Consider the following 288,358-nt stretch of genomic DNA (forward strand, 5'->3'; position numbering starts at 1 on the left):
ATCCTCACACTCACAGCTGAGGACAGTAAAAGATGCAGTAAAATCATGTTTGCATCTCTCCTCTGTTCTTGCAGCAGTAGCATAGAGCCTGATGCTGTCAGACTGAAAACTTCCCAGGAGATTTTATTTAGTCCCTCTAAGCAATACCTGGAAACTTCTCTGGGACACTCCTGCCAGGAAGCATTGCAAGAGGGACCATGGATTCCTTCACAAAAGGTAGAGAGAAAATGATTGAGGAAGATGCTTTACCTTTCCAAAACCACCTACAGTGAGTCTGCTCGCAGGAGACAATCTGAAGGGTTCTTTTGAACAAGAGAGCACTGAAAACCTGCCCTACAGAAGTCAGTGTTTCCATCTGGGCACTCAGAAATGAATGTGCTTAAAATCAAGCTTTGTACGGAAATTTGAACCAGCCTGAATGCTAATATTGGCAACAGTTCTGCATGTTAGTAGAGCAAACCAGCCTTCTTTGGGCAGTGCATCGTTTGGGGATACATTTTAAAATTAGATAACACAAATATTCGTACAAATGGATTTGATTACTTTCTGTCTGCACAAGACCAGGTTTCTGTAAGGGAATGGACAGCTGCCTGAGGAGAAATGGTGGTGGAGTATGTGAGTATCCTTTTGTGCACACATCAGTGCATATTTGGTATATGAGGTGGTGCTTACACAGTTTTCCTTTCCCTGTTCGGGCAGACAGTTTTTAAAATGTGGCCTGTGGTGTTTCTGTTTCTTTGATGTTTTCAAATGAGATCTAGTTATTTTAACATCTCCATTATATCTAATTCTCTGCTAAGGCCATCTCAAGGCTTCAGAGGAAATATGGATCAGGTTTTGTTTTGTCCAACCTATTTCACTCATCTCTAATTTAAAAGGGAGCTGTATCCTCTGGTAAAATGGCATTCACAACTTTGTGTTTATGATGTGAGAGATCCTCTGGCTTCAGAAATGTACAGTCCTTCCTCTCCAGTTAGCAGAGAGTCTGCTAGCTGCTAGAAACAACGTGCCAATGAAGTGTGGGTGAGTTGTTCTTGTCTCTTCTGGATGCTGAGTGAGGGGTAATAGTTAGAGGTACATACACGCATTTGGAGTTATCCTCGTACTTCACCAAAGATCATAAAATGAGACCAGTGATACTAGAACGGGATTATACCTTCAGTAAAGTCTGAACCAGGCACTGCTGAGAGTCCGCCAGTGGGAACAAGCCTTACCCAAATCAGTTTGTGTTCAAGCTGTTGCTATAAATGATCTGCATGTTTTGCAGGACATAAGACAATGGTGTAGAGAACAGTCTTGCTCCCAAGAGGTACCAGGCACCCCCAGCTCTTTGCTAAGATCATTGCATATACAGAGATTGCTCAATCATTCTTTAGGTCAAGTCCTCACTAAATTGTATCCATAGCAACAAATTAAATGTACAAGGCTGTACAAAATGACGTACGTGTGTGATAAGTAGCAATGTGCCCATTAATATTGCGTGACTTGGTGGAAGAGAGGTTTTTCTAGTACAACTTCAGAAGTGCTTAGGACAACAAGATATTCTCTGTGGGAGCCGTCTACTTTCCACGTGGAAAATGCACGATGGGGTTTTGGGTAGAATTGGATATATTTTGCTGCTTTGAATTACTGTCTGGATGAGTCAAGCTATTTTTCGTCATGTCTGATCTCTGCGGTGCTGGCAAATGGTTGTTTCTGGGTGGACGGTACATTAAAGTTCCCGTTAACAGTCAGGTTCTCCTCAACTGCAGATATTCGTCTTTTAAAATGAAAACAAGTATTTTTAAACTAATTCCTCTGTTATCAATACCTGTTTGGCAGTTTCACTCTTTGTGGAGCATATGTCTGGATGGGAGTCAGAGCTTGTTTTGGAAGAGATGGCCTATTGCCATACCCCCTTGCTGTTTCTTTTAAAGCTGGCTGTAGTGCATCTTTCAGCTTTGTGGAGGGATTTTTTTTCCTCTCTCTGTTTCATGCCTAGCAGTGGTGCTTTATACATTCACTAAGACTGTCTAGAAATAAAGATAAGGAATTGGGGAAACTGTAAATATCCTTATCTCTGTTGCTGGTGTAGGTAGAATGGGTACCCTGGAGAAAAATACTGTTTTGTATGAGGTAACAGCTGCCATTGCTGTAGGTACTGAGTGAGGCTGTGCTGCAGTCATTAATCTTGTACTCCTGTAGCCTTTCACTAATGAGAAATAAAAGCAAGAACATCACTGGTCAGGGATTAGAAATGGAGACTGTGCCATGCAGGAGGGAAGATCCAAATCCACTACTGATAGTAGCTGAGCTTGGTCTTGTGAGCTAATGCTGCTTAACTAGTAATATCTCTTGCAGAGAAATAGTGTCTAGGTGTTTTCAGTAGTTGTGTTTTTGACAGGAGGTGACCTTCACATGCATGTTCATATTAACTTGGGGGGGTGTGGGGGATGCACTGTACAAAATAACCATCCCTTGCTGAATCTACCAGCAGCCAGAACCTGATCTCAACTACAGTTGAGATGACTTGAATACCAATAGAGAGCTCCCATCACAAGCTGGTTTATTACCCTGTCCATTATCACAGTGCAGATAGTACACCAAAGAATGACTACAGTGGAAAAAATATTATTAAGATGTTTTCAAACATGATGTTATATACTTGCTTGAAAGTTTAAGATCTACTGGAAAGAAAAACATACCTTCAAGTCCAAAAATATATGAGACACATGAACAATGTGCTCTGTACTACCAATGTTCAGATAGCAGTCATTTGCTTGTATCTGCCAGAGATTAAACTGGCAAGACATCTACAGGGACACCTAAAGAAGGCCTTCATAGCATGTTCAGTTCAAGATTAGCAATTTGGGAAATGCCATGTAAGAAAGACAACAGGCGGTTTGGATCCTTGAGGTCCCTTCCAACCCAAAGCATTCTATGATTCTATGTACAGCTACTTGGTGACCCAGACACGGTAGTTTATTCTCCAGCTTCCTACATTATAGCCAAGAGGAAAGCAGCATGGTTAGCAGTCAGGGCAGTTGCTTACTTATTTAAACCTTTAAACTGATATTTGGAAAAGGAAGGTGAGGCCAAGGTTTGTTAAACTGGATAAATTAAGGCTTCTACAGCTATGCTGTTAGGGGTTTCTAATTCTTTGATTCCAAATGCTTGTGAAAAACAGTCTCCTTCCACACTGTGGCACCAAAGCCATCTAGTTTTCAAATGTGATGAGCACTAAGTAGCCCAGGTGAAACTGAGACCTCTCCTTCAGGCTGTTTATGTAAAATATCAACAGAAAGCTTCCTTGGTACATGTAACATTCCTCATGTTTGTAGCTCTAGTTCTTCTCATAGCCTTTATTCCCACACACATACTCCACATGTTTTTCAGTACAAAGTGAATGCATGGACTTGATGATCTTAAATGTCTTTTCTGACCTAGCTGATTCTATGATTCTACCTGGTTATTGGGAGAGGGGGCAGCGTTTCACGGCAGAGGCATGTTATAATGAGAAGCTCAAGGAATCCACTGTGATTCAACAGCTGGTTCAATCAAACCAGCTGAAACTGCCTTCAGTACCATCCTGGACCAGATTTTTCAGAAGAATTCAGCAGCTTGGTAGCTAAGCCCTTTTGCAAAACATCTTGCCACTTATTGTCACAATAGAAGCTGCTGGATGCTGACCACTTCAGAGAAGCTGGACCAAATGCGAGATGCCAAGCACTTGAAACTCTGGCATTGAGCTCTGTGGAGAATTTGATCCATTATGTGCTGCTCCACTTCAAAGTGGGTAGCAGCTTGTGACAACCGTACAGCATCACAGCAAATGTCACTTTTTGTGCAAACATTTAACCAACAGAAAGCAGCTTTTTAGCGTGATAGTAAATTTCACCCAAATTTCAGTTTGCTTTGATTTTTTTTCTATTTTTTTTTGTAGGATTTTCACTGAATGGAAAAGACATACTGAGCTTGGGCCTTTCTGATGAAAATATTTACAAACTTTGACAGGGTAGCTTGGGGTGCAGGAATGGCAGAGGAAAGTGTTTCCTCACCAAGTCTTGTTTACTGTTTTCTGATAAAACAAAAAGAACATTATTAGGAGATGTTTAAAAGCAGAAAGAGAGACAGATCCTCTTTTTTTCTGAGATTTTCTGTCATTTTCTACACAGATTCATGTTTTAACTTTGGGAGAAAAGAATAGCCATGCCCCTTCTCAAAGGAGAGAGGAAGAGAGTTTAGCACAGGCTAAGAGCTGCAGTTCAACTCTGCAGTCTGGGTTCAGACCCATTGCCAGCTTTCAGTATAATCTTTCTTCGGATACTCTTTTTTTCTAAATCAAAACCAGGAATTATACAGCTGTTGAGATAAGAATAATTAAGAACAATGCATTTCCTTTTAAAGCTCCTCAAAGGATAACCTTTAATAAGATGAATTGAGCGTCTCATTCAGGCCACACACAAATGATGGCTCATATTTAGTAACAACATTTTTGGGGGCAAAGATAAGCTAATTTTGCTCAAGAACAGAGGGTGGTCTTTAAGCCTTGCATTTGTCAAAGAAACAAGCACTTTTTTATCTACTGAGTATAATCTTCCCCAGCTCAAGAGGAATAATGTAGGAGGAGAGAAATTCAGGCAATGTATTTATGTTGGAGCACAGGCCTGAGCATCTGAATAGAGCATAAAGTTAAAAAGACAAAGGGCTATATTGTGGAAACCTCATTTGCTCTTAGACATGTGTGCTGATGCTCTTCCTTCTGTAGGTACTCAGCCTTGCAAGTAAGTGCTGGGTGATCGGTGATCTGGGTGCCACAGAGCTAATCTGGATTCATAAGGAAACTGAAAATCAGTTTCTTACAACTAGCATTTCTGTTGCTTTTCTTGATGCTCTTTTCTTTCTATGTAGAAGAGTCACTGCTGATCTGCATGGAGCATCAGGAACATCTCAGTGGAACTGAGCCTGCAGGATGCCGGGTGATCCCTGTGGTCTTCTGTTCTATCCCCAAACCTCCTGGGATCTGTGCACTGTGGGTGCTTAGCACTGGATCCGGAAAGGCACAGTCAGACAAGGAAATAGGACCTACTCCTAGTACGTGGTTCCTCTTTTTCTGAACACCCGCTAAGTGAATGGCTCAGTTTGCTCTCATGCACACTGACTAGTGGAAATCCATAGAAAAGCAGTGAGGCTGCTCCTCAGCAGCCTTTGTGCAGGGTGATGGAGGGCAGAGCACAATCTAGTGCTGGTTCTCCATGCTCATGAAGCTGGCCCCATTTGGAAGAGTTCATGGGGGAAAGCCTTAATATGGAGAAGAGGCAAGACATAGTGCAAAACATGCCATTGACAGGTTCTCCTTCTCCCCTCGAGACGTTTCACCTGAGAAAAGAGAAGTACCAGCTGGAGTTATAAATGATTCCAGCTCCTAATTGCCAAATGCTTCCCCTCTCCCCTTTGTATCTGTTACAGATGCATCATCCACATATGAACATTTCCTGGAATTTGGTTCCAGAGATTTGAGCCTGTGAAGTTTTGGGGCCAGACTTACTCAAATGGAACTCCCAGGGAGCAGAAATTGCTTCTCTGTTTAAATCAAGAGGCTTATCAGGGAATGCTAAATGATTTTTTACAGCTAAAAGTCAAAAGATCTGACCAGTCTTCTCCTTGCTATTTGCTGCATAGCTTTCAAATTAAAAATAAAAATAAAACACCCAAAACCAACAAAAAAACCCACTCTTTCCAGTCCCCCAGGAAGAGACAGCCAAGTCTGTTCCTGTCACCACCCTTCTAATTACTGGAAAGACCCCACTTGGCTGGAGAGATCAATGCAGGATTGTTTTACACCAGCCCAGATATTTTGCCTACTTAAGCAGAATCTAAAAGAGTAATACGAGTGATCCATTAGCCAATCAAAGAACATTCAATCAAGCAGTGTTCTGCAGTTATCCAGCATTTTTTTATGAGCAGCAATTAAGCATTCATTGATTACAAGCATTAATTAAGTCTAATCACATGCCTGCAAATGAGGTGTTATGAAAACATGAAAATGAACTCTGTGTTTTAAAACAGGTTTTGGTGGTGAAGAAGAAGATAGGAATCTCCTGGGATTCTTAGGAGCCCCTCACGCACGAAATCCATAAAGAGAAGGTACTCATCACCCCACAAGAATCAGGCACCACTGCTCCATTCCAGGCAGGGCTGTCAGACATTAAAGCCTCCGAGTTTGTTTTTTGCTGAATTCCCAACCACTGTTACTACATTATAATGAAAGAGAGCGCAACAGGGGAGAACAGGCAAGTGAGCCGGAGGCCTGGCAGCGCTGAGATCAGTGGCACAGCCGCCCCAGCCAAGGACCACACACTGAATGGGGATGTGTCAGGGGCAGGAGTAACTCAAAGCAGTTGTAGAGTTTGCCAGGCTCTGTAGGGTTACCTGGTGTGATTTCCCTGTCATTTTTAATCCAAAGGTTGGGTTTCTCCCATCTTTTTTTTTCCTTAAGGTAATTCAATTTACACGTATGCTTAAATTTATTTAATAGCTTTTAGCTAAAGGTGAGGTCACTGAGTTGTGCCTTAGGCTGAATAGTAGTTTACAAAAGCTCTGCTGGCAACTCTATACCTGCCTGTGCTTTCTGTACCTACTGGGTTGACACTTGATTTAAACGTAGCACAAATATAAGACAATATCAAAATACATAAAAGAGTTTTTCTCTCCCAAGCCTGGTCCGGATTTTCACAACCTCAACCTTCTTGTTTTTCACACTCCTCCATTCCACTCTAATTTCCATTGTTTTATCTCACCCAGCTCTTTCTGTCCCTTCCCTCAGCAGGACACACACAAAAAAAAACAACAGGCAAAGCCTTCATTTTGCAGTGTTGCAAAATTGGGTGGGTTCATAGGAAAACATCAAAAAATAAACCCCAAAAAGGAAACTCAATCCTTTCTCCCAGCACCCATGGCTTGATTCCAGGGCCGAGAGAAGATTGCAAGATTGCATTCGCAAGGGCTAGCATGAACACCTGGCTGCAGGGCTGCAGGCTGCCAGATTGCTCCCAGGGAAGAGCATCAATCATGAGTGGAGCCTGGATCCTCCACACATCATGCACACACACAGCTTTATGCACTTGGACAGTGTCATTGGTGTCCCTACGCCTGCTCTTCCGCTCATTAGAAGGGCGAAGAGGTAGGGATACCCAATGTGGTTGCATAAGTAAAATTAGTAGGCATGTAAACCCGGCAACAACACAGTACAGATCACATTCCTGTCACAGTCTAGCCTGCTCCACCCTCCCTCCATGGATGGGGGTGGAAAGTCAATGGTCCAACTGACACTTGCTCAAAGGCATTCAAAATGGTTTGTGCCCAGCATAACTTACATGTTTCGCTTCTTTTGCATGATGCAGCAATCCTTTCAGCACACAGATGGGAAAGCTCACAGCCCTAATGTTACTGCTTGCTGCATATTCCAAAAGGCCTACTTAAAAGAATACTGCTTTGGCCTTGACTTTTTCCTTGCCAGCATAAATGAGGAGGAAGGTTGGGGGTGTACCATCACTGTAAACCAGAACATACGGCCCAGTATGCGGTGGAAGGCAATCCCTCAACAGGGGTGATAATGATTATGATGGGGTATATCGCAATTAGGATACCGGAAACGGAGCATTTCAGCAGAGGGAATACTGCATTAGCTCCAGCATTAAAGTGGTTGCAGTATATGACAGTAATTTAAGAGGGAAGGGAAATCTGGGCACCAAATGGTATGGCAAAGGATCCTTTAAAGCTTGTGAGCTGTGATGATGTGCAAATGGCAGAACACAGATGCTGACATCCTTGTAATGCAGCAAGGAGGCTCAAACCAGAATAGGTCCAGATAAACTGCTGACCTCTTACTCCTGGAGGTGTTCCCACCCTAGACTCATGGGTAAGGCGATGGGCAAAGCAGATCACAGAAGACCTTGCCAGTGTTGCTACTATTGCTCAATGGATGAAATGTTTGGGAAATGCATGCTGTTTCTTGGCATGGTAAGTAGGGTGGCAGCATTTGAGTCTCCGCTTTCTTCTGTCAGTGTTTAATGACTCCACAGGTCTCAGTGGAGTTGCCTCCATGTAAAACTGGCACATCAGCAAGCCAAATCAGGCCCCAACATCTGTAAAGCTGGATAGCTTCACAAGGATTTAATTCCCTCTAAAGTATGTACAAATCACATGGGATGACACTGCCTAATTCCCCACATTTCTACATAGCACGGTATTGTCACTGTTCACTGGGAAAGAATTTCATATTTGCATTTTCCCAAATGCAGTAATACTGACATTGCTCATCTTCTCCTAACACTCATTACACTAACTTTGTCTCTGGCAAAGAAGGCCCAGGTTTTCCTTATAGCATTGTACTTTTTATGAGGCTCCTAGCCCTGGTTGTATCACCTCAGTGGAGAGTAATTGCACCTAAGCATATGCACTTAAAAATCTGAAATAAAAGCAAACAGGGTTTCGCCTATGGAACTCATAAAGCTGCAGGCCAAACTGAAGTTACACCTGCAAATGCCTATTGGTAAATGCCACCAAGTAAAACACGCATTTGAGAGCAGATCAACATGATGCAATGGATGCCTGAGTTACAGACTCCACCACCAGCTCCAAAGCTGGGAGTAACTGAGAGCCACTGGGGACCAGGACTTCTTGTATAGGGTGCAGTACTAATAATCTGGCTATTCTTTCAAGAGTCACACTAATCTTACCATACTGATCTACACTGAGCAGAGCTACCCCCTCAGTTGTCTGCACCATGTGCCACTAAGGGCATTAGGTCTTTCTCTGAGGGTACAAGTCTGGTTTTCCCCTTGAAGAGACAAATACATTTTTAGTGTTTAACTTAGAAAGATGTGGGTCCAGGCAGCCTCAGGAGAGGAAGGGTTGTGCAGGGAGTGGGATAAACTTTGCTTATTACTTAGGTGACAGACTAGCTCAAATGCAAGAACAGTGTCACATTTGAAACTAGGGTGTCCTTCTAAGTGCCAGCAGAGGGCATATCCCAGCCCCAAGCCAGTGCCTGAGGTTTTGCCAGGTACCCAGAAATGCCACAAGCCCATGCTAAGTCAGCTAAATCTACTTACATGGATTTCACCCTGCAAAGGCATTACTTAGGTGTTGAAGAAACAAGTGGGTTACATGCACTACAATTTCTGGCAGGTACATCTGTGATTGAAGGACCTGACCCTGCACTATTGGGTCTTCTATCAGTTCTCTGTCCTCTAACCAGGCTTCTCCCACCCAGTAGGGCTGGTCTCAGCATTTAACCTGAAGGATAACTTTAGGTTTCTTCTCAGCACAGAGCCTTCAACCTGTTGGCACGAGTAGTGGCAGAGTCATCTCGTCCTGTTTGAAAACCCAGTGAGGGGGCATAATGCCACTTGGAGGCACAGGATAGGATACGGCTGTCCTGTCAGATAGCCTATGTGCAACGCTATCAACCCAGCCTGTGTAAAGGCTACATCTACAGCAAGAAACTCTGTACAAACATGCTGGTGTAAGAAACCACACCTCCAGGCCCATGTTTGCCACAGCGTGCTGGGGCTATTGTTTCATTTCACTCAGGAGTAAAAGGCTGTTCTGGTCTGAAGCAGGGTCATTCCCAACCATCAAGAGTAGTAGAGGAGGGAAAGTTGGCTGCAGTTTCTGCTCTGGGTCCAGCTCCCAGGGGCTGTGCAGATCCTGTACCATTAAACAAAGCTAAGCTTATGAACTACACTTGTGTTGCTATTGTCTTTGCTGCTGTTTTTGTTGTTAATACCTTGGCTGCTGCTATTATGTCTGGTGTTTTTAGTGTGGGAGCCAAGAAAACAGCATTAACTGAACAACCTCAAGACAGCAGAAGTTGCCAGGTTGAGAAACCCTCTGATGCTGGGAAATAAAGCAAGCGTCTCTCCACATTTCAAGGCTGTGACCTGTGCTGGCTTTCAGCCATGGAAACCCACACAACCCTGTGGCTGAGGGAGGACCATGGTAAGTACAAGTGTTAACAGTGGGTACACGGGTTGGATTATACTGTTTTGTGAATGGCACCTGCTGAAGGTGAGAGCATAGGCATTGGGCAAGCACACTGTTGGAAAATACATAGGCACTGGAACAGGGGGAAAACAGTCAGTGTATTGGGGATTTTTTAATTGCCCTGAATTACTTGCAGTATCAGTGGTTTCCTGTGACATCAAGCTTCTGAACATTGCCTGATTGCCATCAACTGCAGTCCATCCAATTTTCCATTCCCGGCTACGCCCAAGCCACAGCTCATCTGAAAAGCTGCTTCTGCAGAAGACGAGTACCAGCTGGCAGCCAAGTAACTGATAGATGGGGGTGACACAGAGGCACCTGGTACAGGGCACTCAGCACTGGCATGGATGGGTTCATGTGACTTCTTCCATTGAATTTCAAGAGAAATGATGGTAAAACAGCTAATGAGTCAAACAGAGGAAGTGAGAGCAGAGGCTAACTAAGAGTGTGTGAAAGAGAGAGCTCTGTGGACTGCTCTGCCTGTGCCAAGAGCTGGGGAGAGTTTCTGTCAGCTGGTTAGGAAAGTCGAGCAGCTGGAGAGTGAACTACTGTCTTCCCTGTGTGTCTGTGTGTCCGCAAGCACCACTGCCCTCTTTTGGGTGGAATTAGACCTGTGCATGTGCTTCATCCAACAGCATAAGCTCCTGCATTGCCTGAGTGCATGAAAAAGGGACCACTCCTGCAGGGATGCTGACAGTGATCCTCCAGTGGGGAGAGGTGAGCAGTGCGATGCCAATGGAGGGAGGCTGTTCTCAGCAGTTAACAGCACTGTGGCCATGGCATTGCAGATGTGGAACGTTCTGTGCCAGATGTGGCAGGCTCCTCAGACAGGCTCCAGCTCTTTGGGTGAGCTGTGCCACTGAAGCCACAGTTCTATCAGGCAAGGTTTTTCCACATCTCTGGCACTGCTCTGTCCCATCATGTGCTGTGCAAGAGGAACAGAAGAAGAGCTGAGCAGCCTTTGGCTCCAGCATCGCTGCAGGCAGGTAATTATTTCAGGTGTTGCACACCGGTGCCAAGTTCTGCTGAAAACAGTACATCCGAGACCTTCACCATGAAGGTGTCAAAAGTTGTTATACTGGGGCAAGGAGCACCTTGAACTGGGCTTTCCTCCCTAGTTCAAGCACTCTGTTGGAGGGCTCCTCTGCAGCTGCAGGGGCTGTTGATAGCAGAGGCATAGACTCAGGATATGGGTCGACCTACTGGTTCATTTGGTGGCCTGTGTCCAGCAACAGTCAGATACTGGAGGAAACATGTAGTGGTGCTATTTGTCTCAAACAAGAGAACACATCCCTTTGAGAGCCAGATTATGCCCCCAGACGTATCTGATTACACTTAATTCAGCTTCCACATCTACAAAACTTTATTGTGCCCAGTCACAGTCTGACAAAGTCCTTACAGTGACCTAGCCATAAAATTTGACTTGATGAGTGACACTTTTTATAAGACCAACTGTTTCATTATGAAACTTTTGAGGTTGGAAAAAAAAAGTCCCAAACAAATAAGAACATGCCACTATTAATAAGGCCGTCGGTGCATTTTTATGTATCCTTGTAGCAATTGTGGCTGCGTGTAAAAGGCAAGCATGCCTTGTGATCGTGAGAGAGTGGCTAAAAACCATGAGTCACACAGTCGAACCTTGTGACTTGGTAGAGCTAAGGAGGTCTCCTTAAAGCAATTTGTGGAAGAATTGGAGAGAAATGCAATTTTTCAAGGTCAGCCAAAGGCTAATGAGCGCTCTTTTATAGTGCGATTGTATTGCCTGAATTTCTGTATTTCAAAGCCAGTCTAACTACTTTATTGCTGAAGCACTGTAACTGAAGAGGCTGCAATAATATTGACAAGTAATCCTGCCAGAATCTGAGATGGTATTCAGCATAATGTGAAACATTTTCTCCTTGCCTGGATGAGTATGGAACAAAGAGTTAAACAAATGTGTGGTTCCCCCGAGTACCACTTATCTTTCTTCCCAAAGGGCATCCGTACAGATGCTTTGTAAGTTGGGTTGTCAACAGCTGAGGCTTGTGGCCAGATTCACATGTTCTCCACCTTTTTGCTTGTGAGCTGCAGGAGACTCATCTCCAGAGGGACAGTTTTTCATAACTTAATTAGATTGGCGCCATTCGCACAGCTACAGTTTCAGGTTGGCTCAGCTTTACTTCTGCTCCAGCTCTCCAGTTCAGGGGATTACAGTAGCACTGAAATTGGTTCTGAACTAAACGTTTGGCAACTACCTCGGGTCAAAGAGGCAATTTCTATTACTGCTGTTGCTAAATTAGAAAGAAATAAATAATCAATGTGCAGCCTTTAATGAGGGACTAAGAATGAGAGACGAAATGTTTTTGCAGCTCTCCACTCTGTGTGTGCATAGGAATACATTGCTTTTTTTTTCCCCCTATGAATGAACATTTCTAGTCCAGTAAACCACTTTAGTTGAAGGAGAGCCATCTCCAATTGCAATCTCTTAGCGTGGATTTACACCATGGTTATTTCAGTGTAGCTCTAATTGGCTGGGAATCTGGACAGGCTGAGCAAAAATCAGCCAAAGAAGAAGTGTTCCCACTGGAGTTTTCAGTGGTTTAGCTCAACCAGTTTAGAAATGGATCGGAGTAAAATCAGTGAGATTTTATCATGGAGACAAAGCCCTTCACCTTTAGCTGCATACTTCATACTAGTAAAGTGCAACTTAAGAATAAGGAGATTTGCAAGCAGTGAGTGTAGACTGGAGGGAAGGAAAGAGCAGGGCCACCTTTCCAAGCACTACACGTAAAAGGGGAGCCTCCTGCCTGAGATGTGCAGGTGTTCATTACAGAAAACAATCTACAACTTTGAGTATCTGGGCTCACTTCCACTCCATGTAAGCCACAGACATACACAACCCACCCCTCTCCAAGCTCCTCAGTATGGCTCATACTGTATATGGCCCGCTAAGGTTTTCAGGCTTTACCTGGGCAGTCAGTAGCTGGGAAGCTGCCTTCTTGTGACTTCTTCACCAGCCTCAATGATGGGTTGCAAATCTCTCGCAAGCAGCTTTGAAGAAGTCACCTGGTAAATGGCACTTTAACAGGAGGAATAAATTAAAAGGCATCTGGCAAACAATCTGTAAAGGAAGAAATACAGGTGTTTGCAGAGGTGGACAAAAATGACCATTCCTGGTGGAGAGCTAATAAGAGAAAAGAATAACATGTATTTTTGCATCATTTCTGAAAGCAAAAGGAAACACAGGCAAATCCACAGTCCAGATTTTTGACCTTGGTACATGTACATGCAAGTAGATCTTGCTGTGTTCAACTCAAGATTTTTGGTGCAAAAATTCTTTCTGCTTCAGTGATTACAAGACTCTTTACTGTGGGTACTGATAGCTTTATGACTTTTCACTCTATCTATGATACGAGCCATTCGTGAGCTGTAAGGAAACTGTGGGAGTTGGTTAGTTTAGTTGCCTATCTGTAATACTGAACAAGTGCTTTATAAATGTATTGAACCCTGTGCTTTTTTGTCACCTGTGTGGGGCAAGTGCTCTATTCAGGGTCTGAATTTTATAGGTCATTGCTGGATCTGCACATATGCATCATTTGCACCAGTGCCTGACCCCTAACCCTAAGAGAGAACCTATTGCACTGATTTGCCCATAGGGGTAGGTAGGACTTCTGTGCTACCCAATCCCTTACCTGGCACACACATCGTCTCCCTGAAATTCCTCTGTAATGGTGGCATGGGAAGAGTGAAAAAGAGATAGGCACTTTCGGAAGGCAATTCAAAGCAGATGCTTAATTTAGGTGCACTGAATCATCCCCTGCAGGAGTTTTTATCTTTCTCCATGGACCAAGGAGAGGTTAAAGAGACTGGCTGAGTGACTCAGCTGACTGCAGTTGGTGGTGAGAAATCTCTCCTCACCAAAGCCAATGAAAACATCAGGAAACAGAGCCATCCACGACCTCTCTAAGTAATTTATTCACCCTCACTCTTAACACTTTGTGCCAACTCTCTCATTTGGTCTGGTTTGAGTTCTCCTCCTTGAACTCTTGTGATGACTTTCTCTGCTAGCTGGAGAAAGATTTAGTAGGGACTGTTTCCATCCTTCACACAGAAATCAAGGTGCCTTCTTCATCTCCTTTGTGATGACAGGAATAAACTCCTCTCTGAAAGCTTCTCACTCAGATGCAGTTTTGCCATTTATTGTGTGGCTTTTTGGCAGACTTTTAACACCCCTTTGGCAGTCACAGCTTGCAGCCACAGCCAGCAGACCAGGGCCAGAGAGCAAGGCTGCAGTGCCCTGTTTTCCCTCCACCCCCCTTCTCCTCCATCCCACATCCCGCTCCCAGCCAAGGTCAGAGGGATATCGCCCTGGGGTTTTCTGCTTACCAACAGCCCAACCGTGCATTACAGACTGGTATTGCTCTTTGCAGGATGCCTTGGCACAGCTCTCAGGCAGAAGATGACTGCTGAATTTAAGAAGCTATCTGTTTAGTAATGCCCTGGAAGATAACTTGCCTTCTCATCTAAAATAAATTCCTTGCCACTCCTCTTCTACTTGCAGAATTAATAGGTAACTATTTCAGCCTTCTCTGCATCAACATTACTACCAGTTTTGCAATTTCTGTCTGTCATCACTGGCATTATTTTTTGCTTTTAATCCATTTTTTAAACTCCTTGTTCTTCCTAAATGTGGGGAGTCTAAGTATTTTCCCCACTGAAGGACTGTTTCCATCAAGGCCTTCCATCTACATTTCTGCATTTCAAAATGCCATCAATATCCTTTGCTTTTTCCTCCTTTTCATGTTACCTATTTGGTTAGTAATTTCCAGTTGATGCTGAATTTGGATAAGGTTTTAGTTTAAGCTCCAAGCTTGATTATGGAGGGAGGGGGCTTGACTAGCTATTTGTCTTTAATTTTTATTATGCCTATACAATTTGCATATACAAATTTCTTGCGTTCAGATTTTGCATCCTAACTAATTTGTCTTGTAGTTTTCAGAAACTTTGGGAAACTTCTTTGATACAATCACTGGGTTTATTAATTACTACTTGCAGATCTCCTCTCTTGGCCCGTACAGAATGTAATCACACCACAATGAACAGCCCCAGTGAAAGCAGCTACTTCCAGCTCAAGAATCAATCAGCTGTTATCTGCTGGTCATCTTCTGTGTACAGTTGCTGTGTAAGTATTATCTGCTAGATTTAGAAACTCTAGACTGTTCACCACTGTATTAATGGGACCTCATAAATGTTTCTCTCAAATACAAATCACCTCTCAAATACAAATCAACATACTTTTTCCTCTTTTCTGTGTAAAATATAACTGCTTAAGAAATAAATCAGCCTTTTCTTTTCCATGGCTAAGTGATCCTGAGAGTTCCCTGTATTTACTCTAGGGGTTTCTCTGTGAGGGCAGTCACCCAGTTCAACATTCTCTGCTGTCAGTGAGGCCTTGGAAGGCAATGGCTCAGAGAACACATTTGCCTTACTGCTTCTTCTGTTCCTGATGAGACTATAACATCCTGCTGTTGGAGGCTTTTCAGCCAGGTCAATGCCATTTTTTAATCTCATATCCCTTTCCCAGTTGTCCCAACATTAATAATATATGAGCATCTCACAAAAAATTATTAATTCTTTGAGTTAGTTCTCAGATCAGCTTAGTTCATTTTGTTGTGTCAAATTTGAGATTTCTCTCTACTTGCCTTTTGTTGCTAATGTAAAATCATCCAGAAAACGCAACCAGGAATCTCCAAGCCCCTTGGTCTGAGATACAGGGTACCCCACCGAGTGCTTGTGCTGCAACATGTGTTCAGGAACACAATCACCATCAGCTTCATGCCAGCCAGCACAGACCCACTATTTTCTGCCATTTTTAGTGCAATCTCTGTTGTTTGATATTTTTCTTCTTCATCCCCATTCTGGCATTCCTGCATGCTTCTATGTGAAGAGAATACCATTGACATAAGTTTAAATGCTTTGATTATCCAAACAAGTAAACACACTGATTGATCTAACTTTTTCAAGCTTTTCTCATGATGTTTGAACCTAGTTTCAGACTAGGATTCTTCCTAGCATGGCGATGCACATGCTGCTGCTGTACACATAAATAACTAAACCTGCTGTAGAACAAGATTTTGCCTTTTAACAAATATTTCTAGGCAAATAAGACTGTAAGTTAATTGTGTGAGCTTCTGAGTGAAAGAAAAACACAAACAAGTTGTGTTTAAAACTAGCATTACAAAGTATTTTACTGATTTTAGATCTACGTAGGCATTTCTGTCATTATTGATACTTTACATTCACAACAGAAATTGTTGATTTCTTCTTTGACTAGTTAACAGCTCCCTGCAGTTGTTTCCATGCAAATGATGCTTGATGTGAAGTGGAAAATCCAACTTTAAAACTGTCTGTAAAGGGAAACAAGAAACTGTATGTTTGTTGTGGAATCCGATTCAGTGAAAGTTTCACCAGCCATTTATCAGAATTGTGTATTTCTAGTCAGGGCTTCATTTATTTGTAAGTAATGTTTTTTCATGTTTCCATTTTGTGCACTCAGGTCTGTGTGTGATAAAGAACCTGCTTTTCTGAAGGCAATTAGCCATCTAGCTTCTTGCACTTGGGTTGCTTTAAAGTCCCATAGAGCTGAAGCAATCAATAACTATTAGTCGTTCCATTGGGTCTTTTGTTTTTAATCAGGCCCCCATTAGGAGCATGTGAACTTTGTATTTCATTCTTGTTTGAAATGAAGCCAGATATGAAAATCTGGAAGTCCTTTGCAGCGTAGGGCTTCCACTCTTCTGCAGTTCATAGGGCTTCCACTGCAGTTCTCTGGTTACTTCACTGCGAGTGCCCAAGATGAAGCCATGAAAAGAAGACGAAGGTATAAATGCTGGAAAATAAATAGTGCTTTTTACTGTTCTTGTGGTGTTTTAACCATTGAGAAGTTATGCCTATAGGTAGTTGATTTATAGTGATTTACCTTTAGCCTGGCTTTGTCCCCCTTTACCATAGTACCTGGTGATTGCCCAAGCACCTGGGCTCTTGAATGAATCATCTGCACTGGCTTCGGAAGGAAACCTTCTCAGTGCAATAGCAGCAATATCCGGACTGGCCATCGGTTTCTATTCCGTTCAGCCTCAGCTGATATATTTCATATGTTTTTGTAGCTGAAGCTGGGCCAGGACTTCTCTAGCTTTGACAGGAGGGCTAAATGAGAGCAGGGAATTTTATGTTCCTCTTCCCACAGCATTCCAGTAACCATGCAGGAAGTCATTGATCAATGGGATTTAGGCAGCGTGCACAAGAAAGGTACGTGTGTGTGGCCTGGTGGCCTTCGCAGCATGTGCTATGACGACACCACCCTCTGATTCAATAAACGGAGGGATAAGAGACGAGGTGGTAAGCCACACACACCACTATTATATGATGCATCTCTGTAGCCAAGTGAATGCAGTGTGGTCTGCTTTTAAAGCCCGTTCCATAAGGCTGCATGGTTCTTACTAAAGATATGGTTTAGATGTGGTCATAGGAAAGAGATTTTCCTGGAAAGTTGCTTAACGTGCTGTCACCGAGGGCAAGGTCTCTGACCCAGTGGCTCACCCTACCCTGGGAGCAGGAAAAGGATCTTACTTTTCACAGGTCACTTAGGTTTGGTTTATTGTCCTGATTTGTGCCATAACCCAGGAGAAGACCTCAAAAGCCATGTCATCTCCTCAGCAGGCTGCTGTGCATTCAGGCCATGCAGCACAGGGAGGGTGGAAGACCTAGTATGCGTGCATACTTGAGCCAGAGATGTTAGCAGGCATGGCATTGCCGGGTAGCTCTGCCCTAAATGAAGTCAAACTCATTCCTAGGATAAGTTCACTGACCTTACTGGAGTTGCATGGGAAGAGTATTTGTCATATTAAATATGCTGTGGACATAGACAGTGTGCCAAAAAGAGAGAAGTATTTATCCAATAAATGTGCATTATTTGTCTGTAGTTGCTTTAGGGCATTAAAATTGCCCTGGAGAGCTCTTCCAGGCCTCTACCTGCCTACATTGTACCAAGAGCTGTTACACTGCACAGAAAACTTCACCTCAGCATTTCATGTGCATTATGGAAGGTGACAATTTGACTTTTTATCTTTCCTGTGCCCCAGTTTCCACATTTGGCCACAGGACGTGGCTCAGGGTAGGATGCAGCTGTGGTGAGGCAGACAGGGAAGGGGTTGATGTCAGTTCAGCAGCTCTGTCATTGCATGACTCGAAGCATAAACTAATGAAGTAAATCTGTTTTCCTTCTCTCTCTCTTTCTTATCTGTGATTTTCCACATACAGAGGAAATGGAGAGGGGGAGGCAGCAGGAGGCTGTTATCATGCAGCGATGAGACAGGCTGTGGAGAAAAAGATGCTACTCCTTCAGCGCTCCCAAATGTGCTCCCAAATCTCAGAAGAGCTGAATATTTCAGCTGAAAGAGTCAGCCATGAAATAATCTTTTCCCTGGACACCGGAATAGTTGTCATTATTGTACAGCATCAACAGTCCATTGAGCTGAACAGGGCAGCCTGTGCAGAGCTAGTGTTTCAGTCTGTCCACCTGCAGCACAGTAAATAATGGCGAGGATAGTTTACTGTTACAGAGGGATCGGAATTGCTGGCTGAATGGTCACAATCCAAGAAAATGTGTTTTAATTTAGCTAAATGAAAAGTAATACATCTGGGAACAAAGCGTTCACGCAGTACCTACAGGACAGGAGATTCTGCCTTGGAAAAACAGGATTATGGGGTCATTATGGTAACTACCTCCACAATAGCTGCTCGTTCAATGGGGCTAAGAGGGCTCAGCTGACTCCAGGAACCTAGAAGCAAATAATGAGACTTAAGGATGGCAGAAGCATGGGCAGGAGCAGCCCTGGGCTGCAGCATGAGGTTGTGGTCTCACCTGGTGTCCAGATCTTAGCAAGAACATAGAAACATTGGGGAGGACCACTGACACAGTGCCTGGGAAAATAAAAGCCTTTTTGTAGTGAAAGGGTTAAAGTGCCACCCAATCAGCTTTTCGAAGACAAGGTTGGTAAGTCTTTGTAACACTGGATCCTCATTGCAGTGAGAAGACACTGAAGTTACCCTAACTCAGCTGTATCATGAAACCTTACTTCCTATTGGTGGGCTATGCTGATGAGGCAGGAGATGGTAAAATCACCTCAGGAGGTTACCTTAACAGACATGCCTGAATCCACCGCAGGAGAGAAACTCTCCATTATGAGCATGTAAAGTTTGACTGGGGATTATAATCTCTGAATTCTCATTCCTGTCCCTTTCTGGCATGGTGGTGGAAACAAAGAAATCTGCATTTCCCTCAATCTGCTCACTGCTGCAGCTCTGCACTGAGACAGTGACTGTGCCCAGCCTTCAGCTTTAAGATTTTGGGCCACAACAGGCCAGAGACTTTTCTTGTCCAAAACAAAGCAGGCAGTGTGTTCTAGGGTATCACTGTCTTTTCTTCACCTTCTTCTGAAGCACTGGAAATAGATGGGTAAATGTTTTGGAAGGTCTCTGCCCTTTGGACTTGCCCATGATTGCCACCTCCCTGAGGACTTGAATCACCTGCCAGAATTACTTGTGCACATTGCATTAGCCAGTTTGTTGCTTTGGTGTCTTCTGGTCTGTACCTGTGGCATGGAACAGCTTCCCTTTCAGATGACTGCGCTGCCTTTGTCTAGCTGAAGCCTTCATTCTCAACACTGGCTCTGCTTGACCGGCCTCTGCAGCACAGCAGCTCTGTCAGTTGGTCATAACAGGCTCATCTTCAACCGTGGGAGGTAAAAACGTGACTCTGAAGAAAGCATCTGGTCATATCAAACAACAGGTCCAAAAATGTGGTTTTCTCTGCAAGTGAAGGACACGAGACCTTAAAATGCCCAAAGGGATTAAGGCCACCTAGGTAATATCCATAGGACAGAGTCCTGCACTACTGCTATTATCTTTGATCTGTGTTCTCTCATTTACTACTTCTGGAAGGCAAAGCAGCACCTGGCTTTCCCAGCCTTCCTTAATGACTTTCCCATCAAGCGTGAAGAAAGATATTCATGCTGTGGCAGAATTTAAGCCTTTGCAATTTGCTTCATCCCACCACAACCGCAGACCAGCCTCACCTCCAGGATCTGCACTTCAGCTTACGTTTGAACTTCTCCAGCCTTGCACCTTGGGCTTTGGATCCGCGCTTTAGCGAGAGGGAGGCCAGCTGAGATGAAGGGGTCTGACTCCCAGCGCAGACCTTCCCAAACCGTGGGAGTGCTCCTCTTGTGCAGCTCTGACCTGGGCCCATCTCTAAATGTAACCATAACTCAATAAAATGTAAAAAAGGAACCAAGACATAACTACAGCCTTCCATCCAACAGTGGTTGAGTTATTACCGCAGTTACATCACAGCTGAAACAGGTGCAAGGAAATAAGCCTCCCAAAAGTTTCTATTCAGGAGGGAAATGACTGAAGAAAGCAGAGGGAAAGGAGGAAGGCGGAGGTAAGGGTAGGAGCCAGGGGACAGAGCGGAAGTTGTTTCTCTTGGGATGTGGCCAAGTTAGTAGCTGTCCAAACCCAGGAGATGTCTTGGATGCTCCTTCTGTTACTGTCTTTGCTTTTTCCCATTTTCAGGCTGCCTGCTATCAGAGTGCATAACTCCAGCATTGCATTGCCCTCTGAATGCCCTATTGCCTGGGACCTCCACAGCCCGCTGAACCACATTTAGACCTGATGCAAGCAGACACACATCCTTCCGAGCAGATTTTGTGCAATTTTCAAGGAATCCTTCAAGGACTCATCAGCTCAAGTAATTCTCTCTGCCCCAAAACTATGGGGAAGGGAAGCGATTATGGGAAAGCTCATGTTCCTCCAGCAGCTGCAGTCGCGTTGGGTGGGATTCATCTGACTAAACATAGATGTCTCCATCTGAGCTAGTCACGCTAGGCTCCCTTTATGGAGGAGAATATGGGGAAATATAGGCACAGCTATGAGTCATCCCCTCCCCAGGTCAGTATCTAAACCAGGTCAGGCAAATCTTGCCCATTTCTCTTCTTGTAAAAGGAGGTGCAATGAATAGGCCAAGTGTAGGTCCATAAAATTATGTGGTGCCCATCCTCTATCTGATGTCCAAACCAAATGATTTGAGCTAGGACCAAAGGGCTAAGCTGTGGTGAGGGCATTGCCAGCAAATGCTCAGTAACCACAGCCCAGTGGGGTAAATTGGCTCAGATGGAGCTTATTTCACTGTGGGATAGGAGGCAAGGAGTGCAATGCAGGAGAGGAAATAGCCTAAGAAAAATGCCTATAAAAGTCACTGTGGGATGTCACCCTAGTGCCAAGACTATGTTTGTTTTGAATCTGAGCAGGTAGCTCTGCTTTTCTGTTTGCAGGCTAGAGTTACTGCCTTCCTGACACCACTGCAACTCACTACATGACCGGTTTCTTCCCCACTCCTGGCCTCTCTTTGCTTTCCACCTCTCCAGGCTGCAATACAGTGGGCTCATCTTCACATCCCTGTGGAGCATCAGGGTGCTGCTGAGTGCTCACACTCCCAGGCAGGCCTGGAGGAAAGGATGTTTACCACTGATGGTGGAGCTCCGAGCCCAGTGCACTTCCAAGTGACACAGACACTTGGGCATCTTCCAGCAGGACCCTGGATGTCTGCACCCTGTGCTGTGGCTCCTTGATGCCCAGCTCTGCCTATGTTCTCTTCCCAGCTGCCTGGCCTAGCGCTGAACTGGGTGTTGAAACAGAGGAGCATTTCCCATGCTACGTGTAAGTCAGGGATGCGTGGGGAAAGGAAGCGCAGCAATTGCCAGAAGCAGCAGTGAAGTTACTGTATGGTGTTATCATCTGATGAGAAAAGTAATGAAGCAAAAATGCCTTGAGCGTGCTGTGAGCCAGCTCCTCTGTCAAGGGGTTACTGCTGGGGACCCTCAAGACCTTATGTGCACCCATGACTGTAACCCATGAGTAAGAGCATAAAGCATGCACACAAGGTAAATAAATGGTTAGAGGGAGCTGCTCCAAGTCAAATTCCTCCCCTCAAGACTTTTTTCTTTTCCTTTCTCACCATTGAGACACAAACAAAAGCTCAAGTGATGTCATGGGGCAATGCATTTGGCAAGTTTCTCTCTGCTGCGTCCTGGTATGCAACAAGCCTGTTTAGGGGCACTGTCTTTGCATTTGCCAGAGGTGGCACATGCAGAAGATACAGCAGAACCCAACAGTACAAAGCAGGGTGCAGAGGAGGGATGAGGCTTCTCACATCTACTGCAACTGGTTCTGCTCAGTGCTAACCTGGAGCTAAACCACTGGGCCGAGTGCCAAATTCCATGTCCCTGCTGTAGGTCCATGACTGACAGCGTGGGGAGCTGGTGCTGTAGGGGCCTTTCGTTTCCCTCCCAGAAAAGTGAGTTAATTTGCTTAAAAACAGACAAACAACCCCATGTGTGTGTATATGTGTGTGTTTGCACGTGCACATGACATACTTTGGAAAGACCTAAGGAGTGCAAGTCCTCAGAAGCTGATGTGGGAATTTAGGACCTATCCTGAACCCAGGACTTGAGTTCCTCTGGCTCAGCAGCACACTGATGGACAGGTTTGTGCTGGGACTTTTCAGAGATCCCCTTTATCTAGTTGCTAGGCAGAACAGAGGTTCTGGTGCCTTTAACCCTGCCAGAGGATTTGGTATCAAGGCAACTCCTTGCTTTGTGTTTGGATATTTCTGGGAAAGCCAGATGGGAGGTAAGGAGAGGTATGTTTATAAGTGCCTTCACTTGGAGTTAAAGGGCCAAGCATGCTCCTGCTCCTTCACCCTGCTAGAAACAGCTCACTGGGATGAACAAAACAGTTAAAGGTGCATGATGAGAGATCAGCCTGGTAATTGCATTACCCCCGGGGAGGGGTGGCTGCCGGTCACAGGTATCAAGGTACAGCCCTGGGTGAATGCTGGTTCTTGTTTTCTTGTTCCCTTCCTTCGGCCACCATCCCTCTCCGGAAAATAACATCCTTGCTCCTCATTCATTAATGCCCTGGCTGTGAGATTTGTGTGTTGGAGCCAAGTGGCACAATCTGACCTGCCCTGTATGATCAAAACAAGCTGTCCCAAATAGTCACCTTCCTGGCTGGAAGTGCAAGCACCTAGGGGGGGATTCCCACGGACCCACATGCCTGTACCCCATGAATGGGTTGGTACCAAAGCCTATTAATAGAAGGAGAGAAAAAGAAGGGGGAAAAGTACCACAGCTCTTTCCCGACAGTGCCTAGCTCTGCTTGGGCAGAAAGTCTGTCCCGTGCTGCTGGCACACTGCAGTGCATCACCCCAGACACTGTTCATCTTTCTATCAACTATACCAGCATATGGGGCTTTTTGGCTGCAGAGACCTCATTGTCAACCCCTCACAGCTGACCCCTCAGTGTCACCCCAGCAGTATGTTTGCCTCACACCGGGGTGACCAGCCTGTATACAGATTTGCTCCAAGGTGCATCCTCTTTGTCCCTTGCTTTCAGCAGCTTGGCTAAGAAGCCTGAAGCTTTCCTGAAGGTGACGAGGGGCAACAGCTGAAGCTGTGGATCTGCTTCCTCCACTGAGAAATACATCCAGAAACGTTTCACTATTCCAGCCCACTGGAAAAGATCTGGCTTGGGCCCCGTGCAGCCCTGGGCTCGCAGCGCTCCGAGAGCCGAGCAGCCATGTAGGCACTCTCGCTTTAAGAATTGATTTCCTAAGTGAACTGTCAACTCCCGGTGGCTAGAGAAATCTGCAAACAATTTCTAGTCACTGAACAAAGCAAATCTTTGTCCTGTGCTGTAATAGTTCATTATTAAATAAAGGACCCTTTGTTAGGCTGTAAGAAACGGCGTGCACTCCGCCGCTCTTCGCAGTGTGCCTTGGAGTGGCTTTGCAATGCATATAACATTGTGTGTGTCATGTCCTGTGAAAAGGGAGCAGGTTAGCTTAATTTCTGTAGGAAAGGTGCAGGGTGAAGCAAAGATCACAGCACAGTTCAGATGATTGAACTTTATTGTTGATGCGTTTGACTCATGATCCTATGAGGAGACCCCGAGACTGGACTTTCCTTTGTAGCAGGGTAAATCAGGAACAACATGGGTGAAATTACTAGTGAGGAGAGAGAGGGGTAACTTTAGCAGCTGGAATTCCTACAAGTTCTGTTACTTGGGCTATCTTTTTGCAGTTCTAGGCTTAAATGAGTCTAAATGGAACCAAAGGGCATCAGTGTTTGCCCATCCAGGAAAGCAGATGTGTTTTCAGCTCCCTCCTTTCTTTTGGTCTTCACCCAACAAGCTGCCAGTCATCTGCCAGTATCTGCCCTACAGCTGCAGAGCCCCAGTAGCCTGCTCAGCATCTGCTTGTGTTGACTGTTAGTGTCACTCTGTGACAGACCCGGCAGTGGCACAGGCATGGCAGCCATAAGCCCTTTGCTTGTGTGAGAGGGGAAGGGGATCAGACCTTGTTTCACACAGAACTGAATTCACATGGCCCAAAATGCTTCCCCTGCTCCAGGGGATCCTCCTCTCCCTGCCAGCACACAGGCCCTTAGGCTTGAACTACGCTGTGTTTTCCTTTGCATGTAATTCAAACACATTCTGCCAGGCTGTGACCTTTCAACCAAACCAGTCATAGAATGGTTTGGGTTGGAAGAGACCTTAAAGCTCATCCAGTTCCAACCCCTGCCACAGGCAGGGACAACTTCCACTAGACCAAGTTGCTCCAAGCCCCTGTGTCCAACCTGGCCTTGAGCACTGCCAGGGATGGGGCAGCCACAGCTTCTCTGGGCACCCTGTGCCAGCGCCTCAGCACCCTCACAAGGGAGAGCTTCTGTTCAATATCTCATTTCAATCTCTCCTCTGTCAGGTTAAAGCCATTCCCCCTTATTCTGTCCCTACAGGCCCTTGTCCAAAGCCCCTCTCAAGGTTTCTTGTAGCCGTTTTAGGCACAGGAGCTGCTCTAAGGTCTCCCCTTAAGGAGCCTTCTCCAGGCTGAACCAGCCCAGCTCTCTCAGCCTGGCTCCAGAGCAGAGCTGCTCCAGGCCTTGCAGCATCTCTGTTGCCTCTCTGGGCTCGCTCAGCAGTTCCAGACAGACCATCATACAAGCTTTCATGCCCCATAGTTTCTTCTGATGTTTTGCACAGGGTTGGCAGCACATGAGCAGGGCTGTAGTGTTCCTGCTCCTTCCTTCCTGCTACTTTACATAAAGCAGTTGCTATCAATTACCTGCTCTGCCGGCCAGCAGCCAGCTCAGGTAGTTGCATTCAGCCTTTCCAGAGCAAAACCATGTTTTTCCTTACTTACCACCTCCAAATGCTGTTTAGAGCATCCACAAGAAGCTTCTACGTATCTTTCAGATTCATCTCGATGGTAAAACCACTGCTGCTGCTACTGCAAGGCAGTGGGAGGTTTGTTGGGGATGCCCCATTCACTTGTTCAGATGCTCCCAGGGACAAAAGGGAGGCTAAAGGCACTGATGTACCCAGCCAGACTCCAGTACCACTTTCCCCTGTGCTCCTGTTGGTTTTACCCTTGCTGGTGTTTGGCCATCCATAAAGGCAGGCAGGAAGCTGGCAGTGGAGGGTGGAGAGGTCTCACCTCCAGGAACGTGTGGCTGAAGCCTTGCTAAGCAATGGGTCTATATCTTGGGTGCAGCCCAGCAGTGATGCCAGCAAGGGCATGAGAAGCACATCACTACCCTACAGTTAACAAAGGCTCTCACTTCACAGCGCTCCGCAGCAGAGCCCGTAGGGAGCAGGACGCCTGCTCCATCAGCCAGGACAGCGCTGCACAGTGAGCCGGGTCCCCCACAGCGTGGCAGCACTGAACTGCTCATCCACCTCAGGGTCCCAAAGATGGCTCTTCCTCCGCTGCTTCCAACCCTGTGAGCTTCCCTGTGGCCCAGGGGAACAGCACAGGTCTGGGGAGAGGGGCTCACTGCTGAGTACTGACAGGTTCATTAGAAGCCAGAAAGCCAACGTGTGATGGAGCTGAAGAGACGTGTGTGATGCTGAGCAGCACAGCAGCACTGCCGCAGTGCAAACCAGGCACCCGGCCTCGCTGCCCAGTGGAAGGACGAAGACAAGGCAAACCCCTTCCCTCCTGCCATCAAACTGCCTGCAAGCGAGGCTGCCAGCATCAAACCCCTGCACAGGCACCCGGACCACCATGGAGTTTAACTGGGGATGGAGGCTGGTGGGGCTGTGCAGAATGTGTGCTCCGTGTCACTGCCATGTCTCCAGCTCCGTTGCTTCCCGGCACTCCCTGGGACAGGACTGCATTGCCACACATCCCACATGGCACCTGGGGGATTTTCCTGGGAGGCAACTGGCTCATAGTTCTGCTTTTGCCGTCTGTTCACCTTTCAGGATGTTTTCCCTTTCATTCCTCCCCGATGTAAGCTGGAGCTGGGATTTTCCACCCGTGGGAGCAGGGAGACATGGGTCTACTCCCTGCTTTGGCCACCCTACCTAGACTCAAGAGCCGAGGTCCATCTCGCTGGCAGCAGCAGTGGTGAGGCAGCTCTGGTGCTCACCTCACAGGGGCCTCAGATGTGCTTTTTGGAGCCCTCCTGTACTGCAAATATCATGATAAGGTCCCTGGAGAGACCTCACTTAAAAATGGGGAGACCCAAGGCCAGGAATGCACCCCCAGTTTGAAATTGTTGCTGGCCCCATTGCTGCTGTATACATGTAGTGGCTCTAAAATGACCAAACACTGTCTTTGTTTTGTTTTTCTTCCCCTAAATCGGATGTTTTCATTACAGTGACCCAGCACTTACCAGCAAAAAGCCTTTGACCAAATGATCCTGCCCAGCAAACACACCACAGTGGCACCAGCAAATCTGAGCAATGCCACCATTTAGGGTACACTGGGAACAGTGTTTGGGGTTTTGAGGTTCTCTGGTTTTAAGTAAGTTTAGAGCAAGGCCAGCCAGGCATGGGCCGACTTTCCTGTGTCCATTTGGATTTCTTAAAGCGAGGACATTTGCATCCAAAACTGATGATGATGTCCTGAAACCCAAAAGTTTTCATGACAATATTGGCATAAAACTGGTCACTTGGTGCAGGACAGAAGAAAAAGAAAGCCTATCACTCTGCAGCCTGCTCTCCTGAGGGAAAACACCTCTTTTGGGAACATGCACAAAGAAAGGATGATCTACATTTAACTGGATGATCTATATTTAACTGGATAAATCCAAGCCTTTATGCTTGCTTCAGGACTGTTCGTGACTGGCAGCTCCCCCACAACGAAAAATCCAAGGGGATTCTGTGATGTCCTGGGCTTTCTGCACAATGGGGCCCTTTGCACCAGTGCTTCTAAGCAGAGCTTGGCAGAGAGGGTTTGCACACAAGGGGCTGAAACTATGGGAGCTGCTACAGGCAGAACTGAGCCTGCAGCAGGAGACCCCAACCCCAGCCACGATTCAAACAGGAGAGGCAGAGGCAGCAATCACAGATCCCAGTCCAAGAGGGCATCTCACATCTCAGAAGAGGCCCTGGCTGCAGCACCAGCAGGCAGGTTACTGGGCAAGGAGGATCCCAATCTCATTTTGCTGGCTGATGCTCCAGCTCTTTCTTTGCTGATGCTCCAGCTAAGCTGGAGCCAGGCACTTTCCGGCTGCTTGTGCCAAGCAGAGCTCAGGTGAGGAGCTGATTGAAACTGAAGCTATTTCAGAGCATGATGGCAAGCAAGAAGTGCTATAGTGGTTCAAGACTGCACTCCACAGAGCTGAGAAAGGCATTGCTGCCTTCCTGATTGTGTGGCCAGCTTTTGCACAGCTTCTGGGAGAACCCAGCAGCAGCCTCCAGGGGACCAAAGAGAGGAAAGAATAGCATGCAATAGTTATGTTTTTTTCCCCTATGCCACAGCCCAGCCTTGGGAAGAGGAAGAAAGGGCAGGGAGAGGCAAGGAAAGGACTGGGCATGGGGCAGGTACAGGAGCTGGTGCTGTGCCAGCCTGCAGCGAGGCCACGTGGTGGGCAGGGGCTGGGGCTTCAAACTGACACCAGTTCCTTGAGTTTAGCCATAAAGGAACAAGCGTGCCATGGAATGTCCCCAGTACTGGTGCCCAAGGAGAGCATTGGCCAGCTGGTCAGCAGCAAGTGCTTGCCTGCTCCAAGGGTGATGTGAAGAGGCGAGAGCAGCACTGGGGGATCAGCCACGCTGCTTCTTGTGCAGCTGCAAAGGAGAGTGTCACATTTATGACATTTACTGTTGCTGGAAGGGAACCAGCCCTGATCCCCCATGTGCTGCAGCACATTTTGCCAGGTACCATTGCCCTGCAGCCCTCCAGCCTCTGCCCCAGCCTCACAGTGGGCACTGGGACCTCCTCACATTGACACCCTCACCAGTGGGTAGTGATGAATGTGAGGGACAGGAGGCTCCCAGCTCAAGCAAGAGCCTGATGTGCAGCCACATCATCTGGGGAGCTTCTGGGAGGCCCCTGTTTGCCACTGAGCTCAACCCTGAGGGTTCAGTGCCTGATAACGGCATTCACAGAAGGTAAGAGCTGGTCTTTTTAGCCCTCTTTTACCTCTGTAACCCTCAGGTGAGAGCTCAAGTTCAGTCTCTGCAGCAGGACGATGGATGGGAATGGGGGATGCTGCTGACCATTTGGTTTCCCTTTGAAGCTCTGTCCAAAAAGCCATACTATGGCAATGCCATGGTGTGGGGTCCCACAGCCAAAGTAGAAGGAGTTTACTGAAAGCAATGGACAGGGGACTGAAATAGTCAGCAATGCCAGGAATGAGACATCTGCCCTTTCCCAGCAAAAGCCTTCTGGGCAGATAAAGAATGTGGCTAGTACAAATATTGCCATGACCCTCTGGCACTATGGGATGTGCTTAGGTCTTCAAAGCCAAGCTGCCTCAAGGCAAGCTAGGCAAGTTTTCAGTATGGCTTGGGAGGGCTGGCTGCTCCTGTATTTGAAATGGGTCATCTGTCTCTCAGCAGCAAAGGTCCATGCTCAGGGGAGGGAACTACGCGTTTTCCATGGTCTTTCCTTGGGAGATGCTGCTTGGAGCCACAGCCCTTCCTCTGCCCAGCCCTACACATGGCTCTGCTTTGGGGTTTTCACTCAGGGTTGCTATAGGAACTTCTCTGCATCCAGGCCTGAGCAGCTCTCACCCCCCTTTCCTAAAATGGGGCTGGTAGCATCAGAGCTCTGAGGACAGTGGAGGATGCTCAGGTACAGCAGGAGTGAGTCGTGCAGCTCAGCTGATTAGTGCTAGTACTTCTGGTCTTTTCTCAGTTCACATCCATCTGGGGCTCTTTTCAGTCATCATAGCACGTTCCACTGGCTTGTGTTTTGTTTCCTCTCTCTGTCTCCAGATCTTTGCCACTGTTTCACATCACAGTCCAAGTTATTTGTCTCTTCTGTCTTGCTCCGGTCGTGGGAACATTAGTAATGTGTTTCTGCAGAGCAGGGTGGCTCAGAGACAGCCTCGCAGACCTGACACCCACCCTGGTGCTGCTGGCACAGGCTGGAGCAGCTCAGCCAGCCCCTGGGAAACGATCCTGTTTATGCAGTTCATCACCATCTGATCTACCCACTGCTTCTCGCTCCCGCCTGGGCCCAACTGTGCTGCCACCGGCCGTGCCGTGCTGATCCGGTGGGACATGCAGTCAGTCCAGCCTGCAAAGGGAAGTGTGACTCACATGGGCCTCCCACCCATGAGTAACAGTGCTGGTCTATCACGTCTCACACAGCCCGGGCAGCTCCGAGGGAGGGAGGCTGCTTCCCTGGAGAGGAATGGAATAGGTCACCCAGGACATGAGTGATAAAAGGGACAACGAGTGCGAGACATGGCAGCTATGAGGAGCCTCACATCAGATGCAGGGGCTGTACCCCGAAGTACAGCCAAGGAGGTACAAATGCAGGAGGACATGGGGTGCAGGGTTCCTATGTAACACTGTCCAGTTCTGGGCTCCTCAGCACAATAAAGACACGGAACTACTGGAGAGGGTCCAGCAAACCCTCTGGAACAGCTCTTATGAGAAGAGATTGAGGGAGCTGGGCCTGTTTAGAGAAGACTGAGAGGGGATCTCATTAACGCAGATCAGTCTCAAAGGTGGGTGTCAGGAGGATGGTGCCAGATTCTTTGCAGTGGTGCCCAGTGATAGGACAAGGAACAATGGCCACAAACTAAACACAAGAAGTCTCACATCAGCATGAGGAAGTACTTTACACTGGGGGTCCAGAACACTGGAATAGGCTGCCCATGGGGACCGTGGAGTCTCCCTCTCTGCCTGGACACTGTCCTGTGCAATCTGCCCTGGGTGGCCCTGCCTTGGCAGGGGTTTGGCCTGGATGATGTCCAGAGGTCCCTTCCAACCCAAGCCATTCTGTGATTCTTCCTTCTTCCTTGCCCAAACCCACTCCTCTTTTCCTGGGAAATGCATGGTCCCAATCTGAAGCCAAGCAAGGGAAGACAGGCGGAGACACTGGGAACATGAGAGGTGGAAACACAAAGCAGTTATGTGCTTCTCAGCATGGAAAGAGGCCCAGGTTATTAAATAACAGGCAATTTCAGCATGAGTTATTAATATTAGTTTGTACTGGGAAGTGGTGCCTAGGGGCTCCCATTGCACTAATCACATAACAAAGCCATGTTCCTAACACAAATAGCTTGTGTTTCAGCCTGCAGAGAACAAGTCGTCTCCTTCCCATTACCCTCTCTTTGAAAAAGCAGGATGAAGATTGCACAGTCGAACCCACAAAAATTGGGAAAGGGAAAAAAAGACACTGGTCTGCCTTACAGTGCCATCGCTTACACCCATCCATGCAGCCCAATGACTGCATCAGTGCCTTGGTCTCACACTGCCTCTTCTTCCCCTGCTTCAGCCCTGACCCCAGCATGTCTGGCGACAGCAGCAGCACTGGTGACTGGCGTTGCCCTTGTGTTCAGGTGGAGTGATGTCCCATTACCTATTTAAGGTGATGGAGGGCTGTGGGGTGGGTTTTTCCTGCCTCACTGATCACTGCTGTGTATCTATCTCTGTTGTTTCTCTCAGGCTTTGCAAACTGCAGCTCCCTCATGTACATGCTCTTCTGAAGCAAGAAACCAGTTTAATGAATTCAATTAATAAAGCACAGACTAAAGGTCAACAGCATCCGCTAATTCTGGATGATACAAACCATGACTGCCCTGCTATTTTTTGTTTTCCCGAGGACTTGGCATTGAGTTTCATGGAAACAGGTCCTCCTGCTCCCCTGGCCGCAGCTTTCCACATGCAGCTCTTCACTGGCCCAATCCCAAGTCAGGCTGGAGGACCAGATAAATGCCCTGCAGCCCCAGCCCTTCCCCTGGCAGGGCTCACCTCTGCTGATGCTGTGACCCTGGTGTCTTAGCAGTATAGAATCCTAGACTGGTTTGGGTTGGAACGGACCTTAAATCTCATCCAGATCCAACCCCGGCCACAGGCAGGGACACCTTCCACTAGATCACATTGCTCCAAGCCCCTGTGTCCAACCTGTCCTTGAACACTGCCAGGAATGGGGCAGCCACAGCTTCTCTGGGCACCCTGTGCCAGGCCCTCAACCAACTTCATAGTGAGGAATTTTCTCCCAGTGTCTCAGTCTCCCTCTGTCAGGTTAAAGTCATTCCCCTTGTCCTGTCCCTACAGGCCCTTGTCCAAAGCCCCTCTCCAGGTTTCTTGTGTGTGTTCCATCTTCATCCACACCCTGGACACTGCAACCAACCATGGTGGCAAACAGAGAAGAGATCCCCACAACATTTCCTGCCCTCTTGACACCCATCCTGAGGCAGCCCCAACTCTCCACCCTGTTTTCCTTCCCCATGGCTTTTACAATGTGAATGAAGTGAAGCAACATTCTGGGAAGCAGAAAGAGGAAAGCGAGAGACCACGAGTGGAAGCGCTGCTACACGTGCTGATTGCAAGCAGGCTCTGCAGCTGAATTAAGAAGTAACTCCCTCCCCGGAGGAGCTGTTTTAAAAGCTGAAAGCTAAGAACTTAAGTACAAAGGCTTTTGTGTTTTTATTGACATTGTAAGAAAGTTTGTTTTTTTCTTTGTTACAAAAGAGCTAAGTGGTTCTGAAAGCAGAAGTACAGTTTGTATGTACACAATGCTACAGACCCTTCCCATCAACCTAAGGCTCGAGAAACATCAGATCGTAACTGCAGGTTTATCAAATGAGGACCACTAAGGCCCCTTACAGCCGAACACTATTCTACCGTACGTAAATGTATGTACATGGTTTCTTTTTTTCTTTTTTCTTTTTTTTTTTTTTAAAAAAAAGGATTACAAGTTTTATTAAAAAAAATTAAAAAATTGGGGAAAAAAAAACAAACCAAAACCCACACATTTTTATCTTACACATCTGCAGGACTGACAACAGTAACTGTTCCATAGGAGACATTCCACCAATTCAAGGACAGTAACACGTGAATACCAGAGGTTTACAAGACGTTTCGGACACTATTAACAGTGGTATGTGCTATCCATCAGCTGAATGGTAAGTACAGCCTCACTGGGAACATTTGGCAACACATCTTGGTCCCTCTCTTTTTACAGGAGCAACACAAAGTAAGGCACATACATTGCGAGAACAGGAACACTGCTGTTGGGAAGGATGAGCCATTGCTCAGCAGGCATGGGAGAGCTGACCGGCCACTTCATCAAGGGCTGGGGGAGCAGTGAGGGGAAGCGAGGACCAAACCAGCACCATAATGCACGTACCATGTAGAGCTAATCTCCAAGGAGGGAGTTAACATCATCTGCCATTGGGATGTGCAGGCTGCAATGCTTTAGAAATAGGAAATCCGCACTATTTCTTGCCTTTCCTAATACTCTAGCATGAGTGGTGGGTTTCCAGCTGCTATAACAATGGCAACTGATGCAACAGATCAGATACATACACAAAAGCAAGCTTTGGCTCTGCAACTGGTAGCACAGGAATAAAGGGGTGACAGTAAACATGTGAGCAATGATGGTGGGACATTCCCTAAACTGCCACATATTGAGAAGGAGGTTGACAAGTGAAAGATGGTGCCCAGCCTAACAGTGCCACGCTCAGAGAGCCCAGTCTACCCTATGAAATCAAAATCCAGACTGAAGACTGCTGGGCTATGAGGTATTGCTACCCTCACAGGTACTAAACCAGGAAGCTTAAGGCCAGGTTGGACAGGGCTTTGAGCCATCCGGTGCAGTGGAAGGTGTCCCTGCCCATGGCAAGGGGTTAGAACAGGATGAGCTTTAAGGTCCCTTCCAACCCAAACCATTCTGTGAAAAGCATGAGGAGATACTAAGAGCAGGAAAATGACACATGAACCTAAGTGGCACATACACTTAATGATAGGAAACAATCAACCATTTACACAAACATGGGGACATGGCAGAGTTTCTGGTTCTTCAATCTTCACAAAGCAAAGTGGGATGTCTTTCTGGAGAGTGTGGTTTTGGCCAAAACACACTATTGGCCCAAGACGGGGGTGAGTGACAAAGGTTTGCCAACTCCAGGAAGGCAAATAGAGACCCAAACGGTCCCTTTTAGCCTTGAGCACTATGAAAGGCTACTTCTAAGCTCTGATGAATCACAGCTATTAATAGCCTCCCAGCTTCAATTGGACCAGCAAATACAATTATGAACTGGAAATTGAGTTTTAAAAAAATAGTTTGAGGGGTTTTTTTTTAATGTATTGGGCTTTATGACAATAAAAGGCTTCTTTCCCAAGTCACCTATTCCCAAGCTGGTCGTAAGTCTCCCTGATGAAACTGTTTATAAACATGTAATTGACGGCTTAATAAAGAGCCAGTGATTGGTTACTGAGAACCATCTGGAACACGGTGAGCACAGCCTTCCCTTATGCACAGGCTGCTGTTTCTTCACAAGGCTGTGAGCTGTTACCATGGCACTGCAACGTACAGCATGGCCACAGAAGCATCGCTCCTACCCCACTCATCTGCCTGGCTGGTGGCATCCTTTCATGACAGGACAAGGGGCAAGGGCTGGTACAGGCAGCAGGTTTCTACAGGGCTGCTTTTGGGCAAGGGGAGCACAAGGAGCAGCACTGCCACGTTCCAAACCAGCTATTTGCCATGTGAGCTATGCCTGGCTCCCTGTGCAGCCCAGGGACCACTGCAGGAGGGCTGTGATAACTGGATATGGGAAGGGAAGTCAGGAGGGAAACTGGCAAAGGGCAAAGAGCAGGATGGGAGAATATGCGTGCATGAGACAGAGGAAGGAAGAAATGCTTGCTAAAGATATGGAAAAAGACAGGAGCTGGGTGATCATAAAAGCTGTAGGATATTTACATTTGACTCACTTTCTGACATTCCAGCTCACAGTGCAAATCACTTGGTACGTGCTGTGTTAAGCACAAATACAGCCCCAGCACCAGATTCCTATGATGTTTTCCTACTGATTTACAGCTTCTTCCTCTAAGAGCTGTTAATAGATCAATGTTATCTGACAGCTTCACTGAGGTTGTATTCCTACACATTTCCTCAGATGCCATGCCCTGAATCAGTTGGTATTTCATCTTTTTTTCCAGTCAAAAGAATGAATGCTGTGGCCTCCTGGTCTATAAAAATCACCTTCCTCTTGTTTCTTTGCCATTTTTAATGCAGTTTAAATTTCCTGATTTTGTAAAGCCTGGATACAGAGGAAAAACATTAAAGATTATCAGTTTGCCTGCCATCGCTTTGATTTATTTGGTTAGTTTGAGAACTGGGCCGCTCATTTTCTACTTACTTGTTTTACATGCCATGACCATGTAACTGTGTTACATCAGTGGGAGTTTACTTAGTTTAAAACATCCATCCATGAAGCTGTAAGTGCTCAAAGGGATGTACAGGCCAGTTCTGCTGGCAAAGGAACCGCTACTGTGAATGAAGAGCAGTGGCTCAACAGATTACCTCAACAATTTGCATTAAATTAAAGATCGCCAGTATGGAATATTGCAATTTTGTTATTTCATTGTGTGAAATACTCCATAAGACCCTGATCATCTCTCCACAAATGTGGTAAAGCAAGGAAGGGATTCTAGACTACCCCAATCATGCCCATTAACTTTACTATCCAATCATTTGAGAAAGAAGACTGAAAAACTGAATACCAAATAGTGAAGAAGATGAGATCTGGACTAAGAATAGCTTTCTGGTCCTCCCTCTGAAATGGATTAAACAAGACACAGCCTCAGTATCATGATGCAGGGCAGTGACAGCTATCTGTGTGTTTGTTTACAAAAACCTTAAACCTTTGCTAGGGATCAAAGGGACGATGGTTTTACATTTCCTATTTGCTTGAACCTCCTCATTTCTTGTGCTCCGTGACTCTGAAACTACAGCCTAGGGGTAACCATGTCAGTGCATTTCTGAAGGGTTGTCCACCTCAGTGCGATCTATCCAGTGCATCCAGAGTGGATTTCATCACTGTAGGCTCACTTCACATTGTGCCTGGTTATTCTGTGCCTATATGTTTGGGGGGAAAAGTTGCAACAAGTTGTACAAGGCTTAGTTTCTTCTGAGTGACAGAAAAATTGCAAAGTTATTTCATCAGACCTTTCTTAAAATAAAAAAATCCCCAAACAAAACAAAAACATGCACTTCACACGTTTACATTGGTTTACAATTAAAAAAAGGCAAAAGGAAGCATACAGACATTCAAAAAGGGGGGAGAGAGAGAGAAAAGGGGAGGGAGGAATGGGTGTAGCAATACTGATTCAAAACTGAAATGGAAGACAGTTTCTCCCTAGAACACTTTAGGGTTTTCAGAGTCCTTATTCCATAAAAGGAATATACTTGAAACACATCCCATTTAGGTGAGATGAGATTGCTAAAATACATACACAACTAAAAAATATGAGTCTTTTTCATCTGTTATCTCTTAAGGGTTCATTTTGTTTTGTTCTGTTCTTTATGTCTATTGCATAACAGCAAGAAACTTGCTTTCTTCTGCAAGTGAGGTCAACAAAGAGCTCATGTCCCCAATAGCCATGTTGGTTGTGCTTATGGGCATAGCCGGGAATGTAAGAGACGCTCGGGGAGTGGTGAGGCGTGAGGAATTGCGGGAGAGATTCTGAATGATACTTGGGCTCAGGGCTCCTGAAATTAAGCTGACGTGGTCCCCATCATCTATGATAGCATCGAAATCAATCTGCACGCCCTCCAGACTGGTGCTGTCAATGCTGTCAACTGTGCTCGACACTTGGTTAGCCCCAGGGGAAAGAAGCTCAGATGAGTTTGCAGTTGCAGTCCCCTGCAGCAGGCAGTTAGCTTCCGAACCAAAGAAAGAACCTGTTTTCATAGCTTGGTGGCTAAAGCCCATGGTTTGGTCATATAACTGACCAGAGTAATTCTGTACGTTAGAGCAGAACTCCTGTGATTGACCTTGCATCTCCATCTTAATGGTATTTACCCTGTACTCCTGGTTGCCATCACTTATGTGTCCTTGCTGTTGTGCCAGGTTGTTTCTCAACACGTTCTGCCGTCTGTTGCCGCTGTAGTTAGCACACGGCTGGTAACTTTTGGACACCAACAAACCTGAAGGCTGGTTACCAGTGGTGTGAGACACTGGTGGACAACCCTGTGGCCCTTGATACAGGCTGCTTTGTGAGGTAGGACTAACCTGCCCTAGCATCATTTGACTGGATTGATCGACTCCCTGGTAATGAACACCATCCCCAACTGGTTGGTTTTGCAAATATTCCTGTTCCATCATATTCCTGTTCTGTATCCCATTTGCCATACTAGTGGCTTGATCGCTGGATACCATGGGATGGCCGAAATTTTGTGGGTTCCCACTCAGTGGCATGTTGCTACTTCTCAGCTTCTGCCCTTGAACTGCCACACCACATGAATTGTCCATTGCCCCAGACATCATTGCTTGCCTTCCGATGCTTTCACTGTAAGGCTTATTGGGCTGCATGCTGAAAGAATTGCCAGCTCCGCTGCCAAGAACCATGTTTTGCTGTAAACCATAGGAACCAGTGTTCTCCATCAGGTTCTGATAGCCGTTATGCTGGGCCATGTTGCTTCTCTCCAGACTCTGCTGCTGAGCCATCATATTGTTATACAGTCTGAAGGCCCGAGACTGCTGCACTGCTGAGCGCTGGCCGCATTTCAGTTTCGAAGCAGGTAAGTCAGAACTTCCTGAGCTTACTTCATTCCACTGAATGGGCAAGTCACTTTTGTTTGCCTCAGAACCTGCCTGCTGACTGCTCGGTGGAGGGGCTTGGTCAAAGTTGCTGGGGTTGTTTCCTAACACTGAGCTGTGATGCATTTTGTTGCCATCTAGGACATTGTTCAACAAGTGGTCATACATGCCCTGGTTCTGGGAATTCAGATACTGAACCACGTCATCTGGCAGGAGATCCTCATCATTCAGACTGCCACCTGCTTCCATTGTAGCAGCCTCCAGGGCAACGTTCTCACTGATGCTTGGAGGACATGGGGAGCTGAAGCCGCGGAAGACACCACCCTCAGAACGGGTATAGTTCTGAAGAACAAGGTTGCGTTTTTCCGTGGATGGAGGCAAAGCAGGAGGGTTAAAGCTATTAAGACTGTTGAAACGCTGGACTCTAGGGAGAGAGAGGTTGTCGGAGGCCATTCTTACTGGATCACTGGCTCTTCTTGTCCCATTTCCTAACACATCATGAGACAGAAAATGCCTCCTGCTGTAACCATTTGCCCCACTGTCACTACATCTTCGAGGGGCATTCACTGAAGGCAGTGGAGACACTCCAGACTCCCTGCAGTCACCCAAGAGTGCCATCCTTGTTTTGAGGCTCATCCTCTCCATGTTAGGCAGTGGAGTTGGTGGGGGTCCACCAGTAGCTGCTGCATATTTAGCTTTCAGCCTGTATTGCTGGGCTGGGGTGAGGCTGAGAAGGCTCGGCAGGTCATCACACTGGCTCGCTTCACTGGAGCGCCGCGAGGCATCCGTTGAGATGGGGTCATAGGAGTCTGCAACGCTCACGTTCTGTGGTCTCCCCTCTGCCTGGGAGGCATCGCTGGACCTCCGGCTGGAGAAGCAAGGTGAGATTCCAGAGGACCTGCGGCTGCTCAGGTAGGCTGAACTGATTGTGCTAGTATTGCTGTCCCTCCTGTTCAGCATGTTCAACACAGTGATGTCCGTACTCGAAAGTTCATTCCTGTTTGGCAGAATAGTCATGGATCCTCCTACACTGCAGCTGCTGTTCGACTGGGTACCTGGAAGTAAAATTCACAGTTAAACACGCATCACCCACAAACTGGAGCGGAAAACACCAAGTAAAGAAGGGGAGTACAGAGGGAAAGCCTGCATCATCACAGCAAATCACAGCAGCTCTCTGTCTTGAATGAAATAGGGATAAAAACTGTGTCCTTAGGTTAAAAGCTAATTCAGAGACTCAAGGGTAGCATTTCAGTGTGAATCCCAGGACATAATTTAGAGACCATAGCCACAAACTGTCATCAGCTGGTATAGCACACTGTAACTATGCTGACTGATGTGCCAGAAGGCTACATTCATAAAGGAGCTTTTTATAGGCAAAAGATAATTGAAAAGGCATTTGCATGGGATGGCAAAATGTATGAACTGGAGGCCATTCAATGCAATCTCTAAGACCTCCTGAAATATTCTTGACATAACTCCTAACAACTGCAAAACAACTTTGCTGGTTTCCTTGTTTTGTTTAATTTTTGGGTAAACAGAATATATTTCTCAACTTTGCATAGCTTCTTTCAATTGAACAGGCTTCAGAAAACCTGGGCTGTCACTGCTGGGTGGAGAGCAGAAACCTGTGGGCGCACTGCAAGCAATGGAGATTTAGGAGGGACACATATTTCGACAATGAGCAGCTCCTTGTACAAAACCAACCATGAATCTTCGAAGTTCCATCTCGCCTTGCTCCCATCTATGCATATCTGCCCTCCGTAGCAGCAGTATCTGTATATACAATTACTTCCATGTGTGGGAACAGTTTATTTAGAGGGGAGCCCAACACATCTATGCAAATGGGGCCTTGCTAAGGCCTCATCTGAAAGAGTTCCATACAATAAACTGGCAGGTATTTATTTCATCTGCCTCACCCCAAAACAAGACAGGATTATGATGATCTTGGGTCCAAATCTTTAACAGCATGGAATATTTAAAACCTGATGCATGGCTTCCTTGTCTTGTTGTCCCTGTTCTGTAAAACATGGGTCTATCAGACTTCTCTCAGGGTAGGCACTAGGACTTGTAATGAGGGGAAGAAAGCAATCAATTTATGAACCATTCTCACAGCAAGACTGAGCAAGCAAACAATGAATTTAAGGGCAAAAAGTGTTACCACTTTTGCTATGTGTATCTCACCATTTCCTATGAGAGGCGGCAAGGTCGGGGCTTTGGAAGGTGGAAGGGGGTTCAGTCTTGGAAGCATTCCATTAACTTGTTTCAACCTTTCTAATTTCACTTGCTCCATCCATTTGGTCCCTGTCATATTCCTCCTGGCCTGTAAGCCAAGTGCTGTGGTGGCTGTGGAAATGGTAGAGTCCATGATTGGGGTTTCATCGATGACACTGAGGTCTCCTACACTACCACCACCGGTCAGAGTAAGCTCGATCCCATTGTTGGAATAGTTGCTGATGGGGGACTGTTCGCTGCTGCATGTAGACTGACCACCAGGGCTTGGCTGAGATGTCTGTTGAGGTAAGAAACAAAAGCATGTGAGGGTTAAGCAAACAAAGCTAAGAAGAGCGCTTGCAGCAAATGCAGGTCTAACTGGAGTCAAAGAAAACCAAATGTAGAGTTCAGCATTAAATGGTAACAGTGATAATTCATTCAGTCTTTCCAGGTAGTGAGTTTAACTGTAGTGAATGCCATTGCAAACCTTGAGATTAAAATTCACTTTATTATCTTGCTGATACTATACATTATACCTACATGAGATATTTTTTAGTTATTTCCTTAATTACCTCTGTTACTTCATGTCATTTATGCCTTGGATACTCTGCTTTGGGTATGTACTGTTCCTAGTTGAAGCTGCAGCTCAATAAACCAAATGAGAGTTCAGTTACAGAGTTTAATTTACACTGCTAGGGTTGCAACAAGCAAACAAACAAGACTCCAACAACACTGGAATTTGGGGTTTTTTAATTAGACTTGTGGCTAAAGAATGTAAGTATTTTCCAAGCTTAAGGCTCATTGTTAGGAGCAGCGGTTGGCCTGAAATGTTGGCATGTAATAAAACAGGAACAAAATACCAGTGCAAAACATACTGTATCATATTATGAGCATCCTGTGACAATAGCAGCACTAGGGTCTAACTTCTACCACCCCTTATACCACGTTGCCCTGAACAAAGGTGGTGATAATCTACTGAATCAGATCCTTCATTTCATTAGAATTTAAGACTTCAAATTTAAGAATTTAAGTACACAGTAAAGGCTGCTGATCTACAGGAACAGAAACCCGCTGCAATAGCTGCTGCTTTCTTAATGCTGTGTTCCCTGCTGCTCTAGCGGAATTCTGGCTGTGGGGAAACAGGGACTTGATTTATTTTTCATGAAGTTCTCATGAAAGAATGGGAAAACTTCTCTGACAAACTGAAACACTCAAGACAGACAGACCAACAGACAAAACAGGCAGCAACAGGGACAGAAGTCTCTTGATGTAGTATGTCATTGTAAGTTGTATCAGTATGATCACAGATCAAGTGGGGCATGCAGTATCATTTTGCTCCCAAGAACAGTTTCACATAAGTATGTCAAGTTTGGCGTTTCTTCTGTGTGCTTTTAATATTTTTTATATATTTGAATATTTTTAACTATTATTTTCTGTGATTTTTATGCACATTTTACTGACAAATACTAGCTAGAATTTCTGAGGGAGCAGTGGTGGCTTTTGCCTTTAACATCACTGGATGAAGACACAGATTCATAGCACTATTGTAGCTTCATACGCCCCCAAGGAGTCCATTAAGATGCAGTAACTATTTTATTATTTCTAACTTGAATGATGATACTTAGAATTTATGAGGCCACACTGAGCAAGTTCATTTACAAATCCTGGCCATGCAAATCTGGTGACAAGAATAGAAGTAACAGTCATTACATGGAAGAGCATTTGTGCTTCTGGACAGCAGTTTCATAACATATGGAAGAAGAGCAATAAAGGTCAGAAGCCTGTTCTTGTAGCCACTCATCAAGATCACAGTGAGGTAGGTTACAGAAATAAGAACTGCATTATGGAGAGCATACATTCCTAGATGTGTAATACAGAAAAAAGAATGGATGTTTCATCTAAAGGGGAAGGTACACAGGCATTTCTGAAGACACTTCACCAATACGAGCCAGATTTTTCACATGTCAAGTGTTGCAAAATGCTCACAGCACATTACAGTTGGGAATGTGTTTGATGGATTGCATATTACTAAATGAAGGAATGATTAGACAACAGGCAGAAGGCTGAAATGAAGACATCAATAGTGTTGCAATAGGAAAAATGGCAGAAAAGTTAAAATGCCCTCACCTTATTACCCACTGTCCTTAGGAAGTTAGAACAAGACATTTAAGAGCATTAGACAGAAAACACATTGGATTAGTTGAAAAACAGAAAATATATATTAATCCATACAAACAATGAAAAACAGGAAATACATAATTGTTTTCAGATTATATATTTCAGTGAGAAATATTTAATACTATGTAGCAATCAGCATTAATACCCCTCTCCTGCAAACATTCCTGTTAAAATTGCCTATGCTCAACACGCCTCAATAATGCTACAGATTTACCTAGCTAAGCAAGAGAGGAATACGTTTTGTTCCTTTGTAATCCAAGGTAGTTGTTATCACCAAAGACAGCAGGAGATCTCCTTTACACTTCAGCAGGAGTTAACAACTCTGGGCCATTGGAATTTTCTGAATTCAGGATTAAACTCCACAATTTGGGATAAGCCTTAGGCACAACATAGCAGTAACTCATATTTCAATAAGTAATTACTTTGAATTGCAGCATGATTAACAAAATGAGCAGAATTTGGAGTGCTCATATTTGTAGTCCCCAAGGGTTGGGTCCAGATGAGCTACAGATCCAGACATGGAAGAGGATGGAGTAACTGCCTTTGCTAGTTTCAGTCCTCGTGGAGAGTATGGATGGCAAATGGAACGCAGGCAAATGAAAGAACTTTCTTTAAGATAAGATGTCAAAGTAAGGAGTAGGGTCCTTTCAGCATACAAGGGTTTACTGTTTTAATGCAGTATGTTAAGGTAAACCAAGAAAAAGACAGAGACTCTTGAATTTAACTCAAATTAGTTAGATTGGAATTAGATTAACTTGGTCAAGTTAAATTAAGTATCAGATGAATGCCACACCAGAGATCAAATGTTATCTAAAGATCTCCTGCTGCTTAAGAAAAGTCAATTTATCCTGCCTCGGTTCGATCCATGATCCAACAATGTCAAGCTCCCAGAATGTGGTTATTTCCCCACATTCTTCAAAAATTATTATCATCAAAATCATCATTTTAACCTTTCTGATTTGGTTATTTCTGCATTCTAGCACTGAGCCTGCAGGACTCACATTCTCCACGTTGTTCTGTAAACAGCAGAATGGAAAAAAAGCACCTTTTCTAAAAATGAAAACTGATGTTCTCCTAATATGCTGATCCCCAGAGATGGAGCTTTAAGAGAAACAACTGTTGTGAGAGTTACTGCATATCGCACAGACCAGATGTCATCTTTTTATTTGCTATTTATTAGGCTTAAAAAACCCAACTTAAACAAAAGAGAAAACATCACAAAACCAAACCTTGTGAGCTAGAGTTTATGGCTTGAAGTTTTAATAAAGAGATCATTAACTGGTTGCAAGAAGGAATAGGACAAAGGGAGTGGCAGGGTGTATTGCATACCATTGGTTTTTCTGACTTGACCGCTTTCACTTGGAGGCATTCTTCACGCTTTGAGGTAGTGTTGCTGAGGTCCTTCTGCTCACCAATTGCACCCTGAGTCTGATGGCCTGGTGACCGGGTCTGGGAGTGGCTGCCTGGGTCTCTCGGTGGGGGAGGCCTTGGGTGGATATCTCCCCGCTGTTTCTTGGTAACATGTGCCTCTGGGCCATGCACGGTCTTCACATGTTTCCGGAGAGAACTGGGGTCTGTGTAGCGCTTTGTGCAGCCCGGTATCTTGCAAACATATGGTTTCTGCCAAGGCAGGAAAAACACTCATATTAGACTTAATTCCACGTGGGACTCCTGAAGAGCTCCTTGGAGCACAGCTGGTGTTACAGTTGCACACTTTCACAGTGAATTTATTACCTGATTGATGGTCTCTACAGTGACTGAATCATGGAACAGTCTGGGTTAAAGGGACCTTGAAGCTCATCCAGTTCCAACCCCCTCCCACAGGCAGGGACACCTTCCACTAGAGCAGGTTGCTCCAAGTCCTGTCTACCCTGGCCTTGAACACTGCCAGGGATGGGGCAGCCACAGCTTCTCTGGGCACCCTGTGCCAACGCCTCAGCACCCTCACAGGGAAGAACTTCTTTCTTGTATCTATACCTACCCTCTTTCAGTCTAAAGCCATTAACCCCTGTCCTATCAAGTTATGTCTGCTTCTAGTCAAATCTATTAATTCCTTTCGGTTTTGAAAGTACCCGTTAATGTCACATAGTTTACAGAGAGCAGTGCCTCTCGTGGTATGAACTGACACAACTTTTACTTAGAAGAGTCACAGAAGAGTCAACAGAGATACGGCCATTTATGAAGACTGGCCTTACTTCTATCCTGTGCTTTGCTCTCAGCAGTTTGATACCCCACTTCTAGTATACCCAGCACCTACTTCTTGACATTCAGACACAAACCCCTTCAAAACATTTGGGACGTTTGTTCAGGCAGGATTATCTGAAGAAGCACTTTTTTCCCGGCTCCTTCAGATCACCAGTATAATGTCAAAGGACAGGATACAGTCCATAAGCATTTCCATGTTGCAGCAATAAATGTACTAGTACTATTAGTACTACTTGCATAGCTCATCGCTTTAAAAAGAAACAAACCCTGCTTTCTGTGCATTTCTCTAGTTCACTAAGCAACACAGAATAAAGTAAATTTACTGTCTTGTAATTTAACAAAGACTTTGCTCTTGTATTATGAGAACATTAGAAAGAAGAGTTGAGCCCTTGCTAAACATTTTATTTGTCTCAGAAACAGAGTGTCATTTATTCACTTTTATTACTGTTTTTTCCCATATAACTACTATTATAAAGTCTTATTTATTCTAGCCCTCAAGAATCAAAAAAAGAGACTGCCATGTGGGGTTCCTCAAAGCGGTTCTCTGTGTAAGCACATAAGGCATCATGGAGCCTTTGACAAATGTACCTTCATCATGGCTATTTAAGGCCTGAGCCTGCCTCCACTGACATTAAACTCCTACTGACTTAAAAAGGAGCAAAAACGTTGATCATGAGGAATTTAAAGTTGATGCTGAGCTACTGAGGCAGGCTTTCCCAAGATGCTATGGAAGTACGAGTCACTTAGCTCTCTCCTACATGTGTAAGGCACATCTGCACCAAGATATGTCACCTGCTTTTAAATCTGTCTGTAGGTTGCCTACTTACAACCAAAATAGTACTGTAAGGAAGTGCTGAACTGGGTCTGAATGTTCCACAGTATTCACAGCACTCCATCATTGCCTAAGAATATCAGCCCATTTCATTATGAAATAATGGTGTAGGAGATTTCTCAGCTGCCCCTGCTGCTGCACCTACCAGAAATGACACGCAGCAGGAAACTTTTCTTGGTGACTGACGGTTAGATGTGAAATCCTGACTTTAAAACACAAGCAGTATGGGTCACGTCTTTAAGTCTGAGAGGATCTTACTCATCAGCTAGGCAACAAACAGAGTGGTTAAGATAGTGAGTGAACAAAAAGCTCTGTCAGCTATTGGCCACACTTGGTGAACTTCCTTCTACCTCAGTGACAATCCACAGAACTGCTGCTGGGCTTCAGTGCAGTTGTTAATTTGGGCTGCTGAGAGCACACCCTGCAGGGACAGGATGGACTCAGAGATGTGCAATGCTCTCTGCTTCCCTTGTGACTCAAGAGATGCTGAAGGGACCATGGCAGAAGTTGGAACTTCATAGGAAGGGGCAGCACTACCAGGAAAGACACAGTAAATAAACAACTGTTATACTGAGAGTGTGGGCAATGGCTGTCACTGCCACAGCTGGACTGCTAGAGAAAAGATGAAATTCCCTTCACTGCATCCCTACTCTGTGAGGTCTGTTCAGGATGGAAAAGAAGACTGAAACAGCTTAGAGAAGATAGATGGAAAAAGCATAACTTAGAACTTAACAGGGCAACCCATACTGTCAAAGCACTGAAGGCTTCTCTCTAGCTTTCTGGAGCAGCCAGGAAGGGTGCTGGAAGAGGCTGTGGGGGCCGTGGCTCAGGAGTTGCCAGTGTCTCCACTCACCAAGGGGACGTGCCCCAGGCAGCCCTCGGCTCCAGAGGGAAAAATGATCCCAGCTGTTCAGGGACACCAGGATCTGTCCTTGCTTAACGTGCGTGTTCCCATTACATCCTTCATTCAAATCTCTCATGCTTAATAAAATGATCCACAACCCCTCAAGGTCCACAGGACACAGGGATGACTGTGCTGGCAAAAGCCATCTAGAACTATATCCTTTCAGGTTACTGAGGGTTTCTGTGCCTGTTCTCTGTAACAAATTCCTGTGACCACCTTTAAGTCTGTTTGACACCACTGGTTTTGATTGTTTTGAAGCTGTGCTTGCTTACCTCATTGGAATGAGTCCTATTTTGGTGCTTGGCCCTGTCGGATGCATTGGAGAAAGCTTTGTTGCAGCCTTCATGCTCACACACATACGGTTTCTCTCCAGTGTGAGATCTCAAGTGCGTTTTCAAGTTTTCTAGTCTGGAGTAGGCCTTTGTACAACCTTCAAACTGCAGAAGAAGTAAGTCTGGATTAAGTTTCATCTTTGGACATGCATGAAACAGTAAAAGCTGACCTATAACAGTTCAGAAATTTTCCAAGCCTTCATAACCTTGTCTAATGTAATTTTGGTTTCATTTGTTGGATGTTAATTTTGCCAAGGCAAACCCCATCACAGCTCAAGTTAAAACGCTTCCAGCATTATATAAATCTGCTTTTACAGGAGAGCACAGTACTTGCGCACTTCTGTCTAAGACAGGAATCTACAGCAAACTCAGTAGAACACTAGTGGCCAGCAATAATGCTCAGCTCTGTGAGAGAAAGTGCTTTTCAATACTTAAGCAAACTATGCCCTGTGTAAAAATGTCTTCTAGGGCTTCTTCGCACTTTAAACTTGAGGAAGTGGGACAAATAATCCCTTGAATCCCATCTCCTAAAGCTCTCGTCATCTGCCTGACCTGGATAATGAAGCAGACATGGAAGTTTTCTAGCAGACTAGGTAAACTTCTCTAACAAATGTCCAGTGGACAAGGTATCAGGGAGTGCAGCATCTGTGCTGCTCTTTTCCCTGCATAGCCCCAGATCCTCCATCCAAGCCTGGAGCTCAGCCCCCTTTACTCACAGTGCATTTGTGTGGCTTTTCCCCTGTATGTCTCCGCATGTGGACCACCAGCATATACTGGGCTTTGAATGGTTTCTGCTCCCGGGAACAGTCCAGCCATCGGCACACAAACTCCTTCTTCTCGCCGTGGATATGGTCATTGTTAATGTGCTGTTTGGGTAGAAGAGAGATTACATCTTAAGAGAAAGGTAACATCATCACCAGCTTTACTGTAACTTTGCAGAGGAACAACACCAGAGGCTCAGGCGTGAACTGGGATCCTGCAGCACTGAAAGAACAAGAAGGCTGTCTGCTACAAAGTGATCACTGGGTTCGAATCCTAGATCTCACTGAAAGGCCACTAAGGTGCATGAATTTGTTTCTGCTGATGTCAACAAGCTTTGGATCAGGCCTCAGGGACACAGGCTCAAATGGAGCCTCGATAATCTCACACACAGCATCATTCACAAGATTCACATTGAGTCATGCCTTCTTGCATCCCTGCAAACATCTCTGCAATCCACTGCTTATGGTTACTGGCCCTGGCTCCATGGGGGATGAGGATGGTAAGCTCTGTATTGCTCCTCAAAAAGTCATTCCTATAGGCTACTGAAAAGGATATGACAAATGAGCTATGAAGCTGGTTCCACCAGGTGCTGGCCTTGCAGCAAAGAACCTCCAGCAACGTCCACCAGCCACTGCTCTTTCTGCCTCAGGGCCCTGTAAGTAACTCCAGCAGCTCCTCAAGGACTTCCTTTAGGATGCCTTTGGGCTGCCCTGGGCCATCTCTGCCAGGGGACACAAGAGGCTGCTCCCTTTATCCTGTCCCAGGGCATTCTGACTGTTGCATTGCTGGATGGTGGCTTGGAATGGAATGGAGGCATGGAACAGAAAGGAATAAAGATGGAACGGAATGGAATAGAGAGGAATAGAACAGACTTCCCCATAGCTGTACTTCACACCACAACTTGCTAGCTGTGCCACTAGATGGCTGCATTTCTCAGCAAATGCGATTATTTCCATTAAGATACTAGATGAAATGCTTCCAGAGTTTGTGTTTGATCACAGCACAGGGATGAAATCTGTATCTACTCCATAAGTAGCTCACAGAAAAAGCCAGTCATACAGAAACTCAGTAGTTCATAATGGAACACGAAGAAGATAATCCCCATCTTTTCTCAAGTCCTGAAAACAATCAGAAAACCATATAAAATCACTTATGTTCAGCATTCTGCGGCATTGCCATGGCAAACAGATGTGCAGTGCCTATAAAAGATGACTGTGCTTTTTCTCTTTCTGAAACTTTATTGCCATTTCTTAAAAGTTGTGATGGGGCACAGAGTGTATGAACAGAGCAGATGTGCTGGACAACGTACAACATGCAATCTGCAGGAGTTTAAGTTTCAAGTGCAGATCTCTTGCCCATTTGTACTACACATGCCTGTACCAGAAATGTACAGATGCCCTGCGCTCTAATGCCAGAAGAAAAGTACAATGAGATCAATGTGCACTCTTTTTTCCTGAAAGAAAAAAAGTAATGGGACAAAACTCATTGCATTTGAGTAATTCTTGGTCAAATCCTTGTGTAAATACTACAGACTCTGAGCTATTTGTTAAACCTCCACGGCCACGAAGGAAATGACAACTGAATGTGTGACACAGGTGTTCCATTTGATACAAAAACTTCAGGGCTGGTTCCATCAGCTCACAACAGAACCTCCCTTTACCTCCTGCTGTGGGAGCACTCAGGCACTATGGATGCTCTTCCAGAGAATTTCTCCAGAGGATGCCTTTTCTCTCTGTCCCTGCAAATGAGCTTGCTCCTGCCCTCCAGGCCTCTAGCCTACACCAGCATGAGCATCCTCTAAAACTGGCCTTTCTCATGTGCGTAAACTGTTCCTTACTCCTGCCCCAGCCCAGACTCCCTGCAAAGGCTTGACTAAGCTTGCCCAGGATGGTGACTTATCATTCTCCTCTCCAGCTCACTTGTCAAACATCTCATGATCACTCTCAGGTCATTGCTCAACTGCATCCCTCTGTACTTATCCGCCCTGCACTCTCACCCCGTCACTCCTTTCCTACTCTCTCTTCTCCTTCTACAGTCAAACCCCTCTTTGTGCCATTTCCCCTCATTTCTCTGACGCTGCAAGTGGCCTCTGAGAGCTCAGCTGCAAAAGCCATCTCATTCTCAGTCAACCCCTCTGAGTATCCTCAACCTTCAGGCAAAAGCTAGAAGAAACAAGCCCATGACAGCATCTGCTGATCTGGGTAACTTCTTTAGCTCTCAGGCTAAGGCTCATTTGGCTTTTGCAGAAGGGTGATATTTTAGCAGACCTATAAATATGTCCAGGTACTGGAAGGCTGCTGTGGTGGAAGACACTTGCTACATATTAAATAAGCACAAATAAGAAGCCAACAGCAGAAATCAGTGCTTGAGGGCAAGGAGATTCACAGCATTTCTAATCCTGACCACATAGGGCCAGATTCAAACACCCTCTGCTGACATGCTACGATTTGAAAACTCATCAGTCATCTGCTATGGCCACATAGAACTACACCAGTATGAAACAGGAACCAAATCTACATCAGGATTTATCATTAGCAAAATGATAGAATAGCGTGCAGTATATGCAACACGTTTAAAGGAAGAGGGAGGTCTCACTGTGCAAACAACGGCAATTAGAGAAGTTCAGAAGTTGGTGAACTCTGGCATTCAGGTTCTTTGACTCAGATAATTACCTTTGGATTTTGCACGGTGTTTTTGGCTCCCTGGTCTTTATTATGAGAGGGAATGAGTAGTTCTGAGCTTGTAAAACAAAGAACAGTCAGGAATAAGAGTATTATGCAAAGCAGAAGCTTTGGTACAGTACAATAAGGATTTATAGGGTTTCAATTTATAATCTGTTTGTAACCTTATTACACTCATGAAATGTCACATTCCAGGGACTAGATCAGAAGGTTTTTTTTTTCCTGGTGAAATTGAATTTTGATGCAGTTTCAGGGTGTGAAAAGGCAAACCTGCAAGTTTTACTTACATTGGTAATCCTTATTACAGTAAATAGGCGCATGAAAGCCAATGATATTACTCCCCAGTGTCAGGTTTGCTAACATAAGGCTCTGAAGCACCAGCTCTGTATTATTAAGTACTTTTGACCTGAAAAAAAGCCTCCATTAAAAGCTGGAATTCTACAGCTATCTCCCATTGCACACAGCTCCAAAAGGCTGCTAAACAGGGGTCATTTGCAGAATACCAGTCACTTCCATGACACTCCAATGCTTATTACCAAACCTCAGTCTGTCCTTGCCTGTTTTCTTTTCTTTAAAAGTGTTGCTATTATCATTCAGCCCCAAAATACCCTAAAATGAACAGAGGGAGCTGACCTAAATACTGATTTTGGTCTCAGAATGGCCTGGCTTTCAAGCAGGAAGCTCTGCAATGGATTTAAATTCTAGAGAACAAATAAAAGCCACCAAATTAATAGAAATTAAGGCTGAAGTTGATCTGTCATCTATATTGGAGAAGCTCAAAACCCAGAGGTAACAAGGAGCACAAACAGCAGCTTCCTGTAAGCATAAATGCTTATGCATGGTAAGAAATACTACTAATACACTAAATTACAATGGTAAGAAATACTATTAAAGAAGGGAACATCTTAAATCCTACATGTTCTCATATAACCAACACACACCATACATGTTACTCCAAATTGTAGCACATGATGAGAGGTGACATTGGACGTAGGATCTGCAGTAATCTTAGTGTTCCATTTCCTTCCTCCATGAGTTTTTAAGGAAGGAATATCTAAGCATATCCTAGCTGACTGCCTGGTACCCAATAGCTATTCAATACATAACCAAAGGCCAAATATGCTCCCACAGTAGTAAAGCAGCAGGAAGAACACCTCTTCATACCAGTGGAATGAATTGGGAACAGCAGAAAAAGAATGACTGTCACCTGCAACTGAAATGGCATCTGAAAGCGAAGTGTTATTTGGTGGATAAAGCACAAAACATCAGGAAAATCTGATCCTCCTTTCTAGACACACTATCCCTAGTGTACGTAAGAGAAAACTGGGAAGAGACCATGCTGTATTGGTATAATGTGATAAGTTAGTGCCACAGCGGAAGGCATGTCACCATTGCCAAAAATTGGTTTAATTTCTATTATATACAATGTCAATTCTGGATTTTTATCTGCTCAGTTATCTCCCTGTATTTTACGGATTTAAAAAGGAGATGCTAAATAACTTCTCACTAAACCTCACTACTGAACCAAGCAAAAGTAGCCTTTAAGCCATCTTGTAGCATAAATCTCCTCCTGGACTTTACAGCTACAGGAAGTCCCTCAAACCAGCAGAGCCACAGCATTTGCTGCATAGGAGAGGAAGCACGCACAGCAAAGAGGCACCGCAATGGAACGGCTGCTAAACGCAGCTCATCTCCCAGCTGCACCAGGGAGCCACAGAGCCCGCGGGCTGCAGAGAGGAAACATGCATAGATTGTGTCTGGCAGTAACAGACTGGATAGCTCTGAGGCTGGTTTGGAAGGGGATTAGCTGTCCCTGACCTGTAAGTCCTGCAGGAAACACTCTTATTTATGTGTTTTCCACAGGGGATGTACATTTGTCCTTAAGCCCACATACAGTTAGAAATAGGAGGAGGGTTCTTGGTCATGAGACCCATCCCTTGCTGTGGCGAGCCTCACTACACATAATCCCAGTCATGAACGGAGCAAGCTTTGTCTTCTAAGTACATTGGTGATCTGCTCCCAGTGGAAGGCTCTTCTAGGAACTCACTCCTCTGCTGGTTAGCAACTAATTTCTAGCTTTGATTTATTCTCAGCCAATTTATATTCATTTGTTCTTCTGCCAACAATATCCTTCAGCTTAAACAGCTCTGTTTCCCTGTATGGTGTTTTATTTGTCTCCCTCCCCAACTAACTGACATACATCACCCTAATCTGTCTTCATTTGCTGGATTAACCAAACTGGTTTGTTCTGGTCTTCTCTAGGATGACCAAGTACTCATCCCCCCTCTTCCCCTGCTTTGACTTGAGGTGTGGAAGTTCCTGTGTCCTGCCTGTCAGTGGCAGGACAATGGTCCTTTCAGCCCTCCTCTTCACATGGTCTAGTATGACCTCAACCTTCTTAACCACAATAGTGTGAAGTACACCAGAGCTTGCCAGACTTGGCTTAGCAGAATTCAAACTTCTTAAGCTGAAGTGTAAGTACAGATCTCTCCTTCACTTTGGACTTGAGAACACTACCAGAGCATCTTTCAATAGCTTGTACTCCTCCTAACAACAAACCCTGGGGAGTAGTATCTATTACTACAGCCACAGTAGAGACTTAAGGCCTCAGAAAGCTAAAGCCCACATAAACAGAGGTCCTTAGGTCTACAACTCCCACTAAAAGTAGTCACTTGTACATGAGTGGTGTACATACTTTGAGGTTCTTGACCCACACAGCTTCCTGAGATAGGAGTGACTGTAAAAACAGTATCAGCATTCAGAGAAGTGAGAGGTCAGCACTTAAGCAAGTACCCATGTTTGCCTGCTCCCCAGTGATGCAATCCACTGGCTCATCACTGCTCCTCACTACCATTTTAGGTAGTCAGGCAACTAAGAGATGACATCAGGCAGGCCTCCCTACCATCTCATTAACATCTCGATAAAGATTAACTCCATGATCCACAGCAAGATGGACAGACAAAAGCCTTGAAAAGAAGTCAGAATATAAAGGAGGTCCTGGTGAGGCAGGAAATATCCTGTAACAATAGAAATCCCATTGTGAAGAGGAAAAAAAGCCCTGCATGTCCATGAAGTGAAATCCCCAGCAGGCTTTTCAGACACATTCCAATCTCTGCAATCGAGTCTCTCTCTAACCTTCTGTGACTCTCTGTTACAACAATGCATGCATTTTAATTTCCTCTTATCTACTGGAAAATAGGTATGGATCCCTTCTGCCCTTTCCCTACTAAAGATAATTTGCAGGCACAACCAGGCTAAACAACCACAAGAGACTGATGTCTCCTCCCTGCTGCACAGGTCAAGAGTATGCTTTTGACCTCGTGTCCTTAGGGTGGCATAAGTACTTAAGCCATTTTTAGTTCCTGAGATGGAAGAAGCCTTTAAGCTGCTTTAAACCTTTATGGTAGCATAAATGCTTAAGCTGGTTGCAGTTCCTAAACCAAGTCAAAGCTGTATGTAAGAACTCTGCACTGCTGCACAGGCACATGCCTGTGGAGAAGTTCAGGTAACTATCTCCACTCCTGCTTCCTTGCCTTTGGATGCATTTATTGTTATGCTGTGTTAAGAGTTCTTGCGGCTGCCTTGCGTATGTTAGGGAAGAAATGCTGTTGTGCCAGATCTCTGCTAACACTGATTAGCCACATGACAATCCATACAATCCACCGGACTGTCCCAAAGCAGGTCAGCACCTTGACACCTTTGCTGAAAAGGAAAAAGCTAAGACCAGCTGGATTGCAAAACCTAACTATTCTGTGATTCTATGAAAAGCACTGCATGGCAATTTCCTCTGTGTATAACGAATGAACTAAACACTGTCTGCACACTGCACTCCTCACCTCTCAGGGTCTGATCTTGTCATTCATTCTCCATACCTTCATTCTCAAGGTTTGCCACTATTAGCAAATGAACACCCCACTCCCCCTGTTTCTGGTTATGACTATAAAGCTAAGTGAGACTAGTGGCACACCACATTTCACTGGTCAGGTATCTTGGGGTTACGTGTGAAAGAGAGGAGCGTGATTCTTTTCATTAATAAACTGTGTACTGCAGATGGTAACTACAGTGACTAAGTTTTACTTATTGAAAAAAGTCAAATCACTAAATACAGTTTCACTCAAAAAGATTGTTATTTCAAAAAGCAGTGAATTACATGGAAATACAACTTATATTATTCTACAAACTTAGCATACGAACTCTGTGTCCATGACTGTTAACTGTAAAGGAAAACCAAACAGGTCTCAGTCAGCACTCCAGCTGAATTCATGCCTGAAACTCATTTGTTACTGTGCTGTTCTGGATTCCCATCTCTGTCCCTTGAGAACTGGCAATAGCCGTCAATGAAGAAAGGGAGGCATCAAAATCAGAAGCCCAAGTCAACTGAAAAATAATGATGGCTTGTAAGTCAAGACAGCCCACAGAACTAGATGGATGGGGATGACCAGCACAGGAGAAGGGCAGCATGAAAACCAGTGCCTGGAAGAGAGGATGGGAACAGTAAGAAGGGCAGAAAGTGGCTGGGGGAGGATCACATCATGTTCTGGCTGCACTCAGATACTGAATGGTTCTGCTCCATAAGGCCCCATGACCTTTTCTTAGTAGAGATATTGCTGTATTTCCAATATTACTGCCTCAATAGCTCTTAAACTGTGTCTTCACCTACCTTGGTCTAAAGGTTTTGGTCTGGCAGTTCTGATTGCAGCATCTGAGGGAGCATTTCCTTAGGAAAGGCAGACTGAAGGAAACCTCAGAGATGTTGCAACAAACAGCTGGGGTCAACATCTGTCTTGGACCAGCACAGCTGCCACTGGGAGAAGACCGGGCTTATAGTCATATTTAAAGATGTATTTAACATGAGATGTGGGGGTCAATGCACATGGGAAATGTCTCTTGGGGCATACAAGCTCCAGAGCACACAAAGACAAAAAGCAATCCAATGAATAATAATTAAATAACAATTGCATTTTGTGGAGTTTACAACCTGAGTAGGAGACATCTTTTTGCCCCAAACGCTGTTTAACCAAGCCATGGTGAATCAAATGATCTTTTTATGTATGGGCTTGAAGAGTCTTATTCTCTAAATATGAAGCTGTATTATTAGTACACAGGAATACACTAATTCAAAGGACACAAACCAGCAGGACTGTTTTCCTCTCACCTCCCTGTTCCAGCTGAAAATATAGGTCTGACAGTTTCTTTTTTATCTCCCTGCACTAACAACAGCAATAAAAGTTGTTTTCTTTCTTCTTCTCCTTTTGTTCTCTTGCAATAATTTCTGTAGTTGCCTTCGTTGTCTATCAATAGGTTAAACACATCCAACTTGTATGTTTAAATGCTAAAGACAGAGTAGTCCCCAAGGATACGTCAATCATTGGCTCTTGTACAAAGAAAATACTGTATTTTGCTCAGAAGAGCTTTCTGTGGCAATTTAAACACAGTGAGACAGACACAATATCCTGGAGAGAGGAAAACCTGCCTTATTACATTCCTGACCCTGGAGAAAGGATCTGCCCTTAGGACATAAAAAGAATCAGTGGGGGGAAAGGAAAAGAAAAGTTATCTAATCCTAAAAATAAAGACAGTGGTTCATAATACAGCATGACCTTCTTTTAATCTCTGATATAGTAGCTATACAGCATAGATGTGACATAAGACCAACAAGGAAAACACAGCTTGCTCGTCAGGTTGCGAACAGACTCCCTCAGCCTGTATCTATGTTTCCAGCTTTTTGGTAGGCTTTGGGATATTCTATAGAGAGAATGGAACTTACGGGATATTGCGAGGATTCTTTCCTAATAAGATCAAATCTCGTTCTTGTTTCATTTAATATAGGTCTATCACATATAGAGTACAGCTAAGTCTGTCAGCAGCAAAATCCAGGGCAATGTTTCACAGCTCTCCCTTGATTTCCTATGTAAGAGCATGCAGCTGGAAAGCAATGGGCAGAAACTGCATCTTTATTTCCTAAACCTGAAAATTTAATAAATGAATTTCTGCCAGAACATCAACATAAATGTTATGGACATTAATCATTCCACTTTTACAGTGGTAGGAAAGATGCTTTGATGGCTTTCAGCTTTGTTTCTCCTCTGAGGTTCTTTTCCATAACTCTGTCTAAAATCACTGTCATCTCTTTCTTTAAGGTTGCATTCTTGTATTACTAGCTGGGATGTTAACAGGTGAAGCTGGTATGTTAGAGGAATTCCAGCTTTCCTCACTTCTTTTTTTCCACATGTATGGAAATAATTTTTCAGAGCATGCTGCTGTGATAACTGGGCTTTGCCAGTTCCTCCAACTCTGATACTCTGTATTAGATGCATATGCCTTAGTTCATGGTAATGATACCAAAAAACTCCTTCAAAACTTCCACCTCTCTCCTTAATAGATGACTTGTCCAAGGACAGGGCTAAACTGCATTTGCGTGAGGGACCTGCAGCAGAGAAGTGAAGGAACTGAAAGAGGAAACCATGAACCAGATGCTCAAGTTAACTGTCCTCAAAGGGGGTGTTCTCGTTACATCTGCTATGTCCTGTGCTCCTGAGAACTGCTGAAGCAGGGAAGGATCCTCCTGAAAGAGCACAAGGGGCCATTTACAAGCTGACCACTCCTGGCATTTCTCCCAACCACCTTCTACCTGCCTGCTGCCTGCATTACCTCTTGCTCTGGCTGCCACCCCGGGTGCCCCACTGCAGCACACTCCTCCTGCAGTTTGTATTACTGGCTCCACACCACTGTGCAGATGCAATTTCCACTCATTCCAGCATCCTTCTTGGTGCTAACCCTGTGTGTTTGGACAGAGGTTGAGAGCTGCACTGAGCATGTAACTGCTATGCTGACAGCAAGAAAGCCTTTCCAGAGAATCACAGAATGGTTTGGGTTAGAAGAGACCTTAAAGCTCATCCAGTTCCAACCCCCTGCCATGGGCAAGGACAACTTCCACTAGAGCAGGTTGCCGAAGGGTAATCCCTTTTGGAAAAAGCAACCTGACAGACAGAATTCCATTACAACTTTCCCCTTCACCATGATTTCTGCAATGCATAGGAATCACTTTAAGAAAAATAACCTTATATATCCATGTTTGACTGACTTACTTTGTATTTTTTTATGCTCTTCACATTTAGGTGCCCAAATTACACCTATATTTTAACTGTCCTCTGTGTAAGGATCACATGAGAAAAATTTAGGGTGATCTGGTGTCTGCAGCATAAACCAAGAGACCCAAGAAAAACTAGCAAGGAGAAAAGAGGGGGAAAGAAGTCAAGAGTGATTCTACAGTGATGGAAAAATCTAACTTGGCTCAAAGGCCAGGGCTGGAAGAAGAGACTAAACCAAGGCTGCTTGCTGAAGGGTTTAAGACCCACTGCTAAGTGATGAAACTGTGATGTTGGCCTTTACAATGTGATAGTGACTGAAGGTGGTCTTCTCCCACAGGCTATCCCCTAGGCCTGTGCTGATGATCTTCATTCTGTTCTGTCTGCTTTCCTTAAGCTTTCTGAAGCTGGCTAAAGGCAGAAGGGCTACAAACTGAGATGCAGGAAGGATTCTTGCCTTCAGGAAACTGCTCTATTGCATGACTGCAAGGAAGTGCAATGCCTGTTTCTGCCATAAGCTTACAAGAGGGGAGATCCTCATTGCAAAGGGTTCCAAATTCCCCATAAATCTGTTACACATTCCTCTCTCAACCTAGTCAAAGCAGTACTCCAAAAACAAGGGCAGAGTTTTTCCTACAGTTGGATGAGGAAGAGGGTAAAGACTGGCCTGAAACCAAACATCTGTCCTTCACTAGGTCTGGGTTCACCTCTGAATGCTGCCTAGAAAATGCACTGTCTGATACCTTTGAGGAGTGACTGAGTGTGAAAGGGGAGAAAACCACCTGAGGCTCAACTTCAAAATTTTCTGCTTCATGATCTTTGCATTTAGGGATAAAAATTGATTTTACATGCAACTGTTGCAGGATTTCCAGGAAAACCAAGTTAAAACCCATTAAAACTCCCTCGCAGGCAGTATCCAAAGCAAGCAATGGCTGAATTCCTTCTTTACAAATGTGCACTCACATATAGCTGTGTATCTTTAACAAAACCATACCTGAAGAAACAGGCCTTACCTTAAAATAAAACCAATAGCCTGGCACTTAACATGGATACAGATGTTAGTGTAATACACTTAAAAAGCACATATTCTATTTCTGGATATTTCTCACTGGCAAGAAAAGGCCACAGAAGACTCCTGCCAGCACACTTGGGAAGGAAGTCATCATGAAGAGGCATTACAATAAGGTATTTCACCTTATTTGCAAATGGGATGAAGAATGAAAATACCATCCTGATCTTTCTTGTAAGCAGCACACCAGCACACACAAGGTAGAAGAAGTAAAAACTCTGGATGTTTTCCCACACTGCTGCAGAAGACAAAAAGCTATAGGCCTCCTTCCTGCCACCATAAGTCATCTAACTTCAATGGAAATAAGACCTGCTGTATATATTAAACCTGAAATTAACTGTTCTCCCTCCATATTGTTTGGTTTTGATAAATCCCAGCCACTGGTCGTAGCAAGGATGCAGAGCTCTTGGTTCTGCTCACATGGGCTCTTATGGAAGCCTGGAGCCCGTTAAATTCGATTGGGTTCAAATGCACTGAGCTCTCTGCAGGAGAGGGGCTTTAGCAGCTCTTCTGGTTTGTTATTGAGTGGTGGGTTCAAATCACACTCAAAGTAATATTTTCCTTTAGAACAGGGCATGTTCACAAGAAAATAAAACAGGAAGAGATCTCTAATCTTTACATTCCACAGCACAGACTGGTGGAGCCAAGAAATAAATGCTCAACAGTAAAGATGCCTAGAGCAGAACAAAATGAAAGTAAAACAGTACCCAGCAAAATAACCTAACAACTGTGGTGCACCAAATGAATACATAAATCCAAGCTGGTTTATGAAAGTTGTGTGGCTTTAATGATAAAAATTTGTTAAAATTTACACTGCCTTTCAGTGCATGGGTTTGGAAATACACTGCAAACAGGTTACTACCAATGGGCTCTTTGAGTTAAAATGCAACCATATATTACAGCAGCTTTATATCACTTGATATTAACAGAGACAAACTGCTTAATCCCATGAGTGCACTTACAAATCTATGAAAGGATATAGCAAGACAGGAGAAGGAAAAGCTAAAAGGTATCATTTTAACAAGGTTTGAAGTCTTCCAAGCTCTCAAGACTGGTACAATGGGTCATCTATCTATCTATCTATGCAGAGGACTGGGAAAATACTTGATCCCTTACAGAAAAGTTAAACCACTGCTGCCTTTTACTGAAAATCCTGTACTCCTAATGGGATGAAACAGGAAGGTGAATGTCAGACAATTAAACAGGATCTGCTCTTCAAGGTAAGCACACGGTCACTTCGCTCAGCCCTGGCCCAAACTTTGTAAACCCATACACTTTCTTCTGCTTTTCACACTTTGTTCAGCATTATAGCACACCTAATACTGATCCACTTGAAAGGAAAGATATTCCTCAGCAGGATCTTCCTGTGTAAATCAATCAGGAAGTTTTCTAACACTTCCAAAAAGAGTCCCTATACTTACCACGTAGACGCATTTGATTGTCTGCATGACAAAAGTACCAATGCTTCATCCGCAGAAAGAGACTGCTGAATAACAAGATAGCAAGGGTCTGGTTTTTTTTTGTTCAATAAATGCACTTTGTGTCTCCTTATACATCATCTCCAAAAGCTGCAGTTCAGATTAGGAGATAGTGCCTGATCTCTTTTTTGCAATGAAATGCACAAACCCCCCTAAGAAAGCTGGGAATGTAGAGACTTAAAAGCACACACCACTTTTCAAAGAACTACAAAGCAAAATGATGGCACTGATAAGCGTTACCAAAATCTTTACCAGACAATGTACATTTACATTTGCTTTTCATCCCAGATGTTGGTAGTATTAATCCAACATCAGTGGGTGACAGAAGCAGCAGCGTGTTAAAGCCATGACATCATGACTGAACTGCAGAAAGTACTTGGGGTGCTTCCTCCCTAACATCCCTAAGAAACATGTCTAACAAGCTTCAGCACATCCAACAATTTACTGCTCCTCTGAGACTTCCCTTCTGGCTTCTTCCAACTGGACATCCGTTTAGGATTTACCTTTCCCATCTGTGCTAGGCTTGGTTGTCCCTGTCACATGCTAGCAAAGTCAGGGTCAGCAAAGGTCTCTGTCACATCCCTTGATGCTTCAGGGAGCAGCAGCAGAGATACCTTCTTTCACCTCTCTTGCCAGGGGACAACATTTTCTATTCTGTTGTACATAACACAGACAGTCTTGCTAGGCTACAGGCATATGTTTGAACTGCTGGAGTGAAAACTGTGCAGGATCTCTTAGCAGAACACGGGGGTATCACCTAACATGCTTAGCAAAGAACCAAGGCTCTTTTTTCTGCCCTGCATTCCACTCACTAATTGACTTGCAGTGAACTTACAGGTGGTGTGTTTCTGGTAACTAAAAATCAATCCTGAAGAGTCTGGTTTATCTCAAAAAATTCATCTCTTATATACCACTGGAGCACCATCTGAACAGGACAGACTTGTGCTGTGCTGACAGTCAGCCCCAGAAGTCTGCAGGAGTAAACCAAAGGGCAATCCTGTACCTCTGTAACTCTCCCTCATCCAAAACCTGGATCATAGCTGGAGCCAGGTGCCTCCAGAATGTGATGTAAACCTCACTTCTTTGTTCAGGCTTTTCTTACTAACTGTAAGTATTAGAATTCCCTCAGCAATTAATTTCCTGACTGGTAATCCCTTGGCTCTGCTCCACAAAGAGAAAGTGGCTGTGCTGTGCTGGAGGGAGGTGTGCAAGGCACATGCTCTGGATCTGCAAAATGAAGTGGTCTCTTGATTTCAATGATGATGTCCAAACATTACAACCTTTTATTTGCCCCGCATAATGACTCACAGAACACTGTGGGTTGGAAGGGACCTTCAAGGGCCATCTCGTCCAGCTCTCCTGCAATGAGCAGGGACATCTTCAGCTAGATTAGGTTGCTCAGAACCACATCCAGCCTGGTCTTGAATATCTCCAGGGATGGTGCATCCACCACCTCTCTGGGCAACATGTGCCACTGTTTTACCACCCTCATTGTAAAGAATGTTTTCCTCACATCCAGCCTCTTTCCCCTCTTTTCATTTAAAACCATCACTCCTTGTCCTATTGCAACAAGCCCTGTTAAAGAGCCTCTCCTCATCTTTTTTATACGCCTGTTTTAAGAACAGAAAGGCCACAGTAAGGTCTCACCAGAGCCTTCTCTCTTCCAGGCTGAACAAATGCAATGCTCTCAGCTATTAAGGTCCTTTCCAACCCTAACTATTCTATGATTATGATTTCTCATAGGAGATGTGCTCAAGCCCTCAGAGCATTTTTGTGGCCCTCTTCTGGAACCTCTGCAACAGGTCCATGTCTTTCCTATACGGAGGACTCCAGAGCTAGACACAGGACTGCAGGTGGGGGTCTCACCAGAGCAGAGCAGAGGGAGAATCACCTCCCTTGACCTGCTGGCCATGCTCTTTTGGATGCAGAAACACACTGTAAGCCATGTATAATGTGGTATATGATCAAATACTGCGTGTACGGTCTTCTTGGTTATCTGTGGTACTGTTAGCATTTTAGGCACAAGAAAGATATGCAAAGCTATTGTAATGGTGTGAGATACAGAAATATACATCATAAAATCATTAGCTCTGATAATAGTTTAAAGGATAAAGCCTTTATTTTACTAACTTTAAGAAGTACACTAACAAACAAAAAAAAAATCACTGCATACCCATAGTGTGTTAAGCTTCTATATTCCCAGGTCTTGTACACAGGTAAAAAACTCTTGTAGTAATCCTGCCTACTGCTGGTAACTGGCAAAACAACCTACAATGCACAGTCCAGGGGCACAGGGATGCCTCTCCATAGCAGCCAGGACAGGTGAGCTTGATCAGTTTTGACATATATGTATATTTGACACAAATATAAATATATATTGCTTAAGGTTTTCTGAGACAAAAGGACAGAGAGGCTGTGTGGGCATAGCTCCTATAGGTGGCCACACTCTGGAAAACATTTTGACTCAGTTTCCTTTTGTTTTAGACAAAGGCTTTCACAGGAGGAAGAAAGTTGGTACCGTGCTCACATGTGCTGTGAAGAGTGAGATACTATCTTTTTAATTAACTCAGCCTAAAGTGACGCAGTCTTAACTGAAGCACTCCAGTCCTGGATTCCTTAAATTAGGAAGCACCATAGCTAAATAAAACTAGAAAAGCCACTTGTCCTTCATGCTCCAAAATGCTACCCCCAATCCCCCCAAAAACCATATTGGATCTCCCTGGATGCATCTCCTTTTCATATTGTCCTGACATGGAGGGCTTACCCATAAACTTAACTTAAACTAGATTAGTAAATAAAACCAGTACTAAGGGAATAACAGAAGGAAAAAAGGAGAGAGAGCATTTTAGGTATGGATACTGATGGAGAAAGCTCTTGCTCTCATTAAAACACTATGAAAAAGATCCCTGAATTCCAGGGGTGTTTGCTCTGCTCTGGCAGAAATCACTGCCGAGGCAAGTGCTAACTAGGAGCGAAGGACAGACTTAGCTGTGTTGTGCTTCTCTCTGAAAATTTAGTGAGTGCCTACCTGCTGTTGTGCTGCTGCTGTTCTTTCTTTTAGTGCTTTCTTGACACATGTAGGAGAGGATAAAAGCCTAATGGGTGCGAGTGTCAGCACAATATAAATTACTGCAAGGAAAAACTTGATGCATGGCTTGGGATCTGAAAGAGGAATGTCCACCACTGTTTGTGATTATGGATCAACTCACAATCTAATAGCAATTTTTATTTAATCAATAATTTCCATGCTGAACAGACAGCCCTGTTACAGAGAATCGACAAGCAGGTACTGATAGCGACAAGGCTTGTTATTAATCTTTACCCTGCCAACACATCAACCAAACTACTATAAAAAAGCACCACCAAGATGGATTTAAAAGTAGGTCTTTCTCTCTTGCTTTCTTTGCTTTTTCTTGCTTCCTTGTTTTTCTTTCCTTTCTCTCCTTCTTTCTCTCTCTCTCTTTTTCTATCTCTTTTTTCTTTCTCCCTTTCTTCCTTTGCCTTTCTTTTCCTTTTAGCTACACAGCCCTATTACCCTTCTCTCTTTCCAGGTATGTAATGTTCATATACTTCATATTCAAAATTCATTTGAAAAACCTGGGGCTTGAATTACACAAAAAGGCAATTCATATTAAGCAATTTCACAAATCAGTGGGACCTAGCCCAGTGCTCAGTGTTAGCCATTATAGGCTAATAAATCATACTTTCTCTTTGAGATGTCAATCGCCAAAGTGCTTTGTAAAAATGTTGGCATCTGTAATTCAGCGAAGCCTTTTCATCTTGAAATAAGATGCTCCACACTGATAACAAGAATAATCCTCTCTTGATCAAAAAAAAAATCTGCATTTTACCAATTAAAGCTGCTGCCAGAAGCCAAACGGAGCAGCACTGAGACTCCACTGTAGTTTATCTCTGCTAAACACAAGGAGGGATACAGTTAAAGCTTTGTTTCATTTTCAGCTTGACTACTTTATCTCACAGAGAACTGCAGCATCTCAGCCCTGCGATACACGTAAGAATGGTATGTGCAGACCTCATACCTACAGTGCAAGCCACCAGAGGACCCACTCCTGACAAAACCACCACCCATTCATTTTACAGATTAGGCACCTGACACCTTGAAGAAAAGTCACGCTCACACAAAAGTTTAAGCACTGCAAAACACTGAATTTGTTTCACCAAGATAAAAGGCTCATCTGCTTTTTTCTCTTTCTACTGAGAGGTTCCCTGAACAAAAGAGACTGCAAAAGTAAATCCATGCAGCCCGGGCCTCTCAAAACCAAATGCAGAAGCTGTCCTTACACCTGTATTTAGCTTGCCTGTCCCTGCCTTGGTTTGTGCATGCTGATCTGCCACTTCTGTCTCAGAAAAAGCACTTCCATGTGCAATAGCTGGGCCAGCACAAATAGGTTTCTGTTCTTCCAGGGATCAGGCTTCTATGGGCAAACCTTTTGGGAGAATATAGGCAGCTACAAGGGAGAATATGGCACTTGTGACAAAGATATGATGATAGGCTGCACTATGGATAAAATCCTATTAATCAGGAGACGGCAAAATCAGTGCAGAGACACAGTACACCAAACAGGACCCCCGAAAGTTCAAGGCAGATCTTCCACTGGTTCACTGTAGCAACACAGGCTACATAACAGCAAATCACCTAGAGAGCAGTAGCAAGGCAGGAAAAAAACTGCACAGAGACCACAGCTCTGTTCAGGCCAATCTGCTTTGGTAAGGAATGAAAGGAGCCTGGAGTTAATGCATAAGCTCAACCTTCCTTGCAGCTCAGAGGCAAGGCAGGATATCCCTTTTCTCTCCAATCCATTGTATGGCAACAAGATTCAGGAGCCAAAGAGCAAACTTAGTCTGCAGCTTTACTCTTGTCTATGCTTCTGTCCTTCAGTCAGCACAGGCTCCCCTGGGACTTGACTGGCAGGTTCTTATCCTACACTTCTCAAGTCACCTCTGAAACATCACTAACCTGAAGAGCTCACTAGCCTAACTCTCAGGCAAAGTAAACACTTCAAGTCAGTATGTATATCCACAAACCACCTAAACAGTGCTTTGTGATTAAAAGCACGGACAGAGGTCAAACCCTGCTGCCTGCCATGGCCAGCCCTTTCCTCTGAAGTGCCCACTCGTTACAATTTCAATCTAAATGGCTGGAGTAACTTCTCGGGGCATAGGAGGAGCACTATTCATCCCTATCCACAACTGTGAAAGAGAAGTGCTATTTAAATGACATTTCACAGTTTAGCAACCTCTTTCAGGGACCCCAATTCAAAGACAATGACTTTGGCAACTCGTATGAGCAGCAGCCCTAGCGGCAGCACACAAACAAGTTTTCCTAATGCTGTGAAAGAAATGCTAATTAAGAGGAATTAAAAAAAAAAAAGATTACATTTCTCTCTAAATCCCCTCTTAACACTTCACAGATTAGGGTGGATTTATTTTTGTAAACCTTTCTCTATCAAAACCAGAAATCCCCACTTTATATTTTTCACCTTCTCTGTGATTGATCAAAAGCCAGACTCCAGGTAGGGGAACTGCCGATGCACTCGTGTAGTGGAGTGCTTGAGGACCTGAGCCAAAGCACAACTGGCCTTTGGGTCAAGCCCAGAGTGAGTAAGATCTCTTCACAAGGCAGCAGTGCTGACTCTTAACACTGCTGGATGGCAGAGGCATCGCTGTGGCTGCCGCGGATCACGGATGTGCTGGGAAAGCAAACAGGGGCTGTGCCAGACCCTGAGGGCTGCTGAGGCTACAGAACAGCACTGAGGTCCGTCTGCCATTACTTAACCTTAAAACCCAACAGCACTTTCTTTTGATAGGGGTTAAAGACTTGCTTCATTTAAACAAGCATGTGTTATGTACTCAGATGGGAATCAAGAGAGAATGAACATGATCTTAGCAGCACAGATCTGCTTATTGCCTTTGCTAAGCCATGGAATGACTTGCTGGCCTGTAAACAATGCTGCCATTCTGGCACAGCTCAAAACTGTGGATTCATCAGTCTATAATCCAGCATGGCAAAGTGGTGTCTTAATTATAACTCCGCCTTTAAAGAGGCAGTGAGGAAGACATTTCAAAATGTAAAAGCTTCTGGGCAGAGGCTTCTCATTATTATGTCCTATAACCTCTCCTCCTTCTCTCTCCTTCCCTTGTTACCTCGCTGCTACAAAGGTCAAGTATACTGAGGGGATGCACAACTGGAAAAACCCTTTCCATGGCACTAAAACAACTCCCTGCCTTTTCCATGTGGTCCCAATGTTCAGCCCAAGCCCTGGCCTTGTCTCATTTCGAGTATGATTTATTTTGTCCACAGCACTGCTTCCCCAAACATGGATCAGGGTTCAGACCCCAGTGAGTGAAAAATAAAATAAGATGAAATAGAATAAAACCACCAGTAAAACCTCTTTGCCATGTACGTAAAACATTCTACTTTTGTCAGGGAAAAAATGATTACTGTAATGGATTTCATGTTCTTATCTATTCCTTACTCTTTTCAATTTAAAGGAAACATTTCTGAACCTTTCAGGGCAGAAGCTGTCACTGCCACGCACAATGAGCCTGAGAACAGGCTGAAGCCTCTCTGTGTTACTGCATTAGAGCCAAATAAAACTAGAATGCAAATGCACCAAAAACTGCCCCTGCAAAGAAGAATTAAACATTCAATAAATCCCTGCATGTATTTGGAGATGCATGGAACTGGGATGTGCAATTATGCCCCTTTGGGATTGTGAAGAGTTTGCTTCACATAGCTGTGACTTCAACCAGTTTGCACACACATCTCTAGCACCCAGAAAGAAGAAATCCCTAATACACGAAGGATAATCTGCCTTTAGGGGCATCTCTGTGTAACTGCCTCCTTCCAGGGGTAGATGCCTACATGCCCAGCTGTTGGTTTTGGCAGCTTGGGGCTGCTTGATCACAGGGCAGTTTCTCCTCCTGCAAGTGGTGGGCAATGTGCAGCTCTCGGCATCATTTACTGACATTGCAGCTATTAACTCAGAGGAACTGCTTTTATCTGGTTTATTCTCCTACTGCAATTGAAGCTTTTCTTAGAGAAAAGAGGTGAAGCTCTTTCCAGTTCTTACCTACCACTCTGCTACAGGAGAGGAGCTAAGGAAGAAGCTATATGCCAAAGGCAGCAAGGTAGCAGAGAGAGTGAGACTTCTAAGTCTACTGACTTTGTGAGTCCTTATTTCTGGACATCTAAAGTGGTCTATCCTTTGGAGATTAGTGTGCCATTCACCTCCTAGTCAGGCATGTTAAGTGTTTTGACGTGTACATCTTGATTAAGACCCCTTGTATCATGACAAATGCTGCAAAACCTTAGCTGAGACAGGCTGTGGGCACAGCCCTGGTTTTATGTAAGTCTCCATGTATCTCTGGCCAACTTCTGAAGGTCAGAGCTGACCTATATTCTGTAGGAGAGAATGGCAAAAATACTAAGAAACTCAAGTCAGGAAACTTCATGCAATGGTTCTGGGTATCCTCAGTGCACCACAATTACCTTGGGAACATGTGGGTACCTGAGAAACCACAAAAAACTCTCTTCTGGTGTGATAAGGGAGCCTGATGGAACATTACAGCAGCTGCCCAGGGGTTGCTGGAGAGGCGCTTCCATCACCAGGGCTTTGCAAACAGGCAGGAAGACCTCAGCAAATGAAATCCTGACTATAAGCCACTGCTGTCAGTTTGGGGCTTTTTGATCTCATCTAATCAAATGTAACAACAATGAGAGAATTTTATTGCTGTACAATTAAGGAGAAAACAGAAAAAAAATAGCTCTACAGTTCTTCAAGCATGTTCCTGAATACAAAATCATCATCATCAAGGCTACACAGCAAGGGGGATGAGAAATAGGCAGCGCTGCATTTTCCTGATTGCCATTGTATTAATATTTAACAATAACTTCAGTCATTTCCTTGAAGGATAATTTTCTTAAACAAACTTTTATCTTTAGTGTCTAACCCTTCTGCAAGATTTTCTTAAACTGATTTCTGGGGGAAAAAGAAAAACAAGACAAACTGTAACAAAAAGCAGATTTATAAAAATATACAATATCTTATTAGCTTCTGGGCGCTCAAGTGCATTTATCACATATTTAAAACAAACTCGAGCTCAGCTAAGCCCAATTATAATATCTCGCTGGGCAGAGAAATTAATTAAACAGCTGAATGATAAAGACCCCAGCAGCAAACTGAGGGTTTTTTTCCCTTTTAAGAAGAAGGGGAAGAAAGAAACCTGTAACACACACGTTCAAACAGTAACATAAGCAATCTTTTCAGGAGTGCAAATAAGACTACCTGGCAGGCGAACTGCTGGTGGCTCTAATGTGGCTCTCCAACTTTTTGATTTGCTAATGTGCAACACACAACAGCCCTTTTGCACCAACTTCAAATAGCCCTGGGATCCCAGCAGTGCAGCTCAGCGACAACCAGAACAAGGGCAGAACTTGTCAGGATTTAAGAGCTTTCAGCAAAACCCTTCAATTGCAGCCAGTACCCTATTCCATAGAAGGATATCAATTATAGATAGTGACTTGCTTTAGCAGGGCAGTCGGCACTGTCAGACACTAGATAGACAACCATGAAGAATCATGAATCTTTCTATTAACTGTAAGAGAAGGGGGGAAGGGGAGAAAGGATGGAGAGGTGCTATAAATAAGGCAGGGTGTCTGAATGCTTTAATACCTTGCCTTTTGGTGTATGTATCATGAAAATTTAACCACACTGAATTTTAAGCACATATTGCTTGAAAATAAGAGCTCTGGCACCAAAATCATTTTGGTGTCAAACCCTTCTGGGTGGGTCAATAATGATTCTTTTATGTAGCTTTTCAGTTATTTATTCATAGCCGCCTTAGTTCTGTTCATAAATTCAGTCAGAAAACATTGTCTCTTGTAGCCTAAGCACATTTCCTCTAGCGCCCACATTTACACTAATAACAGGAGGACTTTGCTACCGAAAGTAATGCAGAAAAATTCCATCACATGCTCACTATTGCGCTCAAGATTGTAATTTCTGCTCTAAAGCTATACCACATATTCAGGCACAGATGATGTTCATATTTACTATTTCATACTTCTGCATCACACATCATTTTGTAATGCTAGAATCTGATTCACTCTGCTCAATCTGGCACAAACAGAATTCATGCTGAGCTACCTAACACTTTAGGAAACAAAACAGCTAGAAACATACTTCCACCTTTACCCTAAACACTGCAATTCCTCTAAAATCCCATACCTTTGGGATGCAAGCCTTAGATAAAAGTCTGTTCTGTGCCATCAGATGTTTTGGGTCTGATATTCTATTATTATTCATGGCTACAAACAGTAGTTTTATTCCCCTGAAAAACAAAAAAAACAACCCCCCATTCATTAAGAGACTTACTGCTGGCCGCTGTAGATCCTGCAAATTTAGCCTTACCAGGATGTAAAAGGATGTTTTTTACATCTTTTTTTTCTGAAACTAGGTATTTTACAGATTCCCTCCTTCCAGCTGAACTTCCAAAGCCCAAGGATCTTGTTTAGAGAGTTGTTCAGGCGTGAGAATACTCCAAATACTTCCAAGTCAAATATACAAGTACATTTTCCTTTCTACAGAGTATATGCTACATACCACATACTCAATTAAGTGGGTTACAGGGAAGGAGTTTCTTGCAGTACTTTGGGATGGTCTACATAGCCCCTAACTCTTACTTTCACTGTACAGCTCACTTTACTGCCCACAGCATGGGCAAGTACGGATGTGTATACAAGACGATGTAGTATCACATGTGTCATGCTGTAACACCCACCCAACTTCTGAGCATGTGACTGTAGCTCTCTGCTCATGCTGATCATCCTTTCCGAGTGACAGAGAAAATAGGAAAGTAGGCAGATGTTATCTGGATCTGTCTTGCTAGGGCAATTTAAACCTTTATTGCCTTTATCTATCCAGTTGCCCTTGCCTTGATGATAACTACCCCATGGTAGAATCAACAAAATGGGACAGTTATCTTGACTTTTGATATCCCAGATGGCAGTCCAGCACCTTACCTCAAAAGCCCCTTTAGGCTTGGCTGGAGCAACTGAGGCTCTGCTGAGTGTGCTTGCAGGTTGGGAATCACATGAGCAGCAGTGTGCATAGCCAGGACAGGCAACATGGCACAGCTCTACTGCAAGGCTTGAAGGTTAATAGCATCCTCCCTGTACACAACTGAGCTCAAGTGCCTCCAGACAGCGTTGAACAGCCTGATGTACATGGGCCCGAAGGTGCAGGGTGAAGACCTCATGCCAATAGCATAGCCTTTTCTGCCCTGATAGGAGCAGCACCTAGCACTATGGGGCTTTGGGCTTGGCAAGGCTTCCAGCTGCTCCTGTAGTGTAAATAATACTGAGTAAAGGACGTACTCATGCCACTAAGACACACACTCAGTGCCTAGTGCAGATGCATGTATATACACAGCACGTCAGGAACCCACCCAGTACAAAGACACTGAGATAAGCACAGTTACAGCATTTGCATCTACTCGGATTTACCCACCTGTACTTGGGTAAGAGGCATACACAAGCCACATCAGTGGGGAGATTTTCAAATACCAAACTGCTGCCTAGGAATGACTGCTTTCTCCTGGAGGCACACACCTAAGCAAACCCAGAATGCCCTCCTGTGAAGCCCTACCAAGACCTGGGCTTCTTTTCCCTCCTTGCTGCAGGTGTACATCAGAGGGCTGTGGCAATCAAGGGCAGACAAAATGTGCAAGAGAGACTGGGGTGAAGGGCCAGACTTTCAAACAGAGTTCGATGTCTAAAGCCCTTTGCAATTCTGGACAGAAATAACTTGCTCAAGTCCCCACAGCAGGGCTCTGTCGGCACAGCAAAAGAAATCACAGACCACGGCCCCATCACCGAATCACACTGGCTCTTACAGAGTGATTTGTGCTACTTGAATGTGATGGTTGCAATGATGAATTCATTGTCTTCAGGGTATCGAGTCAGAACTTGCACCTTGTAATCTTAAATGCCATCATAACATATCTGAATCCTGAACCCTGCCAAAAGAGCTCCTTGGATCACAGAAATATTTTTTATATCCTTTTTTATATCCCTTTTCTTATGTCTAAAGAAACCCATTTCAGATGTTGTAGTTGTTCAGGAATATAAAAAATAGACTTTTTTTTTGAGGAGTCTTGCTGCTGACCCTTGTAATAGTCAGATTTGCTATAAAATAACATCAGAAACAACAAACGCATTTAAAAACCCCTACAACCAGCCAAACTATCACACTGTCAATTTAAGTAACTTTAAACTACAAAACACTAGCTATTAGCTAAGAGGCACAGTGGAATTCAATCGTATTTTTAATCTGAAACATCACAAAATCCTCTTCCTTTTTTTTCATTACCAAGGACACCATTATCTGGATTTCTCTTTTATTTCATATATTTTGGTGTAAATTATTTATCATCATCACAGATCTTTTCTGAACATTGAGAAAGGTTTGCCAGGCATCATAAGGCTTCAGCCCTACAACTACTAACAGATACCAAGACTGTGCCTGTGCAGGGCCCCAGATGATGTCAGTTGGTCTGTTCGGACGGAATCAATAGCAGGGCCAACATTTGATCTTGTAAACATGTCCAAGCCTTTGCAGCAGCCATTCTTATGGCATTTCTTCCCAAAAAGATGTTGTGACACCAAAAGAGTCTCTCCTCACATGTAATTTTCACCTATTAAAATGTTAGGGAAATATTTGTGCAAAATATGTCCAAAGGATTCTTTTAATGCCACATTTGTGTGATTACTTCTTTATAGTCTTTCATTTATCATTATATTGCTGTTACTGTTACTACTATTACCTAATAACAAGAAACTAAAAACACATCTTGATGAATAACTGCAGCATCAAGAGGCTCTCCCATTCCAGCAAGTGAAAGCTGGCATTGCTTTACTAAAGCCAGCTTTGCAGCATCAGTCTGCTACTTTTCATAGGGTTTGGAAATATATGGTGGGGTTTTTTAATTTATTTTGTGTGGAAAGGTACATTTTTCAACCATCTATTTCAGCAGCACTGGCCACATTTTGCAAGACATTTTGCATGGTCTCAGGAAATTATTGCACAGTTTTCTACACTACATACAATTCTGACAAACTGATATTTGCTGAAGATGTTCCTCTCTAATCTGTGCTAGTAATTCCTTTTTTTCAGTGTGTTTGTTATATTCTATGATACCAGCAATTAAAAGAGGCAGCTAAGGAGGTTGGAAATGCGGAGGGGATTGTACTTGCCAGGTTATAGTCTAGCTTTTGATTGTTCTTTTTCTAGCTTACAACACTACAAGTCAGTAAAAATAATTTCTTTTAGAGAGGTGGCAGAAAGGAATAAAAAAGGCAGATACAACTAGTATTTGGTGTAGCGTAAGAAAGACCATACAGTCTGCTGTTGCTAAAAAGACTGAAATAACTCAGTCCTCCCATGTAGTTAGCCAAATAATCCCCTTTGGTTTACACACAACAGTAAATTGATACCAAACTCTCCCCTTAGGGAAAGGGAAGAATTCCCCTCACCCATTTCTACTGTTACATTCCCTTTGGGGAGGGGAATAAAAAAAATCAAACTTGGCTAAAGGTTAATAATCATTCATGTCCAGCTTACTATTACTCAATAACTATCAAAGTCTCTAACTCAAAATAGCGTTTGCTGGCTTACAGGATCAGAGCCATTACAATCTCTGTTGAAGACTTTATTGAATTTTACACTAAGCTTTAGCTGACTGCACAGGTCAAGCACTGTGGCTCTGAGTTTTCTTTATTCCCAGAAACTCATAAACCCCTCTCCAGTTTGCAGCGCTGTTAGCTAAGAAACTTGACTCAGCACAGGGTCAGAGAACCCGACCCTCATGAAAAAGGTCACGCAGTTTTAAAACCCAGTTCCTGAATACCATTAACTTACATGCACTAGCTGTTCCTGCGTGTCAAACTCCCGGGAACAGCCTTCCCAGTGGCAGTTTGTCTCATAGACCACTTCAGGCTCCTGTTTGCTTTCATCTTTGTCCCCTTCCTCTTTTACCAGGGTCATTCCTTCTGGCTGTTCCTGGAGAGAGTTAAAAAACCAGGGGTGAGGAAAGAGGATATTCTGAAACTGAAAAGGAAGAAAAGCAAATTACTTCAGCATTAGAAGAAAGATGATGGGGGGTAGGGGGGATTATTTTACTCTTGCTTCACGGTTAGTCCATTCTAAGCCCAAAACAGGCCTGATAAGGCAGATGCCATTTGCAGACTACATGTGTAAAATCAATTTTTGCTCCCCTGAAGTACTCACTGCAGAGAATTTCTAAAAGACATAATTCCTTTACATTTCAATTAAAATCAAAACATAAAGGCTTGGCTTCCCCCTCCCTATATTTAAGCAGCTTGTTACTTGTACACTTGTCCATTACTAGTCAGTGGTGCAACTGATGAAAAAGGCACTATTCATTATCGCAGAATTAACTGGAATTTGAGTTTGGTACTAGGGTTGGACACAAACTAGACCACCAGTAGTTCATAGCTAATCCAGTGATAGTTTTGGACACTAAAACCTTTCCAAGTGCAGACCAGTAACTTTCAGGCTACTTGTTAGTCGGTTCTTGCCCATAATGTGTACATGAAAGGGGTGAGAGGGGAAAGAAAGCAATGAATTTTGGCTTTTGACTTTCCACCTTTAGCTCCTCAAGGTGCCTCATTCTCCCCAGCTTGTTATTTGCTGAGGGCAAGAGTCAGATGTTAGCATCAGCATTTGGTTCAGATTATGCACTCATACTATTTTTCCATTTCAAACCTGCTGAAGGATTTAGGCAGACCTCTGCTTTGTTTTCATTTATTCACTCACAAGACTGAGGCTCTGATTCTCATCTCCCCTGAGTCCACTGTAAATCAGAAGGCACTCTACTAAAACCAGTGGCATTAACTGGTATAGAAAGTATAGCAAATGAGACCGGAGCCTGACACCGAGGCCTCAGTGCAGCACAGTGCTAAGACCTGGTAAAAGTCAATGCAAAGTAGGTATTTTTGCTGAGCAGAAAATATCCTCAATAAAGACCCCAATGTCTCTTTTCCCCGGAAGAGGGTTGAGACTGATAAGAGGCATTTCTCCATCAGCCTCCTTCCTCTCTGCCCTTATTCTGCAACAGACCCTGCACCCCAGCAGCCTTTCATTGCTCACATTTAACCCTTGCTACCCTAAGCTGGGGTGTCTGTGTGTGTATGAAGGGCCATACTAGTGCAAGAACATGTGCCACAAGTAAGGTGCATTTTCCCTCTAACAGTGAGATGAAAGGCTTACGACTGTAACGTGATGGCCATACCTGCACGCTTCCTGCTCCTGGGCTGGGGAGGTCCTCGTCGGGCTTTATCTTGGAGCGCTTGTTGTGCATGGGATCTCCAGTGCTGCTCACTGCAGATTCACTTGTGGGTTTATTCTGCTGCAGGCAGTTGTTTGGTTGTTTTGGGTTTTTTTTTCCCCAAAAGACAAAATTAGACTGTGATAAATATGTAGCTCCAAACAAAAATATGCAGCATCTGCTCAGCAACTTTATTTGGAGAAGCTACACTGTTAATTATACTGGATATGCAATTACATTGTGCTTCAATTACATAGCATTAACTTGTGGAAGAGCTGCATCACTCAACCTTGTAATGGAGCAAGGAGGGAACAGAAAGAGGTAATTCCTTGCTACAAACCAATGCTGGTTTTGTCAGGCCAGAGAGGGGTAGGAAGAACTTGATTTTCTACGTGATAGCAACTTAAGAAAGGCAGTTCTGAAGAGTAAAATCACTGTGTGCTCAATTCAAATGAACACAATTTATTTGTTCACACTTGGAGCAAAGGTTTTGCACTTAACATCTGCATGCAAGAGCTCAGCTCTTTCACTGTGTTTCCCATTATAATGGTGGGATAGGAAACAAAACTGAAAACTGTGAGACAGCCAAAAAATCCCAGATGAAGTCCTGGACTCTCCCCAGTCAACAGCAAAACTACTGCTGACAGAAACAGGCCAGAATCTTGTTTTTCTCTAGCTGTGCTAGACTGAACACCATTATCTACACCTGTAAATGGATCTTGTAGGAATCCAGAGATCTTTTAGAGATATCTGAACTTGCATGGACCCCACAAAAAAATCAATACACTTCCTACAGCAGCATGTTCTGCTTCTACATTTGTAAAAGCTAGCCAGGAGATAAACAGCTCAAAGACTGATAAATCAGACTATCCCAAGTCATCTGGAAACAAACAGCACTGGTTAATAACAGGCAAGCCACGAACAGTGATAAACTCCACATTAGGGGCCTGATGCACTGCTTCACATCCCCAGCTTTTGAGAATACATCTTGGTTTATTGAAATTATTAACTCAAAGTCATTAAGTCAAATTTTGCATAAATCAGACAAAAAGCTTTCAAACTTCTGCACTATCTTTGAGTTCCTCTATTGCCCACAGACCAAGTTACACCAAGTTACTCACATGTGTATATAACCCTGTATCAACCTGATTTGGAGGTGAAGCTGCTAATCTTATAATGTTAGTGTTTTGATGTGGTTTCCCCCTTTTACTCCCCACCTTTATTAAGTTCCTGTGTAAAAGCCAGAAGAGACAGTTTTGGAATGAGAAGCTGCTACATCACACTGCAATATTTATAAGGACCAAGAACCATGCTACCAATCAGGAACCATGCATACACTTCTGTGATTTATAATTAAGGGACTCCAAATACTATAGCTGTAAGAAAAACTCTTATCAAAGGGTCTCAGTGACAGTGGTGATTAATTGCCATCGAGGCAATGCCATTTATTTCATTTACTTCAGTTTTAAGTTAATGGGGTGCAAAGGTTTCTTTTGTTGTCTCTCACCTGTGTGGACTCAGAAGGTCCAGAGCTGACCTGGACAGGGTTCAGGACACTGGGGATGCCAGGGATAGGTCTCTGGGTAGGAAAAGTTGGAGCAGGATGGATGAGTGGAGGGCTGTGTCCAAAGGCTGAACCTAGGGTTTGCTGACGACTTATAATTTGCTGATGCATTTGCTGGAGGGATACCGGTGTAGGAGGGTATGTGAAACTCAGAGCAGGGCTGAATTTGGGAGAAAAAAAGGGAAAGATGGAGGAAAAAGATGAGGGTTATAACAGCATGGAACCATACAGATGAAACCTTTCAAATATATTGGCTGTATTTACATTAACTGAGGTCTGGTTCCTCCTTCCCTCCCACCTCATACCTTTTTTTGTGCCCCAAAAGATGATAGATCCTGGGTTTAAATCCAGAGTTGGCCTGGATTTACTAGTGAGTGCAAAAATGCTATCACAACAAAACATAACATCTTTTCCTAACATTTACCAGGAAACCACAGAAAGCCAACTGAAATAAAATTCAGAAGAACTGAAATAAAAGGCAAGCAGTTCAATAACAGCTATTTATTGCAATAACAAACTTTATATAAAGAAAAAGAATAGGCGCCTACATGCTTTATAGTACTTTTATTGATAATGCCGTTCCCCTATGTTCGCCTGTAGGAAGCAGTTCCTTTAATCTTGGCTCATGCTACGCTCTTTCATATGTCTCTAGATCTTATTACAAGAGGAGAGAAAATCAATTGGTTAAATGTGTTCTGAACACCATGCTTGTCATATCACTCATTTGTTTGCAAAGATGGAAAGCTCAGTTCATCCAGAGTGTCACCTAAAGAATTTCCATCAGTGCTGTTTGGTTACAGAAACTGATGGATTAACCTTTCCCCTCTGAAATTGGTGATCAATGAGTTTCAATGTAGAAATATTCCAATGGGAAAGCACTTCTCCTTCTTCCAGTTAAACAACATTAAATGTCTATTAAAGTCCATTATGCATGTTAATACCTGTCATCACTTCATTAGTTCACCGTATTTCCCAGACTACAGTGACTTTGGAGGAAATTACACTGCCATCTAAGGACCTATTCTGTGGGTATTTCCAGAGCTTCTTTGTGTTACACTTGTGAAATAAATGGTGTGGAACTAAATCTTCACACACAGGAATAAGAGGTTCTACTGTAAACATTTGCCAATAACTTACAATCATAAAAAAAAGAAATAAGTGCATTCATTATTTTTTTTCCTCAAAAAATCACCAATGACACACAGCTGAAAAGAGCCATATGGATTTAAAACATTAGGTCTTAAAGGGGTGTGAGCATAATACCTTTTCATAATCAAGGCTTCTTCTGATGTCAAAAGCATGGATTTAATCCCAATTTACAGTCTGAAGCCTTAATTGCTGTTGCTGTTAAGTGCATTAACTGAAAATACTGTGACAAAAAGAGCTAAAATAATTTCAACCATTTTAAGTAGTAATTCTAAAGGAATTCTGTGTTCGTTAATATGACTATACATTTTTGTCTGTTTGACTACAATCCATAAGGAGATAGCTTCAATGTGATTACATTACTATTATTCCTGGTGAGAACTCTGCATGACAATAGTTTGCCCATTTAGTACAGAATATCATTAAGAATACCCTGGGAGAATTTTACTGGTCTTTGAGGAACTCTCTTTACATTTTGCATTGTATTCTTTTTAATAAAGGGAGGCAGAAACGTAGTGAAAACAGTAATTGTTCACAGCAAGAGTTAGGGAGAAATCAGTAATAATATTCAGTTATTGCAGCTCTATAGTCTTTGCTAGTGTTCCTGTAAGCAACCATGAATGATTACAGCATGACTTAGCTAAGGTAGCCACTATGGATGATTAATAGGACATTAATCAAAAGATGCATATCAGGCCCAGAATTTGTTCACAAGCTTTCTTCTAATAGCCGATTTCATGTTCACTGAGCTCTATGCCAGTCTGTTCAATTTATTCTTCAGTGTACAAGCCATTCATCACAGAACATAATGATTTAACACCCCTTTTCCTTTTTAGTGAACAAACATTACTAAGTGTAACTACTGTGGTCTGTTCATTAAAAAACATACAATTACAATGTCATACATGAGGCTGAAACTGCCTCCTTACAATATTCCCACATTTTTTGCTTCTATATATATACTGTGAGTTCATCACATACATTTCAAACACTAGACAGCACCATCCTGAAGATGCTATCAAATCCACAGCATGGAAACAATTTGAATGAAGTATTTTATTTCTCTGTGAGTGGTTAATGCCTAGGACATCTTCACCCTTCAGCTGAATCAGTTTAATGATAAAATAATGGCAAAGACAGAAATAAGATTTCCCTGGGTTTTCCAAGCACACAGCACCCTTGTGAATACAGGCTGAGGTATTTTTTTCCTTTCTAGGTGTTTCAGCATGCTCAACAATACCTAGCTTTGCAAGTCCAGGTTCAAAACTCTGGTAAGAGTCTTCAGATCCTACATGGTAAAACACCAAAATTCAATCACAGGACATGACTGACTTAAGACCTTGGCTCACATCCTGTCCATCACTGCTCTGTGACTGCAGTTACATGAGCACCTGCACCTACATTTAATTCTTTAACCTATCCAAAGCAGGAGCACAGGAGATCCCTCCCAAACAGTGCAGGGGGGACACGAAGGAACTGCTGTGATTTGCATGTTTTTTTATTTCAGCAGGAGGCTATTACTATGCCACTAACTAGAGACTCTGGAGTTTGGATGCTGAAGGATGCTCAAGAACTTGGATGAGGAAACAGACTGTAGGAGCCCCTAGATGTGTATAGACAACCTGCTCTTAATGCACTGCACTTACATTTACTGGAGTTTGGCAATATTCTCCACTCCGTCCCTCCAAAGATGGGAAAAGCACTGCTGTGCTGAAAGGGTACTTTTGGTCAAGATCTCTCTTCTGAATTCTCTACCACAACACAAGAGTGATGATGCCTCTTCAGTGGCAAAATACCTTTCTAACTAAAGGACAAAAGCAGCTCTGATTTAACAAATATAGTTTTACTGGCCTGCAGTGACATGCCTTATACCAGTACAGTGCATATCCTTAAACATTAAGTATACTTGCTATTCCCCTCCTTATATAAAAGCATCTTCCATTGAAAGGACAGATTTATGTCCTTATCTGCATCTGCTTTAACACCATTCTGAGCCTTCAGAGGTATGCTAAGCCAGGCATTGCCAGCTTCAGCCCACCTTGCAAGCAATGCAAACTTGTAGGGTTTAGCAGAGGAGACTGGCATCTTCACTAGTAGATCTTACTGGAAAACAGTGACAGCAGCAGCAGATGCATTAAGGCACAGCTGGACAGATGTGCTAAGGAAAGGAGGAATCCACATTTCTTTAGTATCTTTTGTCTGCCCCATGCTTAGCAGCAAAGATTGAGTCTGAGGTACTTGGATTTTCCTATGGAGCCTGGCAACCTGCACTTCATTCCCTCTACCTCCAAACTTCAATCATCTCCAACTACAATGAAAATGAGATTGTGAGGGAACAGAAGAATAGACAGAACAGCTATGGGGAGTACTCAGAAATGGTGACAACGATTCAGACACTAGGTTATCTTCTTAAATAGCTGATAGCTTCCTTCAAATAATTCTCTCCAACTGTTTCTGGAGAGCTCTTCATAAAGCAGAATGACCTGGCTGGGTTCAACCCATGCAAGATGCCATGACAGGGCAACCTGGACCATTTTTCTGATCTGAAAAGATCAGAAGGCTCTGAAAAGAACAGAAGGTGTCCTTCTCTGCCTTTCAGAAATAATTCAGGCTGCTTGACAATGAACTTGATGTTGTGGGCCAAAAAGAAGGAAGAGAAATCAAAGCTCGCCACATTGCTAGCATGGTGCGCTCTGTTGGGAAGGGGAGACCTCAATTCCTGCCCTCCTTCCCAAAGTTTTTAATGCATTTTGTTCAGTAAGTAACTCTTTAATACAGGATTTGTGAAGAATCTCTATAGTATAGTGTCCCCTCAAACCATACAGGATCCTTCTCCCTTGACCAGCAGCCATACTCCCTCTTGCTGGCCCCACCAAGCTCACACTGCTTTCTATCCAGAAGGCCATCAAAGAATCAACAAAATGGTTAGGGTCGGAAAGAACCTTAAGATCATCAAGTTCCAACCCTGCCATGGGCAGGGACACCTCACTCTAGCTCATGTCACCCAAGGTTCTGTCTAACTTGGCCTTGAACATTGCCAGGGGTGGAGCATTTATCACTTCTTTGGGCAACCTCAGGAGGAAGGGTGGGCAGTGGCATCGCCTGGTCTTGGCCAGCTGAGACAGCCATGCCTGCTTAGAAATGTGCATCAGGATGGCACCAGTGCCGCTCAGGAACTCTAGAATTCATGCCCAAAGTCTGTAAACAAGACCTGAAAGTAATCATCTGGAGTCCAGAACTACTAAAACCAACCACCAGGTTTTTCAAAAGCCATGAGTTGCTTCGGAGGCCTCAATTAGCATCATGTTTCTTTCAAGATACCTTAACGGGGCTGCATGCTGGACGAAGGGTGCTCAAGACTTCCAACCCAGATGATGGGTTGGAACATATGATGCCTGCTCCAATTGTTCACATTTCCCCAAACACAAGTCACTTCCAAAAAATCTTGGATTCACAGAAGTGTAAGTGAATTATTAATCCTTTTCTTCCATCTACCTACTGAGAAATGAAAATCTACACCACTGGAGGGAATGTGACTTCTATTTCTGCTAAGAGGCATTTTTTAAAGACAAAGTAGAAAAGGAAAAAAAAGATGAATGCATGTAAGACCACTAACAAACTACATGCAGGTTATCTTTGTAGTTGTTGAGTTTTATGGGGATAAGGGTTAGAAAAAGCATGTAATACTTCTGCTTAAGCATTCAATAACTCATATACACTGACATAAAAGCCCATCAGCAGTATCATTTATTTTTCCATACTGTGGGCTTCTGTGTCTGTCAGTCTGTCTCTCTCTCTTTTTCCCTTCTCCTCCTCTGTAAAGTCTCAAACTCCCATCACTGGAGGTAAAGCAGGGCAGTGAACTACATTGCAATTACATGAGCACATCAAATTTTAAGGAACAGACTTCAAGAAGAAGAAAAACAGACCTTATAATCAAAACCAAACTTTGTGGCTACTTTGTGGCTGTCCTACTAACAAGGTCATCCAGTTTCTGGTCACAGCTGCGGAATTTACTGCAAACCAGCTGTGAATTCAAGTCAGGAAAAATTCCTTCTTTCCTATACAGTGCATAGGTGTGCCTGAGGAGACAGGCTGACACAAAACATTCTAAAAAGCACTTTGTTATTCTACACAGCACTCTTCACACACCTTCCCTTTCACGGTAGCTTCCTTTCTTTTCTCTTTTTGTGTATTTGAAATCATCACCATGCCCTCTCTTCTGTCCTGTCTTCTCACCTTTAAACTGGACAAAATACGTCAAGACTATTTTATCTCATCAGTATAACTTTTCAGACCTCTGATTGTTCTCCCTGCTCTTCATTGTAGTCTCCCCAGCTAAGATCTTTCCTGAAATAAAACACACAGGACTGGTTTCAAGTACAGGAACGTCTCTCACTGTAAGACATATTGATTCCATCTACACTATAGTGCAGGAGGACCCTTTGGCCTGAAGGGTCGTTGATGTCTGAGTGGTGCACTCATAGCCCAAGTGTTCACTCCATGAGAAAACTCAGATCACCCTGTAGCCTCCATCGTTTGCTCTTGGCATCAGCAGCTGACACCAGGCAGACCAAAAGATCCAATTCCCTCCAAAAAGGACCCTGGTTCATGAAGGGAGAGGTGATTTCTAGGTAGACTGGCTTCATATTCAATAAAGCTGATGATCAGGTCTTAAGATAACACCATGGTTTCTTGAGCTCATGCTCAAGTAAGTACATGTTACTACTTTGTTTTTCTTACTCTCCCTTAAGAGTGACATGAAGCCTGTGGGCAAACAAAACTGAGAAATCAGGGCGCAGAAACCCACTAATAAATGTTGGATTAATACCTGGGCTCACTGCATTCAATGGGGTTTTTATCCTTCCCTTCCACCAGGCCAGGATTCCACCTTTAGATTTTGACTTGTGTTTCCAAAGTCCTTATTTATTCTTTAGGAATGTGGCTGAGGGGCAAACATCTTTCCCATTTTACAAATATATCCAGCTACTCTTCAGAAAAGCATCCTTAATAACTCTTAAATACTCCTGAAGAGGAACTACAGAAAGTTCTAAATGCTGTCCTAAAACCAGGGCCCTACAGACACTGCATCTTTACCTGAGGGCGTAATACAAGTCATAATTATGTTAATAGTGATCATGGTTTTCACATGCTCAGATGCTCTTCTTTTATAAGGAGCAATGTAAGAAACAGCTTAATTCATCCCGTGGTAAACTGACATGTAAGAGCCACCGTCCAAAATGCAGGATGCATATAAGGGTGGCTGGGAGTTGAGCCATGGGTACTGAGGGGGTCCACATAAGCTGACTCCACACACAGAAGTTTATGTATGTATTTTGATGGAACTATGCACATGTGCAACATACAGCATGTGGAAAGCTGTGGACAGTCACCAGAAGAAACTCTTAAGTCTGACCCCAGGAGAGATGTAGAGGAGAGAAAACCAATGAGCTGTCCTTGGACAGGACCTGCAAGAGAGGAAACAGCCAGGAAAACCATGTAAGAAAGCTGTCTCCTGTTGTTTGAGTTGGTGGAACCAGGAATTTGTATATGCTCTTTGTAAACAAGATGGAGTGAATAAAAAGAAGCTCCCAACTCTGTCATCTTCACCTCCTGATGGAATCAACCTGCAAGAGTGACTGTTGACTAATTGCTTGGGTCACAGGAGTGACAATGCACTCAGCAGCCTCGCAGCCCTGAAGAGATCTGTGAAATTCTTCCTGCTTCAAGTATTTCAGATGCAAAATGAAAACCAAATGGTGTCACAGGAAGGGAGACCTTACAAATGCACTTCCGTTTGGAGCTAATAATTTTAAGGAATATGAAAGAAGAGCTGTGCTTTAAATCCTGTTCTTTTCCCTCTACTTTCCAACCAACTCTGATATTTGAGTAGACAATGCAGTGAAGTCATCAGCTGCTTTTACAGCTCGTCACTTACGCACAGTGGAAAAGAGCATCAAACTGTGACTGTGAAACCAGACACGCGGTGTGATCTTAAAGGCAGGTATGAGACTTGAAATCCTTTGAAATAATTTTTCAGAACTGACTGGGTTTCACAAATATCCCTCTGCATTTGCAATGCTGGCACATTTCAGTCAAAGTCACTAACTTACGAGACATTTGTAAAAAGATGTAGTATCCTGCATCTAATAAAGAACAGTCTGTACTGTACTATGTTTTCCAGTTTTCAACAGATAACAGTCATCGTCTTACAATTGCTTTAACTCACATACATCGTTGCCTCTTTAGACTTTTCTATTACTGGTTTAGAATTAACAGAGCCTGTGCTCTGTACTTTCTCTTCAGCTTACCATATTATCTATTCTGTTTTATCTGCTAGACTAGGTGAATTTTTTCTTCATGAATACATTGCCATATGCCGGAGTAAAATGGAATAGCTTCACTTAGAGCAACAGAGCCACGCTGATTAACCTTATGTGCTCAGACAGCACTGACAGCTTTGTCCTTCTCACTGGGATATTCTTGTTCAGGAATCCTTAGTATCCTAACTGAGCTTTGTACTAACAGTACCTTGTGTAATTCACCTGTGCTCCCTCCATGCAAGCTCATGACACTTCTGGCAAACATCATTTTGAATGAAGTTCACTGCTAAGCATTTTTGCATTTCTAAAACTGGTATCATTAATTACATGGAAAGTGTTAATTAATACTTGTTTTTAGGGTCTGAAAATGAAGTGATGAAGTGTTAAATGCTAGCACAGTTCACTTAGCTCCAGATCTTTCCAGGAATTTGCACTGTGCTGTGTCCAATGACTCTAAACTTCTCAAATAACACAAAATCAGTCTGGAGCAAATTACTTTAAACTGACTTTTAATTACAAGACCTGCGATATAGACATTTACATTACATACATAATCACACTTGTATATGTGTGTATCTGTACACGTAAATGTGCATGCAACATGTGCCAGCACAGTCTATATTCTTTATGCTGCTTGACTTCTGACATACATTTTCTGAAGGCAGAAATCTTGCCACTTGTGTGTATTTGTGATGAAAAATACACACCACTTTCTAATGCAAGATGCAGAAGATCTCCAAGACAATGAATGTCACCATCCTATAATCTATACGAGCCTTCTATAGGAAGCTAGCTGCAGAATTAAGTTTCAAGAGAGCCTGAATTAGATGCAACTTTCTGTAATACTGATGAATTTCATTTTTACTCACTTTGTAGTACTTCTCTGCCATTCACGCTTCTTGAAAGAGGGGTTAAAATGAAGCTATTATGGCATGATAGAGCATTATATTCCCTTCTTTAGATTAACTATGCACAGTAAAAGACCACTGAGAATAAAGCCCTGTGCTGCACACATGTGATGTGTCTAGTTATAATAGGACCTGTTTCATTGGGCTTATACTTGGTCTGTGTCTGAACTGCAACTAAGCTTTCATTTACAACATACTACATACTAGAGACCTTTTAAAGCAAGAAAAACTTTCACTCAAAGATGCAGCTTTGAATCTCAAGCAGATCCCAGTAAAAGTAACAATAAATTAGCAAAACTCATGTAACACTCACATAACTAACACACTTTTTACTCTGTACATCCTACCATGAGGAGCTTCTTGCAGAACTGCTGAATATATGGTGTTCTACTCTAAGCATGTTCTTCTTAAGATTCATGTCACTAAGTATTTGGTTGTCCTTTTATATAGATTTAATTACATAAATACACAAACTTAAAACTTACAGTGTAAAACAGAAACTGAAGAATTAAGCGTTTGGGTTTCGGTCAAAGTTAGATGTTCTAAATGAGCTGAGCCAACTCACGAGCGGCACTTCCTTGTCTCAGTGCAGAATGCAATGGAGTAATTTTCAAAGGAAAATTTGATCAATGTGAAGCTATGGCAAAGCCAGGTTGAGACAAATGGAATGGAAAACAGAACACAGAAAATCACGGTGCACTGGAATTGCTGATCCTCTTCTGGAATATGACTGCATGTGGTAGAAGGAGACTGTTTCAGACAGTATCGGCAGAAATGACAATGCAAGAACTCTAAAGAGCAGACTGAAAACAACCATTTGCCTCAGAAAGGAGATGAATGAGAGCAGACGTAATAAGAATATATTAAATATTGAATAAAGAAAGAAGACTGAGAACACGAGGGCTCCCTGTCTTATAACTGTGAGACATTCTGTTAAATTCAAAAACTGGATCATTTAAACCTAATAAAAGGATACTCTTTGCTCTGTGCATAATTAGGCTGTTGGGCTCTCTGCTGGAGATACTTTCACTTTTCTCTGTGATAACTGTATACTTTATTTGTATGTCTTAACTCTGTTTTTATTTTTCTCTTTGCTTTCACCAAGGGAAATGGGGAAAAAATAATACATGGTCACTTGTCTCTAGATATAAAGCAGTTCAGAGAGGAGGACACTGACTAATTACACAACAGATATTATATACAAAGAGCTTATATGAGATGAGAAAACAATTGAGTATCCAATATCTGCTTGCAGAAAAGCAGATTCTTGCCTTCCTTGCTGATATAAGTCCACTGCTAAGCTCACCCTTCCCAGGGCTCTTTGTGAAAGTACCCTCACTACTGATTCCTGATGCTCAGCTTCAGATCAGCCCAGAGCAAAGTGACAGGAGCCAGAACAGCCAGGATCTGGCTGTAATTAACCACACTATGTTAATTGCTCTTTCCTGTTCTGATGACATCAGGGGAGAAGGGGCAGATCCCGGAGGGTGGAAAAGTGTTGCTGTGCTTTCTCAGTTTCTTTCAAATCTTGGAGGAGTTCCCAAAGGGCTCCCGTGTTCACATGAAACTGAATTTTAACACGCTATACGATGGCTACGGTGAATTCACAGTTAAATCTGTCTAGACCCAAAGAAAGTCTCTGGTAGTAGCTGGAATTACTCCTGATTTAAACACCTTGTAGCTGACAGGGAATTCAGTTCATTCTCTGAAAACTGACTGTAAATTTGGCATTGCAACACTGCTAAGGCAATAGAAAAAAAAGAGGTTCTGAGTTTCAGATCATATAAAACATGAAGCCCCAACCTCCTGTGTTTATTACAGACCAGCTAATCTTTTGTAAAGGTTTTGAATCAGTACTCTTAATATTATGGGAAGTGATTACCCCCTTTGTATTCGCTCTAGGCCATGCTGCCTCTCAAAAAAGAAGTGCTACTGAAGTGCAAAGTCTAATAATTGTCACAGGTAGCAGATATAACATTAAGTACATCCTGACAAAAGATTAATAGCAGGGGTGCTGCACTGCAGGACTGAGGCAGGTAACCAAATGAGTAAATGTCAAATGAAGGATTATCCTCATTTGATGCTATTTCATACACCTCTTTTCTGCATAATCTCTCCCAGCTGAGACCTAAACCAGGTGTTTTCAAATGCATAAAGTAGAAGCTCTACCTGGTGTGCTAAAGGAGATCCACTATTAGCTGTCAGCAGGAGTGACATCTTCTTTTCAAGTACTCAGCCAGTAGTCAGGATACAGCACTACACTGCAGCTGACAATGACAAAGCGCTCACCAAGTCAAGCTCTATCTGGATTGTGCTAAACTATTGCTATTTATTATTCAAACTGCAGTAGTACCCATGTCAAGGACCAGAGCCTTTCTGTGCTTGCCTCTATAACAGAGCCCAAAATGTGGCTCCTTTCACTTGATTCATCCTCAATACAGTGTTCATAAGAGTCCTATGCTGAAAAGCCATGTGAAGCACAGGATGTAATCTTTTAGCTAGAGGATGTACCTTTTTCCAGTGCAAAGACCAGTGAGGTCCTGGTGATACATACAGGCAGATACAGTTCTATGTTTGATTCTACAGGCTCAATGCTCTTTTAACCTGTTTTTGCAAAGTTGTTACCTGTCTGTGTGCCAGCCCATCAGCTTTTAGTTATGTGAGCACACATCCCTTTTCCCCCTGCAGGATTAGTAACTGCTTCACAAATATCAATGCTTTCAACCTCCCTCTGAGGTGAAGCGGAAGGACTCATTTTGCACAGGAACAGGAGTCACAGAAGGTGAAGGTTAAAAAGTGCCACTCATCGTGGTTGCCCAATTTCAGACATGAAGACCAGTTCTGCCAGATTAATTAACATGACACAGTACCTGAAATGTTCAGAACAGGAGTCACAGAATCATAGAACAGTTTGGGTTGGAAGGGATTTTAAAAGGTCATCTGGTTCAACCTCCCTGTCAGTGATGGGGCAGCCACAACCTCTCTCTGGGCAATCTGTGCCAGTGCCTCACCACCCTCCTAATGAAGTAACTTCAAGCTGTATCTGTGAGCAACCCAGCTCCCCTGATACATTAGGAGTAGTAGTCCAGATATCCAGAAGAGAAACTGTATGAGCCTCGTGGTCACTTCTAACTAGTTCACTTTGCCCATCATCAGGCTGGGATTGTGTTTTGAGAGCAGGGTCCATTCTTCAGGCAGCAAACTACCTGGTAAGAAGCTCCCTCCTCTTCTACAGCTGCCTGGGACAACTGAGGCAGGGTCCTGTAGCTCTGACTGATGCAGAAAGGATGTTCAGCCTGAGCAGCACTGAAGCAGGCAGGGGCCATACAAAAAAATACTGTGCAACCCTGAAATTAAAGATGGTATCAAAGCACAATCACAAGAGGGCAGTACCTTCATTCTCCTTAATGACTGGCTTCTGCATGCTTTATTCTGCAGCTTTTTCTCTCTTCTAATGCAATCCTATGTTATGTTATAGAAAAGCATTTGGTCTCAGCTTACTTAACCTGGACAGTTCCTGCTCTGACTCCTGTTTCCCCTGAAGACTGCTTTCTTTTTCACAAGGCTGTTACAGCTGGGCAGGCAGCTTAGCCTCCACATGCTTCCCAAGGAGGTACTAGATTAACCAGAGATGCAGCTGCAGGGAAAGGTCCTCCTTCCTGTCTATGGGTCCTGGACTGGAACATGCTGAATGCTTAGGCTATTTAACACATGGTAATAGAAACCTCCTGAGGGCTTTTATCACTTGGCTGAATGGGACAATTTCTCAAAGACAGCAAAATCAGATCTACAGCATCAAGGCAACATTACTGGCAAATATTAAGATTCTCAGTGAAAAGGTAGCAAGAGGTCTTTTAGTCTCTTCTTCCCTAGCTTTATTCTGGTAAGTCAATAGCTTTGATGACGCTTTTTGGAAATACTCAGCATTAGACAGGTATCTGTCATGAAAAATGCTGCCAAGTGTAAACTATTTGGCTAACTTAAAACTGACTGGACACAAGATCCGAAAGTAGAACTGCACAATGCTATCATAATGTGTCATTAATGCTACTGATGTTGCCTAAAATATGAAAACTGCCTGTCTCCAATTCCATCTAGTGGGCTGCTAAACTGTACCATTTTCTTGCAGCAACCTCTACGAGATTTACCTGCAAGCTTCCAGAAGCTGGGATTTTACACTAGGACAAGTGTTTTCTAGACTTTCATCACTGTTGCAGACAAGATATTAAACAGGATGAACCTATGGATTGATGGCACAGTGCAGTACAGCAGTTCTTGTGTTGAATGCATTATTTACAGTACAGTGAACTGTAACATATTACGCTTTACTCATAGTCTTGTTGCTATTTAGTCTTGCAATTTATTAAAGCAATGAAATGTGGCTTGGGTTTAATACCTTACGTCACTGTTTATTTTGGTGTAACTCTTTTATAGACAGGTTCACACGGGAGAAGTTACAGGGCACCAAACAGAGGCCAGTTGCAAAACTGAAGAAAGAGGATTGCTCTCTCCCTTTCTCTCCTTTCCCCTGGGAAGAATGAAGCTGTGCATTTCCAACTTTTCAGGTTGAACACACACACTCTTATCAAAACGAAAAAATATTATTAATTCAAAATTGTGTAAAATTCCAGGTTATGCATTCCTGGAAAGCATGACCAGGAAGTGATGAAAGCTTCAGCCAGCCATAGGCTCAGGCACACAAGCCTTGCTTTCTTCAGTTCACAAGACTTACTGTTCTACTCCTTAACATCCTTAATCAGTCTCTTCCTAAAACTCACTCTAGTTCCACAACTGAGTTCAACAAACCTATTCATCCAGCTCTGGGCCTGCAGGGATGGTCCTTAGGTTTGTGATTCTATGTGTCAAAAACACATACCAACCATTTCCAGCTGAGAGGAAAAGGAGGGAAGACTGAACTACACTGTAGAAATTATGCCAGTTTCCATGCACTATTTGCTCTACCGAAGTTATAAGCAATGGAAAAGGAGGTTAGCAATTAAAGTGCCATCCCATCTTAATCAAAGGCACAGTACACCTCCACAAAGCACATGTCTTTAACAGATGTGGTCCAAAGTTGCTGCCAGCTATTGACATAAATCATATTACACATTATGGAGCTTCATAATTGGGCCTGTGGTTACACAGATTGCAGAGATGTATTGCAGAGCTATGATATCATACCTGTGAAATACTATACAGCTATTCAAGTACATCAGAGCTATGAAGCACTACTATTTAAACAAAATGCTTAAAAAAACCCAACAGCACTTAAACTAATACCAAATATTTACAGTGCTGTCACTTCCAAAGTTTGGCAGGCTTGTGGTTTCTAACACACCAGTTGTGTGCCCCATTTTCTCCCTAAGTGCAAATCCCCATAGCCGGGTTTTGAAGTTGTGTCATTTTTGCCGGAGAGGTATGTTTGAGCCTTGCCAAAAATGAGTCTTTTAGATCCCAAGAAACTGTTGTGGGGACTTGCTCCTTTGCCTCATTGCAAATTGAAGGTGGAGGCTGCTTTTAAGCCAAGGACCAGCAGTACTCTTTGTTTGAGGGCCACAAATGCAAAACCAGTATTTTCTGAGACTCTGGGGAGGTGGGGAATTCTTTTTGGAATACCAAAGGAGCTTTTTTCAGGTAACATATAACACTGCCACAAATAGAAGAATGCTCTGCAGTTGCTCTCCTTTTATTTCTCTTCATTTTCTTTTTTGACATTCTTACTTTTGTCTCTTCTCCCTGTGCCCTGTTTATTCCCCTTTCCTGCACAACTTCTGCCCAACCTACCCTTGGTACTCTGCTCTTCTACCTCCAGAACAGCCATTTTTAGCTGTTTCCTTGCACATGCAAGTGGAGTGACCAAGTGGAAATCCCAGCATTTCTGATGGTGCTGGACAATAACAGTACTTCCTTGGTACAGAAAAGAACCGATAATTTAGCCACAGAAAGTCTTATCTTTGAAGATAAATACCCAGAAGGTCTAAGCAAACGTTTTAGTTGAACAGTACTACATGTCTGTGCTTTACCCTCTGATGACTGTAATGCAGGAATATTTCACTGTCACTTATATCTATGGCCATAAGAACTCAAGTTGCTTAAGTAACAAACCCATCCTGGAGAGGGTTCTCTGCAAATAGATTCCTGAGGACACATACACCATGACTGTGGTCAGACAGAGCGTTACCTGCACTGGACAATAATATGCCCTTGTGGTTACTTTTCTGAGCAAGAAGGACAGAAGTATTTTGTACTTTAAATTAAGCTACAGTGAACGTATATTATAGAAACTACAAAATACACATATTCACAAAACACAACAACGGCTTAAAGATGTGAGTATACATTCACCTTTGTGTTTGTGTGTATAACATGTAAATGAGAATATGTAATAGAGGTAGAAAATGCTGTTCTTACCTTATTGCACTTGCAGATAAGTGGCCATAAGAACCACTGGCTGAGGAACTGCTACGAGAGTTATTCAGAATTGTGACCAAGGAATTTGGAGATGTCCGTATCATGGTCTGAAGGTCAAAGCTGTGATCAGATAGGGGGGATATGGACAACGTACGCTTCCGGCTTGGTCTAGCTGACAATCTTGGACTCGGAAACCTGGCGCCTGTTATGTAAACACAAATAATTATCCACCAGGGTACTTAATCGCATTTATTTGTTATCAGTGATGGGTAAAGGGAGTCGCAAGATACCAACATGCTGTGACAAGCCTACTCTCTCCACTTGTGATATACTGGCTACGATTGAGGAAAATTAGGAAGAAAAATCTGTCTTCCTGTGGCTTACCTCAGGGGAGCTCTGTTTATTAATGTGCAAGCAAAATGATAAATTGCTAAACAAAAGGAAAAGACTTTTATGAGTTATCCCTCTCATTTCTGATGATTTATGAATCTGATGGCTTCTTAGACATTCACATCATTAATTCAACCATGAGCAACGAGACAGCGGTTCAGATCCGGGCTACCTGCAAACCCAAAGCTGCATCACTTTATACATACAGCCAAAGCTATAATTATAAAATAAAATATAGAAATGATGAGGCCGATTTTCCTTTGTTGACCATAATTCTGCCTGGTCGATACTTGATGCATTAGACTGTGAAACAGTAAGCTTTATCTGAATTAGTCCAGGATCCCACTATACTCTTGTGTTGGGGCGTACAGGGGCCTATGACTGACAATTTCCTTAAAACTAGAGCTTAAACTTTTCAAAGCAGCAAAGAGACAGCAGCCATACAGATTTAAATAAATATATATTGCACTTCTAAATTTTCTGTGCTGCTCTGAATTATCTCCAGCTCTTCTGGTCTATTTTACTGTGTCACCCCAACTCTCTGCAGTCCTGATGGAAGATACATCACCGTAAATTTCTTCCCTTTATTTAATTATTTTTGATCTCAGTTGAGACCAAGGAGAGAATTAGCTTCCCCACTTCATACTGAACTGTTTCCTTTGACTATACTGCTGCTTCTACCCTTTTAATCCCTTTAACCTCTAGTAAAGGACTGAGTCCTAATGCTCCTGACAGCCAGGGTCATGCAGGTCTTGAGTATGATGCTTACTTTACAGTCCTTGACATTCTCTGTAACTTGCTAATAATTTATAGTTGACCAAAAGCCTTTCCTAATTCTTGCTCATGTCTTAGTGCCCAGGATGACTTTTTTAGCAGGGTATTTAAATTTATGTATACTTAACATTAGTGAGGAGAACAGCCCAAATGACTTGATTAAACTCACTCTGAGGACAGAGCTGGATCAGAATCAGCTATTACATTTTCCTTACACACCTGAGTGGGTTGCCCTTCTTTCTGTGCATGTTACCCAAGATTTTCACCTGGTCTTAAAAGCTGCCATTTTATTGCTGCTGTGACTGTGTGATCAGATCTCCATCTACAGCCCTCTTCCTAAACTGTGCTTAGATCAGCCCCAACAGCCAACATGGGTGTCAAGTCTCTTTGCCATCTGGCTAACAGGGTTTTTTCGCTTTGTGTTCTGTCTCTACAATAGGCCTTAGCTCATACTGGTTCAGTCTTTCAATGAATATTCATGCCCTTGATTCATCATTTAAAGCTTAGGTGTAGTCATTTATTTCTTCCCAAAAGCTACTACATGTTATTTTATGTAATCTGTTTTATCTCCTTTTTATGAGCCTGCTATTGTACTGTGTCTGTTTGATACTTTATTAGTGCTGTGCTTTGTCTTTAAAGGCAGAGGCCTTTTAGTTGTGCTAAAATAAAAACCAACAACAATGAGCAGCTCTAAGAAGCTGCAACATATTTAATAAGGAAATACAAGATACATGTCATGGTAAGAAAATACAGTCATACTTCACACTTACATCTTTGATCCACAGCTCTCCTCTGCTGACTGTTCAGGCAGCATGAATGAGAACACCACCTCTGAAGTCAGTGGTAATGTAATTTGCCTCAGCTAAGGATACAATTCAAGTCCTTTATAGGTGAATAAACTCAGTTATAGTGGTTTTACAAGGGGATAGGCAAGTACCAGTCTTCCTGGTTAAACAGCAGGGGACAAGGAAGACCTGCTAGACATACGCTGACCAGCAAAGTGAAAGCACTGCTATCACAGTACTGTGTGTTGCTACCAGGCATTCCAATGGTGTGCTATATACAACAGGAACAATTTGCAGTCACATGGACATAATAATGTCTTCCTAAAATGGGTGGGCACAGACCTCATCATGCCAGCAAGAAACCAGAAGAGATGCTCAGAAGGACAAGCACAGCACCCTTTCTTTTGATAAGCAACACGTACTTAAATATCTGTATTTACAACTGAGACGTCAGGTGCTGCTGATGACCATGTATGAACAGTTGCAAATGTGACTTCCAGCAGAAATGCTTTTGAAAAATTACTTCTTATGGATTTAAAGTCCAGTCTTGAATCTGACACCACAAAGGGATTTCCACTTCTTCCAGAAATTCATTACAAGCCTGCTAAACACGGACTGACGGCTACGGATGCTAACTAGAGAAAGGGTGCATAGGTTTGATAAAAAGAAATGTGGGCAGTTGTTAATAATACTAGCACTTGAGTACCTCTCCTTTGAAGCTAGGCTGGGCAATAAAGCTTGAGGCAACAGTTGAGTTTTCCTGCCTTTTGCCATTAGACACCATTTATTTTGCGTACCAGAACCGCCCAAGTAGACTCATCAGTACTCCAGCATGCATCTAAGAGAGGACTGAACAGGCACTACTGACAACTGTTCAAAGCTCTTACGATCCTGGAGAAATGGATCCCCTCCATCTACCTGGGGTGGGAACAATGTCCTAAGGGCCAACAGACTCCTGCAAAAAAGAAGAGTATTTCTGCTTCACAGCGGAGGCCAACAGCTGAGGCAGACAAGAGTCTGGCCACAGGAGAGGGGGACTGGCTTCAAGGGAGGCCACTTTTCAAAACTGAAAATACAATTAAATGGAATTACTGTTTTTTCAGATCTTCATGGTTTAATTAGGTTTCACAAACCTAAAAAGCCTTAAGCACGAGATGACCACTTGTTACACTGCAGGACATTTGCTAAACCATTAATTTGGCTTAACATCAGTCTTACTTAGTATGTTACTATAAAAAGGAATAGGGCATAATTTGTCAGTGCCTCTGAATACCAAACCGAAGCTTTCAGCCTTGGCTAGGCATTTATTTTAAAAACAAACACTTCAGTATTTATTTAGCAACTTGAGATGTTCATCTGCTCACAGTATTCTCTCCCCAAAGCATTACACTCCCTACTCGATACCGCTTTAAAACCGCCCAAAATGCACTGATTCATTGAAAATCCATTTACCTTTGCTCAAGTGTTGAAAATAAACTCAACCATCAGCTTTGGCAAAGCATACAAATGGAAGCTGACAGTGAAGATTTGGTGAGGAATGTCACCTTTCTGGAGTAGACACTGAAGTAATAGGAAGTCAGTAGTTGATAGCAAAGACTGAGTGTGCCAACAAGAACCCAGCAGGTGACAGAAGAAAAAAATCTTACTCCTGAGATGAAGATCAATTCTAAAATAACAGATATCTATCTCCATCATAAATTTCAAAAATTGAATATGCCATCCAGCAAATCTGCCCATGAATTTGATTTCTGAGTTGAAGTTTTTAGCCTTGCTTAATCATTTATAAGGCAATCTTCAGACACGTATCATTTATCCCATCCTTTTAAATCAAACTTCATCAAACCCTTTTTATTCCATCCCTTTAAATCAAACTTCTCTGAACCTGTCCCCAGCACCAGTTTTTGTTGAAGGCTATGAAAATAGAAAGCTTGATTTTTAAAAGCTTTTCTTTCTTCTTCCTTCTGGCTTCTGCTCATAGATGTGTAAACTTTGTTTTCACTTCATGGAAACACTTCATTTGTCATCAATTTTGCCTTAGCTGGTAAATCTGTCATCAGTATGAGAGGAAAAGGAATGGCTTTGCTATTCCACCCTCATTCTCCAACTGTGCCTGAAAATCAGAAATCAAACTCAGTCCAAAGCTTCTTACATTGGATTAACCCTTCAGGCTGGCCAAATTCTTCACATCAACTGGGTTGCTATCAGTGTCTCTAATGCCAAAAGGGGTAGGTCAATGCTGAGTACCCTTGAAAAAGAAAAGAAACTCCCATCCTGAGTGAACATAGGCAAAAGTTAATCAGAGTGAGAATGTTAATACTCTCAGGCTGAATCTAGAAACCTCAGGCAACATGCTTGCCTTCCATTGAATACAATTTAAAAGCAGAGTAAAAGGTATTTCCAAAGTGAAAAAATGCGGGTATCAAACACAAAAGGCTGTCATTTTTTTACCATGGTACTATCAATACCATCCCCATCTACACCCCTCCTAGTTACTTTAATGTTACACTGAGAGGTACCACATCTGACTCTTTTAGATCAAGCAAGACAACGGAAAGATTGGGTTAGGGATTCTGGCTACCAATACCGTAGAAAAGCTTTATAGCATCCAAGAAAATTCTGTTCCACTTTTCATGCCACACAGGACAGAATGAGGAAAAATGACAACCAAGCATACACACTATTGGCCTTATTCTTCCACAATACATTAGACAGTTCACGGACAGTGAATTTCACAGCTTCAAGAAGTCTGCTCTTTAGGAAAGATTTAACATTCTGATTAATGCCTGTCCCACTCATCCCCATCTTGAAATCAGTTTCAAGCATCACAGAGCAAAACAAAAGGCCACAAACTGCATGAAACATGCTTTTGAGTCCTGTGCATGCTGCTGTTAGAATTACTATTTGTACTGCTGGAGAGGATAGAGATGCCAATTTACTGTGCTAGATGCTGTATAACCACACAATTAGGAGACAGACTTGCTTCACACAAGAAGAACAACGTCTTGCTTGTATCTGTTTGGTTGTTGTGTGCAATAAATGAGCAGCAGCCTTTGAGTGAGTTAACTCAACTTGCTGAGAATTTGATAGCAGATAATGAGGGAAACTACCAGTCTCTCTCCTGCTTCCTTTGACAAGACTGGGCAAAGGCAAAAGAGTACTTTTAAGATCACTATACAAACCCGTAAGAAGAAAGACCTAACCAAATGGCACCGCTTTGCACTGATCACTGTACTTTGTTGTTAAACGCAAACATGGGCATTGTTTTTTTTAAGAGAAGTCTTAATATCAGCTTCCCACTAATTGTTTTGTTCTTGTTTCTAATCTAGAATTCTGACAAAGAAGAAAGGGGTTTTCTTTAGCATGATGAATGATAGGACATTCAGATTCCTACTTAATGACAATTAATTTACTGTATAGCCATGCAAGTTAAGATAGTTTTAATTAGTTTTTACAAAGTAAAAGGGTAACTTCATATTCTATTTAGATAAAAGCAACTATTGCCTGACATTCTCATCAAATAGAGAAGGTGAGCTGAGTGACCTTAGTAGGATTCACTCTTATTTTAATTCTCTATTTACTGTTTAAAAATAACCCATTTGCATAATAGTGGTGCACATTTTTTTTGTCTTTAACTCTGAAATAATCCCTAATTGAAAAGTTGCTGCTATAATGAATCTCAAATGTGTGATCTCCGTTTTAAAAACCAAACACAAAGAGCACATCTCAAATATACTGCAGCTAAAGCTGGTGACAGCAAATATCCTTATTAGAGATACTGTTTAGGTACCTTTTATGAATGGGCTGAAGTTATGAGCGAAAGTCAAAACATAAGAAGTGATAATGCTCTTGGAATGTGAAAGCTGTAATTCTATGTAGATTATAAGCAACACAGTCTCTACTAACACATGAAGGTCCTTTGTGCAAATGCCATTAGTTGTATGAGCACTGCAATGTTTCTGGTTTTCTTCAGTTTTCTGGCATACACCTGGGTATTGATCTTCCTACAGACTGAATAGACTCATTCATTCAAGCCTGCATCCAAATACGTGGTTTGGCTCTGCTATTTATATGCATTCAGAAACTCTTTCCCTCCAGAAATCAAAACCACTGAAAGTATGACGTATCCCTGCAGACAGGGGTTGGACTAGATGACCTTTCAAGGTCCCTTCCAACCCAAACTATTCTATGATTCTATCATACTTTTACTTCAATGAAGTCATGTCCGTTCATACAAGATACAGATTTGTTCTTACAACTGGAACACTACCCAAACCATGTGCAACTTCTGCAAGATCTTACTAACATGCATCAAATGCATTAGCAGCGTACCTCATCTCTCCCTATTCCTCTCAAAATCCACATCAGGAAGTATCATATTCTTAAGCTTTCAAGCACTGAAGCCTGCACATTAATTTCTGGTTTAAGTCCAGACTACTTGTGTGGGTTTATTATGTTTCTTAAGTGGGTTCAAGGTATGTCACATTACTGTAAAATCATTGTACACGCTACTAGTGCAGTGAGACTGAAAACAGAAACTGAATTAGAAAACCCTTCACTATCAAGGTAACAGAATAAAACTCGTTTCTCTGCCCAGTTCCACAACTATCTGTCTTGCCTGATTCTCATAAAAACTGTTGGTCAGTCAACTGCTTCCCACTCCCAGGCACATGCTCTGCAGGGGTAGCTATCTATATTCCCATGTATTCCAGAGGTGAACCTCCCAACTCCCACACTCCTTGAGACCAGCAGCTATGGCATGCAGCCAACAGCAAGGGAAGAAGAAACTAACATGCTAACAAAGGTTTTAAAAGGCTGTAGGACACAATGTGGTCTAATGTTATTGTATTGCATTGTACTACCTAGCAAGAGTCAACAGTCACCACCATTTCTCACCACCATCTTTTATTTCCCTTTGTTATGGTTTAAGCCCAGCTCACTCATTCCCCCTGACTCCCGGAGGGATGGGGAAGAGAACTGAAAAGACATAAATCCCACGGGCTGAGATAAGAATTACCACCAATAATAATGATAATAATGGGAATGACAAGGGCAGAGAATATAAAACTAAAAGTGGAAAAGAAACCAATAAACACAAGGGACGCACAATACAAGGCTCACCTGCCAACCGATACCCAGCCCAAACTGACCTGGGCCTTCCAGGCAACTCCCCCCCCCCCCCCCAGTTTATATACTGTGTATGATGTGCTGTGGTATGGAATACCCTCCTTTGGTTGGGTCAGGTGTCCTGCCTCTGCTTCCTCCTGGACTCATCTAGTCACTGCTGAACTCGTCCGGTTTCATCAAAGTTCATGCTTTGTTGGGATGATGACTGAAGTCAGGGTCAGTCGATGGTGTCCTGAGGACAGTTCTGCTGCTGCTGCTGGCTTTCCCATGACTTTATTCTCTGCTGATGATCACAACAATACGTATCTTCTTTTCAAAGCCCAGAGTGGTGGAGATGGGCATCTAACTAATGGGCTATAGAAGTGTTACACAGCAGACAACAGCATATAATTGAGCTAACTGGCTGCTTCCTCCCAAAATGGAATTCCCTTGAGAACTCCCCCATCTTCCCACATTAGCCACCAACAGTATCCAGGTCCCTGAGCAAAAGCAAACCCATGACTGGGTTTGCCTTTACGTGAGGTAGGAATACCCCAGACTGCCTTCACCAGCCATTTCTTTACATGCACCACAGGGACTTTACCTCTGCATTGCCAGTTGCTCTGCTTCCATTGCTGCAGCCACCCCCAGAGGGCATTTGCCACCATCCATGAGTCAGTATAAAGTACTGGCCACTTTTCTCATTCAGCAATGTCCAGGGCCAGCTGGATGGCTTTCACCTTGGCAAACTGACTCGATTCACCCTCTCCTTCAGCAGTTTCTGCAACTTGTCGCTGAGGACTCCATACGGCTGCCTCCCATCTCCGATGCTTTCCCACAATACGGCAGGACCCATCAGTAAACAAGGCATATTGCTTTTCACTTTCTGACAGTTTATTATATGGTGAGGCCTCTTCAGCACGTATCACCTCCTTTGGTGACATTCCAAAATCCTTGCCCTCTGGCCAGTCCACTGCGACATCTAGAATTCCTGGACGACTGGGATTTCCTATTTGACCTCGTTGTGTAATTAGCGCAGCCCACCTACTCCATGTAGCATCAGTTGCATGATGTGTAGAGGAGACCCTGCCTTTGAACATCCAGCACAGGCAAGCAGGGTGGCAAGAGGAGCTGTGCTTCAGTGCCAATCACTTCCGAAGCAGTTTGAACCCCTTCATAGGCTGCCAGTATCTCTTTCTCCGTTGGGGTGTAGCTGGCCTCAGTTCCTTTGTAACCCTGACTCCAAAAGCCAAGGGGTCGACCTCGAGTCTCCCCTGGCACTTTCTGCTAGAGGCTCCAGGTAGGACCATTCTCCCCAGCTGTGGTGTATAGTACACTCTGTGCATCTGGGCCAGTCCGGACTGGTCCAAGGGCCACTGCATGAACTATCTCGTGTTTAATTTGCTCAAAGGCTTGTTTTTGCTCAAAGGCTTGTTGTTGCTCAGGGCCCCATTTAAAATCATTCTTCTTCTGGGTCACATGATAGAGAGGGCTTATAATCGATCTGTAATTTGGGATGTGCATTCTCCAGAACCCCACAGCACCCAAGAAAGCTGGTGTTTCTTTCTTACTAGTTGGTGGAGACATTGCTGTTATCTTGTTGATCACATCTGTGGGGACCTGTTATTTTATTCCCAAAAATTCAATCTCCTGTGCAGGTCCCTTCACCTCTGTTTTACAGCAAAACCAGCCTTCAGAAGGGTTTGGATTATTTTCTTCCTTTTCTCAAAAACTTCTTCCACTGTACCACCCCTCAGAAAAGGAATCCTTGTCCCTTTTGTGTTGCTCAGGCTACGTTGCGGTGGCTATTCACAGGCGTGATTCCGCTACTGACCAACATGGGAGCTTTGACTGGCTCAAGTTTCCGACTGGGCCAGTTCACACCTCCTTAACCCTTGAACCTCCACATCAATATGGCTCCCTGGGGCTCACCATACTGATGCCGGCCTTAGAGCAGGCTCAAGTGATCTGGCAGGCTCAGCCTTCAGAGTAGCTGGGACCACAGGCGTGCATCACCACTCTTAGAAGCTTTGGCCACAGAGAATAATACTGGAGGCTATCATTTATGTTCCACCCCATCAGCAGAAGACAGCTCCCTGGCATCTACTGAAAGGCTGAATTGCAGATGCTCAGAGAACAGGTGGAACAGCACCCATGGATTGCAAAGCATCCCATGGAGAACCATAACCTCAGAGAGGAGAAAGAAAACTGGTTTTTGCAGTCAGTTAAAAAGGCTCAAGAAATTGATGCCAAAACAGTAATGGATTTGGAAAAAGCTTTCTCAGAAGCACTGGCCACAGAGAAAAGTAACTGCTACAGCTGAACCCAGGACACCCTTGTTGGAAGGAATGGAGTACATACCTAAAAGCAAGTAAGCATCTTACAACTAGAGGGGAGTGCTCTGTATAATCCCTTCTGGCTGATCAAAAGCAGCAGTAATGAGCAGTTTGGAATGCTCTCTTTTCCTCCTTCTCCAGAGAAAGGGGGACAGATTAGAGGTCTGAAAGATTTTCATGTAGGTAAAGAAGGCACTTAATATTAGGGAAAAATATGTCAGAATCCTTGAGAATTCAGTGAACTGCTTCATCTTGGAAGTGTTCTCGAAGTCTATCAGTCTATGATACACAACTTGCAAGCATGGCTACTGCTACGTAAGAAGGAGGGGAGCATGCTCTCCTAATGGAAACACAGATGTAAACCTTCTATTAACAGAGAGCTCATCAGGGAAATACTCACCCTAACGACCAAAGTGAGTTACTGATTGTGAACAGAAAAGGACATTTTCAAAAGCACTCCAGCCCTGCTGGAAATAAAATTTATAACCTGTTTTCTGGAGCAGTCCAGTTCCTCTCCCTGCTTATTTTCAAAGTTTACTTTCAGACTTGACATAACCCTTGTATCCTTGGCAATCTATGCTTTGGCCCTCCATCCTCATGAGGAGGCTTACTCTTACTCCCACTTCTCTATCTGTAGGGAGGCCTTTTGGGTCAGGCCAGGAACAACCTTTGTGGTTCCCTTTGTAGGACTGTCTAGAAAACATCACTTACTATCCATGGCGTGAAGATATTCCATATGAAGAGCACCGGCTCCTGCAGTGGCAGCTGAAGGAATGATGTCTGCGTACGGACTGCGCTGGCCTGCCAACAGAGCCATCTGATGGTAATATTCAGCTGGGCTGACGCCAGCGTGTGGAGCTAAAAAACACAACATAAAAAACGCCGTTAATGACGTAAGATAAACGAGAAGGAAAGTTTTATCACACCGCTGGCTATTAAAACAGCTTGTTTATTTTTTAATGTAATGCAACATCTGCAGTATGCCACTGCCAGTCAATATATTTCAGCCACTGAGACTGCAAAGACACCATTCAAAAAACAGCAAGGCATAAAATATTAATGAGCTTGGTGATCTCATATTTTTATATTTATTATTAAGTGACTCAAAAAGTGACAGGCTGACGGCAATGGAAACTAGCATGATTTATGTAGTGACATAAAAAGGCAGGAAAACCTTCCTAGAGTTTTATTCCCATTTACCTCATCCCTGGCCCCAAGGACTCTGTCCTTAAGGTAACAACAGGCTTGAACTTCCATAAGCATTGAAGTTTCTGGAGTCTCTGCTTAGAGGACCAGATTTTTCACTCACAGTGGCACTTTGTGTGCAAACTGAGGAGAAAACAAGGACAAAGCATGTTTTCAGGACAATTACTACTTGTCCATGAATAACATAGGAGCAGTTTTTGGGAGGACAGACCGAAGTCAATGAATGTGAGCATCCCATCCTTCAAAGTTCATATATGAAGTGTACTTGACTAAAGCATGTTTGCAAAGTCAAAGAGTGTCTGTAAACATGACCAGATAGGCCCTAAGTCCCGTAAGCAAGATGATGAACAATTCAGTCCTCTGATAATGACTTGTATTAGCCTTTCTCTCCTTTAAGAATAATACGTGAGCATTCTGTTCCCCTGCAGTTTCCAAGCATGCTTCAACTAATGGATAACTCTGCACAAACACAGAAATCCACAAAAAAATTTAGTATCACCCCATCTCGGCAAGCTTCAGATGCTACAGGAAACAGAGGTCATTTCATGAGGTGAGCAGCCCTCCCCTCTGCTCTCTGCTTGTCGCACTTGCAAAACAGTTCAGACTTCCTTATGCTTTGCTCACCAGAAGTTGGTAAGTAAGTTTGCCTAAACCACTTCAAGTGCCTTAGGTTAATGGGCTACACCCCAACAGATTATTTCTGTATTCTTTTATGTTATTTAATGAGATTTCTCTTTGATCCCAGGAACTGATTCTTGAATGGAAACAAGTTTAAGCTGATTTTCTCTGAGCTACCAACTTAACCTGAATATTGTCATTACACAGTATTCTTAAAAAGGGTAACTCATGTTAAGGTTACAGAATTGAAGCCTAAATGCAAACATGAGAAGCAAAAAATCAACACTGACATGGAAAGGAGGTAAACATAGCACTGGAGTCTGGAGAAAAGTTTATTCAGCAACAGATTTCTCAAGTGCACAATAATCTGCCTTTATTTTTACCAAAGAAAATAGCAGAATGCGCTTTTGATGTTACGAGATTAAATATAACCAATTTCAGGAAAGGTTCAGAAAAATAAAAGCACATCAAAAAGGAATGGGAATGGCATAAAAAATGAGCTGAGATAAATTAAAGGCTGTTGGCATTTTTTCCACATTACGAATGGATCTCTCAATTAAATATAATCTACTTCAGCCACCACCACTTTCTGTGAAAGGGCAAGAAAAATATTCAGAGCGAGTTTTAAGAGAGGAGTAACTCGCACTGAGTCACTGATGTTAAAAGTTTTACTGTAGTAAGTAACCATCATATCTTTCCAGACACACTGAAAATGCTTCCTGAGCTTTCTGACCTCAGTGTCTGGGTTAACTAACAATAACACTGGCTGCAAACTTTAAAATGAACTCCTGCAGAAAACACAGCGAGCACATAATGGCATTACTGAATGCTCCATATGCTGAGAAATGCTCTGGTCCTCTTTAAAGATCATTCCTTACTACCTTCTTCAAACATAAAAAATTAGCCTACTAAATGATGTATTGCATGAAGGGTAAATGAAGGGTAAACGGGCAGGCCCGCAGCCCTGAATCTTTCTCCTGTTTATTCCTGGATAGCTTCAGCTTTGCCCCTGCTCTTCTTTACAAAGGGGGGGCATTTGCTTCTGCACTGCGGGCACTGCTGAGCTTCGTTTGAGCACTCTACCCTACATGTACCAACAATGCAATCCCTACCCCTGCCCCATCCCTTTGTGTTACTCGGATGAATCTTCTGCCACCCCTGCCGCATCGATGCTGCTGGATAAGGTGAAGTGACGAGACAGAAGACACTCCACCATTAGTGCTGCTGAGGCAGTCATTAATTACAGCTGGCAAGACTTGCAGTGAACATGAAACTGCTCTTCGTTATGTTCCAGATTGTTTTGGCTCCTGGCCATCTCCAGATCTGTGAGTCGACAGACTAAGCCCAATAGTACACTGACCTAATTATCTGACTGGCCTAAAGCAGTTAGGGTAGCAAGAGAAATCTTGCTATGAATTTCAGAAGAACAGTAACAACTTCCAAGTCTTCACAGTTTAAATGCTAGATGACTTAAGCCATCTATGTCCATTATGTTATTAGTACATTATGTGCCTGCACCCCTTTAAATCACAGGGGGGTTTATTTGCATTCTCATAATGCCCAAGCCCTATCTTGGATTATCTGATCCCAGGAACCTACACGTGATAAAAGCATTTAAGTGCACACCTGATGGATCACACAACAAACTATGGATTCCAGAGAACAAATTCATCAGCTTTTCAATGAGCATGTCATTTCACTAGAACACCTCTGATGCCTCAGTCAAGTTACTGTATTTTCACGAGGTGCTGCACAACACCTGGGCTGTGGTAAGTGATCAAAGGTGAGCTGTGAGCCCTCAGGAAACATGAAGTAACATGTATTTGTTTAAAACACAAAGAAGCTTAAGCTAATATGCTTAACCTGTATTTATGAAAGGCTAAGACTTTGAGCAATGAAAGCTCAAGGGAAGAGCATTAAGACAGAGCACACTCAACTGTGTCGTCCACACCCAGTGTTTTGTGTGATCTGAAAGCCCATGGGTACACAAAACACCTACATGAGGCTGGCAGGCAGGAGGCAGACCTTAGAGGAGGGAACTGTCTTTCCAAGGTGGCAGCGGGAGTTGAGGCAAGATATTTCAAAGACCTAAACCAACACCAAACATTACTATCATAGTTATGATGAAGCTCCAGGTGTAACATGTGCATCGCCTAGACCTCATTGGACTATAATGGCAAACAGCACACCAGGATCACAAGACATATTTCTATAGAGACCTAAATTTAGGTGTCAGAATCTGGAACCAAAATCTATCCTGAGACATCTTAGAGTTTCAGAGAGATTACTAATGGCCTGAGGAACAGGGCAAAGCACCTTTAGAAGGTATCTGCTCTTCTGGAGCATGACTTAGGTGCTGGCTCAGATAGCCCAGTGTATCTCAGAGCACTACATACCTACAAGTGAATTCAGTGATGAGACCATGAGTGCCTGAGACCAAGCATGTACATAGGTTAATGTCATACGGTTGTGTGATAGGTGGTTTCTTTCCCTCCTTTCTTTGTATGTGCTGCTGGAGCATACCTTAAGCATCAATGAAATTCCACAGGAATGTGATCTGAAGATTATTAAAGGAAAGATAGTGAAATGTTCCTCATATCAGCTTCTGTGAAAAGCTCAAATGTATGTCACAAAAATCTTCCCAATTTAAGCCATTCAATACAGCTCTATCATGTTTATCCTATATCAAAAGCTCCAAAGCTCCACAAGTCAAAACATGTATTTCTGAGATTCAACTTGTTTCTTCAAAATATAAGTATATATATTTTTAATACCCTGGCTAAAATAAAGAGGGTAGAAATAGCATGGATTCATACAGCATCCCAAGTGCTGCTAGGAAAAACCCAATGTGCATGCCATATACCTTGATTGACAATAGGTCATTAAAATTTATTCTCATAAGAATATGTGCCCATAACTAATGGATTAACTGTAAAGGTATATGTTCTTACAAGTGAGGATTAATTAGTTATCCATTTGGATAGGGTGCATGGCTCATTTTTCAAATTCAGCTAAAGGCAGTTTAACTCTGTTTGGTAAGTTTCTGCAGATGTTGGGAAGATCTTTTCCATAGTTAACAGTTTCATTATCTTCACTACATATTTGTTTCCAAGTATGCTGTATTTTAGCTCTCCTCAGCAAATGCTACTGTTTTGAAATGTCAGACTGTTTGCTCTACTATTGAAAAACTTACTGCTAATAGATTGAGCCTTTCTGAAACTCTTCATTGCTCACTTCAGCAAAATTCCCAACGTAAATGAGTAAGGAGTGTGCCAGATAATGACAAGAGTGATCACAGGCGTTCACTTCAACCCAAATAACCTGGTAATAGCCATGGTCACACCAAGACATAAAGAATTGATATCTCAAGTCTACTGTTCACTCTTTAAAGTGAAGGGGCCAGTCCTGATCATCAGTTCTTCTACATCAGCATCACTTCATCTGGCCATCTTGTTGGCTGAAATAATTCTACATAATTTTCACAGAACTGTTAACTAAATATAACAAATCAGTGCATGTTTTACATGATAGAAAAATACTACTTTAATTAATAAGCCTTTTGCACCTCAAGACTTCTATGGCTATATGCTGATGTAACACTCATGAAGAATCTGTCTCAAATCGGTGCCGATACATCAGATTTCTTCGGAGAACAGAATCACAACCCAGGTCAGCCCCACAAACAAAAGATATCACAAGAGTTACACCACCCTCCCAGCTTAAATTTTGAATGAGGCAGGGCTTTTTTGTCTTTTCCTTCTCCCCGAACTTTCAACATTTGTGAGATGTACAAATGAGCCATGATCGGCTGATGAAGTATTGAAACATTTATGACATAATGAATATGTCTGACAAACCTGATGAAGCTGCTTTGAACAGGGGGGAAAAAATGTTGACAAGATTAATATAACTTAAGTTGGTACAGTGACAGAAAACAGGAAGCCTGTTTTAACCCACCGTCTGTTGGGCTGAGCCCACGGGCTGCTGAGATCATGGAGAGGGATGGGCTGCTGTGCAGGGACCTGATGTAGTCCATGTAGGGGTTAATGTAAGGGTGAGGGGTGCTGAAGGGAGACTCTGATGTTGCAGCAGGATTTCGGTGTGGGGAAATTCTAAGGAACGGAAGCTCTGAGTATGTTGGGCTACTTGATAAAGCAGAAGGCCTGGAAGAAAAAAGAAAAACAAACAAAAGACAGTCACATTATTGATACAATAAAGAAAACCACCGCAAAGGTAACACATTCATTTCTTGAAGAACAAGAATTGGGCTGCACATGGAATAACTTCCACTAGAGTCAACTGCCTAGAAAGAAAAGGGATAGGAAATGAATTTTTCTCTCTACCCATATTAGCAACATTTCTCCAATGAATTTCAACTTGAGTTTATACTTGGTTTAATCTTTACATCCATCAAAACTCTTTCCCCATGGAGTCCAGCAGAAAATCACTTTCATTAGTGTGAAATATGCACTCTGTATACCACATACTAATTCTTACTGCAATATGGAAAACACTCTGAGATGCTGAACCATTTACACCTTCAAAACCACATAGCTATCGGCATAAGTTTTAAGAGCTACACTGCACCCGCTCCCTTCACTTGCCCGCTTACCTCTCCTGAAAGTGGAAGTTTGCACATTTATACACAAGTAATTTCAGAAGACCCAAACTTTGTTAGCTATTAAGACAGCCAGGTCCTCTGCAGCATGGGATGCCCCTTCCCATGAAACATGCAGAAAACATGGTGGCAAAGGAAGAAAGACTGCTGCATTATGTTTGGGTTTAGCATGGCAGCAGAGACTGATGCCTTTAACAAGACACCATTAGTTAACTACCTCATTCTTGAGAAGGGAGAGCTGTGGTGGCTTCTCAGGCTATGTGTGTGAAGCTGTGATGAACCAAGGTTGAAAGCTTAGTTCACATCTGACAAAAGATAACCTGCTGTAACTCTCCCCATCATCCCACCCTGTCAATAGGACAGTGTCCAGCCTCTGTGTGAAGACCTTACTTTTACAGCATCCCTGCTCCAAAGGCACTGGAAGAAGTCCAAATTTCATCAACTTTGGCAAAAGGCAATGATTAAGCCTGTCATGCATTTACTGTAGTCCAACTGGTTGACCTGAACTAAATGCCTTTTTGTCCCTGTTTTTGCAATTAATTTAGCATATACACAGCACAGACACAGGCAGCAGCTGTGAGAGCACTGAGGGCATCCTGTTCCTTTGATGCTCCTGGCTTACAAAGAATAATGAAACAAGAAATGCATTTTTTTTCTTTAACATACACATACTATGATCAATGGAGATAGCTGTCATCACCTAATAGGCCAACAGGACTTAATCTTACACAGGAGCAGATTCTGCCCTGCCATCAGCTTGGAAATGGTAGCATCTGAGTGGGACAAAGATCAAAGTTACACATTCCTAAAGCAACACTGGCTTCAATGTCACAAAATCCATGATGGCTTATAAAATTTGGGGAATAAAGATTTTTCCTGTTGGGATTTTCTCCCTCTTTTCCCTTCTCTATTTGGCTTTTGTGTGTTTCTTGCCCTCCTACAGCTTTTTTCAAGGTAAGCCTGTTTAGCCTTCCTGTATGAAATTAATTCCTAGCTTCAAAGTTAGAGTGCTGCATTCGCTGTGTGCTAGCAGCAGGTACTGGCAGTGCAATCACTCCTTTGGCACCCAAGCAAGTGATCCACAGGGAAGATCAGACACCCACTGGTACACCTTCACTGCGTTTAAAATGCAGAGAACCTGAAACCAGAAGCTATTTTCCAGCATTGTGCAAAATGGGCATCTCCTTTCCTCAGAGCACTTTTTCTCTGCATAGCTGAGAAGCATGTTTGTTTTACAGTGGAAACACAGCTCTACTCTTAGTACTATTAAACCCCACCAGCCACGAAGCTGTTTCGTGGTTCCCCATCAGGCTGAGTGTGGAAGGCAGAGGGCTTAAACTCATGGTGATGTAAGAAGCAAATATACCACAGCTGGATATCACGTTACAGAGTGAATTTCCCATCCTGGCAGCGAGGAAAACATGGCAGTACAGCAAACTGAACACCCGAGTAACAAAGAAACTAAGTTTGGATGTCATTTTACAAGTCATTTTTAGTAACGTGATCCCATCTCGGAGTTAGGAACGCAAAGAGCATCCAAGGAGCACGCAGGCAGGCAGGAGCCTTGGCCTTATCTGGTGCACATAGAACAGAAAACCATTTAAAAGCTTTTGCAAGATGGCTCAAAGTCTGTATCAGCCTCAGTGATTCACTCTCCCAGCTGGCCAACAGCCAAGCGCTGCCGCAAGAGCAAGATTAAGAGCCAGGCTGTCAGCTTCTCCCTCTGGATCCAATGGGAGCCATTCAAGGACACTAGGACTCAACGGCTTCTCCTCAGCCCAGCTTCTTCCTCTCCCTGCTCCTCTGAGCTCCTCAGTTTTCCAAGGATGCTAGAGGAAGGATGCCAAACTGGGTAACATCAATCAGCAGCAGACATATAAGCTGTATTCAGAGGCAGAAATAAGGGGTCATCAGATTCCACATAAAATTCCCAGCTCTGGACTCTAGTGTTCACCAGTCTCTCTCCAACATCTGATTTTAAAATTCTGCTTACTTCTCCTCTCAATTCCAGTCTGTATGTTTCTCAATTCTCTGTTTCCGGACCCTCCTTTCCCTACAGTTCAGTTTTCCCTCCTGCCTCCATCTGCTCTCAGTCCCACTGTGTAAGCCCTCCTGATTTACTCCAATAAACATCACATAATCCTCCCGTCACTTCCCTCCATGATTAAACTTCACTATTAACATCTTCCAAAAGTATTGTTTAACTCCCTCTTGCAAACTAAAACATGACTTTTAGAAAGGATGCAGCCAAACACACTTACTACTGCCTGTTGCTCTGCAACCTCTTTGCGCACCAATCAAGAATGACTTTTGTCCTGTAAGCAACAAACAGCAGAGCCCAGAAGCAGCCCTGCAAACTCTCATTCAGTGACAAGAAACTCAAATCTCCAGATGTGAGTAGTAACCCACCCCCAGCACTTTTATTTCACAGGTACTTTGTTCCCAACCTTAACAAATAGTGTTCTGCCTTGGGTCTGAGGCTGCTTTGTGGGATGCAACGAGGCTCCAGCACAAGAAGAGGGACATTTTCAGTGATGCTGCCTGACACTTTATGCCTTATCTGTAAACCATGAGAAGGCAGGGGTTTTCCTGTTCAATGATGAACCTGGAGCACTAAGGCTTCCTTCAGAGAGAGGGGCGAAGCAGATGCATGCTCTTTTCTGAACCAAGACGTTTGTGTACAGTCCCAAAGACCTGCAAATCTTGAAAGGATCATATGTATTTTAAATCAGCAGAGAGAATGCAGATAGGGGTGCTCACACCACATACTTCAGGTTGTTTTTCATATCTAGGCATTAGCCAGATTTACAATTACAAAGATCAGATGCTCTAAATTCAAGTGGAAATCCTATCCCTTTCTATGACTAGAGATAAAAGTCCCTAGGTAGGTAAGCAGGCAGAGAGCTTGCTGACTAGATGGCACTTCAGCCACCCTCTCTTCTCAATGCCATACTGTCAGCCTTCAGGAGCACAATTTCCAGTCTCTACCCACATCCCTGGTGTGGCAGATTGAGGTGTGAGAGGTACCAGAATAGCTCTGGACATTAGATCAATAAAGGAACAGAGTATTCCCTACACTGGGTCATTTTTCTCTTCTAACCTGCACCTTTTCTTCCACCTATGTTCCTGAATTGCTCCTATGACACGAGACAGAAGGAAACCACAGCTGGGAATATACAACTTCCCTGAATTATATACATTCAAAAAACTAAACTCTGGTGAATTTGAGCCTCTAAAGAAATGAAGATTGACAGAAATATCAATAGGGTTTTATTTTCCACACTAATGGACCTGGAACTGTTCAGAAATTTCCTAAGAACAATGAACTCCAATTTCCCATTCTCCTTTTTTCACCCCCTTCCCAACCAAGTCACACAGTTCTAACATTCAGACAACCAGCCTAAAGTACCATGAAACCACTTTATATGGGTTTATGCTTGTAACTGAATAAGGAAAAATCAATGTGGTACTCATTATTTCTGTTGTTGCATCTCTTGCCACTATGAAAAGTACAGTGGGCCCTGGGGTGTACTGTAACCCTCCCTTTGTCAGACAATAGCAACAATGTAAAGCCATGCAAGGACAGCCACAAAGGTCTTTGACACAGGAAAACCTGCATGAGAATCTTGAGGTTGGTTTGGTGCTGAAGTGATTTGCCATGAATAGTTTCCAAATAGCTTTAAGATGTGCTTGGGCAAGAATCTCTTTAAAGCACAACCTACCTTAAAAAAAATCATAGCGGTTTAATCATTCCCTGATTTTAAAGGAAACTGTAACTCCAGGACTGGAAATTTTAATGCCAAGTTTTGTCCTGATAAATTTTTAAATGGCTCTTTTATGAATCTGTTGAAAAATACATTTATATTGAAAACAGCAAGTGATCCTTAACTATAACATTGTAAATATGACACTGAGCTGAGGTTACAGATGGAACAATAATCTATCTCACAGAACAAAGCTTGTCAACGAAGTGGGATGAAATATTGTAACATAACCTAATTTATTATTGCCTTTTCATCCATCTTGTTATATTATGAAAGTGTCAAAGTTCAAACCTCGATATTTAATCATTTAACAGGACGTTATTCAATGCTGGAGCAAGCACTGATGGCATAACTCTCATACCAATGATATCCACAGTGTTTCTCTGATACCTGCTCAATTCAACCCTGCCTAGAGAATTGGAAAATGTTAAACTCATTAAACTGCTTCCTATGATCCTTCTCTATTCTCCTTTTCTTGGTCCAATAACCTTCTGATGGCTGCCCCCAAAACATTCAACACTTTTATTTCTAGCAGATCTTGGAAGATGAACAAACAATAAGGACTTCCTTGTGGCACAGTAAGTCCTATTTTAAAGCATATGGCTCAATTCCTTTGGTAGCATCTCCCATGTTAAATGCATATTGTTTATTTAATGCCATAGCTGCTTGTACACACCAATCCTTCAATCAGCAGTCAACAACTGGCTAGTAAAAGGTTTTTATATTAGGAAAGCTGAGCTCTAAGGCTTGATCCTGAAAATGCAAGGGAGAACAATTCCAATAGTTGTGATTAGCCCAAGCGATCAAGTTACTTCTCACTGTTACAAGCACATACTTCGTTGTAGGTGATCAATAAATCAGGCTCAGGCAACTAACTATGTACCTAATTGAGATGAAAAAATTCAGAGTCAAATAATCATCCTGCTTCTCAATACCTTTACTTGCTATTATAGGGTTCAACCCTATATAAACCGCAATCAATGGGAAACTGTCCACTGATTTAACTGATAAGTGATCATGGACATGATCTTCGCAAGCCCAAAGGGCTGACTCAATTTTGCTCTCCCTAAGAGCCACCACTAAAGCATCTATTGACTTCAGTGCAAGGAGAGTGAGGCCAGTGCTGAGTATTTTCAGAATGCAATTCCACTTTCCCTTTTCTCTTTGCATTTCTAATTACATCTGTTAACATTCAAACTCATAAATATATAGTATGGAAAATCTAAATACAATATAAAATCTAAAATATAATCTTTTAACACCGATTTTTTTTTCCCCCAGAAATGGCATCTTAAAATAGGCAGTCCATTCCCCTGCAATCACTCACTGCCTCAGAGCTGCTGCACTGCATTCTTAGATTTAGGAAATTAAGCAAATGATTTTGAAAATCTAAAGAATTAGAGTTAACTGAATACGTGGAAATGTCAGAGCACACTTCCTGTAAATGAGCTCAAGTGTACAAAAAGGTAAGCACTGTTAAATGCATTTTCTTAGTGGTGCAAACAAAACAGAAGGAAAACGAGAACATGCTTTTCTAATTTTTCCAATATGACAAAGAACCTTGACTTCCAATATTCCTTTCCATATCCCAACACCTAGTCAGCATCTTGTCTACTTTTCCTCCAAAATTCACACTGGAAATGCAGTCAGTATGAGGAAGTAGGTTACAGAACCATATCTGGCAGCAACATTCCATTCGGTAGACATATGTATCAATAAATCATGAACAGGTGAATGTCTATATCGTTTACATGTAAGAGGAGCCAGATCAGGGTTTAAGGTACACAAGCTCTGGATTGGTTTCCAACACTTATCTGCTGTGCCACCTTGGACAAGTTTGCCAACTTCCTCATCTGCTGTTTCCCCATCTGTAAAACTGTGCTTTTAAAGCACTCAGAACATGTTCAGTATCTGCAATGGGAAGGTCAGACCAAGAGATGCTGTATTATTAGTGTTTTCTCAACAAGGCACTGACATTGCCTTACAAAACATGTGCAGTTCTGCAATGTAAACTCCTAAAATATACAAATAACCTCACTTTGGGTTACAACAAAATGCTCCTCCATTCAAGTTACAAGGTATCACTGCAGAAAAAAAGACAAGACACAAATGACTGTGCAAGAGGTGTTCATAGCACTGGAAATCATGCATGACAATTAGCCAACGATCCACAGCAAAAGAGTATTCGTCTGGTTCCCCCTTCCTTCTTCGGGAAGTGTTAACATCATGCAGTTACAGTTAAAAATTGGCTACATTAATCAAGGCACTAAATCTTTAGTCAGTGACTGTATTCCCATTTTTCAGCTGATGGACTGCCTGAACTCAGATCCAGCTTTTTCACATACATCCTGTATTACCTGTAATGCTTCAGAAATAACCCAACTATCAGCTTGAGGATTCCCTCAAGAAGAGTTTATGCTGTAAAAAGCAACGAATACTCATTCCATTATTTATTTAACATTCTGTTTACATAAGGTCACTTGTAACAACGGTGACTTTCAGCCCACAGGAACACCTGAACTGACTACAGTGAGCTACTGCTGCTTCAGATGCCGCTGAGTCGAGGTATATCCATTTCACTATACAAATCCTGACATATGTTCCTTAAATGTGTACAGATAGAGTTTTGACTGATGTACTTTTCCTTTTTTATGCAAAATGCAAATAAAACCATGTACTGTCTCCCAGCTTTTCTCCAAAACAAATGCCCAGGTTTCCTGTTCTCCTCACACAATGGTAATCTCCCCATGACAACCTGCCTCTTCTTTTCCTCTAAAAACAGCAATAATACAGCTAAGATCCCTGGTGATGTTCAAAGCCAGGCTGGATGTGGTTCTGAGCAAACTGATCTAGCTGAAGATGTCCCTGTTCATGGCAAGGGGATGGACTACATGACCTTTGAAGGTCCTTTCCAACCCAAACAATTCTATGATTCTGTGATTTGTTCCATCCTGCCACCAACTGCTGTCACAGCCTCCTGGTGCTCTTTTGAAACACTGTACACTTGGCCTTTGCACACAGAGCATCTCAGCTTGCCTCTCCTTCATCCAAATCTTTCTCAGGATTTGCTGCAAAGAAACCGGTGACTATAGGAGCATTATGTAGATTTACTTGGAGAGGGACTTTTTACAAGGGCATGTAGTGACAGGACAAGAGGGAATGGCTTTAAACTGACAGAGAAGAGACTGAGGTTAGAAACAAGAAGGAAATTCTTCCCTGTGAGGGTGCTGAGGCACTGGCACAGGGTGCCCAAAGATACTGTGGCTGCCCCATCCCTGGCACTGCTCAAGGCCAGGTTGGATGGGGCTTGAAGCAAGCTGCTCTAGTGGAAGGTGTCCCTGCCTATGGCAGGGGTTAGAACTGGATGAGCATTAAGGTTTCTTCCAACCCAAACCATTCTGTGATGCTACTTGGCAATTTCTTTGCTTGTAACAAACTAAAGACGCAAACATACAAAAATGTAACTGACCATAACTACTCTCTCCAAACACCACTTGCTTTTTAGGCTTCTAGCAGAAGTCCTCTAGCATTCTGCAGCAGCTCTGTAAGCTTTCAGTGCCCCAACTACTCAGCTTCTGTCCCCCCCCACCGAACAGCACAGGCAGCACATCTCTGCTTCTAACCACTTCACTACCCAGTTGCAATAAGCCACAGCCAAGTTTCCAGCCTGTAAATGGGGCAAAAGCTCATGGTCTGACCCTGCTGAGAGACAAAAGGATAATCTTCAGGGTGAGGAAAACAGCTGGGGCTGGTAATCCCCGAGGCCAACTCACCACAGTTCCTCTGCCAAAGCACTCCGACCACGAGATCCTCCTGGCAGAGCTTCCTGTATTTGCACAACAGCAGAGCTCTGATCCTGCACAGAGCTGCTGGACATCACAGCAATGTAAACAGTAAACAAAAGTAATGCTCACAAGATGCACTGTGATTTCTGTCACTTCTGCTAGAGCCTTACCAAGGCATTGCTTCTCTTTGCTCAGCTATGCAAAGTTACTTCTATGAACTGTAAGTAGGATAAGTCCCTATATCAGTACAGCACAGCCCAGTCTCTGTGCCAGTAAGTTTCTCCTCCATCTTCAGCTGATTCCAAGTGTATTGACTTGTGGTCATTAATATATTGAGGATAATGTATCAATGCCATGTTTGGTCCAGAATTCATCACCACAAATATAAAACACATGTACAGGACAAGCAAATGTTACTCAAATAAGCCATGGAAAAGTGTTGCTATGTATTAAGGAGGGACTACACCATGGAGCATCACATACCATTTTATCTTCCAACTACTATAGCTTGAAGTGCAGCAGGAAAATCTAAAAGGTCCACAACATACTCATTATCTGTTGTTACTAATAACAGACTGGACAGCAAAATTACCAACTGCATTCCTACAGCAAACTTCTCTGCTCTGCAATTCTCTTTTGATGCTCTAGAGGTGGTCTCATTTGCTATTCAAATTTTAGCCTCCTCTAAGTTACAGGCAGGGCCTGCCATCTCTTGAAGTGTTTAACCACAGCAGCACCATCGTATGACTATGTGGGCACATATAAATCCTGATGGCATTCATGTACCTCTTTCTTCCTTCCCTTTCTCCTTCCTCTCCTCCTGCAAAAGAGTGGGTCAAAGGAGTGTCAAGCAGCTTTCTCACACTTAATGCTGTTAAGTCAGCTAATTGAATAAACATTTGTTTAACATTTGCTCCTATTTCACTAATGCACTGTGAGAATGAGAAGAATTTTATCCCCCTTCTCCCCCATCCTCCCCCTTCCTCAGGAGTGCCACTAGCTGTTATCGCAGTGACTAATGTGCTGTATGTGGCCATTATAGTCTTCAACTCTGAAATTACACCCAGGATGAGCGATAGGCTCTGCCTGTATGCTGATTGGAGTTGGATGATGATTGATTAGAAGAAAGTCGGACTACGTAGCCATGCAAAAAGAACTGCACTAAGCCACAAGCTTAAACACTAAAGAGCATTTCACCAGTGGCTTCAGAGCTATTAGATGTTTTCATACAAGCATTTCTCACATCCAGGTTTCAGCATTTTATCTTTATTCTTTCAAATCCTGAAATTGCTTGGATAAGAGGGTTTTATATATATATATATTTATACACATTTCTAAGAGTAGCCTGAACTTTTAGGGGAAATTGAAGAGGCTTTGTGTCAAGTACAGCTAAATCCAGCCTTTCTATATCAAACCCCTGCTAGAAAATTACTGTGCAGATGATAAGGCTGAAAGATATAATAAAAAGTGACTCTACTCAATTTACACTGCAATATTGGTATGACTGAATATTTTTCATTCAGGTGACTGATAAAATCACTAAACTGTATTGCAGATAAATAAAGGAGGCTTCTGTCAAGAATAAACACCATTAATCATGAAGTCTCACCCTCTGAGTGGCTGTGCTATGCAACTGCACAAATGCACCATCACAAGTGGCATGTGACCCAGTGCCTCCTTTCTTCCCCCAGCTCCCTGGTGATGCTGTCTTCTTAGGAAACTTTCATGTTTTTCCACTGCCTTTACAACATTTGCAAGTCCTGTAATGCCTTTTCCATTCGAGTTTATGCACAACTGCAACCCAAACCTCAATTTCAGCAATGATACAGTCAGCTAAGAACTGATCCCGTGAGACAAAGTGAACCAATGCAGACTGTGGCCGCAGCGCTGTAAATCCAGCGTTACAGTGAGAAGTCTGTATTGAAACAGGTGAGGATGAGATCTTTGTAATTCTAAAGCTAAAACAGGCAGGAAAATGTTCTCAGCTCTGCCAAGCCTTCTTCCTCTTTCTTTCTCCCCAAAACTACATTTTCTTAGTGGTTTTATTACTTAGATTTGCGAGTTCCAAATAGGTGCCGAGTTTCTTTTTGAACCTACAAATGCAAAATTTCTCAGCACTGCAAATCTACCCGAGGAGAATCGATGGGCCTCCTTCCAAAAAGCAACTTACATGCTAAACCTGGACATGTGCTGAGAGAAACTGTTATCCACCAAAAACACAGTCATACAAAACGAAACCCAGACAACTTAGGTAACCTTTCTGTAACCTGTTTTAGTGCAAGTGATGATTCAATAGTGGCCATGCTATTAAGTTGGAATGAAGCAGTGCCCTACACACTAATGAGGTTAAAAAATGTAGTTAGGTCTTCATGTTATAGGCACTTAGCAGGCAGTTGCTTGGCAAAGACCAACTGTGTGTTGGAGCAGAGGACTAATCACACAGGCAGGAATCAAATCGACTGGAAGAATTAGGAGACTTGCGGCCCCGAGGAATGTAATTCATGCAGAAAAGCAGTTGTCAGAGGCAGGCCAGGGAACTGTGTGGGAAGAAAGCAAAATAAACAGCTCAACAAAGAAAACAAAGACGCTCAAATAGTGGCTTTTCTAATGCTTGAGTACACTAAAACTTCAGTGGGTGCACATGACAAAAAGCCCATCAAAGAAGACCTCTATATAAGCAATTCACTGTTGAATGGTGCACCAGTTCAAAAACGCTCCCAAAATGCCTGAAGGTCTTTAAAAAATAACCTTGAAGTCCTTACGCACAACAGAGAAAGTGCACATACATACAGGTATGAGGGGGAGAAGAAAAACATCCAAATGGGACAAAACCAAGAGAGTTTAAATGGTTTCTAGAAGTACTTTTGAGTTCGCTCTCTGCCATTCACAGATCAGAAGGGGATGCAGCCAGCATGCAAAGGGCTCCTGCCTATGTGCAGCGATGCACTCAGTGGAAAAAAGGGCACTGCTAATTGGGATCTACTCCTGCAGCGCCAGGACCAGATTACTGCATCCACCCAAGGGTATTACCCAACCAGAAAGAAAAGCTTGAGGCTGGTCCTGAATCTCAATAATACTCATGTGTACTCAGGGGAAGTTTTTCTTGTGACAGGTATGACTTGTGACAGTAAAATGAAACTTTACTGATACATGAATCTCACAAATACTACCTTCTCTCAAAAAACAGCAATTCCAATTAATGGGGCTTTACTTTCATAATTTAATGGTTTTATATTTTTGGAGAAAGAAGCTTTTGGCACTTTAAGTGTTGAAGTATCCCTCTCATTTCATTCATTCACTGAGGGTTTTTCTAAGCTCTCCCCAGCTCTCACTGGAAAATGCCATGCTCACTATTATTTCAGCGAATTTCAGCTTCTCTTCTTCCCTTAACTCCTTCCTCCCACTAAGGCAGGAATTCCTCCTCCCGGCAGAGCAGCCTCAAATGAACATTCTCCTCAGCGCCTGTTCTGTGATGCCAAGAAACACTCTTCTTCCAAAGCAAGACAAACCCCTCAGCTTCCATTTCTAGTGCCTACTCTAAGTCACGTCCACAACACTACAAAACCAAGATTTGGTGGAAGAAAGCTTTTCTAAATTCATAGGATAAAATAAACCTTAACAGTTAAAAACTAAAGCAAGTTGACAATAACAAGACAAAATCCAGTGACTGAATGTCTCTCCTATTGCACCTGCTAAATTTGTTCATAAAGGGACTAAAATTCTCTCTTTAAAGGACTACAATTCTGACAGAAACAGTGATATGAAGGTTCAGCATTAATCATTTCTGTTGGGGTATGGCTGGATTTGCTTCACATCTCTGTACTAACATTAGTAGAAAGCCGCGATACAAGAACTAGTGACTATTACTTAACAGAGACAGCAGCAGCTAGAATTTCTCACCTAACACTGCTACTTGCAGCAGAAAAAATAAAGCTATACAGATATACAGAAATTTTTGTGTAAAATTATATGCATATGTATTTCTGTATAAAATATACAGATTATTTTCTGAAATGACACCCCACCTCCCCAAGACAAATACATGATTTGGGGAAGAAAAGCTGTTTTTGTAGGTGAGCCACAGAGCAGCACCAATAGCCATGAGGGCAGTAGGATTCACAGGTACATGAAGCACAAGTTATACCTAAGATAATGCCACTAAGTTTGGTGAGGGGAAGGCAGTTATTCTGGTAACAGTCACTTCTTGTGTTTCCTCTGCCAGCATTGAAGGTCCAGATGTGAGAGCTAACTGGGGTGCAATCAAATCAGAGAGGGAAAACACTCAGTTCTCATGTGGGGCAAAGCCAGGCCAACTTCTTTATTTGACCTTGCAGGCACTGAAAGCCACTGCAGTGCTCCTTTATCTGCTCTACAAGTTGTTTCTCACAAATGGTGAATGTATAATGGCTGGAACACCACAGCCATCAGAAGAAACAAGAGATAAAGGCTTCACACTGTGATTCTTGCTCCATTTGTGCACAAAACTAGTTAAAAAAGTATTTACTGGGCAAAGCTGTAATTTTAAACAACCTTAGGAACTAGAAATGAGTGGGGACACCACTCCTAGTGTGACTGTAGGAGAAACACGTGAAAAACATGCACTAAGCATAAAGTGAATGAATGCCGGCTGCACATTTGTTTTCAGAGAAATAGTAAACTCTGTTTTTAAGTAAGTCTTTGAGGTAAATGCACTATCCATATGCTGCAAGCATTATTAGTTCTCTCAACAGAGTAGGTAGCTAGGCATGCAGATGAAAACCCCAAGAGGAATAAACTGTCCAACTCCAGACACAACTGCACCACCAGGACAACTTACACACACATTTAATCATAGAGTAACAGGTTGGAAGGGACCTCAGAGATCCTCTGGTCCAACCTTTCAGGAAAAGCATGACCTAGACTAGATGTCCCAGCATCCTGTCCAGCCAAATCTTAAAAGCATCCAAATCTGGTCCCTCAGCACCTCTGCAATACAGTCTAATCACAAGAGTAGGAACACAGTCCCCAGAGAAGGTGCCAGGGTGGAAGTCTGACATCTGAGGAATGCTTACAGTGAACCAAGAGAGAGGCAGCTCCGAAAGCTTTCTTGGTACTGTCTTGATGATGTACACTGATAGTGATCCTCCAGGGTGAACCAGAGAACACCTGATTGCTCCTGGTCATCCAGCTCCTGCCCTCCCTGCCGAATCTGTCTACAATGTAGTTAAATGGTGCTATTCGTGTTGGTGGCCTCTATAAATTGGACTAGACTATCAATCTTTTCTTCCACAAGCCAGTAGGAAAGGCATGATAAATCTAAGCTGACTTTCAACAGGAGATACAGAAAGATGTGTATCTTTAAAGAGATAGCCACTTAAATCTGATATGTTTAGAAATTCTCCCTCATGTCAAATACTCCCTAATTTTCTGCTGATCCTTAACATCCATGGTCACAGCACATCATAAATAATGCTTTCAGGAGGATGATAGCTCTGTTCCTTTAGAAGCTTTGTATTCCCAGCTCATGGGCTTTAGGATGATTTGCCCCTGTGGGGTCTCCAGAACATTACCCTGTGAAGTTGACTATACATGTAGTTCTAATCTACTGTAGGTTCAGACCTACACATTCAGTGCTGGAAGAAACTAAGCAATGTATTCTTGCCTGGTCATTCATGACAATTTCACATGGCCCAGCTTCAATGAAAAGCTGCTTCTAAAGTAAGGTCCCAAGTCCTTCCTTGGTCACATAATTCATCCTAAGAGCAACAATCAAACAGCGCATCATTTTTCTTGACATCGTTTCCTCTCCTAATCGATAACATCAGTCACAGATGTGCCCAGCATACCCTAAGGCACACAGATAAAACACCCGTTGAGCACATTCCTTTGGGTGGAATTAGGGTCTTTTTTTCCCTGGCATCATATAATAAAGAATACCCAAAGGACTGCTGGTTAGTATCAGTATCAACATCTCAGCAGCACAGCTGACACCAGCTCAAGACCCTGCTTTTTTGTTACAATAAGCAAACAAAATACAGACATATATGTAATATAGTGGGTTGAGTTAGGGGTGACAAAAAGGGAAACAAGGCATTATTTCACTTCTGGGTTTTCTTCCTTTGAGGAAAAAGGTCTGAACTAAATTCAATCCACACTCCAAGATTATAGGACATGATGTTTCTCTTTGGGAGAGGAGAGTCTCTAAGTCAGGGAATGATTGTGCGAAAGTATGACGAAGATGCTCTGTGCTCCTACACTGCAGATGTACTCATCACTCGCATTTCTTCCAGTTTATACCTACTCTCTCTTTAGGGACCCCCAATTCACAACACAAATCTCACCAGTACACTTTCAAACAAGAGAGCAAAAAAAAGAAGGCCAAGACTGTAACATTTCAGTTCTCTTTGAAGCAAGATTTAACATGAGTGGAAGAATTGTACTGGAAAAAAAAAGGAGTCTGTCACAGTCCAGTACCTCACAGGCCACTGCAACAAGTTTGACAGCGGCCTCTATAGAGTTGGCTTGCTTCTGGTTCACTGCACGTGAATACTGCAGTCAATATCTGCTCACTCGACTAATACTGCTGACTACAGCACAAAGAACGCAGGAATTTTGTCCAAGAAACCACAGGCTCAGAGGCTCTGATTGTGCACTATATTTAGAGCCTGCATTCTTTGCAGCTGATAACAGAACGAGATAATAGAAATTTCAAGCAGCAGAACTCTAGCACTGCAGCTACTCTACATATTTTTGGATAGATGCTCTATTAGGGCAATGATCCATACGTTCTCAATGGTTTTGCCCACAAATACTTTTCCTACTACTTTTGTTCCCATCTTCCCCTCTAATTGTCCATCTTTCTTACACTGTGTAGCTCCTTCCATTAGTTTTAACTGTAAAGATCTACAACTACTCAGTCCCTGACAAATGCAAGCAAAGACAGTCAGCCTATTACGTACAGAGGATGCATGCATACACAAATACGCACACTTGAATGCACATCTGCACACAGGCAGCATCCTAAGAGCTTGAAGTCATGCCTAGTTATTCCTCATTCTACAGAAAAGTGTATGTGCAACATGGTGTTCCAAGGCATGACTTTGCTAGCCATTCATTTTGTCTCCATCATCTCTTAATGCTGGTGTGAAAGCCCACCTTAAGGAACCACTTCCGGCAGCCAAGAATTGGTCTAAGCACCACTAACTGCCCAGATGGGGTATACCAGCTAAGTTGCAGTGCTGCTGAATGCTGACAGATGCCCCACTGCTCATAAACCTAGAACTCTTTCTCTACCACAACATAACCCATACAAACTTCTTCAAGAATCCCTTGCACTGCATTGGGCCCCACAAGATACACCTGTGCCCCTCTGCCTCTTAAGCAGGGCTCAAGAAACCAGTTCCTTTTAGACCAGCAGACAACTGTTCCTAAGGACCACTGAGAGCTTTCTCCTCTTCTTCCTCCCTCCACATCACCCTGGAAAGTTGCCCTATGGGTTGTTGCTCCTACCAAGGAACCGTATCATGAGAGGTGCTGAGCCAGCAGCTGGTGGAAGCATGCCTTCCTCGTTAAGGCTGGGGGCTGCTGCCTCTCAAGAGCTCTTCTCAACATAAAAATGAGAGGAAAAATTGGGGGAAGTTTCCACCAAAGGGTTTTTAACAAAACCAACCATTGCATTTTACAAACTTTTCCTTCTGCATTAAAAACCTCACGGAATTTTTCCCCTTACTTCAATTTGCTGTAACTTCCCCAGCCATCCCGAAATCAGGCTGGCTGTCGGAGAAGAACAAAGAGCTTCTGTTAACGCAATATTTATCTGCTGCTATTGTTTCCCCTTTATAAATCTGTAGTTCCTTGGCATTACAATTAGCTACTCCAGAGAAAATGATTATGTCACAAAGTATTATCCGCCACAGAAACAGATGAACGATGTGAACCAAATGTAATCTGGTGCGCTTAGAGGCAAGTCTGTTGACTTTCATATAAATGTGCTTGCTAAATAAAAATGGGCATGATTTTTAGCAGTGAATCCTTATTTGATCTAGAATTTATTTGCCAGCAGAAATGAACTTTTAAATAAGATACTCTTTTCTCAGTATTGCATTTTCCTAGTAAGAGAACAAATCTGTGAGAAATATAGAGGAGCTGAACTGAGCATGCAGAAATTTCAGACTTCAGCTTACCCAAACAAATCAATGTAACTAATAACTAAACTCATGTAAAACAGCTGCATTCAAACATAGCTATTTTAATTCACATTTTTACCTGCTTTTTTTCCCTTTTACATACCTCAAAAAATCTAAGAGATTCACTTAAGTTCTCCTCCCCTGCAGTTCAAGATATGCCACCAATAACTTGCTTTCTAAAGATTTCCCACTTTCAGATAGGTTTTAAAAGCAGTCTGTTTCTGAAGCTACTCTGCAAGCTGCTTGCAAAGGAGAATTTATGATCTGCAAGTCGCAAGGTAAATATTACTAAACAAGTACCAACAGCTAAACAAAACACTGATTCACTATTTTAAATGATGCAGTGCTATATAGCGAGTGAGAGATTGCAGTTCTGGTCTAGACTCAGGCTTCCTCTTCCCTGCTCTGTAAAAGGCCTGGCACCAAATGAAAGCCATCTGCTGAAGTTTATGTGCAGGCATCTGGCCCTGCAATTTTACTTCTGTGAATTACCGTTGCCACGCTGCTCTGTCACTAAGAAAGGAGGGATACATGTTGCTTGCAGAGCCTACAACACGCATACCCATAGCATACAACAAACTCTGAATAACCTTAACAAGTCACCAAACTGTGCTGCTCCCTTCTCAGAGACTTGCTATAAAAATCCTCCAAGCTATTAGCAGCTGCTTATTCTGGATGCTGCACTCCGCTTCCAAGGACAGGTTTCTCGGGGTGCTTCCCATTTAATACAAGATTTCTCCCTGCTTACCTAAAAGGCTTTCATGGATGGTTTTGGAAAGCTGTAACTAGTCATCTTTTCATGTCCCAGTCTTTCTTCTTCAATGGCTCCTGGCTAAACCATTAAACCCGTTCCAAGTCTTAAAGTAATTAAAGCCAATTCAAGGAGTGATGTTTTTCACACTGGATGGGACTCTCCTTCCCACTGGGAAAGGATCAATGAATGCTCTGACAAGCTGATGGACTCCTTGCCAAGTCTCCAACTTAGAGGTACACTGAGGTAAAGCAGCAGGTAAAAGACTTAGAAGGTTTAAAAAATTTTGAAAAGAGAGCTTATGAACAGAAGTACAAATGAAAAGGAATCTAAGTATCAGTGATGGGGCTGGGAAAGCCTAAATGTCCCATCAAACGTATGGCAAGCAGTTTCTCTCATTATCAAGGATATTTTGTGGAGCCAAAGCTTTAATCTTCTGGCATTCGGACATGCCCCATTGTACCACATGGTCCAAAATCAGAGGCTGATGAAAGCTGAGAGTCTGGACCTGACTCTCCTTTCCTTTTCAACCTTGTGTAACTGATGTCTCCATAAATCAGATATGAAATAACATATCTAAGAATCAGACTCTCTTTTTATCAAGTTGAAGCCAACTGCAAGCAAAACACATGCTTTGCTTTAGTACCAGTGCATTCACACAGTTCAAAATATCTGTTCAAGGCTTCCACGTTAAGCACATGCACAATTATCTGCACATGCATCATTTCAGGATGTAAGACTGCCAAACTTGGATGCCTCTAGCCTCAATCAGCAGTGAGAAAAATGGAGCTTGGAGTAGCTTCCTAGGATCAACAATAAAAGACAGCAGCTTTACCTTGCACCCCTTCTGGCCATAAGCATATGGGTAGCATCAGTGCACCTTCTCTTAGATCTACGTGCTCACACTCCATTACTCAGACTCTAGAGGTAATGTAAAATGAGATGAGAACAGAAAGAGAAATGGAGACTAAAAGGATGAACAATTAGGAACATGCATGATGTAGCTTCTCATTCAGCCTGAACATTTTAACTTTCTACTAGCTTACATGTGTTAACTCCTTGGAGACATACAGAGGCCACCATGCTGGAGCCGTTCCTGACATTGCCACCAGCCACCTCTGCAGAAGCATGCTTCCTTCACAGACTCGTTAATGGTGAGTGGAAATATCAGGTTAGATCGCCTTCCCCACTGTGAAATGGAGCAGACTGGGAGTAACCTATTAACACAACTCAGTAAAGGTGTGGAAGGAATGTCCACAAATAGTAGCTTCCCAAGTAGTCACAGTTAAATACACCAACTGGAGAAGGTATCTCACTCTACTGGATGACCAGCAAACATCAAGGATCAAAACATAGTTTAGCTTCAGCTTCTCCTTTAGTAGCTTACTTTAAATATCAATTTTGAAAATTAAGGAAGAGCTAGACAAAAACAACAACAAAGAAGAACAAAGCAAGAAGTGGGATTAGTAAAGCCATGCTTTTGGTATGTTTTAATTGTATGATGTTTAACAATTTCATTTGCTAGGTCAATCAAAAGTAGCAATAATTAATTCTAGTTTACTGGGCTTTTTTCTTGAAGCTTCATGCCTTAAATTTCTTAAATTCACGCCCTGAATTTGGAGAAGAAAATAATAAAGAATACACAAGCTCCAGCTCCAATTACACTGTGGCCACCGAAGAACAGCTTCAGTTTCATACATCTTTCCTGAAGTATAAACCGAAGATGTGCTGTAGAAATTCAAGGATAACTACACAGTCCTAACAAACAGGTTTTGGTAACACAAAGTGACACATTTCAGTACATATTCATAAGGGTTGGGGGTTATTATTGGGCTGTAATTGCAGTTGTTCTAACACCTAATAAGCCATGGCTGGAAAAACAAAGGCAGGTTAATTTGTGATTTCCTCTACTCATTCAGAGGCAAATTAAGTGTCAAACAGCTAATACAGAACATATTTCATTTTATGAGATTTTAATTTAATTCTGCACCATATCGTTGATGCCTTAATGTAGGGTGGTTTATCTAAGAGGAAGAGCAATTTATAAACCTCTTTCAATTGAAATCTTTAATGATAGGATACGATAGCATAATTACAGCAATGCCTGCTAGTCCTACTATACATAAGCATCTGTCAGCAATTCCATCATAAACATAAACCCTTTTTTTAGGAGTTTATAGCTCAAATTACAAAATTTGGCTCCAGGCTGAAATTTGGGATACAACAGTTCTGCCCTTCAGCAATTAAACTACAGGAAATATATATGGAAATACATATACCTCTTTTGAGCTGCAAGTATGTAAGAGCCCTGTAACACCTGAAAAATTCCCTATTTCCCTTTTTTTTTTCACTTGGCCATTGTTCAAAGTTATGTGCACACACTGCAGGTATCGTGCGGACAAGGCCCGTTCCATGCTTTTTCTGCACTTGTATTATACCTAAACTAATTCCACTAAGGCTTGACACGTTCTAGAACACATTTCTAAGAGCTTGGATAACTGGAATGATGTCATTTTTTCCCCTCCTTTTTTTTAATTTATATCACACACACACACATTTGAGAGCATTATGAAGCTGAGGAGAAAACCACCATACAATGAAATCATTGATAAAGCTGTGGGTAAACATTTGTATCCTGAGTGGTGTTCTTGCCACTTTATCTCAGATTTCTTAACTAACTTCCCATACCCAGTTCTTATTCCTTCTTGGATGTTTGTTAGGACAGCAGTTCAAGTAATAGCTCCAAATGATCTCAAATCTAACACTCCTAAGTCATACCCACACCAGGCTCTGTAAAACTTGCAGGAAAACTGCTGGGTGTTTACCTCATACATACATTAAAATATAATCATGGAAAGTGGAAAATCGTAACAAAACCAACATCTATGAAGAAGCTGCTGGAGTCAGTGATCAGCTCCTCATTCCAATGTGATGCAAACCAAACCAGCAGAAGAATCGACAGAAGTTAATAGAAAATTCAATAGCTGGTATCAAGGAAAGTTTTACTTTAAAGCTTGGGCTGATATCAGAGTGTATTTGAAAGCAGCTGCCTGCAGTCATATCACATCACACCAAGTTCTCCTCACCTTTAACAAGCCTCTGCAGGGCCTGGCTGAATCACGGCTGCCCCAGAGGGTAGGGCAGGGGGCATGGCGTACAGTGCATAGCATGTTTCCATAGAAGGGGTATTGATTTTGGCATGAGAGGGGACTACCACTGAACACCAAGTGAGGCATTTTCAGCACCTTTTGTGCCTCTCAGAAATTCTGGCACTTTTAGCAGCGTAGGCTGCTAGTCCCAATTTCCCATAAAATGACAGAACAGGTTGGGTTGGAAGGGACCTTCTAAGGTCATCTCATTCACCCATCCTGCAATGACACCTTCAACTAGATCAGATTGCTCAGAACCACATCCAGCCTGGCCTTGAACACTTCCACCACCTCTCTGGGCAGCATGTGTCAGTGCTTTACCACCCTCACTATAAAGAATGTTTTCCTCACATCCAGCCTAGAATCTCCCCTCTTTTTAAATTCATCAACCCTCATCCTATCACAACAAGCCCTGCTAAAATGTCTCTCCCCATTTTTCTTACAGGCCCCTGTTAAGAACACAGTGGCCACAATAAGGTTCTCACCAGAGCCTTCTCCAGGTTGAACAAGCCAAACTCTCTCAGCCTTTCCTCACAGGAGGACTCCAGCCCCCTGAGCAGTTCTGTGGCCCTCCTCTGGACCCTCTGCAACAGGACCATCTCTTTCCTGTGCTGAAGACTCCAGAGCTGGACACAGGACTGAAGGTGAGGGTCTCACCAGGGCAGAGTAGAGGGGTAGAAACCTCTCCCCTGACCTGCTGGTCACGCTCCTTTGGATGCAGTTCAATATAGTATTCCCTACTGTCACCCAAAGTGGGGAACAGTGATCTACCCACCCAAAAGCCTTGCCTGTGGGCACAAGGTGTTATGGCATAGGTTGGGTTCATGGGGCTCAGACTCCAGACAGGGCTGAAGCACAGCCAAGTCGGGTCCCACATGGTACAGGATCCAGAAGCCTCCATGAGGACTCACAGGCAGTACCCAGGTTTTGGGCGACAGTCCTTCTCTGATGCAGGTTAATGCACCTCCTGGGGCATCCTACCTCATCTGCCTTGCACCAAAACAAAGACGAATTCCCCACTAACTTCAGAAGGAGCAAGATCACCCCCTCCAGCTCCCAAAACATGCAGCAGAACATTCACTGCACACACAAAATCTAGGATGGCCATATGCTGACTGTCTGAGCCTGCCACCTTCAGCTTACAACCGCTTTTAGCAGCAAATTTAAGCGCGTATTTGAATATATTTTACGATGTGGTTGACTGTGGTGTAAACAGCGATGCATCAGAGGAACTCTTGAGGAATAAATCACAAGTTTCTGTACTCTCTATAAATACCCACTTTTCCTCTAATGCCCAAGAAGACTGCAACACAGATTGATTACTTACCTTAAGGCAAATCTGCTCTGAAATTACAATGCAGTAATAGAAGACTGACCCAAAAAAACTGTGAGTAAAATATCGTGTGTGTACTTGGGCATGTAGTTAGGATTGTTAATATCAATTAATTCTGCTCACAGAGGAGGACTTGTTTTAAAACAACTTCATTTTTCTTCTGCATATATGTAATTACACAGCTGTAACTAATAGCCATAGCAAAGCAATCTGCCATCTAAACAACTAGCATTATTCTTCAAAGTATTACTCGTGCTTTTCTTCTTCTATTTTCTCAGTATGAGGGGTGATTAGTAGATATGATTAAATGTATGTACGAAGCCTTTTAGCAAAGTAACAAGCCCTGCTTTTCGGCTCCATTTTTACTGTTATATAGCAGTTTTCTGGACACAACTGTTTTATTCTGCAATGCTGGTAGCCATCTCCCCAAAAAGAATAAGATAATATTTATTTCTACAGGATTTCACCACTACCACCCTTTTCTAATGCACGTTATCACTGGTATTCATTTCTTTTATCTTTGTGTAAACCATGTGCTCTATCACATTTGCCATTTTGTTTGGCTGACATTCCCATCAATCAACCGATTGCCTGTGTGTGCACACAACAGGGACTAGGAAAATTTACCAAAAATTTCATTATGCTTCATAGCAGTCACTGGGAAAACACAATCATTGGCATGAGAGGGAATTTTAGCTGTGAAGAATCCCAAGCCTAATACAGACAAAATACAGGTTTTGTCTGGCTGTATTTCACAGGGTTCAGCACTTTTTAATTCAGTATTTACAGAACAACAGCACACAGAATAAATGGTAGCAAAACACACAGGTAACACTTGCCAGACACCTATTATAACAGGAATTCCTCACGAATCCAGCCTAGATTTTGCTTCATGAACAGATAACCTCAGTGCTTTCCAGAAGTAAGTCTTGCCCTCCAGCAAGGCTGGCAAAGCACTCCAGGAGAATTGCTCTGAGCACCGCAAAGGTTCATATACTTGCCTGTTCTAGGCTGAAGCAAAGGGAACCATTGAATACTCACACATGCAGAGGAGGAATGGGAGATGGTTCGTAATGGTAGCGTCCCTCATGATGTCTCGCATCTATAGGTACAGGAGGGTGGAATGCTGGGAAGAGGTGAGGCGGATCTGAAAAAACAAGCAAGGTTCCCAGGTCTGAGTATCTCCAACAACTCTTTCAAAACAACATTCATAAGGACTATACAGGCATTGAAAAACGTGTCAGCAGTGCCATGGCTGCCGGGTCACGTTCTCCTTCCCTGCTGCAGTCAGTCAGGCCTGTCCAAGAGGACAGTCTGGCCCACAGTGTCTGCATGAATATGTACTTACTAATTTCAATATTCTCTTTTTATAGCTAAATGGAAAGGGACATAAAGAAGTCTTCAATAATTATGTGCCCATATGTGAAGTGTCAGATCAAAAGGACCATAAAGCCTTTCATAAGCATTCCTGATTTATTTATTTTTTATTAAAACAAGAAAAAAAGGAATTGTCCCAGGATGAAAAGCCTAAGCAGAGAATACAATGCAATAAAAACCCGTTATGTCCTCAGAGACGTACACACAGTCCTGCAACAGAAAAAACTGAAGCGGCATAATGAGGTATTACTATCTGGAGTAAATCAGACAATGGAGTTAAAAGGAAACGCAGTTGGGAAAGGCCTTACTGGAGATGCTTAACTGTGTCACACCAATGGCCACATCCAGAGGAATGTGCCTGAGGACAGGGGGGTTCATTTCACACACCACTCTTAACAGGAAAGGTGCTTTCTTTGTCCCCATGCTGCAGTAAGCTCCCCTGCTCCATCTCCTCCAAGGCTTCCATAGAACAGTGGGTTTGCAGGCCAGGGCTCCTGTTCCCTGCTGTTCTGGGAGAGCCTCAGTAATGAGCATGACAAAAGGGGGATGTGCCCCTGCTGCCCCATAGGCTCTGCCCCTGGGCCCCACAGCAGCCCACCACTTCTGCAGCAGGATTGCCTCCTGGCCTTGGAGGACACAAGGCACATAGACCAGAGCTCTACCTATCAGCACACTAGTGTGACCTGTGTGCCCAAAAGAAGTTAGTGCCTATTCAGCTGCTCAAAACGAAAGCGATGCTGAGCATCTCCAGTGGCACAAAACAAACTGATCCTGCCCAATTATTACCCAATTGCCACTTCAGATGAAGCCATGCATTTATTCCACACCAAATACTGAGCTGGACAGATCTTAGGTCATGTCACAGATGTATTAAAATGCTTCCAGAAAGAAAGCTTTAGTTATGCCCTAGCAGTAAAACCAAGCCTATTTTCGGTTTTGCCTGCTGAATCCTGATGTTATCTTCTCCTTGTATTTCCTACCTTTTCTACTCAGCAAAAATGCTATCCTCCTTTTAGATTACGTTATCTGTGAAAGCAGTTCCTTCATGCCAGCTAGAGATGGTTAAATACAAAAGCATTTTTCCCCTTGGTGTTCATCGAAAGTTGGGTTGGTTGTTTTGAAGTGGGAGAAAGAACAAGAGGAACAAACCTCATGGCCCTGAGGGAGTAAATGGAGGGGATGAAGGGGAAACTGTCTAAATTTTGAGGGAAAATTCACAATATTTCAAGAAAATCTGGAAACATTTGACACAGCCTGTTCAGTTGCAAGGCTGGATTTTGTGAAACATCACCAGCATGTGAGCAGCCACAGCACATTTCTGCCATTTACTCACTCAGGGCTTAAGGCTCTGTCAATGAAAAAGAATTATGGCTTACTGCTAGCTTACAATAGCTTTAACTTTGGTTCTGCTGCACCAGCTGGACCTTGGCATGCAAGCTACTGCAAGCTTCTCCATAAGAGAAGGTGGGTCACAGACAACCAGGTACCCCTGTGAACACACCATCATCATCTGAAAGGAGGATGCTTGGTGCTACCTCCTGAAACACATTCCTCACAAGCCACCAAGGTGCAGAAGGGGGAAAAGGGGCATGAGAAGTGTGTTTTAGCACACTACCCCACCTGCCTTGTTCCATGTTTCCCTGGTATGATGAGACCACGTATTCTGACACCCCTGTTCATGTCAGACAGTACAAACTCCATCCAGTCAAAGCAAGCATTCCCACTGGGGATGCCAAACCTCCTCACAGTCGCACTCTCACCCAGCCTGAGCACCTATCCATTAAAAGCAGTCCCAGTGTTTATTCAGCAAAACACCATTTAACCCTCCTGAACGTGATTATCTACCTTTCCCTACCTAGGAAATAGAAAATGAGTATTAAAAGGCCCCAAAGGGTATTCCCCTTTGTGGGGCCTATGCAACACACAGCACTGAAAAGTTGTATTTAACACATGGGATATAAATCTTCAAGAACACCTTTTGGAGTCCTCCCACATTAGGCTCCTTTGTGTATCTTGGTTGCATCTTGTTTGCAGTTTCCATCTGGGAAACAGCCGTACTCCATCACAGCACAGGGAGCTGCCTCTGTCAGCCCTGCACCGACCAGAGCAGAGCTGCATATCAAAACCCAACATAATTATCCATCTCACAGTTTATTATTTACACATGAGCAATACAGCTGGTGAACATCATAACTCAAGTGTATGTGTAATAAGTTACCACACTGTAGCCATCTCCTGTTGCAACCCTTAAGAAAAACCACATGATGACTTTTCCAAAGTCAGGCTAAAACTGCTGAAGCAGAATAAAGTGCCACTAAACCTGGCTACCTCCTATTTATCATATAATTTCCTGACTGATGGTTCCACAAACCAGCTGCTAAGTGCTGTGTACTCCACTGTCAGCAGACTAACATGCTAAATGGGAGACAGAGAGAATAATGTGCACAACTAGGAGTCAATTTTACTGAGGGAATTCAAATTCTGCTGTGTTTGGGTCAGCCCTCAACACAGAGGCAGTAAATTCTACGTGCTTGGGGGTCCAAACTCGCTCCACTTTGAAAAACATTGAATATTTATATGGAAAGACTCTTAGATCAAACAGAGACTTGCCAAAGCAGCCATCAGCCAGGGCTTCACTTGAAACTCCATAAAAATGTAATCACTTGACATGTATTTATATGGAAATACATAGTAAAAAGTTTGCAAAGCAGTAACTCGGGCTGTAGCTAGTTTCACATCACTTGCTCATATCCCACCCAGTATCTATTTCATTAAAGGCACCATCAGAATATTATGGTTACATTCTGCCACTATTATTTATGCTGTAGCATGAGAGAGAGTGCTCACAGGACAGAAATTAATCTGGACCTACCTGACTCCTGGCTGAGAGAGGTGCTCTATCTATCTGGAAAACCAAGGAGCAAATTAGTGTCAAAGACAGGATACTATAATGACATCTTAGGGTTTCTCATTCAAACTGCAAAGACAAAACTCTCACCCCTAGCAAAGAAGAACTCCATTCACCAAAATGGATCAACAAACTAGCTTCCCATTCTGCTAGGAAAGCTATTTACCGCCATTTGTAACTTCTTAACACTTCTGGATTAGTTGCAAATCACCACAACGTATGCCAGGCAGTTGTGTTACAGACATTCAAAGGAAACCATGACTTTCTGGACCAATTCTTCAATTACATCCTTGCACAAACTCCCTGACCTAAGTACAGGAGTCGAGACAGACAGATGCTGCTTATGTATTTGGAGCCCTCAGTTCCAATTCAGCAGCAGTATATGATTCTTTGCTTAATGTCACTACTTTCAAGAACTTGTAAGGATAAGCCAAGATACTTGAACATTCCATGTGCACTGCTGAACTCGGCAGATTGTGCTGCCTTCTGCATTCTCTGCTGCCTACTACTGTAAGCTTCTTCTGGATGCTCCCCCGTCTCCTGCATAGCTAACAGGGTCTCCTCAAAACAAAATGGGAGATGCAACTGCCTGAAATGCTACAAACTCATCAGTTTTAGCACTGTCAGATTTTCTGGGAAATATGTCAATTTATGCTGACTTTTTGTTGTGCTAAATGTGCCTTTTTATTTCTTCTTCACAAATCTTTCTTGCCTTCTTAAAGAAAGTGAATAGGATCATCTGTCTCAAATTACAATCATTCCCATACAGGAAGAAAGAAGAGACCTACACTTGTTCCCTGAAAGTCAGCAGCCTAGGGCTCTACTGCAGCATCAAGGGAAAGACAGAGAAGTGACAGGTATGGTCCTTGCTGCTGAAGAGCAAACCTGAAGTCTGATGAGATGCAGCAGGCAGCAGCAATTCACTGCATGACCTGGTGGAAAGATAGATGCCAGCTGGCTCAATGGTGCTGTACAACACGTGCAGACAACAGAAGAGGCTGGGCTGTTCCAAAGCTCACTGAAGTTAAGGATAACTGTTCTGTAGTCTCTCAGATAAGCCTTGCTCAGTTAGGGTAAGTCAAATCACTTAGGGGACCACCACATTTAGGAAGTTCACCTGTGGAGGTAAGGCTAGGGAAACACTCTGCCCTCAACTAACCCACTTGCTCCAGCTCCCTGTGATCCCTGCCAAACCCTTGAGGAAGATGGCTGCTGAAATGACAGGCTGTATTTTTCAGATGTCAAGAAAACATCTGCTACAGCTGAAAATGCCTGCATTGACTTGAACGCGCCTGGTGTGGCCCCAGTGCCTGCACCTCTGTCCTGAGAGCAGGGCAGGCAAACACAGGACTCAAGCCCAACACAGGAAGCCCTTGTCAGATTTGTCCTCACAATGATCATCTTACCAAATTACATGTCAGAACTGAGCCAAGAGCAAAACTCTATCTCAGCTGTTACCTCATTTGAGGTGAAATCTCCTTCCCTCCTAAATTCATTGTGGTCTTGATGCTGAACTCGGTGGTACCAAGCTTTCACACCAGATGTAAGAGTATCAGGCGAAATATAGCCTCCTGCTAATGTCTTTTCAATACACAGAGAAGTTTTGAAGAGCTTGCCAGCAAACTTCTACACTTCCTTTGGTTCGTAAGCTGATCACCAGATGGGAATTTTCTAATATTCAGGTTTGCAGAGTCCCTAAGGGCACCACTGTTTCTTCACATACATTCGCTTCAACTGATCTGAACTTAATGGTATTGCAAGGTTTTATGGCAAGAGCCAGGTTCCTTTTTGCCAAGCAAAGATCTTATTTTGGATTTCTCTTTAATTACAGCATGCATTATGGCTCAGTAAGAGCACATGTTGTCTTGGGGGGGGGGGGGGGTTAGCTCTCTTTCAAAAACGGGTGAGTTATGTTCTCTACATACACTCGTACAGAGGCTTTAATCAGGAAGAAAAAAGTCTGAGCCCCAGCCACACATGAATGCATGCACTTAACTGTGTGTGCTTTGAAGAGTCTCCCTATGGTGGCTGGGGTTTTGCTCCTTCAGCATGGCTGGCTGCCATCTGAAGCACTGCTTATTTGTAAGCTGATCATCCACTGATGTGCTACAGCCAGTTCTTAGGAGGCTTTCTGTGTTTCTGTGTGTGTCCCCATGTGTCCTTGCATGCACATGCACGCTTCCAATGTGGCAACCATTGTGTTGACACGGATGTGACTACTCACCACCTGACCTCACAGAGGAGAGATTTTAAGTAGGAAAAAGAAAAAGCCATGTAAAAATGGGGGAAAAAAAAAGGGGGGGAAGAGGGGAATAAATGGATAAAGCCAAGAAATGGACAGAGGGAGAGAGTGAAAAAGGATTTTTAATTGCAAAGCCCTCTCTGTTTCAGTAACACTAATGTTAAGCGTGATAACATACAGTAGATATAACACTTTCAGATAAAAAGAGTCTTCAATCAGATAACATGCCTTCCAAGGCCAGGTTGGATGAAGCTTTGGGTGACATGGTTTAGTGTGAGGTGTCCCTGCCCATGGTAGGGGTGTTGGAACTAGATGATCTTAAGGTCCTTTCCAACCCTAACTATTCTATGACTCTATGTGTGTATTAATGATGATCAGACTTCCCTTCCCCACCCTCTGCTTATACTTGCACACAGCCTATACACTGATCTTAGAAGTGAACCACAGGAGTTCCAGGCCAAACCTCACAAACTAGAGCACAGATCCAGCTCTGTGCCTCTTGTTATGGCTGAAAAATAATCTCTACCTTTGTAAAACCAGAAATGAAGATTTAGATCCCTGCCATCCATTTTATCACTTTTCAGTTTGTAAACTTAAACACCTTGTAGGAACATGTTTTATTGTTTTTAGTAGTTCCACAACAACCATTGTTCCAAACACACCAAGGAGGAGCAGTTATCGGTGTGCTGGAACAAAAGTGGCTGGAAATGATTTCACCAGCTGGCACTGAGAGATCCTTAATATGCCAAACTTGCTGCAGGTATTGGCTAAATAACTGCTGGATTGATTTCAGTTTGAACGCTCTATTATTCCTCCCAGTCACTGCACCTCTGCTGTCTGAAGGTGCAGGACTGCCTTCTGGAATACTAACTCTACTTCCTCAAATCCATTCAACTGACTCCAGAGCTCTCTGCTGTTTGTCCATCCAAAAAAAAAGAGAAACAAAAGAGCTGTAAGAGACAGACTCACAGGGTTATAAATATATTTATTTCATGTACAAAATACCTTGGAGTCTTTTAAGAACATCATTTGTGATTCATCACAGCCCAATGACTGTTTCCACTGTGATGGACTCACTGGTAAGTGAAGAAAGGACTCCTTGTGCAGTCATGAACCTGCCCGATGAGCAGGGTGGGCACAGCACTGCCACCCCATATTCCCCCCAGGACATACACTTTTAGAGCAGGAAAGCCAATGCACTCCACCAGCACAGTCTGCACAAGAGCAAACAGGAAATTGCTGGACATGCACCAGGAATATCCCACACCTCAGTAGCTTCTTCCACTCAAACAACACTGACTGCTTCACCCAATAAGCAACCCCAGAAAACCCTCATGAACATGAGCAATGGTTGCATACAGCCAGTTCATCAGCCTGTGCTTTCAGAAGACAGTGACAGGACACCTTAACCTCACCACAGTGTTACTTAAGGGAAAATTGTTTCCTCTGCCATAGCTGACTCTTAGTTTGGCACAGCTCCTCTTTTTCATAACCTCTGGATCCCATGCAGCATTTTTTAACAAACTTAATAATGTGGTCGCTGCAAGAAAATGACAAATTGTCCTCTGCCAGGAAGCTGACAAAAGAAATCCCTCCCTCCACTACCTCCAATGGGCTCTGCAGTGAAAAAATAATTCAGCTTCTGCCTTGCAACACACTTACTGTTGCTGTTTTGCTGCTGCTCCCCTAACTTCTCATGCCACCACACATCAGTGCATCCTCCACTGCTTAAAACATCCTCCCCTCCAGGAGTTACGGAAAACAAAACAAGCATCCATGTATAACACTTAACAGCCCCAGACAAGTGGTTTCAACCAGCTGCTCTGGAATGCTTCGGGACTTGATGATCTTAAAGGTCTTTTCCCACCTAGTTGATTCTATGATTCTAACTTTGATTACGCATGTGTGTGAAGGATCAAGGCCATGTTGGACAGGGCTTGGAGCAACCTGCTCTAGTGGAAGGTGTCCCTGCCTGTGGCAGGGGGTTGGAACTGGATGAGCTTTAAGGTCCTTTCCAACCCTAAATGTTCTATGACTCTATGATCACATCCACATCTCCTCCTCCATGAGCAGCAACTGGATCAATAACCACAACATACACACAACTTATTTAAACCTATGTACATGTGCATAACACATTGTTGTAACACACAGCAAATTCCAGGGGCTGGAGGTGAGCTACAAAATAGAAATTAAAGAAATGAAAAACTATACAAGAAAAATCCTGATCCATGCTGGAGAGAACTAAAGGAGAAATCTCACAGCAAAGCTCTCCGCTCCAGACTACTCCTAACAGAGGTTTAAGGTGGGTTTCCTAACTAGTGTTGAGCTGCCACACAACAGACTGGTTATTCCCTATGGCTCAGCAGAACCATTCAAAAGCCCTGTTATCAGCTGCATGCATTAACTCAGCAATGACAAATACCTTTCAAGTGCAAACGTTAAGTTTGGCTAAGCAGACGTAACAAAGCTAGAAACTAGAGAAAAAAAAAACCCAATCTAGAAATACCCTTCTATTGATGTGGATTTGATGTGGGAACAAATAAAGCCAAATCAGGTCATTCAATGAGCTTTGGTGATACTCTTATCAGCACTGTCAGTCTGAAAATGTTTTTAGTTTAAAGGATGCTTTGGAGACTTGCGTCCTCTTCTGTGTATCAGAATCACATTTAAAAGCTATCTGAAAGGCCAAACCTCAATTAGATATCAGTACACCATGATGAAGATCACTGTAGCTAAACAGGTTTCCAGCAGCTGAAGATCTGGACCACAGGGTGAAAGACTTGGAAATAGGTTATACTTATCAGCTTTGATGAGTAATTTATGGCATGATAGGAATTAGAGAGGGAAAAGTATAATTAGATCAATTATGTCTATTTTTAGACATTAAAACAGTTCAGATTCTATGGATGCACAATCAGATGAACACTTGGAGAGATTTCTTTTTCCCTGCTGTTCAACCTGATTTTTTAAAGTTTCATCCAAATATTCGTAATTATTTAGCTTCTCTCTGCATCATCCTTAGCAATTACTCTCCTTCTGTGGTGTTTACACTCTTCAAGCTCTTGCAGATGAGCAGACAGTTATCACTTGTGCCATCAGGCCACTCAATAGTATACATTTATTGCATCCTTTAATCTCTATGTTCATATTCTACATTAATCAGGCACTTGGTTTTGCTCCCTGGGTTTCTTCCAGGTTGGGACAGATATATAGGTGTGTGTCATCCTTGCACTGCTGGACATGAGGTTTTCATGTAGGCTGACATGACACTGTTCAGGAAGAGGAAGCCTTAGAAATTTATAATACAAATAACCTATTTCTGCAAAATCCTCTTCCCAGCAGGAGTATGTGTTTCTTACACACAGCATCAAGCAACACTACCTTTCATCTTCCCACTATGAGACAGTGCCTTCACCACGTGGCAGTGACCTACCCTACTATTTCTAGTAAATATGGCGCTACTCAAGCCAAGCAAAGGCAACACAAACTGACTCCTGATTATTGCTCCTTGACATTGCTCAATACTTGACTTTAGGATGTTTTCTTCCTCTTTGTTCTCTGATCCTTCCTCAGTTTCTTCGAGAGTTTCTTCCCTCAATTTCATTTTTATGCTTTGTGTTTCAGATCATTACTGATGATGGAAACTATGGTAGGTTCCCTTCATTTGCCCTATTGACAGTTCTTAGTGCTCATTCAGCCTATGTCTGAGAATGTCATATTGCCAATACTGCAGTCAATCTGAGTTACCTTGCTCTAGTCACGCTTTGAGGAAAGCATTTCCAACAAAACTTGTCACAGTCAAATTACATTACTTCCCTGTGCCCCAGTGATAACATGGAGATATCCTTGCTGAGACACCAAACCTCTCCAGTGAAAAGTGCCAATAAAGAACTACAACAACAGTACTGTGTCCACTATTTCTTGAAAAGGTGTGGTTCAATTGCCTAAAACTGCTCACTCTTTACTCACTTCTTGTTCTCTACAGACACAGTTGCAGGATCTGGCCTATGTTTCTCTTGCTCTGGGAACTAAGTGTTGCTTATCAAAAGCAGCCAAGCCTTTACATCACCCAGCTAGCACCACCGCTATAAGAGGGTGCCCCACTGAAATGGGATGAAGGGCACACATGTCAGATTACTTGTTTAAAATCACAAGTCAAAAAATCACGAGTCAACAGCCTCACCTCAACTACTGCTCATGGTCCTGCCAGCCCTTGAAGACAGCCTCGAGTTAGCAGCGTGATGTGTCAAAAGCAGACGCTGCATCAGAGCTGTGGAGTAGGGGCACACAACTGCAGAAACGGCATCTCCTGAGCATTACCACCTGCACTGCTTCCTGCTTGCACAGGACTTGGTGCTGGGATTCTACTGTCATGGACTGATGGGTAGTTCCAGCCTCACCAGGGAGGAAAAACACTCCCATTAATGAGAGAAAAAGAATGGAAGAACAGAGTTCTGAACAGGCAGGAGCAGACAAATGCAGTAGCAGACAAAGCAGTCCATGGCATTAGCAAAGATTGGTCTGCATGGCAACAGCACAAAAGCAAACTCTTCAGGGCAGTTTCCATCTTTACCTCAGCTGTCTGCAGGCCCCAGTCTCTAAGCTTTTTGGCTCTACCATAATTGATTACAACAGCATCACTTTCTCCAGCCTCTGGTCCAGGCAGACCAGAGAAATGATTACATTACCTGCCTATGCACAGCTATGTTCTTCAGCTTGGTGATTAAGGGGTAAGATGGGATAAAACATAGGACTAGGTGGAGCACAACCCCACAAATATGAGAGAAGAGGGAAAGAGTCATCCTTCTGCGCCCCTGGGTGGGTAAGGGGGCAATAAAGAGGAGGTTACTGCTTTTCATTCCTCTCTTTGCATCCTAGAGGAGAAGCCAAGAGTGCTGTGGGGAGACAACAGGAGCCAGAAGAGAGGAAAGATGGCCAAATGAAGATAAAGCATCCACACCACCATTCCCTGCCACACAGAGCTAGACACCGAGAGTTTCAATGGCCTCCAGGGAAAAGTCACAGAAGACAAATGTGGTAATGGTCCAAATGTGTAGAAACCACTTACAGACCAGGAAATTCCTAGACTGAAAGTTTTGGGAAGCCGGGAGACTGCTTGGGGGTGAGAGGAGAATCGCTTGCCATGTTCTTACATTAACTCCTGTGCATCTGCTCTTGGTCACTGCTTGGAGAGGATACCAAGCCATACAGACCTGTGGCGTGGGTCAGTGTGGCCCCTCATGCTCTGCATACTCCTGGCATGTTCCACAAGGCCAAGGTATCTGCAAACCTCTTCCCCTGACCCTCATCCATCACCTCACCACATGCAGTGCTCAAGCTGCAGGACTTGGGCCCATAGAGCTCTGTGTAGCAAGCATGAAGACTTCCCAAGCCCGTAAAAGCCCATCTTTCAGCTGTACATTTGCAAAGGAGATGGCAATAAAAATATCTTAAGGTATCTGTCCCCTGCCTATGAAGACACAACACTCACTTCTGTGTTCCCACATAGAGCTGCGATCTGGCTATAGGAAAATGGCGGGCTCCATTTACCCTCTGTCCAAAGAGGAGGAGACAGCTCTCCACAGTCCCACCCCCGGCAGTCTTGGAGCTTTTCCAACACATTAAGCATCAGTTTCTTGCCAGTGAAGTGTTTGATGCTCTACTAAATGCAGTGGCACTCGGAGAGGCAGAGTAACCCTCCATATGGAAAAGCCGTTTGACACAAAGGTTGGAGGTCAAAAGTTTAAATGTTCATGACAGAGACGACAGCAGTCCTTTTCTGGTCAACAACATCAAAGGATTTGCCAGCTCTTAATGCTACTATTGTCACTTGTTTGGACCCCATTGAAATGCTAGCATATTTATTGCACTCCAGGAGTATAAGGACTTTTTGTTTGTTTTAATCTCTATGCTGAGCCCAAGGAGTCTCAAGTGTTGTGACTCCTCTTGCTCCTGAGGAGAATGAGCAAGGAAACAATACCAGAGGATGCAGCATTGTAGTCCCAACCAACTTGGCGCTTTCTTCCCCACCAAAAAATATAAATGATGGATAGAAACATATGGTCTCTATTGGACAGGGCTGGAAATCTCTGCTTCTGAACTCCCCACATGATGGGTTTTAATTGTTCTGCGCTATGACAGGGGGTGAAAAGCACTCCCCACCATCAAGATCTCCATTTTGCCAGTCATTGTTGAGAAACCCTGTTCCACAGCTAACGCTCCCATTAGGCACAACCGTAGCGGGGCTGGGAACAGCAGCAAGGCTCTCCAAGACGAACTGCAATGCCATAACCACAAAGAATATCAGTTTGCCCAGCCCTCCTTTGCTCTCTGAACTTTTGCCTGCAGTTAGGCAAGAACTTATTACCAGAGAGCTCTGCAGTGCATGTTCCAAGCACTGTATCAGCCATCGATACCTCGTGCCTTGCCAGGAGCCAGATCCAAGTTCATTTGTTACTACCTTCCTCAGATTCCTGTTCCCCTCTCCACAATGAGGATTAGCAGTTTAAGTTATGTTGCTGACCTCCATCTGGCTAGGCAGAAACAGATGTCTGCGCACTCGGGCACGATCTGATTTCAAAGTGGAGACTCTGGGTTACTAATGACGTTATAAAGGCAAGAGCACATGTTGGCTCTCAACAGTCCATTGTCTAATTGGGATGGTTTTAATCAAATATGAATGTACCCAAGTTTTCGCAGTTAATGAATAAATCCCCTTCTTAAATAAGGGCAGTAATTCTGAGCTCTCCATCGAGGCAGCATCCCAAGGAATGCCTACATGAGCAGCAGTCATCACCAAAAGCCCCTAAGAGACTGCAGCCCAGCTCGTTGTTTAAACAGCTCCTAACTGCCCTTCCCAGAGGTAAGCTGCAGCCAAATTGTTTTCCTTCACTCCACAAACCAGATATGCATGGCTTATGTGAACAGCCCCAAAGTTTACTTTAGTCTCTGTTTAAATACCTTCTACCACATATTTCAAACAAACAGTTCACTTCATTAGAAAGGCAAACAGTGTAGCCGCAGAATACGAGCACTTGAGGAGAACCACTCTGGGCAGAGAAATCCTCTGTCCCTATGTAAACACCGCCTGCTCTGCAGCTCCAGGCAGCATCCGCCTGCCACGCCACTTCAAAAGCCTTTCCACAAATACTTCACACGTCTGTTTGTAAGTAAATGATAACCCTGAAGAGATTATCTGCAGGGCTGAGAGCCCCGATGACTATCACTGCGGCTGCACAGGCACAGACAGAAAAGCCAAAATGCTCACTGCCAGCCACAGGTGAGTTATGAAACTATAATAAAGTCGGTAGCAATACAGTAACATCAGCTAAACCTGTTAAACTGGAAAGGCAGTGCTGTTTGGTAGCCTGCTTTGGCATATTAGGTTCCACAAAGGGAAGCAAGTTCTACCCGTAGCAATTAAAAAGTTTATACACCTTCATTGTTAACTGGTTTGTTAAATTGGCACACGACAGAAAGTTGTACAGAACAGTGAGAAAGCTGCACAGCTGAAACTTCACAGAATGGTTTGGGCTGGAATGGACCTTAAAGCTCACCCAGTTCCAATCCCCTGCCACAGGCAGGGACACCTTCCACTAGCCCAGGCTGCTGCAAGCCCGTGTCCAACGTGGCCTTGCACACTGCCAGGGATGGGGCAGCCACAGCATCTCTGGGCACCCTGTGCCAGCACCTCAGCACCCTCACAGGGAAGAACTTCTTCTAATGTCTCATCTCAATCTCCCCACTGTCAGTTTAAAGCCATTCCCCCTTGTCCTGTCCCTGCAGGCCCTTATAAGAAGTCACTCATCAGTTTTCTTGTAGCCCCTTTAGGTACATGAAGGTTGCTATCACCAGATAAAGCACTGAGTTCTGTCTTCCTGGACAAATTATACATGGCAATTCAATTGCCTCAGGAGCACGACACTCAAATTCCAGAAACAAGTACAAAAGGAGGAGGAAGACAACTAGACATGGAGAGGAGAGGCAATGGAAGGCAGCCAGTGCTAGGAGGCTCCATCCCCTGCTCTCCTCTCCATATGCCAGTGCAGCTCCAGAGAACACTCACCACCAACTAGGGAATACACCCCTCAAGAGAGCAAAGCACCTCACAGTTTGCTGTCACACCCTGCTGATTTTACTGCTTTGTGCCAATTGAAAGCTTTAATCAAAATATGGACATTTGCATGTTTGAAGGAAAGGACACTGAGGCACTCTGACCACATCCATCACTACCACTGTCTTTGGAGCTGTCACAGGAAGCTGAAGGGACAGCATCTCTTGGCATCCATCAAAAAGCACAGACCCATGTTATGCCCAGATCTTAACCTTATGATGTATAACCTTAAAAAAGAAATTATCAATTATTCATAAGATCTTAAATCCATTTTCAGGCAAAAATAATAAAAAACCCAACAAAAATCTAAAAACCCTTCAGTTTGTAAGTAAGGACTGATAGCACCTGGCTGTAGTGTGAAGGTTCACAAGCTGCAAATATCATATAAAGAGGAGAGGAACAGACAACATCTTTATTAGGGAGAATCAAGTATTATCAATTATGAACCTGAAGGTTAAGACACCTTGGTAACCATATCTTTAAGCCTGCAGTGACTCAAAACGTAAGTTTCAGTTCTTTTCATTCATAGGGTGAAATTAAGCCCTGCTAAGTCAAAGACTTTTTATCATTCATTTCAGTGGAATCAGTATAGCCAGCTCTTGGGATGTTATCATGAACCTCGTTTTTCTTTTCAGTGGTGTTTTGCTGTTTAACTCCAGTCTTTTCAGTCGTCATTAAGTAAGAATCTCAGCTTTCATTTAAAAATGTTACAGAGAAAAACCACCAACCAGAACCCCCAAACACCCACATGTATGTTTCTAGTTGTTATGGTTGCAGAGAAAAGCTGGAAAATGAGCAATCCCCAGCTTTCATAATCCATGAGCAAATAAAAAGATCCAACAAAAACATACACAAGCAGGTAGGTACAGGATCTTTCAACAGGTATGTGTTTCACATGCTCACATACACAAAGTTCCTAGTTTGAATACCTAGGGGATAGCAGGACAGTACATCTTTGTTATAAATGGTATCTGCTAGCATTAAAATCATGTGGACTTTAACTGTGATGATCTTAAAAGCTGCTTAAAGGTTTTGGTCCCTATCAGAACTGCACATCACATATCAATGATTTTTTGACTACTTAATGCTTCCTGGACAATGGGTATTTTTCATCCTCTCTATTAAGAGTTGAGGATTCTTCCACACTCTGCTTTAAGATCTGTCTGGGTTAATGAAGATTGTTTACTAAAACACATGAGGTAGACAGGTCTTCTCCAGGCTTTTTAGCAGAAAGACCGAATTTAGGTCTAGAGTGGAAATAAAACCCCTAAATTTCAGCATGAACTAGAGAAAATAACAATCTCAGCCAGCTCTTTGAGGGGCTATGATAATACAAGCAATAAATTCACTATTATTATTACAACTGATAACACAAGCTGAGCTAATGGAACTAAAATATCTTCTAAACCAGTTCTTGGAGAGCTGATAATATTAACCTTTAGGTGCCAGGAGCTGGGGATTTCCCAGCATACCAAGCTGGTTGACTTACTGACACTAAAAATAGGACTCCAAACCCTGCTGCTCTTGTGGGTTATGCACAAACAATATGATGGTTTGTTTTTTTTCCAAGCAACTCTGATCCATTCAGAAGGGCAAAAAAGAAAAAAAACCAACACATTTCTTTCAAGATGTTTCTGGCCTGAGGCTTTTCTAATGCAAAATGGGAAAAAACAATTTATTTTTCATTATGCCATTCACCAATCTTCAACTTGAAACAGACCGATTCTATACAAGCCGTTTTTTACAACATTCCAGTGAATCCTTCACTGCCATTTTTTTGTTCCCCAGCACATTCAGCTATTAGCTGGAATTTGCCTGGCCATTGTCCTTAAAGAATCTTTGGTAGGAACAACTGTGAGTAGTACAAGACTCAAGAGACAGCAACTCTTGTTTATTCCTTTATTGCACATATTTATTCCATGTATTAGTAACAAAAGAATGGTTTGCATGTACACGTCCCAGTTGTACCTTCTGTTTGACCACCTGAATGAAAAAGGAAATGCATCAGCCTGCCCTGGTACTTAAGAGACACCTGAATTTTACTCAGAGTGATCTTGCTCAGCTTCTGCAAGAAGTTTCGCTTACCAAACAGCACAGGGTTTTGTTGGGCTGATGGTTCAAGGTGCTGGAGTCAATCTAAGCTCCACCTCAGGCACCAGCCAACAGACCACAGCTTTCCATCCAAATGCAGAACACCCTCCTGCCACCAACAGAAAGGCTCCACGGAATAGCTCAGATATAAGGAAATCATGCCTCCTTTGAGCCACAAACACAGAGAAGAGTCCTAAGAACACAGGACAAGCATAATCCCGTTTTTTCTCTGTGTTATTTCTGTTCCTTCCTTTACTCAAGCAGCCAGCAATCAGTTTCATTTCATCTACCCATACTGCAGCAGTAAAAACCACAAACAAGCTCAAGAGAACAACTTGTGTGAGCATCTTACGGATGTACTTTAAAGAGCGAAAATACGTAACAAGCATTCACTGAAGAAATGCAGGTCTCTGATTTAACTCCACAAGAGATCACCATGGCTTGTCTTTTCCAAGTGTTTAACTTGGGGTGACATCTCTTTGGAAAAAATGACCTCTCACTTGATGCCCAAGCCCAGGGTCATCCTCAAGAGACTCTCAATCACGCTTGAGCTCAGCAGCCTTCTTGATAGAGGAATGCAAACAAGCGGCATCAACAATAGCCTGGGTTCTTAGATTCCTCTTGGTGACATACTCTCATTAGTCAAAAGAAGATGGCAACACTTCACTGCTGTTTACAATAGTGGTGGCACAAGCTGCCCTTTAGTGCACAAGAGCGAATATGAGGGGCTTGTCCCTTTCTCATGTGCAAACACCATCAAGGTTTCAAAGCAGCAACAAATATATTTAGCATTTTCTTCACCAAAACGGATCTCCAGAACTAGGTGAAAAATCCCAAATGGCTAAAGCAGGTAAGAGCTGGAAAGCTATTTTTCTTAGGTCTGCAGATTCATCAGTAAGTCACAGGCAGAACTTGGGGGAACCAACAACAGAGACAATGAACACAGTGAAGAATCCTTTGATGAGGTACAGTAGAATCTGAGACCAAAACAAAGTGTTTCAGAAGAACTAGGAACTATCCCCTCCTTCAGACACAAAGCTGGTCTGGTCTGGCAGAAACAGAAATGAAGACACCGGGAAGGTCAAAATAAGGCAGCAACAACCAGGACCCAACGGAGCTGAGAGTCGATATCTGAGCACCCAGCCAGCCCTAACGGGTGACTCGGGGAGGGCTGACACATCGTGCCAGGTACATGCAGGGCCTTCTTGGCCAGGTGGGAAAGCAGTTTTCAAGACAAAAAGCTCCCTTTGGCTGCCTTTGCTTCTGGCATTTGTTCCTGTTGGTATCTGATTACAGATCTAGCGTAGAATTTGCTTGTAGGGAAAAGAATATTCAAGGGAGAGTCTCTTTTTCAGACACAGGCTTAGGGAGAGAACCAGAGCCTGATGCTCCCTCCTCTCCCCAGTCCCAAGCTGTGCATAACAGGGTGAGGGTCAGGGGGGCAGCAAACTCTCTGTAAGTAATCCTCAATTAAGTTCATCCTTTAACTGGAACACTTGGCTCACGGGTGGATGCTGTTTCTCCTGCCCACATGAGCTCAGCAGAAAGAAATCCCTGGCTTGAAGCTGTGTGCCTTGAGTAGAAGGAAGCTCCTTGTTCCCTGGTGCTGAGCTAGCAGGTAAGGAGCAGCAAGATGACCATGCTGGAATGAGACCTATGCCATGGGGACATGAATAACTCCTGACTGGCACCGATGGCCAGCAGTATGCATGGCAAGACTGAAGTAAGTCTGAGAACCCAGTTCATTCATCTCACACACACCCTGCAAAGCATGCAGCAGGCTCCAAACGTAATGACTTCTGAGGGCCAGACAGGGGCCTGGAATCAAAATGGACAAGGCTGCTTTGGGCTAGTTAACTGCTATGTTGCATATTCAGCTCTTTAAGAAAAGCACTTCTTCCAGGACCAGGGGCATTTGGTACACACACACCCTAACCCTCTGGGGCTTTGCCTGTACATAAGAGGTGCAGCCAGCACATGCAGACATCAGAGTACAGTGAAGCTCTCCCAGCGGCTGGGAGCTGCATCTCCCATATATGAACCACACAATGATCTGATATGCTCCCACAGAGCCAGTGCCTTAAGCGGGGCATGGCTGCACGAGGCACTCTGACATCTACAGACACATTCACCCTCTTAGAGAGGCTCATACCTTACCAGCCCTTAGCAGACTGGAGGCTAAAACACGCCAGGGAGTTTCCAGCCCATCAAATATAATATAGAGGTGTCTGCTGGGAAAAGCTATTCCAGCCAATGTTCTATAATTTAATATCCCAGTGCCTCGTTGTATGGTGTTAACCCCACCACAGAAAAAGAGGAAAAAAAGGAGGAGGATTAGGGGTGGCAGGAGTTGGACTCTGGACATGCTCCAAAACCCACATTCCCAAAGCAGCTGAGAATCACTATGGGGACAATTCAGTACATACTGTTTTTCATTTGACAGCTTCAGGCTCAAACCCCTAGGCATGTTGAACTGTATGTTTAAATCCCATCACACTGCTCCAGCCACGACATCTGGAGTGCTTGCAATGGCTGCTGCCTTCATAACAGGTACTACTTTTGCTGCCAAACCAGTTGGGGAAGAGGTATTGGCAAAGTTCTGACATATGGATGTGTGCAAGGGCTTTTGAACTTCTTCCTCCTGCCCCATCACTTGCTGGCAGGAGCCTATGCCAGCACAGACACTTTGAAACAGCAGACAAGAACAGAGGGAGTCGAAGGAGAATCAGAAAATAAAGTAACAGCTAAAAAGAAAATCGTTTCACAACAAATTGGAGTCCAGCATAAACACAGGTTTTAGAAAGCACAGGGAGGAGGACCTGAGGGTGAGCAATATTCGGGACCTCTGTGAGAAGGCCTCAGAGCTCATTTGTCACTGAAATAGGTAGAAATCTGGCAGGCAAACCGGAGTAAGAGGAGGGGAAAAGAGAGCAGAGCTTAGCTCAGAGATGCAAAGAGAGAGAGCAGCTGGCTTCCCGCCAGGGGTTTTGTGAATGGGTGGGTGTGTAGGATCCATTTCCTCCCAGTTCCATGGGGGTAGGGGGAACAAGAGGGTAGGGAAATGCTTCAATTGATCTGCTACTTGGTCATGCTTCAAAAATGTGCAACTACTGTCACATAACTTGATATTTTCCCAGTATTAAGGGGATTTTCTAACAGCCCGACTTCTTAACAAAGGTATTTTTCATTGTGTGCTGAATGTACCCGACTTTTACACACTATGTCTATTCACAGAAAAATGCAAGCCCTTTAAGTGCAAAAAACCCTGAATTTGCTGGTATAAGACACTTTAATGTACCTGAACTGTCTTAAATTCTCATGTTGGCTTCTGCCAAGCTAACATTTTCTTCTTCCAGAATAAAGGGACACCAAAGGGTGTTGTAAAAGGTCCAAGAGGCAATTTCACCTTGCAAAAATCATAGTTTCTCCAAAGCACATCTGAAGCATAAACACTGCGCTGCATTGCTGGCAAGATGAAGAAGGAAAGAAGAACATCTGATGACGAAAGTGAACTAAACACATGAAAAAAATTAGAGCTTTAATATGGTGAGGTTTGGGGTGTTGCTGGTTTTTTCTCCCCCGAGCTGTATGATCAAGTCTTGTCCTTGTCTTTCATTGTTTGGATCTAGTTTTTCATTGTGAATGTAACTTAATTACAAAGCACGTGAATTGTGTGGTAGAGATATTCTAAGCTCAAATAATCATGTAATACTGACCAGATTACAGCACTTTGGAAGTCAGCTGCAAAACAAAGGAAGCAAAACTCTTCAGAGTACGTCACAGAACTCAAAGGAGGGACTGAATCTGAGGAAGGAGCACACAATAATTACAGCCAAGACTGAAAGAGCAGGGCCTAAATTTAGGCTTCTCAGCAGAGATTAAAGTATACAAGTCATAGGTTCCTTAAGTTATACTTCCCTAAAGTCAGTATGCTTAAGGGGGGGACGACACGACAGGGATTGCCAGACTTAAAGGGTGAATTTTTACCTCCAACTTTCAAATATATTTATTACTCTGACATGAATCAAACCCAAACTTCATCATTGTTATTGATCATTAGCTTTCCAAGCTTTCTAATACAGGCTTTTAGAAAGCAAGCTGTTTTCAGTGCCTGGTAAGAACTGTGTAGCTCCCTGTAAGAGATCAGAGAATGGCATTTATCCAGGGTGAACAACGAAATAGAACTTAGCCCTGGCCCCCTGATATGAAGGAGTCTTAGGTTTCCCTTAACCTGCAGGTTGCCCTGTGGGGGCCTCAGGATCTGTTTTAGTTTGTACACCACAGCTTCATAGCAGAGCTTCTAAATGAACAACCCTAACAATCATAGGTAAAAGGGAACTTGTGCTCTCCAGCCACAACCCCCAGCGTAAGGCAATCTGTCTGAGCCTCTTTCTGTGCTACAAGGAGCAAGCAGGGACCAGTGAAAGCAGAAACTCTCTAACTCCTCCCCAGCTCAGCTCCACTGTGGGATTTAAGACAGAACTCGAGGCCTGCCTGCAAATAAAGAGCAGGCTCCAGCTTTGCAAACTAGTGCATGCTTGAAAACTGTTTTGAAGACGTAAAGAAGAGGCTGTCACTTAACTGAGCCTAAGTATTAAATAATGATAACCATTTAACATTCCTGCAGAGGCTTTTGAGTCAACAACTTGTCACCCTGCGCTTGGCTGACGGAAGGGTAAAACAGCCACGCAGAGCATGCGAAGTTCTCTTTGTATCTCTTCAATCTCTCTCTCTAGGCTTGAATTTCTTCCAGTTTATTTTTCTTCCAATATCTCACCTTCAGAACAGGTTATGTATTTTGGTGCTACTCTGCCACCTTGCCTGAATTCCATTTTCAGTCGAGTACAGACATAGAAAGGAAAATAGAAAATTATTTTAAAAGAAATACATATTCAATCCCTGATGGCTACTGGGGATGTTTCTGACACAGCCTATTTTGTTTCTTTTGTTTATATGTATATATTTCTTATTATTACAGATGGATGCGGTATACACTTAACTGGGGTACAGTGTATAAGTTGTCCGTCATTCACCAATAAAGAGGTTCTTATTTTCAGTACCACACAAGTCCATTCAACAAGCAGGATGTGATCACAGAAACATAGATCTTCCATGCTGAACAGATGCATCATGGTATATTCTAACAGGTGACATCAGTTAGCCTGAGAAGACCCCATGCTTCTAAAGCTAAATGGATACTTTGCCGAGATCAGCATCTATAAGGTAGCTAGAACTACAGATACATCTACCACTTTAGGCACATCCCTATAGACTGGTATCTCAGTCTGCTCCCACCAAGCTGTTTCTTACCAAACCAAAACCCTCTGCTCTCAGCTTCAAGTTCAGTGACTGTTTAAAAGTTTGGGGATAGGCTGGGGGGTTGGGGGGTATGTTTTTGTGGGGTGTTTTGTTTTGTTGGTTTTTTTTAATATATCAATTTGTTATTCCTCTATCATTTCTATAAACCTTGTCTATCTATAGGGACTGACATGCTATATGCCTTTTACCACATTCTCATCACATCCTCTTAGTCTTCCTACATCTTTTTCTGTGTTAACACCTTTAGACGATGTTACCCCTGTGTGGCAATCTTCATTACTTTGGGAGAATTTATATTACGTATCAGCAACACACAAGTAATTTCTTCTGACGTTCCTACAACAGGAGGGCCAACTGATGAGCCTTGTGCTCAGAGCTCTTTCTCCTTTATGCCAAGGTGTAGCAACAGCCTTCTGCAAAGCTGATTTCCTTTTTGCCTGTTAATAATTATGAACCTATGACTTCTGCATAGGTCATGTCTTGCTACTGCTTACACCAGGTCATTCCTTTTCCTATTGCCTTTTGTTGCTTATTTGTCTTCTGGACACAGATAAGTGTCTAGACCCATCAAGAAGTCCTTGTAATTCTCAATATAGAGGACTTGGTTTAACCTTGGTTTTTCACACCTGCTTCTTTGTTCTGTCCATCATTTCTCTCAACACTGTAGCACTGCTATGCTGGAAGCAAAGGTCAGATTCTCCAAGCTAACTTATGGATCATCAAGTCTTTCTGCTCTCTATAGAGTTTACTGCGCAGGCACATTTCCTAAGCGTTGACTAGCAGGCATGCTACAAGGCACCAAGACATCTCTCTGTGACTGAAATTCACTGTTGCTGGATAGAAGGATTGGGTCTGTTTCACAGTTGACAGTCGCATGAAGAAGTGCAAGTATAACTGTACTCCAGAAACTTAAAGACTACCAAAACCTAAAACTTCCGAGATATATCACTTGTTAAGCTTTGTAAGGGGAAAAGCCTTAAGTAAATTTCTTACTCTTTTGAGACAGATGAGTTAACAGGCTGGTTTGGAGACCTGTGGATTATTTAATTTGAGATCAGATTACAGCAGGGATCAGAAGCTCTAAAGACACCCTATAATTAATACTTCCAAAAAACAGTGAGAATCTGACATTCTGTCTGCAGACTAGACCAGGCCAGATTTGAATTCAAGTTCTAAAGTGAAAACAAAACAATCACAAAGTACCAAGGGTAACAAGCCTCAGATCTGTTGGGGCGAGCAGAAGCAATCCTCCAAGAAGGAGCTTGCAAAATGCCAGCAGCGTGACCCTGCAAGAAGCAGTAAAAATCATGGTTGTATACACAGCAGAAGCAAATGCAGCCATAAGAAATGTCCAGCCTGCGGACAGAAACAACAAGGATTTTAAAAGATACTGGTAAAAACTACAGAGAAGGGACTAAAGAGAGTCTGTGTCCAAATTAACACAGAAAATGCTTTGTAGAAGCGTTTAAAGAATACTTAATGAAATTAAGCCCTGAACGTAGATGGATCCCTTTTTACTTACAAGTAAATTAGAAACAGTCTCACAAGAAAACTTAGCCAAGTAAAAAGTGAACCATAGAGTGGGAGAACAGCTGAGATACATACACACACACACATATATATATACATACAGTGGGCATCTGACAGTTTGGTGATTTGCTGACAAGACTGCCATCCAAAGTGCTGGCACAATTTCATCCTTAGGACAGCTATTCTGTTTACACGTGTCTTAGGCTAGGCACTTGAATGTGTGACAAGACTGACAGCTAAGTTGTCCTGCCAAAGTTTAGTGCTCAGTCTAAGGTGTTTTTTCTACTCTGCTAGAAAAATCATGTATCTAAGTACCTGCAGGGCCAATTCACTCCATCTTAATCAAGGTGTTCAGAGCAGCCTGTGACACGTAGGCGTTTACAGCTCTCATCACTGGCTAATGGAAAACCAAACTTTCCTCCAGACACCAAATTTTACCTCCCTCCCCTCACCATATTCATCTGAACTCTTAGACTTCACCTTTCAACCATTCAGAAACAACCAGAACACAAGCTACGTAATGAAAGCTCTGCAATACAAGGCACATATATACGTAGAGAGAGCAACAGAAACAGGCAGCAGGGGTACTCCTGCAGCAGGAAGCTGGTCCCAGCTTCCACATGGAAATAACTAACCACAGGCAGAGTCACAGAAAGGCATCTTCAGTTCTTTTCACAAGAACAGGAGGGAGATACCTGTGGATTCTGGAGCATGGACAGCAAGGATAAAACAAAGTGACATAAAACCTGTGGGGCACTACAAAGACCCAAGCTGAAAGCAACTAACAACAAAGGAATGTATATTATCAACTGCATATGCAGCTTTTCCCTACATGGCGGAGTCTGAATAGATGAGACTGCTGTTTAAACTTGATCACCCATAATGAGGTACATGAATTCTTTGCCCTAAATGAGCTAGCTTATTCACCGTTAACGGAAAGCCTCACTGCAGCCAGGTGTTCTGAGTCAGGGTCCCCATTCATCACTATCTAAGCATGCTGCAGAGACACTGTACAAAAAGAGAGGACAAAGGTTTGACAGAAAGTACAAAGTGAGCAGAAGCCAAGAAAAAACAAATCGGAACAGAAGCAATCCAAGTCAGGAATAGTTGGAAACGAGTGGACATTCCTCACTTCTGCTATCAGAAAGACATTTTCAGCTCTGCTGAAAGAGGCTTTGTATCCTCTTCCCCTGCTTCTAGCTGCTCTGTAACGCAGCTCAGTTACACAACATGGCATAATTGGTGGGAATCCCTAGCATGCTATAAATCCCAGGTCATGTAGCACCATGGTCCTACATTTTCTGAGTTTTTTTCTTGATTACTTAAGAATTCATACACACAGAGATATTTAATGAATTACTAAGACAAATTCTCCCATCTGACTTCTTGGGCACCTGACCCTGCTTCCAAAAATACGAATCTAAAGAGTTCATCAGAACAGCCCCTGAAGACACACATTAATCCCTGTGCAGATTAATGAGGTTAACCCACACAGACAGGCTGGAAGCCATCAACTGACTGACCTACTGATGGCTTGCAGACTAACACTGACTTCTGTGAAAGACTTCAGTGGGTCATCAGCTCACATGTTGAATCAGACCATATTTTAAAGGGAAGACAGTTATACTAAACCAGATTTTCTTTCCCTTGCAACTAGTAATTCAGTTTGCTAATACTTAATGCTTTCTTCAATGTTACAAAAAGCACAGAAGAAAGGATCTACATTTACATATATTAACAGATTTAAAAATAGATATATACATGTATAGGAAAAAAATACAGAAGAGACTTCGTGGTTATTTTTAGCTAACATAAGAGGTTAATTCAGTGCAATAAAGCCTATCAACTTGTGAATGACTACAAAAATCACTTGCACAGTGAAGCTGAAAGAGCCACACTGAATGCATTCCAGTGATTTTTTCCTATCCAGGTATTATTGCCCCACTGCAGTGAGCTCAAGTTAGAGCCCTGAGGTAAGGCAGATCAGACATCACAGCTCACACAACAGAAACTGCATGGAAATGCTGCTTTATTTCCACTAGATACACAGGCGGCACAAATAGGGTTTTCTATAGCTTTGTTAGCTCCCTATAGGTTAAGATGGACAACGCTGGGTTATGCTGACTGACCCTTAGAGAGGCAAAACAGCATGTCAAGTTTCATCCTCCCCATTCCACCCCAAAACTGAGCAAGTTACCTCGCTTCCTGCTGACAACAAATGGCTGTGACCAAGTCATTCACCAGCCCAGCCTCAGTGATGCTTCTGAAATAAACATCGTGTCATTTTCCATGAGGAAAATAGCATGTCATTTTCCATGAGGAAATGGTTAATTCAAACAAAGCCTTATATTTATGAGCTTACTTTGGCACCCGGTTTTCATGTCAGCATTACATGAGTTTCAATAGGGATGCAAAAGACTATGACAGAATCATCTAGGTGACAGGCAACTGTAATGTAACAGCACCCGTGAACATCAAGCAACTAATGTGTTAGTTTTGAGAAGAAAGCTTCCTTACTGACAAGAAGTCACTCATGCTAATTGAAGTCCCATGCTTGGTTACAGTAAATGACAAATCTCAGGATCTCACATAAGAAAGCTTTCCTTTGATACATCTGCAGCTTGTCGTGCTTTTCTGACTTATTGTAAAATAAAGACATGGGACAGGAGGCTTTTGAGACTCCAAAAACATGAAGAAAAATAATGGAACTCATTACTGAGCAGTTTTGACTTGTTTGAGGTCTGCTTTTGCTAGTGAATGGAACAAATGATGTTACGGGGTGAAAGCTGCCAAGTTTCATTAGAGTACTTCTGTGAAAGTGTATGATCTCAGAGGCTATACATGTCAATTTACAGTAGAGTTTAGATTAAAGTGATAAATGTGTATCTAGTGTACATTTAAATGCAATTTTAAAGGAAAACCAAGCTGGGGCCTTCCTGTTCAACATGCCACTGCAGATTCTCCAGTGTAAAAGCAGAGCACCTCAAGCTGTTGTTCGTCTCTACTGTGAACAACACTGTATTTAATTAAATGTCCACTATAATTGTAAAGTTCATTTCCTAACCCTGGCTTCAGCTATCAGAATACAAGCAGTTTGAACAGTGTTTCATATCTGCTTGATGGGTAAAAGCTGTCAGAAGGTCCTGTCAAACATGAAACAGAGTAAAAGATGAATTTCCCAGTAAACACAGTTGTATTTTTCCTCTCTTTAGTTCAGGATGCTGGTTACCATTTCATTGTTTCCCCTCACAGCCAGCAGCCCAAGCACTCGTTCCTCCTGAAACCATTTTAGTATTTTTCTACTCTATTTACACAAAAAGCCCTTCACTGAACCAGGCACATGAAGAAAACAGATGAGCAAGGGTGCTATACTCTTACCTACACGTGTGGCAAATCCATTCTCCACTGACGATGTATTAGGTATTTTTATCTCCCCGTTTACAACACACACCCAAATCACAGCTGAACTTACACAGCTTAGAAACTCCAATTCTGTCATTAATTTAATGGAGTACAGGAGCAAGCTTCCTGCTTATGTCTCACATATTTCCCTTGAAAGGGGGAGGTGGTGTCAGGCCACCTGGGCCTGCGTGAGGAACTACACATTACCTACAAAGGGTAAAATGCTGCAGAGAGCCTCCATGTCAAAACCTTCCCAACTGATAACTTACCAACAGTGCAGAGCAGCAGACAGATGATGTTCTGGGGCAGAACACCAAGCACACCACGGACTCAGCTGCTCCCCAGGCTATGCTGACACCTTTGCTCTTTAAGCTGGTCCAGGCAGCAGCTGGCTATGTAGCACTCAAGCTGTACTTTATGACAAGTAGCTGCATGCATTTGGAGGAAACTTCACTTTTTCATAATCAGGTCAGTTTATACTGAAATTGAACATTGTGCTTGTAGAAACAGGACCTACCAGCATCTGCTGGCAGCTGTGCTGATACACACACAGCTCCTCTTCAGTGAGTGACATAGGAAACCGGGGAAAAGATTCTGCTTTCTTATGTGACTGCAGGTTTGCTGACTTCAGCTCTGGTATCTGGATGCAGCAGGCCAAGAACCAGAGAAAGAAATGCAAGCAGACACCAGCCTAAGGAGCAGGAAGGCTGCTTCAGGGAAACAGCCTGGAAATCTCTACCTCTCTCCATAAGCTGCAGTAATATCCTTGTGCATTTAGGTGGGAGCAGGACTTCGAACCATTTAATTAGCTGAAGAATGAGGTAATCAGCAGCAAGCTAATGCCTACAAAATAGGTATGTATTTTTAAATGTTGGAAGAGACTTCAGAGGGTAAGACCATAGGTCGTAGATAAGTAGTAAGGCATCAGAATGATACTCGAGTGGCATTCTGTTTTACACTGAGGCCCTTGAGCTAGAAAACAAAGGCCAGTAAAATAAGAAGTTGTGTTTACTGGGTCCCTAGACTTACCATCTAATACAGCTATTCATCAAAATACTGCATGCTTTTTGCATGACACGCGTCTTGTTCAATCAATGGAAAACTGCTAAAAATCTCCTAAATATCCTACTCTAAACAACGCTTAGCAGCTACAACCAGAGCCTGATTTTGATTTATTGAATAATTTGACCAGAGAACACCTTAAGTCACAACAACATTAAGTGCAATAACTTTTCATTCCTTTGCTGAACACCATATGAAATTAAACAAAATAAAAATTGACAGCACCAAGTTATCCCGAATCTATTCCAGATGGATTAAGTTCCCTGTACGTATTAAATGGAGGTTTTTAGCTCAGCTTTGACATTGCATTTCACCAGCTCCCAACACCAAATCGAAAATAACCTAGGATGCGTTACCGGTTCCATTTCAAATCTAAATATTTTTGATCCTAATTCCAGAGCAAAGGGGAAATGTTGAAGACATTTCAACTCGAACAGCCCTGCCATTCTGATTAAAAAATATCAGCTTTACATCTGCAAGAAATTTATAAAGTGGACTCTTTACAAATTGTTATGGAGCAATTTGTGCACAGTTAGTTCTTTGTTTAATCGAGAAATCTGCCCAAACCCTGATTGTGTGCTTATTTCCCTAAGGCTGGGAGTGAAGGTTATTTCATTATGCCTTTTGGGAGCAGCAATCTATCTAATACGTTTCTGAATTATTCCAGACTGAGCCGAAGCTGAACATGAGAACAAAGCCCTGCTTCCACAGCAGAAAGACCAGCCTAACTCCCAGCTGGGAAGACTTAGGCAGAGATTTATAAGTACAAACACTGAGGAAATTTGTAAGTAATTGCATGTATTTGCTCTCTGTTGTGGTATGCAGTAAACTAATATTTATTAAAACATATCAGCACAGTACCTCTCATTACACCCTTCCCAGTCTCTTCTTGCAAGGTTTTAATGAAGGTTTGGTTTGAGTTTTTTCCTTTATTCCTTCAGAGCGAGAGTGCTAACGAAAGAGGGCAACAGAAATCAGGATCACCGACTGATGCCTGCTCTTTGTGGAGGTTAGAATGTACACAAACCCCATCTCTGTAATGACACAGAATATTGTAATTGCTGCCAGTGAGCAGAGAGGAAATACACTACTCCTCCCCACTCTATTTATCAAGAACAAAAATCTCCTGGAGTGCATGCATCTACACAAACCATCACCTTTGGAAAGTAACTGTGAGATACTCAACTTTACCATTTTGTGTTTCTTGCTACATATTGAAATACCCATGTATTTCATTAGTGCCTACACACTTTGCAAGAACATTTAGTTTAGCTGCTGCTGTGTTCTGAAGTGTTGGTTTAGCCAGCACTGGTAAAGCCTTAGTGGTCCCAAGCATTAGTTATGTCAGAGGTCACTTCATTCAGTGCCCAGGATATGGCACTAAGGATCATCACACTTAATTGTCATGGTGGGAACCCCATTTAACTGCAACACCAGGTGGGTTTTTCTGAAAAGCAGGGTCTTCATGGTGTTTTCTTCTCCAAAAGGTTTGTTCAGGTTTGAGCTAAACTTAAGTCACTTTAAGTTTAAGCAAATGGAAGCCATTTGCTTTCCAAATGTTTCCTAACAAAGTGAACAACTGGAGAAGTCAGAGCAATATCTGATACTGGAGAATGCCAGGGATACCCAGATTTACTGCATGCAATCATGGTCCAAAACTGCCTATTCCAAACACAATTTGTTTCAAGTCTGTTTAATGTTGCTAGGTGACAGCATACCTAGCTAACACATCACTTCCAAACCCTTAGCAATTTAAAAGTAAAGGAAGAAGTAACTGTGGAAATAAATTGGACTCTGTCCTTGTACCGCCATCAGGTAAGGAAACTTGCATTCCCCACCTACCAGAACCTTCACTGCAACTTAAACTGGTAGATTTTACAGTATTATATCACACTGAACTGTTTTAAGAGGGCACAGCCCCTATTTATTTGAAAGCAAATATTATTGTTTAGCACTTGAAATATCCAAAAAAAGATGTTCCCACATCATCCTGCATGGAGAGCTCAATAGGTAACACTGGTTAACACAGAGCTTCGGTAAAAATTTAATGTATAGCTAGTCACTTGTACTTGGGGTTTTTAGGAATATATTGTAAGTACTCAGCATAGTACACCAGGTTTATTACTCTTTCATGCAGATTTTGTGTAGTTCTCTGTATTTTGACACGAGAGATACAAGAGCAGCATGTGGAATTTTCAAACCAATAGTCAGAATTTAGCCTGCCTCTTTCTACTACAAAGCTAAAATAACTAGTAATTACTTGGAGTTGAGTTAATGTAGCTTAAAGTTGATAAGAATAGTGTGCTTATTTACTATGTGGGCAGTGTAAGATTTATGACAACCTTAACTATTAATTTTCACATCTGTAAGTGTTGGAATTGTCTAAACTATGAGGCAGGTTAACTCTGCTGTTTTCACTTAGCAACTGTAACTGGCTATTAAAAGGAGTGTTTTTAGAGTTTTCCCCATGAGGTCTCTGCACTACTTTCTACATCCAAGTTCCTTTCTTTCTATGAGGATACCTAAAGTTTCAGCCTTGTTGCATGAAGGCACTTTACTGGGGACAACAGTTAAGCCGACACTCAGCTCTGTGACTTTTCAGTAACAACCTGCAGTCTGTGGAATGCAAGGACATGAGTAAATGCTGCAAAATGACAATGAGCTTCAGAGTATGGTTTGGTTTTTAAAAAGCCTCTTTCAGTAAGTGTGAAAAAAGCATGAGCCCATCATGTAAAAATGAAGGTGTGAGTAGAGCCGGCCAGACTGATAATTGCTCCTCTGGGACCTACCATGTTCACTGCACACCTGACAACATCTGCACTTTCATTATGAAGCAAAATTAACCAGGTGCATTACAGCACAGCTTATTTTCACCTTGGTTACTGGCAAAATACACACAAGGATGATATCACAGTTCAAAACTAGAAGTTAGGGCCAAGCTTTGCAGGAATCCAAGTTAGGCTGTAAGAGTGGGATTCACCTTACTAGGCATTCGGAGTGTAAATCCTATTAATCTGAGACTCCAGTTAAGAGAAAAGACTCTCACAATGACCAAGCACCCAAGAGCTTCCAAAAAAAAAACCCAAAACTTTGATGCTCAGTACTTCTGAGAATTCAACCAGTTATTTTACATTGCTGCCTCAAACTCTAGTTTGACTCCACATGGTTCCAGAAGCAACTTCGCAGCTTAAACAGTCATTAACTATCTAAATACTGACCCAACCTCAGTTCTTAAGCTGCATCATGTAAAAAAAATCTGGCCAATAAAAACACTTTGAAAGAACAAGTATGAGATGAAGGGTTAAAAAGTTACCCATATTGATAACCAGGCTAGGAGCAAAGATATGAATCCAGTTTGGAAGTCTTTGTAGTTAACTGGTAAGGCATGGGCTTAGCACATTAGACAAAGACTTTCATTTGCGGCTCTGCCACAAACTTCCTTGGAGATCTCCAACAAATCTCAACCTCTCCGCCTGTCAGCTGCTACAAACGCACACTCTGTGCATGCTGCTCTGAGAGAATACTAGCACTTCATACAGAACATATGACATGGGGCCTCTCAATCAAACCCCTGGCATTTTGCTTCATTTTGGGGAAAAACGCATGGGTCAGTGATGAAAACATTCTCCACTACTAGTTGCTCTATACTGACTTTATTTATGAGCAATTGTGTTTAACAAGTCCCTTACTATCTTAGAAAACTGCTTTCTTGAGCAGATGGAAAGATTTACTTCCCCACATTGCACCTGGTAAAAAAAAAATAGGGAATGTACCAAGAAACAACAGAACAGACAAGAGACCAAAGTATGAGAGGAATGACTTCTACTCAAGCTGATTGAGAGGTACTTCACCTGTGTTCTTGCTTTTAGAAGACAAGATCTAATCCTGAACATACATGCAAGCCTTCAGGTGTTTTGGGTGGGGAAGGGTTTCATCCCTAACAAGTAAAAAACTGGTTTGTGTGCTTCTCAGGATGAGACCCTCTGCTTTGCTGAAGGAGCTCTGCCTGTCTGCCGAGCCAAGCCTGGACCCCACTGTTCCATACTGTACCATCCCAGACTTGGGAAAAAATTCATCTGCCACCTTATCAGAGACCTGTATGCTCTTCCAAAGCTGCAGCCAGTGCTCATATACTGGGGAGTTGAGCTGACACCTACTGAGTGCTCAAAACCTATCAGAGCTGCTTGAATGACATTCTGCTCTGCCACCCAGTATTCAGGTCCTTGCTGGATCTTACAGGCTACACTGATACTGCCTTTCCCAAGACAGAAAGCTCTGCAGCACAAGCAAGCTCAGGACAGGATCTAACAGTACAGAGCCCACAGAAATAACCTATTGGTTTGAAGATTTTCACTTCTAACAGCATGAATGGAAGACAGGTAAGTAAATTCCATGTGGCTCTAGCTTTGGGAGACAGAGGCCAGGAAGAAAGTATGCACAGAGGTGAGGAAAACTGATGGTTCTGGGGATATCTGAGCACAGATGAACCTAAGTCTGGAAGGGAGAGTCAAGGATGACCTTGATGGAAAGAGAAGACCAAGCTGTTGTGCACAATGAGACACCCTAAAAGGCTGATGAAAGACAATTTGGAAACCCATCCAGATTTTTGTTTTTCCTAATCAAACTCTTTGTTAATGTGATTTGCATCTACAAGAAGTGTTCAACACAACAGCTGGCAACTAAAATCCAGTGTAGCAATTTAACTGAGGTGAATTCCTACAGTTCTCACAAATCACATTGTATTTGACAGATTTCTTGAGTACATGATTCTTCTTGCATAGCTAGTACCTACAATGTCTATGGTCACTTCTGAAAGAAACCTGTAATACGGTAACACAGTATTCAGCAGCTGTATGGTCTGGATGCAAATACTTCATGCACACACTTCTGTTGTGCTGCCTTTTGTTTTCACACTGGGAAATGCTATCTAAATACCAATAAAAAGACAATCTGGTGTAAGCATCAGATTTACTTTGAACAAGTCCCTGTCCATTACACACTTGTTAGCCTGAGCACAGTTTGGATTAAACTTCTGCTCCTTTCTAACAAAAAAGGTAAGTCTGCTCCTACTATAAAATACAAAATTTACTACCATAGAAGAAAAAAATAGACTAATGAGAGGTATAAAGCCCCAAAGCTGCAGTGAAATTTTTAATATATGTAATAGAAATATACACAACCCTATATATGTATACACAGTGAGGCTTGGGTAGCACATGCTGTAGTAGATTTATGTAACAACTTACAAGATGCTGTTTTTAGCTGATAGCTTTCTGGAAACTTCTTTTTCAGGAGTTATGTTTTCCATGCTTGTTCTCCTATTGAGCAAACTCAAGTACCTTAGTTTGGGTTATGTCACAACCTAACAGGTTTTCATTTTCATACATTGTTTTCCTCTCACAATGAAAGAATGACTGAACTTTACAGTCTGAACTCCCAGGATGGCTGACCCCCACTGATTACAGGGTGCCTTTGTTGATTTAGAAAACACAAATACTAATATTAGTAAATGTTACCATGGTGTATGTGCAAACACTGCAATAGCCAGCCACTTCCCTGTCCCCAAGAGACATTATTCCTCACATCCTGGGTAAAGGCAAGCCTACGAGTAAGCCCAAGGACCCTGAAGGCAACTCTATCCATTGCTTGCCTTGATACAGACTGAGCAGCTGAATCACTGGACCACCACATTCTTCTATCACATTCCCATCAAGCTGTCCAAAATCAGCACTTCCCCTTTGTCCCATCCTGCCCACTTGCCTTTAGGATGGAAAGGGAAGGGAGCCAGGACTCTTGACAGAATAGGTCACAATTTGTCTCGGTATAGCCAAGCACATTTCCACCTTAAACACACTCTGCCACTCTGTGCTGAAGCATTGCTAAACTGCAGCATGGGCTTTTGGTTTGAAAAGATGCTTCATAATGGCACTTTACACCCAAATTACACAAACAGACATTAAGTTAAATACTTAGCACTAACAGTTATCATGCATTTGTCACGAAGTGGAAAAAATCTCACACTCTCTGTATTTTATCAAGTCAGAAATGTAACAGCAACCTTCAAGATAGTTCTATACAAGTCTAAATTGCTGACAACTAGTTCTAATGTGAAATTAAAGACGGGGACATAAATTTAACATCACATTCAAAGTATCTGTATCTTAGAGACAGTAAGTATAGATTATTCTGTTTATACATTCAATGTATACAGACCAAGACTGCAGCTATAGCACTTGATTGCATGTGTATAGACAAACCAGGTGTGCCTGTATAAAGTTAGGCTGCCAAGAATTTGCCTCTATTTCTTCAAAAGACAGGTCTTCTTGAAGGCATTCATAACACTTCACATCATGACATATTTTATTAGCTTGATTTTAGTTAATCTTTTTTTTCCTTAGTTTCCCCCACCACCACCACCACTCACAATCAGCTATGAGGGAAAAAAATTATATGGGCAAAATTTAACAATCTCCACAAATACAGTAAAAATTAAATATGTGCATTACTCAAACTATGTGCAGTTTGGACATGTAAGAGCGTATGAAGGTCACGGGCATATTTTATGGTAATAATGGCACCATACAGTTTTATATAGCCACCATTAGCTATAGGGTTTCCTATAATACTTTTTACATATAAAGAAAACTAATCTGCTATACATGCATTACAAGCACTTCTCAATACAGCACATAACTCCCAAACAGAACACTTGAAAAATGCCCCTGAAGGCTTGTGAAGGTGCTGTTTTGCTTGCTTTTTCTTTATAAGGTAAAATCACTACACAACTAATGACCAGGTACCTTGTAGGCAACAACGCAAACTCATTATTTCACCCCAAAAGGATCCAACTTACAGCTACTGCTGAGCTTTCTAGGTGGATATTTTTCTTTTAAATAAAACACACAGTAATTTGAATGAAAGCCATCAAGCTGCTTCAGATGAGTTCAGAACAGCCAAATTTAAGGACTCGACTACATGACAGAGATGAGCCCCTTAAGCTATTTATCACCCTTAAGCAGCAAGTTTACTTTTACCTGTCAGGGTCACTGGTGCTGTTTTCACTTAACCAACATGAACCTTTGTCTTACTTTTACCTCAACCACCATCTTAAAGTTACAGCATTAAAATGACTTCATAACACTTGGTTCAATTAGGGATATAATGAATGACACTGAAGAAAAAATCCAGTTCATAGCAATGCTCCTTCCTTTGGAATCAAGGCTGCATGCCTGTTTTCCACCTCCAAGATGCAGATCTATGATAGAGTTATGCAGAAACAGTACCAATAACAGAACACACCAAGGAGCTGGAAGGCACTGGCTTTCTGTTGCATCACCAACTGCAGGATACGATTCCCACATGCTTCCATGCTGCACTCTGGTTGCTTCTATTTCACCAAGAGCAGGCTTTGCCCCTTGAAGGAACAGGTAAATGTTTTTTCATAAACAAACCCTTTTAAGTGCTTATGCCTGTTTTAATAAATTAATGCTGACCACTGACAACATTCCCATATCCTGAGTGCTCTTCCCTGAGCTGAAAGGCACAAATGCAAAATGCAGTGATACAGGAATAAACTGGCAAGAGGATGATTTTTGATTCTGAAGCCAAACATTATCACTCCCCTGCTTCAAAAAGGAGAAAAAGGGAGTTGGGCACAGGAAAAGAACAGAGAAAGAAGGACTGCCAAACCCAGCAGGCTAAGGAGGGCAACCGGAAGCGTACAATTTACTGCTAATGGTTCGGTGTCTGCAAAGGACTGCTCAAGCTGTGCTCAACAAAAAGTCAGTAATAGCCAAAGAGGGGAGCAAAAAAAAGCAAGATGTTTGGTTTTACTTTCTGTCAAATACTGTTAAATATGAAGCACTTAAAAAATTAGAATGAAATAAAGCAATAATGCTTTGTACAGGTGGTACCGAGGTCCCGGGCTGGGCCTTCAGACAAAACCATTCCCATGTAAACCTTAAAGAGGATTAATCCTCAAGGACCACTGTAATGAGACCTTAAAAGGCTGAACAACAGCAGCCTATCACGGAGGGAAGCAGTAGCCTGCTCCCAGAAGTCTTCTCTAGCAGAGTTACATCAAAGCAAACTGGGACCAGATAGCAGGATTCTGCAAGAATCCCTTATCTCGGTGCTAACGGATGCTTCTCCTCTGATTGTCTTGAACTGCCACCTGTCCCAGGCATCTTTGAAGGCAACGCTAAGCCTGTGATGGATCTGACCTCCTTGAGCTGAGATTCTTTTATGTCTTTCTTCATTTTCTGCTCTGTTACATTCTTTCCCTGCAACGCACACTACATGAAACAAAGGGAGTTCTCACTCCTTGACTTACTGTCCCCAGCTATTTGAAAGCAAAAAAACCCAACAATGTTAAGGATTATATTCCACCCGCAATATGGAGCTGTCCTCAGGAGACAAGCCTCTTATTTTTGAGAGTTATAACTAGATGGCTTTTACACGAAGGGACTTTACAATGAGGTTCAGCATTGCTGGGAGCCAAGATATGAAAGCTGCATATCGGAGATAGCTTAAAAACCAAGAACGTTCATAATACACAAGTATATGAAAAAATCACATTGCAAAAATAAGCAGGAAAATAACCAGGAAGCAACAAGCCTCAGAGAAAACAACAAACTACTGCAGGGTATGCATGCATCCCATACTGCACACAAGTACCCCAGAATACCAGTGCCCAGCATACCGTAACAGTGCCGAATCCATCCTAGATTAGAAACAAAAAGAGTTGGCCAGTTCAAGTAAAACAGCAGCAATCAGGTCTCTCTACCTAAGACACACTAACGTAAAATATACACCCAACTCACACAAAGGGTTCTTACCATGGATGTCACATCAGGGTACGTCTGTAAGCAGCAATATGCTGGCAACCACACTCCCACCATCTTGGTGATAGCTATTTTCAGTAGGCATCAGCCAGAGATAGAGCTGAAGATAGGTTCAAGGGGCTGTCACCAAGTTTTAGTCTGATAGTTACAAGCCACAGTACACAAGTCACCACAGTCTTAAAAAGGCTGAGCTGAGGAGGAATGGTGCTATAGGTCCCACCTCTGGTTTCCCCACTCTTGCACTTAATTCTGGATCAGTTTCTAAGTCCTTTTCTTCTAAGTATGTGGCAGTGTCAGAAGGACAGGAAGCAAAGGCTGCAGAGAACATTGTCTGCCAAGAGCACCTCAGCTCCATGCACTGACAAAATATAAGGGTATCATTAGCTGCATTTAGGTGGGACTCATAGAAGTACTATGCAGCAGGATTGGAGCAGGAAAGAGAAAGCATCTTCTGCTTTGGAAGCTGCTTGGGAAGTAACAGCCAGGAGAATTCCATCAGCCATGTAAAAGATGAGATTCTGCATCAAGCAGCTGAGCTGGATGGACACTTAACCTCTCATTATATAGGTAAGGAATGACTGCAGCAAACCTCCTTTGTACAGACCACCTTTTTGGGTGGCATACACCAAACACTAACATCTATGGGAGGACCACCACAGCAGACTTTGCCCTCAGTCTGCCTCTCTGGTTTATAACATACAGAGGATAAAAGCACTACTAAACATAGGATGTGTGTTAATCTGCGATGTACAAGCTAACTAATTCCTGTCTTTGAAGATATGTGCATTTCCTCACAAGAACCCAGAAACACTTGCACAGGCCATCACATTAGGTTTCATTCAGTTTTGTGGGCTTTTTTCCGTGGGAGCTGACAAAGCCAGATCAGGACTCTGGTCTTCATTTATAAGGGGTTTCTTCAGCTGGCTTTATCTGCTTACAAGCTTGTTTAAATTTAAATGAAGTTGACAAATCAAGAAAAACTGAAAATCTGAGAGTGAAAATAAGCACAGACCGTGGTGACTGCCAGTCTCAGGCAATGCAGAGGCACATATGAGCAGGCCATACATCAGACTTTCCAAATCAAACATCCCAAGCACTGGGCAGCTCAGTGATTAGCCAGTGATATATGACTAGTGCTGCTCTTCTCCCTTCTACTTGAAAGAAGAAAAAATCCCACTCATGTCATAGCAGCAATTTATGTTTTCGATGTCTGGCTCCAATTTATTGTTAAAAGCACTGTAGATCACTGGCCTTGATGCCAACTCAAATACCGTCCAGCATGAAACATGGTTTTGGTGCCAACAGCTTCCTATCACTGTACCATGCTGGTACATCCCGGTAAGTGAGCAACCACTGTTTATACAAAACACAGGCCTCGATCCAGCAAACCTTATTCACCCAAGTAACCCAATTTCACTTCAGCAACTACATCTAACAGAAGTCAAAGCCAAGGCCTGAGCCTTTCAGCAGTGATATCAGTAGGCAGGTTGGTGAAAAATCATACAAATCAAATGCAGTACCTTTTTATGGTAAGGAGTTTGACACACTGGAATGAAACTTATTTCAACACATTCTACCTCATTAGTTATTTGCTTCAACACTTGGTATGGTGTTACACTCAGCTGTTACCATAATCAGCCATTTATTGACAAGTATGTCATATGCCAGTACGTTTGCCTTGCTACCATAGGCTGCTTCAACAGGGGACTGTAGATAGAGGAATAAGGATGTTCAGCTCTTCATTTGTAAAATGGTAACATGGATCCTTGGGAATTATGATTTACAACTAGTACAAGGTGCAGGTAAGATTAAAGGGTAGAATATAATGCAACTGGGGATTATTCCAAAGTTCACTGAAGCCAGCAGCTGTTGATTCACTGAATTCATTGGGTTGTGGATCAGCTCTGTTTGGCTGTTGGGAAAAATGATGGCTCAGGGCAGCAGTGAAATGTGAAAGGGAAACCAGAATGAGCAGTGGGACAAGCTCATAGCTCCCTTAGTGTGAAGCTCACAGCTCCCTCAGTGTGAAGCCAAAAACAAACGTAATTTGGATTAGAAAGTGATTCTGTTATCTGTACTGAACTCAAAAATCTCAGAAAGACAATACAAAACATTTGTTTCCCCTCTCTTATTCATTTTTAAAAGGAAGTACAAAGATGATGTACAAGCCTGTGCGCATACATGCACTTAACTGTCTTTCTGCTGCTGTGTACTGACCACCACCACACATGCCAATGACCACACATCAATACACCAGTACTCTTTAAAATGCAGCTACCAATACACTGGTGTTTAGCAGTGTATGGGTTACCCACACTGGTGGTTGCTGCCTTAGCTGTAAGTTATATGATCACAGATAAGAATATCATATATGCATATACATAACTCCAAAGGGGTGAGTGTTCCTGACATGATCTCCATACTCAGACATGACCCTCTAAGCAAGCTCAAGAGCCCAAGCTGCAAGTAATTAGTAAGAGTTTCAAGAGTACTGTGTAAACTACCCAAAAGCCAGGCTAAGAGGAGGCTAATTGGGTTGCTAGGTGTGAATAAAAGGAAGCAGAAGCTAAGAGGCTCTCCTCCCAAGTACTGAGCTCAATCAATAGCTATACAGCTGTATTTGCTAGTGATCCTGAAAATGGTTCAGCAATCAGAGCATTTAAACTGTCTTAAAAGTAAAGGACTGCTCAATCCTGGACTCCAACTGGAGGCTGAAGGTGCTACTGAGAAACTTCAGTGGGACAATCTTGAAGCTGCACCTTGTCAACAGGAACCATGCTGCCAGCTGAGAACCTCCTTTAGCAAGCCATGAGGAGAGCAGGCCCATGGTGCCCCAATGCTGCCATTATCCCCACTGCCTGGCCTGAGGCATCTTTTGGGACAGAACACCCTCCTCCAATGCCCACTCATTTTGGCAGAAGAAGGGTAGTGCACATCTATATCTCAGCAACAAGCACCCAGGATGCAAGGAAATTTACATAAAGGAATCACAGAACATTTTGGGTTGGAAAGGGCTTTAAGATCATCTAGTTCCAACCCCCCTGCCATGACAGAGGAGCACCCTGCAGACATAACTCACTCTGCAATTCAATTATTGCCACAGATTTCTTCACAAGAGCTGGATAATGGCAGTGGAGATGAGGATAAAAAGAACTGAATTTAAATGGTTGTTTCTCACATTTGGACATGGCAATTGAAATAAGACTGAGGAGGACTCCATCTTATAATGAGATCTTCGATACTTAAGAGGTCTAAGATGGGACTATGTATATCCAAGATGTTCATACAGAGTTGACAGATAGATACAACACAGGATGTACTGAAGACTGGTCTCCCTAGGGTGGCAAGACAGATCAGCTAGGATCCTCCCAGGCATGAAAATAGCATTGCTTAGGCAACTGAATTCCTTCTATAGCACTGACCACATGGAAGGCCACCAATACAGGAGAACCATCTCCCTGGCAGTGTAAAGCACTGCCCAACAGTTAAGTACATGACCTGTACTCACCATCCCAGGAGGATCTACTTTAGTTCTTGATGAAAATCACGATCACTGAACTAGCACCTGGTTCATGCATTCCCCATACTTTGCCATAAAGTTGCTGCAGTCACAAAACTCCTTATATATGGAGGGAGCGCATCTGACACCAAAAGCTGCATGAGGCTGAGTTCCGGCTAATGTTTCTCAAAGCTCTAAGCAGCCAAGCTAAAGAGGCTGCTTTTCAAACCCCATCCTTTTGGCCAAGAAATGCTCACAGGGCAAAGCACTCATAAAAAGCTGACTAACAGACAGCAACTTCATGCATTACGGGTTGCTTCAAGATTTGCAACAAATGATGCTTATCTTCCTTTGGCCCCTAGTTCTCTACATACCTGTCATACTTGGCTAACCACTTGCGCTACACAGCCTCAACAGTACAAAGATCACTCTGATAACTAATAAAAAGAAGAAATTAATGATCTTGCCTGTTGAAATGGTAGCAATGAGCACCACAGTTATGTGTCAGGCTGGGGGGGTTTGGTGCACAGCAATGGGAAGTACCATATCTGCATGCCAGCAGATCTCTAGGAGGGAAGAGTAAATTTCTCCAAATTTCTCAACTCAAAAGACTTTTATGGCTTCTAATTTTATCTTTTTCCCCACCTTCCAGCTGCCGATGTTATGGAAGTTACCATGTAGGGACACAACCATCAATCCAAATCCGCTACAGATCTTGTCACAAGGCTCTTAAAGACAGAAATGCCCACGTATCAAGGGACACAGCAACTCCTGAAGCAGGTTTTCATTCTCTCCTGATTTAGGGACAGCTGATCTGCCTTGAGGCTAGAAATAGATTACATTATTTCTTGGCTTACCCCCCCCCAGGTCATAACTATGATTCTATGGCTCTGAGAAATGTATTGTCTCCTTCCATAAAGGCAGTATACAACAAACACATACTGTAAAGTATCTACAATAGGTTTAAGTGACAAACCAAATCAGTATGTGAAAGAGGGGGTTTACATTTCTTTTCTCTTTTTCAGGAATGGGAAAATAAAGATAAAACCTCACCCAACAGCTTACATGCACCTGAACAACCAAAAAAAAAGGAGAGAACAACAGAATCCATCTGCTTCTCAGAAGGCTCCATACCTGGTAGCGCCTGGTGGGTAAATTCTCTTTAGGGGTTCATTTTCTCTTAATGGGGTCCTCACTACATGAAAATTTTGAAGTCCAGCAGAATTACAGGACCATAGGAGTCATCATAAATACCCTAATTCTGCCCTCCACACAAACATGATCACCTCTTTCCGTATCACTGCCCATAGGTTCCAGCTGAAATTAATACTACTGGTAACAACAAGAAAAAAGTCAATATTCTGGGCCCCTCAGTTCAAGAAGGACAAGGAATTTCTTGAAAGAGTCCAGCGCAGAGTCACAAAGATGATGAAGGGAGTGGAACACCTCCCTTATGAGGAGAGGCTGAGGGAGCTGGGGCTCTTTAGCTTGGAGAAGAAGAGACTGAGGGGTGACCTCATCAGTGTTTACAAATATGTAAAGGGTGGATGTCACGATGATGGAGCTAGGCTTTTTTCAGTGATATCCAGTGATAGGACAAGGCACAATGGGTCTAAACTGGAGCATAGGAGGTTCCACGTTAACATCAGGAAGAACTTCTTTACTGTAAGAATGACAGAGCACTGGAACAGGTTGCCCAGGGGGGTTGTGGAGTCTCCTACATTGGAGATATTCAAGGCCTGCCTGGACAAGTTCCTGTGTGATGTACTCTAGGTTACCCTGCTCTTGCAGGGGGTTGGACTAGATGATCTTTTGAGGTCCCTTCCAACCCTTGGGATTCTGTGATTCTGTAATATTCAAAGGTATGTATTCACCTAAACTTAAAATCAAAACAAAATAAAGAACTACTGAGAGATCACCTTTCAGCTTCTCAACCACATCACGTATCAAGGCCTTACAGATGCTGGCAGCTCTGCAGCCTGTCTCATACTGCAGAAAGAGAAAACCATGTAGAAGACAGGTCGTCTCAATGTCCTACTTGTAGGAGCAAATCTATGGGTGCAATTGTTACTTCCAAGTGAGAGATTCGGAGGGGCATCAACTCCAGGGCTCTCACAAGACTGTTTATGCCACAGAATTCCTCCAGAGAAACAGGCAGGAATACTCATAATAAGCAGAACTTCCCAAACACAACCCAGGAGGTTTGGGAGGCATCTTGGACATTTTGCCATTTATAAGCTGCTAAGCTTACGAGGTCTGCAGCACCTTCCTGAATTTCAAACTGAAGTTGTCTCTGACTCTGATTTTGAGAACAGTAACATTTTCTTTTTGTTGGAGGCTACTGAAAGATACTATTATATTTTAGATTTTTTATCCCCAAATCTTTTAATGCAAACATGCTGATTTTTCTTGAAGACCACCGTTTCAGTTGTTCAGCTGACACCAGTAATCTGACATTCACTTTTATACTATAGGCTTTTTGTTTTTCCTGTGGGCTTTATGAAAAGCTTTAGACTTCCCCTTTTTTCAACTATCCCTCCATGACAACATTTGGAACCCACCCCATAAATCACTGTCAGTGGAGAGTTTTGTTACTGGAGCACTTAAGCCCCTCCCCTGCAAAAGGCTGCTGAAAGAGCTAAGAATTAGGACCCAGATTTTCAGAGGTATTAAGAGGCCAAGCTCGCTTTGAAACTGGAAAGCCCCTAAATGTCTCTGAAGACCCCAGCCCTAAATCTCTACAAGGATTCCTTACTGACACTCTCCTACCGCTCTCTAACAAGGCTGGAGGGAAACCCTCTGCTAAAAGCTGTCCCAGGCTCATGCCACCCCATGACACTGAGAAGCTATAGGCAAGTTAAATGCTCACTTTGGAACACTCCATTTGTACCTCTGGAGTTCCAAAATGTACCAGGGGAGACAAGGGAGGCCACTAGCTCCCCCCTCTACAAAGCAAATGAGGACTTGTATCTGTGAGCTCTCATCTGGACTGATCTAATTGTCATCGCTGGCCTTCATGGTTCAAGCACCACTGCCATGAAAAGCCATAGCTTTTACTTAAAGCATTGTAAGACCGTGTTTCCAGCTACCTGTTTGCATTTCCAGAAACAGAATCTGATTTCGCCTGCCTTTCCTCTTCTAGGGGTAGATGAAAGAAAGAGGATTTCTTGTCAGTAGAAATTAAAGCTCAGTAAATAAACAAGTGCATCCCGTGAACCTGCACTGGATTTTCCTCACTGTGGTCTTCTGCTCATGTTGCCAATTGATTTTGAGATGACACTAACAATGGGTAATCTAACCCAGGCAGTTATGCAGTGCTCGATCCTTAAAAAGCACAAGTCCAGGGACATTCAGTGGGAACTGAGGGCAATCAATACCTTAGGAGGGTTAATCCTATGAAACGTGCAATAAGCAGTTCCCACCTCCCAAGACACAGAAGCTTCAAAGCCAGCAGAATACCAGCAGCTCTGGTAAGGAGGTAAAAGACAAAAAAAGAGGGGAAAAAAAAGGAGTTCCTGCTTTCAGCTACATCCAGTGCAACCTTTTGGAGATGAAGTGATGTCCCAGAAAGAGAATCCTACCATGGCCATTCCGGTATATACAGATTGTTAGATCAGAGCCAACTGAACTGTCACTGCTTTTTACTTAAGATAATTCTTCAGGCTTTACTAATTAGGTACGAACAATTCTTTCAGATGAGCTGTGAAACCCAGGGAAGAATACCAGCAGTATGTTTTAAATCAAAGTGTTTACACCAGGAATGATTCATTTTTTCCATGAGGAATGACTTGTGAGACAGGCAGCCTTAGCACTGCCATAAATCTGCATGAGAATTAAAACTGGGAAAGAGCATAACAAAGAGAAATTGCTATCCCCACCACCCCTGCCTCAGCCCCACCTCTAGAGACAGAATCTACACTAACAAGGGGCTCTGACTACCACTGCAATCAGTGTTTGGGAAACACATGGGTTTAAATCTATTTCAGAAACACTGTGATTAATCTCAGTGACCCTGCTCTCTTCAATGGAGAAAAGGCGCAACACTTGAAGGCAAACTCCAGCATTTTTGTCATCTGCCCTAAAGCTTTTAAACAGAAAAAAAGTTTATAAAAAGTTTAAAACAATCCCAAACCCAAGACCTCCACACTTTGTTTAAATGGTGATTAAGAAATACATAACAAAAAAAGACAGAAAATAAAGCTTTCTGGTTCAGGCCTGTATGTTTTCCCTCTTATCCCTCGAGGATAGAAGGCTGTGAGCTGAGCATGAGGCCACGTTCTTTTCCTCTGCTGCTAAATGGTTGAGGGGTTCTCTGGCAGTGCAGAAGGGCTGCCAGCTCTATGGCATGTTTCATCCCAGCTGTCTGAAAAGCCGGTCCACTTGAAACACAACCATTATCCCCACCCGCAGCACTCTGCAGGAGAGCAAACTCCCCCTCCATGAGGTATTTATTCCACATATATGGGAACTATTATTTCCAACTTTTACAACATTCATTTTAATTAGGGAAGAAAAATGAGAACAAAAAAGTCCTGCAATGCACAGAGAGGCACACGTATTTACATGTAGAACTGCAAAGCACTGGGGTTGTTTCTAATAACTGCAGCTCCTGGAGGGGACATGCCTTCCACACACAACTGACTTAAATGCTCTTTTTCTTTTCTTGCCATAAAAATATACAGATGTCTTTCTTAAAAAAAAATTATTTTCCCTTTTCCTGTCTTACAGGAAGCCTGCCCACACTTTTAAATACAAAGTGGGTATAAATAGAAGCACAAATTAGGCATCTTGAAAAGTCTGTATTTTCCAACCACAGAGAAACTAAGAAATTACTGTGAGTGTTTACATATCTGACTGTGTTGAATTAAAACAGTGTTTTCTATCCATATGCCCAGCAAAACTGGCAAGAAACTAAGGAAGGGAACAATAGACTTACTGGTTTTTCACCTGTTGCTACAGTGGGACTGGGGTGTGTTTACATTATTCAGCCTTTTTCATACGGACCACTATAACTGTCAGCCTGAATACAGTCACCACTTGGATGAAAGCATGTCTTACATATATAAATGATACAACCACTATGAAAATTTCAGTGAGCCTGTCTGCCTTCCTATAAATCTAACTAGACATTTATCTCTTTAGTTGTCCTTCCATATCACATCTATTAAAGGTAAATAAAAGCATGATGGCTCTTTAGATGACATTAATAGCTTGAGGAATTTTTATAAATCACTAAGTAGCAGCAATGTCCAGCTCACAACAGCAGTGGTGAAACAGGTCTGCCCATCTGATGTTTTCTGACTTAGCCTTCTGCTTCAACATCATGTTGCTCATTTAAAATTAACTCATCTCCTGTTTCTCTGCCGTTGTAACTTCTGCTGTTCTCCCAATTTCTGACATCAGTGTTTTTCTAGGAGCCCACATATCCCAACCAGCTAGTGTTATTGGTCACTATACAGATGCAGTAGCTACATTAAATTGAGAACTCTCAAATTCAATGTCACAAAAAAACTAAATGCAAACCACTCAGACTCATTCCAACTGGTCAGCCCTTCTCCAGCCTGAATTTTCAGTAGTATCAATAACATCTTGAACTAGATTTAAGGAGCAAGCTGGCAGCTGGTCAGATGGTCAAAGCAGCAGTCATTACCACTAAATTCAGCATAATGTTTGCTGCTTATTTGGGAGGTTGTATTTGTCACACATTTCACCTCTCCACAGCTGTAGTGCCTACAGAGAAGCTATCTGGTTTCCCTAATAAGGGGAATAAACCCCCCAGATTTGGGGGTTTCATTAACAAACTATAAGCTACAAATGGTGTGTCTCTGACCCACAAGCTCCCACTTCTCTACATGCCGTGTCTCATGAGCGGTCCTTCACTCTGCACATCCACTCCTCTCTCTGGCAGAGGAGTCTGCTGCTGGTGCGCTGCAGCACATCCTGCTAGGCAGAGAGATGAGTAACTCTCCCAGAGGGTTTGAGCAGGGCTGTGTGAGAGAGCAGGAGGAGGGTGCACAGAAACCAACTGCCTACACTGAAAGAGAGCTCAAAAGCTTAACTGCAAACTTTTCCCCTAAATACTGATCCAAACTACAAAGACAACAAGTGTTCCGTTTCTCATAATACCTCCATCCTTATTAACAATCAGGCTTGCTTTTTTTTTTGTTAAAGGAGGCTGGTGAGACTTAAGGTTGTGCAAGACATACTTTGATCTGCACCCTGATGAGTGAACATTCCCCTTTGCTGCTAGCCCAACTAATGAAGGGATAAAATTAGCTTTTATCCCTGGCACTTTCCTTAGCGAAAAAACATGCACTAATCAGCTGTCCTCACTAATCAGTCATCTGGCTAATGACCTTTTGCCTTAAAACACTCAAATTTCTGAATGATGTGGAAGGCAAAAAAACCCCAACACAGACTGGCCCCTCTTTGTGGGTCTTAAGCCTATCATCTGGAACTGGAGACTGGAAGGTTAAATGGCAAATCTGTATCCTGACTGGGTGATAAATCTGTAATCAAAAGGCACAAGCCTTGACACCTCAAGATGTACTTCATTACTACACAACTAAATGGGTTCTTTTTTTTTCCTTTCTTTTTTTGTAAACTAGAAGCAGATGAAAAAAAAAATTGCTTAACTCCCTCCTATTTTGCCTGTGGAGAAATCAATTCCACATCTGTGTTCAAGTGTCAGTTAATTTCTTACTTCTTTATTAATGCCTGAGCAGGAATTCAGAAGTTGAAAACATTTGCCTTTTTTTCCTGCCCTAAAACTTCAGGGAAGAAAACGGCAAAGCCACTCCATGAGCCCACGGAGTCAAACACACACAAATCCCTAAAAAGCCTCTGAAACAAAGCCTCCCAAAACACAGCAACAAGCCTTCCAGTTCCCAACCCCCTGCAATTCCTCACTGAACAAGGCACAGTCCTTCCTCTGAATACCATACTTGAACATTATTTTAAAAGAGGGATTTTAAGGCCTGTTTCATTTTCCTTCTGTGCTGTCTGTAATGAGTCTTCCCCCCCTCCTCCTTCTTGTATTAAGGAGGTGGGGCAAACGCAACCCTGGATGGCTGAGGAGGATTAGCAACAGATGAGATGTCCTGTGGAAGTTGTTTTGCAGAGGCCTGTGGTGATTTCAAGCTGCACCCTGGTTTCTAACTTCATAGCGAAGACTGTGTTTACCTCAAGCCCCCCCCAGACAAGGCAGTCCTCCCTGGACACAATGCAAGGTGACAAACAGAAATCACATTACACTTGACAGCCTTGAGAGCCTTCCAACTTTGCATCCCCAAATGACTCAGTGCTCAATACTCACGGTAATGAGGGTCCATGTAACCGTTTCGGGGGTCCATAGTAAACAGCGTCCCACGGTAAGGTACAGAAGGTTCGGGAAGGTGCGATATAGATCCATGGATCTCTTTCTTGATTAATGAGGCCCTTTCCTCACTCGACGTGGAAGGCTCTTCACTGATCTTGCCGAGGCCTTGCCCACCCTGCGGCTGCATTGTGATCGCGTTCCTTCTCTCTCTGTGATAGGTCTGCCCAGGACTTTCATCCTCTGCAAAAAAACGAGGGAGAAGAAAGAAAGAAGGGAAGGGGGAAGAGAGACACGCACTTTTAGCCCATTTATAGCTAACAGAATAAAGAAAAGTTCTTCCCCCTCCCTCCTCCTCATCACCCCCTCCTCACGGTGCAAGTTGGTGACAGTAGGTGCACGTGTGGCTATGAGGGATGCTCTGGGGAAGGCTGCCTGCTCCAAGCGGGAGGCTGCTGGGCAGTAGATCATCGTCACCCATGCGCCGATGTTCCTACCGGCAGGGCTATCAATTGTGCAAGGGCAGACACAGGCTTGCTGTTTTCTTGCCTCTGGGACAAAGAGACTGGGAGTTTGGGCTGCCTGATGGGGAGGCAAGAAACAATTTGTCACGAAGAGGAGAAGATGAACCCCAACAGCAGGGTCTAAATCAAACCCAGCCACCCACCGCTGCCCTGCGGCCCAGCTCCAGTGCCTCAGGATTGCTCGTGTGAGAGGCTGGAGACTTGCAGGAAGGTCAGCAGCGAGCAGAAGGAAGGTGGGCAACAATAAAATTGCTTAAGATACAGCACCAGCAGCATCAGGCAGGCCCAAGTGAGGCCATCTGCTCTAACAGGGTCACCACATAGACCAGTGTGCCAGCGGGTGGGAGCATGCTCCCCATCCCACTTTTTTTCCCCATATCCACACAAACAAATCCTCAAATTCTTGTTCAAATGAACAAAGGGAAAAGGTGGGGGAATAATTACAAGAGTCAAACTCAAGCCTGTCTGGAACAAGCCTATGGTACCACTTGTAGGGGGAGAAGAGCCTCCTGAGGACAGCTCTACCAGCCTTCCCTTGCAGACAGCCCTAGAGCCAGCAGCTGAAGCAACCCTCTGCTCCCACAGGAATTTTTACCCCTGGGAGCCACATGTACCCTTCAGAAACCAAGCCAAGTGGTTCTGTTCCTCAAAAGCCAGATGCGTGTTCCTGGGTACATTTTACACATGCCAGAGGGGTTTTGTTAGCTCTGTTGTAGCTGCTCTCCTTAAGTTGCATTATTGCTTTGAAATACAGAGACCTTTCTCTAAACAAAGCATGATTGCTGGCTGTAACCCTTGGCTGATACCAGGCATGCTCCGAGTACAGCCCTGTCCAAGTCAACCGTGCCTCACATGTGGGTGCACACCAATACATCTTGAAGTAGTACTGGTACATACGCTCAGCTTCAGAAGTTGTTCCACAGTTCTAGAAGTACACGAGGAACCTCACGTTATTAAACACCAGGCACAAAAATAGCTAAGTAGAAAGGAAATGAAAACGCCCTTAGGAAATAAAGCTAAGGTACACCTACTCTACAACACACAGGCAAGGAAGGATCATTGACAATGGTGCCAAGATTGCACTCAAGTTGTCAGAGATCGGAGATCAGGGCTAACTTCTCACTTGTACCTTGCCCTGGTGCACTCATTCACGCACCAAAAGCGCCAGCCAGCAATTCACCAGGACGCTACTTTCATCAAGCCTGACACCAGCCTAACTCGATCTATTTGCCTTCATGTGAATTAGATTAGAAGCAGGCTCTGTACTTAGATACCTGGAGCTGAATTTTTGGCCATTATATGCACAAACTAGCTACGCCATTCCTTTGAACGCAGTGCTCAGTAGGCTTCTCCCTGCCCCCTCTCCTCCCAGGTACCTACAACAAGAAAACCCAGCAGTGTAGCCTATTGAGTGCTTAATTATTTTCCTATCTCTGAGTATTACAGCAACCGGGGTCTGCTGACTTATCAGCATCTTCCAGGGACTGAATTCCTTTAACAGCCAGCAGTAATTCTCCATACGGAGCTTTTTCAGGCTTGGGTCTGAGGAGAAAGAGTTAATGGAAACGGACAACAGCACTGCAGAGTTTAAACCCTTTGCCCTTTTCTACTTTTTATTAATATGCACAGGCACCGGTCCCTGCTCTGGATTAGCAGGGTTTAAGGTTTCAACTTTTTACACCAAAGCTGGTTTTAGTTAGCGAACTGCAAGAAGGGAGTTTAAAAACTTTAAAAATTATATGAGGTTTTTAGAAAGCTGCTTGTATAACCGAAAAATAAAGAAAACAAAACACCCCAAAGTCGTATTTTCCATCACGTTTCTCTCTAGCCAGAGTCTTTTATGGTAAATTTCAACCTAGAGTGAACTTTCACTGATGAGATGTAAACTCTTGTAAAAATAGGGGATTACACTCCAGCTGAAATCCTGACAGACCCTCAAGCAGAGCAAACTAACCTGTGCTACCACGGCACAGAAAGCAGCAAGCTGGAGTGATTTGTGGGGCTGTATAATCAATCCAAGGATCAGATAGGATTTCAGTTCTTTTACTCTTCCATATAAAGATAGTATTTGTTAAAACTGCCATCCTGGGATACAACAAGGAGCTGACGTCTGTCTGCAGGCTCCACATTTATTCTTTCCCTCTTGAAACATGCATGTGTCATGAATCAAGGTAGCGACTGCTATGGAGCAAGCTCATTTTCCAAATTGCCGAATGAAATTCAAAACCTACTTCCAGTAACTTTGAAACTAAAGGAAAAATGTGGTTTGTTTTAATCAGCTTTTTCTTTTGGTTCCTTGAGGGGAAAAAACTCCAAACAAAAACCGAATTAAAAGAAGCAGTATTTTTACATCTGCATCAACCAAGTCTCTCCCCATTACGAAAGTACCAGTGTGTGATGTTAGAACTGAAACCATTTTTATTTGCCATTTAAGAACTCCCCAGCAGGACTTCAGTAAACAGGATTATCTGTGCAGTAAGAAGGTATATTCAATAGCCAAAACACTTCACTAACTTCATGCTCCACACCGCTGAGCTGCTTTTGATAGAGCAACTTGACAGCACCCATGCTCCGGGACACGAGCAGGCAAGCGGTTTGCAGGAGCTCCCGAGTGGGAAACTCCTCCCGCAGTAACTAATGCTGCCGACTCTCCCCAGGGCAGGCGAGCCACTCCAGCGCGCCAAAAGGCACAAGCTGTCTAATCTTGTTCTGTTTCAGCTGAATCATTCAATAGAGTTTTCAGAGTAAGTGCGGGCGAGCCGCGCCAGGCCAAATTATTGACAGAAACATGCTGCCCACCATGGCAACAAGTGGGACTCTGCAGCAAAAGCATCAGCAAACAGCCCGCTTCTCCAGCGGCATCTGCCAAAAGGGGCTCACAGCCAAATACACAACAACTGTTACTGCTCTCTGCTTGCATTTTAGAAGTGGCCAGCTTTAGGGTCAAAAGAAACATCCTATTTATTAAAGCCTTGCAAAGAGAAAATGCTCAAGTTAAAGGGCCTGATCCTCCCTTGTATCTCCATTTGCTTCCTGCTGCTGTGATGCCACCAATTCCAGCATAGCTCGTTCCACTTTGTGCGGGTGCAAGAGAGGGGTTAAACCACAAAAGAAGAGTAATCAGGCCCCAAGAGCAATCTGCATAAGCTTCTCTTTCTTCACGTACACCCTATGCTGTGTTAACAAGGCAGCAGTGAGACACACGTTACAAGTGCCCAGCCTGGAGCGATCGCGTTAATCGAAGATGCTCCCATCCACTAAGAAACACCCGGTTTAATCCTGCACTTCTGATCAGAAGCAGTTTTTATCACAAGTGCTGAGCACCAAGAAACCCTCATTTAATCAACGAACTTTTTCAGAAAGCTCACCCTGGACAGCAAACACTTTTAATTGCTAAGCTAATTTATCTGGAATATCAAGAGTCGGGACAGACCCAACCCTAATGCAGAAATCCATTAAACTTTCTTTCCTGTTGAATTGGGGTTTGTCTTTTTTTGTTGTAGACCAAGACAAAAATAGAAGCTTTTTTACTTTAAACCTTTCAAAGTCAGCAACTGAAAAAGTTGAGATCTATTGATACACCACCCAAAAGACCCCATCAGTCTCACCACACTCCAGACAGACCCTGCTTAAGCAAGCCAGTGCCTCCCAGTTTAATCTATCCATGTAAGAAGTTTCAGCACTGCATTCCTGCGAGCAACTCAGAGAGCATTATTACTGTCTCATGAGCAATCCGCCGACACACCTCAGCTAGGTAAAAGACAAGGTACTTACAACTCAGTCCGAGAGACCCTGGCTGATGCTCCCTCCAAGCTCTTCTCTTGACCAAGTTTCTCTGGCTACGGGGATGTGGGCATTCATTCCTCCTTCTCCTTCTGGCTGTCTCTCTCCCTTCCCCCCCACTCTGAGGCAGTGCTTCTCCCATTAGAGGAATTAAAAGTGGTTGGTGCCATGCTAAATTTAACAAGCTCATTAGTATTCTTCCTGTGTGCTTCCTAGTGAACTCTCCCTATTCAAGCAGCTCTCTCTAGCTGAGGGGTCAGGCGGCTAATCATTAAATCAAACTAATGTCACCCTATCACAATCGGCCTAAGAGAAGGAGGGTTTATTATTTCAGTTTATGCTAAATAAACGGTTTTACAAATGGTCTCCAAGCAAGGTCAACAGCAGCTTCAATTACAAGACAAACTTAACAAGAGTTGCTATAAACCAAGTGCTCCATATTGACCTAAGCACAAGCTCGGCTCCGCATATTGCCACTAGCAGGATTGTACAGGAATGCATATTGTAAAATAAAGGAAAGGGTAATCTTTTCTTTGCCAGAATTTGTGACTGCACAGAGACTGCTCATTCACCTCTCCCCAACCAGCTTGCTGCTCAGCTCAATTCACCCCACACAAAGGCTGAAGACCAGACCTCAATGGACTGAGTGAAACATGTTCAAAACTAGGCTCTCTATTGTGACTGAATTTCTTAACATCTTTTCAAAAAGCGGAGAATGCCTTGAGGCTAAAGGAAGAAACAGGCTAATGGTGAATTGGGAATACTGAGCAAATTTCAGAGCCCTTTCCTCCTAGCTTTTGAGGTTGAAAGCAAGCTCTTTCCTTTCAAGTTTCAAAGTCCTTTTTCCTCCCGCAGTGTCACAGAAGGATTTGAAAAGAAGGTAATTGTGCTCACAGTCCCCCTGATCAGAGCTTACGTCCTATTTCTGGTATTTCAGAATACTTCTTGCAATAATGGTGCATATAGCTCAATCCCTTAACCGTCCTGCACTCTGCAATTGCTCATTAAATGAACAATTGCTGGTATAAAATGCCTTTTATGTTCAAGGTCTGGATATAAGATAAGCATTCTAGTACTCTAAATTTGGTTTACTAAGGAAACTCTCCATCATTAAATTACAAAACTGAAGTCAGAATATCAGTCTTTCCCAGAAAAGTAGCATTTTAGGTTGCTGTGAGGCAGAAGGAAAGGGGGGAGTGTGTGGAATGTAAAAAAAGACTGACTACTTAGATTCTTAATAGAATAGATACCCAAGTAAGAAAGCAATTTCCCTTACTTATGCTTAAGAAGGTCTAAGTTTAAGACTTGGTATTTTCTTCCTCAAAACAATGCCACAGAGCAACTGCCAGGCTCATCTGGACACATGCATCTGCACCTTCCCTCATACATACACTGATCACTACTCTCTGACCATCTTAAGAGGAAAGCAGGATGAAATACATCTGTAGGGCTGTGCCTGCCTTTAAAAACAGTGCATGTTGTAACCAAAGGTTTGGTTTGGGTGGGTACAGTAGTTTAAATTGGGCAGTCTTAGTCCCAAGTTTGTTATTTTCCTGCACTTGTAGCAAGAGCACATGAAGTACACAGTCTGGGAACACTAACAGATATGATGGACAATGCTCATAACTGACTTTAAAAATAGACTCCAACCATATGAGAGGCTACAGAATCTGTTAGATAAGAAGTACATTACTCACTTTATTTGCAATGTTTGAGCATACCTTATACAAGACTTTTGTGCTTATAAATAGCATACATTATCTGAGCTCACCACTGAAAACATATAGATTCATACTCCCATTTGTAATGGATTTTCAGCTTAGTTATTTTCCCATTACCATACGTATAGTATTTTCCAGGAACTGCTTTGTGACCTTTGGAATATGAATACACAGCTCCTTCCTGGGTTTTTTTGTTTGTTTGAGAAACCTGTTATATTCTTTTGTTTGCCACCTTTAACTTTCACTGGAAGAAAAAGGATTTATCAAGGAGGCAGAAAGCAGACCCAATCCCAACAATACCTACATAATACTCCGCACACCCCCATTATTTTCCACAAATGAGACAACTTCTGTTGCTGCATCTACAGCACAACTCAATTCAGTCCACTTTTTTGGAAGTCCAGAGGAAGCCAGAACACAATGAATCAATGCAGCTTCCATGACTTACAAAACAGAGCCTGATCCTGCACTTCTCCGGGTCAATGGCAGAGCTCCCACCGACCTGGAGAAGACAAGATTGGGCCTGTACAGTGCTTGCACTGCTCTAATGCTAAGTCAGCAATGTATCGCTATCAGCAGAACATGGCTTGCAGCCCTTTCCAGCTGTGCACTTAACTCTTCCAAAACTGCTGGGGAACCTGCTAATGGTATGAAGCAGCTTAAAATTCAGGTTCAGACACCTACATCAGAGACAGTCTTGTTAGAAGCGACATCTTTAGCTCAAAATATTGATCATCCCAATGAATTTACACTGCCTGGTGCCTCTCCAACTGCTCCCAACTAAACACAAGTGGTTGAATTTGAACAGACTTCAATGAAATTCTGTACAGTAAAACTACCTTTAAAGTTTCATACAAGCAAAGATCTACTGAACTGAACTGGGAGCCTGCATCTACAAACCCCAGCATCAGACCTATAGGTAGATGCCAAAAAACTAACTTGAGGTAAAAAATAATCCTACTTCAGGAACGCAACAGAGAGCTGCAGACACAGCTACCTACACACAGGGGCACAGGGTGCTGTGGAAACCTCCTTGTCAGATGCAAGACTCTCGCCCTCAGAAGGCATACAAGGAGAGCAGGAGGCAGCAACAGGCTGCCTTGTACCTGATCCTGTATGTTATTCATCATGCAGGACACAGGGGGAAAGAAAAAGCAGTACTATTTGGGTATATGCATAAAGTTACTGACCTGATGCTCAGCCATCCCACTGACTTCAAGGACATCAGATCAAGCTGTGGAAGCTGCTTCCTGCAAACCAGATTCCCATGGTATCCTGCTGGCCAAGTTTGCCTAAAGCTGCCCAGCAGAGCATGAGCCCCTGCAATGCCCAACCCCAGCCCGGGGGGCTGCAGTCCCAGGGAAGCTGATGGAGACACTGATTCTTGGCAACCACGAGGTCAGGCTCCAAAGAAGTGGAGGGCTTATTCACTTCTGAATAAGCCCTCTCCCAGCCCGCTCCACACAGGCTTTAAAATAACAAAAACAAACAATTTAAATCAAACCAGCTGAAAGCCCTTTTCTCCCTTCCCAAGTTCATGACTATGTGTTTCTCCCATGGCAGACAGTGGATTACTGCACTGATACTTAACACCGTGCACAAGCGCAGCCCCCAGCACTCTGTTTTAGGTGTTAGTGACGGCATTGACTGCTGCAGGAGAAACACTAAACCCTGCACCTAGGTACCGGGCAGGTCATGACTTTTACGTTTACCTTCATGGAGCCTGCAAGGCCCAATTCCCATTTGCTTTACTCATACTGTATTCCCAGGGATTCAGAGAAACTACTCCTGAAAGTACAGCAAGAGGGATTCACATCCAGCATCTGAAGCGCTCCAACCCTTGGGCACAAATGGTGTATGCCTGCAAAACGTACTGGAGCTATTTGTTAGCGTGTAGGCGTGCCGTGTATCACTAGCTTGATGAGAAAAGGACTCTTAGCACTGGAAGTGCTTTGTAGTTCCAGTGGAAAAGAGAAAAAAAAGAAAGAAAGCCTTAATGCAGAGAACATTTGAAGGTAAAATTAATTGGCAAAATAAACATGTAGCATGTGGTTTCCCCTTTTAAATTTGCACAGCTACAAGGTAGGCAAAACCATCTCCCTTTCTTGCTATAGTGAATTTGTTTAATTTTGCTACTTGATGATTGGGATGCTCTCACAAGAAGAAAAACCTCTCTTGCAAGAACAATCTTACTTTCTCATTTCCCCTTTCAAACAAAGCGTTCCACCTTAAAATCCAGCAAAAGGCTGCAAGTTACTGCACAACAGCCCCAGCAAACTACAACACTCGATCCACATCTGCCGATCAAGGCTAAAACTCAAGCTCTGCACTCTCACAGTATCTCCAGGATATTCTCCAACATCTAGCCTCTTCAAAGAGCCACGAGGCTCAAACATAACTCAGAAGAAGCCAACTATGGACATCAGGATCTGACTACCAACAACCATTGCTCAGAAGGGAAAAGCTTCTCAGCCTCTTGCAAAACACTCAAAAGGATCCTGATTTGAAAACATTATGAAGTTCCTTCCATTAGCCAGTTATTAGACTGTTAGTCACTGCTTACTTTGAGCAGGCTAATTAGTTACATCAAAGGCACTACAATAAATTCCCAGGAGGGTTTGGGGGGGGAATGTATTTCTCAACCATCTAATAGTGCATTTATGCCTATCCGAGGGTAACTGCCTCATTTCACTCAGACACTGGGGGACATATTCTGTGATGCTGCCACTTTCTACCAAGCCAGCAGCAACACTGGGTCTTAGAGCTGTTTTACAAAGCTGTTTGTAGTCTGATATAAATTTGATTAGCTACACTTAGAAGCCACAAGAGTGAAGGAGGTGTTATAAACCCTTCAGTGCACCATATCGCTCTAACATCTACAGCCAGGTACCTTGGCCTCGACAGAATAAACGAAGTTACTTTAGTGTTGTATACAGTTTGTATTTCTTCCCTTTTTCTTTCCATAGGTTGAGACTATCAAGCACAATCACTGGCCAGTCACTAAGTGGTCTGCAACAACCCAGAGCCATGGCAACCCTTGGGATCAGATGACAGATAATCACCCATTTCATTACAAGATTTATTTATTGCCGCATCCTTTTGCACAGTTGCAGCAAGAGTCAGTGTTTCCATCACAGCCCTGTACCTCTGGCCTCCCAAGCATACCAGGTTAAAAATAAGTTACGGGTTACTCTGCCCTGATTTATGGTGGCTGCAATCTCAGCTGTGAACAGCGATTTCATCAAGGGCCAAAATCTGAATAGCACATAAAGTTTTTCATCTACAGATGTATATGAATTTCTCTATACACAGATGTATACACATGTGGTCACATGCACTCACACATGCAACTCACGTTACATTCCATGAAATTCAAGCAATTGCAAAGGAAGCTCTGTGTGACACACAGATGTCTCCATGTAAGTGTCCACACAGGGATGCTGGATACCTGAACACAGAAATGAGACTTTTCACATTCCTCACCTATAGTCTAAATAATTCAGGAGAAGGTGGCTACAAAAAAATGCAAGACTTAGCAGGAAAGGATGCTTTCAAGCAAAGAAAAACCATCCCCAGGAAACTCTTAAGCCCTGTACGCCAAAGGATTTGATGCTCTGAATGAGCTTCTGGACTTAGTGCATTAGTTAGAAACTGCAGAGCCACTAATGCACAGGTATCTTCAAATACTCCTTTCATCAACACTGCTCCTTCAAGAATGCGGTATCCTGAGAACCCCAAACCTGATATCATCCGTTTAACTATTAGGCAGATGCAGTAAGTGTTGAAGTTCAGAGGCTGTCTTCCCTACCTGGAGACACCTCCTTTAAAAAAGAGGAGAGACTCTCCTTAGGCCTTAAGAAGTGCTGGACCAACCTAGTTTTTCCCCCTCCAATCACTGTCTTCTCAGTGTTCTTCACTAAAGAGGATGCACAAGCTCTGGCAGAGATGCACACTGCCCTACCACCTTTGCATTCCCATCATCAAAAGTACTACTGCCAGCCACAAGCAGTGCCTTTCTCCTCCCTTCTTCACTTTTACTGCACACTTCTGGTCAGGCTTTCCAACCTCTGGCTGAGTCTGCCAGCCTCTCCTGCTGTATTTGAGAGAGGCAAGAAAGCCTGAAGAACATCACCTTTTTCCAGCTTCTCAACACAACCCCACAGCAGAAGGGCCTGCACACCAAACACACATCATTTTATGGGTTAAAGCAAATAACAGTTAATACTTTCTGTTGAGCAAAAAACTGGCTTTGAGACTTCACTTTGACTACTTCTGCATTTGTCTTTCTAACTTTAATGCTATACAACAGGTTTCAGAAGACACTGGAATATTGCCACAAGCTTTTAACAATCAACCACATGCAGGTACTTAAGTGCTTATAACTGTCTTAAGCAATATTATAGATTTCCATGGATCATTGCACAATGGGCACCTGAGATAAGACAGACAGCCAAGTTAGAAAAGCACTCACATGTTCAGAAAGAGTTAGAACAATTTCATTAGAACAGCAGCTTCCCTTCCTGCACTACTAGCCGTGGCAGCTCAAAAAGAGCATTCTTAACTTGTTAATCATGTTTTGATGGCTTTGTCCATGCACAATCTGGCAAAAGGAGATTTCAATGTTTCCTTCTTAGTTTTTCCTTCTTAGCTTTGGCTACCTAGATTTTCATGCAGCATTCATTTCATAGAAAAATAAACTAAGCTTCATTGCTCCCCCCCCCAAACAAAAATGAAATAAGTACAATTTGTATGGGAAGGAGGTTGAGGAAGGAAAAGGGAACCACCTGAAAAGGTCTCCTGGCTATATACAAACAAGCAAAGTAAAAAAATAAATCCCTGCACACTGCCCAGGAATATAATCACTTCTGTGTGCTGAGAAAGAATGCAAAACTGTAGCCAGTAAAGAAGGATCCATTCCAATCCAGAAAGTATTCCAACAACAAAAGAGAATTAGCAAATTTTACTGGAAAAGAAGCCTATTTTTAAAGGCAAAGTAAGGCTCAAACATATTGCTACAAATTCTAAGTGTGCCACAGACTTTTTCCTGTCATGGAAGAATCAAAACTAAAAGCCATTTTCCTTCATTTCTATTAATAAATTGTGTGATAAAAAGGTGCAGCAACACCACATTGAACAGAAGTGAGGCAACCCCCCCAAAACTGATGTCAGAAAAGGTGCTTCTCGTGAAAAAACAAAGACCATATTTATTAAAGGCCAGCTCAGCCTCCACGTCATGAGGGACTGAACCTCCAAGCTCTTGCACAAATAACTTTGTTACGGGAGAATTCAGGGTGGGCTCTGGACTTGAAGATCTTTCTGCTCCTCAGATCTCACCCTGGTCCTCCATAAGCCATCTCTCACAACTTTGTTTTCTTCACTCACCAAGTGGGTAAAATACCAGTAACTGATTTCCTAAGAGAAGCAGCATTTTTATATAGCAAATAAGCACAGCAATGATGGAAGGATTCAAAGTCCATTTGATTTATATACAGAAACATCGATAGATCTGAAAGCAGAACGTGTTGAACAGCCAACCCAATGCTGCCCTACAAATCAGCCAGTATATTAAGTGTTCCAATTCTGCAGAACACAGCGTGCCTTTCATTCTATTACATAAAATAGTTGTCCACAACTTGCACAACTTCTCCACAAATATTACTGACTAATAACTCTTTACCTTGTCTCTGAGCAGGGAAGGAAAAGGAAGAAACAGACAGAACATCAGAAGAAACAAATCAACCTTTAAAGCGTTACCACCTCGAATTCATGATGCCCACCCCATTCAACCCTCCTGCCTATTAGATCATTAGCAGAGAAATCTCAGCCAACTCACAGTTTCCTCCTCTTCATCTATAAACTGCCTTAAGTTCTGAATGATGGCTGCCCAAAAAGAACTCAATAATAGCAGTGAATTTGATTTACTAGTGCCCACTACAGACTGTTAAGTGAAGCTTATTTCCAAATAGGGACGATGTTCTTTCTTCCCCAGTGCAGGACCTCTTGTCCGCACCAATAAGAACTCATTTTTTGCCTTTAGAGAGAAAGCATAGCCTGAAACTGTAATATAGATCTCTCATCATACTGCCTAATCTTTCATATTAAGAATAATACTTCTATGCTAACCTCATTTTTTGGACTACCTTTACCACCAGCCTTCTAAAAAACAGCAGAAGATAACCTGTAGCCCAAACACATTAAGGTACTCCTACAGTTATTCATGACAGCGTTGTCAGCTGTGCCACTTGTTGTATTAACATATCCTCCTTACCAGAGAGCATGAGATTTAACACATCTGTTCTATAAAATTCAATTAGCCTTTTTAGATGCACCACAATTGCAACATCAAAACCAGCCAGCTGTAAAGAAGAAATTCCCATTAGAAAATGCTGGAGTTTCATGGCAAAAAGACTGACAGCGCACAGCCTTCTCACAGCAGAATACATATTGGGCTTGCTTGTTGCAACTCCTTTCTAAAAACTAGAAAGGAAATTCTTTTCCAGAGCAGTAAAGTTACCCCTGTCAGCTGCACTGAACTACATACTTCCCTGCTTTTGGGTCTTATCTTCAAAAATCATGGAAACAAAGATGTAAACTTGGACATTAAAGAGTGTTAACATCAAAGTACATGTGCTACTTTTGATATTAACCAAAGCCTGGAACCAGCAATCTAACTGGCACAAATCAAGGGTGTCTATGTAATTTCAGAAACAGCTGAATCGAGCTCTCTGCCATGGCCTGCATTTGCTCACCGACTCTTCAAAGCACAGTGTTGCTGTATGTTTTCACAAGTAGCTCTCCATCAAGCAAGAAGCAGGAATCCAAGTTCACTTCTTGGCGTCTTCACAATTCATCTCTCCACATCTCTGAACATACGAAGCCTTCTATTTGTTTCTGTTCCTTTAACAATTACTTTAATTATTAAATGTCAGCATCGCCATCCAGAGAAATTCCCTCACATTGGGGCAGACCATGGCCTGTGTAACATCACTGCCCTTTGGTTTACATGAAAATTACTGTGCACCTCAAGTGGAAAAAAAGGATTATACAAGTGCATGAATAAACTATGTAAACAGATGCAATAATACACTTGAAGACTATCTCGCCTACCTCCCTTCATCCTCCCTCCATCCCACCACACATCATCACATGTATCACTCCTGTTTGAGTGTGCGTACCCCAACACAGCTTCATCATTTCCCATCAAAAGAGTCAAGTAAAAAAAGAGTATTTATTCCTTCATCATTTCCATTTAAAACCTGGGGTTTGACAGCATTCCCAGACACCTTCCCTTGCTCTTCAAGACAGTTCCAATGCCATCTTCATAACCTGGATTAAGATTTGTCTAGGCCTGAATTTAAAAGCATGGCTGTACAAAAGGCCAGCTAACACAGTCAGCCAAGCATGACTTCTGCAAAACATGCAGGTAAATGCCTGGACAACACTTTGATGTTAAAACTTCTCCTTATGCTTTAACTTACCAGCTTAGTTCACAGTGAAGTCTATGCAAGACTCAGAACATGTTGGCTCACAAGATGTCATACATCTTTAGTCAGGACAACACATTACAGCTTCAACTAGCGTAGCTTACCGCACCTCGAGTTACAAATGCAAACTGCAGTGTAAATGCTTCCAACGGAAACAAGACTAAACAGCAGCTATCAAGGGAAGGCAGAAAGTTTGGTATCAACTCTCTATAGCTTTCACACCCACTGATCAGATTAAGTCATTTCTGTCTGAGGCACAAGTTTCTGTACAGGTTTCTTACAAACAACAAGCCAAGAAATAAGCAGCCCAGGTAGAAGAGATGCTCTGTATCAGCCCTTCTAACTCCAAGGTCACAGAATGATTTCTCTTCATCATACAAGGAAGTATTTAAGAAGCAAGGTACAATAAGATCCCATGAGGAGAAAAATCATTCATCAGAGCCAGCATCATGTTAGACACCAGAGAATCAAGACAAAAAGCTGTGCCCTGGTGGGAATTCCCAGGATGGTCCATTCCTGCTCCAAGCAGCTTTGTATTTTGAACAGAGCTGCTGATTAGGGATGTGACTCAGAGCAAGTTTCCAGGCTAAATCTTCTAACTTACAGCACCAGCATGCAACAGATTCACTGCTGTAGTGCACAGAACCACAAGTATCTGGATGATTAAGACGCTCATAGCATTATTGCCCATAGCAAGTTACTGGGTACCCTGAGGACAGCAGGCTGTCTTCCACAGTGCCCCTCAACCACTGAGGAAGAGAATACACAGGAATGCATTTCTTTACCAAACAGGCTTGTCAGCCTCTCCCAAAACTACACAGACATGAAGATGGAGACAGACCACAGAGTCTCTTTTGCCAGGCTAACCATAAAATCCAACACAAACCAAAAATTAAGAGAACTATGCATTCTCTCCTCAACTCCTCCACAAGACAAGACCACTCTTCACTTCAGTGGAAGTTACAAGCAGGAAACAATGGCAAGACCAGCCCCAAAGGAAGCTGGGAACAAATTGCACCTTAAGCCAATAAAATACCTGCAGCCCAGCAAGTTATCTCATTACTGAGTCACTAATTAAAGTTTTAATGGAACACAAGGAGGTTTCTAAATCATTAGTCAACAGAACATAGTGTCAGCAGTATGGCTGAAGAGGGGGATAGAGAAAAATCAACCAGCACTACTTAATCACCTAGGACTGTGTCCTACAGCTACTCATCTGAGAAGCACCAAGTAGGAAAGTCCATTACATGATTGCAGCTTCCTACTCTGTAGCAGTAGGTCATTAATTTATCCTCCTTCTTCCCAAACTGTAACATTCTACTTCTAAGGACTTGAGAGTAGACAAGCATTTTTGCCACAGTGTATAACAAAGCTATCATACACTGTTCATAAAGCATTACACATCTATGTACACACAAAGCTATTAGAGTATAAATAATACAAGAGAATAATCTGAGGGTAATGTCAAACCTTTAAAGGACACACATGGGAAAACCAAGATTGCCTGTGCACCATCAGTCATGGCCTCTCACGTGGGCTACATTCCACTTGAAGATACGTACATGGTGAAGGGAGGGGGTTCTCTCCCTCTGCTACGCTCTGGTGAGACCCCCTGCAGTCCTGATCCAGGGATCTGGAGGCAACACCACAAGAGGGATGTGGAGCTGTTGAAGCAAGTCCAGAGGAGGCCACAGAGATGCAATAAGGGCTGAAGCAGCTCTGCTCTGGAGCCAGGCTGAGTGATAGAGCTGGGCTGGTGCAGCCTGGAGAAGAGAAGACTCCTTGAGGGGAGACCTTAGAGCAGCTCCAGTGCCTAAAGGGGATGCAGGAAACCTGGAGAGGGGATATGGACAAGGGCTGTATCTGCTTTAACCTGACAGAGGGGATATTTAGGTTAGATGTTAAGAACTTCTTCCCTGTGAGGGTGCTGAGCCGCTGGCACAGGGTGCCCAGAGAAGCTGTGGCTGCCCCATCCCTGGCAGTGTTCAAGGCCACATTGGATGGGGCTTGAAGCAAGCTGCTCTAGTGGAAGGTGTCCCTGCCCAGGGCAGGGGGTTGGAATGAGCCTGAAGGTCCCTTCCAACACAAACCAATCTGGGACTCTATGATAACATGGCACTTCTGTACTGCCAGACCCCAGCTTCATCCAGTGCACAGGGTGTGTTTATTAAGGTGCTTGTCGCTACCTGGTTCTCCTCTCTTGAGTTCAGATGTGGCCCCTGTGCTCCATGTGCTGCCCTTTAGTGAAGCCCAGCTCTCCAGATAGTTATCAATTTCCTTCTGGGCTTTCTGTGGCACTCATCACAATAACATCCAAATGCCTCATTAACAAAATGTATTTTACAACAGTTCCATAAGATTGGTTTATCCACTACCTACAGAGACTACCCATTCAGTGTCCCTAGTTACAGGTGCCCAGTATAAAGAGAATGCACATTTTGGGGTATTTAACATCAGATCTACTTTGTACACTTTGTGTTTAAGAGTTACCTATGACTGCATTTGTTGGCACACACACCTTTTTAAAGACCAGCTGCAAGTCACATAGTAAGAAAACCAGGAAAGCACCATATATTGGTGGTGGTGACCTGCCCCAAGCAGTCAGCATTCTAGATGTGCTGTAAGTAACAACACCACAAAAGCTCCCATGTATCTGCACTTTGGCAGTTAATGTGTCCAAAAAGACAGGAGTTGTGCCTGAATATTACCTCACTTCTGGAGCGCTTCTACAAAGTCAATCTCCTTAGCAGGTATTTTTTTCCATCTGATTTAGGCCTGTGACATCTCCTTTTATCGTAGCAGAAGGATATTCTCTTCTACTTGGTTAAAACTCAAACAGGGGAAGGTCAGGTTAGACATAAGGAAGAAGCTCTCTACTGTAAGGGTGGTGAGGCACTGGCACAGGTTGCCCAGAGAAGTGGCAAATGCTCCATCCCTGGCGATGTTGAAGGCCAGGTTGGACAGAGCCTTGGGTAACACGGTTTAGTGTGAGGTGTCCCTGTCCATGGCAGGGGAGTCGGAACTGGATGATCTCAAGGTCCTTTCCTAAAAGACCATTCTATGATTTTAATGAAAATAATGGAATTTATAGCCAGCAAGGCCTTCAGCTCCATGTCAATGCAGCAAAAGTTGGCCAAGGGAGTGATGGGCTATTATAAGAGAAGAATGTGCAGAAAGAGATAGAAATATTACAGTCACATGTCCTGTTTCCTCAGGCCACCACACTAGGAAGGTATGATTGTGTGTGACCTTCAAATTAAAGACTGCGTTATAATGCATAGGCAGAGAAAATTCCATGTTGACATTCCTGATATAAACAATATTCCTTGAATTTAATGACTTGCATGAAGCTTTTATTTAGTACAAAAAAGCACCAAAGAAAAAAGCAGAACGGAAAGCTGAATGTGGCAGCTGTAAGAAATGGGTGCTTTTGATTGAACCTGATCCCTCTGAAAAGCTGAGCAAACAGAACAGCTTGTAAGCTCTGTAAGTTCTGCACCCCCCCCCCCCCCCAGACATCTACAGCAGAACACAATGGACAGCTTGTCAAGGGTCCACAGACAGTTGGTGATAACAGCAAGTTCTGCATGTTAAGTCCCACCCCAGGCTTTGAAGAGGAAGGTTGCTCTACTGAGAGCAAGCTTGCTGCTGCTTCCACTGGACTGTACTTCTGCTCCATCTTTCACCTTGCTATTCTGAAACGGCTGCATCTTTCCCATTACTACCTCCTCCTTCCAGTCCAATTTGCTACACCAACCCTGCTCTCCACAAGCCCCTCATCTCTGACCCACTCTCTTCACCCAATATACAGTAAACATAAAATCTAAGCTCTTCATCCTGTTCCTTGTGGGAAGAACCTCCTTGCTCAGCTGTTCCCATTTTCTCCCTCGGATTTTTTTCTCTTAATCTTCAGTCATGCATGCCAGTCAGTGTGCCCTGTTCCTGATGATTCCCCATCTTTCTCTCCAGTTCCCACATTCAATCTCAGCACACTGAGCTTGGGGTCCTTTCTTCAACTTCTTTTTTACAGACACTTTCTCTCTTGCCCTTTTCTCCCTTATGAGAGGGCTCCCACTCTCCATCACACATTCAATTAAACTTTCCCCCATCACACTCAGTATCAAATCCTGAACTAGCAGAGGAAAAGAGGCAATGCTGTCTTTCACATGGTATTCAGAACAGTGGGGATCCTGCAGGATCTTCTCCAGTTTCCTCTTGCTTGTCCTTCACATCATTAGCACTGCCTTTTCTTTGGTACAGCTGGCTCATAACAATAAGATAAAAAGTCACATACCCGAGGTCACCTGCATGCTTTGCAGGAGGAAGGAAGGTAATACCTGGGGAGTAATGATCCCTGCAACTTTCACCGCTTGCAGTTAAGTCTGTGGAAGCTGAGAAATACCAGTTCATGCCATCGGATCCATCTCACCTAACTCTAATATAATCTAGTTGCCTAAGCTCTTTATCATTAGCTGAGAAAGCCTGAATCACTGTCTGGAGATGCCTAACTCAAAACGTTCTTCAGATGGACATCACCAATCACCCAGATGATTAACACCAGTCTGACATCTACTTTTCAGAAAGATAAAGCAGATAAGATGAATCCACTTCCCAGCTTTTAGAAATATAGGGAATGCAAAGAATTCTTTGCCATTCAGTAGTAGTATGTGCATCCAAGCTCCGATTTACTTCTGCAACTGTTTGGTTCAATTTAATCTTTCAGGAATTAAAGCAGCCAAACTGAAGGTAACAAAATTCATTCCCTATTTTCCTTACAGCAACCAAATATTGCAGGGGGTTTGAAAAGCAGTGAATAATTATCACTTTCTAATGATTCACCTAATCTGTACTGGGCAAACTTAAGTCCCAGTCATATATGCAGTTGCTTGGGACAGACCACTTGAGTTGGGGTCTGTGTGGTACCACTGGTCTCCTGATTACATGGAGAAGAAAAGCACATGTACCCTATCTGTCTGAGAACTCTTAAATCCAGGATCCTGTGAAGACAGATGAACTGTACAGTACAATTAACTGTCGCTGTTCTCAGTTGAGTTATTGATGCTGTGGACTAATTAAATCTCATCTCGTCTTTCTTTTTACACAGTCAGGACAATCTCCACATTAGAGGAACAAAAGTAGAGATAAGAGACAGGAGAAAACCCTCTCGAATTCTTTACTTGCAGAGCTTCACTTCAGATGGCTTTGAACAGAGCACACAAAATCATGGAAGCTCTGCTCTATGGGTGGGTGTTTGCAAATAAGACAAAGAGTAACCCTATAATTCATGAAACATTCCCAAACATTTGTGTGTGTGTAGCTGGTACAGATTTAGATTTCATCTTTTGAATTTTAACTCACATTGCCAAGATGTTTCATTTCAAACTTGGAGGAAGCTGTATTTCCCACTGAGGAATAATACAGTTTAAAACACTGTTACCATCTCCTAACAGCTAACAAATCTGGAGAGAAAAATCAACCACAGAACAAAACTGGGACAAGGCAATTGTTAAAGAAAAAATACTTCTCCCTTCAGCTCTACAAAGAGATCACAGAACAGTTCTTTACTCAAACCAGATTGTAGATGCTTCCTTCCGTGCACACTACATATGGCTTGCATCTAGTTTTTCTTTAAAAGAGTTACATTTCTTCCTGTTAGTAAACATATCAAAACTTCTATGAGAACTAACAACAACAAAACTCTTCCTGCTTTTAATAACAATTTCAAATAGGATATAATTTCTCTGACCATATGCATAAACAGACTGGCTTCATAAGAGCTAACAACAGCTAAAAATGCAGCCTTACATAAACTTGGGGAAATCTATTCATTTTTACATAGCCAGCAGTTGAGGAACTCCATCTAGCACAAAAGTACCTTAACAAAGACTGACTTTAACTTGACAAGAATACCTGAGTTACCTCTTCCCCTTCACGCTTACTTTCCTATCTTTCTCCTTATTCCACTTTTCTCTTTTATTCACCACCCCTTTCTTACTTGCCTTTTTTTCTCCTTATCAAAAAGTCACTGCTGAGTAAAATATAAAAGGCTAGCAAATAATTCCTTCCCACTGCCCTATCACCCTTTCCTCTGCCATCCTGAAGGCAATCCAGTCCCTTAGAAAGAAAAGTTGGTAGAGACTTTAAGCAAAGCTAATAAATATCCCAGTTTTTTATGCTTTCGAAGTAATACAGCACCATCCACCCACTCAGACAACAAGCTCTGAAGGATTTCATTTCTTTCCCAACATTCTCAGCTTGGTTTTAAATACAACAGTGAATTCGACCTCACATGTAAATGGGTATGCAAAATTCCAGATTACCAGTAATGCTGTTTGTCCATTTTGCACACAGAGGGTGGGGAAAAAAGGCAAGAAATCTGCATAGAAAAATGTAGAAAACTGATTCAGCAGTTACATCTTGCTAATATGAAGGATAAACCCAGCTGGCAGAAACCCAGCAGTGAATGACAGCGTAACAGAGATGTAGACAGATAACAGGATCTGGGGGCAGCTTATGCAAATACAGGCAGAAACATGTTCTGTGCTGTATGAGAACAGCACACTGGGGGTGGGATAACCCAGCAGAGAGGAAATCCTCATCACACCGCTACCCAGCTCTGTGCATGGTGGCACTGGCCTTCACCAGCAGCACAAGACAAGGGTGCTGGGGAAGACAAGTCAACAAAGCTGGTATTGAAATGCTCCTCAAAAACCATGCACATGAGGAAAGTGCCACAGTGATGGCACCAAGAATGATGTTGGTTACAACTGCCTGCAGCACAGTGAGCTTGGAAACAGCCGAGACAACAACTAAAGTAATTTTGAACACAAAGGTCTGATATAGCCATCCAACTCTGACAGACCAGTTGTTCCATACTGTTTAGGCTCTACTAACAGACAGCAAGAGGCTGCACTGTGGGGCTACAGGGAGCAGGCACTTATCTAATCTTAATGTAGACCTTTCATTATTGCAGCCTGGCATCAATATTGTACTACCCTCTTAAAGCCTTCCACATTCGTATTTTCATAGTTGCTACTGTATCAATCACAGTGACTGTCTCTGAAGCATCCTGTTCTCCCAGTAAAAGGCATGTACTAAATAACAAACCTGAAGTTCCCCCATTAAAAACCTTTTTCATGTGTCCATTCATCCACCCAAAATAAAAGCATGCAGCACATCATTCCAACCTTTGCCCATACCTCCTCTTCCCATGGCCACGCTGCTCAGACATCACTGCACATGAAAGCATTACAACACCCTTGTTTTCAGAGGTTCCATGCATCTCTTGGCAGATCTACAAACCAAACGATGTTCCTTCCCTCTCAGAATAGGTACAGATAAACAAGTTCATTGCCTTACCAGGCTTGTACACAACTGTATCCCACAGATGTTTCCATCATTGATACTTTACTTCCAGCCTTTAGAGTCAAAGGTCCATATAATAGTATCTCTTTCAAAATAGATGACCACCAGTGTAACCGACAGTAACAAAAGCAACTGAGCTGTATCCACACATCATTTGGGAGGCCCCTCGTGCTTTTCTTGAACTCCTTTCCAGAAATATCTGGCCAGCTACCCCTGATGTCTTTAGCAAAAGGCTGAGCACAAGCAGACCAGTGACAACACACACTGGAATGTCTCACTGCAAGAAACTGGGTGAGAGAAGAACTGCCCAAACCAGCACAGAAGGATGGTTACAGCAGCCCACCAAAATAAAGGCAAGACCATCTACTAACAGAAACCAGATCTGTGCAGTCTCTAGGCTGCTGGCCTTCATTAGCTCTCAGGATCCAAACCACATTACTGCTTATGAACTTTTATAAGAAGTTGTAACTTAGACAGCAAGAGAAGAGGGAGGCAGGGTTCAACAGAGGACTTCTGTAAAGCCTCTGACAGCTATCCCTCATTAGCAGAAATGAACATTGCTCAGAATCAAAAAGACAAAATTTGAGGCTAAAGGAAGCATAAGCCTGGTGTCACAGTATCCATCAGGACACCACTTTGAAGTGTTGCTTCTTTGAAGTATGAGTAGTAGCTGAAGATATGCAAGATTCTTGAGCACCAGGGAAAAAAGAAAAAACAGAATACTCCTAACATTCCTGAAGCATGCCAATAAGCAAGGAACCACAGCTAGTCTAAGTATATTCCCACTTATGATACTGCAGTACCTGGACGAATACGAGAACGAGACTCAGAGGAAGTGCTTTTACTGGTACTACCCCATAAGCTCCCCCTTTCTACTTTCCCTTCCTTCTCCTGATGTTCTTTCACTTCACAGCATGAGAAGGAAAGCAAACCAGCAAACTAGAGAATATGCTTTTAGTCTGCCCTGTCGGCTTCCAGGACCAGCTTTAAAGGTCAATAAATCACCCGGGTATGGATACACGAAGTCTACGCACTACTAAAGCTCACTTTAAAGATCCATCCTTTCTACAGCAGTCTCAGCACCAAGAATCCCTCAACCAATAGCACCACATTCTGCAAGACCTCTAGGTTTTCCCAGTAAGCAAGTGACTGTCAGCTCCAGGGATGCCTTTGAAGGACATTAACAGCATCAGCCTTTCCCCAGAGCCCAGGGCTCTGAGAAGCACACACCAAGGCAAGCCAAAAAGCCAAAGAAATTTAGGTCCAAGTGCAATGCCCTTAAAATCAGTGTTTGTGTGACCTCATGTGTTACTCTGAGACATACTACCTTGATATACTGCATCAATATTAGTTCAGAACAGTCTACATTTTACATCAAACCACTCTTGCATCAATTTTATCAAGTCAGATGGAGCTGTTGTATCCAAACTCCAAACATTTTGGTTTTATACCTTTCATGTACAAATTCTTAAAGGCTTTGCACTGTTAAGCATCTGGCAAAAGTTCATTATGCATCATTAAATCTCTTCTTGCACAGGAGCATAAGTGGGTTCAGGGCAGCTATTAACATATGCCAAGGTAAAAAAGCATCATCCAGCAAGATCTCCATTTGAAAGAGCATCTTAAACATTGGAAAACAGAAAGAAAACACATATCTTTATCTGTTCAATATTATACCTCTTCATTTAACATCTGTGCTGTTTCTCTTCCACTTACAGAACTTTCCCACCTTCTTGGGTGAAGACAAAATGTGCAGCCTGATCTTTTAAAAGAGGAAGCTTTCAGCAAAGTCTTGTGCTTGACACAATAAGCACCATCTAGGTGCCAGAGAATGCATATTTGATTTATACAGGCCAAAGAGTTGCCTCAGAGCATTAAAATCCCCACAGAAATACTCCCATCCTCAGAAATAATGGTCAAAAGAAAACACAGCAGGATGCCTCAAACTACTCATGAGGCTGCTCAGAACTTAGTCATTAGATTGGCTTAGGATCCAAGATTCTTAATATTAACATAAAATATCCTGACAGCAACTACCAAAGTTACCTATCCAGAAAGAACAACCACATGCATCTCCTAGCTGTGCCTTATGCATTTTAGGAGCTTCTAACAGGCAAGGAGCTGTCATTATGTGACCAGTCAACAAAGCAGTGGTGAGGACACAACTGGTCAGCAGTGGTGCACCAGTTTCCCCTTAATTATGTATGGACTAACAAAGTATTTATGGACCTGTCCATTTAAATACAGGACACACTCAAGTTACCATCTACACATAGGTACCACATTCTCCACACCATTAGACTTTTGTAGAGGACAGTGAATAATTCCACATCTTGTACAGACTTCAGCATGGAGAAGTCACCAGTATCTGTATAATGAGTACAGACTGACAGCACAGGCAAGGCAAACCGCACATAAGATCTGTCTACATAAGTTAATGAAATGTTATGAAATATTAAGTTAAAGGATTCCAATGGATTCCACAGAAGTCATGTCTCCAGCATCTTTACCTCCCAAAGGCATGCTAACAAGCACAGGGAGCCAAATAGCAAATCCTCACCAGTAAACTCAATGTTACACAGATGTCATTACTCCCTTTTGCAATGAAAGCCAAAGGTTGTTCCTCCCACACTCACCTCATCCAGGCTGCAAAGAGCAGCAGTGGGAAGAACTTGAAATTGAAAGGGAACTGGTTTCTCCTTCATTTCTGGAATTTAAGATCAGTCTCCGCATGCTGAACGGGGAAGAACTGATTTGTCTCTGAAACTGCTCCAAACACTACAGTGAGACCTCTCCAAAAGTACTCCAATTCCACTCTGGAGAAACTATCTCCACGTTTTGTACATCAGAGTAAAGGCTGACCTTCAACTGTGGACTTGTACCATTCCTAGAGATGTGGCATCACAGAAATCATAGAGAAGTTTCACTTGCAGCTTTATACCACAGAATAAAACTCATTTAGGCATTAGTACATGTTAGTTAATTATATTGTGTTCATCATCATGGTCAAGGAATCTGGTGGTAGCAGTTTATGAACCATGACATTTGTTCTGTATCATTTCTGTTTATAAACCACACGGACCCCATCATTGCTACTGGTCCTACATAGAAAGCACCCAGCATCATCAGCCCTGCTCAGTAGCATACAGCTCAGTTATTCTGGACTTCACATAGCTCTTTGCTGTACCCCTCACCATTGCTATACCTGCAGACAAGCCTGTCCCACTGACACATCAATAACTTGAACTCTTCAACAGGTCACATTCCTACCTGAGATCTTTGGAGCTAACAGCTCCCCTGATGACTTAGCCCAAACTAGCCTCTGGGGTGCTGTCAGAATGTGAGGGAAAAGCTGTTCCACACCTAGATGTGGTCTTAAAGGAAACGCTTATTTCATTTGGAGAATACTTAATATTTCCATTGGCTTTTCCCAACTCCTGTGGGCAACACGCTTTCAGGAAACCAACTAACAACCTCTCTGTCAGTTTCACCTGGAAAACAGCAATGGATTAGTAAATCAAAAATAACAAGAACAAACAGCAGGCAGAGCATAGGTGAGGGAAATGATGATTATAAAATAATCTTTTGTTGTGCCTTTAAATCCATTCTATGCATATAGGAAGTTTTGTAGCATCTTTACTGAGTATCCAAGTGTAGTCCCTTCCCAGTTGACAGCAGTACCTCAGAACTGCTGACCAGTATCTACAGGACTAACCAAAGCCTAACAAGCCTTGGCAGAACTTCATTTAAGAAATCCACTTCTCCTAATAACAACATTTGGCATGCAAGCCAATGTTTATAAAGAGAGAGTTCTATCTGGGCACACACACTATCAATAATCAAACACAAAACACCAACACATACTGTTTGCTTATTGCAAACCTCCCAACAGTAAAACCTGTATCACATCATTTCCAAGCCAAGTCTGAAGCCACACAATGCCTACAGCTTGTAAACATCACCATCATGTGCCTGTGAAGAACTGCGGTGCCAGTATCTGTAACCATTTATGCAATGTGATTCACAGATTTTGCTGAGTTTTGTGTACATTGGCATGTCTTGAGGGCATGCTCAGTCTAGTGTGGTGCCTGGTTTTCATTAAAAGGGAAGACTTTTTGAAACAATAAATATAGCTTTTCATCAGAGCCCTAAGGCATCCATTCATCACCCTATCTTGTCCCAACCTATTTTGGAACAGAGACATATAATAAAGAAGTTCTCATCTTGCCAGTTGCATAAAGGGTTTACGGATGGTGAATGAACAGAAGGAAAGTCTCATACACATGTTTCCACCTTGTCTTAATGTGCTACCAATGCCACCCATTTTCTTCTCTCTTTCCTGCAAAAGTGACTGGAATCACTTCATTGATTTGGTGCTCAAGATTCTTAATGAAAAATAAATATCATTATATAGATAGCAGAAAAAGGGAAGCTTTAATAGGTCTTTAACTGACCTGAATGAAACTAAAACTGCTATTTCCATAAGTAAGATTGAGCTGAAAAACAGCTCTAGGAAATAGAAGGTCATAAATTCTGCTCAAATAAAGCATCAGACACAGGTACTGCTGAAACCAGATGAGGTTCTACTGCCAAAGCAGCAAACGGCCTGAGAGATGTAAGGAAAATTGTGCAGGACGACTCCGTTGTCACTGACAGTGGACAGTGGGCAGAGCTGTCGTGATGATGGAAAAGAAGGCAAAGCAGAAATGGGCCTGAAAACTGCAGGGCAGTCTTAAATGGGGTAAGCTTAAGAAACGGAAAGAGAAACAAGAGGGAATGGAAAAATGGCAATGAATATTATGAGAATACAAAGAAAACCACAAAGAGAGCAATCAAGAGTTGCAACCACCAGGAACCTGGCAAAGAAATGCTTAGCTAGGAGATGAGGGAGTGATGGGCAAAAGTGGCTTGAGAAAACTGAGCAAGGGATGAAACTGAAGAGGAAGCAAAGACAGGAGGACAGAGAAAAGGCCAGTCTTCCCACAGCATACACAAACAGAAACGGCCAGTGAGAAGAACCACAAGTACCAGACCTGAAGTGCCATATAAAAGAGAAATCTGAACGATTACACTGAAATAAGCAGTAAAAGCAGCACGTTTTCTTCAGCATCACATCCACGTTATGCCCCTCAGGAAGTCAGGGCTCCAAATCCTGGCAAATTCAGCAACTCCTCATGTTGTTTATTCCTTCCCTCTCACTTACACAGCCTTATCTCCCCTCCCTGCAGCAGGGCATCGTCCTGCATGAGTAACAGCTCCTGTCATCCTCTGCTGGGCAGCTCCACTGGGAACTGTGCCACCAAAAAGCCAACGCCACTTGATTTATACTGTTTTTGTAAGTCTTGCTGTACTTCCATGTTTACCACTATGCACTACACCACTCATCACTTGTAGACTTCGGATAATGAGAACCCTAGTGACTCAAAATACTTGCAAACTGAGGTTTCCCGTCATGAGAGTCATCAGTTGGGGCCTGCCTGAAGACTGCCATAAGAAAAAAGATCCGTGGGAGAAGTTATTCTTGTTTCAGGTTTGTTTGGCTTCCCTAAGGAAAAAATTGTACAGGCCACTTCTTATGCATGATGTTGCTTTAGCAAAGTCTGCATTTCAGCTCAAGCTGTGATCTCACCATCCCCTCCGACTTAACAACACTCATACAGACTGTTTTTGTAGCGCTCACCATCCTAACCAAAACACGTGACGCAACTCTTTCTATAGGTGCAAAATGCTGCCTCTTTTCCACACAGGGTATTGAATTACTTCATTAATCAGACAAAGAAAGTCTGAGTTTGAGAAGCAGAAAGAATACGGCTAGAAGCTGGGGTTCAGTATGTTAAACCAACGGTGCATTAGTTTGCCATTAAATTGTCTCCCCTCTTCAGACACGGGCCTGTCTCCTGCATGGTTTTCCTTACCTGGGGATTTTCTGTTTCTCTCTAACCTCAGTTCTGTTACTCTACCCTTGTTTCTATTTTGCTTGTGATTCACCACAGATGTTTTCTCCCCCAAAAATGCTCATGTGCACTCATCTTTCTTTTCCTTGTAAGCTTATGTCTGCCTTCCTCCACCCATCTGCTCTCTTTCTCCTAGGTATCTCATCTATCACTTACCTTCAGCTCACTTTTGCCTGTTTTGCCTTCTACCCATCACCATTTAAGGAATTATTTCTCACACCCTTCTTTTTTATCCAGATGTCACTTCCGTCACCCTGGAGAGAAGCCTCCTTGTTTCTTCATCTGCCATCTTCCATCACTCCCCACTGCATTTTCCAGCATCCCACAGCACAGTCCTCCCAGTCCAGGCCTAAGCCATGCCTCCACAGACTGCAAAGCACAGGCAGGGGAAGATGCACCAAACTCAGTAGCAAATACAGCTCTGACCCAAATCCCCCAGCTCAGAACCAGGCTGGTGTCATCACCAGCTGATGGGAGTCCATTCCCTTTCTGAAAACAGGGAAGCAGCTGCCTGGCTGCACAGATGCAAGGTTTAAGAGTCTTGGGAGACCTTGATACCTCTGCTGTCTTAGAAGAGCATAGGATCTACCTCCTGCACCACTGTTACTACACAGAAGGTCCTTCCTCAGTTTTCCTCCCTTGCCCTAGCAGAAGGAACATGAGGAAAAGGATTCTGGGGTGTAGGTTGAGCAGCTCAACATGACCCACGTGTGCTTACAGCCCAGAAAACAATAGTGTCCTGGGCTGCATCTAAAGGAGCATGAGCAGCCAGTCAGGGAAGGGATTCTCCCACTCTGCTCTGGTGAGACCCCACCTGCAGTCCTGATCCAGCTCTGGGGCAACAGCACAAGAGGGACATGGAGCTGTTGAAGCGAGTCCAGAGGAGGCCACAGAGATGCAGTGAGGGCTGGAGCAGCTCTGCTCTGGAGCCAGGCTGAGAGACCTGGGCTGGTTCAGACTGGAGAAGAGGAGGCTCCTTAGGGGGAGACCATAGAGCAGCTCCAGTGCCTAAAGGGCCTACAGGAAACCTGGAGAGGGGCTTTGGACAAGGGCCTGTAGGGGCAGGACAAGGGGGAATGGCTTTAACCTGACAAAAGAGAGATTGAGATTGCACATTAGGCAATGTGAGGGTGCTGAGGTGCTGGCACAGGGTGCCCAGAGAAGCTGTGGCTGCCCCATCCCTGGCAGTGTTTAAGGCCAGGTTGGACACACGGCTTGGAGCAACCTGGTCTAGTGGAAGGTGTCCCTGCCTGTGGCAGGGGATTGGAACTGGATGAGCTTTAAGGTCCCTTCCAACCCAAACCAGTCTGGGATTCTATGATTCTGTGAACATCTACAGCATCAGCCCTGCTCTGGGCAAGGCCAGTTACATCTACACTGACTCCCTCCTACAGGCAACTAGTGGAAACCACTGCAAACAGTTTTATTGTCCTCACTCCTCTTCTCCTTTTGCCAGGGTAGGTAAGGAAAGCAAGATCTCATTTTTCTAGTGAAGGGAAGCAGTGTGGTATTTGCAAAGTCCTCTGGGAAGCAGGACAATGGGCCATAAGCCCCTCAAGGTACCACCTTAAACGTGTATGTCAAACAATCCTCTGTATTTCAAACTCATCCTAAACAAAAGGTTGTTACATACACAGTCCTCTCTTTATAGAGGAAAATAACATGCCCTGAAAGAATAAAGACTCGTGTCACATAGCAAGTTGATCAGACTCAGACTGTAACTGGTTTGGTCCCAGCTCTTGTTCCCTACAGAACAAGGCTGCCTCACTTAAACCTTAAGAGACAGCTTAATATTTAACAGTGATTTTTTAGGAAGATCTGGCTAGTGTAAGAGTCTTTTTATTGCTCAGAAGCAATTAAGGAACAGCATTAACAGGCTCTGCAAAGCTGTGCTCAGTGACTGAAAGGCTGTGTGGAGCTGATTACAGCCAGAGCAAAGCACAATTGCTTCTAAAAAATGCAAGGATCCCACTTCATGCTCAAATAGCCCTGGGGAAGGTCCCAAAGCACTTCCAATGGGCACACCACGCAAAGGTCTATGAGCTAAACACTGAAAACCTGTTTCCACTCTCTAACCCAATGTAAACCAAGAGGAGCTGTTCACCGAAGCAACACTGAGATAAACTGACCCAAGGGTCTAAAGGAGCACAGTCCTGGCAGAGTTTTTATGATCAATGAGTGTCATTGTTCTTGTGACTTCAGTAACTCTTATCTCATGAAGCTTCATGAACAAAAATTACCCTCTATATAACAAAGCCTTCCAAGGGCATGCTATCACTTATACAGGCACTAAGCCAATCTTACCTAGTCTGCCAACACAAGTAGCTCCCTCCTGGCATCCAAGCTTCCCTTTCCTGTGTCCCAGCACAACAGCTCTTACCATACTTCGATGTAACAGCATTGCCTGCTAATTTCATCTGCTCATTGTCTTGTTTTCAGGTCTGAAGTCTGAGACTCCTTGCTATAAAGCTAAGAGAGTATCATTAAAAACACTTTGTCACTGACAAACAAAGCTGTAGCGGCACTGTAGTAAACCAGATAGAAGCTCAGTGCACCATTCTCAGTAAAACCCTTGGTGAAATGGAGCAAGTAGCACCACCTCCTCCTCACAGAGCTGTGGAGCATGGAGTTTTCCAAAATCTCAGTAAGAAATGAAATCTGAAGCATACACAACAACAGGCTGTTCAGCCTGTTAATTCCATACAAAAGTGATTCTCTTCGGGACTTGTTCTTCCTGATGTTCTGACAATTCCTGCACAACTAGGAGAAACTGGCAAAAAAAACCCTGAAAATGGTTATACTTGCTTCCTGCTAAATACAAAACTGAAGCACTTGGCATAACTTTGGTTTTAACTCGCCAGTGCCATACAGTGATACAATGAGACTGACTGAACACGGCTGGCAGAGTTTTCCAAAATGGAAAACTTTAATATCACCATCCTTACAAAAGATATCCTTGAGTGTTTTGGGGCATGTTACACACTAAGTATAATGATGCAATCTGACTTTTGATTGCATGCGTTCGGCTTGCTTTGCATTTGCACAGTACCATCTGCCTGCAGCAAATAGTTCTGGGCAGCCAGCACTGCATTTAGGGAAGAGCCTAACAGATAAAGTTTGAGAAGGTATCAGTGTTTTTCCTCCCCTCCATGTTAAAAAGGAAGTAACAATAAACACATGATGAGGATTTCCAGTGCAGTGGCCAAGTTTGAAGAGAAGGCTCATCAGGCTGTGTGCACTGACACAGCTCTGGGCTGTAGAACACTCAGATTTCTGTGGAAGCAGAGGTCAGACAACGCAAAGTATAATCCCACACTAAATGCCTGCCAACACACAAACACTGGACAATCTCACTTGCTTCTCTCATACTCACAGTCCAAATCAGTGCTCTGGACTTGAGTGAAAGTAGAGGCTACAGCCTTAACCCCACATTGCCATCCTGTGACAGTGATTCTTGGCCTCTTTCATTAGCATATTCCTTTAAAAAATGAAAAGGATATACAAGAAACACAGCTGAAGTAAAGCCTTACATCAAGGAGGATCATTCCTGTATCATGTGGAAATCTTAGTTTAACTGAATCTAATGCACCAATATCCCTATTGTTACGGCTTTTACCAAGTAACACAAAATCCAAGTTATCAAAAGAACCAGAAATATCAAGACATCAAGAAACATCTGACAAAAGCTAAGAATCATACCTGAAATGAAATGTGACTTCTGTGAAACAAGCATGAATCGTGGACCAAACTGAACCATTGCACCAGAAGAAATCAGCTTAGGATCATTATGATGGGACATCAAGAACTAAATTTACTTTCTTACTCAAAAGATACAAACTTAGGAGAAGAAATAAATTTAGTAACTAAACTGATTATTTAAGAATTCAACCCAAGAGCAGTCTATGTATACATTCAGATTACACCTAGATAAACACTTGAATTCCCTAGTGGCAGGCGCATGTGTTCCAGGATGCAGGCATTGCCTTGAATGCTACAGTATGTTGGTCATAGCACTACAAACCAGACCCCAAGGAATCTATGCAACTGTATAATGCAGCTGTATTTACTGGTTGAAAATTACTGTAACCAATGGAAACAAAAGCTCAGATCTCCAATATCACAAGTTTGCTCAGCAAAGACACTTACCTGGAGATAGCTGAAGCTGTCTTCTACTCAGAAATAGGACAATTAGGGAAGGGATCAATCCTGGGCATTAACTACACTCAGTCACTCAAGTACTACACTTTGCTGCTAGCAGTCTGCTAGAAATGTAACCAAGTCAGGTTATCACTAATGGACAGCACAGATCAGGTCTTCAAATATTAATTAATATATTTCCTTACACCTCTGATTGCTGGGGAGCAGGGAAGAGGGAAAAGGAGAGAGAAAGAGAGCCTGTGTGTGTACGTAAGGAACATGGGCTCAATATACAACAGCACTAAATATTTTATCCTCCAACCAAGTAGCTACAAAAGAGTCCTGATTAACATTTCATTGCGTAAGATGCTCTGCTGTCCTAAAGGCCTTAAAAAAATCTACATTTAAATGGAATACACAAAGAAGTTATAAAAAAAAGCATTCCCTAAGCATTACCTTTTAAAAGCAGTAGGTTAAAGGTTTGATTTATATAGACTTTAAAGAGGTTATATACTGCCTTTGTCACATCACAGTTTAACTGGGTAGCTTCACCTTAGCTTCACACACCCGAAGTGGATGAAGACAACACTATTTCTGAAGTGCAAATCCAGACTTTTTTTATATCTTTTTTTTCTTTGGCACATATAAATGCTAACACCCAGCTTTTGAGGTGTTTATCTTCTTTTTTTTACCTATTGCTCTGGAAAACTAACATATTCCACAGGTTTTAATCTTATTTTACAGTGAACAGCACATGAAAGTGCTTGTTGGCATACTTATTAATTCATCTGTTATCACTGCTTCATGATGTATAATGAATAAAATGTACTCAATGCTTACGTGAAAGAGAATGCTTGGTGCAACATTCCTGCAATATGGACTGCACTCTAAGCTCCAAATGAAAAATCCTTTGCTTTCCTACATTTCAGTGTGCTGTTTGCATAGACAATGTTTGAATTAAGCTCTTTGCTGTGTATCACCCATAGACTAAAAATTCTCACCCTGTGCAAAATCCAACCAAGCTAAATGCAAGCACTGAAGATAAAAGTCAAAGACCTCCTAACCAGTGGTTCCATAGCAAAGCCCAGTGTAGAAGGGACTGTTACAGCAGCCAGGCTCCACAGGATGCCAATGCATTCAAACAGGGGGCTCAGCTTCTCATCTAACCCCCAGCTTTTACATAAGAAAGTCCTGAGAGGTACTAAGCAAAGACACTAAGCCACAGAAGAGCAGTCAACACTTAACAAATGCAAAACACATCACAACCTCAATATATTAGCCCAAGTGCTGAATGACTCCTAGTTACTTATAAGCTGCAGTCATTAAGAGTCATGCTCTTCCCCACAGATTCCTTCTGTAGAGAAGCTAGCATGAAAAATGGGTTAACAACCTTTCTGTGGGGCAATTGCTGCTGTTCTCCCAGGGACTCAGCCAAAGCCCATTAGAAAGGGACTGACTTCAATAAACTGTGGATCAGACCCCAGACTCCACAGGTATCTTCAGCTTCCAAGAAGGTCACACTCCACCTGGCTTTATAGGCAGAAGGAGAAGACATGAACAGCCTCACACTGCAGCCTCTATCCCAGAAGACTTTCAAGCTTTCCATGAAACAGTCAGAGGTTAAACACTGCATAACTCCCCACAGCCTCACAAAGTGATGACCACCTTCTACAGAAAGCAAAAAGAGGGAGGAGTAATGCATTCATACATGAACTCAAACGCAGGGCACCTGTGCCCACTTTGATGTACCTACAGCACACATCTGCACTTGCAGACTGACTGCTCCCACCCTTGGCAGAGAACCTGCCTGCATAACTGCTGCACTGGTGGGTCCCCTGAGAATGTAATGGTGCCCTCATACAAAAAAAAGAGCATTTTTAAAGTACTCTTTAGCATCCAGACAAAACTGTATTGCAGCCATCTTATACATCCTACCGTCTATCAGACACACTGTTGCTATTCTCAGGGAAGCCTGCAGCTTTTCCGCTAGGAAGAGGTCTCACCCACACCAAATGTAGTCTGTATGTAAAGATTACTGACAAAAACAGCTCCAGAAGTCATCAGCCAAATTCTCTTTTCCATCATCCTCATCCAGCAAAATAAGACTTCTAACCATGAGTTCAGTGATGCCAACTGACATACGCCTTCCATGATGGTGTTGAAGATCCTGAAGGAGAAACATTTTACAAGCTGTTTCTGTGAAACATTAGAGTGCACATATGAGATGTGGAAAGTTGTACAGAGTTGCTGAGAAACACCTTTTGTGTTCCCAGCTACTGACCACAAGCTCCCAACCACAACACTTCTGAAACTCCCAGAATCTGCACCATAGGATACTTGATGACATAGCAAATAACTTCTACGGATGCAGCAGTAGCAGCTTTCAGACACAACTCTGGCATTTACTCCCTGAGAAGTAAATATTGACTTAACAGCAACTCCCAGAGCATATGCAAAAGCCGTATGAGGGATTGCTTCCGCCAGTGCAGACTCACACGTTCGGAATGACACCTGCCGCTTTATTCTAACTCATTCAACCATGTAAATCATGAGAGAGAAATCTCCTCTTACATCTGCGCTGAAAAGAAGCCAAGAGATATTCCTCTCATTTCATCCGGCCTATAACTCCATTTGTAAACAAGCATTTTACATACAATCCATACAACATCCCACTCCCACCAACACGCATGATTCCAGCCTGTGTAAGTAACACCCATCAGCATCCAAAGACTGTTTTACATTATGTGGATCTAAGACTTCGAGGTCATCTTCAAGCAACCACTGTTTCAAGTTAATTTTACAGTAAAAAGGTTGGGTTAGTACCAGTTTGCAAAGTGCTACACATGAAATGTCCTCCATCCTTAGGTGCATTTCAGGCAAGGAACAGAAGGGACTTCTCTAGGAAGAGGAACAGACCCCATCAGTTAGGGAGACAAGCAAGGAATTAAGATAAGTGATTGCTATATAACCCACGAGGTGACCTGTGTCACCTCAGCTCAGCAACCACTGTCATTTTCTAACCTGCTTCCCAACCTCCTCTTCACGCTGCCCTCAACAGATCTGCTCCACAGCAGGTCTCACTCTGTCAAGTGAGCACCTCTGCTCTGCCTGAGAGGAGCTTCAAGCTAAATGCCTCTATGGATCATAAATTCCTTAACAGTTTTGGGGTTTTTTTACTCTGAAATGTACCATAGGCTGTATTATCCTTGTCACTCCAAGCCTCACAGGAGTGAGTCCTCAGGGCATTCCAACCCTCAACAAGCACTGTAGAATGCAAATGACCAGCATCATCTGACTGAATACCTAATTGCAAGAGTTTATCACAAAGCTGAGGGCAATTCTTGACATAAAATTAGGTCACTTGATAATGAAGCTAGATTGCTACCTACTGGTACAGACTTCTGAGAGCATGACTTCATGGTTCTACATTAAGTAACCCAAGCAGAAGGGTGCAGTGGTGAACTGGAGCATGTGTAGGTGCACCCAACATGTGCTCATCTGCAGCTTCTGGTAAGGAATGTGAATGAGAGATTCAGATTCATAAGAGAAAGGGTCTGCCTCCACAAAGAGATGCTTTCCAGGGCCACCACCATGACAAGAAGATCTAGTGCTTACAGTCATCTCATCTGTCCCAGTGGTGAATTTATAGTGCTGGCCTCAACAGTGTGAAATTCCCAGGAATTTTCTTTTGACATGAACAGCTATCCAGCACAACTAAGGACAAGACGTCAAATCCCATCTCAACTGTGGCAATGCCAAGAGCTTAACATACATCTGCAGAGATAAAATACTGGCATATCAAGAAGCTGGGATGGCTTGTTTCTCGAAAGCCAACAAGAAGGTGGTCCAACAAGGGAGTCACTCACACATCTTTCACTATGCTGGCTCCACGATACACTTAACTATCATTGAGGCAATCCCAAAAACACAGCAATTGCAAAATAATTTATAACTCAACCATTACTACTTACTGTGAGCAATGTACACTGCATGTTATTTTCAGATGACACCAAAACAGAGCACTGATTTGGCAAAGGTTCTTAAAGACTGTCTCTCATTAACCCCAGAAAGAGAGGAGAAAGAGGAGACAGCCATCATCCTCATCACCACCAGCACTTACCTACTTCCGGCATTCCAGAGCTAAAGGGAAGATAGGGATACTCATCTGATACGACACATCACAAAACAGTATTCCCCAGAGGATACAGGCAAGCTTGTATAAGCAGCAGTGAAACTGGGCAGCTTTCCAGTGACTTTATCCAACTGCCTGCAGCCCCCATTCCAACGTAGCTGAAATGCTGAGAGCTGAATAAAGTCATTTGATCCACATCCCATGCATTTTAATAAAGAATGGGAAACAACAGACACCTATAAGTGCTGGCTAATTTTTACTTCCTAAAACACTGGAATGTAAAACATCCTCCTCCTTTCCCCCTGCCTTCACGGTCTTTTTTAGTTTTAAGTCACTCACAGGCATCTCCAGCACTGAAACAAAAAGAAGCATGTGCTTATGAACAGAGGCATTCTGAGTGGTTTTAAAACCAAAAATGTTGTACTACATACCAGCTAAAAACAATATTAAAAAAAAAACCTAAGTGGAATCTCCTTTTCCCTTTCCAGCTCTTTCCATTTCTCCCATTCAATGCCATTCCTTGAAATAAACTGGGATTCTTGGGACCTCATGGTAGTAACCACAAGAGCCAACTTCACACTATCTGCTGACCTCTGAAGAGAAAGACTGGACTGGATGGACCTTTCTGGGAGAAGGGAACAGATGAAGGAGCAACATTACCATGTTGCTTGTAACATCAGTCCACTTTTATGTCTCACTTTCCAGGTTGGAAGCTGATTCTGCCTGACCCCCAGCACGACTGAAAGGGAAGTCTACAGAAGGAGAAAAGGGATAGAAAGCCAGGAAACTGATTTTCAGTGAGATCATTTCATACCTCTTCATGGCTTGTGTTCCCTCAGTTAACATCCACCCAACCTCAAGGACTCTCTACATTTTGAAGAAGAATTAACTGTTGCCAAGTTTTGAACACTCTCCCTCTCAAATTGCAACTTGACAGACTGAGATGCACACACTGCTGCCCTCTGCGTCCTCCAGCAGAAACAAGGAAAAGCAATTTCACCGCTCTTTATTGCTAAAACAAGAACATAAGCATGACAAAATAAAGTATTTTCCTTAGATTCCTCTAAATTTCTCATTGTTTAGGTATGTTCCACATTAAAGTAAGTATAATCCTGCAAGACAGGGGGCTTTCACAACCAGGCTGCCAAGGATTTGGGTTCCACAGAAGCATGGAAATCCAGAAGCATGTGTACAAGGCAATACTGCACTGGCTAGACCATGCCAAAGACCTGCAGATACAAGAGATGAGCATCACATCCCTGCTGAGCACATACACATACAAGAGGCCTGGCCAGTAAGTCTGACTTCTCTGGGACTGCACAAAGCCAGCAGCCAACACTATGCCCACATCCTTGTGCTGGGCTGAGGTTCTACTTTCCCTTCCCAAAGGGCCTACAAGTATCAGAGGACAAGTGATGTAAATCCAACACAGTATGCCCAACCAAATACAGAGACAAAAGCAGACACTCAAACAAAAAATTCCTGCTGCTTTCCCTTTGTGGCTAACAGTTACATCTCAAGGCAACACTGTCCCACATAATTAAGGAGTCTGAAATACAATGTTTTCTCAGATTCACCTATTATGGACATTCATGTTAAGTTATTCTGTATTGATGACTCTGTGCCTGCATACAGGCTCTTCCACTTGTGCAGCTGAAGTACTGATCCCATGAACAATGTCCAACAGTGCTAAAATGATCATTTTCTGACAGGCTCCCAGTCCAGCCATGACAACCAAAAAGTTCACCTGAAATCTGTTTGAATGAGAGCACCATAGAGGAGCACAGAACCCACTCTTTCCACCCTGCCTTCCTGTCTTTTCCTTCCTTTCTTTTCCTTTAGGTCCTGCCTTTCTTCACTTCTTTCACTCTTTTTCTCTCTCTTGTAAATACATGGTAGAATTCTTGGTATCTTTGATCGAAGTTCTTACTTCACGCCCAGATATAATTATTATTTAACAGTAGGCTTATTTTTAGCATCTGTTTTGAGCCTTTCTTCAAGGCTCAAATAGCAATAAATCACAGTCCCTTGAAATATGTTTATTACTTGAGATGTTTTGGTATCCTTCAAACTAAGGTTATTCCTCAGAGAAGAAAGAAAGTAACCCTGTAGTGCCAAAGGAAATGTATGCGAGGCTTTAATCCTGATTAAAGTTAAAAGGCTGAAGAAAAAGGTCTTTGGGAGTCTAAACAGCAAAACTCACCTACTTCCCCCTATCCTCTGAACAATCAAAAAGCAGTGTTCAAAGCTGAGAGCAGGACTTTTAAATTACTTCTGCTCTTATACAGGCCACATTAACCTCTATCACATCAGCAAACAAAATGGTGTCTTAGAACAAGTATTTTAAAGCTGGAGTAGTTCAGACTACAAGGAGTCACTCTAATCATTGTAACTGCACATGAACCAAGACCTTATTTTTTCCTTTTTTCAGATCACACAGAGGAGCCTTCAAATAGAACATTTGCAAGAGAAAGCACATTTCCAGGAGTAAGTCCTGAGATGGCTTCATGAGAACTTACCTGCAGTTTCACAGGTGAAGGTTATAATTTAGTGATCAAGGGTGTGAAGACGCCAGATGTCCCACTGAAGAAACCAATTATAAGACAATGGCTTGAATAAGGAGACTGGAAAGCAACACGTAAGATTAAATATTTAAAGCCTGGACTAGTTAAATGTGGCTAAAAATCCTTTCAGTGTGAAGCCATAAGGATATTTTGATGGCTGGAGCAGCTCTGCTCTGGAGCCAGGCTGAGTGAGAGAGCTGGGCTGGGGCAGCCTGGAGAAGAGAAGGCTCCTAAAGGGGAGACCTTAGAGCAGCTCCATCACCTAAAGGGGCTACAGGAAACCTGGAGAGGGGATATGGACAAGGGCCTGAAGGGACAGGACAAGGGGAATGGCTTTAACCTGATAGAAGAGAGATTGAGATTGCACATTAGGCAATGTGAGGGTGCTGAGGCACTGGCACAGGGTGCCCAGAGAAGCTGTGGCTGCCCCATCCCTGGCAGTGTTCAAGGCCAGGTTGGACACAGGGGCTTGGAGCATCCTGCTCTAGGGGAAGGTGTCCCTGCCTGTGGCAGGGGTTGGAGCTGAATGAGCTTTAAGGTCCCTTCCAACCCAAACCTGTCTGGGATTCTATGAATGGAGGATGTGCCTGAACAGACATTTAGAGGCAGATTAGCACTAAGCCCTTTGCAGTCCACTTAAAGACACCCTGCAGCCTCCTGACTCTGAGAAACCATGGCTTCCCAGGCACTTACAATGGGAAAATCCATGAATTTGAGAGGGAAACACGCCACTTGGTGCAGCCACCCCTCAGCCCGCTTTGCTCAGCTACACCTTGCAGTCATCACTGGAATCAGCCCAGGGTTAAGGGCTTAAACATCTGAGGTGCTGAGCACCGCAGGTGCCTTGAACCACTCGCAGGGTCCATCCTCCATGCTCCCCCTCTCCATCAGAAATACCAATCTGAAAATGAAAGCAGGAAGGCAGTTTATGAGGAGTACTTTATCTGAGTTAAAGTTGGAATGGGCTGTAAACTCCCATGGGACATCCACGTCTGCACACTTCAGATGAAACTGTAAACTGAATATTAAACACACATTTTTATCAAATCATGTTCCTCCCCGAGAAGCCTGAGCACTGTCTGTTTAATCTGATTCCCTAGGTTTACAAGGGGTAGGGAAGCTGGTTCTATCGGCCGCTCCATCTCTTGAGTTCTATTCAAATGACTCTGGTTTTGTTTTTCTAACACCGTTAAGAAAACTATAGTGCAAACCCCAGTAAATCTGTAATCTGTGGAAAGGCACTCTGAAATCCATCAACCAAGTTGGAGCCATAATTGCTTCCCTGGCTTATCAAAAAAAGGCTCATTTGCATTATCTGTTATCTTTAGATACCCATCCTGGTCTATAAACAGAGTTATCAATCCCGTTCAGAGGCCAGTCCACAAATTGAAGTTTTCTATAGAGGGAATTAGCTATAAACAAGCCGAAGGCAATTTTCTGTGACAGCCAATGGTAAACCATAGGAAGTAACTTCAATAGTGATTTACAGTTCTTCTCTGGTTTCCATCCAACTTTTCCTCCTTGTGCTTCTGTTCCATCCAAACAGGAATTTTTCAGATGTTCTAATTTCCCATTCAAGATGCAATCAATCCCAACTCTAGGTGTGTCTAATCCGATTTTTACGGTATGTTCATGGGCCAGCACCAGAGAAAAAGAACTCTCTTTATTTTCTTTCAATTGCCTCTGCTGCAATCACAAGACTTGTCATCTCCTGGTGTGAAATGCACAACAGCAGAAGAGAGAGGGAAGGAGATCTGAGAGAGAGGGAGAGGGGGAGAAATGAGCTGACCTACTGAAAAGAAAGGGGGAAGAGATACATGAAAATAGCATTAACATTTGTGAATTATCCTACCAACTCAAAGCTTCCATCTACCACAGTAACTTATTAACTCAAGCTTCTTAAAGCCTGCGCTGAGTTTTTAAGTTCCTTGCATGAATCACAGTGTGCTGTTAGAAGTGGGATATTTAGGACTGGATTCCAGCTTCACATACCCCCATCTTCCTCATCTACACCACAGTGAAGTCAGGCTCAAGTCCTGTGCCATTTTTTCACACATACACCACCCTTATGGACATGAGGAGACCCCACTGCCCAACCTCCCATACCGCTAAGAGTCAGAGGTGTGCTCCTCCTTTACGAACAGAAGATCTTTTCTCTTAAAAGCTCAGCATTCATTCTGAACTTCCAAGACACATACATTATACATTTTAAATATTTATTTTTCAATCCCCAATTATAAAATATCTCTAAGCCACTAACACACACAGTGGATCTTAAAGTGCATCACAGGCACAGAGGTAACAAGCAGGGGCATGATTCCTCTCTGGGTGAACTACAGCAAGTGAAGGAAAACCAGCCCAAAAGCCACTGATGGCACAGACCTACATGGATCTAAACCTGTGAGAGGAGCTGCAGAAGAACAGAGGACAATTACACCCAAGAATTTAGCAATTAGTATCTCCTGAGTCAACACAGACCAATAAAAACCATTTCTTTTCATGTTAAAGTACATTTATAACTCAGACCATGAAGCCTGTACACTTTCCTATTCCCTTTCTCTATATACATATACATGGGGGGCTTGTACATGTATATACGCATATATACACACATGTACATGGGCTGTTTTCCCCCTGACTGAAAGCTACCCTAATGGGAAGGCATTAATGGATTTGAAGTGATAAGGAAAAGGCGGACATGCAAAATGCTCCAAAACTTCTGTTCCTAATCAATCACCAGAGATCAGTGACATCATTGAAGCCTTTGATCAGAGCTCCCCTTTCAAGCTTAAAAAGCGGGATAGACTGACCCACCCCAACAGAGGGACTGAAGGAATACCTAGGATACAATTCACAGTGAAATATGAGAAGTCACTGGCATCCCTCTTCAGAAAAACAATCCCTTCCCACCTTCCTCAAGGAATACAGCACGCATTCCAGAGCAACCAAGCACAAACAACAGATTTATCTCTTTGCCCAATAATTAGAAAGCAGGCAGGGAAACAACACATCACAAAATCCTTTCAGGTTTTATTGTCGAAGCCTGCACGCACATTTTATCCCAAGCAGAAGGTTTATTATGTTTGCTTGCATTGAGAAATCTTCTCAAGTCCATTACTATGGAGAAACAACAAGAAAAAAGGGAACTTATTTTTCCAGAGAGCCTGAGCAGCTTTAACAGCTAAAGGCCGATGCCCTGTTTTAAAGAAGAAATTATTTTCGGGAGAACCAGCATCGCGGCAACGTTCGCTGCACTTAGAGCCAGCCTTTGTCCATGTCGAGGCATTCAGAGAGTTGGGATCACTAATCCCACTTCAGCTAAAATTGAGCTCCATTGTTTCTCAGTTCATCTGAGTTTCCATGGCACTTACTAGGACTTAAGTGTTATTTACTCAGTGCCGTTTGTTAAAAACAAGAAACCACAATAACTAAGTCTTCATGTGAGCATCAGGTTTGCTTTTTCCCCCTCCCTTTTTACTTTCAGGAAACTCAAGATGCAGTCAGCATTTTACAGACTTCTTCCATCTAAAACATCTTCAAGAAAAGCAAAGTTGAAAATAGACCTTGACAACGTTCGCTTCATTGTTTTGGCTTGGTTTTCCCCATCTGTGTTTTAAAAAATCTAATTGAGCTTCCTGAAGAGCAGCAAAACTGTAGTTTATTATCTCCCTCATCAGGTGATCAATGATTTCATTAATAAGACAGATAACAAAACTGTCATATCATCGACACGGTTATGAAAGATGATCCTGGCTTCTTGCTCCATTTTCCAAGGTCTGGGATTCTCTGTGGCAGCTCTGAGTCCATTCAATATTTTCCACAGACAGAGAAAAGTGAAAATCCATTTTGAAACCAATTTCAATTAGGATCCAGAAGCTGTTATCACAGGTGTCGCAGAATGGGCCCGTAAGTGGAAATGTCGCCTATCCATTCTGAAATGAAACCTTATCAGGGGCTACGAAGATGGCTGAGGACAGCCTATCTGTAAATTACTTTTCGTCCTGTGTTAACTCAACCCTAGTTCTGTCATATGGAATTCTTTCCAGCCCCTCGTAATAATCTAATGACTAAGTAGGCACTGCACCAAAACGGCTTTTATTCTGCTCGGGCTTCCCCTGCCGAACAGGGCTACGGATGCAAATAGTGGAGGCGGCCAGGCGAGCCGGCGTATTTAGCAAGATCAGTTAAAGCTCTCATAGTTTATTACGAGGAAGTAACGGGCTTGCATTCTGAAGCCTGTCTCCACCCATTGCATTCCTGGTGATTTTTCAATTGCAAACTCCAAGGCCCAGTTATTTCATTAATTCAGCACCCAAGTAGTGAGGCTTTTCTCTCACATCTTTCAGTCTCCTTTTAGCAAATTATCCCATGACGGAGGATTTATTCAGTCAAAGACCTCGGACTTTGAGAGGCAACAAAAGAATCAAGAGACTTTCTGGTCCACCTGCCTGGCGAATGATGAGGCAGGGTAAAGCCTCCCCTAGAGAAACCAATCAAACCATTGTGTGGCACAGTCAGACCTTTTCAACTGTCAAGCCAGGAGAGCAGGAAAAGAGATGAAAGAACTCAGGATGAAGCTACCATTTACAGAACCATGTGGGAATGGTCTCCGAAGATTTAATAATTGGGATGGAACTCAACTTTCTGAAAACTAAAAGAAAGAACAAAAAGGGGGGGGCGGGGGGGGGGGGAAGGAAAGGAAAATAAAAGAAAGAAAAGAGAGGAGACAGAAGGAAAGAAAAGAGAGCAGGAGGAGGGGAAAACACTGCTGGTCAGGCCCAGAAGGAACTTCTCTACAAAATCCCATGTTGTTTCGTATGAGCCACTATGCTGCAAAAGAAGAGAAAAGCAAGCGCACACAACAGGGACAGAGAGAGCAAGAGAGAGCACACACAGTTCATAACAATAACTGAAGTTTCAGCGATTTATCATCTCCTCATAGGAGAAACACCATCAGTATAAATCTGTTCCATTAAGCAGAAAAAATATCCCCTTCACCCTTAGTTTGTGGTATCTGGCTGCATTTTCAAGCTATTGCATGTGTGGGACTTAAGTTTTCACATTTCCACTTGGCTGCATGTGGACCATGCATGCAAAGTCGTGCTAAATGAATGGAAACCAGTGTGGTTTAAGCAGTTGGCATGTGCAAAGAATGTGCACACGCAGCTCCTGTGTAGCAAGACTCCAGCTGACTGCAGGCACAAGATTAGGAACTGCTTTTTGATATAATCTGACCCATAAAGCCTTACAAGCCCAATTTTACAATCATCTGAACAAAACCCAGTATTTCTGTGTGCTTCTCCTTCCCAAAGTGCCTCTGCACGCCTGAAAGACACATTCATCACTAGGTCCAGATCACACTTACAAGTAAATCAATGTTTTTCTGAACTGCCAGACCTACCAGCAAAAAGAGGAGCTGCAGATTGTGACCACTTGCAATATGCATCAAAGGCAAAGACTTTTTAATGGGAAATAAGACAATAATACAGCAGTAAACCTCAGCTCATTCCCTCTTAGTTTGGATGGCAAAAGAATGAGTCTCCCTCCCCTCCTGTCCTCACTCCAAAATAACGAGCTATGCCTTGGAAAGAATACAGAGAGTGTAGTTTATTAGAGTACCTTCTTTACAGGATCACAAACCACACCCTAAGCACACTTCTCCCACATATTAGCATATGTATTTAGTAAGAATTTCTATGTAAGCAGAAGCTGAGGTTTTGTATCTTCTGAGAAAGAGAAAACAAAATAAGAGAAGAAAAAGCAAACACCCAGAGCAGGGATACAACCAAATGCAACACTGATGCCCAATTATTTCCTTTTAACAGATAAGAAATAGAAAACATCTAGAAGAGAAAAGATGCACACCATCTGAAAACCTGTTAAGTAATTTAATTACTTCAGCTGCCTTGATTTACACAGCTCCAAGAGTAAAGCCCAATGCTGCTCCTGCCACAGGGCTCGCCTGCTTTTCAGTCCATTAGAAGGATTTTTAAGGATTCCTTTTATTGACTTTAAGAAGATCTCCTCCCCACAGCTCATCCACCTGCAGATTTCCAAGCCCTGTTCTGGAAGGCTAACAATATCACTGAAGCTTCAGCTGCAGCAGCCTTCTTCCTGCTAAAAATCAAGCCTCTTGGCTGCTTCCCCTCCCCAGTGCTATGGGTATAATGCCTGCATTTTTTGAGGTCTGACTGATACTAGACTCCTGCAAAGCACAAGCTACAGAGCATGGTACTGTTGCCATACAGCAGAGACCCATTTTAAACCTTGGTATTATTATCACTTCTTACTCCATTTCAAAGACCCAGGTACAATTGTAATATGGTTGTTTGGGTGTTTGGGGGATTTTTGGGTTTGTTTTTCAGGAAAATAAAAATCCCGAGTGTATAATTCCTGAATTTCACCTCCACCTTGTCCAGGTGGCAAGCTTCTGCTGCTAACTAATGTTTTCTCCTGATTCCACCTTATGTTATCCAGCAGGATGTTAAGTCATTACTTACTGATTACAGTGATTGCAGTGATAAGCCACTCAATCATCTCTTTCTGGAACTTGCAAAGGGATACAGGAGGATTGACATTTAATATCCCTTATGCTATTAACCACTGCAGGGAGAGAAGGGGGGAAAAAGGAGGGAAATCTCAGCAGAATTAATGAGGCAATACTGTATTGCACTTGCAGATCACTGGGTTTAGAGCAGGGTGAAGGTAGGGCTGGCTCATTCAGGAACAACACTAGAAAATAGCATCAGGCAGAATGAGTTATTACAGGCTACAATAAACCCTAACTTGATGACTGAAATTCTATTGGCAAGCATAAAAGATCATGGGTGCATTGCTCGGAATGAACATGTATTTAATCAGTTACATCAGATTACAATATCCCAAGACATGCAGTCCCCACTTAACTACAGCATCCAATACTTTCACTTCCAAGCATCAGGAGAGCCTATCCTCAACAAGGATGGGTTACCTTCTTGTAGCTTACCCTCTTAGGACCTGACCACAGTTATCAGAACAGAAGAGTCCACAAAATCTTACAGGCTCAGGACTTTGCCTTTAGTCTTCTGCACTACCAGATGTGACCATTCTACCCTTACTTTTTATGCTGCTGTTACAGAGAGAGCATTAATTGCTGAAAAACAAAACCCTCAGAAAAACCTATACACTGAAGTCATCCTTTCCAGTATCTAATACTACACTATGTTGTTTCCTCCTTGACCTGAAAATGAGAAGTGAAGAAGGCCCTTCCATTCCCTTTAAATTTAGGAAAGCAAGAGGCCATCTCCTGATCACTTTTTAGAATCAGGTCTCATATAATCAACTCGGCACTCAATTTGCAGGCCACTAAAATAGTACAGGCAGTGTTTCTTGATACCTAACAACCTCTTTTGAACCCTGACTTCTCAATGGAACCCTGAGCACATCAGTCCAATGAAAAGGGCCAAAACCAAGTATTATGATTAACACCTATTTTATGGTGAGCTTGAAAGCAAGAAGCAGGACAAGTAACCAACTGGAAGTTTAAACAGGAAATGTGATTCTTACAGGGTTGCAGACTGCTGAATGCTTCCCTCATCCAGCCTTGAGAGAACTAACAGGAAGAAAAAGAAACCAAATAGGAGACCTAGATGAAGCTGGCCCTTCTGAAAGAATCAAAGTGGACGCCTGAACTTCCTCTCATCTACTCATCTATCAAGCTTGGGTTTAAGTTACCTCATTACTAAGATAATCATTTCTGCTTTCTATCGCTTTAAAGTATGTTCCCAATAACTATCTTACCCTGATAAAGTTAGTCTAGTCCACAAGCTACATACGTTTATAATTAGCTTATTTTTTTAAGGCAGAGTAATAGGTTAATAAGAAATATCAGATTACACTGGAACAAGCTCCTGAGTCAAAAACTAGACAAAACACATCACATTGAAAATAACTGCTTGCCTGTCAGGCACTGAAGCAGTCCTTATACAATAACTGCATTGTTTTAAAGCAACATTAAAAACATCAGTTTAGAGCCAAAACATGCGTAAGAGGAAGGCATTTTAGTCACTGACAAAACCCACAAGCCAAACGGTCAATAACCAAGGTTGAACACAGTATTACACTCTCCTAATGTTCTCCAAGCAGTGCTGCAAAGTGCAGCTTTGCCTTGTAAAAGTATTAATTCAGCCCTCATAGAAATATCCTGTACTTCCCAGAAAATAAAGCAAAAAATTAATCATATCTATGCTCCACATCTAGTGATAAAACTAAACTGCCTTTAGCTGTGTTTGGTTAGCAGGGGGGTTTCGGTCAACACCTCTGAGGAAGTACTTTAACAATAAACTTGATTCACCTATAAAGCAGTGTGGAGTGGAAGCAGGCAGCCTAGTAAAGCACTAAAGTGACTGCCTAATTGTAAGCATGCAAATACCCACATTAGGTGATTCCTGTGCCTACACTGAGGCATTCACTTGAGTACCTGCTGGGCTGGAGCTCAAAGCTTTACTGCAGTGCTGGGACTGGGGAGGGCTGGTGACTCCCGGTGCTGGGGTGCAGGAGGGCAGTGCACCACCTGCAGTCTGGCAAGGCAGGTTTCATGTCCTGCAAATGCAGGCAAAGGCTCCCCAAGGGGAGCACAGAACTAATTTTAATCAGTTTGTCAATGGACTGATGGCAGCCCTGGGGGGAAGGACCTGGGGGTGTTGATTAAGGAGAAACTCAACATGAGCCAGATTCAGTGTATGCTTGAGTCTGGAAACCGTGTGCTGGGCTGCACCAAAAGGAGCATGAGCAGCAGGTTGGAGGGGATTCTCCCCCTCTGCTCTGCTCTGGGGAGACCCCCCTCCAGTTCTGATCCAGCTCTTGGGCAACACCACAAGAGGGACATGGAGCTGTTGGAATGATTCCAGAGGAGGCCACAGAGATGCTGCAAGGGCTGGAGCAGCTCTGCTCTGGAGCCAGGCTGAGAGAGCTGGGCTGGGGCAGCCTGGAGAAGAGAAGGCTTCTTAAGGGGAGACCTTAGAGCAGCTTCCAGTACCTTTGAGCAAGCTGCTCCAGTGGAAGGTGACCCTGGCCATGGCAGAAAGGTTGGAACTGGATGAGCTTTAAGGTCTCTTCCAGCCCAAACCAGTCTGGAGTTTTATGTTCAATGGATACTTCTATTTAGAAAGCCATTTGTTGCACAACCTGCTAGAAACCTGTGTGCATGCAGCAGCTTTTGGGTTGATGACCTAAATCCATATGCTGACATGGTAGGGAACAAGGTCTTACTGCTTTGACACTAGAAAACTGGCAGGGATGCATGTGTGAGAAGACAAGGTCTGACAACACAGCACCAGGGCAGTAAGGTGGGCTGGGACACTGGCCTCATTACTCCAGTGTCATACCAGTAACATGGCCATGACATAAATACCGTATTTATTTGTTGTCATTATTACTTTGCCAAAGCAGATCAATCTGAGGCTATCAAATCACACGAGACACAAAAGTAAGCTAACTTCATACCCTAGCATAAACTTATTGCTCATACAGCCTTTTGTGAGTTAATATTTCTGCTAGCAGTTTTCTGTAGCAGTTTTCCCCACCTTGGCTATTGGCCTAACAGTAAATCCGGGAGTCCAACAGAGGAGTAAAAGGAACAATCTGGAAAGAAATTTCTCTTAGTAAACTGTGTGCACTTTGGTTGGGATACACAAAACAGAACAAAATCAAAAGTCAAAACAAAGCCAGAGTGCTCCCAAGTTACAAAGTCCCACAGGGTATCAAACTGCACCAAAGGGTTTTGTCAGTTACTAAACATTAGGATTCTTCCGTTTGGTTTTCACTTTTTGATCACACGTATTTTAAAATCAGTTTTTCTTTGCTCCAGCACTAAGACCTTCCCCACATGTTTCAGCCTGGAGCGCGTTTTAATGGCTTAGTTATAAATCCCTGAAATTAGGGGTTTATAATGGAAATGCTGGAAAAAAGCCCTTATCTAACACAGCACTAGCATCTCAGCAATAGAGTCAGCTTGGTTGAGTGCAGCAGAAATCTTGTTTGTATGTAAGTAATGGCAGGAACTCAGCAGAACTGCAGCCCATGCTTATTATTTCAGTCTACAGGACAGCTGGTACCTTCCAAGGGGCACCCTGAAGTCTCGGCTTCACTAACTTGCACTGTGCAGTAAGGGTTAAGACAGAAGCTGCCCTCTCCGGTCATCTTTCCCACTTTCTTTCCCTTGCACCCACGTTTACATCAGGCTCTTCAATAACCAGCTTGCACATCCTATGACTGAGAAGTTTTGCACACTCAATATTCATTTTAGTATAGATTCTGCTATAGGGTGTGTTCTGGAAGCTGCTGAAACAATGGCAGTTTCTTTGTGTCTTCATGATTAATAGCTTTGCATAAACCCCGTAACTAACAGCTTTCAATCTATTTCTGATTCGAGTTCTGACTCCTTCAGAAGACAGTAGAGCTAATGAGAAAATACTATCTTCTACATCACACCTCAGACAGCTGTCACTCAAGCACACATTTCCCTGCAAACTTTGCCAATTAACGTGTTGCCCAGATCAAGAGAAGCACTGATATTAGACATGTTTATGAAGTGACACTGGTATGATAGGCAGATGTTGCTCTGCGATGACAGCAGTCTTCTGACAAAACCAGCAAGGATCATTGTGTCTTTTTGTTATTTTTAAGGGTACCTTACCTTGTTTAACAAGAGCATTCAAATGCAAATCACAACCATTAAACGTTATGGCAGCCCTCTGCACTGAATCAACAAAAGCTACATGTTTTGTAGCAGTGGTGTCTTGTATCAACTGATGATGCTCGCACAGTAATACTCATTCTAGCATTAAAGAACAAAAGATGCAAATGTCATGAGAGCCCAACTTTCATGCAAATTGGTCCTTGCAACCAAAATTCATTATCATGACAATCACACGGGCAACAGTAAAACTCATGTTTAAGTTCTGAAGTTTTGGTATTAGTATTTGGACACTTTTCGTATGCAGGAAGGAATGGACTTTTTTAACCCTATATCTCTGGAAAGTTGTTTGCTTGGTTATAAGTGAAAGTAGATTAGAAATACAAACCTTGGTGATCCTGGTGACTTCCCTAAATACAAAGACTAACAAGACCAACCATTACCCACTGAAAACAAAGGTAACTGTCATCACCTTAACCAAAGCAAGCCCAGGCCCCAGGATGTGTACTACATTAACATCCTATTCTGTTAATAGAAGACAATTGCACTGACAAAAATTTCTAGTCATCCATCACACCTAGTATCATTCCAGCTCTTGGGAGTCTGATGCCCCTACCATGCAGTAATACACAACCTAGACAAAGCAGGCCATTAAGAACTACTATTACCATTAAAGCTGACAGGTAGAATAGAGTGAGAGAATTACCTGACCACAGGGTAAATCTACATGTGAATTAGGCAAAAACATCTTGAAGGCTTTAAATTTAGCCCTCTCGATCTAAATGTTTAACAGTAACATTAAAACTAGCCCAAGCAGTCAGAGGTATGTGCCAATATTCAGTTTGAGTACACACCCCTCGCACATGAAAGAATATACATTTATTAAAGTGTGCATCTGTGTGAAAAGTTGCACCAATGTGGAAAATCCTGTTATCAAAAAAAAAATACCATGGTGAGCTCTTCAGCTAATGCAAACCACTGTAATTCTACTGACAGCAACGGGTCTGTGCTGACTTACACCAGCTGAGGATCCAGTTTCATATGCCTTAGAAAACTGATGCAACTTTTTCCATAGCTGCTCAAGAGTTTCTCATGGGGATCACCTCCAACTAGTAGGTCAGCAGGTGCTGAGTTTGCTTTGAATCTGAAGTCCAGTCACACAGAGGATACTGGGACATGCACCATCTAATGTTTACTGACCCACAGAGATTTCCCTTTAGTATGGCTGCAGGATTCATGTATTTTCTGCTTTAGTCTAGTGGGAGATAAATGTTTCTTCATGAAAGCAGAAACCTTTACTCAAAATACCAAAGTGAGAACATGACCTGCACCACAAGCCCAGATGAGTGAGCACGATGAAAGAAAGGGTGCACAGAAAACGTTTTGCCAGGAATACACTAGGACTTCAAAATATGCATAAAGACATCTTCCATTTTTAGCCACTATTTGCTTTGCAAAAACACAAGTTTTCTGTTAACAAGTTACCTGCAGTTATATCCACAGTCCACAGGTCTAAACTCTACCCAGACCTTTTCAAGCAGCTTTCTTTCCTAATGCAAAGGGAATTTTGCATTAGTAGGGACCAGTGCACTCAGCCTCTAAGACTGAACAATGAAAGGGCCTGGGCTGGGATTACACACTCTCAAGGAGGCAGAGAATATGTAAAATCGTCAAGTGAGGTAATCTCTGGGGAGAATTAAGCAAACTACCCCAGTTTTCAAATCTACAAGCTGTACATTCACAACTTTGAAGTGAATTCACAGGAGGACACGCTTTTAACATGACAGTATGTCCCTGGCCATTAGAGCTTGGGGGGGGGGGGGAGGAAGGGGGGGCAGCCCTTTGCAAGGAACAAGTTTATTTGCAAAAGAAGAGAAGAAGAAAAAAACCCCTTGCCATTACTGTTGACAGAGCTACTTCTGTCTCTTTTGTAATAACTAATTATCTAACTAGTGTAAGAGATTTCAACGGCCAAATGCAAAGCACTCCCAAGCCCTGCCAGGCTAATCAAGACAATTTCCAAAACGCCAAAACCAGGAACTTCCTATAATAAATAACTTAGCACATTTACATCTCAAATTAGAACATCTGGAAGAAAAAGACTATGCCTGATGCCAGAACAGGCCTTATTGTATCCTACCACTTTCCACTACCACCACCCCCCCTTGTTCATTTTCTTCAGCCTTTCCTTCGAACAAACAGCGATCCAGGTGCAAATGCTCAATTCACAAGGAATGCAGTGAACATAAAATTACTGTAGGTTTGGCTGCTAGTAAATCCCTGCTGTTACTCACCATTGGAAGTTGTGCTGGAGGCAACAGCTTTCTCACTGACATCTGTTCGACTGGAGCATTTCACGATGGAATTCTCCACTTTTTTCTTCTCCGTCGTGGCAGAGCTATGGGACTGCGCCTCCATGATGACTTCTCATTACTTCAGCTCTCCTTGTACTAATACCTGAATGAAACAAGCGAGTAATATACTTTAAATACTATCTGAAAGCTTAGCCCAAAAGCCCTCACACCTCTCACCTGCAGAAGAGTCTGCAGCACAACCGAATTAGCAGTCCACACTCCATTTCTGAATGCCCATCCAATCATGTTTGCATGCATAAATTCCTAATGGATCCAGGGGGAAAAAGCCCGTTTTGTTCCTATGTCCAGAGCACTTCAGAACAACGCAAAAGGAATCAAGACAGCCCTTCTTGTTGACTACAGAAGCCAAATATTTAAATTCCAACATTCACGCTATCTGAACACACTGCAGCAGGAATTATCCTGTCTATCTCTACACCTTGTCCTACTCGTGTAAACATCTCTCTCTTTGTTTGTTCAGAAATCTAACTCAAACAAAAGTGCATTGGAGCAACACCCTGAAAACCACAGGGAAAGACAAATACTATTGCTGGTGGCAGATAATGAGATCACTTTCTTTTGCATGAAAATGCTGAAAATGGATAACTCTGCAGAGGTGTGTGCCTGGTTTCTCTGGTTTCCCCTGGCTTTCTCAGTGTCATCTCCAGTGATCCATTCATTTTATTCCTGCAGATCACTTCTCCTTAATCTCAAAGCTTTTACATTCCCGATGTAAGCCACACCAGGCCCCAGGACTGCAGGCAGCAAAGAAGAGAGGCAACTCCAAGCACTGGTCTGCAGCTTAACTTGACGCACGCCAGGTAAGCTTTACACAAGCCCTCAAAATTCAGCACACACCATGCTTAGAACCAACATACCCAGGTACTTCGGGAGTTTGAACACGATCCTATGCAACAACATAGGATATTAAATAAATATTAATTTAAAAATATTAAATAAAGAGAATGGTTTTAGCTCCAAGCAGCACTGCAGTCATTAGCTCCAGGGGTCTGAAGCGGAAGGAAGTCGCACTGTTCTAGAACAACATTTAAATGAAATAAACAACCAAAGGCTTCAAAACAAGCCACAAAGTAAACTCTACTGAAGTGTAATTACATTAGCGACCTGTTTCCCAATTCGGACAGGACAAAACCAAACAACAACCCAACCAAACAAACCAACCCCAAAACAGGCTACAAAGCCAATTCTTTACAAACACAGCTGTCTAGGAAACCTTCCCCATCTCACCTCCCTAGGAAGAGCTCTTTTTAATAGCACAATAAAGCACTCCAAAGCCTCCTTGTTATACAGTAGGGATCAAAGAAGAGCCCAATCACTAGATGAATCACTATTTAGCCAGGCAGGTCAGCCAGGGAATTAGACTAGATACCAGAGACCCTTTGCCACTGACCTACCAGTCAGTGAGAGGCATTTTTACCTCTCTACCTCTGGAGAGGTATTTTTCTTCCCTTCAGTTTCTTTCTTGCTAAACCCAGCAATAACAAAGCCATAGCAGAGTATCTCTAAGAGTACTTTCAAGATGTGCCTCTGAAAGCGCTACAAACACCACTGTCATCTGTGAAACAGCTTCCTAGCAGAACATGAAGGGGGATGTCAGGTGTCTTCAAACAGGAAACTGGAGAAGTCTAATACTCAACTTCCAGTAGCCCTCACTTGTACCCAGCAATGCACAGACCTCATTGAGGGGAGGTCTCACATGCGCTTTGCAATAAGCAGCACCTTTCCAAATTTCTCAGATGCTCTCTCCCCCTTTTCCCTTGCACATCTCATGCAAGAGCATCCTCACTTGTCACATGCATCAGGGTTCTCAGCCCCTTGCAACAGCAGAAACTGGGGGGAAGCTGGCACTGCTGCCAAGCTGCTGACCCCATACTGATACGAACATGCTTGTTCTCTGTACAGCCCTGGCCACATAAGCACCAGCATCTGTCTCTACCCAGCCTCCAGGCACTGCATGAGTGAGTCCTGCAGTGTACTCTTGTGCTCCGACTACCCTCCTTTGAGTTATTTAAAAGCAGTAACTTTCTGTGCTGTCTCACCAGCTATACACTTTCAGTTGCGGTTGTTTTTCTTGTTTTGCCTTCTAAGGCTGCTATGCACCAGGCAGCATCTTCACTTAACATTGAAGAGTCTGACTTTGAGAGCTTAGAAGGGGAAGCTGCAGAACTTGTCCCCATTTTCTCCTGCCCTCAGTTCACAAGCCTGTTTCTTCTAGCTGTAAGCCATGAAAAGAAACAATCATGCTCCCTATTCAGCTAGAAATGAAGAAGCCACATACTCTGCCCGCATTTCTTAGGCCAGTGGAGTGCCATGAAGCTGGCTTTCTATGAAATCTGCCATGGATTTGGGCAAAGATCACAAAACTGATGACAGGTATCTACAGCAGCCCCATGCCTCCTGCCACACAGATATCTGTGCGGCTATGAACAAGCAGCCCTCACTTATCTTCATCTCCTTCTCCTTTCCACCATGACAGGACAGGGCCTCCAAGACAATCTGATCCTACCACTGCTCAGAAAAGAAGATAACGGAGCACTGTAAGGAGTTAACACAGCTTTAATCTGTGATTCAAGAGCTTGCTCAGATTGGCATCCATCCATTCTCTGCTATTTTTTTCTTCCCCCAGCAGCCTACCAATGAGATGTTTCTGGTGCTTTGGGGCTTTTTCTCTTTAATGTAAGGAAAACTAGCAGACATCGTTCCACATTTCCCACTGCTCCCTATCACGTTCCTGGTTTATGCTACCTTGTGTGGACAATGGCAGAGAACAGAGACCTAAAGTAATGCTTTAAGTGAATTTTTTATCATAAAATTGCAGAATTGGCCACGAGCTAATATAAACATCTGCTCTTGGTACCTGCTCTGGTTCATGTCTGCTTAGTTTACACCCAGAAGGCTGCTTTTATTCACAGCAGCATGGAAGAGGGAACACTGCAAGAGTGAACTTTCTTCTTCAGCTCTCACCCCACGGCATGAGGCAGCAGCCCTGCAGACATTTCCTCCTGTGCCTTCCTTCCTCCGCTCCCAACCCACATGCAAGTGTGGCAAAGGCAGCTGAGAGAATTCCAGCAGCATCAGTTACACTCCAGTGCCCTATTTAGATAAATGGTGGTATGCATGGCTGGGAAAGTAAGGAAAGCCAGGAGAGATGGCAGGACTAGTAACTTGAGGTATGTGTTTTGATATGTTTTGCCAAGCATGCTGGATAGGGAAGCAGTCAAATGGTAGTCAATACGGTGACCGACAAATGTTTTTCTCCTGAAGACAAGTGGAAGCCCAAGTTGAAAACACAAACATAACCAAACACACATCTTCTAGAATCCCAGACTGATTCGGGTTGGAAGGGACCTTAAAGCTCATCCAGTTCCAACCCCTGCCACAGGCAGGGACACCTTCCACTAGAGCAGCTTGCTCCAAGCCGCATCCAACCTGGCCTTGAACACTGCCAGGGATGGGGCAGCCACAGCTTCTCTGGGCACCCTGTGTCAGTGCCTCAGCACCCTCACAGGGAAGAATTTCTCCCTGATGTCCCATCTCAATCTCCCCTCTGTCACATAAAAGCCATTCCCCTTGTCCTGCCACTTCATGCCCTTGTAAAAGCCCCTCTCCAGGATTTCTTGTATGAAGACTTCTTTCCACTGGCTGCTAATGCCTATCAAAAAGCATTCTGAAAACCAGCCAGCCTGACATCATCTTCACATTAAAACACAAGGTGTTTATATTATCATGTACACAGCTCTGCCCAGTGTGTGGGTCAGTGACTTCCCTGCTCCTGCCCCAGGCCTGAGACAATATGGATCTATTCTGCAGCAAGGAGCTCTGTTTTCAACAAACCAGAAAGCTAGCTTCTGTTGGTTATCCAGCATCTCCATGTGCATATGAATGGCAAGAAAATGCTATAACAGTATATGGACTAAAGCCTGAACTTTCATAGGTAAATAGAGGGATAAACATTCCTTCCTGAAAGCAAACATTCATGGCTTTTTCCCATTCAACCATGCTTGAACCTTTTGTAGTTTCCCTAAGGCCTGAACCCACTGCACAATTAATTCCAGATCTCCATTTTAAACCTAATCCCTCTCAAAACAGCAACCTGCCTGCAGGTGTGTCTCTCCTTTTCAAATCATAAACGTAAACTCTTTTCCCAATTACATATTACGTTGGAGGAATTTTAGGAACAAGCTACTGGAATGAAGCAGTTAAATGAGGAAAACTGCCTCTTTTAAAAGGAATGTCAACAAATGACAATATGTTAGAGATGTATTTCAAACAGAAAGAATCTCTCAAGCCACTTCAAATTATGTAATTCCTGGTCCTTATGTATGCTGGTCATAAAATTGTGCCTCATGGTAGTAAAAATAATCATATTGATATACTGAGGAGGGAAAGAAAGCCATCTTCATTTACTCACAGTGCCAACTCACTGGAAACAGTGGAGCAACCATCTCCCTGAAAGAGCAGGAAATGTGACCCTTTCTGTACACTTTGATTCCCCAAGAATCTTCAGGTCTGTGCTCCTCCTTTCTGAATTACTTTTTAAAACCAGTGCATTTGTATTGCATACATTAGTTTTGAAGACCAGATCACACAAATCTTTATTCATAGGAACAGGCTCACTGACTTCAAGAAGACTGCTTGCCTAAGTGCTTGGCCAGGAACCACCATCTAAAATCCTCAATTTGCACATTAGACTGGTTTATGTTTACTACAAACTTGAACCTTTTTCTGCCTTTATTTGGTTATTTTGTTGGGTCTGGGGGGGTTGGATTGGTTTTTTTTGAGGGGATATATTTGAATGCATTGGTTTCCAAAAAAAAAACAAACCTAAAAGCCCCTTTCCCTGTTTCATTCGATGCTGCGGTAGTTGTATTCAATTCATTAACAAGTGGTTTGCATCCGCTGAGAAGAGCTGTCTGAAATAGCAGTGTCACAGCATTCATCATCATTACATCAGCAGTAGGGAAGTTCATACTGATTGCTATCAGCAACCAGAGTGCCCCAATCAGCGTGCAAGCAAACATAGCATGTTTAATTTCTCAGAAATTACTCTGGGTAGTTAGGGTGCTCATAGGTACTACTTTGATCCACACTACTGGAAGCAGTCTTTGGGGATACAATACATCTTGAACAGCACAACTGTATGAAAGTGAAAACCACAAGGGGAGGCATGAAGAACAATCAGGAAATTACAGTCTCTCTCAACCATAAAGGACCCTTTATCAATTTTATCAAAAGCGGTTACACCGTTCCTTGGGATTATTTAAGGATAAAAAAAGGCACCTTGTTCAGATACATTCAAATGCAAAATTTACATGAGACAATCTTATGCTATTATATGGAAGCTATTTCACACTGATTTATACAGACTTGATGCGGGTACATTTAACTTCCAAAACCCACCTAGATTTCAGCATCACTTCCCATCAAACCTGCTGGCAAAGCCGCACTGACAAAGTTACCCCTGACAGCACATGTTGGAAAATACACATTTTAAGAAACATCTTCCAGTCGCTACATTAACCTCCTGGTTCACGGCACCAGTTTTAGAACAGCTATAGGAACTAACCTGAACCCTAGACAGCTTTTAAGTAATTCTCTCTTTCCTCAGTTCTTCGTAAGCTAGACCTGATTTCTGCAATCCCCCATTAATGACCCCTCGGCAAATTTGGTTTAGATTCTTCCCTGTTGAGACAACTGGCCACACTAAGACCCATATAAACAGCACAAATAATAGTCTCGTATCCACTATATATAAAACCACAACAAATCACCAATAAGCTGGGGGAAAAAGGTATCTTGGACTTTGTAATCCTTCTGTTTATATTATATGCATGATCTAGAAATGCACTAGTGGCTAACTGCATACTTCTCCTAAATCTGTTTTGAAATGCGAAGTAAAATTAGAAAGAAAAGAAAAAACAAAAAATAGCAGCACCAATCCACCAGAATCAGATAGGTGGATTTGTTGCTTGAAATCAAAAAATACCCCAAGTTATAGGGCACCACATGTATTAATATAATCTTTCCAAATTCATTATTATCTACTGTCTGTTCCTGTGTTCCATTCCTTTGATTTCTTTTCCCCACCCCCATAAAGAATGAAAAACAACTAGACCTAAAGCCTGGTTAATGATGATCTGATCTGTTCCTGATAGGTTAAATAGCTTGTGGCAACAATAATGCAGGATCACAAACACAAAGGCAATCAGCTAGGCAAAGCAGTGCTATTAGCATCCTCATGATTAAGATCCTAAGTGAGAAACTCTTCTACGGCATACACTGAACTACTGATCAAGTGTAACAATCGCTGGGCTCCAGAGGAATTACATTTGCTTACATCTTCCTGCTCCAGATAAATGGGATTACAAAAAGTTCTGAAAATATTTAAAACACACACAGAGCAGGATCAATAAGTGGCACTTTCTACTGAGGCAGCACCTCAGTAGGTTTTAACACACATCACCCGCATACTCTTACAAGTAGATTATCTCTACTTTTGTGATGGGATTTAGAAAGCTGTTAAGCATAACCCCAATTAAATGTTTTTACTATTACTTCAACAGATTAAACTCTGTATCTAAATAAAACAGCTTTCCACCAGGAAAGAAGTGATTCATAGTTCCTTACCCAGTAAACAGAATTTAATGGATAAAAATGCTGAAGGATTCAGGTCAAACCATCCAACCAGTCCACCCATCCCAGAAGCTGTTTGGGTACATGCAACACAGTACTGAGGGATACAAGACAGAACTTAAAACACGTCTTAGTGGCCTTACATTTCAGGCACGATGTCTCCTCTCAGGTAAAAATTCATAATCCATTCATTATCCAAGAGTCTTTACAGAAAGTAATGGAACTTTAAAATAAATGAAGGAAAAAACCCACAACCAACACCAAACAAACAAACCAGGTCATTAACTCTCCATCTAAGCATTTGTTATTGTAATCACAGGGGCTTGGGTTTCTTTATTCCTCCTTTTGACTCTCTTACAAACTATCTACATACAGACAATGGAAAAAACAAAGATTAGTTCTTAAAAAAACAGAAAGTGCCAAATATTTTTCAAGTCTCCAAATGTGTAAATGTGTTTGGGGAGGAGGGTGGGTTTAAAACCGGTAATGCACTTACCCTTAAGAAATTAGAACTCCTGCCAATTACCCTGCCTAAAATTGCTAGAAAAGCTCTGTTCCTGCTTGTTTTGCAATCCTACATGTCCTTGTGCTTCAAAGTCTGCAGCAGGAAAAACTCTAATAATTATGCCAAAGTAAGATTAGCTGTAAAAGAATTAGCATGGGGAGGAGGGAAGGGGGGAATCTCCCGTGGACTTTACTGTTTGTAGCATTAGGCTGGAATGAATGGTGACACTTCAAACTACCCTACCAAGCCTACACTTACTTTTTGTCCCTATCTTTCTTCAGCAACACTAAATGCAAACCACACTTAACAGCACCAGTGACATCCTTCTGTAAAAACACTAGCTTTATGAAACCCGAATTAGTACATTCGTATGCTCAAGACTTGAAAGGACAGGAATACACAGAGAGGACAACCAGCAAGACCTGCTGTGTTGATGACAAACACTATGACTTCCACCACTGACATTGTTATTAGCGCTAGAACACGTCTGGTGATGATACAGGATGTTTTCTTCTCTCCCTCCTTGCCAGTTCGTGGACCAACAGCTTGGTAAAGCAAATTACAAACATCTGGAATGGGTGTGCTTTGCATCACAATTTATTTACTTCATCAACTGCCATGGAAAAAATGCTGAAATACTCTAATTTAGAGCACCAGAGCTAAACGTGAATTCCAATGGCATGACCACTTTCTGCACACTTTGTGCTTTATCTCATCAGTCCCAAAAGATGAAAGTTTCCATAGAATCAAAACTACATCTATATATCAATGTCAATCTATACAGGAACTGAGCTCAAGGAAGAACATCTTTAATATACATCTAGTGCATAGTGTTTCCAACTTATGATATGCAAATGGAAGAAGAAAAGACTGTATTCCATTTTTTACAATTAACATTTTAAAACAAGATTAAAGGAATCTAGTAGAATGTTTCTGAAAGTGCCATGTTTTGATCAGCAGTCCCACTCCTGGAAGCCTGTTTATCTCCTCAGCATACTCTCAGGTTAAGGGATGCCATCATCCAGTCATGTTCTAACCCAACACAGATGTTTTAACACGTAAAAGAGCTAGGAAAGCTCCATATATCCAGGAAGAACTTCAAGTGTGAAAGGTACTTTATAAAACTTTGTCTTCAGCTTTTACAGTTTACTTTAGGTTTTACACCTATCTCGTAGCAGCAGTAAAACTGCATCATGATTCCTTCACGTTTTTGTAACTTGACAAAATACAACAGCACAACCCTGAACTCCTTCAGAATAAATTCCCAATCCACCATCCCTGTTCAAACAGGGTAATCACAGAATTACACAGCTGCCTTATTTTCCCAGAAAAAAAGCATCCATAGTGAAGGGAAAAACACCAGACCAGGTCCTGTTAGTTAAGAATCGGTAGTGCTAGGATTTCATTTTAATATACACAATTCAGAGCTGCAGACGTTGTACTGAAGTGACACTAACTTGATCTGTGTTTCTGACTATTTGGTTCCAGGTACTCATACATCTTATCTAATGAAGGCTTCATTTCCTCGGCAGCTGGATGAAGTATTCTTTACACGCAGTTGGTTTTCTTGACATTAGCAGATTTGTATATAAAGAAAACAGAGTATCATACAAAGCAGTAAATATAGTCGGGGGAGGCTCAGACCTAAAACACCAAAAGGTCAGTTGGGTCCTTTAGGTCTGACCTAAATATCAGATATCAAAAAATACAGCAGCATTTTGGGCATTAAAAAAAAAACAACAAACAACAGTCTGCCTTGGTAATAGGTGCAAACAATAACTTGACATTCTTCAGCTAAGGAAATTATTCAAATCAGATCTCCTGGTAGTGGGTTCTGATACTATCAGTTCTGACACCTAGCAACTATTTAGAGACAAACGCATTCTACCCCAATTAGTTTGCCCCTTGTTGCAATCTAAATAATCTTGCAGGCATTTTTACGATCAATGTATTGTCTTGTTTTGTTCTTAAAGAGGGAGAAACCAACTCTTCAGATCAGCAGCCAATTTAATACACTTTCAAGGTAATGCAGGTACAATTTATGTGTAGAGCGTATACCACAACAAAACCACAGTATGATACCAGCCCAATCTTTTCAGAAAGTTTTCCCCTGAATCTCTGCAGAAAGCAGCCTTGAAAGAAAGCAGGGATTAGAGAGAGCTGGAAGGTAGGGAGGGGACTTACCTCAAACCCAGCCAAGCGGAAATCAGAGCAGTAATTCTACAAGTCGGCAGAGTACACTTTTAGAGCTATAATGGTGTGAAGAAGTGCTGGGCAGCATTGCCTGGAGGCAGCACTAATACACTGCTGACTAATGACTGGGCCATGCAGACAATGAATTTGGGGGTTGAAAACTAACAGAAACCGTGCAGTACCTTGACAAATGGGCTTTCAAAAATTCATTCATTGAATAACCTTTAAGCACAAAATTGGCTCAAGTTCTCTCGGGAATACCATGACACATGTTGTTGGACAATAAGCATTTTCCTTTTTAATTAAAACTATTACACCGCATACATAAACACAATTACGGTGAATAAACCATAAGAGTTAACTACTGAGCAGCTAGAAAAGAAGACAGGACCCAGAATTTGAGGTGCAAACACCACTCCTTCAGAAGGGTCAACAAATCCCAGGGTTAACTACCTGATTCACTGAAATTCACCCTTGGCAGAATAGATTTTCCCTTCTTTGACACTTAAAGGAGAATGAGAACTTCAAAGGTATGTTTAATGAGCTGCTACAAATACAACTGGTTAAAAGAGGCTCAGAAATTATGTACTAAAAGCTGCATTGTGCTTAGAATTACAACTGAAAAAGTCTCGTTTTAAAGAGCCCAGTCAAAGTCAAGCCCCCATAAAACAAATCAAGCCTTGTGTAAACTTTGCAACCTTGTGTACTGACAAACACATTAAAACAACAGAATCCCTCTTTAAAGGAGCTCCTTTTTTCAATGCAACTCGACTTCCAATTTGAAAATAGCCGTTTTGGCTATTTTTACAGACAGAATGAAATACCTGAAGTGTCTCTAAATTAACAAGTACCACTTGCCATAGACAGCATCGCCTTTAGCAGCTCCTAAAAACTTCAGAAAAGGATCTTAAAACAGGAAGCTTAGTGAGCTCATAAAACTGTTGTTGGAGCCAGGAACACATAGCATATTTAATCTGCAAACTGTGAGAGTCTACAATGATTTCAGCAAGATCTGAGGCATGCCCTCAAGGTTTGCTGGGATCTGGGATTAGGGAGTTGATAAGAACCCTCCACTGCCCATGGACATGTTTTTCTTCTGCAGTTAAACACAAATGCATAGAGACGTTTGACTGCTGCTTGGCGTTACTGCTCAAGTTATATAAAAGCTTTGCAGCTCCTTTTGCTGTCAATATATCAAAGTTTAAAAAAAAATCATCAAAGTGTGAAATTTCATTTAAAGTCTGCCAGTCTACAGCTCTATTTCACAGACCTATCAAATAAAAGTAAAGATGAAAAATGCACTGAAAGAACTTGAAAAGTTTGCAGCAGCACCCATGCCCTATTTTTGTTTATTCTGTCTCATTTTATTTGATTTTAAAGTATAACAAATCAATTCCCTTATAAAAATGACAAAGTCTAAAGGGAGGACGTCTATAAAACCTATGGTTAAAAGACAACTTGAAATCATTATTACGGCTGAACCTTTTGTTGAATAAAAAGCTTCCTCTGTAGCCATTTTAGCATTTTAATTGCCTAACTGCAAGTTGGCAGAAAATTCCCTGAATCTTCCAAAACAATTGGAATGACTACAGAATGTGAGTGCCAGAAAAACTAAAGCCTTCTTCAAAGTATTCTTCAGCTAGGGATTTACAACAATTGCATAAAGCAGAAAAGCCTGACTTTTAAGGTAATCTACTATAGCCTAAAAGCATTAACATTCCATTACTAAGGTTTTCCTGAGGATTTCATGACTCGTTGATTCACTTTTCCTTCAAGTCTGCTTTTTCTTTGTACATTACTGTCTCCATACAGCTGAGTGCATGCAACACTGATCATTAAAATGCTTCCTTCCATAACTCCAAATAAATCCTGCCTTAATAACCATCAGATTCCTTATTTATCAGGCGAAGATGACTAACTTTTCACTAACACTCTGCAACACAAAAATATGCCATTCCTTCCCTGGAGCATGTACAGTGAAATTCAAACATGCTCCAGAGTGCAGGTAATGGAACAGCTTTCCTAAAAAACGAGGCAGGAAGTGTAACTGGAACTTTTATGGGTCATTATCAAATGCACACATTTATCTTGTTCAAAAAATAAGTAATCTGCAAGATGAACAAATTATATCTCAAACCTGAGCATTTTGCTTTCTCTACCAAGGATTCCAAAATAAACAGAAATGATTTATAACCATCGATACTTTTAATTTCTTAGTTACAAAATGTTTTTGTCTTTGAAAAGGCACACCACCATCTTTCACAGCTCAAGATTGCTTATAGCAGTAAAGGCTGTCTTGGCCACTGCACGCGTTCTCAAGCCAAAAACGTTGCTCCACTCAAGCAGGAAAATGCAGGTGATGTCTTTGTTTCGTAGTACTTCCACAGAAACGCTTTGGAGAACAGCATGTCCTACTGAAAACCATGTGCAGTTATCAGAATGCAAGAGCGCATTCATTCAGGCACCTTAAGCCATAGTTTTACTACCACTGCTGCTTAAAAGGATATATATACACTGAGGGAGTCCTCTTCTTACTCATTCTTCTTACTCATTCAAAATCACATAATCCTGCTTTTAAAGAAATAATCCTCCCCCTTAAAATAGCCTTCTCTCATAGTTACTATTATTTATGTTTCTAGAATTGGGCTATCCACCAAACGGAAAGTATTTACATACTAGCTAGTTAAACCCAAACCTTCATTATATAAACAAGCTCTCAGGAGGCTGCACACAGTTTACATTGCTGAACTCATTCACCATTACTTTTCATCTATATTTCTTCAGCTGAAACACGGCAGAGCGGACACGGAGCTTTTTACATTTTCATGTTTCTTTACTTTTAAAACACTGCATCCGTCTTCCTTCAAAATAATCATGACATATGTAATTAAGAAACTGTCAGATCATTATTAATTTTTCATAAAGGACCTAAATGAAATAATTATAGGAATCAATCAGTGAGGCACCTTTCCAAATTACAATGCAATTGCACAAATACTCAAACTACTTAAGGCCAGTTCTTGCAGACTTCAATCCCTAATCTCGCTTAACACCAACCACATCAAAAAACAGTATTGCAACACAGAGAAACTTCGTGATTTCTCACTATCCCACCGACTTAAAACGGTTTCAGACCAGACCCTTACACCCGGAGCAGAAAGAGGGCCATCCGTGCCTGCTTAAAAACGCTTGTTGCTTCAATCAGCCACGTTATCTCCAGGGCCCTGAAATATTTCGCTCCCAAGTTTTTCCTGTAGCCCGCACAAAAGGAATGAAGTCTGCACGCTGGAGCTTAAAACAACCCATCACGTTTATTGAGCCTTGGAATGAAGCGGGAAGTAGCAGAGGCGCGATGGCGATGGGGCTTTTGCTGGGGGTTGCTACCTAATGCTCCTTTAGTGAAGTAGCCTCTAAAACGTGACCCTGTGTATCAAACGGACAGCTATCCGTACCTTGGACTAAAAGGCTCTTTGAGATCCGTACAGTCCATCATTCCAAACTGAACTGGCAGCTGGAAAATGTGGAACAGCTGGCAAGGAGCTGAGAGAAAACGTTTTACATAAATACATCTGCATACGGACTGGCAGAAGGCCACGGCCACCGTGCCCACAGGACCCGAGCAGAACTAAGCACCAGAGGGTTAAAACACACAATTCGGGGAGGGTGACGGTGGGGGGGTGAGGGGGGGAACCCCTTTTACCTTTTCTCTTCACGTGGTGCGAGGCTTTGGGAGTGGGCACCGGCGGGGGCTTGTGTCAACACCCGGACTTAACGGGAGAACTCAATCACTGAGGAGCCGCTCTCCACAACCCTTCAAAGTTACGCGGTGAACGCGGGCCCGGGCCGCCGCCCCCCGGCCCGCTCCGCTCCTCCCGCCTCAGCCCGGCCCGGGCTCCGCAGCTCTGCCCGGCTGCCAGCGGCGAGGCACGGCACACAAAAAGGCGCCCGCACCGCAGCCCGGCCGGGACGAGGCCGTGCCCTTCCCCTCCGGCATGGGGGGCACACGGCCGCCCCTCAGCCCCGCCTGAGGTGACAGCGCCTTCTGCCCCGCTCCGCCCGCCTCTCCCCCGGCAAAGTTTGCGGCCGGCCTCCCGCCCCACGGGCTGCCCGGGACCGGAGGAGCTGCTCGGGGAACGGGGGGGGGAACGATGTGGAGGATAAAGCAACTCCGCCGCGGGACGAGCGCGGGCAGCGCGGCCCGGCCCCGGTCCGAGCGCGGGTTGCCGCTCCCCGACAGCCATTTTGGGGGTTAGACACCTCGCTCCCCTCACGCCCGCCTCCAAAGTTAGGGAAGCGGGAAGGGGGCCGGGAGCGGGGAAGGAGAGCTCGGGAGAACGACGACAAAGTGGCCGGAGCAGAGCCCGGCGAACAAAGAACTTCTCGCCCAAGTGGGTACGTACCTGCCGCCGCTGCCGCCGAGCCCCCGCGCTGCCCATGGGCGACGGCCGCTCCCCCAACACCGAGGCTAGCGGGGCCCTCCGGGGAGGGGACACGGGAGGGGGGTACGGGACGCACGGACGGGACAGGGGCGGCAGACAGGGCCGGGGGGGACTGTTGGTGGTTGTTTTCTCCCTGCCCGCGCCTCTGCCTCCGTGTTTGGGGGGGTTTGTGTGTGCGAGTGTGTGCGGATCCGACATCAGTTCCAGTGATCTTGTAATCTGATCCCGTCTGACTCACCAGCACTTGACTGACATTTCTGATTTGGTTCAACAAAAAGAGCGGGGGGGAAGGAGGGAAACAACAAGAAGAAGACGGGGAGCAAAGAAAAAAGCACATCCCCAAGTCCCCCGCCTGGCATCGGAGGGAAGGGGGGACCTCTCCGGCCCGTCCCGGCCCCGCCGCCGCCGCCCGGCATTGTTTTGGCTCGGCGCAGGCACCGAAGGAGGGAATAAACACATCGCGCCGAGATACTCACGTGTCGGAAAAGTTGTCCCTTCTGCTCCCCTCGCTCCCGCACACTCCTCGCCGCCTCCTCCAAGTTTTACAGATGTTGCAGGGCTCCTTGTCGCCGCCCCTCCTCCTCCTCCTCCTCCTCCCAGCGCTGCCCTCTGGATCAGAGCAGGGGAAAGGCTCTTTAGGGATAACTCCCGAGTCAAACACCCTCCGCTAAACTTTCCCCCCTCCCTCCCCTTCCTTTAAGCTCCGCTCTCCGTCCCCCCCTTCCCTCCGCGCTGTCGGGACGCGGCTGCTGCTGCCCGGGCCCGGCTGCCGGGGGGAGGGCGGGCTGCGCCCCGGGGTGCGGGTCGGGCCAAGGCCTGGCGGGCTGCGAGGCGCGCTCTCGGCATGACAGCCCGCTCCCCCTTCCTCCTCCTCCTCCTCCTCCTCCTCCTCCTCCCCGCCATCCCCCGGCCCGGCCCGCCCACCGCCGGCAGCAGCGCGGGGCCACGGCCGCCCCCCCGGAGCGGCTCGGGTCGCGCTTCCTCCCGCTCCTTCTCCTCCTCCTCCTCTCCCTCTCCATCCTCCAGCTCAGCCCCGCTTTTCCGCGCACCGCTGCGCTGGACCCCGCTTCCCCCCCCCCTAAAACTTAGGGGGTATGGGGGGGGGAAACGTGCCCTCTGGGGGGGTTCGGTGCGTGCTGCGGCTGTTGGGTTCGCGTTTGCTGTGGCTGACTCCGCTGACGGACTTCAAGGAAAGTTTCACCTAAGCCATGTGACACTGGAAAACGGCGCTTTCGGGGAAAAAAAAGGCAAGCACCGGGGCGAAGGGTAGGCTGGCGGCGGTGCCTCCGCCGGCTCCTCCCGTCCCAGCACCCCTCCGGCCTCCAGCCTGCACAGCAGGGCTCCATCACTGCTCCTCATCCCCATCCTCCCTTGTGAGCGGGGCTCCCGCAGCCGTGCACACCCGTACGGCTCGGAAACAGCAGGAACCGGGATGCCAAAACTTACTTGTTCCGATATGTCCATCCTTCGGGAAGTGATACATCCTGACAAGACACCTTGCCTTTTTTCTAGTCCCACAGATTGCTCCCCTGGTAATAAGAAAGAAGTCTGAGAAACCATAAATGAATGTTACCACAAACGTTTTCCATCAGGTCAAAAAGGTAGGGCTGGCTCTTGGGAAAAGGGTATTATTTAAGTTGTTGCCATCACAATGTCAAATACTTCACATCCACCTTTGTTGGCTCACCGCAGAGCCAAGCAAAGATTTGTTACCCATGTAGATGATTTAGCAAGGTACCTAAGCTCAGGCTACTCCGAGCGTTTGAGAAGTCCTACAGGAAACAGTAGTTCTTGAAGAAAGGCATGTCTGCTGATGGAAATGAAAGGCTGGCCTTTGATGCTGTGCGTTTCATAACGCTTCCCTTAGTCGTGACATTGAAAATGTCCATTTTATTACACAAGAAAACCGCAGGTGTTTGTGGTTTGGGGTGACTCGGTGCGTGAGGGTTTTTAGGCACAAATAGAAGGCAATCTTACCTGACCCAAAGGCCACTTCAATACAGATTGCCTCAGACTCACTGGTCGTTTTTCACCTGAGAATCCTGGACTGCAAAGAGGTAGCTTTGAAGAGGTGCCTAGAATATATGGACGTCCCAGGCATGCTCTCTGCAAAGCACATTTTACAGCACCAGGTCAGTACACCTCGACTGTCAGCACAGACACAGTGCAGAGATGCTTCCAAGGTGAGTGACAGGCACACATCATCCAACCTGCCCCACACACCCTGGCCAGTAGATCCCCAACACCCAGCTCCTGTGCCCTGTGGGAAGTTAATGGTGAGTACTGGGATGCAGTGGAAGGGATAGCTGCCTGTGACTGGTGCCGTGACTCCATAACCAGTAATTTCACTCAGTACGGATGGGCAGATCTGCGCCTGCCCAACCAATCATGCCAGTACTACACAGGGAGGAGGCATGTGCAACAGCAGGCTTTGAATAAAGATATCAAGGGCTGATACTCTTTTTTGTGTTATATGACTTCCTTTTCTAGTCCTGTTTTCTTAGGACAATGTTAGCTGCTTCATAATATGATGATAATAGAGGTACAGTACCACACACAATTTGGTTTAGATATGTATATGTACTGGGGGGAAGGGGGTGATGGTGTACAGAATGTTTAGGCAAACTAAACATTCATTCAGAGGTGCCATCTAAGAGCGATATGATTCCTTCAGAGGTCCCTTCAGAGATGCATTTAAGAGCGATATTGACTCCTTCAGCCCACAATTCCCCTCTCTCCTTTTCTGCCTTTTGCCAATCCCTTCGTATTTTTGCAATGTTTCTTTTTTTCTTAAACTTAACTTTTCTTTGCCCCCTTTGTATAAAGCCCTTAAAAGTAACAGGGGAAATGATCCAACACACAAAACATCACTTTCTGAAAGAAACTAATTAATGTGGAAAACCCTGTTTGCCTAACCATTTCTAATTCACTGTTGCTGATCTTAAGATACTACTTCTAACACTATGTAGAGAAGATGTTCAAATAGGATCAGGATTTTAAGCTGATTTCAAATCAGAAATCCCTGTTTCCTGAGTCTGGACATCTTGCCACATCATAAAACTGTATTTCATCTTTCTTTCTAATTCTCATTCACACCAGCTCTGTTCAAGGCACACATTTCTGATTTAAGATAAGGAAGCCACTACACTCAACTCGCATCAAAATTAAGACAGACAAGAGATTTTAAAACTGAAGAGCAGACAGAATGCTTTGAGCTCTACTTATGAGAAACAAAAAAGGACTCCTGATGCATTCCTGAGCAGTGAAAGCCTAGAGAGAGGGGAAATACAGAAACAACAACCAAGGTTTCTGCCTGTGCCTCTCTGAATGGTCAGGCAGAGCAGAAAGTAAAAACCAACGGAGAGTGGGTAACATTTGCCATTTGAAACATATTGTAAATGTTTCAGCACCTTGACAATGAAGCACGTAACAGAAGCTCAGAGCATCCAGGACCCTTCAGCTAAATACAGTGAAAATGGGCAGCTTGTTTTGGGAGGTGCCTTAACGTCTTTCATATCTGCTTCCAAGGAATCGTATCTAAAGACGCAATAGCAAGACAAAAACTATATATTAATAAAAAGTAATGATTTTTCCACACATCTGGATTTCTCTCCAAGAGAAACTGACCCCTGAGACTTGCCAATGACATTTCCCTGCAAATAGGAATTGGCTCTTGCAAAAGACCCGTTGGCCAGTGCCAAAACCCTGACAGAAGATACCACAACCACAGGACATTTCTGCCGTAAGTTATATCGCACACAATCATTCTGCATTTCTTCAGCCTACCTTGTGCTCCCACTTCTTTTCAGCCTATGCCTTGAAAATTACAGTCCCCCAGGTTGTGCTTTCCCTTTTTTTGCTTTTTCCCAGGATATTGCTTTTTTTGCTGCACCCCTTGTTCCAGGAAAGCACAATCAGAAGGAGCAGGCGCCTTGCTGACATCAGCTGCAATGCAAAAGACCTGATATGAAGTCACACCAAGAGCCTGTCTTCTCACCAATCCCAGTTGCACCACCCCGCACTTTCTCTCCAATCCCAGTGAATACTCCTCTTTATGGAATCAAGGACCTTAACTATTGCTGGCTGTCCAGGTGTCATCCAAGAGTAGACAAAGCTATCACAATAGCCACATTTTAGCCAACAGGCAAATACCTCACTGGAACAAATTCCATGAAATGGACACATCTGCTGTGCTTTCCCAGGGCAACCTCAGGTGGAGCACTAGAATATGGAGCAACAGCACCAATTTCTGGTCATTAAGATCTTTTACAAGAGAACTTGGCCAGTGCGTCTTGCTCCCACTCATGCATTCCCCTTGTTGCATGGCTGCCGAGTACAACAGAGAGGTATTAAGAGATAGCTGGTGGAAGAAAAAGAGAGGGATGAGGTGGTACCATGTCAAAATCCTCAAAGTCTGCAGAAGGAGCAGCTGGAGGTACAGAAAAGTGGGATGTAGAACTAGCACGTGGAGGTGACCACATCTGGGAGGGATATCAAGGTCAGGGGAAAACATTACCTGCAGTACTAACAGGGAATTGATGTAGGGAAGGCAGATACGATGGGGCTCAAGTAGGGAAAGAACTAATTGCCTGGAATCATAGAATCATCATCGAACCATAGGATGGTTTGGGTTGGAAGGGACCTCAAAGCTCATCCAGTTTCAAACCCTCTGCCATGGGCAGGACACCTTCCAGGTGGAACATGGCCAGGTTGCTCCACTGCACATTACTCTAATTTAGGTTTGTAGTGGAAGCCAAATTCCTCTTACTTTCTGTGAGGCAGTGCTGTAGCTGCTGTATTCCTGGAGGAAGAGTGGGAGACAGATTACTGAACTCTAATAAAAACCATTCAATAGCACGATTTTTCTTGCAGTCTGCTTGGAATTTTTTACCCTTCTAGATTAATGGCAATATAATGTAACATTGTCATGTTGTGGAGCTTACTTTAACTTACATAAATATCACAGACCTGCATTATTAGCCAGGGAAGTTTGTTATTTACTTACTCATAATTCTTTGCATTTCATTTATCTTGTACAGTTAAACTCATTTTATGAATTTCACTATCAGTTTCCCTTTCAGAATGTCTCTTGCTGACACAATTCAGTTTCCAACTCCAGAGAGAATTTTAGTTTTGCTTCAGATTCTTTCCTGATTTGGATTTTGGATTGCTGTTAGTGCCATTGGAGGGGAAATGCAAATATCCAGGTTTTTCAAAATAACAACCCTCACTCAGGAGTCTTTTTTCTAAGGATGCTCACTTAGCCCTTCACAGACTTTGGTGTCCATCCCTTCTGGTGGTCCTTAGCAAGGACCATCTGTGTCTTTCTACTTCTAGTAACATTGAGGATCATGCTAGATTTTAGTGGAAGAAGGACAGATTCCTATTGATCAGGATTATTGTTGTACTCCAGCAGATCACCTCTCATCAACCATTCTTCTTCTCTGAATGTCAGATCTAATCTAGCTAACTATTTATACCATACTCATCACTAGGTTTTGTGAATGCTGTACAATAAAATCTAACAGGTCAAGGCCCAGCAATAGGTTTTTTTATCTCCTTACATTTTAAATATGCAAGGATTTATTTATCTGTTTCTCTATTAATCTATTTATTTGTTTGTTTAAGCTCTGCTCTGATTGCTGAAGGAAAGCTAAGGCAACGAGCTGGGGTTTACACACGGACAAAAAGAGTATTAGTTTCCGCAGAAACTTCTGTATTTGGGGGCTAGCTAAAATCTGAGCTCTCCACTTTTAAATATAAACTTTAGTTCAAGATACTTTTACCCTTTTTGACTCAGGCGTGTGGTTGCATTAAAACACTTCATTATTAGGAACATAATTTTCATAAGAATGTTTTCTTCTCCCAAGAAATTTAAACTGCTGCTGTTTTGCGTGAGATATTTTGGTATGTGACCATAAACATACCAAACAAGCAAGAGGAGTGAGTTTCCTCTGTTTGCTATTTAAAAGCACCCCATCATGTTGTCATTCTGGGAGCACACAGGGGAAAGCCCGGTCTCTCTAACAGGCTACATTAAATAAAGACACGAAAATCATCACATTCCACACAGAACAAGCATAAATAATCTGTTTATCTCCTTTCTGCCATGCTATAATAAGAAATTAAATTGCTAGCAGTGCTGATATTTAGGTTGTTATAATTAGATAGATCATCGTTAACATCCCCTTTAAATGATCTGGGATACTTTCAACCTCTCTCTAGGGAATTGTCCCGGCTTTTCTCCTGACTGAGACATCAAACTCCATGTAAAGGGTTTAGCAGTATTTTGCAGGGTGTAGTCACAGGCCCTACTCCAGAAGATGGAGTTTATATAGGCTGTTGTGGCAGAATTTAAACCAGTTCCTTGAATTAAATAATCTTTATCAGAAAAAAGGGTCAGTTTTTCCTAGCATATCCAGTCCTCCTTTCACATTGCCTAGTATACTTGTGTCAGTCATGGGTGGGAAATACAACATATGTAAAGGATCCATCAAAATGTCTTTTTTCTCTCTCCAGCTGTTGATGCAGTGAATTGGACACACTCGTTCTGAGGTGAAACGTGGCATGCAGAAACTCCCTGAAAAATGACCAGGGTTTTCCCTAAGCCTCGAATCTACTACCCAATATTTTACAGTTCAAGCGTTCCCACATACCATGCAAGGATTGTAGGCTTCAGACTTTTCTTCAGCCTCCTAAATAATTATTTCAATAGCTGGTTGATGCCCACTGTCAGAGTTCCAATGCACACAGAATCATAGAATCAATGAGGTTGGAAAAGACCTTTAAGCTCATCAAGTCCAACCATTCCCCAGCACTGCCAAGGCCACCACTAACCCATGGCACTGAGGATCTCATCTACAGGGATTTGGAATGCTTGCAAGGATGATGACTCCAGCACTGCCCTGGGCAGCCTGTTCCAGTGCCTGAGCACCCTTTGGGGAAGACATTATTCCCAGTATCCCATCACAATGACACTAACATTTGTAAATTAGGCAGCATCCCATGGGCATTAAGGAGTCCCCGACAATTGCTAGCTTATCCTCTGGGCCACCTGGGTGCAAACTCCAATGTAGGCAGGAACCCAGCCAGTGTACTGGCCTTCATCTGTCCTTGGTGGGTATTTGTCCTTACAGAAAGCTACAGTGTAACAGATTTGATGATATCTAGACAGGAGAAATCTGAGATTAGTGAATCTAAAGCATGAATTTCTCATCCCCCGAGACCTCATGTGATATATCTATCTCTATCTACCTCTCTCAATCTTTCAGTCTCACATCTATCTGCCTGTACCAGTTGCCAGCTTAGTCTCATTTTGAATGGGACACTGAGCTGAGCACACACTAAATGGATCAAGTAAAATACCTATACTGCACCAGGTGATACTTTGAAGAGACTGTCAGTGACTTTGCTCCCACCCTTACCCCTGGCATTATGCCCCACTTCAGGCTGTGGTTCAGAAAGACATTAAATCTCACTTTATAACTTCTAGCACTGGATCAAAAATGCCACACCAATATAAAGCAAGTCTGATGGTAGGAAGTCGGGACATCGGAAAATACTAACGAGCTTGAGCAGTCAGGATTTATACCAGATGAGGCATTTTCTGTTCCCCTGCAGCCCCAGCATAAAACCAGCACAAACTGTCTGGTTAATTTAACAGAAGGGTGCACAGGACTCATGACAGATACAAGTTATTGCTGGTGTGTGACCCAGCAGCATGCACAGCTCCCATGAATGACAGAGGACAACAGCCCCATGTGGACCTACACACACAAAAATGCTGTTACAGATTCTTGTTTTCCCTATGGTTATTTTTCCTTGGGTGTTGCTTATTTCAGACTATTGGAGTTCTCCCTTTAGCTCTTCTGTAAATGCAGACCTTTAGCAAGACAAGACAAGCAAAGATGGGTTCCATGATTACAACTGATCCCACAGTATGCCCCCCTTTTTCTGTAAATATCCTTGCATTGAGTTCTTTAGGACTGCTTTTGACGTTTCTCAGTCACAAAACTGAGAAAGATAAAACACTGTAAAGCTGAGCTTCCTCCATTCACATTTGAGGTTCTGCACTGAAAGACTAAGCAGATAGTTCTGAAAATGACACCTACTTAGTTCTACAGAGAAGAAGTTTAGAGAGGAGCCCCATGGACCAAACCAGTCATCCCCAGCCCCAGCCTGGCTCTAATCCCCACCACTAGCAGTCTGAAGTAGAAGACAATGCCAGGTGGTAGCTATCAGTAACTGAACTGGCTCTTTTCAATGTCCTTCAGCAAGCTGGGGACTTGCAAGTCTTACGTGAAAAGAGATGTCACCCTTTTACCATTCATATCAAATACGAATGTTGCCTCCCAGATCAGTTTCAAGGCTTCCAGGCTGCAGTAAAGTCAGTGGAATTTTTGCCATAGGCTTTGGTGGGCATGCGGGATGTCATTTCAACAGGAAATTCTATTGAGTTTACTGGAGTCACCCACACACTGAGAGTAAATGGTATTTTTTATGTGTTTGCAGGATTTCATTCTAATGAAGCTACTTGGAAAAGAAGGAAAAGAGGAGCGTTTTCCTTGTGGAATTCTGACACTTGGACAACATGCCTCAAATTTGTCAACAGTTTGGCAGGACTACCTACAAAAACATGTAACAGATTGGAAGAGCTGTGCGTTATTTTGCTTGAACCTAAAAGGTTTCAGTCCTGCAGTGCTCAAGCAAACAGAAAGCCTGTGAAATTTTACTTGAATAAACACTGCAGGCTGGTGCTAACTTGTTATTGGTACTGAAACAGCTCAGCAATTGGCCAACCACGAAAACACTAGACAAGGAAAACAATGTGAGAGGTGCTATAATAGATAGTGCTGCGTTTTGACAAAACCAAACACAAGCTTTGGGAAAGAAAAACCTCACTAGAGTTTTTCAGCAGGAAATATCACTTCTCAATCTGTACATTTCACATTTACCCAGCGCAGTGAGCGCAATGCTCCATCAAAGGCATTAGAAGGTTTTACAAAGGAAACCAACCATGGGTTTATGGTTATCGTCATCAGGTCAAGTAATCACCACATGTAGCTACAGAGAAAAAGCAAGCTTGCAGAATATGTGAGAGTGAAAAAATAAGCCATTAAAAATAGGACAAACAAACTAGAAAATACCCAAGCCACTAAAGATTCATTCTAGGTATTCATTTTCCATGCAGAGGGTGAAGCCCAATCCAAAGGAAGAATGCCAGCTACCATAAATGTGCATCTATGCTACATGCACTGCAAGCTTTCAACTTTTCCCTTTCCAAAAGCATAGTCATGGTGCAGATGGATGAGCCCTTTCTCTTTTCCTTATTATTTTACCTTCTCAGTTTTATTCTGCCCTTGTTTGTTTGACTGTGGGGGTTTTGCTTAGCTTGATGAACTATTATATTAGAGTTAGAAATCAGATTTTTCCTCCCTTTCAGAACATTACTTAATAAGAGCACAGGATATAGAGGGCTTTCATTTTTATATAGCTTTCTGAATATACTGTGTGAATGATGCACATGGTACCAGTGAATTTGGCTCTCACAGGTCATGAGATGTGCTTAAAAGACAAGATTAAAATCCAACTGAAATACTCCTGAAATCTCCTCAGTTCCTTCTGGTTATTCAGTTACTGAAAAGGATGCTATGAAAGTTGAAGCTGCAATAGACTTGCAAGTTTTGGGTTGCAACTCTGAAGGCAGGGAAGACACAGTTGAAGTAGAATGATCACTGATGCTCACATGATTCTGGCATGTAAAGTTTGAGGAGAGACAAATAAGTACCCACAAAACTCCATGTGATATAGCAGCATACCTGAGCTAAGAACTGGAACTCTGAGGACACTGTGCAAAGGAATATAACAAGGCTGATGGGAATCAAGGGAAGGTACTTCTAATTTTCCTAAATAGATAAAACAAAGGAAATTCCTAAGCAGAAGACAGAAATATGAACAAAGATGACAGAGAGCTCCACTCATCCTTCACCATATACAACTTCATGACTACTCATACCATGGCTCAGACTTAGATAAGATCAGCTAATGGATGGAAAACAGGAAAGTAACAAAACAGAAATGATGCTGGTGAGCAGATGACAGTTTTATGGGGAACCTGCAGCCACAGTACTGTCTCCTTCGCCTAAACACATACAAAAGCATTTGGTCTGTGCATTCCACTGCTCACAAGAGCTTACTCCTTACTCACGCTTGCTAGCAGACATCATGTCAACTCCAGTTTAATGGCTAAAAGCTCATCCTCTAGTTCGAACTTCTCATCTGGAGATCTTTGACAGGCCTTGTGTTATGATTCACCCCTCCTAACCCAGGTAACTCAGATATGGTAGATGAATCAGTCTCTGGATATCCAGGGCCGATTAATCTTGCTGCTTACAAGGAAGTCACAGGAGGAGGTTAGGCTCAGGCATCCGGCTGCCCCAGCACTGCCTGGTGAGACAAACCCCACCTGGGCTCTGACCTCCCAGCTCCCTGAGCAGTGCTTTCTTCTATCAGTGGTTCCTTCCTGGCAGCCAGTGACCTCTCCTCTAACTCCTGCCTTTGCCTTCTTCACCTCTGCCTTATAGAAGTGCCCCATACAATACTACCATTATAACACCAGAAAAAGAACCCTGTGCATGGAGCCTCCTCAACTACTGCAAACAAGTCAAGCCTGTCCTCTGTCCTCAATACTGGCTTCCCAAAGAATCCCAAAGAAGATGAGATTCCTCAGCTTACTGTAGCTAAAAAACACGCCTAATGCTTCAAGGTGATAACCACAATAGTAACATCATTCCTCAGACATAATGGAGCCTATCAGTGAACCTTGTTTGTATAGGAAACTGGGGTAAGGCGGCACTGAGAAACAATCTCTGCTGTCTTGTGTTCCAGCCACAAAGCTGCGAGCTCCTACCTGCCATGTCCATACAGGGAAGAGAAGCACAAACAATTGAACACAAACAGAAAACCTCCAGCTGTCAAGGTAGACAAAGTCTATGTGCAGTAATACACTGAATAGGGTTTACTCAGCTTGGAAAAGGTACAACTCATGAGCAATATGGAGGAAAATTGTTCTGAAGTGAGAAGCTTAATTCATAGTTATGCCCCCCCAGTCCCATTTAGCAAGCCAAAGTGGTATTAATTTGTCCTGCCATGTTGTGTTGTGTAAGAGGATGAGCGAAGCCCTAGTATATGAACAGTCTAATACCACTGACTATATGAAACCATTCTCTAGAGCCCAGCCTATAGTGACAGACAGCTAGCAATCTACCTTTGGTGTAAGATCTTAGGTAGAATTGTATCACTCTTTGTGTCTATTCATAAGAGAACAGAAGCAATGGCCAGAGAACACATATGTTCTTAAAAAATTCTTGGATCATACATAAATTCTTTTGGTATTGATATGCTTTATATACCACATAAAGAGCAGCACATCTTTATGGTCTAACCCAGGCAACTTCTATGGAGCAGGGAGAAAATGTGTTGGCTTCAGAGTCACAGATGCATTATACATTTATGCATACTATTCCAATAAGCTTCTTTATAAGCCCAGGTATCAAACTGAGATTGACAGGGATGCTCTGCTCCTTCTGCCTGGGCTAAGGCCAGGAAGCCATATTCTGCAGTCCTTACCCAGTTGTCTCTTGGTTTTTTAACTGCCTGAGTCTGGGAGAGGTCAGTGAGAAAGCTGCCTTCAGCAAGAACAGCAAATAAAAACTTCAAGAACTGGTCCTGTATTTGGTCTGCTACCTTTTGAAAAAGCTGTTGAGGCTTGTGGTAACAAAATGCAGCTGTAGATGCTCCAGGCCCTGAGTTTTGAACAGCACTGACCGAAACAGAGCCAAAACAGTGGCAACTCTTTGTGTCCCAGATAGCAGAAAACCAAAACAGGAGCCTGTTCTGCAGAGAAGGACAAGGACTCTGCTTCTTCCCAAGTGTGTAAAGAGATGAACTGTGCAATGTGGCCTGTAAGCAGCAAATGTGAACCCCTCAAAGCTGGAAGAAGCTGAGGGACTTAACTGAGGTGCCTTCCTCCCCAGGGCTCTGTCAGAGGCTCCCTTCTCCTACAGGGAGGGAGTGCCAGCAGGAATGCTGCTCCTGATGCTGAGCTGCCTCTTGGCAGAGGATGAGAGCTGTCCTTGTAGGCTGGGCAGCCTCAGGATGCTGTGGGGCTTTACAAATCAAAGCCAACACCAGCACTGAGTGCTCAGAACAAGGCAGCTCAGCTGCAAGAGTTTTGAGACGGCTTCCAAATACACCTGAGATGGGGCCTTGATGGGGGTGAGTCTGCAGGTGGTATCATAGGATGAGGTGTGAGGAATCGCAGGAATGAGGTCTGCTTTGGAGAGGGAAAAGGTAACCAAAGAGAACTATGAAGAAAAACGTCCTTCTCAATTAGTCCTGCATTCCAGTTACCCAGCAAGAAATGGAAAGCTAACCAGGACTGGGAACATGAGTAATAAGTGGCAGGTACACACCCTCCCAAAGTGCCAGATATTATCCCTATCCTGCTTGTTTTCTCTGTGTTATTAACAGCGACGCGCTCTTATCTGGATGGCAGTGTAGCCAGCTGGCCCTCCCCACATGCCAGGGGAGACAACCAACCCTCCTAACCAAGCCCATAAAGATGAAAACAGAGGTGTGTTGTACCTGCAAAAGCAAAGCCACACAGCAACCCATGTGTCCTCACTGTCTGCCTGACCTACATGTGAAACAACCTGCTCCCCAAAAGGGTCTGGCAGCTCCAGAAGTGCAGGGGAAACCCTCTTGAGTTTAGGGTCAGACAGGTAAAGGACCTTAAAGTCCACAGAGAAGCTTGTGGTGAGCTGAAGGGCACACATATGGACTGTTCAGCAGGTTCCCTTGCACTTATTGCCAGGTCAGTTGTAAAGCTGCTTCTACTTAAGAGTCCATCTCATGGGCTGAGAACCCCCTCCTTTCTCTAGGGGATAATGCATCTCAAAGGTGCCTGAATGTGTCCTGGTTTGTACAACAGAACCACAGTGATTTTCTCTTCCTGAATATATTAAACAGTGTTTTCCTGATAGATGATGTAGAATTACTGGATTCATACAATAAAATCTCAAATCACTGTTGCTTCTGGAGCTCTTTCTTTAGTGTACAACTGCAATTAGAGCATCACACTGCTAGACATACTCCTAGTGAAGCTGAAGCTTTTACCATTCAGGCTATTCCAAGGCCAATCTCACTTTGCTTCACCTTTCAAAACATGAAGATTTCACAACCTGTTTCTCTGAACTAATAGCAAAAAAACAGATTTCCACCAAGACAACCCTGATGACAAGAACAAAAAGAAAATAATCATGTATTGCTCTGAAACAACATTATCATTCCCCTCATAATCATGAAATCATGGAATGGTTTGGCTTGGAAGGGACTTTAAAGATCACCTATTTCAAACCCTGCCCCCATAGTTTCAACCCTCAGTACTATCTCTAAGACAAGGCCTGCTTTGAAAGCATCATCTCCCTCATGCTGGTTGAAGATGGGATAGGAAAAAAGCTTTTCAAACAGTGTCAGCACAGACAGGGTCCACTTTTCACTACATTTCGAATGGATCGCCTTTGAGATGCAGGTAGAGTAAACCGCTGGACTGACACTCCCCTTCTCATATCATTTGCTAAGGTTTTTCTTATCACACAGAAATGTTACATCTGTTACTGAAGATGCAAAGATACAATGGAATAGAGACTCACACTTGCACCCACACAGATATACAGTCTTTCTAGTCTAATACTAGGAAGATTCCAGATACACTTGTGGCTATGACAGAGTGCAGGGGTGGGGGGAAGAATGGGAATTGCTTAAAGAGTTGAAATTTTCAAAGACAGAGCATTTAGACAAACAAATCTTGTTAATTTTAGTACAAGGTGAGTATCTAAATACCTGAGCTGCCTTTGAGAATGTCAGCCTTTATCTCTGAGTAAGTTTCTAGATTTCTTTTCTTATCTCACTAGAAAAGCCTAAACTCTCCTTATAAAGAGCTCCGAACTTTTCCTTGCTGTCACTGTGTTACTGAATACAAACCAGGAGAACCTCCATATCAATAGGCTGCTCTCATTTTGCTTTCCAACATGAATGACATAGAAAAAGAAGAGCATCTTTAATTCTCTGAAGTGTTGGCATTGGGAAGGGACTCTTTAAAACCAGCTACACTTGGTTTTCATCACATGAGGGCACATCCAGAGAACTTTGCAGAGCTCACTGAAGTTATCTCCATGTAAATCTGGTTTCAGTGAGACAGACCTGAACTAAAACAAACAGGTATTTCTGACTGGTCATTGTCAAGTTGCTGGTTTTCATGAGCAAACTCAAGAGGGCTTGCAACCAGTTGCAATGTCATTGCATGTGCTTACATTAGTGGTACTTCTGGCTCAGAATCTTTTCAAGTGGTGTACTAGCGAGACAGCAGATCAATAAACAACACAGATAAATAGGATCTATGCAAGCATTTCTACAGAGGAAGGAATATGACCGTTAGGGTGTTCTTTAAACTGTAAACACATCATTACCCAGATGCTTAATTCCCTTCTTACACTGCACAATAATAAAGATAAATAAACATTTTAAACCCTCCTGGTTAACATTCCTCAGAGCAACTTTATCAAACTGCTGTTTTTTCAAGGCAAGGAATTTCTATTTGGATTCCTGCTCCTTCATTACCATGCACTTTACATTTTCGGTTATAGGATCCTCAAAGTTGAGTATCCTCAAGTCCCATAGGAGACAGGGAGCACCTCAGAGGGCTGATGACCGAGCTGGCTGCTCATTTAACATCCTTAGCTCTTTGCAGATTCAACATTTATGCAATTTATCTATCCAAGGGATAGGTTTTGCACAATTAAAATGAATGCAGTGATGGGAATTGTCCAACTCTTTTTACATCATATAATCATAGAATATTTGGGTTGGAAAGGCCCTTAAGATCATCCAGTTTCAACCCCCCTGCCATGGGCAGGGACACCTCACCCTAGACCATGTCACACAAGGTTCTGTCCAGCCTTGCCAGGGATGGAGCATTCACAACTTCCTTTGGCAACCCATTCCAGTGCCTCACCACCCTCACAGTAAAGAACTGCTTCCTTATATCCAATCTAAACTTCCCCTGTGCAAGTTTCAACTCGTTACCCCTTGTCCTGTCACTACAGTCCCTAATGAACAGTCCCTCCCCAGCATCCCTGTAGGCCCCCTTCAGATACTAGAAGGCTGCTATGAGGTCTCCACGCAGCCTTCTCTTCTCCAGGCTGAACAGCCCCAACTTTCTCAGCCTGTCTTCATACGGGAGGTGCTCCAGTCCCTGATCATCTTTGTGGCCTTCTCTGGACTTGTTCTAACAGTTCCATGTCCTTTTTATGTTGAGGACACCAGAACTGCACACAATACTCCAAGTGAGATCTCACGAGAGCAGAGTGGAGGGGCAGGATCACCTCCTTCGACCTGCTGGTCACGCTTCTTTTGATGCAGCCCAGGATACGGTTGGCTTTCTGGGCTGCATCTTTAAAAGATGTAATTTAAAAAGAGCTTTCCTTAATTATGAATATTGTAATAGGTGCAATGCAATTCTGCCCAAAATACCCACACAGGACACTGAGTAGGAATCTGTTCAGTGTTCATAGGAAACACTTCCATTAAGCAACTGATCTTCATCAGTCTCATGAGTGCTCCCCCCAAACAAGTTCATTGTATCTGTTCACACTGTCTATCTTCCTCTTTCCTTCCTACCACAATCTGCAGTACCACTGATATACCTGAAGCTTCTGAATCCCTTTATTTTCCACCCTCTGGCTACTGACTGCACTGGTAGGATGTGCTCTGTCACTTACAATGGGAAAAACTCTTAAAACCTTTTGGGGAATAACATGGGTGCTGGGCCAGGCAAGGAAATTCAGTTCCAAACACAGAGATAGGGAAGTGACTGGCAATGGGAGGGATTCTCTAGGCAGTGATGGAAAGTGCTAGGGATGGAAGGAGGATAGAAGATATAGGAGTGGAGGCAGTCAGATATCTGACTGGAAAACTCAGGAAATGTTAAAGAACAAAAATGGGGACGGGGGGGAAGGTTAGATGTACCTTGGCTCATGACTGGCACACTTGCATGAGTTAGTTACAGCAATAGGATGAATCTGGAAGGACCCAGGCAGCTAAAATGCATGGAGGCAGCATGTATCTCCTACAAGCAGCAGCCACATTTCTGAGTGTTCTGCCACAAAACAACTTTGTGCCACATGAAGAGGCTGCCGTGGCACACAGCTGGTACCAACACTTAGAAAGAGCCCATTTGTTCGGATACACAGGAGTTTAAACTTCATTTTCCTTACATCTCAGGTCCTGGTTACAGCTTTTCAGGAGGAAAACTGACTTGTGTGAGGGGAAAAAAGGAACATAACATAACCAAAGGAAGAGAAATATCAGAAGCAAGAGAAATTTGCAATGGTGGCTCTTACAGAAATGCACGTCTGGAGATTGTCCAAAGAAATCAATTAAACTTGAAGGACGCGATATTTGTTTCTTGTTTCAACCTCTTTCCCAGATTCCTGCTGCCGGGCGTTGCCCTTAATTAACAGCATTTTTGTTTGAAATCACATACTTAATGATCCCTGTGTTCTCACTGGCTGGTTTAGGGTTCTCCTGTTTCCTCCTTGCTTTGGTTTGTTGTTGTTTCAAAACCTACGTTTATTTATTTGCAGAGACTATACTGTTTATCCAAGTGAATAGCAGCTGTAAGTGGAAAAAGAGAAGCTGGGCCAATTCGGCTGCTTCTTTCGTGTCTCAGCCTAATAGCTCTGTGGTTTCTGTTTCATTTTTCTTTCCTTCTTTTTTGTGTGTGTTTCTAATTCCAGCTGTGCAACACACATCAAACCAGCCTGTGGTTCTCCTTCTCGGTAAACTCTGCTACTTAACATTTCATTTACAGAACAATTAGTCTGCTTCCCCCCAAAAAAGCAAAATGAGACTACAATAATGTTCTTTTGGCTATATCCACAGATAGGGGATAACTGATTTCTGCTGTACATTAAAAAAGCATTTTTCTGTTGGGTTGGCAATACCAGATCTTTTTAATTTAATTCCTGTTTCAAAAGGTAACCTGGTGCAATTGGGGTAGCTTTTCAATGGAAACAGTGAGATGCAGAGGAAAGCGCTGCTCGGAGTTAGTTGAAGGGTCTTGTGTGATTTCCCTGTGAGAGGAAAGAAGCCCCTTTTAAATCAGCTGAGTGCCATCAACAAAAGGAGAATGAGGCCTCATGGCATCACTCTGGAGCTGAGTGACTGCACAAATACCTGATGTACTCTTTAGGGGTGCAAAATCAAGAGAAGCTTTTGCAACAGAGAACTGATATGCCCAGAGTATAAAATGTTTCAGGTTGCATTACATCTTGAACACAAAAATAATAGGAAGCTTTGTTCCTCAGGGACTCCTTTGTTGTCAGTGGACAGTAAGGACAGTAACATGCTGCTGATCTGCCCAGTACCTGCTGGAGATAGACAGCACACACATGAAGTAACATACTGCAGCCAGTAACTGGGCATGGCTTCTGCATCCCTCCTTAGCGCCGTGCTCTGCAGATGCAGCAGGAAAAGGTCTCTGCTGTTCTGTCTGTGTCAGGTGGACAGGGACTTCACATATGGTCAAGCAAGGGCTGCATCCTTGCAGTGTGAGCAGCAGGTCAAGGGAGAGAATTCTCTCCCTCTGCTCTGCTCTGGTGAGACACCGCCCCCCCCCCCCCCCCCCCGCCCAGTTCTGATCCAGCTCTGGGGGCAACAGCACAAGAGGGACCTGGAGCTGTTGAAGCGAGTCCAGAGGAGGCCACAGAGATGCTGCGAGGACTGAAGCAATTCTCCTCTGGAGCCAGGCTGAGAGAGCTGGGCTGGTTCAGCCTGGAGAAGAGAAGGCTCCTTAAGGGGAGACCGTAGAGCAGCTCCAGTGCCTAAAGGGGCTACAAGAAACCTGGAGAGGGGCTTTGGACAAGGGCAGGTAGAGACAGGCCAAGGGGAATGGCTTTAACCTGACAGAGGGGAGATTGAGATTAGACATTAGAAGTTCTTCCCTGTGAGGGTGCTGAGGCGCTGGCACAGGGTGCCCAGAGAAGCTGTGGCTGCCCCATCCCTGGCAGTGTTCAAGGCCAGGTTGGACACAGGGGCTTGGAGCAACCTGCTCTAGTGGAAGGTGTCCCTGCCTGTGGCAGGGGTTGGAACTGGATGATCTTCAAGGTCCCTTCTCAATCCAAACCAGTTTGGGATTCTAAGATTCTATGAAGTTGTGACTACAAACCAGCCAGCTCAGGTAGTACAAGCTGAGCACTCTGGGGTCTGGAAGAGCCCAGGACTCGCACCTACCAGCTTTACAGCCCCGCTTTAACAGTTTACAAAAAGCAGCAACACTGTTTTATTGGGCCCCGAAACTACCCTCTCTTTCTCATTAGGAGTGAGATGCTGTTATCCTGAAACCAGCAATTAACAGTAATTCTACTTGCCACATTCGAAAGCAGTCAAAGTACAGGCTTATCCAGTCCCTGCTGCAGCCCTAAACCCCAGGAAAACCTGCTCTTCATTAAGGCTTTGGATCATTTGCCATTCATCCGTGTGCATGGGACCCCACTGATACTGGCTGGTGGGACTGACATGCAGAACAAAACCAGTGTGCGTTTCCTTTGAGGCTGCCTTTCTCCAGTGGACATATTTCAACCTGAAGCAGACCCTGCCTGTCCCATGATTCATGCACAAACCTCCCACTGATGCCACTGAGGAGGAACATATAGGAAAATGCAGGATCTGTGCCTGTTCTCACGAATGGAGGTTACAGCATCTCCCTCAAAAATCATTTTCTTCATCACCAGGAATGACATCTGCTTTTGGTGAAGACAACTCAAGTCAGCTAAAAGATGATGGGGAAACGACCTCCTGCTTTTGCCTCTGAAGTGACTAAGTAATCATTTGTCTTTCTTACAAAGCAGGACTCATCTTCCTTTTACGTTTAGATAAGGAAAATGGAATGCATCCAGCAAAAACCACTAGCCACCCTCCAGCAGAGCACAGAAGTCACACAGATGCCAGCACAGGAGGAGGCTCACTGAGACAGACTTGGGAAAGCTACTGGAAAGAGCTTTTCCAGAATCCAACCCCCCAGTTGTGCAATGGAGAATTACAGAGTCCCTGAGAACAGAAGCTAGCAGAGCGTGCATGGCTCTCAGAACTGCCTATGTAGCAAAACTGAAGGACTGGGTTCTGCAGAGTGGTCAGCCAGAGACTTTGTGTTGGTGATGTAATATTTGTAACTTGATAATCTGCTTGAGAAATGTGATGAAGAAGAAGTTCCTGGAACTATTTTAAACAGCCTCAAAGCCTACATGCGGATTTGCAGCTGGACAGTTCAAACAAACCCATGTTAGAAAAACACCCATGCCTTCATTAGTTGAGCTTGCTGCTGCCTCCCTTCTCAAGCTCAGCAATTTGGCTAACAGGCCAGATAGCACTGTTGACAAGACAAATTACCACCTAATTCCTTTCACACACCTTGATAAGGAGATAAGATAAAACCAGACACACTACAGGTGTTTACACTGGGGTGACACCTTGGTATCCCTGATGGTACCATGTCCTACTCTGCTCATCTGCCCAAGGGCTGACAATACATTTGTGTTTATGAGTCACTGGGTGAAGATACTGGAAATAGGAGGGCAGGATAAACATTCCTCACACACAGTAATATTGCTCAGGCTATGAAACAGTGGAAAGTGTAACACTCTTTTCTCCTGGGTGAGGCTGGGCCATGATGGTGAAGGAACATGAGTTGGACAGGGAGAGGAACAAAGCAAAACAAAAGGCTGTCCTCCCTGACTCAGGAAAATGGGGACTCTTCCTGCTCTTGGCCCTGTCTAGACAATTCAATGATCCAAATGGAAAACGCTTAATTCATTCTTCGGGCAGGAAGCAGGATTCAATCCTCCTGTGTTGAGGCAAGTCCACTCCAACAAACCCCTTTGCTCTATCAATCCTGCAAACTGCTAAAGCAGACTCAAAGGTATGCACTCTACGAGCAGTTTACAACCTGGTATTGCAAACAATTTTACTCTATCAGCACCTTCATGAATTAGGCAAGTACACAGTCACCTTCCTACCCCCTGCCCCAAATTCCCACTGGGAACAGTTGTTCAAGGCTCCCTGTTCCACCCTCACCACTCCTGTAACATATCTGGCTTTTACATGACCTCCACAGAGTGAGGATAGTCGCAGCTCTGGTAGGAAGATCACGTATTCAATGTGCCTCCTGACATCCCACGCAGAGCTGTACCAGCATGTTTTCAGAAGGTAGAAGGAAGGTGCAAACACAATAGAAATAATAATCAAGCAACCTTAAGCAGTGGGGGAAGGAAATGAGCTAATTTCCAAATGCTCAGTGCCCAGTCATGGAGACCGAGGGCAGGTAAACAGGAAAAGAGAGGAAGGAGGAGGTCATTACACCTTTGGCCAGAGAAGCTTCTCGGGCAGTTGTTTGGAGCAGCTCCTGCACTTATCTTTAAGAAGCCAGGCAAGATACAGACCGAAGGACTGTGTGAGGCGGGCTAATCCTTAACGGGTTATGGAGTCCATAGAGCCAGCCATATGTCAGTTGAAACATTGGGATGACAATAATTACTGTTAGATGTTTATTAAGACTACACATACTGCTGCTAAATGCATTTTTGTTCTTTTAAATCGCTGTAATTTTACAGTGCTGTAAATCTACAATTTTAATTACTTTGAGTTATAAGTTTAAGGGAACCAAAAATCACCTTTGCTAGTGCTAAAGCTGGTTCTTAATAATCTGACTCACAGTACACATGGAGATGAAGAAAACTCCCCAGTCTCTGCTCCCTTACACCTCATTCCATTTTCCTTTGAATAGTGGGGACTGAAACCTGGAAGAAAACTGAGTCAGATTTGTTGAACGAGATAGACTCACTCTGGGTTCACAGTGATTTGCAAGAGCAGAAGTCCACAGGCTAAGTGAGAACGCACCAGAAAAGAGTCTTGCATGTCAGGGAACAAAGATAAGACAAGGGGGAATGGGTTCAAACTTAAACAGAGGAGATGTAGGTTAGACATTAGGAAGAAACTCTACGATGAGGGTGCTGAGGCTCTGACACAGGGTGCCCAGAGAAGCTGTGGCTGCCCCATCCCTGGCAGTGTTCAAGGCCAGGCTGGATGGGGCTTGGAGCAACCTGCTCCAGTGGAAGGTGTCCCTGCCCATGGCAGGGGTTGGAACTGGATGAGGTTTAAGGTCTCTTCCAGCTTAAACCATTCCGTGATTCTCTGATATGCTTTTCTCCATACCAAGGGTATCGGGACTTGCCAGGGGCATATTCCATGAAGAAGTGTGGGGTTTTGGTGCTCAGCCATGCAATGCACAAGCCAGGCAGCCTGCTGAGAGAGGCTGTGTGGGTCATGATCCAGGGCAAAGTTGTCATGCTTCCCTGCAAAGTGTGTCCTAGGGGTGAAAGCAGAGGATACTTAGGATACTGCAACATCTATGCAGATTAGCACAGGCCCAGCAACACTTAGGCTTCTGAAAAGCCCTTAAGTCTCTTAATGGATCTTCTCTTAAGCCTTAAAAATGCAGGGAGGTAACACCAGGGAATCTGAGGAATTTGTTGATTAAGTGACTTCCATCAGTGGGATTTTTACGGGATCCTGGATTCAGCTGTCCCTGTGGGAATTGTGGCAATAAGGCACCAATGGTAATACGGGCTGTCTTCCCTCACGGTTTAAGAGAGATGCTGGCACAACAAAGTGTAATTTAAATTTCCCTGCTCCTGTTTCAGGGAATCCATGTCTGTATCTGAATTTTCATTTAATTCTCCTTTTTCCTTTGTGCTTGTATTATTCTCTCCTTATCCCAATAATCCAAAAGTGTTATTTTCTCCCTAATTTGTTCCCACAGATGGCAGGGTAGGGAAATGGAAAACAGAAGTCAGAGACCTTGGGAGTACAATGAAAATGAAATCATTCGCCTCCAGATTAAAAAGAGGAAACGTATTAAACCTTTAAAAATACAGATTAATCAATTCTGTATGCAAAAGAGGACACAAGAATTAGTCATGAAAAGCGGAAGGAAATTCAGAAGTATAGTATATGCCTCTGGGATCCTCCTGACTCAAATCCAGCAAAGGGATGTATTTTCCCTCCATGCATGCCCATAAATCCCATGAATGTCAAAGGGACACTGTTAATTTAGAATAGGCCCCAAATTTAGGTTTAGAGGAAAGAAAAAGAAAAGAGGTTTCATAAAACATTATCATAACAGCAACAGCTTTAAAACATTTAAGCATGTTTCAGTGACCATTAAGTGGGGGAAGAAGAAGAGGGAATTGAACAACTTCTCTCACATTGTTACAATTCCCACACCAGAGACTGTAATTTACAGACACTGCTATACTGGCTTTCATTATGCATTATACTAGTGGAAGAGGCCTGTGGCACTCCAAAACGGATGCACTGGGAGCAATATGGAGAAGCATCTTGGAAATGATGCCTTCTGCTCTTTAGGATAATCTGATGTCTTGGCTTGCCAGTGGTATGGTAAGCAAAGAGAGGGATCAAAATGCTACCACTTGAGTCTAGTGTTCTGTTGTTGCAATCGTTGGGAGATACTCAAGTGTTTTCCAGGTAAGATCATAAGAAAAGGAGAAAAGAAGAAATAATTATGTGCCTTTTTATGTATGTGTGCTTGGAGGGACAAATTTAATCCTATCAAATTGTCTGGAACTGTAAACTAATTCTTAAGACTCACATAAAAGTAACTCCTCACTATGTTGATGGTGTTCTCCTAGCATTCTTTTGTTATTCTGACTAGGTTTCTAGCACCATGTCTTTTACCATTTAAAGTGAATACCTCCCTGTTGTGTTGTCTAATTACATACATGTAAAATTAATATAATTTTCTATAGAAAGATAGACTGACAGAGCTCTCCTGGTGAGGTAAGGCCGAATCCTTATTGTCTCAACCAACCAACATTTTCATTAGTACCAAACCAAAACCAATGGGATATTTTCCCTAGGCTCTCTTTCCAAACTTCTCAGAACTTACCCCAATCTTAGTATGAAACTAGCTGGGTTACCTGCCTTCAATATCTCTTGCATAAGAGCTATTCTGGATCTTCACCACTCGGATGGTTCAAAAGCTTCTGTTTTTAAATACAGGTATGTCCATGGCTAGCCGTATGCCTTTGGTTTTGTATCAAAACTGACCTGAATAATGCTAACATACTGTTTTCCCTACCTGCTCTTTATCCTCCTACCTCTATAGAATTACATACTTCTCCTCCCAGCCTTTGCTTTGCTGGGCCATCCTGCTTTCATCTCATCCATCGAACTTGCCACTCCCGCATCATCCTACAGTTCTTTTTTGTATCTGTTCTAGATTCAGCTAATGTTTCCTAATAAGTGAGGACACAACTACAGACACAGTAATTCTAGCTGGCTCTTACTCATACCTTACACAATACTATTACAATTTCTCTCTCTCTGCTGGAAGTGCCTAACCAGTGCAATTGGGATGGCATGTTACTGCTGTGGCTGTGTATCCATCTTCCTTTTTCCACAGTTGTCAGCAAGCCAACAGCTCCTACTTAAGGCAGAAATGCTAGTTACTAGATCCGAAATGACCATTTTCTACTGTTAACCATCATCTCGTAACTACTGCCTCACTTCTCAAAATCATTCGTGCAATTCACTCTCTCTAGGGATCCTCACAATTGGCAACATCTTCCAACTTGGAAGGTCTAGAAAATTTGTTCATACAAATCTAATTGTAGCATTCATTAAGAAAGTATTAAATAAGGTCCCACACTGCTGATGAACTCTGCCAGCTAGAAATCACTACAAGCTTTTATACAGTTAAGAGTAAAGTGCCACTACTTCTATTGAAGAGAGAAGCGCATTTCTCACAGTCTTAGAAGTAAAGATGAAGACTAACAAACAGAAGAGATGGTTTTACTGATGCCAGAGGAGATTTTAGTTCTGGGTTTCTTCCTGTTCCCAAGGAGTCTTTAGGTCTGCATAAACTGTAAAAGACAAGTATCTTTTCTTATCAAAGTGTCTTTCTTTCCATACTGTCAGAACTGTCCACACTAAATAGTTCACATTCTGTTCCATACAGAAAGCAGCTTAACACTGCTGACATTATGAAAGCTTTTGTGTAAAGACAAAAATGTGCACATACAATGTAATAAATATTATGACTATGTTCTTCAGGTGTCATTGCAGGTGGTGTGCAATTCCCCCAAGGTCTCTGTAGAGTCTGCATCACTTGGCATCAGATTGGCACTTGCTCTTTTGCTATAACTTACACTGCAGCTTGCAGCAACTCCAAAATGCAAATATGCCAGTTTACCTTTGCCCATACACTGAAGCATCCACCAGTTTTGTTGGTTAGCAGCAACTTCTTAGAAACAAAAGTCTTTAACTCATACTAAAGAGGCAACATTTGTTTGATGTCCCTGGGAACACTGATAGCACAATTTAGTACACAAATTTGCCCAGTACATTTCACTCTAATTTTTCTTACGTATTACTAACTTTTCCTTTAACAATATATAGAGGTATATTGCTCTTACCGTATTTCCCATTGAAAGTGTATCAGCTGATGGGATTTTGTCTCCAGAAAGACGCCTTATTTTTTTGCCATTCCATGTCTGTATTTCCAACTTGATTCTTTCCCTCACTTTCTTTTTTCATCTTTTTTTTACTTCTTTTCTGATTTTCTGAATCCATTTCCAGTCCTATTTGGAGAAAATAAAATGAGTCCATTAATTACACAAAATATACAGGAAAATACAACCTGAAAAGACACAATCAAGCAAACATTATCCCTGTGTGTATGTCTGAGGAAAACACTATATGTCGTGAAGAATCAAATACTGCGATTTTTGTGAAAGGAAGCAACGTATACTAAGAATATTGTCTGCACTGCAACTTTGGAAGTTTTGACATTGTGCAAGAAAGGAAAAGGACCTTCATTGCACAGTGGTGTCAACCTGCAGTAAATGCTCCGTTTGTGTAGCTTTGCTATTTTATTTCAATACAAAATAATCATCACACACTATAATAAGAGCTGACAATGTCACAATTATACACACACATGCCACGCTAAACATCACAGATTTCTAATCATCCAACAACTAGAAGCATTTCCCAATCCCCTTTCCAATTCGTTTCAACATTAAGGAATATATCCCTTCCCAAATATACATACTGACTTTACGAGGCAACTCAAAAAAGATGCTCAGCCATGGCAGAGACTCTCATGAAGGAAGCAAAAGTGAGTATTTGGGGCAAGGTCCTATTATGTTAGGTGCCGACTCATTCCAAGTTGCAGATGGATAATAGGTAGTACACTGTGATTTCCATGCAGCAAATGGGGGTGCTGGGAAGAGATGCTGCATGCTCTCGGTGGTTCTCAAGCTGTTTCTGTCTCTATGATGTTGCCCTTCCAGTGACCTCCTTTCTTCAGGATGTATTTCAAAAACTAAAATAGCCTTTTCAGACTACTTTGAAATTCATTTATTTTAGGATCAGCTTACCTTAAAATAAATAAAATTAATATATATTTGTACACGCTACTTGTCTGGTTGTTCCTCTCTGGTTTCTAAACTAAAAGTTACTGCAATCACTCAACCTTTTTGATGTATGCACTTATAAGCAATCATACAATATTATGACTTTGTATAGTGTAAGATACCTTTACTATAACAACAGTAAGATGTTGTCCCAAAAGCTTATTCTTACAGCCCACTTTTGTCCTTTGAAATACAGATCAACTTACTAACAGTGGCTGCCACATGAAGCTGTTACTCTGCATTAGAGGACCAACACAGCTGCTTGACCTATCAGTGTTTACAGGATTGATTTCAACCCCTGTTCCTAAAATTCTCCTAATTCACCTATTTCAGTGTAGTTTACTTTGTTGTCAGCAAGCCTTTTCTCCATACCTATCTACACATGCAGTTTAGGCAGAAAGCATTCTATTTAAAATACCATGTGTTGATAAGACTATGTAACAAAATGCGATGAGCAAAGATAAATATTAAGTTGCAGTTTTCACAGGGCTGCTTGTCCTGATCAGTTGATTCATCCACAAACCCAACTATAAAATCAAGGAGTCAGATGTCTGTGCCATTCCCTGAAATTATACATTCCCCTCACCCAAACTGCAGCTAATTTTCATCTGCTCCATATAACACCGGCAACATTTGTTAAGTATCGCAATACAGGCAGTATTCAATGGCAGTTTTAATGTGAAATCAACACATTCATTAATTCACTGAAATTCTCCCCAAAATGCACACATTTGACAATGTGCACAAAAGATTTGTCTCATTTCAGACTGTTTCATAATGACTGAGAGGCATGTGTTGATTTTTCACTTCTGTGTTTAGCATTTATGCTGTTCAAAAGCTGGTATTTGTGTTCCGCAGCATGTTCACAAGTGCCAAGGCAAAATAATTAATTTCACTTTTGAATAAACATCACAAGTCTCCTAAAGCAGCAAAAGCAACTGTTTGAAGGCATTTTAAACAGTCACTTTCAAACCTAAATGAAACTTGAAAGGTCAAACCCGAGTCTCCTGCCTCCCTCTTTCAGCAAGGAATTGCTCTCACAGAGTGAGAGGTCCTGAGACCTGGCTCCCCGAGCAGGCACTTGGGCAAGATGTTTGGAAAATAGGCAAGATTTCATCGGGATGTCACTGGCGCCTTGTCAGAAGGGCTTTGAAATGGGTAGGCTTCTGGAAAACATTCCATTTAAAAAACATTAGCGTTTTCTGATGGAGTTTGAGGAACTTTCTGCTGAAGCAATTCAGTGGGGTGTCACATTAAGAAAGGATGAGACTGTGTTATGCTTGAGATACTAAAATACAAACCATGAAGATGTCTATTAGTGAAAAGTATCACCATGAACACAATGTGGCCTTCAGTACTACTCCAGTGAAGAATGAACCCTCTTATTTCTGGTTCTGTACTCCATGTGCAGAGCCAATTACCGCACTAATGGTCTTCTACCTTTGAAATAGGCCCACACTAACCCAGATACCCATATGCCTTCAGAACATCTTTTTTTCCCCCCTATAGTCTTCCACTGTCCAAAGATGTCGTGTTCTTCTTTACAAATGTCCTGCTTTGGAAACCTGCCCTGAAAACTGAGCTGCCTCAATTAGAATGTCTTACATGTCTGTGTTTCTGTTTCTTGACTGCATGTGCTTAGGTCTTCAAAGCAGATCTTCAGGGCAAATTCTTGTGGAGATCTATTCCCAAATGCATTTCCCACAAATAGCCTGTAAGATATATTTAAAAATCAGATATTTTGTTTAGCATTCTTTCTAACTGACCTTTTGCTTGTCACAGTGACCCCATCCTACCCTTTCTTCCAGTCTCAGTGTTTCCTTTTATCTACTCCCTTCCTCTTTCTTTCACCTCTCATTCTCATTTGGTTCTTTTCTCTCCACACTCTACAAACATGCCTTGTTTCCTCTCCTATCTAAAATCTCCCACCTTTCACCCCACTTTACATCTATAATTTCTTCTTTTTCCTCTAAGCATCTGAAGATGCTCTTTACAATCACTCCCTTAATTCCGCCCTTCTGGTTCTACCTTATATTCTCCATGTGCTCCCTTCCCCTTTCACCTTGCAGAAACCATAATAGGAGTTCCATAGCTGAATCTCAGCACTCCATCTTCACCTTCCTGGACCTGTCACTATCACTAACACCACCAGATCGACTCCCCTTAACCCTCTCTCCTTTCTCAATTCCTAATATTCCCCCTCTCCTTCTCAAAGTATCTTCCCTTCTCCTGCTTTCTGTGGGCATTCCACAACATTCCCTTCTCTTCCTCTTTGATGGCATAATGTCATACACCCATGCAAAGAAATCACAATTGTCATAATACAGATTCAGAGCTCTGTTCTGTACCAATTTGTCCCAGGCATGTCTCCTTCTATCCAAATAGGAGTCTTGGCCAGTCTCTGGATATCACACTTAAGATGACTAAAGGCACTAAATGTTTTTAAGTCCTTTCCCTTATCTTCATCTTTGCTTGTGGTGAGCAACACTGCTTCCAGCCACGGACATTCACATGCAGGCACACGAGGTCCTGTCTTCTTGTTGAGCCTCCCATCTGTGTTCTGATTCAGTCCGCATCATGTTTCCACATGCTACCTCTCAACAATGGTCTTAATTGTCTGTACTTACTGCTGAAGTTCTTGTCCTTGCCCTTTTCTCTGGCCTTCACAAAGCACTCTTGCCCTGCTCATTTTGGGCCCCGGCTATATAAATCATTTTCCTGGCCTGTTGTTCTGACTATACCCATTATCTTTGAACCCTTTCAATGATTCCTTTTTCCTCTGGGACATCAAGCTTATTGTGACTCTCTTAACTTTCAAAGCCCTTCATGGCTTACTCCCAACTTGTCACTTTTTATTCACTATCAAAATATAAATGCCTAGCATCAGTCGGCCCCAGATGCCAGCTTCAATTGATCAATTTGTTAAATTTTCCAACAAGCATCTTTTGTGCTTTCTCCCTTGCTGCCCCTCAGGCTTGAGAAGAGCCTGCGTGTGCATTCATAAAACCAACTGTTATCCTCCTTTGAATCCCTTATTAAAATTCTCCTTTGCCAAAAACTTGGAAATGGTTAGCTTACAGGCACAGGGAAAGCACCCCCTGGTCTGACCTCGTTATTCCCTTATTTTTATCCATCTGTGGTCACTGATCTTATAGTTTGATTATATTACTATAAGCCCTTTGGGAGGCAGGCTGGCTGCTTTCTGTGTCTGCAGCACTTCATGCACAGCGGTTCTAGACCACAGTTTGGACTGCAAGGTGCTGTGGGAACACAAGTGAGGGGAAAAGGCAGCGTGAAGAAAAGCAGAGCCTCCTCTGAGGTGGAGTTCTCAGGCTGCCTCTGAGCAGCAAACACAAGCAGGGCAGAGGGATTTCTGTTAACATTTTGTATGAGCATTTGCAAGAAGCTTCCTGCTGGCTTTGCTCACTGCAGAAAGGAAGACTAGAGTGCCTGTTCTGGCTTGGACAGCCAAGCACAGGCACAGGAACAGGAGCAGGGCAGGCACAGCACACCCGAGTAAAGACCTTTACATATTCATAGCTATAAGCTAAACACAGACTGTATTTTCTAGAAACATGGCTTTGGAAATGCTCACAGAGCCAGGTCAGTTACAGCACACAGAGTGTCAGACAGTTTCAGTTGCTGTGAGCTGCCAATGCATAACAAGACACTACTTTTTTCTCTGGATTTCTCACCTATTTTCTCTTTCTCCCAACCAGGGCTGGGATTGAGAATTATCTCAGACTAGCCAGTGGTACAATAATTTGTTACCTGCCTGCTGTTTTCAAGCACCCATCTCCCTAGCAGAGCTAAACTGTTCAGTGTTTCTTTTCATCTTGATGCTGTCGAACAAAGTTTTATGCCAAGTCTTTGGAAGGCAGATGTAGGATAGTGAAAAAAATAGCAACTCAGTGCAGTGCCTGTGTGCCATCTGGGGGGACTGTCCACAACACTCCTGGCCTGCCTTCGTTTTAAAGAGATGGCTGGGAGAAAAAGTACCCTACACCCTATGCAGGATTTTAAAGTAACCTCAGGGAGCCCTCTTGTAATTAAGCCACTCCCCTCCATTCACTTTCTAAGTTCACTGTAACCAAAATTGCAGTGTCCACAGTGGAAGAATTCAGGAGCTTTATTCTCTGTCATTATAGCTAGACTTTTGCTACATCGGTGATTCTCAAAAGGACAATTGCTCGTGGTGGTTTTCCCTCTGGCTCAGAACCACAGCACCTACTTCTGCTTTTGTACTTGTAACTTGCCTGGGTGCATGTTGCTTACAAGACAGCATTTCTCCTGCTCTGGGCTGGCTTTACAGGACATCTCTATGCCTTGTGTACTGAGCCCTGTGCTTTGCAGGAACTTCATCTCTTTGCCTTTCTGAGGTAAAGCCAAGTGCTGCAGGAATGGAGCCCACAGATTAGAAGCTGGTTGCTAGATGTTTGCCTTTAGCAGCAATCACACTGGAGAAACATAGGAAAGGTGGATTTGCCATAGGAAAAGCTTTGGTTTTGCTTTGACTTAGATTAATTCAATTATGCTTTAAAAAAAAGTTAAGTTTCAAGAAGGAGAAATAAGTGCATTTACATAGAGATTAGGTAATAAAAGGTCTGTTGCACTGTATTCTCACTGGATGTCGTAGCTTGCACTCCAAGTCAGAATTACAAAATATCACTTCTAAGGAGATAGAGGTGTCTTAAATTCCTTCCTAATTTATTTTCTTTTAAATTTCACCTAAGCACTTACCTCCTTCACCTCTCAACTCAGAGTGCTGCATGCATATAGAATCCTTATTGCTGTGCTTTTAAGCTGCAATGCCCTGCAGGCTCCCCCTCCCTCTGCCTTGTATCCTATTTGAAGACCTTAATGAAAGGGCCTGGTTCCAGAATCACAGCAGCTTGTCTGCACAACCAAATTCCATCTCCTAATGAGTTCCTCTAAATCTGCCATCAGGTGACTTTATTGACTCTATGATCATAATGAGGTAGCAGCTCACTTTATGCAGCTTTGCTGGTTTCAAGCCTGAAGTTCTCCTCTCTGCTCCCAGACTTTAGCTAATATTTAATGATCAGGAATCAAGCAGGGTTTTAATGTCTGCAAGAAATGTCCCTGAAGTGCAAAAAGCCCCAGACAGCAGTCTTGAAACTTTCCAGAGCCATATGACTCTCTAATGGTACACTAACAAACAGGAAATCAGCCCATCAGTAGCTAATTGACATATCTGAAGGTTTAATTGCTTCCCTATTAGGGAAGGTGATGCAGTATTCAAGTCGCCGTTAAAACAAACACACTCTACTACGTGAGGATTTATCTGAAACACATAGCCCTCAGTTTCCCTATCTAAGCTCCAAATCCTGTGATTCAATTTGACACTGCACATCTCCCAATGCTGTTTTGCTCTGTCATGCCAGGGTAATTGGAAGATTATCCTGTGACACGTGAATAGGTACAAGCTGTGCAGGATAAAATGCAATGCGTAGGGAGGGCTGTGCAGGCAGCTCAGACACACATGGAGCCCCCATTACCCATTTTAGTGCGCGACAGCATCTTTCTACGTGGCTGTAAAGCATCAGGCATGCTTTTGTTCTCAACTATCCAATAAGGAGATGAAAGTGTGGAATATGAAAGTGAAGAGGCCACCTGCCTCTGATTGTTGTTGTGTCAGGGTTTTCGTTAACTTTCTCACCTATAATCTTTAAATGGTTTTCATTTGTGCCTTAGCCATTAAAGATGCACAATGCAGCTTTCATTTCATTTGAATTCTGCAGATTCCACTCGGTCCTGAACTCACCCAGAAGTTGAGCAAATCTCACTCAGGGTTTGGAAATGCTTATCTTCACTTTCATTTCTTCTCACCATGTTTGGTCTTTGTTTCACTTGAGATTATACCTACCCAAGCACACAACATCTGTTCTCCCAATAGTTCTGTTTCAAGCCCTAGAAGCCACCTCAAAAGTTCTGCAATATCCAAGGTGGTTTTGCACATTGGATAGAAACTTGCAGGAGTCTCAGCTTTCCTAATCTGCAGACTGAACAGAACTGAAGCTGAGGTTCAGGTCTTCTCTCCACTTATTTTAGTTAGAACTAGGAAACATCAAGTGTCCTTTTGGAAATCTGAGGCACCTAGCCAGAGAACCTAAGTCTTTATAAGTCTGCTTTAACTTGAGGAGAGAAATCTTTACTGTTCCATTTTCACTGATCCAGTGGTTTTCACTTTTTCCCCTCCAGACCTGTAGAATTCTCACATTGCTGGGGGAATATGTATGCATACAAGTGAGTGTGTGTGTGTAAATGTACATTTAGTGTAAACCTTTAGATATTAGGTCAGGGCTGTTCCCAATAATATCCTCTCATAAACAGCACCTTTTAGCAGAACATCTGGAATTGGTATTAATGCTACTACACTTTCCCTTGTTCAGTCTTTACGTTTGTTCCATGCCACTGACAAAAGGAAGAGAAGCTGATAGTAAATGTATCACTTTTGGCTCACAAATTTTATCACAATAGTTTAAAAAGCATTCCATTAAATACTGGTAACTCTGTATTTTAACCATGTAATAGCATTCAGTGGCTCCGGTAGAATGGGGCCAAAATGGCCAACATGAAAAGTCTCAATCTTCCCATCAGTAATGGAAGGAGGGAACAGAAACAGAAGAGCATGTGAGAAGAAGAAAGATAAGCATCAATTTAAATAACAGAAACAAGCATTTGCAAAGAGTGTTTTCCAATGGGACTCACTAAAATAGGACTCCCTAAAATAGGATTCCCCAACAGAGATGGCCCTGCAGCCCAGCTCACTCAGATGAGATGTCCTTAGGCATTTGAGTGCATACCCATTACACCCATCTTAGCCTCACAGTAAGACTGGAGTCATGCAGACCAGGCCAGAACTGCTCTCAGCAGGTTGTGATAAGCCCGGTATTCCCTGTGCTTGCAGCCCCACAGATGGTCTCTGAGCAGTCTCCCTGCACACACTCACTGGTGTCCATGCAGGAGCGTGGCTGGGTAAGGTAAATCATCCTCATGTCACAGCACGGAGCTCAGATGGAAACCTGGGCAGAGAGTGGGGGCTGCTGATCCCAGCCAGCCTCCGTGAGTGCTGCCCCAAGTGGCTGTACCACTGCTCAGGGCCCGCATTACCAAGCAGCTACAGAGATTGCCCTAATCTTGACTTACTGATCATACAATCATAGAATCATACAATAGTTAGGGTTGGAAAGGAGCTTAAGATCATCTAGTTCCAACCCCCTGCCATGGGCAGGGACACCTCACACTAAACCAGATCCCCCAAGGCTTCATCCAACCTGGCCTTGAACACTGCCAGGGATGGAGCATTCACAAATTCCTTGGGCAACCCATTCCAGTGCCTCACCACCCTAACAGTAAAGAATTTCTTCCTTATATCCAATCCAAACCTCTGCTGTTTAAGTTTGAACTCGTTACCCCTTGTCCTGTCACTACAGTCCCTAATCAGCATCCCTGTAGGCCCCCTTCAGATACTGGAAGGCTGCTATGAGGTCTCCACGCAGCCTTCTCTTCTCCAGGCTGAACAGCCCCAACTTTCTCTGCCTGCCTTCATGACCTGGACTGATGGCAGAGGAAACCAACTGTTGAATCCACTGCTCTAGTTCCAAAGAGAAGCATTAGGCAGAAGTTCTTCCCTATGAGGGTGCTGAGGCACTGGCACACGGTGCCCAGAGAAGCTGTGGCTGCCCCATCCCTGGCAGTGTTCAAGGCCAGGGTGGATGGGGCTTGGCGCAAGCTGCTCTAGTGGAAGGTGTCCCTGCCTGTGGTAGGGGTTGGAGCTGGATGAGCTTTAAGGTCCCTCTGAATACAAACCATTCTGTGATTCCTATGATTCTATTAACACAAAAATTCTTGTGTTAAAATACCGGAAAGAATGCCATTAAAAAGCCCCAAATCTTATATCCTTTTAGTGTTCTTGAAAGTCTAAAATTGTTATCATGTCTACCTATCTGCTTTTTGCAAGTATGAAACTTTACAAACTGGAAGGAAAATGTATATTTTCCCTTGGGCCTTTGGGATTTCAAACCATGTGAGAGCCTGCACCAAACTTGTTTTTTCTGCTGTGATTTGTAGGAAACAAGGGGACCTGCTTTGTGTCCAGACAGGCCTAGAGAGGATTCCAAGGCAGAATGCAACAAAATGGTAAGTGAAAAGGTCAGCTACACCCTGGCTTGGGCATGGGCAAGAAGAGATCTCTGACTTCGGAGAAATCAAATCACAACCCAGAGACCGTGGACACACCTGTGTACAGGTTCTGCCTGGGGCTGATGCTCTCCCTGCTGCTTGCAAGCCTTGATGCTTATAGTTCCAAGCCTCTTCCACCCTGTCCCATGAACAGATTCTGAGATAATTTATCCATGTGGGGCCTTCCACTGGAGGTGTTACTGGTATTCCCTTATATACCTTCTTCTAGCCAGCAAAGGGGCAGGTACAATGTAGAGACTGAGCATTGAATAGTTCATTAGAATTAAAGGACAGTTTTCAGCTGTAGCCACCTTTGCTTAAGCAACTGCTTTTCCTACATCATCATGACAGTAGCTACCACACCCCATTGCAACACCGCTCTCTGGCCAGTGTCTTGTCTTCAGATATTCCCTCTGGGCCAGCCTTTTGCTGTTACGTGTTTGTGCTCATGGAGACAGAGAGATGAGGTTTCATCCAGTAGATGGATTTTAGCAGTACCTTGGATACAGCTCCTGCCTGTGAAGCTCTTGAGAGTCCTTCATTTTTACCAGGACAGTTCAGTAGGCAGAGACACATTTGGAAACAATTAAAAAATAATGGTCCAACCTCACCCCAGTATAACCCCACTGAAGTAAGTCACTCAGTTTAGCCTAGGGAATTAGTTTTATTGCTTCAGTGATAGTTTTGACCTCAAATGGTTTTTCCTTAGTCTGCTTTAGACTGAGAAAACTGTGTTTAAGGGTTTCTAATTGTCCTCCTGTTCATATCTACATGGTGGTGATTCCACTTCTGTAAATATAAATGTGGTCCACAGCAATCCTGCTGATCACATAAGGTTGAAATAGGTAGAATGCAAGATTTGGGTATTTTTTCCTATGCACAAAGTGAGTCTTTCTACATTCGTTAGGAATAATCATTGTTGTCCTTACTTATTTTTCAAAGGCTGCAGTTGAATGCTTCTTTGCATTTGTCTTTATGTCAGAATAGGGAATCTTTCTCCTCAACAAATATAAGGAAACAGTAGATAGCAATATCTGTGACAAATAGGTAGACTTGGTACGTGCTTCATAAAACTATGGTCTGCACAAACCTAAGCCTTAAGAAAGGAAGTGAAGAAAGAGACATTTCATACTTTCTCTCAACAGAGGAAACAGGGTAGCATGGGGAAAAGAGTGACATTTCTTAAAGGACAAGAAAGTATGGCAAAGAGAATACTTGATGTCTCCATAAAAGACCACTGAGGGTGCTGCAAAGGATCTTAATGACAAGACTGTGTGCCCAGAAAGATTACCTTCCAACTATCATCTGTCTACGCTGGATATCCTTTTGTGATCCCCAGAGTTGGAAAATTATAGAACCATGAACAGGAATTTTCTTCTCTCCCACAAAACTGCCAGTTACGTCCCATTCACAGGCAGAAAGTACAACAGGCACCAAGAAGTTGGCTCAGTTTCAGATCCCAGCTCACGGTTACAGAGCTTGGAGCCGAGGGTGAGCAGAGGTTGTTACACTTTGGCTTTCACTAATTCTAGCAGTGCGGGAGGAATCAAACTTCTCCCTTGAAACCATTTAGATTAAGCCCAGCTGAATTCCCCGCACTGCTGATGTGATCACTTGCTGGATAGTGTTATCCCTCAGCGCAAACAAAATTAATTAGATTTGGAGTAATGAAGCTGACTGGTAAATAGAAGCATGAATCCAATGGACATTCATCTCTTGTCTGAGCAGGTCAAGGGATTTGTCCAGTACCTTAGGCATCTCTGGGTTTTGTTGTTCACAGAGATGAATAATTCGAAGCTATAGGGCATGAAGTCTACCACAGACTCTTGGCTACTGGGAACCAGCCACTCAACGTGCTTTATTAAAATTCTGCTTAAATTATTGGTAATGCTGCGTTACCAGTAAGAACAAACTGATCTGCATCATACAGGGTCATTTGCTCCTTCCCGCTCCTGCTTACTAATTAATTCTGGCTGCAGCCATGCATTAGGGGAGGTGCTGGAGGCATACAGATGCTGTGATATATTCAAGTCATACATCAAAGGAGGTTACTGAACTATTAGCCTCGAAGAAAGGATCTCTGGCAAGATTATTAACATTCGTGCTCCTTCGCCCTGGATTCCTTCTTTTGTTTGGATGTACACCAAGAGTTTCTTGTGTACACCTAGCTTTTCCTGTGTTACTGTTTGTGCTGGCAACCTGGCAAACTTCTGTGAGATACAGAGGCGATAAGCACACTGCTTGCCTTGTGCAATTCTGCGGATGGAAGCTAATGTTTTAGTGCATTAGTCCTAAGTGAGCTCTGCGTTACGCTCACACCATAGTCTCTCCAGGGTTATTTGCCTGTTAGCATCACCATGAAAGAACTGTTTGCACTGCTAACACTTCAGAAGTGTATGCTTCATCTTCCCCATTATTCCCCATGCCTAATGTCATTTGCTAGTCTGAGTTTTACTATCGTTTGTGAACCTAGCTCTCATATATACTCCTTAGCTAGACATAATGCTGCCAAGCCATAACACTTCCGTCTGGAGGGGAATGTAATTTTGGCCATGATTTGCTTTCCTTAAGCTTTGAGTACTACATTTTACACAACTGCCCTAGTCTAAAAAGATTAGGTTCTAGTTCCTTACATCTCTAAAATCTTTGAGTTGAAGCCACTTAGACATGAATGAATTCAAGCTTGAGAGAAATCCAGGCGAAGCCGAGAAGAGGATCTGAAAGAGAAACTATCAATAGGCAGTCTGAAGCCCCAGGGAAGTCTCCTACAGAGAGTATGATCAGCAAAGGTTTGAGGATGAGTACTGTAGAACCAAGAACTGGAGGACAGTCAGACTTCAAAGCCTGGGAACCCAGGTAATGGGGAGATTCGACATACAACTTGACTGAACTGAGAAAGGATAAAGAAAGGGAAGAACCAAGGGAAGATTGGAGAAGGTGTAAATTGCATCAATAAGAGCAATGTTGTGCCCTGATTGAGCTTCTGGGAGTTATAGATTCATTGCTGCTTGAGATGTAGGGGCAAGCACAGTTAAAACTACCTGCACAATGCCTGCTGTCCTACAAAAGAGAAAAAAAAAAGTCTTAGCTTGGAGTTCTACTTGAAAACAGACAAAGAACTGAAGGTATACATAAAATTCAAGAGAAGGATGTAATGAAGGACGCAGTATTCACTGTAAACCCTTGCTTTTACTGAGAAAGTCTATGAGAGTGCCAAGAAAAATCCTTAAATCTGGATGAGCTATCTCTTTACATCTTCAAAAAGCAACCAAAAGAAAGCACTGGCTAGTGGGAATTTAGGAGACTTCCTGTTAGCAAATGCACATTCATTAACACAAAAATCAATGTTTTATGGAAAAAGATCAGTTCTGAGCATGTCCCTTTCTGACAAAATTTGGAACAAAGTTTTGAAGATATTGACAGTTTTAAAGCAAACTGCCCTTTTGGTGTGAAATTTTGCTGATTTGAACATTCTGAGTGATCAAATGTAATAGTTGACATTTTTTATCTCAGTTTGACACTTGTTTTTTTCAAAACATCAGAAATTTTCAGCAGATCAGAGCATTATTTCCAACCCACCCACAGTGGTTGGTATCTATTTCAGCAGCAGTCGACATACTTATCCATCCCATATGGACATTTGTTGATTCGAGCCAACTCCAGCTGCTTGAACAGTCTCCTGAACACCCGATACCACGGACTCACGAGTGAAAATACATCCCCTTTACATTTCTCTCTTCAATATCATCAGTCATAAGACTTCTGAAGCAGAATCATCCTGTCTCAGAGCTAGACAGCAGACATGGATGAAAAAGGAGCCACCCCTGGGACATCTCCAAACAATACTCAAATAGTGAACCATGAATACATCTTGGTCAGAAGTGTCTGACTTTGCTTTTTTATTAAGCAATAATATAAGGAAGTGGTTTTGACCATATTTAATTGAAAAAGCTCTTAAGCTTTTTAAAATCATCCATGAACTCCTCAATCTTTCAAAAACCTCCATAATCAACTGGGATGGCTTATGTGTCAGGCACTGGAACAGGCTGCCCAGGGCAGTGGTAGAGTCACCATCCCCGGAAGCATTCACGCACCATATAGATGAGGTCTTGAGTGCCATAGGTTAGTGGTGGCCTTGGCAGTGCTGGGGAATGGCTGGACTTGATGAGCTTAAAAGTTCTTTTCCAACCTGATCGATTCTATGTGTGCAACCATGCAAAAATGAGGTTATAGCCTGAATGGGGTTTCCCACTTATTTTCTCTTACACTGTTTGCCTGCTGACTTCCTGTGAATATCAGAGAACAGTTGTGGCATTCTGGAGGAGATGGGAATTAAAAATGATTTTGTGGCCTATCATCTGATTGCCATTGGTCCATCAAAAAAAAGTAACATAAAATAAGAGTTCAGTGGTAGAGTAAGTAAAAAAAAATAAGATCAGAGAATCTGCAACAGAAAGTAGATATTACTAAGATGTGAAATTCAAGAACTACTCAATTTTCTTCAGTTTTCACATCTGACACATACACAACTAAAAAGTGACTTTTCCCCCTGTTTGATTCAGTTTGCAAAGAGGTGAAAAACAAGCTTGCAGCTGAAACCTAAAATAAGGAAAAAACCCCTTACTCTACCTTATTTCTTTTTAAGAAGAACACGGAAAGAACAGGATAAGAGAGAAAGCCACCTGGTTATCATTTATGGAAATAACTACTAATCCACAAGAACAGCTTCAGAAATTTTCTCTTAAACCACTAACTTCATGGCAATTTTGGGAAGGTTTTGGGGCTTGAAATAAGGACTCCGATCCTGTGAAATGAAGCAAGGCCTTTGCCACATCCTGAGTTTATGAGGTTGTCAGGGTCCTCCCAGTGAGGTGGAGAAGGGCAGGATGAGCTTTCAAAAGTGACTGACACTGGATCCAGGTCTGGCACAGTACCTAGCCCCAAAACTGTGACTGGTTCTTCCTGTTTTGAGGTCTCAAGCAAAGAATGAGCCCAAGCACTGGGATGTGAGCAGACCTGAGATCTAGAGAACAGGTAGCAAGATGGATGTCAACTGTGCTTAGTGCAAGGAAAGCAGCAGAGATCTGCTATCTCACTTAGAAGAAAACAGATCTTGAGGCTTCCCTTCAGAGTGTCCACAACTGTTATGAATTAAGGTGAATTTAACATTTACCTCAAAACTTGCTAAACTCAAGAGTAAAAACTAGTCATCAGCAAAACCAGTCTAAAGCTAAACCTTCTGAGCGATTTCTCATTCCCATCTCATCAGTCAGTGTTGGTGAGTTATGTGCAATGTAAAATCAGGTACAAGTGATGAGCACAGCGCTGACCATCCTCAAAGTGGCAAGGACTCCTGTCTCCTTTACCATTTAGCATCACAGCATGCATGAGCTGGAGAAGATAATGAAAAAGCTGTGAAGCCTACTGGGAAGTTAAGGCACTTTGAAGCTCCTTCAGGAATAACTCCTCATGAGTGTGCTAGACAGCGGGAAGCCATACAATTTTATGAATCCATGCTGGAAAGGGACTTTTCATCAGGGACTGTAGTGATAGGACACAAGGTAATGGGTTTAAACTGAAACAGGGAGATGTAGGTTAGACATCAGACAGAAGCTCTTCCCTGTGAGGGTGCTGAGGCGCTGGCACAGGGTGCCCAGAGAAGCTGTGGCTGCCCCATCCCTGGCAGCAGTGCTCAAGGCCAGGTTGGACAGAGGGGCTTGGAGCAACCTGCTCTAGGGGAAGGTGTCCCTGCCTGTGGCAGGGGGTTGGAACTGGGTGAGCTTTAGGGTCTTATGATCTATGATTCTATGATCAAAAGCTTTATTCTAGAATGTACATATGTACACAGATATGCACACACTGGCATGGAATGCACAAAGAGGGCTTGCACTTGTGGAATTTCAAAAGAAAGCAGCAGCAGACCTACAGTGCCTTGTTTTGTAGTGCTGGGGAGAAACAGGCACTGGTCTACCTCATGAAGAGAAACAGGCACTGCTCTGCCTCATAAAAGGCATTCAAAGCAAAGCCTGGACTCAAGTGTTTCTGTATTTTTCACTCTTTGGAGCAAAGAAGCAATTACTAAAGTTAGCTATCTAGAAAATATAACAATTATGTTATGAAGCTCACCGAATGCTCTAACAGGCTTCACAGTTTGTTAGTGAAAAGTTACTCAGCGCAGGTGGTTTTGCAATGGTAGGCTGAAAAAAATCCATGGTGTTTAGTAGCTTTTGTATACATCAACCTGTGGAAGCTGTAATGTTCCTGCTCGGGGCTGTAACACAAAACATACTGGGCAGACACAAGGCTTCAGAGATTCAGACAGGAAGGGCCTGTTGTCTCTAGGGTATGTGAATATGAATTGGCACGAGTGCTTTGGTGACGTTTCCGTGGGATCAGCATTCTCCTCCTAACCACCACCGTGAGCCATCTGAATCCAAGATATGCCTTCTCCAACTAAATGGCTTTCAGAACACTCCAGCCAGCTCCTTTAGGCTAATTCCTGGGGCATGACTGTTCTCATTGCCCAGACAAGAGCAGGCACAAGCAGCACACAGCCCTGCTCCCAGTTAGCCCCATCTGCATCGGCAGTGCCTGCAGGGAAGATCCGCAGCCCAGAGACCATTTATCAGCAGCATGAGGGATGCTGACCTACTGAGTTGGTGGGGATGACCCAGTGCCCGCCGGCAGGGGCAGGGCAGACTGGCCAGGACAGCCCACAGTGCTGCTGAGTTCAGCTGTGGTTGAATGACGGTTCCAGACATCCCCGAGCTGAACTGGCCATGCTGAGAGCTGCAAACTGCATTTAGGGCTCACCTGTGATGAGCTCCACTGCGGCACTCAGGTAGGCACGTCCATGTCTGTCAGACAGAGGCAGCAGGGAAGGCTGCTGGGGTGTTACTTACTCAGCCATGGGAACAGATGGGGTTTCAGCTCCAGCAAAGTAAGCTCAGCAACCTGCACCAGCTCTGAACACACCTCAAACCTGCACCAGCTTCGGGTGCACCTGAACAGGCACAAAGATCCTTTCTCCCACGAGTGTTACTTGACATCCTCAAACTGCAGATTCCCACCCTTGTTCCTGCTTTGAGCTAAGGACTTATTCATGTGTTTGAAATAACAGCCCTCCACCAAAGCAAAATTTCCCTTTGCCCTATCATTTCCAGCTGCAGATTCCCACCCAGTCCCTGTTTTGAGTTACACTTTAATAAATAAACTTGCAATTGAAATCATCTTTCCTTTTTGTCCTCCCCATGCTACAGATTCCCACACTGACCCCTCCTTCAAGCCACAATTAATACATAATTTATGTCTGAAATAAAAATCACCTCCTCCTCCTCCTGCCTTACCCATTCCAGCTGCAGTTTCCCGTTGCCATCCCTGCTTTGAGCCGTGATTAATACATATGTTTAAAATAAAATCATAAAGAAGTAATCTCTAGCCTCTGCTCCCCAGCTGCATGCTCCCATTCCTATCTTATCCTCCATTTCCAGCCCACGAGCTCTCCCAGTGCTACCTCCCAGTTGATGCAGGAGCCTCCTCCTCACACAGCAACAGCCTCTGATGCACCTCTTCATGGATCACTTCCACCTCCTTCCAAGATCAAACAGCAGTGTGTGAAGTGGAGGTGGCCACAGCCCTTTCTCACATCACTGACACTTTCAGCAGCAAAGGAAGAGATGAATAAATGCAGTGAGTTGACAATCACTGGAACAGGGACCTGACAGTGATGGACACATTTGGGATCATCTCATCTCACCCTATGGGGATTTGCTGTGATAACCAGTGACAACAGGTCAACCCTCACTGTGCAGGCTGCCCAGAGAAGCTGTGGCTGCCCCATCCCTGGCAGTGTTCAAGGCCAGGTTGGATGGGGCTTGGAGCAACCTGGTCTAGTGGAAGGTGTCCCTGCCCATGGCAGGGGGTTGGAACTGAATGAACTTTAAGGTTCCAACACAAACCAGTCTGGGATTCAGTTCTGCCTCAGCAAAGATTTCCAACTGAGCTTATACCAAGCCCATCCTGATGTAAGGTTTGGCCATGCTAGGTAGCCTATGGCACTGATTCCAGGGCCTGGATGATGCTCCCCATGGAGCTGACTGGGACAAGGATCCTGGGCAGTAATCAGTTCCTAACCCCTTCTCCTCCCATCAAATTAAAATAGATCATCTACCAAAATGCTGCCTGTATCAATTTATTTACCCCAAAATCCTTTCACAGGGAAGCTTTTCTAAAGGATACTGGTAGTATTGCACTGAAAAAAAACATGTCTGTCTTTGCCCTTCTACTTCAATGAAAGAAGCATCAGCAGCCTTCAGTGGGTCAGCAAAGAAGCTGCCACTGGTGCTGTCAGGAGGAGAGGACAGCCTGGAGTCCTTCACCATCACCCTCAGAGGAGTAGTTGGCAGGGAGGACTTCCACAACACCATTCAGATGGGATCAGGGTTGCTCATACATCCAGGATAGCCCACTCTCATCACAGTCATTAGCTCTGTTTTTACTGTGGATACTTGACTAACTTAGTTCTACTGCATTAAATGATTTTCATATGATGGTCAGAGAAGTTGTGAGTTGAAAGGAAATATCCTCCCGAGAGATGAAGCAGTGTGAGCTGGCACACCAGCTGTCAGCTGGGTGACCTGGCCCTGTCTTGCACATGGGGTGTCATCTTATGCTCCCTTTACCTCAAATACCTATTTAGCTCAGAAACTCATCAGGGAACAGCTTACCTCCTTTTGTATACTTGAACTGTGCTTAGAACATTTAGGCCTGCATGAGGTTTAGTACCTATGCCTGAAAACCACAAAATAACAATTGTTCAAAATCACAGGAATTTGGGATTCTGCTTTGTTTGCTCATTAAAATGAGCACTGAAAATCTAAATTTGAAATCCATGTATTAACTGGCTCCTCTGCCAAAGAATGTACTTCTTATGTAAGTAACCATGAGATGAAAATGGTAGCAGAAGGGATGTGGAAGCAGATTCTGCTTCAGATGCATTTCTGATGGTACTTCCTGAGAACAGGGATCAGCTTTTCATTGCTTAAAGCTAAATCCAGAAAAACATCCCCTGTTCCACTTGCCTCAGTGGACACTGGAGCCCCTTCCAGGCATGTGGGAGTGTCAACAGTCCTGCCCTGTAAGTGTGAGACATGTTCTTCTCCACAAAACCAAAGAGAAGAGTGGCAAGGAAGGAAGCATCAGTGCTGGGAGGCATGGATGGGAACCCAGGAGACATGCACTTTGTGCTGAGCTCATTAGTCAAGCCCTTTGAGATGCACTCATGGAAATTCCAGCAGAAAAGGTTGGCATTGTTAATTAAAGCTTTCATATCTTTCTTACTTGGTAGGAGATGAAATGCAGCTGTCAGTGCTTGGTGTCCCGATAGCTGTAAAGATGTTGAGCCATGACCCTGGTCCAGTACTCATTGCCACCCACCTGGCTTCTCTGCCATGCTCACATCAGCTTTCATTTCCTTCTTCCAGTGGATCTTGTTTTAAGTAGCATCACTTGCCTGACAGCAGCCAGGGGAAGACAGAGCAGCCCAAGGTGTGCAGACCTGGTGAAGCGTAGCCACAGTTACACGACACAGGTCTCTCTGGGTGCTTGTGCCCTGCCTCATTTGCCAAGCAAAGCTGTTGGTAGACTCCTGCTCCCGCTTGTGGGAACAACCATCCAGTGAGACACGAGCTCTGCATGTCTGATGGAGCATCACCAAGGAGCAAGAGAGAAGTGGTGGCCCCACACTGCTGGATCCACACTCAGGGTCTTCCCAGCAGGCACATTTCCCATCTGAGCAAACTCAGCTGGCTTCTGTCTTGGTGGAAGGATGTTAATAATGGGAAGTGTTGGGGACACAAGGGGACTGTGAAGCTCCAAGGACTGAGAAATCATAGACTCCCAGACTGGTTTGGGTTGGAAGGGACCTCATAGCTTATCCAGTTCCAACCCCTTGCCACAGGCAGGGACACCTTCCACTAGACCAGGTTGCTTCAAGCCCCATCCAACCTGGCCTTGAACACTGCCAGGGATGGGGCAGCCACAGCTTCCCTGGGCACCCTGTGTCAGCGCCTCAGCACCCCCTTAGTGAAAAATGTCTTCCTTATAGCTAACCTAAATCTCCATTGTTTAAGTCTGAACCTATCACCCCTTGTCCTATCACTACAGTTCCCGATGAAGAGTCCCTCCCCAGCATCCTTGCAGACCCCCTACAAGGATATTTGAAAGCTGCTATGAGGTCTCCACGCAGCCTTCTCTTCTCCAGGCTGAACAGCCCCAAGTTTCTCAGCCTGTCTTCATACGGGAGGTGCTTCAGCCCCTGATCATCCTCGTGGCCTCCCCTGGACTTGCTCCAACAGCTCCATGTCCTTATTATATTGGGGTACCAAATATCATCTGTGGCTCATTCCAAGTGTCTCTACTGCAGTGAGTTTGGTCAACATTCACTCACCAAGAATGACTGCTTCTCTTAAATATTTAAATGTGGATTGTGTATGAAATGAGGGGGGAAGAAAAACCCAAATGTAGTCAGGATTTAATAGCTCTTTTGCAGCTTTTGAGGCGTTTGTGAACACTTTGTGAATGATGGATAGCTCTGCAAATATGACTTTCCCAAGAAAATCAGCCCATTTTGCAGCTGTAATGAATCGTGATATATAGTAGTCCAAACACTGCTTGCCAGCCAGCTACCTTAAGACAAGATGCTAAGGGAATATTTTTCTTGATTAGATAATGGGCTGGTTGAAATTCCTTCAGCTTTCCTGAAACAGAAGTTCGCAATTTCAGACATATCAGATGATGCATCAATTTTCTGTAAACAGAAGACTGTGCAACCCACTTTATTGAAAAGCCCTTTATGCTGTGCTAGATTTAATCTCTCAATTTGAGAAGCAGCCCCATGAAATAAGATGTTTGCATGCAAAATCTCCCAGATTTCCAATGGAAATATAAAACAAAGAAGAGCATGTTCCCTTGGGGACTGCACCTATCTTGGATTAGATTTTCTCTGATGTTTTTGCATCGTATTACCAATGGCTTCAGGGAAGTGAAACAGCAGTTTTCTTTCTTGAGAACAAAGGCTTGCAGAGCTAAAAAAATGTTAATATATTTAAAGCACTTTTGCCCACTGTTCTTTTTATTAGTAGGAGAATTCAGGGGGGAAAAAGGTATCTTATTGTATTATTTTATCATCTCTGTTAATGAAATTTGCATTTAAGGCTACAGCCTGAAAATTCTGTAAAGGAAAATGATTTCTAAATGAGCAGTTTCAACTTCCCATGAACAATGTTTTAACTACTAGTAGTGCCTCAATAATAAAGAGCTGGCTCCATAACCCCCTGGAATCATTGTAAAGTCTTTTGTTTCTTTTTAATTCCAAGCATTTTGGAAAGGATCCATTGGTCACACATACAATGGATGTAAACTTTGTGGAAAGTTTTAGAGATTTGAGAGCTGAATTGTGTTCTCCTATTCTAGATCTCAGTTGTAACATCTTCCTCGCATGAGTATTTTCCCCCTTGTTAGCTACAAGTGCTATTAAATCAGTTGTAAGAGCACTCACTGCTACAAGCTTTGCTCACCTAGTTTGTCCCATTGAATTCAATGGGTAGACATTACCAAAGGGAGAAGCATTAAGAACATCCAATAGTTCTGCTCCTGTTTGGGTCCAGGGGAAGCACTTTGCTTTTGCTTTGCTTAATCAAAGCAGCAGATAGTTATTATTAAATTAATTAATAATTTAAAATTCCTCATGTATTGATAAATAATTTAGGGATGTGGGCTTTGCCTTCTGTGTTTGGACAATGCAAATTAATAAAGGTCTTTGCTAAGAGGGAATTCTTTTTACCACAAATAACAACGAACTAGAGATGTTACATACTTCAGGTAGAAAGATTCGTTTTGGTGTACAAAGCACTGTTTTCCTGAGTAGGCTTTAATCCTATGGGGTGTTATAAAGCTATCAAATAAATGCTTTAAACCAGTATTTTTAACAGATCATTCATATACCTCAATAAGAGATTAGCAAGAGGAGCTGTGATCTAAAAATAGATTAAATAAAAACCATGAGAGTAGATAGGCCGGGAATTTAGATTCAGCCTTTCTAGAATATACAGTGAAAGAGGGAACAAGCAATGATTTGGAAAAGTGTCAGAAGGAAAACCAACATAGAAACAGCTTTGCTGTAGGAAGCTCATTTGATTGGGGAACTCATGGCTTCAGAATGGTAAGAAAGGAAAGCAGAGGAATAAGCAGTCTTTTCTGGGGAAAAAACCCTAACATAAATGTTGGTCACTGCTATGAATGGCAATAGTTCCTGGATTCCCTATTAAGGATATTTAAAGTAAAGCCAGGAGTTTGGGAATTATGTACCTACAAACAGCTAATTCTTGGCTATGAGTAAACACCTGCAGTGCTTAGATTATTCTGCAGGCAACCTCAGAAACATTGCCTGCATCTTCTCAGCTGTCCCAGAAAACACTGCATTGATCTTTGTACTATATATACTCATACATAATAGTATATGAGCTCTAAAAAAACCCTAATTGTGGGTTTCCATTTTGACAGGTCAATATTCACTCCAGAGGCTTCATCATATTCCCTCAAGTTACTCTGAATCAAAGAAACCAGGCTGTAACCACAGCACTAGTAAACCCGTTGAAAATATGGTATGAAATACCTTCCTGGAAGTCATATGGAATCTCCTTAATTTTCTTTAAAAGGCTTAACAAAGGGCAAAGCTGGACTAAATCTTATGTCGAAGACTGGAGAAGATAATTTGGGAATGAAAATGAATCAGAAACTGAAGCATAACAGACTTAAAGGTTGTCACCTGGATTGGCACAGTGGAAGGGAATGACTGAGGATACAGCTATGTCTATTTCTCCTTAAATTTTAGTTACTTGTCACCTAAGAGGTGACAGCCACCAAGATTGTTCTTGAGGTGTTCCAGTACTGTCATTCCTGCTCCTGGTTCACAGTCTAACTGGGAGTGCAGAGAGGAGCAGGAGGGGGAAGCAAACACTCACTTCCTCACTCTTAAATTCAGACGTGCCGCTTTATTTGCAGTATAACAAGAAGCATCATCCCTCCACTGACCAGTTTGTTCCCTTCTTCTTCAGGAATGTATAAACTGTGATCAGAACAACAGATTTACCAATTAGTTACATGAATGCATTCAACCAGCAGCTTGTGTAAGGCAAACTATGTACAACCCACTCGGCAAGACATTGTGTCAGTTAGTTATTAAAAACAGAAGGGAGGGTTGGAAAAAGTAAGGACCCAAGCCACAATGGCACAGGTAAAGCAGCAATACCTGCAATTCTATTGCCTGACACATCAAGGAGATTTGAATTTCACAAGGTCAAGGAATGCAATCCAAAAGCAAAGGACATTTGAGCAACCTGGTCTAATTGAAGGTGTCCCTGCCCATGGCAGGGGGTTGGAACTGGATGAGCTTTAAGGTACCTTCCAAACCAAACCATTCTATGATCCGACAACAGAACAAAGTTGATAAGTGCTTCCTCTGCTAGAGCTGCTGGAAAAAAAGACAACACCTTCCTAAGCCTTCTGGACATGGGGAGAATTTCCAGCAGTAAGTGTCAATCAAGAAACCAGATAATCTTAAATTGCTCAGCTACTTGTCTACAACCCATGTAGAGTTAATCTGAGTAAAACTTTTGTTGTAAAGTAAATCAAGGAAGAAGGAGCAGAATCAGGTTTCATGTCTGACATATGAAAGACACCACCGCTAATCATGACTGCAAATGCACTCAAGCTATTTGTACAAAGCAATATAGAAATGTAGCCATCCTATTGCTGTGCAGACATTCCTAGGTTTATATCCAGTGAGTTCCTGCAACTAGCTAGTAATAAAGATCTTTGCAGTGTTTTCCCAAATGGTTAACATGAAACTCTACCTGCTCCTTATAAAATCCTTTTGAAGAACATCTGAGGTTCAATTTAAGAGCAGCATAGTTCTGGTCTGCATTAGTTGCCCTTCATTTTCTCAGAAATGCCTTTATGTTTCAATGTCCATACATAAAAGGAAGTGTGGATGGCTGCAAAATCTGTGTGCATGTGTGTATGTATCTAATAAATCCGTGATAAACCGATACATATTTATTATAACAAACTCTGTCTACAACACAATGCTGCTACCTGTATCTAATGTGGTAGCCAGGAAAACTATCCAGAAGGAACTTGATTCTTCATTTTGTCATTGCTAACATTAGGGCCCTGAATCTAAGAAGTTCACCTGAGTTGACCTGGGGCCTCAGCTTTGAGCCACTGGTCCTCATTCACTTCATAGTCCATGGAGAAAAATCCATACCTGTAGTGGTTCCTTCATCTCTTCCTAACATGGACAACTTACACAGCCCTCATGAATCCCTCCTTGAAGAGCCAATCTCTGTCTAAATTGTCCCGACAAAGGTGCCAGAAGTGCAACCAGCTCAAGTAGTCATGGTAGGATTTGATCAAGTCTGGGGTCATCTTAGTGGAGGTCCAAACCAAGGCCAGGCATTAAATATTCAAACTTGTATAAAGTCACTACATCTTCTTGAAGCTCACTGTCCCAAAGCAGCAGATGCCTTTGACCAATGGGATGTTTGAAACCAGTCCTTTCCTCATCTGTAAAATGGAGATAATGGCACCACTGCACCTCATATTCCAAATATCAGTCTCAACGTAAGATGTAGTTGTAAGATGTTCACCCAACTCTTTCAATAGCTCACAAGGGAGCCTACACTGAAATTAACAATGATATGTATTAAATAAGGTCTGGGGCCCCATGTCCCCTGGGGGAATAAAAATAAATAATGGATGCTTCTCTGAATTGTAAGGCATTGCAGAGGATTGGCACTAGCTGAAGACTGGGATAACAGGCAGGTGGACTGACCTCTGAAATTCCAGTGTTCAGTACAGTGTGCTGCATATTTTACCATGTGTTTGTGCATACCCCCATTTACATGTATTTCCTGTCTTATTTACACTGTAGAATCATAGAATCACAGTTTGGGTTGGAAGGGACTTTCAAAGGTTGTCTAGTCCAACTACCCTGCAATGAGCAGGCACATCTTCAACTAGACCAGGTTGTCCAGAACCACATCCAGCCTGGCCTTGAATGTCTCCATCCAGGGATGGCACATCCACCACCTCTCCTATGTCATGGCTTTTAGAATGCAGGCCAAATAAGAAGAGCTTGAGAGGAATTGTATCTAAGATAGCCCTTGGCTGAACACCAGTGTACAAGAAAATATAGGGGAAAAGTTCTATTTATATAACCTCACCTTCTCCTGATTTCCAGAAAAGCCAACTGATCGCTACCAAGAACAAAATCCCACTAATATTCATCCCTCTAAATACAAGGTGGATAGAGGTCATTGGAACTGTTCTTATCACTAGGTTTCAGGGTTTCAGCAGTGGTATGGGGATGTATTGCTGTGTTTGGGAGGGTTTACTCACAGCACCCAGCACAGTCCTGTGCTGTAGGGCACAGTAACTGTACATACAGAAGCAGCACAGCTGTCTGCCCTAGAATTAAGAAAATACAGAAAGCCAAAGCAAAACTCTGGACTCATATGATCAACATTTTCATACGTGCTTGTATGAACCCCCCTTCTCCCTGAGTCATCTCTTGAGTTCAAGCTTCGGATAAAGCCGATTTGCATCCTTATCTTGGGCTCATTGGAATGAAGAGGTTTTGGTCTAACTGAATTTCATCTCTGCTGTGAGGAGTGTGAATCCCACTTCAAACTCAACATGATCTCTTGAGGCACACTGCAGTGCATACCATCAGGCCTCACTGGGTTATCTGCAGCTCCTTTGTGCTGCTTTTCCCTTTGAAACATATATGTAAGATACAAATGAATGCAACATGTTAGAAGAGGATGCAGCTAAGATGAAGGGACAATAATGTATGAGATCATGTAGGATTTTTGAAAGGATGACTGAAAGAAAGCTCTTTTCAAGCATCTGGT

The 288,358-nt window shown here is 43.1% G+C and overlaps 1 protein-coding gene and 1 long non-coding RNA gene across 2 annotated transcripts; one reads left to right on the plus strand and one right to left on the minus strand.

The window, feature by feature from the left end:
- Window positions 1-34,082: 34,082 nt before the first annotated feature.
- On the minus strand, window positions 34,083-238,610 carry GLI3 (GLI family zinc finger 3). Its single transcript, XM_034061895.1, has 15 exons — window positions 238,531-238,610; window positions 224,719-224,881; window positions 174,086-174,328; window positions 127,423-127,528; window positions 104,774-104,979; window positions 99,704-99,850; window positions 89,605-89,806; window positions 74,760-74,976; window positions 73,217-73,333; window positions 71,824-71,964; window positions 46,521-46,670; window positions 45,745-45,909; window positions 42,861-43,151; window positions 39,324-39,651; window positions 34,083-38,197 (listed from the first exon to the last, which is right to left on the minus strand). The coding sequence occupies exons 2-15, from the start codon at window positions 224,840-224,842 to the stop codon at window positions 35,910-35,912; spliced, it is 4,725 nt and encodes a 1,574-aa protein (XP_033917786.1). The 5' UTR covers window positions 224,843-224,881; window positions 238,531-238,610; the 3' UTR covers window positions 34,083-35,909.
- On the plus strand, window positions 238,329-242,024 carry LOC117436059 (uncharacterized). Its single transcript, XR_004549559.1, has 3 exons — window positions 238,329-238,522; window positions 240,082-240,170; window positions 241,700-242,024. It is a non-coding gene; the product is annotated as an uncharacterized lncRNA (long non-coding RNA).
- The last annotated feature ends 46,334 nt before the right edge of the window (window positions 242,025-288,358 follow it).

Source organism: Melopsittacus undulatus, chromosome 1 (assembly GCF_012275295.1).
Source record: "Melopsittacus undulatus isolate bMelUnd1 chromosome 1, bMelUnd1.mat.Z, whole genome shotgun sequence".
NCBI classification, from domain to species: domain Eukaryota; kingdom Metazoa; phylum Chordata; class Aves; order Psittaciformes; family Psittaculidae; genus Melopsittacus; species Melopsittacus undulatus.

What these genes read in the sequence shown, in the direction of transcription:
- GLI3 (XM_034061895.1), bottom strand. Translation starts at nt 224,842, where the DNA reads ATGGAGGCGCAGTCCCATAGCTCTGCCACGACGGAGAAGAAAAAAGTG. An exon ending in TGGGCTCAGCCCAACAGACG is followed by an intron (nt 99,851 to 104,773) that starts GTGGGTTAAAAC and finishes TGTGTTTTTTAG; the next exon opens with CTCCACACGCTGGCGTCAGC. An exon ending in ATAGGACTCATTCCAATGAG is followed by an intron (nt 43,152 to 45,744) that starts GTAAGCAAGCAC and finishes CTGCCTTGGCAG; the next exon opens with AAACCATATGTTTGCAAGAT.